Source organism: Rhinoraja longicauda, chromosome 26 (genome assembly GCF_053455715.1).
Source record: "Rhinoraja longicauda isolate Sanriku21f chromosome 26, sRhiLon1.1, whole genome shotgun sequence".
In the NCBI taxonomy this organism is placed as follows: Eukaryota; Metazoa; Chordata; class Chondrichthyes; order Rajiformes; family Arhynchobatidae; genus Rhinoraja; species Rhinoraja longicauda.
Window position 1 is genome coordinate 12040483 of NC_135978.1, and position 288358 is coordinate 12328840.

Here is a 288358-nt window from a genome sequence, read left to right on the forward strand (position 1 = left end):
AATACTATAAAATTTACAATTTGCATGATCCAAGCAAATTAGCAACTACAGAGGTGAATGGATTTGCTTCAAATTACGTACAGAAGGCTTTTGCAAAATTCAAATTTATGGAGTATAAATAATGGGAAGCTGGCCTGAAGGATAATTTAGAATAATGAAGACTCAGCTTCGATATATGTCAATAAAAGGAAAATCTGGGTTGAGATATTGAGCTGAGTGCTTTCTTAGTCTATGCTGACTGAGAAGCTTTGAGTTTCCAGCATGCTTTAGTTTTGCTTCATTGCTAACCTTCTGATACGGTGCCACACTGACATCTTGTGAGATCAAATAAAAACACTGCTGATAGTTAGCCCTGCAGCTATTGTATGCAGAACATGCCTGGGAACTGCACCTATAAGCTCAGATACCCAAACATTGAGTGAATTCTGCAGAAACGCTCAAATCAGTGCAGCATATACTTTATGTCCGACAATGCATGTTATGTGCCTGTATGAGGCTCCATTAATACCCAAATCACCTCAAGGTACTCCATGGAGAAAGAGACAGGATGAAATACCGAATTAATTAAGGAGGGATGATTTAAAGGTAAAACAATGATTGATGGGATTTTCAAAAAACTGATTTGGACAGTTTTATAGAATAAAGTTTGAAGTGCAGCAGGCAAAAATCTGTTGTCAGTAAAGGGATAAATAAACATAAATATGAGGTGGATGGTGCAGACAAAAGTAATAAACTCAGTTACATTGGTTTGCTGCAGTTAGATCTTGACATGATTTGAGGATTTGGATTTTAAATAGAATGAACTGGTAAGAGGAATGATTATAATCTAGACTATCTTTTAAACTTAAATCGGAATGTTAAAATAGTCTTGTATGTAGCACTGGTTCTGGTGTACAAATTGCCAATGACAATCATCCTCAGGAGACTTAACCAAATGTTCTTCTCCAAAAATTTGAGCTTCTGCAGAACCTCACTTAAAGTAATTTGAAGCAAATCCAGTCTGCTGTGACTGTGAGCTCCAGCCATTAGTAAAATCCGCACAATGCGGATAAATCTCTGCTGCAATTTGTGGTTGCGGCACTTTTGATACAACAGCATTGCAGGGTAAAGAAGGGAGGAACGAGTTCCACATTTACTCATTGAGACTTTGAACGTTTAGTTGAGGAGATCCACTGCAGGGGAGGGATTATTCCTGCTGAGGACAGGGAGATGGTTGTACAACAGCAGGGTATGCCTGGCATGAGGAGACAGCAGAGGTTGTATTCAGCAGTAACATGCCCCAAAATATGGAACAATCCAAGATAGAACTGACAATGAGAATTTGGTTTCCTTCTACTGATGTCAGATGAACTGTCTATAACATAAACGGGCGGCACGGTAGCGCAGCGGTAGAGTTGCTGCTTTACAGCGAATGCAGCGCCGGAGACTCGGGTTCGATCCTGACTACGGGTGCTGCACTGTATGGAGTTTGTACGTTCTCCCCGTGACCTGCGTGGGTTTACTCCGAGATCTTCGGTTTCCTCCCACACTCCAAAGACGTACAGGTATGTAGGTTAATTGGCTGGGTAAATGTAAAAATTGTCCCTAGTGGGTGTAGGATAATGTTAATGTACGGGGATCACTGGGCGGCACGGACTTGGAGGGCCGAAAAGGCCTGTTTCCGGCTGTATGTATATGATATGATATGATATGATAAACCTTCCTCTCACCAGCGGTCCTGGCCTCCCATCTACCTCATTGGAGACCTTTTGAACTTTCTTCAACGGGCTTTATCTTGCACTAAATGTGATACCCTTTATATCCTTTACCTACACTATAGATGACCTTGTTGTTCACTGGATAGCACAAAACAAAAAGCTTTACACTGTACATCAGTACATGTGACAATAATAAATTATACTAAACTAAATATATTATCTGTATTATTGTGTTTATGGCCTTTAAACATGCAGCAAGTAAGAAATTCATTGTTCCGTTGGCTATTGTATATGATAATTGAACACTTGAGTCTCTTGTGGTATTTGGAAGGGCAAGTGGGGAGTAGAGGGTGTGACTGGCAGTAAAATCAAAGGCAGTGTTGGCTTCCTATGTTTCTTCCCTCAGGAATTGTCTATGTCTGCAAACACTCCACTTCCAATCTACCAAGGGCAACAGTGGCATCATCATGAATGCACCCAATGCAAGTTGGCAAATTGCAGAACTCAAAATCTTTAAGATGTCTTCCTTTTTGCTGAATCATGGCTTTGCCTCAACTATTACTGCCTCCCAACTATATTTCCTCTGCTTCTCCACACCTACTCTAACTCTCTCATTTTCCCAGCCTTGTCCTCACGTTCTACTTTACTATAATAGAATCATAAGGATACAGCCCAGAATCAGAGCCTTTGGCCTACTATTTATGCCAATCCTATGTTCATCCCATGCTCTCATTAACTCCTCCTTAATTCTACTATTCCACCAAAGGACTATTAAGGACCAATTAATCTATTAACTCTCATGTCTTTGGGATGTGGGAGGAAAACGGAGCACCTGGGTGAAACCCATGCAATCAGAGGGAGAACATGCAAAGTCCACACAGAGAGTACCCAAGGTCAGGATTCAACTCAGGTCTCTGGTGCTGCACCATGTTCAATGGATTATCCTCAGAATGTCCTCCACCTTTAGTATTTCATAATCATTAGATGCATCTTTGGTTCCTTTCCTCTTTCACTATTCTAAAGGGCCCACATAGATTAGGTTACTGTTTTGCACAATACATCTGTTTACTCAACATGACCTTGAGCTTCCAGTCTCCTGTCACTTTCATTCGCTGCTCCACTCCCATTCTGAACACTGCCTTTAATCTCCTACAATGTTTTACTATATCCAATAAAGTTATGAGGTACAGCATCTCATTTTCTGCATGAATCATAAACAGTAGCTGGTAGGTGTAAGAATGTTATGTTATTCATTCCTGGAAATAGCCTGGGCTCTGAATATTTTGGTTGAATTATATTTCTGAAGCGAGAGAGATACACTCCACAACTCCTACCACCAACCCAACAGCCCAGTATTGCAGCTGAAGACTAGTTCTTGGGGCTGAAGTAATTCCTCTGTGTTGCCTGTGAGATCTTCAGGGGGTTGGAGGGGTGAGGATGAAAGAAGAACCCAATCAATCATAGGGCTCGTCTCTTCAAACGTCATACCTTTTGGTTCCAGATGACTTTGCATTGTGTTGTATCATTATTCCTTAACAATGGCTGGATGTATTTCAAACAGTAGGATGTCACATCCCTGTGGATTTGTAAATTTTAGTGTACACATGCAACTAGGTAAAATATGTGTGCGTATATAATAATAATTATATATATATATATATACACACACTCAAATTGAACCCTTTTTTTGTTTATTATATTATTTACAGAGTACCAGGTTCACACATTCTATTGTAATACAGCAAGTAAGAATGTTATTGTTCTGTTTTGAACATATAACAATAAAACATTCTTGACTTGATTCTTGAATCTACATTTTGCAATCTGGCTAGTTTGCTGTGCTACTTAGGGATTTCATACTTTTATGCAGGCAGTGTCCCAACCTGGGAGTGATCAACATTGATTCTGGACTCCACAAAGTCGCATATCATCAAGTGATGAAATTAACTGCCGGTTTTCATCTTTACTGGCTAAACAGCACTCCTCTGTACTGAACATCATTTAGAAAAAGCTGCGAGTAGAAAGGAAACAACATGTATTTTTAGTGGAGGGACTTCACTACCCATTACTAAGAATGGCTCAATAGCATCATTGAATAGCAATTCATCATTAACAAGGTATCTCAGTCCTGAACGATGCAGCTGCTTGAATGAAATCTTCTAACTTGATATTGTCCACTCCAATTTATCTGTTACAGATGCATTTGTCCAAAACAATACTAGTCGAGGTGACTAGTGCAAGGTGACAGGTAGATATTGATGATGAGTTCAAATGATTTTTTCCTTTAAAATCATTCTTTTATTACCTACATTTCCAGTATTGCTCTTATATCCTCCTAACTTGGCCAGTGTAGGCACTACTAAACCAGAAGGTTACATACACTGAACAACCACACCTTAATTATATTCTGTGCTTTTTTGGCCTTTTTGACCTAAAGTTCTTCTTCTGTGATCTTTAACATGGAAGAGAACTAATTCATACCCTGGGGTATGATAATTTTTGACCTAATTTTTTATAGGATTCATTGATACTGATGAAGAAAGATTTTCAGTGCCAAATTCTCTGACATAAGCTCCCTCTAATAAACATGGGAAAGAATTTATGAATGGTGATGTTGGAGTCTGGGTTTCTTGCTGCCTTTCAGTCTGACAGTAGACTGTTGCTTGACTAGTTTGTGGTGAAACTCTCTTGACACAGGCAACACATAAACCGAGGAGGGTCTTACAAGGCTGGCAGGGTTGAACCTGTTTTTGTTGGGCTTGGTAATTAATTCAGTTGTATGGGACAGATTCCCATTGGCTAATGTATGAAAGCTTACTTATTTTAAATTACTTTGCATCAGTTTAATGTTTTAATTATTTATAATTATTCACTTAAATGTTTATAGTTTTTAAATGCTAACAAAGAAATGTCAATGGGATTAATTCAGCAATCTCTCGTTCATTATTTTAATGGTGATATAAATACAGCTGAATGTCCAGCTAAGAGCATAGTTAAATGTCTATCACATTGTTTATATATTTATACTATGAGTCCCAATGACCGGGGCAAGGTCAAAATTTAGATTTAGTATCTGTAAAGGTATGAGAGAATCAGAGGCCATTTTTACAATATTCCAATTGCTGCCTGATTACTTAGTACTGGGTTTATTTACTAGATTTATTGAATCATATGAATATAATTTTCCCAGTTTTCAAAGTGGGATTTTAACTTGAGTCTTCAGATCTTTATCCCAACCTTCAGATTATGAGTTTATTAACATAATCAATATTCTGATGGAATTGAGTTTAGTTTATTTTCACGTATATCAAGATTCAGTGAAAAGCTTTTGTTGCATGCTAACCAGTCAGCGGAAAGACAATACAGGATTATAATCAAGCCATCCACAGTGTACAGATACATGATAAAGGGAATAACGTGAATAACGTTTAATGCAAGATAAAGTCCAGTGAAGTCCGATCAAAGATAGTCCAAGGGTCTCCAATGAGGTAGATAAAAGCTCAGGACTGCTCTCTAGTTGTTGGAAGGATGGTTCATTTGCCTGATAGAATATCTAATAAAATATACCTGCATATAGTTAACTACAGGGCAGAACTGCATTTTTAAGGTCATTAGAGTACTCGGTGCCTGAAACTCAAATTAAATCTGAGAAATGTCAAATTTGGCATTTGGCAAAAATGTCAAATTCTAGTTTATATTTAAAAGTGTTTCATTAATCCAGGAAGGATAATAATGACCAAGGCATGAATTCCTTGGACTTGTGACTGTTTTTTATAAGGGCACCCATTGAACTCCTTTTCTTAGGTAATCCGTCAGAATTGATAATGGCTTCCTTCCACTGCAGTTCTTCGCCATTGTGGAAACCGCAATTTCTTTCACAGATGGCAACCATCTAGAATGCTCCTGCACTTTTCTGGTCATGAGCCTCGTATTCCCAGGAGTCCGTGGGGATGTTGCATTTTTTTCAGCAGCCTTTGAGTAAATCCTTAAGTTATCTTCTGTCGATCTGGAAATGTCTTCTTCTTCCAAAGTTGTATATAGACTGTTATAGGGGAGTCTGATGTCAAGACTGTAAATATATGCCTACCCGACCAAGTGTAATTAGAGGCACAAGGAATCGCTGATGCTGGTTTATATATAAAAAAACAACGTGTTTGAGTATCTCAGCGGGTCAATCTAGATAGGCGATGTTTCAGGTCGGAAAGGTCCCAACACGAAAGGTTGCTTATCCACACCCAGCACAGATGCTGCTTGACTTGTGAGTTACTCCTGCACTTTGTTTTTTTAAGTGTAATTAGAGCCTTATTACTGGGGATGCTGGCCTGGGATGCGACAATGCCATAGGTCTGTTATCCTTCCATTGAATTTGGAAGCTTTTGAAAGCCAGCGTAGGTGGTTTTCTCCTGGTGTCTTAAGGTGCCTGCTGTAGGTAGTTCAGGTCATAGAGGCGCATGGGAGGATAGGGATCATTGTTGGAACTTAACCAAGGACACAGTAATGAGCCAACCGCAGTGATGGGTCTGGACTAAGGTATAGGATAAAGAGAACAGATTTTCTTTTTTATTGGTATTATTATTTCCTGAAGCATTTCATTTCAGTTCAAAACATTGGCAATTAATATTCTAGTGTAAATAATCAGCCTAATAATGCAAACACATTTGAACATTTATTGAAAGAAACTTCTCTTTCAACAACCCCATTTTCTATGCATGTGAATCAAGCCCTTGTGAACTTGTATTCACTGTGAATATATATAAAAGTCAATCATTCCAGCCCCAGGACATATTTCAGTAACAAATTAATTAGAAGCAGATGAGTACAAAATATCTATTTTCAAAGTTCTCAGTTTTCATTCATATCATGATACTTAATTTTTATTTTAATCTTGATCCCATGATTTTTGGTAGATATAGATTGTCCCAGGGATGTAGATAGAATCTCCTATAGATTCGTGTACAGAGGTTGCCTTTTCCCAAACTTCTATTTCTTGTACTGTTACCTTTACCCACAATCGTTTTTGCTCCATTTCTTCTATCAAAGCTTGCAGATGTGTCTTGTAAAGCTGATTTGACACATTGCTCCGGGTGGTCATACACACAAAGCCTCCTAGGGAAGAATAAACATGGTTAAGCTTTCAAAATTATCTTAGTGCCAGAGCCATGCAGCACAGAAACAGGCCATTCAACCTAACTTGTCTAAACATTTCCACACAATTTACATCGGGAATTTAGAGGACCACAAACTTTTTCTGCCACTCGGTAGATCGTGACTGAACAGTACGAAACCCAAAACGACACCCGTTCCGTCTCTCCATAGATGCTCCAGCCCTCTGAGTTACTCCAGCATTTTGTGTCGACATTTGATTTAAACCAGCATCTGCAGTTCTTTCCTCCCCGTATGCTTTTCATTAGGTGTTAATCACAAAATATAATTCTCAACAGAGAAATGAATGGGAGTGTTGATATAGCGTCCGCTCGGTCACTCGTAGTTTCAATAGGTTTGGTTTTACCGATCTATTGAATGTGCTTCGTAGAATATCCAGTGGAGTATTTGGATTTTCAGAAGGCATTGATGTTTCACACAGGAGGTGGGTGAATTGAGATTGTATTGAAATTCATGGCGATATATTAATGGAAGTTGAGAGTTAATTGTTAATTAAATGCTGAGTTACTCTAGCATTTTGTGTCTATAAGCACGCAGTATCTTTCAGCTCAACATTATGTCTGATAACCGGGCTAATTCCGATGTAGCACTTGAGAACCATGCCACCTATTGGCAACATTTGCTAGTTGGCATACTTCATAAATGTAGTATATGCTGAATGCTAAAACTTAAAATACTCAGAATAGTCAGACCAAGATCACCTTTAGTGACTGTATCAAGATTTTATAGCAATTTTCTTGAAAGTATTTGATTTTCAGCATTTTAACGCACAAATGCAGTGATATATTAAGTGCCAAGCAAATAAAGGACATGGTTTACTTGGTCAATTCTAATTCTCAGCACTTTGTTTATAATTATCTTTGGCTGGGCAGTCTGAACTTAGCAAAAAAAAAATTTGATTTCTCCCACCTGGCTTAGTAACGCGATGGAGTTCACGAATCGTGGTGTATGGCACCTGCCCTACACTTAGCGCCCCGACAATCAAAACAGCGTCATAGATATCTGAAATAGAACATTAAAAAAAATGCCTGATGACCAACTGTGAAATTTGGCTTTGTGCAATCAAAAGGATTCTAATCTCTTTGCGAGGGTGAAAATAGCACAGGACAGGCCCTTCACCCACAATCTGTGTCGAACATGATGCCAAGTTAAACTAATCTCCTCTGCTTGCAGCTGATCCATATCTCTACATGCACTGCAAATCCATGTAGAGTGCTCAGACTTCCTCTCTCATTCCAAAGACACAAGGGGTTGATAGGTTTCTTGACCATAGTAAAGTGCTCCGAGTGTGTAGGTGAGTGGTAGAATTTGAGAGAGCTGATGGGAATGTAGGAAAAATAGCAAGTTACAGGAAAAAAACAAAGGCGATAATGGGATAGCTCTATATGTAAGAATGGAATTGATGAGCTGAATTGGCCTCCTATGTTGTGAGAAAATATAATTATAATGACACAAGGTCCTGACACTATATAATTCTATTTGGTTTTATAAAGTATCCTCATCGGTATTTGAAATGTAGGAAAATAACTGCCGATGCTGGTACAAATCGAACGTATCATAAAATGCTGGAGTAACTCAGCAGGTCAGGCAGCATCTAGGAGGGAGGGAATGGGTGACGTTTCAGGTCGAGACCCTTTTTCAGTCTGAAGAAGGGTCTCGACCTGAAACGTCACCCATTCCCTCTCTCCTAGATGCTGCCTGACCTGCTGAGTTACTCCAGCATTTTGTGATACCTTCGGTATTTGGAATGATTATTTTTCCAGTACATGAAATAATGAAACAATATCAGGAGGTTATGAATTTACATTTTTATTAATTTACCTGAAGACAGTGGAAGTGATCCAGCACCCAGGATACATTTCTGGAGACTTTGGTATAGTGATTTAGACTGTGCCAATTGCAACATTTCTTCACTGCCATCCAGTCCATGGAAGTTGCAAAATCCAAGTTTCTGTAACTACACAAAAAGAGCAATTGCACGTCGCAGCTGGAAGTAACCATGCAAACAACTGGGTATACTTGTAATACCACATTAAGTTAGTAAAAACACATTTCCAAACTAACAGATTTCTGTGAGACAAATCTCGTACCATAGTTCAGTTATTCAGTTTATGCAGAGTTGGCTGGCCATATATTTCAACATAACATGCATATCTTTGCTGTTCTGCTTAAAGAAAAACGTTGTATTTAGAAAGCACATTTTATGACCCCAGGACATCCAAATGCATTTTACTGCCTGTTAGGTATTTGAAAGGGAGCTAAAGATAAACTCTGGGCTGTTTGGATTAAATTATGTTTATATAACTAGGTAACCACAGAAAAACTAGCAGCTAATAGACAATAGGTGCAGGAGTAGGCCATTCGGCCCTTCGAGCGAGCACCACCATTCAATGTGATCATGGCTGATCATTCACAATCAGTATCCCCATTCCTGCCTTCTCCCCATACCCTCTGACTCCGCTATCTTTAAAAGCTCTATCTAGCTCTCTCTTGAAAGCATCCAGAGAATTGGCCTCCACTGCCTTCTGAGGCAGAGAATTCCACAGATTTACAACTCTCTGACTGAAAAGGTTTTTCCTCATCTCCGTTCTAAATGGCCTACCCCTTATTCTTAAACTGTGGCCCCAGGTTCTGGACTCCTCCAACATTAGGAACATGTTTCCTGCCTATAACGTGTCCAATCCCTTATAATCTTATATGTTTCAATAAGATCCCTTCTAAGAAGGAGGTAGTTTAACAGACTTGTTACCTGGCAGATAGTCTAAACAATTGTGGGTAGTTGTGCATCACAAAACCAATTGTTGAGATTCATAACAGTTAATGAGAATCAAAGACTCCTGTCTAATGCTGAAAAACATCGAACGATTCAGACAGTGTGGAATTTGTCAGTTTGGTTAAGAATATAGTTGGTACTCGAGGATGGGTCTACTGACCCATCTCTGTGTTAACAATCAACTAGAATTAATCTTTATGAGTGATGGAATATAATTATTTATCTATCAAACATAGGCCTATAAAACCCAATCTGACATAAACTGGGTGAGGCGTGAAACATTCAAAACCTTGGGTAGATGCAGTGTTATCGTTTGTCTGACTGGAGTGTCTGGAACTAGGGGGTCACAGTCACAATACAAGGGATCAGCCTTTCAGGACAGAGATGAGAAAGAATTTCATCACCCAGACGGCGATAAATTTTGAAATTATCTACTCAAGAAGAGCTGAGTATATTCAACAAGGGGAGCGATAGAATTTTAGAAATTGATGGGAGTTAAGGAAATGGGAAAGATCAGCCATAAATTTATTGAATGGCGGAGCCAGCATGGGAAGCCAAATTACTTATTTCTGTTTTACATTTTTTAAAGTTTTTCATTGGCTGATTGTGTAGATGCTTTTACATGTGGCATTACCTTAAAAAATACATACCTGCACGCAGTTCACAACTAGGTTTTGCATGACTAAGTGTTAGTTAATGAATAGCCAGTAATATTTCAAGTTAGTCTTAAATGAAGTAAATGGGAGGAATCTCACTACAATTCAATCTAAAATGGAAGAATGATTGAATGGATTAAAAAGTACGATATGTATGAAGTTAAATATTTTGTTAAGAGGTATTAACAAAAGAATAATGTTATGTGCTAAGAAATTTGTTTGATAATCAATGAGGTTGGGTATCCTTGTTTACCAAATCTAGAAAATTAACATACATGTACAACAGATAATTTGGAAGCATTTGATTACGTAGCCCTTCATTGTAAAAATGTTGCTGTAAAGGCAAAAGAAGGTCTTGCCATGATAGACACAAAAAGCTGGAGTAACTTAACGGGACAGGCAGCATCTCTGGAGAGAAGGAATGGTTGATGTATTGGGTCGAGACCCTTCTTCAGACCAGTTAGGAATAAGGGAAACGAGAGATGTAGACGATGATGTAGAGAGATAAAGAACAATGCATGAAAGAATTGCAAAAAAGTAACGATCTTAAAGGAAACAGGCCATTGTTAGCTGTTTGTTGTGCGAAAACGAGAAGCTGGTACGACTTTGGTGGGGAGGGATAGAGAGGGAAAGTCATGGTTACTTGAAGTTAGAGAAATCAACCAAGGAGATACAAGTGAGGGCCTCATCTATGAGATGGATGAGGCCCTCAGTCGTGTTTCCTCAGTACCCCGCAGTTCCGCTCTTGCTTCCCCGCCCCTTAATCACAACAGAGACAGTGTCCCCTAGTCCTTACCTTTCACCCCATCAACCGTCACATACAACACATATCCTCCGAAAATTTTCGCCACCTCCAACGGGATCCTATCACTAGTCATATCTTCCCATCTCCACCCCTTTCTGCCTTCCACAGAGACCGTTCCCTCCGCTACTCCCTGGTTAACTCATCCCTTCCCACCCAAACCACCCCCTCCCCAGGTACCTTCCCCAGCAACTGCAGAAGACGCAATACCTGTGCAGCTACTAGTCCTGTCCCACAAGCGACATCCAGAACCAGCGCCCGATCACGGTCTTCAAGCATTACATCTGCTAAACACGTTGAAGCGAGGAGAGGAGCTTGATAATCCAGAAGTTTCACATCCTGTGAAAGAAACAATAGAAATAGCTGTTAGTAATTTCAACAGCAGGGTAAATTCAGGTGATAAGGATAAATGTACTTATTTTCATCCTTCCCCATTATATTTAATAAATAACATTTACAGCTAGTAGCTCATTTCTGAAAGGAATTCTCAGTCATTTTCATCAATAGATCATTTCTATTAATTAACCTAATTAAGTAAGTATACCTTCACGAATCTTAAATACGTCCTTCCTAAATTGGGTTTGCATTCTTTATGCATCTTACAGTGTCTAAAAGTCTATTTCAAAGCCATGCAACCCTAGTTTATCTGGGCAACAAGTTTACTCATTCACTCTCTGTAAATTGTTCCATAGAGATTTACAGACAGTGTTAAGGATTATTTAGGAACTAAAGAATTTGTCGTAGGCATTAATGCAGCAGGAACCAGTCTTCAGAATGCCTGTTCCAATGTACTTTGCAAGAGGTAATTCAGTTTGAAATTTAAAAGTACAGTTTTCTAAACAAACAGTTCAGCTTTCAGAGCACTACAGACTGCTAAGCGATTTGGTTTGCAAACTCACATGACCATGAGATGTTCTGATATGCAACGGGAGTATGTTAATTGGCCTACATCAAACATCCTCCCCTTGAGTTATTAAGCACCATTGTGATATAGATCAAGCAGGCTTCCAGACCAGCCATATTATCACTTGGCACATCAACATATGGTCATATGCATATAGTACATACAAAGTGTTGGAGTTTATTCACAAAATGCTGGAAAAAAACTCAGCAGGTCAGGCAGCATCTCAGGAGAGAAGGAATGGGTGACATTTCGGGTCGAGACCCTTCTTCAGACTGTTGGAGTTGCTCAGCAGGTCACACAACATCGGGGGGGGGGGGGGGGGGGGGGAGCAGAACAAAGCCTGGCAGGTGAGGAGGGTTTTTTTGACAGGCAGATGGTTGGACAAAGGCAAGAGCTAAAAAGACCAAAGGCGTGAGACTAAATGAATAACTGACTTCTTCGGCAGAGTACCTTCTCTCCACTTCTTCCACAAAATGTCCCAAGCTCCACCGACAGCATTTAGCACAGTGTGCTCTTTATTATTCACAAGCAACCTCTGACTCAAATGATACCTCCTTTGTGCCAACAGCCATGTCTCCTGCACTGGCTGCTACTGGCTTCCTATCATTCATCATCTTTTTTTTTAGAGATACAGCGCAGAAACAGGCCCTTCGGCCCACCGAGTCCGCGCCGCCCAGTGATCCCCGCACATTAACACTATCCTACACACACTAGGGACAATTTTTTTTAACATTTACCCAGTCAATTAATCTACATACCTGGATTGGAGAAAGGCTAATTTTGAGGAGATGAGAAAGGATTTAAAAGGAGTGAAATGGAAATTGTTGTTTTATGAAAAGGATATAATAGAGAAATGGAGGATATTTAAAGGTGAAATTTTGAGAGTACAGTCTTTATGTCCCTGTTCGGTGGAAAGGAAAGAATAATAATTTGAAAGAGCCGTGGTTTTCCAGGGAAATTGGACACTTGGTTCGGAAAAAGAGGGAGATATACAATAAATATAAGCGGCAGGGAGTAAATGAGGTTTTTGAGGAATATAAAGAATGTAAAAGGAATCTTAAAAAGGAAATTAGAAAAGCAAAAAAAAGATATGAGGCTGCTTTGGCAAGTAATGTAAAAGTAAACCCCAAGGGGTTCTACAGATATGTCAATAGCAAAAGGATAGTGAGGGATAAAATTGGTCCATTAGAGAGTCAGAGTGGACAGCTATGTGCTGAGCCGGAAGAAATGGGGGAGATATTAAACAATTTCTTTTCTTCGGTATTTACCGAGGAGAAGGATATTGAATTATGTGAGGTAAGCGAAACAAGTAGAGTAGTGATGGAAATTAGGAGGATTAAAGAAGAGGAGGTACGGACACTTTTGAAGAATATAAAAGTGGATAAGTCTCCAGGTCCTGATAGGATATTCCCTAGGACATTGAGGGAAGTTAGTGCAGAAATAGCAGGGGCTATGAAGGAAATATTTCAAACGTCATTAGAAACAGGGATGGTGCCGGAAGATTGGCGCATTGCGCATGTTGTGCCTTTGTTTAAAAAAGGTTCTAAAAGTAAACCTAGCAATTATAGACCTATTAGTTTGACGTCTGTGGTGGGAAAATTAATGGAAAAGATACTTAGGGACAATATATATAATTATTTGGATAATCAAGGCCTGATTAGAAACAGTCAACATGGATTTGTGCCTGGAAGGTCATGTTTGACTAATCTTCTTGAATTTTTTGAAGAGGTTACCAGGGAAATTGATAAGGGCAAGGCTGTGGATGTTGTCTATATGGACTTCAGTAAGGCATTTGACAAGGTTCCACATGGAAGGTTGATTAAGAAGGTTAAATCGTTGGGTATTAATAGTGAGGTTGCAAGATGGATTCAACAATGGCTGAATGGGAGATACCAGAGGGTAATGGTTGACAATTGTATGTCAGGTTGGAGGCCAGTGTCTAGTGGAGTGCCCCAAGGATCTGTGTTGGGTCCACTGTTGTTTGTCATTTACATTAATGATCTGGATGATGGTGTGGCAAATTGGATTAGTAAATATGCAGATGATACTAAGATAGGTGGAGTAGTTGATAGTGAGGTAGATTTTCAAAGTCTACAGAGAGACTTGGGCCTTTTGGAAGGGTGGGCTGAAAGATGGCAGATGGAGTTTAATGCTGATAAGTGTGAGGTGCTGCATTTTGGTAGGACAAATCAAAATAGGACGTACAGGGTAAATGGTAGGGAATTGAGGAATGCAGTGGAACAGAGGGATCTGGGAATAACTGTGCATTGTTCCCTGAAGGTGGAATCTCATGTGGATAGGGTGGTGAAGAAGGCGTTTGGTATGCTTGCCTTTATAAATCAGAGCATCGAGTATAGAAGTTGGGATGTAATGTTGAAATTGTACAGGGCATTGGTGAGGCCGAATCTGGAGTATGGTGTGCAGTTCTGGTCGCCAAATTATAGGAAGGATGTCGACAAAATGGAGAGGGTACAGAGGAGATTTACTAGAATGTTGCCTGGGTTTCAGCACTTAGGCTACAGAGAGAGGTTGAATAGGTTGGGTCTTTATTCTTTGGAGCGTAGAAGGTTGAGGGGGGACTTGATAGAGGTTTTTAAAATTTTGAGAGGGACGGACAGAGTTGACGTGGGTAGGCTTTTCCCTTTGAGAGTGGGGAAGATTCCAACAAGGGGACATAGCTTCAGAATTGAGGGACAAAGGTTTAGGGGTAACATGAGGGGGAACTTCTTTACTCAGAGGGTTGTGGCTGTATGGAATGGGCTTCCGGTGGAAGTGGTGGAGGCTGGCTCGATTTTATTATTTAAGAGTAAATTGGATAGGTATATGGATAGGAGGGGATTGGAGGGTTATGGTCTGAGTGCAGGTAGATGAGACTAGGTCAGGGAGAATGGTCGGCGTGGACTGGTAGGGCCGGACAGGCCTGTTTCCATGCTGTAGTTGTTATATGTTATATGTTATATGTTACGTCTTTGGAGTGTGGGAGGAAACCGAAGATCTCGGAGAAAACCCACGCAGGTCACGGGGAGAACGTACAAACTCCGTACAGATGGCGCCCATAGTCAGGATCGAACCCGAGTCTCCGGCGCTGCATTCGCTGTAAGGCAGCAACTCTACCGCTGCTCCACCGTGCCGCCCTGTGGCTTTCTGATGTCAGGCTGCCAGCTAACTTTCTTCTCAGAGTTTGTTCTGTGCCATTCCAAGCCTTTTGGACTAGTTCTTTGCCTTTCAGTTCAGTTCTTAATTTGGTGTTTCCCGAATTAGAATTATGTAGATTTGTGGGTGGAAGTGAAGAGGAAGCTTGTAGGGGATATGGACGAAAATTGAATTGCAAGGGTTCCTCGCCAAGGGCAGAAAGATAGAAATGCTGCATACTAGGATATTCAAGGAGCTATTTGTGAGGAAAATGGGACATTGACATCGGGAAAATGTAGATATATTGCCACAGGGGCTCTGGAAAGCTTTGGGGGGGATTTAATTCAATGGGCCAGGAGTCATAGAGTCATACACAGTAGAAACGGGCACTTCGACCCAACTTACCCACGCCAACCAACATGCCCATCTGCACTTTTCCCACCTGCTGCATTTGGCCCATATCCCTCTAAACCTATCCTTCCACGTACCTGTCTATAAGCTTCTTAAACGTTGTAATAGTGCCTGCCTCAAATACCTTCTCTCTGGCAGCTTGTTCCATACCCCCACCACCCTTTTGTGTAAAAATGTTACCCTAAAGGTTCTTACTCAATCTTTTCCCCCTCACCTTAAAACGATGTCCTCTGTTTCTCGATTCCCCTGCTCTGGTCAAAAGATTGTGCGTTTACCCAATCTATTCCTGTCTTGATTTTGTACACTTCTAGAAGATCGCCCTTCATCCTCCTGCGCTGCAAGGAATAAAGTCCTAGTCTGCTGAACCTCTCTATACTCAGGCTCTGAAGTCCTGGCAACATCCTCGTAAATCTTCTCTGCACCCTTTCCAGGTTGACAACATCATTCCTATAACATGGTCACCAAAATGGAACACAATACTCTAACCAACATCTTATATAACTGCAGTATGATCTCCCAAGTTCTATATTCAATATTCTGACCAATGAAGGCCAAGAGGAAAAGAGAAAAACAAGAAGGCACAGGTCAGGGATGCAATTAAAGGTGACGTGTAATTATGATGAGGTAAAGATGGGGCACAATGTCAAGGAGATGAATGATTCGAACCAGATAAAAGACAAGAAAATGACAAATGTTGCTTCGATGTACTGAAATAAAATCTGGTGTATCCTCTGCAGTTCCTCTCATTTCACATCTTGCATCAGGACAAAAAAAAACATAGAACCTAGCAATGTGAATAGAGACAAGAGCATAATAAAATTAAGAGAATAATTAAGAGAGAAACAAATAAAAAAACAGATATTGCACAAATTATGTAATTTAAAAAATCGATAGTGTTCCACAAAAAAGAAAACGGTGGCACGGTGTTGCAGTGGTAGAGTTGCTGCCTTACAGCTCCAGACACCCGGGTGCTGTCTGTTTGAGTTTGCATGTTATCCCCATGAACATGTGGGTTTTCTCCGGGATCTCCGGATTCCTCCCACACTCCAGAGATAGGTTTGTAGGTTAATTGGCTTTGGTGTAAATTGTCCCTTGTGTAGGATAGTGTTAGTATACATGGTGAACGCTGGTCAGCGTGGACAAGGTGAGATGAAGGGCTTGTTTCTACTCTGTATCTCTAAAGTAAACTAAAGTAAAACTGCAAATGCTAGAAATCTGAAATAATAGCAGAAAATACTGGTAAAACTTAGCAGTTCAGGCAATATTCATTGAGAGTCAAAGAGAGCGAGATGTTAGTTTTCAGGAGGAGAGACAGTGGGAGAAGGATTGTCTCAAACTGGTTTAATGGGGCTTTTACCAGTGCATTAAGCTTCTTGGTCCATATAATGTGTGGTTAATGATAAGATTGTAGGCCCTACCCATCAGGCCTGACTACGTAGGGCAAGAAAAACTGAACACAATGTGATACAAAAACAAAAAAATGGAAAATGTTGTTAAAGCTTAATAGGTCAATAGCATCTGTGGGAAGAAAACCAGCTAATGATCCAGATGAGGGATCCTTCATCTGACCGAAAAATAAACAAGCTAGTCGCAGTAGCAGCTCAGGCTGAGGAGGACGATGGGTAGAACTAAGGGAATTTCTCTGAAAGGGTTACGTTATGTAGCAAGTAGGGCCCAAAAATGTTGACCATTTCTTCTTCTACAAATGCTGCCTGACCTGCTGAGTTTTTCATCATTTTCTATTTTTAGAATGATATTTTCATCTTAAAAACACTGATTTGCATATGTTATGCATCATTATTGTAAACAAATAATGACACCTTGAATGCTATAAAAAATCTTTACAATATTACCTGCTCATAGATTTTGGACCAGTTATCATAAAATGATATTTTGTCTTCAACAGTACAGTTTTCATGAGCAGACTGAATAGTTGCTTGCACATCTGTAATCGTTCTTGGATTGGCTGCCATTCTGGAGATAAAACAGAACCACGTGGAAACAATGATTTTATTTCATATTCCATAAATCAAGTTTATTTTGTTATACTTAAATCAGATTATATACATACTGTAAATGTTAACTGAACAGAAATACCAGTCATTTTGAACATAAATATGTGTAGGAATCCAGCTTATGAGATTCAGATCTTTGTAGATTTTATACTTTCAATAATTCACAGAATAAACATTTATTCTCATTAAAACATTTTGTTGAGCAAGTAATTTTCTTGCACCTGCACATGTCCAGAAAGTTAATACTTCTAAAAAAGAGAGGAAATAATCTAATTTTTTATATCTGTGGTATATAATTTTAATTTGTAGATGATAAAAAACCAAGAAAAAAAACCTAATTGTTTCCATTTTGTTTGCAATGTGTTCTGACATACTGCAGCCAAAATCTGTCAATAGCAGAAGTGAGCAAAATGAAGATACGGCCAAGGTTGTCCAAAACTATAAAACTAAGAAATGATTCAATACCAAAGAAATTTGGATGAAACAATATAGTAAACAACAAATACTGTGCAGCATTGTCAAATTTCAAATGAGTTAGTTTGGGCTTGCAAGTAGAATAACGACAACATATTATGTATTTCAAAGGAGGAATAACAAAATTGCGGGCAGGCTTGTGCTTATAGTATTGGGGCATAGAAACAAAGGATACAGGGAGATAGGGGATCTGAATGTGTGGCTGAGGAGTTGGTGCAGGGGGCAGGAATTTATAATGGGAAACAAAGAAATGGCAGAACAGTTAAACGAGTACTTTGGTTCTGTCTTCACTAAGGAAGACACAACCGATCTCCCAGAAATATTAGGGGACTGAGGATCTAGTGGGAGGGAGGAACTGAAGGGAATCCACATCAGTCAGGAAATGGTGTTAGGTAAACTGTTGGGACTGAAGGCAGATAAATCCCCAGGGCATGATGGTCTGCATCCCAGAGTACTCAAGGAGGTGGCCCTTGAAATCGTGGATGCATTGGTGATCATTTTCCAATCTTCTCTCGACTCTGGATCAGTTCCTGTGGACTGGAGGGTAGCCAATGTAACCACACCTTTTAAGAAAGGAACGAGACAGAAAACAGGGAACTAGAGACCAGTTAGCCTTATATCGATAGTGGAGAAGATGCTTGAGTCGAGCATGAGTTAAAGATGTTCTAGCAGCGCATTTGGAAAGCAGTGACAGGATCGGTCAATGTCAGCTTGGATTTATGAAGGGGAAATCATGCTTGACTAATCTTCTGGCATTTTTTGAGGATGTAACAAGTAGAATGGATAAGGGGGAGCCAGTGGATGTGGTGTGTCTGGACTTTCAAAAAGCCTGTGACAAGGTCCCACACAAGGGATTAGTGTGTAAAATTAGAGCACATGATATTGGGGGTAGGGTATTAACATGTACAGAGAACTGGTTGGCAGACAGAAAGCAAAGAGTAGCAATTAACGGCTCCTTTTCAGAATTGCAGGCAGTCACTAGTGCAGTGATGCAAAGCTCGGTGCTGGAACCCGAGTTATTTACAATATATATTAACGATTTAAATGAGGGAATTAAATGTGACATCTCCAAGTTTGCAGATGACACAAAGCTGCGTGGCAGTGTGAGCTGCGATGAGGATGCTATGAGGCTGCAGGGTGACTTGGATAGGATGGGTGAGCGGGCATATGCATGGCAGATGCAGTATAATGTGGAAAAATGTGAGGTTATCCACTTTGGTGGCAAGAACAGGAAGGCAGATTATTATCTGAGTGGTGTCAGATTAGGAAAAGGGGAGGTGCAACGAGACCTGGGTGTTCATTTACATCAGTCACTGAAAGTAAGTATGCAGGTTCAGCAGGCAGTGACGAAAGCTAATGGCATGTTGGCATTCATTACGAGAGGATTTGAGTTTAGGAGCAAGGAGGTACTGCAGTTGTACAGGGCCCTGATGAGACCGCACCTGGAGTATTGTGTGCAATTTTGGTCTCCTAATTTGAGGAAGGACATTATTGCTATTGAGGGAGTGCAGCGTCGGTTCACCAGGTTATTTCCCGGGATGGCGGAACTGACATATGATGAAAGAATGGGTCGACTGGGCTTGTATTCACTGGAATTTAGAAGGATGAGAGGGAATCTTATAGAAACATATAAAATTCTTAGATTGGACAGGCAAGATGCAGGAAAAATGTTCTCGATGTTTGGGGAGTCCAGAACCAGGGGTCACAGTTTAGACCGTTTAGGACTGAGATGAGGAAGTCTTCTTCACCCAGAGAGTTGTGAATCTGTGGAATTCTCTGCCACAGAAGGCAGTGCAGGCCAATTCACTGGATGTTTTCAAGAGAGTTAGATTTAACTCTTAGGGCTAAAGGAATCAAGGTATATGGGGAAAAAGGAGGAACGGGGTACTGATTTTAGATGATCAGCCATGATCATCTCGTAGGACCGAATGGCCTACTCCTGCACCTAATTTTCCATGTTTCTATGTATTGTATGCTTCTATGTATTCTATCATATGTAAGATGGAAGTGTACAATTAAGAGCAGGTCCTTTAACAGTGGTGATGTACATAGTGATACTGGGTCCAAGTCCACAGCTCCCTGAAAGTAGCACACACGTAGATAGATTGGTAAAGGTGTATTGCATACTTGCCTTCATCAGTAAGGGCATTGAGTATAAGAGTCAGAAAATCATTAGGCCACATTTGGAATAACTGCGTGCAGTTCGGATCTTCCTTTTGCAGGATGTGCTGGCTTTGGAGAGGATGTTGAAAGAGTTTACCAGAATGCTGGTAGGTTATTACAAAGTGTTAGCTATAAGGAAAGTTTGACCAAATTTGGATTGTTTTCTCTTTTGCATTGAAGGCTGAAGGGAGAACTGATAAAAATACATAAAATATTGAGAATCATAGATAGCACAGTCAGAATCTTTACCCTAGGGTGGAAACTTCAAGCACTGGAAGGCAAAGCTTTAAGGTTAGAGGAGCAAAGTTTAAAGGAGATGTGCGGGGGTTATTTATACACAAAGTGGTAGGGTCAGGCACAGGATTAGGCAGAGGAGTTAGTTTAACTTCAGAACTAACATCATGAGCCAAAGGGCTTGTTCCTGTGCTGTACTGTGTAGGATGGAACTGCAGATGCTGGTTCAAACCGAAGATAGACACAAAGAGCTGGAGTAATTCAGCGGGTCAGACAGCATCTCTGGAGAAAAGGAATAGGTGACATTTCGGATCAAGACCCTTCTTCAGACTGAGTCAGGGGAAAGGGAAACGAGAAATATAGACAGTGATATAGAGAGATATTTCACCGCCCAAGAAGAGGTGTTCCATATCAGGACATCCGAGATGTCCTCATTCCTTAGGGAACGATGGCTCCCCTCTTCCACCATAGATGAGGCCCTCACACGTGTCTCCTCGGTTTTGCATACAACTTGGTAAAATCATACAGCAGACCTCACCTAGACAGTACACAAGAATCACCATGTTTCTGGCACAAACAAATCCAATTTGTGATATGTAAAGGACGTTCCTTTAGGAAGGAGATGAGGAGGAATTTCTTTAGTCAGAGGTGGTGAATCTGTGGAATTCTTTGCCACCGAAGGCTGTGGAGGCCGCCAATGGATATTTGTAAGGCAGAGGCAGATAGATTCTTGATTTGTATGGGTGTCAGGGGTTATGAGGATAAGGCAGGTAAATGGAGTTAGGAGGGAGAGATAGATCAGCCATGATTGAATGGCAGAGTAGACTTGATGGGCCGAATGGCCTAATTCTGCTCATATCACTTATGACATAAAAATGTGCTGGAGCAGAATAGATGTACTTTTGTTCTATTTTACTCAGTCTTTCCTTAGAGGAATGCATCACAACTTGGTTTGGCAACAGCTCTGCCGATGACTACAAGAAATTGCAGAGTTCTAGATATAGTTCCAGACAATCATACAAACTAGCCTCCCAACCATTGTTTTCATCTACAGTTTACCCTGCACCGGGAAACCTACCAACATAATCAAGATGGCGGCGCGGGCACATCGCGACGCCCTGTGTCTCGCCAGAATCTGCGATTTTATAGTAATTTGCTTATTTGTCTCATGTCTGTTCACACGGAATAGTCTTGCACACTTATCATACAACCGACAGGAGCTTTTAAACATCGGTTCCTGCAACTATGACAACATTTTAGGCGAACTCCATTTCGCTCCTGAACTGGCCAGGTCAGCAGAGCGTACCAAGCCAGCTCGGCCGACCGGAAGCGCCCATAGACGGCGCAGCGAACGTAAACACCGCCGTGGATGCCGAGGTGGCTTAAAGGCTAGGCTGGAGCTAACTCCACACAGGCCATCAATTCCTAGCCTTTTCCTTGCCAACGTACGATCATTGGCGAACAAAATGGACGAACTCCGGCTGCGGATTACCTCCCACAATTGGATTAAGGACTGCAACATCATGATTTTCACGGAAACATGGCTTAACAACGACGTTCCTGATAGCGCTATTGAGCTAACGGGGCGTCATATACTCCGAGCGGACAGAACAACTGACTCCGGTAAGACCAGAGATGGGGGTCTGTGCATCTATGTAAACAAAACTTGGTGCACGGACACTACCATCATCGAGAGTCACTGCTCAGTTAACCTAGAGTTTCTCATGGTCAAATGCAGACCGTTTTATCTGCCCAGAGAGTTTACATCTACTGTTGTGACTGCAGCCTATATTCCTCCGGATGCTAATACTGAGGTTGCAATGAAAGACCTGCATACTGCCATAAGACTTTAATCACTCCAACTTGAAGACTGTTCTCCCCAAATTCCATCAACATGTCTCCTGCGCCACTAGAGTAGATAAGATACTGGACAAAGTTTATACAAACATGGCTGAGGCCTACAAAGCTGTCCCCCTCCCCCACCTTGGTCTGTCTGATCACCTCTCATTGTTCCTGCTCCCCAAGTACTCCCCACTCATCAGACGTGTGAAACCCACAGTGAGGACAGTTAAAGATTGGTCAGACGAAGCGGACTTCTCACCAGCAGCGTTTTGGAAACGCTGACTGGAGTGTGTTTGCAGCTCAGGCCACCCTTGACTCCCACACGGACATTGACTCTTATACCTCCTCCGTTCTGGATTTTATCAATTCCACCATTAACAGTGTCACCACCCTCAAACGGATTACCATATTCCCGAATCAGAAGCCATGGATGAATAGTGAGGTCAGACTACTGTTGAAAGCACGTGACACCGCTTTCAGGTCAGGTGAGGCTCGGGCCTACAGTTCTTCCAGGGCTAACCTGAAGAGGGGCATCAAGAAGGCCAAGCACAGCTACAAGCTAAAGATCGAGGAGCACTTCAAGAACTCCGACTCCCGACGCGTGTGGCAAGGCATCCAGGCCATCACGGATTACAAACCCACCAACTCGATCCCCACACCCAGCGACGCCTCCTTCCTTGAGGAGCTTAATCACTTTTATGGCCGCTTTGACAGGGACAATCAAGAGGTGGCCATCAAGGCTGTGCTCCCTGCTGATCATCAGCACCTCACACTCACCCCCACCGTGTACGGCATTGAGCAGGATTAATGCACGGAAGGCTGCTGGCCCTGATGGTATCCCCGGGCGCGTCCTCAGGGTCTGTGCTGCGCAGCTGACAGATGTTTGGACTGACATCTTCAACTTGTCACTTGCCCAAGCAGCTGTCCCTACGAGTCTTAAAACCACCTCCATTGTGCCGGTGACAAAACACTCTACTGCAGCGAGCCTCAACGACTTCCGCCCAGTTGCACTTACTTCCATCATCACTAAGTGCTTCGAGAGGCTGGTCTTGGCACACCTCAAAGGCTGCCTACCTCCCACACTGGACCCCTACCAGTTCGCCTACCGCCAGAACAGGAGTACGGAGGATGCCATCTCCACGGCACTTCACTCCACCCTCTCCCACCTTGACAACTGAGACACCTATGTGAGAATGCTGTTTATCGATTTCAGCTCAGCATTCAACACCATCATCCCTTCCAAACTGATTGCCAAACTCAACGACCTGAGCATCAACCCCTCCCTCTGCAATTGGATATTGGACTTTCTAACCAACAGACCCCAGTCTGTTAGATTAGACGACACCTCCTCAACCAGCACCCTGAACACCGGCATTCCACAGGGCTGTGTGCTGAGCCCTCTCCTCTACTCCCTTTTCACCTACAACTGCACACCTGTATATGGTTCTAACACCATTATTAAGTTTGCAGATGATACAACGGTGATTGGCCTCATCAGCGACAACGATGAGTCGGCCTATAGGGAGGAGGTCCAGCTACTTGCAACGTGGTGCGCTGACAACAACCTGGTCCTTAACACCAAGAAGCTCATTGTGGACTACAGAAGGACTAGGGGTGGTACGCACACCCCCATCCATATTAACGGGACGGAGGTGGAGCATGTTTCCAGTTTCAGGTTCTTGGGTGTCAACATTTCTGATGACCTCTCTTGGACCCACAATACCTCAACACTGATCAAGAAGGCTCACCAGCATCTCTTCTTCCTGAGGAGACTAAAGAAGGTCCATCTGTCTCCTCAGATTCTGGTGAACTTCTACCGCTGCACTATCGAGAGCATCCTTACTAACTGTATCACAGTATGGTATGGCAGCTGCTCTGTCTCCGACCAGAAAGCACAGCAGAGGGTGGTGAAAACTGCCCAATGCATCACTGGTTCCTCACTCCCCTCCATTGAGTCTATCCAGAGTAGGCGATGTCTGCGAAGGGCGCGCTGCATCGTCAAGGACAGCTCTCACCCCAACCAGATTGTTTACCCTCCTTCCATCTGGGAGGCGCTACAGGTCTCTCCGTTCCCGGACCTGCAGGTTCAGGAACAGCTTCTTTCCTGCGGTCGTTACCTTACTTAACTCTGCGCTTCGGTGATTGCTGCCATCCCCCACCCACCCCCCCTCCCTCGGGCACTCCTCCCATCAGTGACTGATCTCGCTCACCAGAATTTCCACTACCGCTACTGTGCATATATGTATATATTATATGTTTTACTATTCCATCACATGCACTCTGGTTAAGATGCTAACTGCATTTCGTTGTCTCTGTACTTGTACACTGCACAATGACAATAAAGTTTGTATTGTATTGTAAGATGCATTTAAACCCGTCATTCCCTCTTCTGTCGAACAGAAGATACAAACACCCTCGTCCTAACCCCCCTCTCCACACTCGTCTTAACCCTCTCCCCCATGTCCTACCCCTCCCTTTCCCCCTCTCCCTAGCCCCGTTCGTCCTCATCTCCCCATCTCCTCCCTCGTCCTTACACCCCGTCTCCCCACTCGTCCTAATCCCCCCTCTCCCTAACCCCCTCATGTCCTAATACCCCCTCTCCTCATTCGTCCTAAACCCCCCTCTCTCCCTACCCCGTCTTTCCCACCTCATCCTAACATCCCCTCCTCGCCATCCTCCTCCCTTCGTCCTAACCCCCCCTTCCCTCGCACCTCGCCCTAACATTGCCCTCCCCCCTTCGTCCTAACCCCCCTAGCCCTCACCCCCTTCGTCCCACCCCCACCCCCCCACCTCTTCGTCCTAACCCTCCCACTACCTCATCCTAACCCCCCCGTCCGGGTGCTCCCCCCACGTCCTAACCCCCAGCCACCCCTCCCCCTCCCCCTCCCCAGCGATCGTTGCTCTCGCGCTGCATTTCGAATCTGGAGGGACAACCGTCGCCCGCCGGCAGGCGTCCTTCGACGGAGTGTGAACTGTGGACGGCCAGGCCCAAATGAGCTCACAGTTGTCCATTTGCACCGTGTCGCCTCCGAAATGCCACGAGAGGAAAGACTGCCGACTGCGGGGACAGTTCTGTGCGAGGGGGCAGCTGAACCTTCCAGGTGAGCGGTGTAATGTGGAGGAAGGAAGGCGTTTCTTCCTTTAACCAGTTTAACCCTCCAGATCCTTCGGTGTTCAGCGACCGCAGTTGTTGTAAGGAATTACCTGTTTACCCAGCGAGTGAACGGGACAGAAAAATCCTGTGCAGCTTTCTTATTGTAGGAAGTGACGTGTCCTTTGGGTTTATAAGGCCATGTGACATATTAATCCTTCAAAAAAAAGACCCCGGCTGCCGGGCACAGATGCTTAAAATATCACGCACAAGATGGAACAATAGTTGGGGAAGGCATAGAGTCGGCTTCACTCTTAATCACGGTTTTCACACTGGATATCACCACAAGGGGTTACATGAGTGGCAAACGTTTTCTTTACAGATAGGGGCGGACACTACTGAGTATGACACTATTGCACTTTTTTTTGCATGTTTTTAAAATTCTGAATAAAGTTTATTTTTAAAATACAAAAAGGATGTCACATTGTTTCTTACAAGATGTACCTGACATCCAATGGGAAGCTGGATAATTCTGTTTATTCAAGCACGACGTTTTGTCTAAAATCAAGGATTGCTCGTGCTTTGACTCGGGAGATGTCTTGGACTCAGAGAGATGTTCGTTCTTATAAGCAGTCTCTGCCTTTCAGTCAACATTTATTGTCTAGTTAAACAGCATGTTCGGGGGACACCTGGCATGGGAGCTATGATCTCCAGCTCATCATGTTATGTATTGTAAAGTACATGAGCAGCTCAAGATGCAGGAGGATATCAGCTAAGTTTTCAGACAGATTCTTCCACACAAAAACAAGCTTTTCACTGTTGCTCCGTACGTGTGACAATAATACTAAAATACACTAAACTAAATTAAGTTCCGGGTCCGCCATGACGTGGAGCTCTTCTTCCGTCGTCTCCGCCTCCGAGCCTTTTTCCATGGGAAGGAGTCCTCACCCCCCACTGATGACCCCTTCTCCCGTCTCCAGCGGACCCCCTCCTCTTGGACCCCCCCCCCCCCCCCCCGGTTGGCCAACTACCCTCACTAGAACTTTTCATCTCTAACTGCCGGCGTGACATTAACCGCCTCAAAATCTCCACACCCCTGACTAACTCTAACCTCTCCCCTCCTGAACGTGCAGCCCTCCACTCACTCTGCAACAACCCTGACTTAGTCATCAAATCCGCTGACAAGGGAGGTGCTGTGGTAGTCTGGCGTGCTGACCTCTACCGGACCGAGGCCAGACGACAACTCTCAGACACCTTTTCTAACTTATCTCTGGACCATGACCCCACCGACAAACACCAGACCTTTATCATCAGCACCATCACAGACCTCACCGTTTCCGGCGATCTACCCTCCAATGCCTCCAAACTTATAGTTCCCCAGCCCCGCACGGCCCGATTCTACCTCCTACCTAAAATCCATAAACAGAACTGTCCCGGCAGACCCTTTGTCTCTGCCTGCTCATGTCCCACCGAACTTATTTCCACCTACCTCGACGCCACCCTTTCCCCCCTGGTCAAATCCCTCCCCACCTACCTCCAAGACACCTCACACGCTCTCCATCTCCTCGATAACTTCCGGTTTCCAGGCCCCCACTCCCTCATCTTTACCATGGATGTCCAGTCACTCTGCACTTCCATCCCCCACAAGGATGGTCTCGAAGCCCTCCGTTTCTTCCTCGACCGTAGAACCAGCCAATCCCCATTTACTAACACTCTCCTCCGTGTAGCAGAACTGGTTCTTACCCTTAACAACTTCTCCTTTGACTCCTCCCACTTCCTCCAAACCAGAGGCGTAGCTATGGGCACTCGCATGGGCCCTAGCTATGCCTGCCTCTTTGTCGGGTACATCGAACAATCCCTGTTCCGGGCGTACACTGGCCCCATCCCCGAACTCTGCCTCCGCTACATCGACGACTGCATTGGTGCTACCTCTTGTACCCATGCAGAACTCACTGACTTCATACACTTCACTTCCAATTTCCATCCTGCCCTTAAATATACCTGGACTATCTCCGACATCTCCCTCCCGTTTCTGGACCTCACCATCTCCATCACAGGAGACAGACTAGTGACTGACATCTACTATAAACCCAATGACTTGCACAGCTATCTGGACTACACTTCTTCCCACCCGGTCTCCTGCAAAACGTCTATCCCCTACTCCCAATTCCTCTGTCTACGCCACATCTGCGCCTGGGATGAGGTGTTTCACACTAGGGCATCAGAGATGTCCTCATTCTTCAGGAAACGGGGCTTCCCCTCTTCCATTATAGATGAGGCTCTCACTAGGGTCTCTTCTACATCCCACAGCTCCGCTCTTGCTCCCCCTCCCCCATTCGTAACAAGGACAGAATCCCCGTCGTTCTCACCTTCCACCCCACCAGCCAGCGTATCTAACAAATCATCCGGCAACATTTCCGTCACCTACAACGGGACCCCACCACTGGCCATATCTTCCCATCCCCTCCCCTTTCTGTGTTCCGCAGAGACCGTTCCCTCTGTAACTCCCTGGTCCACTCACCCCTTCCTACCCAAACCACCCCATCCCCGGGCACTTTCCCCTGCAACCGCAGGAGATGCAACACCTGTCCCTTTACCTCCCCTCTCAACTCCATCCAAGGACCCAGGTGAGACAGAGGTTCACCTGCACCTCCTCCAACCTCATCTATTGCATCCGCTGCTCTAGATGTCAACTTCTTTACATTGGCGAAACCAAACGCAGGCTCGGCGATCGCTTCGCTCAACACCTGCGCTTAGTCCGCCTTAACCAATCTGATCTCCCGGTGGCTGAGCACTTCAACTCCCCCTCCCATTCCCAGTCTGACCTTTCTGTCATGGGCCATAGTGAGGCCCACCGGAAATTGGAGGAACAGCACCTCATATTTTGCCTGGGCACCTTGCAGCCCAGTGGTATGAACATTGACTTCTCCAACTTTAGATAGTTCCTCTATCCCTCTCTTCCCCTCCTCCTTCCCAGATCTCCCACTGTCTTCCTGTCTCCACCTATAATCCCTCCTTTGTCCCGCCCCCCTGACATCAGTCTGAAGAAGGGTCTCGACCCGAAACGTCACCCATTCCTTCTCTCCTGAGATGCGGTCCGACCTGCTGAGTTACTCTAGCATTTTGTGAATAAATACCTTCGATTTGTACCAGCATCTGCAGTTATTTTCTTGCACTTCTTAAACTAAACTAAGCAATTGTTTATAATGGTTTCACTTGACGTTTGGTTTCTGGTTCCTACTTTTAGTTGCGATCTCCAAAGATGTTGGTTTAGAATGATTCCATATCTCTATCACATAGAGATAGGTTACAGAATGGGGGTACATAGAAAATTATGTTTTCGACAGCATCACAACAACATAGATTCAGACAACACGCAAAAACATCAATTACATGTCAGTTTTACAAGACAATGAAAATATCTGTCCAAAAAAATGGAATGGAACTTCATTCACTTGCGTGGAGGTGTGCTAAAGAGGTATACGTATCTCAGTCTATTCTGTTAGTAAGATTATTTTCTCATGTTATTACATGGAAGAGATTTGAGCAGATTTACTTATCCTTGCTTTCAATTTCAACAATATTGTTCGTCCCAGAAGACATCTCCATCCGTCCACATTGGATCTGAAGGGCTCACTAACTTTATCAAAAATGTCAAGGTTTCTGATATTTCCAGAATGGACATGGATGTTATCTTATGCCATTTTTGTTTTGATCATAACAAGGCTTATGCTCAATAATCTGTATGTGTTATCTTTTATTTCTCTAATGAGTCTGAACCAGAGTCTCATTTCTTCAGGTTACAACTTGAAGTTCCTGTGTCTAATCATGAGTTCTCTGATTCACCCTGTCTTTTAAGGTATTCACTGACTTTTTCTTTACTTTGGACAGATTGAATAATTTCAATTCAAATGAATTTGAGTTTATTGCCATGCACAAGTCTGGTGATGTACAGGTACAAAGAAATTTATGTTTTCAATAGCATCACAACAATATAGATTCTGACAACATGCAATTATACAAAAACTACGTAAATTCTACCAGATATTGAAAATGTCCAAAAAAAACAAGGCATTGTGCAAAAATATGCAATGAGACACACGTCATTAGAAGTGAAAAAGGTGGTCCGTAGTGTTCCTTTGCTGATGTAGGATTAGGATTGTGCAGGTCGATTTAAGAACCTGATGGTTGTAGGGAAGTAGTTGTTCCTGAACCAAGTGGTATGGGATTTCTGGTTTCTGTTGAAGTGAGAAATGGGCATGGCCCAGATGCTATGATTCCTTAATGATGAATGCGGCAGAGTATAGATGCTGTCCATGGAGGGGAGGGCTATGCAAAAGATAAATGGCTGAGTCCACCACTCTCTGCAGCCCCTTTTGTTCTGGTACATTGGAATTGCCGTACCAGACCATGATGCAGCCAAATCAGGATACTTTCTAATGTAGATCATGTAATAGGAGCAGAATTAGGCCATTCAGCTCATCAAGTCTACTCCAATGTACATCAATAAAAGTTTGTTAGAGTATTTGATGACATGCTGAATCTCTTTAGATTTCAACGGAAGTAAAGGCAATGGCACGTCTTCTTCCTGTGCTGGTCCCAGGACAGGTATTCCGAGATGTTAATTCCAGAAGTTTGGAGCTGTTAGTTCTCTCCACCACCGACCCACCAATGAAAATTGGTCTTTTCTATCCAACTCTTGTTGCCAATGTTATATTCCCCTGTGGATACTGTAAATGCCACTGGAATTTCATACAGTATGTAAGCTAATACAGGGGACTCATAAGTTCATAAGTGATAGGAGCTGAATTAGGCCATTCGGCCCATCAAGTCTAGTCCACCATTCAATCATGGCTAATCTATCTTTCCCTATCTTAACCCCATTCTCCTGCATTCTCCCCATAACCCTGACACCTGTGTGACTCAGGAAGAGCTCTAGGAAATGTATCTGGTTTATTTCAGGTGCATGGACCTTGGAATACAGCAATAAATGTGTCATGCAGTAACATCACACTTAGTTATTTAACTTAGCATTGAACAATAAAGATAGCTAACATTATTCTATCATTTAGCTGGAAAAAGAAATATTACAAAATGTCTGTCCCCGATCAGTTTTTTAAAGTATAAAAATAGTAAAGCATTCTGAAAGAAACTGATATCTTCTTAAATAGTATTCACATTCATGTATGAAGTGAGTATAATAAAATACAATATGTATAAGTACTGAAAGGGAACAATTTATTGATTAAAGATTTCTGATGTTGTGGTTTAGTCCGTTAGCATTTACAGCTGAATTATCTAGTGGTTCAGGTACTGCCAGACATGTTAGAAGCTGCATTATGACTAGCTTCAAAATCCATGTAACTATTTAATAGTTCATGAAAATGTGCACAATGAGAAATAATAATTTAAATGGTCATGCTTTGCGTGGTGAAATAACTAATTTTATTCATGTTAATAAAATGTTTGATTCAATGATCAGTAGGATTGTCCCTGAACTGAATGCAAAAATCAAATTTCACTGTGCTTAGGTACCATTGAACTATAAAATTATTTATGACCACTGGGTGGCAGAAGAGACTCGTTATAAACTAAATGCGTTAACATTTAAGAAGCCTTTTGAAAGATTGAGCATGGCAGTGATAAAATATCGGCAAATCAGATAAAGTATTCATTGTTTCCCCTTTCAAGGATACTTAAAGCAGCCTTTTATGGTAACTGAGAAAGCAGTGAAAATGGTTCATTTGGACTCCTGGCATCTTAAACAGCTGATTTTGGCATATGATAACGTCTGCTATTAAAACAGCCTGCAGAATGCAGGCCCAATACACAGCTGTGTCTGGTGCACTGGCTGACACCGAATCTGGCTCCTTGCATTTGCAATCTGGGAACAATTTTCTTTTGTTCAACTTGTGCCAGAATTGAACTGATTGTCACTAAAGACTTTACTTGGTAGAAATGGACTATTTGAAGAAAAGCCTATATATTGAGAAAGTTGTGACGAACACAGTAACATGCACTAAACATACATTAAGACATTGCAAGTAATCTGTGCAGACTATTTTATGTTTGAAGAATATTGCTACCTAAGATGGTGTATTGGAAGCTCCGAATTAAATGAGGCCATGCTTATAGCCTTCTTTGAATGGGCTCTGGTGAGCATCTACTCTACATTCTTTTTAATCATCTAATGGGGTGGAAAAGAGTAATTCAATGACATCCAATTCACTTTACCATCAAAGCAGTATCTGCTAAACGCTTTGCATTACCCACACTGCTGCTATAGTTCTTCACATACAGCATAGTGCAGCCATGGTGGCTACTCTTGGAGCATCTCCCCAAACTGACAACATCTACCAGTGAGAAGGACAAGGGCTTCAGGTGCATGTGAACACCCATACACATGTAAAAAGAAAGAAAAGTTTGAAGAAGGGTCTCAACCCGAAATGTCACATATCCATATTCTCCAGAGATGGTACCTGACCTGCTAATTACTCCAGCACTTTGTGTCCTTTTGTGTACTACCATAAATTCACCCAGAGAGTTGTGAATTTGTGGAATGCTCTGCCACAGAAGGCAGTAGAAGCTAATTCACTAGATGAATTTAAAAGTGAGTTAGATAGGGGCTAGCAGAATCAAGGGATACCAGGAGAAGGCTGGCACGGGTTACTGATTGAGGATGATCAGCCATGATCACAATGAATGGCGGTGCTGGCTCGAAGGGCCAAATGACCTCCTCCTGCACCTATTTCCTATGTTTCGATATATATTCCTCTCCAAATTGCATACTATCTTGACTTAGGAACTATATCAGGCTTTCTCCTTCATACAATGTTCACTTCCAGTAAACTGCTTGTGAGAATGGATGATAGTTTAAGTTAGAATTAATTGACTGTACCCAAATTTCAATAGTTGAGCTGCAGTACACAGATGGCACACATCTTTGAGCTCTAAGCTATTACATTAAAACACATAGAAAATACTTCAATATCTTCAAGACATTCTATCAATCTGTCCCTCCCCTTACCCCTCCACCCTTGTACCATACATCTACTCAACAGAAATCATAGAAAATGTAGGCAATTTTCTTATCTTGGAAGTGACCCTTCAGAGAAGGCTGGCATCAGTGTTGACATTAACTACTGCCTTCAATGCAGTAGCACACTCTTTGTTTATTGAGGAATAGGGTATTTGAAGAATAACACATCAGACATGACAAAAACCTCTTGGTCTATCAGGAAGCCGTTATCTTAACCCTGATATAGGCTGCTGAGATCTGGACTCCTTGCAGCGTGTAATACAAAAAAATACCATCACCACAAAATCCTCCAACTTCACTGGAAAGATAAGTGAATTAACGTCCCCAGTATTGAGGCTCTGGTTATATTCATGCAGGTTGTGTAAACATCGGAATCCTGAATCGGGTACCCTGTTTTGAGCTCTACCCTGGGAAAAGATTACCAGAAAGGATAGAAAAATGTTTTAGGATGCGCTCAAAACTTCCTTAAAGAAAGGCAGTATACCCACTGTCTATGACCATTGAAAGTAGAGAAGGAGCATTTGGGAAAGTTTTGGAATCCTGAGGGCATGCATTGGGAACACATAGAAACCCTGTTTAAGGCACAGAAGAAGCACACCATCTCACAAACAATCTATCTGGGCATTATGTTGAGTACCCCTCTGACTCATCTGTTGGCTCCCACATTGGCCTTATTAGCCACCTCAGAATCCACATTACTGGAATGGAGGTTCTAGGTTAGGCCATTTTTTGGCATCGTAAATGTAGGATTTATTTGTCATCATTCTTCAAACTATAATTGGTACAGCATTTACAAAATGTCAGCTATTTTCTCTTAATCCTCCTTTTTCATAGTTATTTCTTAGTTCTGACTGAAATAAACAAGATCACCCTTCAACATATTTAAAAATATTTAAAGTTTAAGTAATGCAAGATCTTTGTGTAGCCTGTGTTTACAAAAATAACCCTTATAAATAGTAACAATGTTAAATTGGTAAGCAACTGAGTTCTATTGGTACCAGCATGCCTTTAAGAGCCATAAAACATTGATTTTTACCAATGTATTAACATTGTCTGGACATGAGAAAGGGCGTTTGGCTTCGGGGGAGCAATAATCCTAATCTTTTTGTTTCTGTCTGGAAATTTTGCCATTGGAGTTTAAATTTTACTTCAACAATGTTCCATCACTCTTGTTTTGAAATTTTTGCTGGACAGTAATTCATACTACTTAGTGATTTTACAGTTGGCAAGTGTTTTGTAAAATACCTCCAGAGTACCCTAGCAATTGACTGCAGTAAGACGATCAACTTTAGCATAAAAGGCAGTGAATAATAAAAATATTACTGTAGACGTTTTGAACAAAAAATGCTTTTGTTTAGCTATATATTTATTGCATTAGAATTATCTGTATTCTATTCGTTAGCTTGTGAACATTAAAAGTGGCAGATTGAAAGGGTACAGAGAGATATTCGGAGTGATTTTCTTTATTTGTGATTTGATGATAATAGAACATGAAAACCTGATAATAATAGAACAAGAAAAATATTACCAATTAGACATTGAAGTTGTGTTGGTAATAGAACCCCCCCTCGCCCCACTTTCCATGTTATGTTCCTCTTTTCTCTCTATCTCTTTACCTTTGTGCAGTGTGGACTGGTAGCTTTTCCAGAAAATACCTATTAATTTTGCAATTGTTTTCTTGACAATGCACTGCAAATTTGGAAAGTGGGGAAAGGAATAGCAGATGCTGGCTGACCTGCTGAGTTCCTCCAGCAGCTTGTTGATTGCTCCAGATCCCAGCATCTGCAGGTTCTTGTGCCTCCATGGAAGGGTTTTCAATACAAAATGTTAACTCTTTCTCTTTCCAAGATGCTTTCTGACCTGCTGAGTATTTCCTACATTTTCAACTCCTAATAAAGGACTTAAACATTGTCTCAGCTAAGATCACGATGCCATCAGGCCTTGGACCTGGTTCACACAGCTTTATATAGATTAAGACTAGAACTTGAACAGCACCTGAGAAGATGGGCCATTTTTGTTCTCGGTATCATGCCACTGAAGCCTTGCATTCTTTTCACCATTGGGTCTTGCCATCGCAGAGAAAATCAGTTGTAATTCATGGGCGGAGGAGTTGATGATTGGGGATCGTGAGCATTGTGGATCCTCTGGACCATAACACATTTAGTGACATTGGTCAGTGACTATATCTTTAGGTGGCACCAAGCTCTGTAATTCTCTGATAAACCTTTCTTTTCTCCTTTAAGTTACATCTTAAAACCTATCCCTTTGAACAGACTTTTGTACATCTGCCCTAAAATTTTGTGTGGCTCAGTTTTAAATTCTGTTCCAATGAAGTTGCTTTTTTATAATTATAAAGGTATATAAATGCAAGTTGCCTTAATAGAAATGGGAAAGAACTTTCTGATGGAAGAAGTAAATAACCATGGAATTGATTAAACCATGTGTTGTGCTTGTTTTCTCAACGCTCTGACTAATCCAGGCTGTTAGCATAGCTGTGATAGTTGTTTGATCCTTTCCACTGTTTAAACCGTACAGCTGTAAAATAAAAACCTGAAAACACTGGCTTTTTGAAACAGGACCAAAAAATTGTTGGAAATTCATGTCAAAAGCTCAAAAGTAACAAAAGAATGGGGAATTGTGGCTCATTTGGTTATAACTCTTTTGTGTTAAATTTCTTCTTTTTACAAAAGTCTGCATATAAATTGTATTGAGGTTTGGAATTAACAGAATGGTGTTGATTTAATGTAGGATGGGTTAGTGCAGAGCAAGAAAGGAAACTCTCAGAGGAAGACTATATGTGGTTTGAGACATTTTGGCATGCAAGCCTCATTTGAACAAAGCAAATAGTTTTCATTGCCAGAACTAATGTGAATGGCATCAGAGCCAGTGAGCTAGAGCAAATTTTGAGACAGGAACCCAAGGACAGTGGGCATCTGTGCTCTGTCTGCTATGGCACCTGGATCTCTTGGTTGCTAGACTTTCTAATTCCCCTTCCCATGCCTGCATTGACCTGTCCACCCTCAGCCTTCTTTAGCTTCCTTTCTCAGCAGATGTCTGCATTTCCCAGTCTCTGTCACAATATCCAACCTTCCCTCCCCATCTGATGTTTATCTGCCAATCAACTCCTACTCACCTGTATCCACCCTTCGCTTTCTCGCTTTCTCCCATCTGTTAATTCTAGCTATTTCCCCTCTACTCTTTTGAGTCTGTGTCAGGGCGGCACAGTGGCACAGTGGTAGAGTTGCTGCCTACAGCGCCAGAGACCCGGGTTCGATCCTGACTACAGGTGCTGTCTGTACGGAGTTTGTAGGTTCTTTCTGTTTGTTTCCAGGGCCTATTTCTATGTTATATCTCTAAAGTCTAAAGTCACACAGCCACACAGCACTTTGGTCCAACTCATCCATGCCAACCAAGATGCTCATCAATGCTAGTCTCATTTGCCTGCATTCGACCTAGATTTCTCTAAGCCTTTCATCGCCATGTATGTACCCAAATGTCTTTTAAATGTTGTCATTGTATCTGCTTCAAACAATTCCTCTGACAGCTTGTTCCATATACCCATCACATTCTGTGTGAAAAAGTTGCCACTTGGGTTCCTATTAAATTTTCCCCTATCATGGATACAGTGTCTGGTGTGGTAGCAGGATTCGCAGATACTTGTAGAATCTGACAGGGACCGTGACGAGAACGCTCCTGCTATGGCATTCGCAGACTGCGAGTGCGGACGGGGCCTCCAGACTATGGAACATCTCCTGAGCTGTGACATGCTGCATGACACATGCACTGTAAAGGATCTTGCAGAGGCCAACGATGTGGCACTGAAATTTGCTCGGTATTGGCAAACAGTTGTGTGATGACACAAAATAATAATTCCCCTATCATCTTAAAACCGGGGCCCTCTAGTTCTTGATTCCCCAAGCAGAAGAGGACCTGCTTCAATTAATCCTGGCAGCTCGTTCCATATATCCACCACCCTCTGTGTGAAAAAATTGCCCCTCAGGTTCCTATCACCTTTCTCACCGTAAACCTATGCCCCTGAGTTCTTACTTTACTACCTGGGGAAACAGACTCTGTGCATTCATCCTATCTATTCCTTTCATGATTTTCTGCACCTTTGAAAGGTCACTCCTCAGCCTCCAGTGCTCCAAAGATTAAAGTCCTAGCCTACCCAACCTCTCCCTATAGCTCTGGCCCTCAAGTCCTTGCAACATCCTCGTAAACCTTAATGATGCTAATATATTAGTAATGCAGGTCATCTGGGAATTTAAATACTTTCAGTTTCATTTATATCTCGAAAGGTATTTTTATTATCATTGCTAATTTCTTTCAGCTCATCTTTTTCTCTGGACCTTTTATTCCTTACGATTTTTGGGAAGGTTTTGTGTTTACATCTGTTAAGACAGAGTCTTTTCAACCTTAATAAAGTACCTGGTATTCACATTTACTAAAACGCCACAGTTCAAAACACCTTATTAAGCCATAGTCTACTTCAATAAATCAATAAATATCTGAATGTATTCAAACAGACAAAATGTAACTTCCACATTAAGGGTGAACTTCCTTAAATCAAGGATGGTTTACTTAACCTTCACTTAAAAAGCTTCTTGCTGAGGCCTTTTAAGATGTTGGTGAGGCAACATTTGGCATATTGTGATTAATTTTGGGTCCCATATCTGAGGAAGGATGTGCTAGCATTGGAGTGTGTCCAGAGGTTTAGGAGGATGATCCCAGGGATGATTGGGTTAAAGTATGAGGAGCGTTGCATGGCTCTGGGCTTGCACTCATTGGAGTTTAGAAGGACCGGGTGGTGGGGGGGAATCTAATTGAAACCTACTGGATAATGAAAGGCCTGGACAGAGCGGATGTATGAAGGATGATTTCAGTAATGGGAGAGTCTAGAATCAGAGGGTACATCCTCAGAATAAAAAGATGTGAGGTATCTTTAAAATGGAGTTGAGGAGGATTTTTAGATTTAGATTTAGAGATAGAGCACGGAAACAGGCCCTAAGGCCCACCGAGTCCGCGCCGCCCAGCGATCCCCGCACACTAACACTATCCTACACACACTAGGGATAATTTTTACATTTACCCAGTCAATTAACCTACAAACCTGTACGTCGTTGGAGTGTGGGGGGGAAACCGAAGATCTCGGAGAAAACCCACGCAGGTCACGGGGAGAACGTACAAACTCCGTACAGACGGCACCCGTAGTCAGGATCGAACCTGAATCTCCGGCGCTGTATTCGCTGTAAGGCAGCAACTCTACCGCTGCGCCACCGTGCCGCACCATCATTCACAGATAGCTCTGGAGGCCAAGACATTGGGTAGAGATTCATAATTTCTTGATTAGGAAGAGCATCAAAGGTTACGGGGAGAAGGCAAGAGAATGGAGTGGAGAGGGAAAAATAGATCAGCTATGATTGTATGGCAGAGCAGGCTCAATGGGCTGAATGGCCTAATTCTGCTCCTATGTCTTATGGTCTTATGACTAAACCCTCAGCTCAAAGAAAAATGCAAATATTGTTTTGTGTGGTTCTCTTTTTAGCATCATGGAAGTAATGTGATACCTATCCAGTGTATTTCATGTGTGTGATATCTATAGTAGTTCCAGTTTGCTGTCTGTAAGAGCTTTATGATGGTGACATTTAGATAGAGATTTATCCTTCATTAAGAATATCCACTTCTATTCTGAATTTTGGTTCAGTTGGTTAATAGAAATCTGAACCAATGTTATACCTATTCTTCCCATAATTGTTTTCTGTCTTAGTTAAAAATTAAAGTTGTTTGCCCCAGATTCTAAATCCAGAGAGGCAATATTTCAGAGTAAGGGTGGGCGGCATGGTGGCGCAGCGGTCGAGTTGCTGCCTTACAGCGCTTGCAGCGCCGGAGATCCGGGTTTGATCCCGACTATGGGTGTTGTCTGTACGGAGTTTCTATGTTCTCCCCGTGACTGTGTGCGTTTTCACTGAGATCTTCGGTTTCCTCCCGCACTGCAAAGACGTACAGGTTTGACTGAGGTATGAGTTTCTTCACACTGGCTGTTATGTTTTTGGAATTTCCTATCTGAGGATTGTAGATGCCCATTCATTGTAAATTATAGATTTTTGAACACTTAGAATAAGATATTTGGAACAGGCGATAAAGTGGATAGAGTAGCAGCAGGCACAAACATTTGTCAGTCTGATAAAGGGTCCTGACCCAAAACAGCCGCCTCAATAGCTGCCCATTTCTCTACTCGGGATTCAGCATTTGTAACCTCTTGGGTCTCATGGATTTATCATATAGTTTCCATTTATTCCTGCCTCTTAACTAAGCATAAACTTAATAAAGTTCTAAATATGATACTATACACAGAATTGTTACTGTCAAAGGACTAAGGGAGTGTTCATGATGTTTTTGCGCAGCAAATCATTTTTGCTAAATTCTTTTAGAATTGGACAGGAAAAAAGATATAACCCCATTTATTTATAGTAATGTTTCTCTTAGCAAGATCTAGTGTTGTAGAGTAATTAGGAAATAGAATATGTCAATAATGAGTGATAATAATCAAAACAAAGGATGCATAAAGGATATCATATGAAGAAATACTGAACTATAAATTTGCAAGAATGCAACTGTAAGATCTACTGGGAAGGCTGCAGGAATAACCTACTAATACCAAAACTGTATTTGAATGTACAAACTCACATTCCAATAGACTCTTCAACTAAAATTCTGACAATAGAACAGGGGTCACTGAACATATGAAATACAGATTTTAATTGTATTGCAACATTCATAAAACATATGGAACACAGATTCTTCACTTTAGTGCAAAGCTTAAAGTACACATGGAACACAGATTCTGAGTATGATGAAAGGATCACTGAAAACGTGGAATGCAAGATATTGCAAAGCTGACAACATAAGGCAAACCAGAAGTTCTGATTGTTGTGAGAGGCTTACCAAACAAGTAGAACTCTGATTCTGTTTGTAGTTGAAGCCTGTGGAATCTGGACCACAAATTTTTAATTATGGTGCAAGGCTAACTGCACATGCCAATTATTGTAGGGTTATGTACTGTTTACTTCATCACAATGGGGCAAGGAACATTATTTGAAGGGATGACAGTAGAAAGGTAAAGGCAAACATTGATAGAGTACATGGATGAATTACAACAATAGTTAATTCTTATCAGGCGCAAAAATAAACAAGGCAAGACATTCTAATGATATTAGGGACAATATTAGATCCCAGGATGAGGAACATAAGGTCAGAAAAAATAGCAAATCTGAGGATTGGGAACGGTTTAGAATTCTGCAAAGGAGGGTAAAGGGATTGGTTGCAAATGACAACTTGGTTGGCATGGATAAGGTGGGCCAAAGGGCCTGTTTTGGTACTGTATGGCTTTTTGACTCTGACTTAAAACCTTCTATAAATATGTAAAGAGAAAAAGATTAATAAAGATAAGCGTGGGTCCATTACAGTCAGAAAGGGGAATTTATTATGGAGAAATGGCAAACTGAATAAATACTTATTCTGATTCTGTCATCACAATGGAAGCTGCATATAATATAATCTTCTACATACTAAAACTCTCGTTTGTTTGTTTGTCTGTTCCTGAACTACAGCCAAAACGGTACACGATAGCGCCTCAATTTTAGGCCCACCTTACTCACCGTCGTCCGTTTGGTGCTAATGGAAGAAGTTTCATTGAAATTGGTGTTATATTTTTAAAGTTATTCACATTTTAAAGTTTAAATTCATCTCGTAGGGAGGGGGGGAGGGGGTGGAGGGAGGATAAGGGAGGTTGAGGGGGATAAAGTGGGGGGGAGGAGAAGGGAGAGGGGAGGGGGGTGGAGGGGGGATGGGGAGGGGAGGGGGAGGGGGGAGGGAGGGGAGAGGGAGGGAGGTGGGGAGGGGAGGGGAGGGAGGGGTAGAGGGGGAGGGTGGGTGAAGGGATGGGGAAGGGGAGGGGAGGGGGAGGAGGGAGGGAGGAGGAGGGGGAAGGGGTGGAGAGGGAAGGGGGAGGGGGGGGGAGGAGAGGGTGCGGCACCAATGCAGGAGAGGTTTGGGCTCAACGGGTCCACTTGGTCTAGTCTCCCATAAATGGTGGGGAAAACTGAATCTACTGAGAGGAAGGGATAAAATGAAATCATTATTAGTAGGGAAGTGATGTTGGAGAAATTGAATAGATTAAAGGCTGATAAATCCCCGGGGCTCAAAAAGCTATATTTAATTAATTGGCTCCAGAAATAGTGATTTTGTTCTTTAGAATTTGGAAGAGTCCCAGTGGGCAGTAATGAAATCCCAATATTAAAACAGGGATGGAAATGTTGAATTTTACATCGTTTAACCTGATGTAATTGGTAGCATAATGCTGAAGTTCATTGGAAAATGTAATAACAGAGCACACACAGAAGAGTGACAGAATTGGAAAAGGTCAATATGCATCCATGAAAGAAAAATCATGCTTGCAAATCTACCGGAATTTGGAGTCATAGAACTCCACAATATGAAAACAGGTCTTTAGGCCCAAGTCGTACATGCTGACAAAGTTGCCTAAACAAGTTAGTCCCACTTGCCTTTGCCTCTTCCATAACCCTCCAAATCTTTCCTAACCAAGCACGTCCAAATGATTTTAAAATATCGTAATTGCATTTGCCTCAACTATTTCCTATGGCAGCTTGTTCCATACACGCACCACCCCTGTGTGTGGAAAAGTTGCCCCTCAGGTCCCTTTGAAAACGTTTCCCTCTCACCTTGAACAATGCTCCCCTACTCTGGAGAAAGGATTGTGGCTTTTCACCTTATCTATATCCCCTCATGAATTTATAAATCGATGAAGTCACCCCTCACCCTCTATGCTCCAGAGAAAAAAGTCTGAGCCTATCCAGCTTCTCCTTATAACTCAAACCCTCCAGACCCAATAACGACCACATGACTTTTTTGGCACCCTTTCCAGTTGAATGAAACCTTTTTAGAGCATGTAACATGCATATTATCTGAGGGAGAACCTGTGCACTTAATGTATTTGGACTTTCAGAAAGCTTTTGACAAAGTTTCACCTCAGAGATTAGCATGCAATATTGAACCACATGATAACGTACAATGCGAATAGTGAACTGGTTAATCATTGGGAAACAAAGAGTAGGAATAAGCGGGTTTTTTTCTGAGTGGGAAGTAGTGACTGGAGGGATACCACAGGGATCAGTGCTGAGTCCCAAGCTATTCATGATGTATATTAATTATTTGGATGGCAGAATTAGATGTAATGTCATGTTTGCAAATGACACAAAACTGGGTCGGAGGATGAGCTTTGAGGTGAATGCAAAGAAGCTCCAGATTGATTTTAACAGGTTGAGGGAATAAGTAGATGCATGGCAGATGTTGTTTAATGTGATGTAGATAAATGTGAGGCTACACAATTTGGTAGAAATAAGAGGAAGACATTATTCTTTGAATAGTGACAGATTAAGAAAGAGCAAGGAGTAACACAATTCGGGTTCTTGTGCAATGGTGGCTCCAGATAAGCATCAGGTGCAGCAGGTGACGATAAAGACAAATTATATTCTGGCCTTCATAATTAGAGAATTCTAGAATAGAAGCAGGGATGTCTTGTTATTGTGTGTACTTTGGATCACCATATCTGATGTTTAGGATCAACATATCTGATGTTTGTCCTTAAGAGGAAGTTCAGCAAAGGTTCACCAGACTGATTTCTAAGATCGTAATGCTGATGAATGAAACCAGGCATTAGAGGGATGAGAGTGGTTCTCACAGAAATCTACAAAAATCTAACACAGTAGTGGTGGAAGGATGCTTTCCTGATTCGGTGTGTTACCAATCATGTTCTAAGGAATGTTAATGAACAACAGAGGGTCCTTAGGGTTCAAGTCCAGAGTTCCTTGAAAATAAAAACACAGGTAGATACAGTAGTGAAGAAGGCATATTGGCATGCTTGCCGTTATACATCAGGGCTCTGATAGTGCTACCTCCCTCGAATGCTGCTCTGATCCCTAACACTGGCAGACAGGCCAGGACAGGCCAAACCTCAGGGTCATTGGTAGCAGCAGGGTTCAATTAGCTGATATTGGTTTGGCCACCTGAACTTTGCCAGCCTATAAAACCCAAGCATTATAGCCAGAGGGGAGAAGGCAAGAGAAGAAGCAGAAGATAAAGAGGAAGAAAGAAGAGAGTGAAAGGGAGAAGAAGTGGGGCACCTTCCTGCTAGCTGTGTTCCTCTGTCACAGATCCGAGGAAGACTGAGCCACTGGGACAGACCCAAGACCACCAGCACCACTGTATGGTCAAGACTGAGCTGTCAGGATGAAGCCATAGACAGCTAGCACCTCAACTAAGGCTAGGTCTGAGTGGCCAGGGTATGTTTGAGACGCCGGACCCTCTTCTTGTCCACAGACAATGAGAGATTGTGCTCACACATAAAGGTAAAGAATGAGCCACCAGGATAACCCAGTGACTGCCAGTGGTCTCTTTAAGACCAAGCTGAACTGCAACGATAAACCTGAGATTGCCACGCTTTTTCTTGGGGCAAGTGTGAATTGCAGGGAGAAGCCTGAGATTCCCATGCCTGCTCCTTCAAAGACATAACTGAGCTGTTGGGGCAGGCCCGAGATTGCCAGTGCTCACCGTACATGCGCCCTATGCTGTCCTGAACTTTTTTTCCACTGTAAATAAAATATATACACAAGTTCACTCTACTGTGAGTGCTGGTGTGTTCACTGCCGAACCTGACGTCATCCCTGATGCCACAGGGCATACAATATAAAAGTTGGGCATTATGTTGTATCTTGAGAAAACATTGGTTGGAATGCACTCAGATTTTTTAATTCAGTTTCGTCGCCACACTATAAGAAGTATATGGTTACACCAGAGAGAGTGTAGAGGAGATTTACTGGGATGTTACCTGGATTAGAAGACTTTAGATATGGAGAGAGATTGGATAAACTCGGCTCTTGAATCCTGGAACTTGAGAGGCTGAAGAGTGACCACATAGAGCTATATAAGAAGCATAGATAGGGTAGAAAGTCAGAATTTCTTTTCCATGCTCAGGATATCAACAACAAGAGTACATAGTTTAAGGTGAGAGAGAGTGGATGATATCTCAAACTCACTCACTGACAGAGGAGGTGGTGGAATCAGATACCGTCATTATATTTAAGAGATATTTAGACAGGTACTTAAAAAGGCAAGTCATAAAATAATATTTTGCTTAGTTTAGAGATACAGCGCGGAAACAGGCCCTTTGGCCCACTGGGTCCACGCCGACCAGCGATCCCTACACATCAATAAACCAGGGCAAAAAAGAGACTACAGACTTTGGCTATTGAGTAGAGCTATCACTCAAGGAAAAAAAGCTGTTTTTATGTCTGGCTGTGGCTGCTTTGACAGTCCGGAGTCGCCTTCCAGAGGGAAGTGCTTCGAAGAGTTTGTGACCAGGGTGAGAGGGGTCAGAGATGATCTTAACTGCTCGCTTCCTGGCCCTTGCAGTGTACAGTTCGTCAATGGGGGGAAGGTTGCAGCCAACAACCTTCAACAACAGAAAAAGGATATTTGAAGATCATGACCTCAAACCTGGCACATAAATCATTGTCTATTGGCAGCAATGATCCAGAGACTTCTGAGACTATAGCTGTATGCTTCTAGGACAATAGCAGGCACCTCAAGACACTGAAAATATACCATTAATGCTGTTTACACAGGAATGATAACTGAATTAACAGCAGCTTCCTCTCCTACAACGTTCCTAATTAAGGTCATAATCACACTTTGCATTGTGATGGCCACATTGTTCCCATGCTCAATATTGGATTCTGCAACAGACACTTGTGAGAGAAGATTACAGAAGGATGTTTTCAGATTCCTTGAAAAAATGCAACTTTCCCTCTGACTCCTTGGAAGTGTTGGCCTAAGACTTCAAGTTTAGCTGGTGCATTTGGTTTGGCATTGAGAGCTCTAAGCAGTGACCCTCAAAGTCCTGCAGAGACAATGGAAGGAGCATACCACCTCACAGCTTTCCACCCATCTGTCTTGTTGGACATCTCTGCTTTCATCTGTAGTAAACTCTGCAGTCCAAATGTTGGTCTCATTAATCACCGCAGGATCCATTGAAACAGAGTTGAAGCAAACAATCCCAAATCCTGATGAACTAACAAAGATATGTTAAATTTGTGGGGCTGAGGATAATATGAATGTTATTACATATCCTGCATAATGAATTTTCCTATTGGATGATTTATTGGGTATGTTGCATTGATCAACATAGAACATAGCTCACTATAGCACAGGAACAGGCCTGGTTTGGTGCACCAACCAGGATGCAAATTCAACTAATCCCACCTGCCTGCACATGTTCCATAAAAATTCTATTCCCTGCCTGTTAATATGTCTGTCTAAATGCCTCTTAAACATTGCTTTTGTATCTGCTTCTGCCACCTTCCCTGGCAGTACTTTTCAGTCTGTGTAAAAAAACCATGACTCACACATCTCCTTTAAACCTTTCCCCTCTTACCTTAAACCTATATATACTCCCTCAGACTTTTTCACCCTTGGGAAAAAAGACCCTATCTACCCTATCAATGCCTCTCATGATCTTATATACTTCTCTCAGATCACCCCTCAGATTCCAAAATTCCAAGGAAATCAATTCAAGTTTGCCCAACCTCTCCGCATAGCTAATACACTCCAATCCAGGCAACATCCTGTTGAACCTCTTCTGTACCCTCCCCAAAGCCTCCTTATCCTGCCTATTGTGTGACAACTAGAATTGCACACAATACTCCAAATGTGGTCACAGCTGCAACATGACTTGCAACTTTTATGCTTAATTTCCCGACCGCTGAAGACAAGCATGCCACTCTATCCACTTGTATTGCCTTTTTTAGGAAGCTATGGACTTGTACCCCAAGATCCCTCTGTACATTGGTGCTCTTAAGGGTCCTGTAAGCTTTCCTTTTGCATTTGACCTCCCAAAATGCCTCACCTCACATTTATCCAGGTTTATTTCCATCTGCCATTTCACTGACTAAATTTCCAACTGATCCATATCCTGTCATACCCTTTGAAAACCTTTCTAATTATCCACAAATCCACAGATTTTATGTGTTGTCTGCAAACTTAATAATCCAACCACCTACGTTTTCATCCAGATAATTTAATGGAGGCATGGATACTTATGATTATGAAGCACCACTGATCACAGACCTCTAGTCAGAAAAATGGCCCTTCATATTAACCTCTATCTTCTATGGTCAAGCCACTTTTGCATTCAACTTACCAATTCATTATTTATTCTATATAACTTAATAAGCTTCACAGTGCAGGAGACCCGGGTTCAATCCTGACATCTGGTACTATCTGTACAGAGTTTGAACATTCCCCCTGTGACCGTATGGGTGTCCTCTGGGTGCTCCAGTTTCTTCCCACATCACAAAGACGTGGGTTTTTAGGTTAATTGGCCTCTATAATTTGTCCCTAATTTGTAGGGAGTGGATGAGAAGGTGGGATAACAGGACTAGTGTGAATAGGTGATTGATGGTCAATATGAATGGTAGACCAAAGGGCCTGTTTCCATGTTGTATCTTTAAACATAAACTAAATTATACTAATCGTCTGGACCAGCCTACCAAGATTCTTATATGCTTTACTAAATAAAGTCCATGTGGACAACATCCGCTCCCCGATCCTCATCAATCAAGCTCGTCACCTCCTCAAAAAACTCATTAGATCCATGTGAGTTTAGTTGTGCATTTTGATACAATGGAGATTAAAACGCATATGTGAAAATTAAATTTGTTTCTTTACTGGATCCAAGTCCTGCAGGTTAGTGTCCTGGCATTGCCTTTGTCTGCAATGTAACATATATAACATATAACATATAACATATAACAACTACAGCATGGAAACAGGCCTGTCCGGCCCTACCAGTCCACGCCGACCATTCTCCCTGACCTAGTCTCATCTACCTGCACTCAGACCATAACCCTCCAATCCCCTCCTATCCATATACCTATCCAATTTACTCTTAAATAATAAAATCGAGCCAGCCTCCACCACTTCCACTGGAAGCCCATTCCATACAGCCACAACCCTCTGAGTAAAGAAGTTCCCCCTCATGTTACCCCTAAACCTTTGTCCCTCAATTCTGAAGCTATGTCCCCTTGTTGGAATCTTCCCCACTCTCAAAGGGAAAAGCCTACCCACGTCAACTCTGTCCGTCCCTCTCATAATTTTAAAAACCTCTATCAAGTCCCCCCTCAACCTTCTACGCTCCAAAGAATAAAGACCCAACCTGTTCAACCTCTCTCTGGAGCCTAAGTGCTGAAACCCAGGCAACATTCTAGTAAATCTCCTCTGTACCCACTCCATTTTGTCGACATCCTTCCTATAATTTGGCGACCAGAACTGCACACCATACTCCAGATTCGGCCTCACCAATGCCCTGTACAATTTCAACATTACATCCCAACTTCTATACTCGATGCTCTGATTTATAAAGGCAAGCATACCAAACGCCTTCTTCACCACCCTATCCACATGAGATTCCACCTTCAGGGAACAATGCACAGTTATTCCCAGATCCCTCTGTTCCACTGCATTCCTCAATTCCCTACCATTTACCCTGTACGTCCTATTTTGATTTGTCCTACCAAAATGCAGCACCTCACACTTATCAGCATTAAACTCCATCTGCCATCTTTCAGCCCACCCTTCCAAAAGGCCCAAGTCTCTCTGTAGACTTTGAAAATCTACCTCACTATCAACTACTCCACCTATCTTAGTATCATCTGCATATTTACTAATCCAATTTGCCACACCATCATCCAGATCATTAATGTAAATGACAAACAACAGTGGACCCAACACAGATCCTTGGGGCACTCCACTAGACACTGGCCTCCAACCTGACATACAATTGTCAACCGTTACCCTCTGGTATCTCCCATTCAGCCATTGTTGAATCCATCTTGCAACCTCACTATTAATACCCAACGATTTAACCTTCTTAATCAACCTTCCATGTGGAACCTTGTCAAATGCCTTACTGAAGTCCATATAGACAACATCCACAGCCTTGCCCTTATCAATTTCCCTGGTAACCTCTTCAAAAAATTCAAGAAGATTAGTCAAACATGACCTTCCAGGCACAAATCCATGTTGACTGTTTCTAATCAGGCCTTGATTATCCAAATAATTATATATATTGTCCCTAAGTATCTTTTCCATTAATTTTCCCACCACAGACGTCAAACTAATAGGTCTAAAATTGCTAGGTATACTTTTAGAACCTTTTTTAAACAAAGGCACAACATGCGCAATGCGCCAATCTTCCGGCAGTTAACTGTATATCTAATCGAGTTCCTCTCCAAATGAGTAAGAGACATTAGCTGTGAGATATATGACGCCAGCGGAGTTGGTTCCTAAATGGTTTTCAATGCAGAACACAATGGTTTGTGCTCATTCTATTTATGTTATGACAGTTGAATGACAATCGTTTGTTGGAGCTGTGAGATTGGGGTAGAAATGTGTTGTATGATAGACAATGAAATTAGTTGCACATTGACCCTAAGAAAATTGTAGATGGAATCATTTGGCTATACTGTAGTTGTCTGTTCCAATTTTCATATTTAGTATGATTTCACTAGAAGTAATGGCCAACACGATTTACTCGAGGATAAATCAATATTGTCCCGAAAGTATACAACTATACAAAGAATATAAACTGAAAAATTACAAACACTGTAAACCATTATCCAGGCACACATATTTCAATGTGAAATGCAAAGTTTAGTGTCTTTAAGAGAAATTTATATATGTAGCTTGAAATCATTCATACAAAATCTCTGGCTTCATAATTATTACTCCCACATACGGCTGCACTCTTATGATGTGGATTAGAGGGTATGTTCTCCCAAATCAATGAATTTTCGAGCGCTCTCATCTGATTTGAAGGTATTTTAAATGAAATGCATAGATGTCCCTCAGTGCTGTTCTTTGCATAGCTATTTATATGACAAATGACAGTGACTCAACAGAGGGCTCTCCTTATCCATATAGTGTCAAAATCATGAAAATGATATTCTTCTTGGCTAGGCTTTACTCCATAATCATTTCTGAGACCAAAGCCTGACACCATGGCCAAACAACAGAAATTCCAAATTCTGACAACCATAATTTACAGAAACATTCCCTTCATATGTATGTGATTATGATAGTGTTACACATCTATATTTCAAACTGTTTTTAGTTTTGAAACACTTCACTGTTACCAAGCACACTAAAGGGGTCTAAAACAGACATGCCAGCTGGCAACTCTTTGTGGATGTTGGCATCCTTAGTTGCTGATGAAGTGACTGTTTTTTCAGTTTATATTGCAGCCTCTGCTCTCAATCTACTTTCACTGCTGTGATACCAAAGCATGATATCACTGACTACCAATGGAGTCAGTAAGTGCCAGGAGCCAGGGTCCTATTAGTTCCCGGATAAATATTTGTTTATTAAATTAGTAGAGTGAAACAATATGGTAATATGTATTGTAACAATAATCAAACATCACTGTTCAGTAACAAGAATTGGAAACCAGCTAGCTGCTTGGCATTATTAGAATGAAACACTTTTGGAGACTATTTGGATTAAAATTACTTGTGATCTATATTTCTGAATAATCTGTACTGGACGGTTTAGACAATAAAACATATCAAAACAAATATATCATTAATGTCTTTGTGCTTGCTGTTCAATTCTTGGAATATTTTGACGTTTATGTTTTAACCTCCATCATGCTTTTATAGCACAATGAATCCTGGTCATCTTGAGGATGGAGAAGTTGGAGAATATTGTGCACTCTTAGGCCTGTTTTGGTAAGTGTCATATATTTTTAGATGGTGCCATCACTTTAGCTGTATAAAGTCCTTTAGAAATTATTTCTTTAATTATTTAATTTAGAAATCTGGCTTTCTCACCTTCTCTGTATTCATGGTGTAAATCTTGCCAAAATCATTCTTGTTGGCTAGAGTCCTGGATTAAAATGGGACTATGTGAACAGTTTTTATATTTTCTAAACCCCAGCAAACACATCACAGAGGATCATATACAAATATCTGACAGTGCAAAGGTATTAGTGATTCTCATGGATCAGATATCACTTCAGCAATTCTTTTGCCCAATTTATTCTTCTCATTCAGCACTTTTAGTTTTGATAACTACATGTTCAATGAATTAGTGACATCAGAATCAGGTTTTGTAATGAAGAATGATGCAATGTAGCCATTTCAAACACCTGCTATATCCTGAAGCTTCATATAAATCTTGGAAGGAACCCTTCTGTGCCCAATGATATTAAATTCCTCTGATTCCAAAAATAGGTTAAGAATACTTTGTCTTTGCTGCTACAGACATTCAGTTTATCCAGTGAGACCTTAGCAGTTCTGATAGAAGCTTTCATTGCCTTCACTGTCTTGAAAACTATTTTGTTTAATTATGCAAAAATATTGTCGAAACAACTCTTGACTGAACTCTTGACAAAAAGCATGACAAATCCAATCGGACTAAAGACTGAATTCCAGAAATAAGGTGAGAGTGACTGGATTTGACATCATGGCTGCATTTGACCAAGTATGATATCAAGGAACACTGGTAAATTTTAAATAAATGTGCATTAAGGGGAAACATTCCAATGACTGAAGTCATAACTGACATAAAGGAAGTTGATTATAGCTGCTGAAAGTGAATCATCTCAGCCTCATGATTCCACTGAATAAATTTCTTCTTGCATACCAAGTCTAACTCTCTATCTTCATTATTTCAGCAGTGCTCCTCCTTCCACAATGATGTCAGAGATGGGATATTGCCAAATGTTTGCACAATTCTTAATTCTATTTGCAGCTCTTCAGCAAGTGAAGCAGTACAAGCCGACAAAAAGCCACATTTAAACAACATTCAGGCATAGACACAAAGAAGGGTCCCGACCCGAATCGTCGTCTATCCATGTTGTCCAAAGGTGTTGTCTGACCCGCTGAGATACTCTTGCACTTTGTATTTATTTGTAAACCAGCATCTGCAGTTCCATATGCTGATACCGGAGAAGTGCCAGCAATCATTATAGCATATAGCAGAGGGTCTAACTACCTATTCATGACATTCACTGGCATTATCATCATCAGGTCCCCTCCCCACTCTGGGGTCACTATTGAACCATTTATTCTTTTCACCAACTTCATACCACAATTGGGGAGCATGTGGAATACTCTTCTTTTGCCTGGATGAGTGGAGCTGCAACAACATTCAATAAGTTCAATACCATCCAGGTCTAACTAGATGGTGTGATTGGTACCCGATCCATTATCTTTAACATTTATTCCTTCCACCACCAGTGTACTGTGGTTGCAGAGTGTACCACATACAAAATGCATTACAGTTACTCACCTAGACTTTCCTGACTGCAACTCCAAAATCCATGGCCTACAGTTACTGTTGGCTTGATCTTTCCCTACATAAAATACTGGTATTTTCATTACTAAATGAAATTTCCATTCCATGTCTTGCAAAATAAAACAATAATTTATTATATTTATATGAATATTTAAATTATCCATAATGCTGGATGCAAAGTGAATGTGACTATGTACATTTTGGTCATGTGAATTTGTTTTGTGATTGTTGGAGCCATTTATTGCATTTACAGTGTTGTGAAAGTCTCTTCTTTCTTCCTTGTATAGCTGCAAGCAAACTCCCAAATGTCTCAGGCACTAAGCTAAGCGAATAACTTTTCTTTGCTCCTAATTGTCACACCCATGAGTATCAATGCATACTCCGTTATCAGAAATATATTATTATTTTGTCCATCAAAATATTTTGATGTTGTTCTGATATTGTTCATGATATTTGTTCTGTAAGCCCTTCCACTTGAAGTGGGGTATTTGCTATCACAAATCAGTACCCTCCTTTTAGCCCATTTGCCTCCACGGAGCATCTATTATATTGTGGATATTCCTACATTCTAGTTTGTCATCAGCTTATTTAGTTCCTAGACTAATGAACTACTCCATCCATGGAGTTCCAGTTAGAATCATTAAACTTAATTTTTCCTTCTGCTGCCAGATCTCCCTTTCAATTATGAAAAATGGATTATTTACTTATGTTCATGCTTTTGGTTCTGTCAAACCCAAGATGTGCTTTTTCATTATTCTTTTTTCCTCTGCAATCTGAACTGTTTACAAAAATTAATTTCACTGTACCTCGGTACACGTGACAAATAAAGTACCATATCATACCAATTACTGCCTTGGCTTTCAACCTCTCGTGCTTCCCTTACCTGTCCTGGAATTTTTAGGTTAGTATCTTTGACAGTAAATACTGAACCATTTGATTTAAGATCTCTTACGTACTCTTATTCCTTCTGTAATGTTAATTATACTAGTTTGCAAGCTTTTCCTGCAATCCTTCTCTTGAAAGGTTCCAATCTTATAATCTGTGCTTGTTGGCTGCTATCTGCTGATTTTATTTCAACAGTCATACTGTCCTGCCTAGTTGAGTTTTTTAGAAGACATTCTGTGCTTATTATTTTTCTATACTGTCAAGCAGATTATCCTGTTTACCACCTAGCAACAGGGTTATTCGATTTAGAATGGTTTCTCGTTGCTTTTAACTGTGTTGAAATGTAAACTCCTGGCTTGCTTGCCAAACTGTAGGTCCTGAGTTACCCAACCTTTCTGTTTCTAACATGGAGGTTGCAAATTATAACAACATTGATGACTCGAAGCTTTAACTTTATAGTTTATTGCGATTATGTATAATATGTTCTGCCAACAATATCAATGATAATACCACTGTTGTAAATCATGTTTTAAAATTATTTATCACTGTTCCACTCCCAAATCACTTCATATAATATTAACTCACAGATCTCTGATTTAGTTGATAAATGAAATGTATGAATGTTGCTAAGATAGTCAAATGAGCCACATTTAGTGGCTCACTCCATTGAGGAACTAGACTGCAGTTTTTTCATTATTGTACATCCCTTTTTGATTTGCCATTTCACCAGCCTGAAAATGATCCATTTATTCTGAGTCCTTTTTTTCCAGTTAAGTAGCCTTCTCTGTCCATGGTAAGATGTTACCCTAAATGCCATGCGCTCTTATATTCTGCAGTAATCTTTTATATGGCATCTTGTGAATTGCCTTATGGAATTCCAAATAAACAACATCCGAGCTGCCAGAGGAGGTAGTTGAAGCTGGTACTATCACAATGTTTAAGCAACATTTGGACAGGTACATGGATAGGAGAGGTATAGAAAGATATGTGCCAAACGCAGGCAGGTGGGACTAGTAAAGATAGGGCACTTTGGTTAGTGTGGGCAAATTGGGCAGAAGGGCCTGTTTCCATGCTGTATGACTATGACTCTACTGGTTCCCCTTCAACTACCATCCTGTAATAATTCTTTCACTGACAAATTCCATTCCAGTTTTCTCAATATTTTACTTCTACTTCGTTAATGAGGAATCTAGCATTTTCGCAATGATGGGTGACAGCCTAATTGGCCAACAGCATTCTATTTTCGGTCTGCTTACTTTATTAATGGGAATGCACCATTTGTGGTTTTCCAGTCTGCTGGCAACATTCCAGAAATGAAGGAAGATCACAACCAATATATCCACTATCACTGTAGCCAACTTCATTTAAGACAATAGATTGTGGGTCATCTTCAGGGAAGTCAGTGTTTAGCACCATTAGTTTGCCTGCTACGTTTTCTTTAGTGATAGTGTTTGTTTTAAGTTCCTTGCTTTCTTTTTCTCCTGAATTTTCTATCTTTTTTGAGATGCTCTTACTAAAATGAAGATGCAAATATTTGTTCAAATTTTCTGCTGTTTCCATATTTCCTATTACTAATTCCCCATTATCAGTGAGAGGTCCATCAGGCAACAGCTCCAGAACTTTGAAAAATAAAACCTCCAGGTTCAAGGTTTCAAGGTTTCAAGTTCAGTTTATTGTCACATGTACCAATTAAGGTACAGTGAAATTCGAATTACCATACAGCCATACTAAAACAAAATGCAACAAGACACACAACAACATAAAAGTTAACATAAACATCCACCACACCGGATTCCCCAAATTCCTCACTGTGATGGAAGGCAATAAAGTCCAATCCACTTCCTCTTTATTCTCCCGTGGTCGGGGCAGTCGAACCATCCGCAGTCGGGGTGATCGAAGCTCCCGCAGCCGGTGATCGAAGCCCCCTCGTCGGGGCAGTTGAGTAAGGCTGCGTACTCTCCCCTCTCCTTTACTCTCTCTACACCAATGACTGCACCTCCACAGACTCCTCTGTCAAGCTCCTCAAGTTTGCGGATGACACTACCCTGATTGGACTGATCCAGGATGGGGAGGAATCTGCCTACAGAGGGGAAGTGACACAGCTGGCGTCCTGGTGCCATCGCAACAACCTGGAGCTCAATGGAGACAGTGGAACTAATTGTAGACTTTCGAAGAGATCCCCCTCCCCTCCCCCCACTCACCATCAACAACACCGTAGTCACATGTGTGGAGTCATTTAAGTTCCTTGGAAACATCATCTCCAGGGACCTTAAATGGGGGCCACCATCGACTCCACAGTCAAAAAGGCACAACAGAGGATGTACTTCATGCGGCAACTGAAGAAACACAATGTGCCACAGGCAATGATGGTCCAATTCTATACTGCTATCATTGAGTCCGTCCTCACCTTCTCCATCATGGTCTGGTTTGGCTCAGCCACCAAGCACGACTTCCGGAGGCTGCAACGGATTGTTCGCACAGCTGAGAAGGTTGTTGGCTGCAGCCTTCCCCCCAATGACGAACTGTACACTGCAAGGGCCAGGAAGCGAGCGGGTAAGATCATCTCTGATCCCTCTGAACCTGGCCACAAACTCTTCGAAGCACTTCCCTCTGGAAGGCGACTCCGGACTGTCAAAGCAGCTACAGCCAGACATAAAAGCAGCTTTTTTCCACGAGTGATAGTTTTACTCAATAACTAAAGTCTGTAGTCTCTTTTTTGCTCTGGTTTATTTTCACCCACATGTTTAGACCATAAGACCTAGATAGAGCTCTTAAGGATAGCGGAGTCAGGGGGTATGGGGAGAAGGCAGGAACGGGGTACTGATTGAGAATGATCAGCCATGATCACATTGAATGGTGGTGCTGGCTTGAAGGGCTGAATGGCACCTATTGTCTATTGTAATGTTGTATCCTTATTGTTTTGATGTGGTTATGCTTTATTCTTGATTATTAACTGTATGTGTGTGTTGTCATTTGTGAGCGGAGCACCAAGGCACATTCCTTGTATATGCATACTTGGCCAATAATTAATTCATTCATTCATTGTTTAAATGGAGAATATAGAGAATGCTGCTGTAGAAATGAAACTCTGTACCATTATATATGAAACAGGAAGTTAGGATGCATGTACAGTGCAAACGCAAATCATGATTATCAATTAGATATTAAATATCTGTGCTCTTTCCACCCATCATCTTTCCTGGAAGTCATGTTTTTTGTTGGCACAGACCGTCAGATTTTAGTTGTTCTGTTTCATTTTTCTTGAAGTATGCTGAAATATCTACTCCAAGAATATAATTTTCATCAATTCGTCTCTGTATTTTCTGGTAGAATAGCCAAGAGTCTGGCCCAGGTGCTCATTATTTGGCTTAAACCATTAAAAGAAAACTTTCATTAATTTTTTCAATGAGTAAAGTGAATCACTATCATGCTGTGAGAGAGGGATTGAAAGAAGGTAAGTATGATAATTGTGAAGTCTTTGGAGTCCAGAATAAATTAAACAAGGGTGGATGGTTCATAGATGCTGAAAGTTTCTGTGTCCTTCTCACTCTGTGGGAAATCCTGGCATGGTCCGTTACATAAACAAGTATGTGCCTGCCAAATCGTTTCCATCACACTTCTCAGCGATAACGCCACAGAGCCTGTCTCAATGCTTTCAACAAATCCATTGTCTCTATTGGTGCATTTATCATCTTTGTTCTTGACTTTCCTGTTTGTGTAAATGTTCAACAGATGGTCAGGCAGTCTCTGAAACTGTTTCAGGCATCTTGTTCACATGGGTCTGAGAAGATTCAGTGATAATCTTACAGGCTAAAGTAGTCTTACATTCCACAATATACCTACTTAATGGATTGGAAAACTTATTTAATGTTTTTTTCCACTTTCTAGTGTGGTCATTGAGAAAAAAATGGAAATGTATTAATCAGGTGTTCTTGTGAATAACCAGTGCCAGATGAAGTGGAGGGGAGAAAGAGAAGGTGAAGAAACTGCAAAAAAAACTTTGATCTGAGCAGACGCTAATATCTACCCTAAGGGTCACAGAGGCCTCACAATTGAGCTTCCCCTGCATCAGCTGTTTGGATGCCAATGTATGGAAATCATTTATTGGAGCAATGCATTGGCATTAATGATTTTTTGAGAAGGTTAATGGCTCCCATTGCTTATATAAAGAACAATCCCACTAACCCCCCCTTTACAGGCTCCCAACCAAGCAAAGATAACAGATTTCCTCCCCAAACGACAATTAACCCACAGTTCATTGTAACATGTGGGACGTTAGGCAGACACATAAAACATAGCAACATTTTAAAAACCTGAAAAATAAAATAAAGGTATTCCATAAATTGATTTTCCTATGGGGCATAAGAATGGACAGGCCATGTTCAGGGTGATAATGTCATAAATTGTGTGGAATTTGATTGGCCAAGTGGGTAAATTACCTATCATGCGTGGGTTTTCTCCGAGATCTTCGGTTTCCTCCCACACTCCAAAGACGTACAGGTATGTAGGTTAATTGGCTGGGTAAATGTAAAAATTGTCCCTAGTGGGTGTAGGATAGTGTTAATGTACGGGGATCGCTGGGCGGCACGGACTTGGAGGGCCGAAAAGGCCTGTTTCCGGCTGTATAGATATGATATGATATGATATGATATGATCTTGCGTAACTGTGTAAATATAATTTCTATCACAGAAAAAATAATTTGCCAGGCTCAGAACAAAATACAGACAAAATACTGAGCCAGATGGAGACCAAATCCATAGAATAAACAGTTTACCTGTGGGGACCCTCACTATAAGCTGAACACAAAGCCATGGGGACAGAAACTATAGGTGAGGTCTCATCTCAATGGAGTTCAAAAGCACAGGTACAACTAAAAAGGGCATGGAGACCCAAAATTGACTCTAGCAATCACATGTTGGCTTTCTTCACTATTGAATAAATTGTAAAATCCATAATTGCTGTGGTGGATTTGAATTTGGTCTCTGGATTCACAGTTCAGGCCTCAAGATTACTCTTTTGTAACCAGTACTGTATCACCCCACCTCCCTTAAAATTATGTGTTAATGCAAGAATGTCTTAACTTGCTTTGTGAACTGAATTTGTGCACCATGTCAGAAATACTGGGGGACCAAGGATCTAGTGGGAGGGAGGAACTGAACGGAATCCAAGTTAGTCAGGAAATGGCGTTAGGTAAACTGTTGGAACTGAAGGCAGATAAATTCCCAGGGCCTGATGGTCTGCATCCCAGAGTACTCAAGAAGGTGGCTCTAGAAATCGTGGATACATTGATGATCATTTTCCAATGTTCTCTCGACTCTGGATCAGTTCCTGTGGACTGGAGGGTAGCCAATGTAACCACACTTTTTGAGAAAGGAGGGAGTGAGAAAACAGAGAATTGTACACCAGTTAGCCTGACATCAGTAGTGAGGAAGAAGCTTGAGTCGATTATTAAAGATGTACTAGCAGCACATTTGGAAAATTGTGGCAGGATTGAATTGAATTGAATTGAATTGAATATGTTTATTGGCAAAGTATGTACACATACAAGGAATGTGCCTATGTGCTCTGCTCGCGAGTAACAACACGAACATACAGCAAACAATGAAGAATAATGCATAAAACATTAAAACATTAAGCATAAAACATTATAGTTTAAACATGTGAGTAAAATAAACCAGAGCAAAAAGAGGCTACTATGGCGAGTCGTAAGGCGATGTGCGTTGAGGTAGACGTTTATTGGAAGACTAACAACCGTGACAAAACCAACGCACTAAACGACAGACAACCATAAATCTTACTGTCTCTCTCGGAGTTCTAAACCAGACTGCCTGGCTTCTTTACCTGCGCACCACCTCACCTCTTCTACCAATCAGAGGGTTCGATGGTCTGGACCAATCCCTGTGCCCCTACATGACCACCCCCCCAGAACCCTCGGCGCGGTACCGGGCAGGTGCCCGGACCACCCGACCGGAGCGGGTGCGGAGAGGAGAGGGAGGCCCCACCGGGGGTGGGGACGGGGAAGCCGGCACCGCGGGAGGAGGGGAAACTGACGGAGCCGGAGGCGGCAGTGGCAAGACGACCGGGGGAAGAGGAGTCCCGAACGGGGGCAGCGAGGGGGAAAACTGCTGTATGGGAGCCGCGGCCGGAGGTCGGCCCCGGCGAGGAGGTTGAGCCGCTGTGACGGGCTGGTCTCGGTCCAAATAGGCAGGCTTGAGGCGGGACACCGAGACGACCTCCTGTCGTGTGCCCACTTCCAACGTGAAGGTGACTGTGCCTTTCTTCACTACCCTGAACGGACCCTGGTAAACCGGCCGGAACGGGGGACGGTGGGCATCCATGCGTCGGAACACAAACTCGCAGTCGCCCAAGGCCGCCGGGACATGTGAAGGGGGATCCCCGTGACGAGAAGCAGCGACCGGGGCCAGGGACCCCACCCGCGCTCGGAGTGAAGCTAAGAGTGCTGGCATGGAGGGAGGGGGGTAGAACATTGGGGGAGAACGTCGCCTGGTACCCGCAGGGGCGAGCCATAGACCAGGTCTGCCGAGGAAGCTCCGAGATCGTGCTTCGGAGCCGTGCGGATACCCAGGAGAACCCATGGGAGCTGGTCGGCCCAGTCGGGGCCGGACAGGCGGGCAGTGAGGGACGCTTTAAGCTGCCTGTGGAACCGCTCCACCATCCCGTTGGCCTGGGGGTGATAGGCGGTGGTTTGCTGTAATCGGGACCCGCACAGCTGAGTCAGAGCCACCCACAGGGACGAGGTGAATTGGGCGCCCCGGTCGGTAGTGATGACGTTCGGGACGCCGAAACGGGCAACCCAATTTAGTGCCAGAGCCCGAGCGCAGGAGGCTGCTGAGAGGTCGGACAACGGGAGCGCCTCTGGCCACCAGGTGAACCGCTCGACTACCGTGAGGAGGTGGGTGTAGCCCCTGGAGTGGGGTAACGGGCCGAAGAGATCCACATGGATGTGGAGGAATCGGACTGCGGGGACCGTGAACTGCTGGATGGGGGGCCGAGTGTGCCGGTGTACCTTGGAGGTTTGACAAGGAATGCAGGAGCGGGATCAGGCGGCCACCTGCCTCCGCAGCCCGTGCCAGATAAAGCGAGCCGCAACCAGAGCCGAAGTGGCCCGGATGGACGGATGTGCCAGGCCGTGAATGGTATCAAAAACCTGGCGCCGCATGGAAGTGGGCACTACCGGGCGGGCGCGTGGCAGAGAAACATCGCACCAGAGTTTGGTACGCGTGAGACCACAGGCTACCTGTGCCAACTGCAACCCCGAGGTGGTGTGGGGGTACAGGAAGGGGGTGTCTTCCAGGTGCTGAGCCTCCGCGAGCTCCTGGAAATCCACCCCGGAACTTACCTCGGCAACCGGGGAAACCGCCGTTCTGGACAGGGCATCCGCCACGGCGTTTAGTTTTCCCGCAATGTGCCGAACGTTGGTGGTAAATTCCGAAACGAAAGTGAGGTGTCTCTGCTGGCGGGCCGACCACGGATCGGAAACCTTCAAAAAAGCAACCGTCAGTGGCTTGTGGTCAGTGAAGGCCACGAAAAGGCGACCTTCTAACAAATAGCGAAAATGACGGATCGCCAGGTAGAGGGCCAGGAGTTCCTGATCAAAGGCACTGTAAGCTATTTCGGGGCGAGTGAGCTGGTGGCTGAACAACGCCAAAGGGTGCCAGAGGCCGTTAACCTGCTGTTCTAAGACGCCGCCCACCGCCACGCCGGAGGCATCGATGGTGAGGGCGGTGGGGGCAGAGGAGCGCAGGTGGACGAGCATGGTGGTGTTCGCGAGGGCCAGCTTGGCCGCCGCGAAAGCCGCGTCGGCAGCAGGGGACCACACGAGCTCGGTGGGGTTACCCGCGAGGCATTGGAAAAGGGGGCGCATGATGCGAGCTGCCGCCGGGACGAATCGGTGGTAAAAATTCACCATGCCTACAAATTCTTGTAACCCTTTGATAGTGTCGGGGCGGGGAAAAGAGCGGATAGCAGCCACCTTCTCGGGCAAGGGAACGGCACCGGCCTGTGTGATCCGATGACCCAGGAAATCGACTGAGGATTGTCCGAATTGGCATTTGGACGGGTGTAGGATCAGACCGTGGTCCTGCAACCTTTGGAATATGGAGTGCAGGTGGGACCGGTGTTCGTGAGCCGACCGACTTGCCACGAGAATATCGTCCAGATAGATGAACACAAAAGGCATACCCCGACCCACATGATCCATGAGGCGTTTTTGAGGCCGAAAGGCATCCGTAGCCACTCAAAAAGCCCGAACGGGGTGATCGTGGCGGTCTTTGGGATGTCTGCAGGGCGAACCGGGATCTGGTGATACCCTCGGACTAAGTCCAGTTTTCAGAATACCGTGGCACCCTCCAGGCTGGCTGAAAAATCCTGAATATGCGGGATCGGGTATCGGTCAGCCGTGGTGATGGCGTTCAGACGTCGGTAATCGCCACACGGTCTCCACCCCCCAGATGCTTTTGGGACCATGTGTAACGGTGAGGCCCACGGGCTGTCCGACGGGCGCACGATCCCCAGCCGTTCCAAAGTGAGGAACTCTTCGCGAGCGACTGCCAGCTTATCAGGGGGTAGGCGTCGGGCTCAGGCGAAAACAGGCGGTCCCTCCATAGGGATGAAGTGCACGACTCCGTGCTTGGCGGCAGGTGTGTCGAAACGCTGGACTAGGAGCTCCGGGAATTCAGCGAGTATCGCAGCAAACGGGTCGGAGGTCGTGGTGACGGCCTGGACGGTCGGGCTGGATGACACGGAAACCGAAGGAGCGGGAGGGTCAACGCTACTGGACGACGGCTGCAGGCTCTTCCCGCGGACGTCAGGGATCAATGAGAAAGCCCAAAGGAAATCTGCTCCCAGGATTGCCTGGCCTACATCCGTGATGATGAAAGTCCAGTTGTAGGTCCTGGAACCAAAGGACAGGGACATGTCCCGTGTTCCGTAGGTACGGACAGGGCTGCCGTTCACCGCAATGAGTGGGGGGCCGGTCTTACCTGATCGCGCTTCCTGGCAGGATGGAGGCACAATGCTGACGATCTCCCCGGTGTCCACGAGGAAAACGGTACCTGTATGTTGCTCAGCAAGGTAGAGGCGATGGTTCTGGCCGATCGAGATTGTCTCTACATTTGATCGGCCGAGGCATTTCCCGAGAATGTGCAGGGGCTTCTACAGTTGCGTGCCACTGCTCCCCACCGTTTATGAAAGAAACACCAGCCGCGCTGGTGTGTTTCTATGTCGCGGGCCTGTTTCAAAATGGCCGCCGTCGACGTAGCAGCTTGGCTGGTTTTTTGAAAAGTGGCGGGCGGATGGGCGCCATCTTGGCCGCGCGGTCGGTCGCTCACCGGTGTGGAAACCCGATTTACTGATCCGGGGCGCCTCGTCTTTGCCGCGACCAGTGCGTCCGCCTTTTCTGCGAAATCCATCGGGTCCCCGAAAGTAACGTCTGCTAGGACTACGCGGACGTCCTCTGGCAGATTCTCGCGGAATGCCTCCTCGAACATGAGGCATTTGGTGTGCTCTCCCGCTAGAGTCATCATCTCCGTCATGAGGACCGACGGCGGTCGGTCCCCTAGCTCAGGTAAGTGCAGGAGTGTGCTGGCCCGCTGTTGTTGGCTGCGGCCGAAGGTTTTCAGCAGCAGCGACTTGAGGCCCGCATACTTGCCGTTTTCTGGCGGGTCGGTGACGTACTGCGCGACCCGTGCGGATGTCTCCGACGGCAGGACGCTCAATAGATGGTAGAACCTGGTTTCGTCCTCCTGTACTCCCCGGAGGTGGAACTGTGCCTCCGCTTGGGCGAACCACAGGCGTGGTTGGTGGGCCCAGAACGGGGGCAGATGAACGCCGACTGCGTTCGGCGTCGATGCCTCCCGATGGGACATCTTGGTGATCTGTGATCACGTCGGGGTCACCACTATGGCGAGTCGTAAGGCGATGTGTGTTGAGGTAGACGTTTATTGGAAGACTAACAACCGTGACAAAACCAATGCACTAAACGACAGACAACCATAAATCTTACTGTCTCTCTCGGAGTTCTAAACCAGACTGCCTGGTTTCTTTACCTGCGCACCACCTCACCTCTTCTACCAATCAGAGGGTTCGATGGTCTGGACCAATCCCTGTGCCCCTACACTACAGACTTTTGGTTATTGAGTAGAGCTATTACTTGCGGAGAAAAGCTGTTTTTAAGTCTGGCTTTGACAGTCCGGAGTCCCCTTCCAGATGGAAGTGCTTCAAAGATTTTTGGCCAGGGTGAGAGGGGTCAGAGATGATCTTGCCCTCTTGCTTCCTGGCCCTTGCAGTGTACAGTTTGTCAACGGTGGGAAGGCTGCAGCCAACAACCTTCTCAGCTGATCGAACGATTCGTTGCAGCCTCCGGATGAGGTGCTTGGTGGCTGAGCCAAACTAGACCTTGATGGAGAAGGTGAGGACAGACTCTACGATGGCAGTATAGAATTGGACCATCATTGCCTGTGGCAGATTGCATTTCCTCAGCTGCCGGAGGAAGTACATCCTTTGTTGGGCCTTTTTGACTGTGGAGTCGATGGTGGCCCCCCCATTTAAGGTCCTTATGGTTCCAAGGAACCAAGTTCCAAGGAACTCAAATGACTCCACAGATGTGACTGTGGTGTTGTTCATTGTGAGTGGGGGGCGAGCTCTCCTAAACTCTACAATCAATTCCACTGTCTTAAGAGCATTGAGCTCCAGGTTAATCTCAGCATGGTCAAAGTCAACATGGATTTATGAAGGGGAAATCATGCTTGACTAATCTTCTGGAATTTTTTGAGGATGTAACAAGTAGAATGGATAAGGGAGAGCCAGTGGATGTGGTGTATCTACTTTCAAAAAGCCTTTGACAAGATCCCACACAAGAGATCAGTGTGCAAAATTAGAGCACATGGTATTGGGGATAGGGTATTGGCATGGATAGAGAGCTGGTTGGCAGACAGAAAGCAAAGAGTAGGAATTAACGGATCCTTTTCAGAATGGCAGGCAGTGACTAGTGGGGTGCGACAAGGCTCGATGCTGGAACCCCAGTTATTTACAATATATATTAACGAATTAATCAAATAGATTAAATGTAACATCTCCAAGTTTGCGGATTACACAATGCTGGGTGTGCAGTGTGAGATGTTATGAGGCAGCAGGTTGACTTGGATAGGTTGGGTGAGTGGGCAGATGCATGGCAGATGCAGTATAATATGGATAAATGTGAGGTTATCCACTTTGATGGCAAGAACAGAAAGGCAGATTATTATCCGAATGATATTAGATTAGGAAAAGGGGAGATACTACGAGACCTGGATGTCCTTGTACATCAGTCACTGAAAGTATGCATGCAGGTACAGCAGGAAGTGAAGAAAGCTAATGGCATGTTGGCCTTCAGTGCGAGAGGATTTGAGTTTAGGAGCAAGGAGGTCCTACTCTAGTTGTACAGAGCCCTGGTGTGACCACACCTGGAGTATTGTGTGCAATTTTGGTCTCCTAATTTGAGGAAGGACATTCTTGCTATTGAGGGAGTGCAGCATAGGCTCACCAGGTTAATTACTGGAATGGCGGGACCGACATATGATGAAAGAATGGGACTACTGGGTTTGTATTCACTGGAATTTAGAAGGATGAGAGGGGATCTTGTAGAAACATATAATTCTTAAGGGATTAGACAGGCTAGATCCAGGAAAAATGTTACCCATGTTGGGGGAGTCCAGAGCCAGGGGTCACAGATTAAAAATAGGGCGTAGGCCATTTAGGACTGAGATAAGGAAAACTTTTTCACCCAGAGAGTAGTGAATCTGTGGAATTCTCTGCTACAGAAGGCAGGTGGAGGTCAATTCACTGGATGTTTTCAAGAGAGTTAGATATAGCTCTTCAGGCTAACGGAATCATGGGATCTGGGGAGAAAGCAGGAACGGGGTACTGATTTTGGATGGTCATCCATGATCATATTGAATGAAGATGCTGGCTCAAAGGGCTTCTGCATCTATTTTCTATGTTTCTATGTTTCAATCAATCCCCTCACTTTTCCCTTTCTAACCCATTGAGTTCTGCGACCTGCTCATTTATTAGCGCTTCTGCGAGAGCCTACGTCTGATTAAGCCTGCAATCACCAAAATCTAAACTTACCTCTAAAAGAGTCTCAAGAATATTTGTAGCAATGGAGATATGCAACTGAAATTTTCAGCTGAGAGCCAACATCCAATATAGACATTGATATGGTATTGCTGCACCTATCTCACAAGCCTATTTGGCGGCATTGGAATTTCTCTGCAAATGTACGAAAAACACCTGCCAGTTTTTTTTCAGAACCCATGTGGCATAACCAAGAACGAACTAAACAAAGCTTGTAAAAACCCAGTTAAATCAAGGTAAACATGTTTTTTTTAAATTTAATGAGGTTTAATTGAATATTTGCAAGGATTAGGACAGCACTGTAACTACAGACAGTTCTGTCTTCCAGCTCAGTTTTCTTCTGAGGATCATCAGACGTCTGAATTGGCTAAGTTGACTACATATACACTCTGGATTCTGTAGTATTTATAGCCGCTGTCTACACAGTGATCCTGTGTCTAATGAATTTGCACGTATTGCTGTTTGCTCAGTACTGGACCTTTATGTAGCTGAAAGCTGTGGATTAGATCAGAGTTGTTTGCCAAGTGAAATTAAATGTTGAAGTTGGAGTTTGCAACCATGTCAAAAGAGAATGCATTGTCTGCATTTTTCAAGATAATTATTTAAGTCATTGATCTTTCAGCTATTTATACACCACTGTCCAATTCTGTCATAATTGTCAATCAATAGTCAATAGTCGTTTATTTGTCACATACACATAAATGTGTAGTGAAATGAAACATTACCCGCAGTTGAAACACTAAGACCAATAAGAATAATCAATAAAAATGCAATAACACATACAATCATACACTAACACCAAACAAAAGAAACATCCATCACAGTGAGTCTCCTCCAGTCCCTTCTCACTGTGATGGAAGGCCAAAATGTATTTTCTCTTCCCTGCCGTCTTCTCCCGAGGTCAGGCTGTTGAACTTGCCACGTCGGGGCTCCCGACATTGGAGCGCCGCGCCGGACGGTGAAAGGTCCACGGCCTATTCCAGGCCGCGCCGGACGGTGAAAGGTCCGCGGCGGGCCGACCCAAGCCCCGCGATTCGGGGCGGGCGAACACGCTGACTCTGCCGCTGCCGGAGCTCCCGATGTCGGCCCCCACCCAGGAGCCTGTGGGATTCTGACGTCCACGCGGCCCGCGCCGGAGCCTCCGGAGACGAGTCGCAGCCGCTCCCGCAGCATCCGCAGGCAGCCAGCGCCGCAGGTGGTGAGTCCGGGCCGTGGGCTCTGCGAACCAGAGCCCCAGGTGGTCCCAGGTGCATGGCCGGTGGTAGGCCGCAACGGGAACGGAGACACGACACAGAAACAAAGGTCGTGTCTCCGTTCGGGAGAGAGAATTTTTTACAGTTCCCGTTCCCTCCCACCCCCTCCCCCTCCCCCCCACATAACATACAAACACTACACCATATTAAAACTACAATTCATACAAAAACAACAAAAAACACAAAAGACAGACGGACTGCAGGCAAGCCGCAGCTGCGACGGCAGCGCTGTCTTCAGTCAATTGTCTGAAGTTATTTGTTTTTCATTCGTCTTCAAAATATGGAATTAGTTGACTTGGACTCTAGACTTTCAAAAAGCCATTGACAAGGTCCCACACAAGAGATTAGTGTGCAAAATTAGTGCACATGGTGTTGGGGGTAGGGTATTGACATGGATAGAGAGTTGGCAGACAGGAAACAAAGAGTAGGAATTAACGGGTCCTTTTCAGAATGGCAGGCAGTGAGTGACTAGTGGGGTGCCACAAGGATCGGTGCTGGGACCCCAGTTATTTACTATATATATTAATGATTTAGACGAGGGAATTAAATGTAACATCTCCAAGTTTACGGATGACACAAAGCTGGGTGGCAGTGTGAGCTGCGAGGAGGATGCTATGAGGCTGCAGGATGACTTGGATTGATTGGGTGAGTGGACAGATGCATGGCAGATGCAGTATAATGTGGATAAATGTGAGATTATACATTTTGATGGCAAGAACAGGAAGGCAGATTATTATCTGAATGGTGTCAGATGTGGAAAAGGGGAGGTGTGTGTGCTTATACATCAGTCACTGCAAGTAAGCATGCAGTAACAGCAGGCAGCTAATGGCATGTTGGCCTTCATAGTGAGAGGTTTTGAGTTTAGGAGCAAAGAGGTCCTGCTGCAGTTGTACATGGTGCTAGTGAGACGACACCTGGAGAATTGTGTGCAGTTTTGGTCTCCTAATTTGAGGAGGGACATTCTTGCTATTGAGGGAGTGCAATGTAGGTTCACCAGGTTAATTCCCGGGATGGTGGGACTGACATATCTTGAAAGAATGGAATGACTGGGTTCATATTCACTGGAATTTAGAAGGATGAGAGGGGATCTCATAGAAACATATGAAATTCTTAAAGGATTAGACAGGCTAGATGCATGAAAAATGTTCCTGATGTTGGGCGAGTCCAGAACCAGGGGTCATAGTTTAAGAATAAGGGGTAGGCCAATTAGGACTGGGATGAGGAAAAACTTTTTCACCCAGAGAGTTGTGAATCTGTGGAATTCTCTGCCACAGAAGGCAGTGGAGGCCAATTCACTGGATGTTTTCAGGAGAGAGTTAGATTTAGCTCTGGGCTCAAGGAATCAAGGGATCTGGGGAAAAAGCAGGAACGGGGTACTGATTTTAGATGATCAGCCATGATCATATTGAAAGGCAGTGCTGGCTCAAAGGGCTGAATGGCCTACTCCTGTACCTATTTTTCTATGTTTCTATGTTTGTAACAATATTTCTTATACCAGATTAATAGTCATTGCCTGCCTTTTTTTTACTATATTCCAATGTTATATATTGCTGTAGGGTCATGCCATACTCAAAGCCCCTTTGACCAATCGCATCTAGAGCCATGATGACAGCAGTCTGCGTTTGCTTTGCAGAAAACTGAACATGGCAGAGAGCTAATCTATATTGAGGTTTTGATTTTATTTCTCTCTTGCCAGAGGTCGTTGGGTTATTCCCTCAAATTTAGTCATTTTTAAATTAAAAAAAATAAGTACTTCAAATAGCCCAAAAACCCTCTTTTTTTGTAGGTTGCAGAAAATATATCTTGCTGGCAAAGGAGTAGGAAAGAACTGCAGATGCTGATTTAAATCGAAGATAGACACCAAACCTCATCTACTGTATCCGCTGTTTTAGTTGTGGACTCCTGTATATCGGCGAGACCAACCGCAGACTCGGTGATCGTTTTGCTAAACACCTCTGCTCAGTCCGCCTAAGCCTATCTGATCTCCCAGTTGCTCAATACTTAAACTCCCCCTCCCATTCCCACACTGACCAGTTCTCCTACCAGTCCTACTGTCTCCGACTACATTTTATCTCTGTACCGCCCACTCCCCTGAAGAAGGGTTTTGACCCGAAACGTCACCCATTCCTTCTCTCCAGTGATGCTGCCTGTCCCACTGAGTTACTCCAGTATTTTGTATCTATCTTTGCTTGCAAAGGATACAGGGGCTAATTTGAAAGGCATTACGCATGTCCATATTGTGCAGTTAAACTGCAGTTAAACTGCTCCTCCTTAATCAGATTTGTCCTGCCTGCCAATTAGGTAGCCAGCGTTTACTATGTTATTAATTGCCTTACATCAGAGACCCATCTTGTGTGAATGACTACTGTAATATTTAATGCAATACAGACCCACTGGAAAGCCCACATACAATGTTTGAGAGCATGGAGGAGTCTAAGTCTCATTTTTAATGGGGCCTTGCACAGAGTTTGGAGCCTATCCTTTATAGTCCTGAAGTGGTGACTTCAGGCAGAACCAATCATGATTCAGTTTAGATGTTCAATGCCTCGACTTCTAAAACATCGAAACTAATGCTGCCCAACACCTTTTAGTTTAGTTTAGTTTAATTTAGTTTAGAGATACAGTTTGGAAACAGTCCCTTCGGCCCACCGAATCCACACCGACCAGCGATCTCCACACATTTTACACAATTTACACATACCAAGCCAATTAACCTACAAACCTGTACGTCTTTGGAGTGTGAGAGGAAACTGAAGATCTCGGACAAAAACCACACAGTCACGGGGAGAATATACACACTCCATACAGACTCCATCCCGTAATTGGGATCGAATCCAGGTCTCTGGTGCTGCAAGCGCTGTAAGGCAACAACTCTATCGCTGCGCCACCATGCCGCCCACCTGAGTGGTACAAAAGTAGCTGTTACTTCTTATCCTATGTTGGCTCTCTGCCATGCTTGGTTTGCTGCAATGCAAACTCAGACTGCTGTCATTCCGTTTCTAGATACTACTGTTCAAAGGTGTTTTGGGTATGACATGACCCAGTTAATTAATGCAATTGGTTGGGCAGAAAACAGCCAAAACGGTATACGATAGCGCAACAATTTGAACGAAACACGACCCGTGGACCCCTTGGATTCCCGTTGTGACAGCCCCCGTGCCGGGGGCGGGCGAGGGGGGAGATAAAAGGGGAGAGGGAGGCACTCACCCCGGCCCCAGGTGGCCATCGCGGCGGCCAGCAGTAGCAGAGCGGCCGCAAGGCGCTTCCCGATGCTCGTCCTGCCGGCAGCTATCTTCTTTGACCTTCTCTCTCCCACCGCGCTGCACCACGGGAGGACGGTCAGGCACGGGGCACGCTGGGACGGGCGCCGGTCCTCCCGGATACCGGGCCCGGCAACCCTCCCCAACTGCGCAGGCGCGGATACCGGGCCCGTTGTGACACAAGATGAAGACGGAAGTATTAGATAAAAATGGCGATCTCCAAAATGGCGATCTCATCTTGTATATATAGATGTATGTTCCCGAAATACAGCCAAAGCTTGAACGAAACTTGATACTGCACCCCTTAGGTGAATGGTGAGTAAGGTGCCCCTAAAACTGTTGTGCTATCGTGTTTATAGTATATAGTTGACAGCCTTCATGGTAGAGAGAGAGATAAAAATAGCTTAGTCCTCATTATTTATTTTCACCACTGTCATAAATTAATGGCTCAATGGTTCATCATTGTCACATGTACAGGTACAGTGAAATTCTTTTTTGCATGCAGTTCAGTAAAGTATTACTATACGGAAGTACAATCTTAGATTAAGTCCAAAGTGTATAGAAATAGTCCACTAAGACAATATACAAGAGTTGGCAGGTTTTTGCGCTATTTTCAAAGTCCAGGTTGCTTTAAGTGCAGCTAGCCACAAAAGTTCATTATCCTGATGGCATTGCAGGGTCGGCCTGGATAAGCACAGTTGTAGGCATTCTTCACCACTGCTTCACCACGTTGTGCCTCTGCAGACTACATCTGGTCCATGCGCTTGGTCTCTTGGAGCGGCGCCTGATTATGTTGAGCCCCAGGCTGCTGAAGGGCCTCCAGCCGTCGCCTTGGTCCGGTTCCTCACATCGACCAGTGAACTGTCAACCCTCTCCTCGATTGGCCACTGTTCAGCCTTTGTGCGCCGAGGGGTGTCTCCCTCAGCTGACCTTGTGGGTGCAGAGGATAGGACTCCAGTTCCTCTTGTTGACCCTTTCTTTGCATCTTCCGCCACCCTCCTCTCCGGTTCTCCGGTCCTCAGGGACGAGCAGGGACGAGCCTGGTGGGCTTGGCAGCATACATCTTGAGGACAGGTTTTCCGGCTTAGGTGCAGCACCACGATCTGCCCCAGTACCGACCCGAAATGTCGCCTATCCAGGTTTTCCCCTGATACCGCCAGACCAACTGAGTTATTCCAGCACTTTGTGTCTAAATTTACAATTTAATTATTTACACAATTTTGGCTGGCTGTGTCTCGTGATTCTTCTTCTTGATCTCTGATTTTTTTATCACACAATTTTCTGCTTCAGTTACAATATTTTTGTTCATTCAATTTCCATCCTGGTTACAGTTTCTTTTTCACTTCTCCGATTGCAGATTTTACACAGAGATCTCTGAAGCACCAATGCACAAATTAGTTTACAATGAGAAAGCTATTACCTTTCTTTTAAGTTTTAGTTTCAGAAACCTGTGTTATCTTGTAAGGTGTATTTCCATTGATGAATTGCCATCTGTCCTTTAAATTCCTATAAATGATAACCTACTGGGTGAGAATAGATTTTCAAATGCTGTTACCATCAAATCAGGATTGTGTGTTTTGATTTGTGGTTTATTTTTCTTTACTCTTTGCATAGTTTTGTGAAACAAAAGTTACAATAGGACTAGTGTGCTGTATGCTCCATAACACTTATCAGTTATAAACACTCGCACACATACAATCATTACACTAGAACATTAAATAAATATGTTTGATTGAGCTAGAAGGGAACCATTTAAAAGGGAACTACATATTTTTCAGGAAGGCCAAGGTGCAGGGGGTGCAGACAGGAAGGACCTGCAGCTGTTTTACCACTGCTTCTATTATCACATACAGGAACCAGACTGGGAGGAGCACCCTCATGAACTGCCAAAGTAAACCACCCAATTACTCCAAGATGTGGAGATACTATAGTCAATAGTCTACAAAAGAACATGTTTGTCCAAGCACTGTATTTCTATGTGACATAATTCACAGTCACAAAACTTGCACCTTGGAGTGTGAGTTATCCCAGAGGTACATAGTAGAAACAGAATTTGTTTGAAATAAATGATGAGATCAAAGCAGCTCAAAGTTTGGAGTAGACATTGAATTCTCCTTTGGTATTTCAAATAAAATATTACCTTAATGTATACAACTGAGAAAGAATGCAAAGGCAGCTCATTTTTGCAGATAACTGATAAATTGGAAATGGCATTGCCAAAAGTAAAATGGTGCACTTGTCAGTCTACATTTGTGGGAAAATTTAATAAATAATTTCCATATTTTTATTGCCACTATTGAACCATTTCTCTCTAATCAGAAATGTCAGTATGGAGAACATTAGTGCATATATAAGACAAACTGACTGTAATCCTGAGTTAAGTAATATTGAATGATTAAGTTTATTGGCCAAGTATGTATATAAAAGGAATGTGCCTTGGTGCTCCACTCACAAATGACAACACAAACATACAGTTAACAATTAAGAATAAAGCATAACCACATCAAAACAATAAGGATACAACATTACGGTCTAAACATGTGGGTGAAAATAAACCAGGGCAAAAATGAGACTACAGACTTTGGTTATTGAGTAGAACTATCACTCGCGGAAAAAAGTTGTTTTTATGTCTGGCTGTGGCTGCTTTGACAGTCCGGAGTCGCCTTCCAGAGGGAAGTGCTTCAAAGAGTTTGTGGCTAAGGTGAGAGGGATCAGAGATGATCTTGCCCGCTCGCTTCCTAGCCCTTGCAGTGTACAGTTTGTCAATGGGGGGAAGGTTGTAGCCAACAACCTTCTCAGCTGTGCGAACGATCCGTTGCAGCCTCCGGATGTCGTGCTTGGTGGCTGAGCCAATATTAATTATTGTTTGCGTGAATTGCAATGGATAAAATGGATTAGCATACTAATTTGAAAGAAACTGATCATCCGAGTCTCATTAAATGGTTTAGCTTGAAGTTGTTTTTTGAGAACTGCAGAAGCTGATATGATGAAAGAGTTAAACTGGGTAATAGAATTGAAATACAGAATCTTATCAGAATTCCAGTGCTCTAATGATCGGAATCTCAGAGATTAAGGTATGACGTCTAGAATGTGTGATCTGACAACAAAACCATAATACAAAATTAACTGTTAATGCTCAATAAAATCACTGATTATTCACTTGTTATTTTTACAGATTAGTACTGAGGAAAAAATTCCATTTTATTGTGTGGCTTTTCCAAAATAATAATGTCATATATTTATCTTACCATAAAACTATTAAGACATTTTGAGAGTAGGATGACTTCTCAAACTCCAAGCAATAAAATTAAAGTACAAAATAATACCTCACTACTATTGTGTCAAGAAGGACATGTATTTTTAAAGACTGATTTATGAAATCATCGTTGCTAACATTTACTTCTGAGGTGTATGCAATAAATTAAATTTCACCGTTGTGGCAGAATACCATTTCATTCTTTATCAACTATCTTATTTATGTGTCTTGAACATAAATATCATATACTAATTTCTGGAATAACCTTTAGTTAAAAAAAATGGATGAAGGAAAATTTCAGAATGTAAAATCAGATTTTATTAAGGTAAAACTCAAAAGGATCTTGGAATTTATTGGGTAAAGTTTGATTTCATATTTCCTATTAACTGCAATATTTGAGCTGGTGATGGATTGTTCATTTAGAAGAATTATATTAAGCTTGTAAAGAGTAAAATATTCCCTGGGGAACACTGAAAGTAAGCTTTTTTTTTGGCTTCAGTTTAACCTAAATTCTGGTGGTTTTAAGTTCTATATATTTCTTATGAGGGGGGACCTCATTAAATCGCACCGAATAGTGAAAGGCTTGGATAGTGTGGATGTGGAGAGGATGTTTCCACCAGTGGGAAGAAGGGTCTCAACCTGAAACGTCACCCATTCCTTCTCTCCAGAGATGCCGCCTGTCCCACTGCCAGTTTTTTGTGTCTATCATCGATTTAAACCAGCATCCGCAGTTCCTTCCTACACATTCAGTATTAGACATGACCCAATATTACTCTCTCAGTTTTTGGGCAGTATTTGACCACCTGAAATTAAAGTAAAAACATTTTATTGAGATACATGCTTCATTCTACGAAACACCGAGTGGCGCCACCAGCAATGGCTGCCTCGCCAGCAGTCTGTCTGGCCTTTCTTCTGTTTTTGTTATTTTAAGCATGTGTTAAAAGTATATTTTAGTGTTCCTTGGTTTGTTTTATGTGGGGGGTGGGGGGAGTTGGGGGAAAGTTTTTTCAATCTCTTACCTCGACGGAGATGCGATTTTTTTCCGTATCACATCTCCATCCCCACTGCAGCTTAACATCGAGGAGTTGGCGGCCTTTCCTGGAGATCGGCCCGGCGCTTCATGCCGCAGGCGCGGTGCGGACTTTAACATTGCGGAGCTTGCGATCGTTTGCCGGGGATCAACTGTGGAGAGCTCCAACCGCGGGGCCTGTGGACTTTAACATTGTGACGTCCACGGTCTCTGGTAAGAAGAGGCTGCCTCGGGAGCTCCATGCTGCTGAGAGTTTTAACCGTCCCGACGGAGTTTCGATTATCTCCACGTGAGGGCTTCAGACCGTCGGCTGCGGCGACTGCAGATGGTTCAACACCCCCGACCGCAGGTGAACAAAGAGGAAGATAACATAACATAACATAACAACACTTTATTGTCATTCGGCACAACACCGAACGAAATTTCAGCAGTCACATGACACATCAAAAAAAGAAAAAAAAACACAGGACACCCGACCCCAACACAAACATCCATCACAGTGACTCCAAACACCCCCTCACTGTGATGGAGGCAACAAAACTTCCCCTCTCTTCCCCCCGCACCCACGGACAGGCAGCTCGACCCCTACCGAGGCAACCGACACGCACAGCCCCCGCAAGAGGATGGAAGGCCCCGCGGCCGAGCCGCCCCGGGCACCGAAACGTCCCGCGGCCGCACCGGGCGATGTTAAGTCCAGCGGCCGAGCCGCACCGGGCACCGAAACGTCCCGCGGCCGAGCCGCACCGGGCGATGTTAAGTCCAGCGGCCGAGCCGCACCGGGCACTGAAATGTCCCGCGGCCGAGCCGCACCGGGCACCGAAACGTCCCGCGGCCGAGCCGCACCGGGCGATGTTAAGTCCAGCGGCCTAGCCGCGCCGGGCACTGAAACGTCCCGCAGCCGAGCCGCGCTGGCGATGTTAAGTCCAGCGGCCAAGCCGCGCCGGGCACCGAAACGTTCCGCGGCCGAGCCGCACCGGGCACTGAAACGTCCCGCGGCCGAGCCGCGCTGGCGATGTTAAGTCCAGCGGCCAAGCCGCGCCAGGCACTGAAACGTCCCGCGGCCGCACCGGGCGATGTTAAGTCCAGCGGCCGAGGAATGTAGAATCCGCTGTAGTGGATGTTTATGTTAAATTTTATTTTATGTGGCTGTGTGTCTTGTTGCTTTTCACATAGTATGGCTATATGGTAACTCAAATTTCACTGTACCTTAATTGGTACATGTGATAATAAATTGATCTTGATCTTGAATCTTGAAATCTTTAATTAATCAAGGCAATTAAGAACGTAACTATTATAACCTCATAGTTATAGTCAACTTATTTCTTCATAGACAATAAGCCAAAGTTATGGCTGGCCATAGATACCTGAGTGATGCAACATATGTTTTCCTTCCAGTTGGAACAGAAATGGTGTGAATGACTTTGAACCTACAATCGTGCCTTATAACCCACTGTACATAAATACAGATAATTAAAAACAATATTTTCCTGTAATTTCCTCAAAGAGCAATCTATTAATTATTGAAAAAAATACAAAGTGCTGGAGTAACTCAGTGGGTCAGGCAGCATCTTTGAAACACATGGATAGATGATGTTTCAGGTCAGGATCCCGTGTCTCTGTTAACTATTAAGCAGCCTGATTGACAAAGATTGGTAAACTCAGGATCAAAATAGCCTGATTAAACATTTTGGGCATCATTGGGGTTTTTATATGAAGGTTATAAATTCTCATGGGTGATTGAATTTGTCCTTGACCATAAAGAAACATGCCGCCTGTTCGAGTCCACATGTCTGCTCTTCCTACTGATGAGCGCTTTCTTTGAAATTTTCTGTAAATTCCAGTTGCAGCAATAAGACTCAAAAATCAATTTGTGAGGGCGTTGGTAGGAACTGTCCCCTTGACCAGAATTCTTATCCCTTTTCTTCTCGAATGCCCTTCAACAGGGTATTCAGCGGTAGCCCAATGGAAAGCATTTTCGCATAAGAAGACCATTAGTTCAAGATGAACACAAAAACCTAGTGTGATCCTCCAGCGTTGTGCTGACTCAATGCTGAATGCTGATGGAATATGAGATGCTACCTTTTGAAATGATGCTAAACTGAGGTCCCATTTGTGTAACTCCATTGCACATTTCAGCAGAAGGAAGTCATCCCTTGTGCTCTACAGAATATATCAGGCTTACTTGGCTACACCAAAGAGAAGGCTGGCCAACTTTTTTTTCTCCTTTTGGAATAAACTGAAAAATAAAAAGAATAGAATAGCATAATAATATGGGCTTGAAAATGTCTGTCTCACATGTGAACATTTTTGAAGATTGGATTCTTGAGGCATATTGTTCCAATTATATGCTCTTGGATGATGACCACCGTTTGTTCAAATCCCTGAGGATATAGTCTTACAACTTCTCATAATTTTCATTATTGTGTTTTGGGAAGAATTCTACAGTACAATCACTGCATATTTCCAAGTGTAACAATTATTGATATATTATGAAGTTTTTTGCTGTGGTTCTGATAACTTTACACTCCTTAACCTGATCTCCCACCCCCAATATATTCAATATCTTCACTGTAACATTCTCTAACACATTTTCAATGTACCTATGCATTGCCTGGAGAAATTCCTGAATGGCCAAAGGGACAGTTTCCATGCTCTATGACTTTATCACTATCTTCCTTCATTTAGAATAATGTTTTGTGTTTTTAGCAAATTTAAAAATGCTGCTCTATACCCCCACCACCACCCCTGACATCAAAGCCATTAATGCATGATAGTAATAGAAGTGGCCCTGCAGCCAGGTGCACAACTCTATTTCCTATACCTAAGGTAATTTTGCCTAGAAATATATATTTGATCTAATTCACATTGGAATGTGATTACAGCCATTTCTATGGTGGACTGAATACTTCAGAAATTCTACTAGGCACTTCTAATTATGATGTCCACTTGTGCCACCACCACTTCCTCAGAAGTTTAGGATATGCAGCATGTCGACAAATACTCTGTCGATCTCCTACTAGTGTACAGTGGAGAGCATGCTGACTGATTGCATCATGGCCTAGTTTGGAATGCACAGGAATGAAGGAATGAACACAGAAAATGATGGACATTGGTTAATCCATCATGAGTACTGATCTCCCCACCATTGAAGAGTTACCTAAAATTGGAGAATTCAATGTTCATACCGTTGGGTTGTAAGCTACCTAAGTAGAATATGATGTGCAATTTCTCCAGTTTGAGTGTGGCCTCACTCAGGCAATGGAATAAGGATCAGGCCGAAAAGGTCAGTATGGGAATGGGAAGATTAGTTAACATGGTTAGCAACTGGGAGATCCAGTAGACCTTGGCAGACCGTGTGTAAGGGTTTGGTGAAATGGTCGCTGAGTCTACGCTTGGTCTCACCGCTGTACAGGAGGCCACGTCGCGAACACCAGATGCAGGAGATGAGGTTAGAGGAGGTGAGGTGCATGTGAACCTCTGTCGCACCTGTAAAAACTGCTGGTTTCTTGGGAGGGAGGTGAGGGAGGAGGTATAAGGACAGGTAGTTGCAGGGGAAGGTACCTGGGGAGTCGGTGGTTTGGATGGGAAGGGAGGAGAGAATCAAGGAGTTGTAGAGTTGTGTTGTTCTGTACCTTCCCATGCTTCCAGTGTCCCCTCCCTGACTCTTGGTCAGATGAAGGATCTTGACCCGAAAGTTCACCTATTCCTTTTCTTCAAAGATACTGCCTGATCCGCTGAATTACTCCAGCAATTTGTGTGTATCCCCAGAGCATGAGCCTATGTGCTAATTCCTCTTTAATGGAACAGATGAGAACTATCAATTGACAACTATAGATGAAGACTGAGACATTTGCATAATGTATAGGAAAGAACTGCAGATGCTGGTTTAAATCGAAGGTAGACACAAAATGCTGAAGTAACTCAGTGGGACAGGCAGCATCTCTGGAGAGAAGGAATGGGTGACGTTTCGGGACGAGACCCTTCTTCAGACTGATGTCAGGGAAGTGGGTGGGACAGAGATAGAATGTGGTCGGAGACGGTAAGACTGGTGGGAGAACAGGGAAGGGGGAGGGGATGGAGAGAGAGGGAAAGCAAGGGCTATTTGAAGTTAGAGAAGTCAATGTTCATACCGCTGGGGTGTAAACTACCCAAGCGCAACTTGAGGTGTTGTTCCTCCAATTTGCACTGAGCAAATTTGCAATTCTGACAATGGTGGAGGCCCAGGACGGAAAGGTTAGATTGGGAACGGAAGGGGGAGTTAGTGCTGAGCAACCGGGAGATCAGGTAGGTTAAGGCTGACTGAGTGGAGGTGTTCAGCGAAACGATCGCCCGAACCTGCACTTGGTCTCGTAGAAGTTGACACCTGGAACAGCGGATACAGTAGATGAGGTTGGAGGAGGTGCAAGTGAACCTCTGCCTCACCTGAAAAGACTGTTGGTTCTTTGGATGGAGTCGAGGGAGGAGGTAAAGGGACAGGTGTTGCAAATCCTGCAGTTGCAGGGGCAAGTACCTGGGGAGGGGGTGGTTTGGGTGGGAAGGGACGAGTTGCATAACATTTGCATAACATTTGCATAATAGTATGGTTGATGATTGTCTTGCTAACGACAACGTAGACATGTCCAGAAGCATAGTGAAATCCACTCTAAACCTGCGTTTGACTTTGTGTGTAGTTTAAGAGGCCATGCTTCACAGTATAGAGGTAGGGAGCAGCTTCATGTCAGCACTGGCAGATTCAACTATGATACATTGCCTGCTTTTAGGATTATATCATCCGCCTCTAACAGAGATCAAATTGTTAATATTGTTGCAGAGAGTTCTGCCTTACAAGCTCAGCCTTCTGTTATTTTGACTTTGGATTTGTGTGTTTGAATAAAGTTTGGGGGGTTATGAAACTGCAGTACTCTATCTGAACACCAGTTTACCAAGATAGCAGATATCATATACTGGGGGAGAACTAACACCTCTGTGGACCACAAATCTGTTGTCCTTTCTGAGGATGACAATATTTGTTCTAAAATTTGATAATACTCTGGCTGTAGTACTGTTCAGTTGCATTATAAAATTAGTCATGTTTCTTAGAAAACTACAGCATAAGCACCTGCAAATCCTGGTATGTCCTGTCTACAAGAAGCAGGACAAATCTAATCTGGTTAAATTCCACTCTAGAAGATGCTTTTGAAAGTGCAATCAAGTGGCTCATAGTCACCAAAGATTTCCTCATTGTTCAATTTGTATATGTCAGGACTAATCAGCTCAGATCTCATTATTGACGTGGTTCAAACATTGACAAAAGAACTGAATTCCAGAAATGAAGTGACTTGACTGCTCTTGAAATGCAGTGATTGATTGAATGTGGCATCAGGGAGGATTGATGAAAACTGGTCAAAAAGAGTCAAGGGATAAATTCTCCATTGGCTGGAATCAATGGTTGCGGTTTGCGGGCCGCCGAAGTGCAGGTAATAATAATAATAATAATAATAATAATAATAATAATAATAATAATAATAATAATAATAATAATAATAATAATAATAATAATAATAATAATAATAATAATAATAATAATAATAATAATAATAATAATAATAATAATAATAATAATAATAATAATAATAATAATAATAATAAATTCCTTTATTCGTCCCACACCGGGGAAATTTACAGTGTTACAAAATTTATGTGTGTTCAAATCATCACTGCAGGAATTCTTAAGGTCAGTGAATTGGGGCCAATTATCTTCAGCATACTTCTGAAAGACACAAAATGCTGGAGTAACTCAGCGGGTCAGGCACCATCCCTGGAGAACATGTTTTGGGTCGGGACCCTTCATCAGACTGATTGCAAGAATGGCAGGAAAGAAAGCTAAAAGATTGAAGGTGCAGGACAAAGCAAGCATGGCAGGTCATGCTGACCATGCCATGCACGGTCATGTTCTCCAGGGATGCAGACAGACACGGTAAGTTACTCTAGCATTTTGTGTCCTTCCTTGGTAAACCAGCATCCGCAGTTCCTTATTTCTACATTCTTCATGTCTCTCCTTCTGAAATAAGGTCAGATATGGGAAAGTTCATCATTGATTATACAAAGTTCAATTCCATCTGCTATTCCTCAGAAAATGTAACAGCCTGTGCCTGCATGTCCAACAATCTGGACAACTTTCAGACATAGGCTGCAAGTATATCACCCTTTGCTCTAGTTTATGCAACTGCTGATTACAGCTGTCAAGCATGGTGGTGAAGACTGATATTGACCAGAACTTTCAAATTTCTGCTGACTTCAATTCAAATATGGAAATTTGATGTTAGATTCAGCATTGCTACAGTTTTGAATCACGTGACCAAGGAAATCAAGCTTGGCATGTTGGCAAGTATAAAACAGTAAATGCTCAAAAATCTCACCACATCAGGTAGCATCTGTGGAGAGGGAGAGGGAGAGGGGAGAGAGGTCATGTCATAAGGTCACGTGATAGGAGTAAGAATTAGGATATTTGGCCCATCAAGTCTACTCCACCATTCAAACATGGCTGATCTATCTCTCCCTCCTAACCCCATTCTCCTGCCTTCTCCCCATAACTGATACCTGTTCTAATCAAAAGTCTATCCCGGTCCTATAAATATCCACTGACAGCCTTCTGTGGCAAAGAACTCCACAGAATCACCACCCTCTGACTAAAGAAATTTCTCCTCATCTCCTTCCTAAAAGAACGTCCTTTAATTCTGAGGCAATGACCTCTAGTCCTCGACTCTCCCACTAGTGGAAACATCATCTCCACATCCACCCTATCCAAGGGGGGGGGGGAGAGGGGAGAGGGGAGAGGGGAGAGGGGGAGAGGGGGAGAGGGGAGAGGGGAGAGGGGAGATGGGAGAGGGGAGAGAGGAGAGGGGAGAGGGGGAGGGGAGGGGGAGGGGGAGGGGGAGGGGGAGAGGGAGAGGGAGAGGGAGAGGGAGTTTTTATATTTCAATTATCTCGAATCAGAAAGAGAAATTCTTGAAGATATCTGTATTTGGTGCATTGTGGATACTGTGCGGTTCATGTGGCTTTTCATTATTTTTGTATGTCATTTAATATAATTGAGTGGTTTTAAGGCACAACCACAGTCCTATGTCCTGGAGTCACGCCCAAATAGGATATGGATTCCAGATTTTCCTTAGCATTAGTTAATTAAATAATTTTATAGTTCCATGGTCAATATTACTAGTACTATTATTATTATAATTACTTATACTAGCATGAATAGGGCATTTATTACTTTTCAAACAAAAAATGATAGTAGACAAAAGTGACTTTGTTGATCGTAAACTTGTTTTCTAGTGGATATTAGTTTCAGAGTGTGTATGAAAGAATGTTAGATGGTTAGATGATTATTGAATGCTTTCCCTTCTGATCATTTATTTGTAGTGATCAATTATAGCTGCTTATTTTGATTGGCTCTTTCAGAAAAAGATAAAATATTTAAAATTGACCCAGCTGCAAATTATTACAAATTCAAATAACCTATCCTACCACTGAAGGGAAATTTTGCCCCGAGTGGCCACCAGATTTGACATTGGTTGCTTAAAGGGGAGGGTAGATTGGTAGAGGGTAGATTCTGAGAAACATTACTGAACCTAATGTGATAGATCAACAGCATTGAATATTACTTTCTAGCTCATAACTACAAAATGTAATAAATTAAATTTCACAATACCACATGTTGAGATTTGAATTCCTAACCTCTGGATTAATATTCCTTAGACTAATAAATGTTTGACAAACTGGGTAGTAAAAATGAAAACACAATTCACTGGTAATATAAATAAATTGGCTTTAGATGTACGAGCTTTTATAGCAAAAAATTGCCTTTCTTGTTCTTGATTTTTTTTGTTAAATCTTTTTCGCCAACGTAAGACATATACAACACCGAACAGTATAGTACAGAAACAGGCTCTTCGGTGCACAAAGCCTGTGCTGACCATGACACCAATTTAAACTACAGATTTGCCTGCACATGACATATATCACTCCATTACTGCCTGTTTATCTAAATGCATCTTAAACATCGCTATTATACTACTTCCAGCACTTCCCCTGGCAGCTCTTTCCAGGCACCTACCATCACTTTGTATAAAAAAACTTCCCTCATAAATTTCCTCTAAATAAATTTCCAATAAACTTTCCCCCAGTCACATTAAACCTATACCCTCAGAAAATAACCATTTTCCATACCATTGATCTTACTTGCTCTTCAGGCTGCCTCGGGAAAGCACCTAACATGGTCAAATACTTTTTCCACTTAGTCATTCCCTTTTCTCCATGCTACAGTTGGGTAGAAGGTACAGAAACTTGAATACGTGCAACATCAGACTCAGGAACAGCTTGTTCCCCACTGTTATCAAGCTTCTGAACAGCCCTTCCATTAGCTGGAGTATAGTCCTAAATGTCCAACCACATTGTGGACATTGGACTTTTTCACAGGTACTGTTAGACTACAATGCTGAGAACTACAGTATCTTCTGCAGTTTGTATCTTAGACTTCACTCTCCCCATTATACTTGAATAAATAAATGAATGATACTTTATTGCCACATGTGACAAGTCACAGTGATATTCTTTGTTTTGCATACCCAAGGTATGCAAAGAGTTGCCACATAAAGGGCGCTGACAAAGTTACAAATTAGTTTATATAGGTTTAACTTGATTGTATTCATATCTGATTTGATTGGATAGTAGGCACACTAAGCTTTTCACTCTGACCTTAATAATCCTTAAATCTAAACCTAGGCACCTTATACACTTTTCCTCTTTGTGGCTGCGGCTGCAATTTTGAGAGGCCCTGTTGGAGTACCCTGGAAGAGTAACTGCAATATATTTAGTGGATGGGCACTAGTACTACATTCACTGTGTGCTAGTTGAGAAGATTTATGAGGACGGTGCCAGGACTCGAGTGCCTAAGCTACAGGGAAAGGTTGAGCAAACTAGGATTTTATTCAGCAGGATGAGGGGTGATCTTTTCGAGGTGTACAAGATCATGAGAGGAATAGATAGGGTAAATGCATCGAATCTTTGCCCAGAGTAGGCGAATTGAGAACAAGAGGACATAGGTTTAAGGTGAGGGGGGAAAGATTTAATAGGAACCTGAGGGTTAAGTTTTTTACTCAAAAGGTGGTGAGTATGTGGAACAAACTGCTGGAGGAGTTTGAGGCAGTAACTGAGGCAGGTACTATCATAATGTTTAAGAGACATTTGGACAGGTACATGGATATGATGGGTTTTGAGGGTTATGGGCCAAGTGCTGGCAGGTGGGACTAGTATAGATGGAGCATGTTGGCCGACGTGGGAAAGTTGGGCCGGAGAGCCTGTTTCCACGCTGTATAACTCTGTGATTCTGACTGCCATGCCCTGAATGTTGATGGCTCATGAGATCATGTAGGTTGGAAATACATGCTACTCCCTCAATTTTGATTATTTGGTGCAACGGATTATCAATTGACAGAGGTTTGATATATTTTATAATCAATGACATAATGACATAATTTGCAGCTGTACGTCCCTACCTACCATTCCCCATCCTACGGCACTTTCCCATAGAATCAGTGATGCAACTCCAGTCCATCCACTCTTCCCTTCCAACCATCCAGGAACTCAAGCAAACATTCTGGATGAATCAATGATTCAAATTGCATTTCTTCCAGTCTACTCTACTGCATTTGATATTCACTATGTGGATTCCTCTACACCAGAGAAACCAATAGTTTTGTGTTTAGTTTAGTTTAGTTTAGAGATACAGCATGGAAACAGGCCCTTCGGCCCAATGAGTCCATGCCAACAAGTGATCCCTGCACACTAACACTATCCTACACACATTAGGGACAATTTTACCAAGCCAATTAGCCTACAAACCTGTATATCTTTGGAGTGTGGGAGGAAACCGGAGCACTGGGAGAAAACCCACACAGGTCACGGGGAGAATGTACAAACTCCATACAGACAGCACCCATAGTCAGGATCGAACCTGGATCTCTGGTGTTGTAATGCAGCAACTCTACCACTGCGCCACCATGCTGTCCTCTATGTAAATTGAGTAATGGCTTTGGAGAGCATATGCACTTGGTCCACAGGCGTGATCCTGAGTCTTGACCCAAAACATCACCTATTCCTTTTCTCCAAAGATGCTGCTTGATCCACTGAGTTACTCTAGCATTTTGTGTAATCCTATTCCAACCAATGATCTATGACCTCCATTGCCATTGTGAGGACTAATGTAGACGAGAACAGTATCTGATGTTCCTTCTTGGCACTTTGTATCCTTCTAGAATAAATACTAAATTTTCCAACTTCAGGTAAACTGCTCTTTCATCATTTCCCATTGTCAAGCTTATCATCCCCTTCCCACTTAATTTCTATGAGATGTCTCACTAATGGTAGTACTCATATTTCCTGTCACCTATTTTGTCTTAACTCCATGTAGCCTTTTGACTAACACCTCAAATCCTCCTCCAAGCTTAGATTTGAAAGCTACACCCTTCCACTCGTCCACCAGTTCTGAGAAAAGGTCCCTGACCTGAAACATTGTCGTGTTTCTCTTACAACGGATACTGCTTGACTGGCTGAGTTCTCCCTGCATTTATATTCGTGTTTCAGATTCTAGCAATTTCAGTTTCGTTTTCCAGATCTAAAATCTTGATGATTTATTTTTGTTAATTTATCAACATCTAAAATCCATTTGGACATTTCCAAGAAAAGGAAACAAGATAATAACTAACTAACCAGAACGAAATGAATTATATCTTTAGGAAGTGTATAAACTGTGATGATCGTCCTATCTTAATATCACTACTATGTGATTAATGGAGGGTACTGAATTGCTCCCTTTATATATTATCTAATACTGAAGATATACTGTATCTCACATCTATACATAACTACCCTATCTCCTCACCTCATGTTCCTTTAACATGTTGCTTTAACTCAATTTTCCAAAGATCATTTCAAACTGTATTGGAAATTGTGAAATCATTATACCTAACGTGATACATGCAAGTCTTTTGGGTGAAGGACAACTGAGTGAATACTGTTTGTACATAAAAGGGGAAAAAAATGCAGATTCAGATCTACATTATTGTGCTTTGGCCCTGTTGTTTCTGTTCAGCTTGATACATTTTTGCTGTGTATGTATATCCACATATATATTTAGAATAATTTTCTACATTATTACTACTAATTCATCCAACGAAAACAGTTATGACAACATTGCAAAAAAAAGGCTGATTTCTGCCAAGAACATGTTACTTTCTATTTTTAAAATCAATATATAAAGCCTGGATTTTTAGCGCATATTTGCGAAATCAAGCTTGCGTAACTCCTAGGAGATTTCAATGTCCCACATACTAATCTTATAGCCACATAGCTCAATTATCACACTCGAGTAAAAATGTCATCTGCTTTGGTCAACATTCTAACAGGGAGAACCCTGGTACAATTCAATCATAGCTTTCCTTTTTGTGTTTCACATCAATTTAATTGTTGGAGACACACGGAACTGCAGGTGCTGGAATCTTGAGTAAAACACGTGGCAGCACTCTGTTTTACTCAACTTCATTGTTGAGTGCCAAGTTTGATTGCCCTCAAAATGTTTTAATTAGTATGGACATCTCTTCATTTTTATAGCACTGGGACGAGATAAGGATTGGGACTGGATATGCTATTTAGGACAGTTTCCAAAGCTAAGTATTTTTCCCAATTTCCTTCATGAACAAATAGCCATTATCCTTTGGAAAAAGTTTGGAATAATACTTTACCTCTGGACCATTGCCGGAGGAAATACTGTGCACAATAGTGTAAAAGAAAACAATTATCTTTGATCATTTGTGCTAAATAAAGTGAGAATATTGGCCATATTCAAGCTTCATTAATTGCAGTTGGAATGGACATAATGTTTTGAGTGTAACCCTTCTTCAGACTGATGGAATGACAGGAGAAAACTGAAAAAAAGGTAGGTGTGGGACAAAGCCTGGAAAATGATGGTTGGACGTAGATGAGCGGGGGATGTTGGTTGATTGGCAAAGATGGAGTTTGTGACAAAGGCTAGGGCTACAAAGGAGATAAAAGGGTGTCGGAAGGAAGGAAGAGGAGAAGAGAAATGTAAAGCTGGGGGAGGAATATGGATGAAAGGGGATGGGGGAGAGAAAAGATGGGGAAATAGGGGAAGTGGAGACTGCAGATGCGATGGGTAGGAGATAATAATAATAATAATAATGCATTTTATTTATATAGCACTTTTCATATACTCAAAGACGCTTTACAGAGATTTAGAGATGAGCATAAGGAGGAGGGGAAAGAACATGGTCATGGGGTGGTGGGTGAAATATGTGTGCAACTTCTAAGTCATGTGTCTTCAAGATTGCACAATATTGTTTGAGATGTCTATCTGCACTAGTACATGATTCTCCCACACATCATATTATGGTGTCGTAGAAGTACACATTAGAATACCTCAGTAATTCACAGACCATATGTGCAATGTTTAATTTTGCAATGTCAAAGCAGCTATAATCCTGCCTTGGGCCATGGAACTTCAACATCTTGCATTGTAACATCTAAACAATATATTTCCAGCAGCACAACATTCTCATTGTACTATGGTGCTAATACAGGTCCTCCTCAGGTTACGAACACATGACCTATGGACAGCCCGTACATGTGAGTGAACGTTTGGGAAACTATCGGGATGGATTTGTTAACTGCTGTGGGGCTGCAGGTATCTACTGTTGTTTGGGAACTTATTTTGGGGCAATATCATTGCATCTGACAGAGAAATATGAATGTTTGAGTTAAATAACCAGGTTTTACTTCCCTTGAATGGCTTATGATTTATTTAAATAAATTGTTAGGCAGCTGCATTTTCAACTTGCGAACTGTTTGGGTTCTCAGGAACAGAACCCTGTTACAAACCCTGGAGGAGATATATTTCATGTCATATGACCGATGGTTTTCAATACTGCCACATTGTAAATGATCTGCACGACTTCAATCTAATCATATTTCCATGTTAGAGTGCCAGTCCTTTACTGTGGTTCATGCTGAAACCCTGTTTGTTTAATGGGATGTGGTACCAGAATGCTATTGTAGCATGGTTCAGGTTTAGGGTGTCAGAAATGAAAAATGTAGTCTAACTAAAAATCATTGTGTATTTTCCTAAAAATAGTACTGTTCCTACTTTCCAAAGGAAATGCCGAACTAGCCACCTTGATTAATAAGAATTTTACTTTGAGTTTCAGTCTTGGATATTGTGTGAAACGCACGTTCCAATGCTTGTGGAACCATATTGCTAGTTTCCAGACTTCACGTTATCTTGCTTTACAAAATCTTTTATATTGTTTGATTTTTGGTCTAGACATAAATATGTTTTGTACATTTATCATAGGATTGTTGACACAGAAGGTGGCAATTTAGGTCAATGTGTCTATATCAGCAACCGAAATAGCTTTACATATGTCACATTTCCCTGGTCTTTCCCTTTAGCTTTGAAAAATATTCTCTTTCACATGCCTGTCTAATTACCCATTGAAAGCACTGATCCCACCTGCATGTGTTTGGCCCATTTCCTTCTAAACCTTTCCTATCCATGAACCTGTCCAAATGTATTTTAAATGTTGTCATAGTACTGCCAACTACCTCCTCTGGCAGCTTGTTCCAGAGACCACCACCCTTTGTGTGAAGAAGTTGCCCCTGAAGTGCCCATTACATCTTTTCCCTCTTACCTTAACCTATGTCCTCTGGCCTTTGATTCCCATACTCAGGGTAAAAGACAACACAAATCCCCCCCCCCCCCCCCCCCACATTTATATATACATAAATATATACAGATTTAAATGTACATACAATAAAGCTCTGTTATACCTGTTATACCTGTTATTTATTCCCCCATATATTTGTGACTTTACACAAATTCCCATATACATTTATACAGCATTTTCAAGCTAGTCATACGAATAATCAACAGTTTCATAGTATTCATTAATGACTGGTTACAGTCTATATTCCAGTCATTTAATTATCGATTGTGTTAGGATGATTATTCAATGAAATGAAATAATTATTTAGAGCGATATGATTTAGGCAATCATTGAAAACATAAGTTTCTGACATATAGAAAAATTGGCTTGTGGTCAGTCTGCAGGAACAGAACCCTTATGTAACCCGGGGACTGCCTGTAGTTTGTGATTATAGAAACTTTAGAAGAAAAATATATGTAACTATCTGAGTCCCCCAAATGTAAAATCTATGAAAAATTGTTAAGTTGTTATTTAGCTTAATCAGGTAATGTTAGTTTCTTGCGTCATTTTTAATGTTCAAATTAAAAGAGAAAATGGGCCATTTCCAGGTATTATTTTTCTTCAGTTGATTTCGCTCTTAACTTTAATGTTAATCAAGAATAATAAAATCAAGAGCACTCAATAAAACACTGTATATTTAAATTGGCAATGAACATTATTTTACAGGGTTCTTCGTGTGCTCCATGAATAGGACAAAACAGGCGAGAGAATGTGTTATCAGTGACGGTAGTAGTGTTAATTGATATATCACTCACTGTGTTCAAATAATATAATGTTGTCATAAGTATAGAATATTGGATGCTGGACTATATGAAGATACCGAATTCATCAACATGGGCAGATGAATTATATCTTTGCAGAAAATGGGCACATCATTGATGATATTCATTTAGTCACAAACCTTTTGACAAAGGAAATCTGACCGCCTTTTTCTGACAATGTTTTTCTTAACCTCTCTGCAGCCATTGACGTGGCAAGTGATATCCATTTGGATGGATCTGCTCTTCTCTGACTTCATTCTTATCTCTTCAGTCTTGGTTGGGAAATCACCTGTAATAGCTTCTCTTCCTGCCCCTGTATCTACTTCAATATATCTGGTATTCTCAAGTATCCTTCTATGTATGTTGACAATACCTGACTTTACTGCACAATTATTTCACTTGATTGCCCTTTTCTCTTTTTATTCAGTGCAGGATGAAAAGATATTCCTCCCCCCAACTAAATATTAGAAAGGTCATAGCCGTTCACTGTGAATCCCATCACACTCAACTCCGCTCCATCCTCAGGCTATCTACTTCCAAAACTAATTTCTATGTCTGGTACAATTCCAGCACTCTGTTGATCTTCCTTCCATAAACATGAGGAATGCTGAAACTATTGGTCAACTCTGACTCACACTGTCTTGAGACATAGTTGGTCTCAATAGACAATAGACAATAGACAATAGGTGCAGGAGTAGGCCATTCAGCCCTTCGAGCCAGCACCGTCATTCAATGCGATCATGGCTGATCACTCTCAATCAGCACCCCGTTCCTGCCTTCTCCCCATACCCCCTCACTCCGCTATCCTTAAGAGCTCTATCCAGCTCTCTCTTGAAAGCATCCAACGAACTTGCCTCCACTGCCTTCTGAGGCAGAGAATTCCACACCTTCACCACTCTCTGGCTGAAAAAGTTCTTCCTCATCTCCGTTCTAAATGGCCTACCCCTTATTCTTAAACTGTGGCCCCTTGTTCTGGACTCCCCCAACATTGGGAACATGTTTCCTGCCTCTAATGTGTCCAATCCCCTAATTATCTTATATGTTTCAATAAGATCCCCCCTCATCCTTCTAAATTCCAGTGTATACAAGCCCAATCGCTCCAGCCTTTCAACATACGACAGTCCCGCCATTCCGGGAATTAACCTAGTGAACCTACGCTGCACGCCCTCAATAGCAAGAATATCCTTCCTCAAATTTGGAGACCAAAACTGCACACAATACTCCAGGTGCGGTCTCACCAGGGCCAGGTACAACTGGAGAAGGACCTCTTTGCTCCTATACTCAACTCCTCTTGTTACGAAGGCCAACATTCCATTGGCTTTCTTCACTGCCTGCTGTACCTGCATGTTTCCTTTCAGTGACTGATGCACTAGGACACCCAGATCTCGTTGAACATCCCCTCTTCCTAACTTGACACCATTCGGATAATAATCTGCCTTTCTATTCTTACTTCCAAAGTGAATAACCTCACACTTATCTACATTAAACTGCATATGCCATGTATCCGCCCACTCACACAACCTGTCCAAGTCACCCTGCAGCCTTATTGCATCTTCCTCACAATTCACACTACCCCCCAGCTTAGTATCATCTGCAAATTTGCTAATGGTACTTTTAATCCCTTCATCTAAGTCATTAATGTATATCGTAAATAGCTGGGGTTCCAGCACCGAACCTTGCGGTACCCCACTGGTCACTGCCTGCCATTCCGAAAGGGACCCATTTATCCCCACTCTTTGCTTTCTGTCTGTCAACCAATTTTCTATCCATGTCAGTACCCTACCCCCAATACCATGTGCTCTAATTTTGCCCACTAATCTCCTATGTGGGACCTTGTCAGAGTGGAATGTACCCTTAACCTTATGATTCATGCAAATATTGCAATCGGCACCTAGCTGATTTACACTATACTGCAAAACTCCTAAATTTATCTCCCAGAAGCTTCTCATTATTAACAGAAAGGGGAATTTCATTCCACCTGCGTAGATTTAAATATAGAAGTAAGGTAAACGAAGAAGCTTCTGGTTCATTTCATCGCTCAGCTTCCAAATATGGGCAAATTGCATATCAAGGTTTATCTAATTTATTTGTTCCAAAGTTAATACTGCTTTCAAAATAAGGATTTTTCACCTGTTGAAACATTCTTGACCTGTGTGTAATGTGGCATTTTTTAGATCAAACCAGTTTCAACTAAAAACAAATGTTGGGATGTGGCAGAATTCCACTGTAATCATTATAGTGTATGAAGTCTGACCGCGTGAGGATACAGTTCCAGTTGATCAGTCAATCTAACAAATCTGACAGGTTATTTTCACTCACATCATGTGGACATCTTTAACAAGGCAAGCAGTTTTGTCTATCCCTAGTTGCCCCCGATGGCAGGTAAAGTGCAGAGCAGAAAGTGTACGATTTGAGCAGAGAGAATGAGGAGTCAAATAGCATTATCTTAAAGTGGGTACGAGAAGAGAGAAGGGTATTAGAACACAGAGTTGTGAAGAGACATGAAGGTTAACATTTAATTGGGTGCTCTGGTTTCTTCTCACATTCCAAAGATGTACAGGTTGGTAAGTTAATTGGCCACAGTGTCAATGTGATTGAATGTGGGAGGAGTTGATGACAACGTAGGGTTTGTGTAAATGTGTGCCTGATCGTGCCGACTCAGTGGGCCTTACTGTATGACTCAATGTCTATAGAACACCACAAAGAATCACGTCATATAGTACAGAATCAGGCCCTTCATCCTACTGAGTCAACACCAACCATTGAACACCTTTTCAAATTGATCCTAGACTAATGCTAGCTTATGCTCCCCACATTCCCATCAACTCCACTTAGTTTCTGCAACTCAGCTGTACAGTAGATATACATTCAATATACATGGTGGCCAATTAACCTACCAATCCCTATGTCTTTGGAAAGTGGGTGGAAGCTGGTGCACCCCAGGGAAATCTACATGTTCTCAAGAATTTTTTTACAAACTCAACACAGAAAGCACAGGAAATCAGGATTACTCCATGACCCAGCAGCTCTACTAAATGTGGCACTGCTCAAATGCAGGTGGTGTAATGAATGCCAATGTTATCATACTTGCTGCCAGGTACCTTTCATTGACCTGAATAATATAGTGATTGTGAGCATATAACACCTAGCTGGAATCCCCTTACTTGTTGTTCACCTGAGTGTTAACATGTGACAAGTTCAAAGCAATGGTCATGCAGTCACTAGCATCTTATAGCCGGATGCTCCTCCTCTTTTCACCCTCCTCCCTTTCCTAACAGCTTCACCTCTCTGTGTGCTGCCTGCTCCTTCTCACAGTCATTCTGTGTTCCGAGGGAAATGACTAATAACACTTGTTTTTTGAGCATCTGTTTGGATCAGAAACCTTGGATTATCAAAAAATACTTCACTCACTATAGACTTTTGCAACTTTAAAGATCGGCAACTTTGTTATCTTTTGTTAACCAGGGATCTCCAAACCTACCACATTTGCCTCTTACCTTTACAGAGAAGTTCTGACTCTGAATTCTTACTGTGTACGAGTGCAGGAAGGAACTGCAGATGTTGGTTTAAACCAAAGGTAGACACAAAATTCTGGAGTAACTCAACAGGGCAGGCAGCATCTCTGGATAGAAGGAAAATATCCTAACGTCACCCATTCCTTCTATCTAGAGATGCTGTCTGTCCTACTGAGTTACTCCAGCATTTTGTATCTATCTCTGAAATCTTACTATCTTGCTCTTAAATATCTTCCACTGAGCAGATGTTGATCCCCCCCCACCACCACCACACCCCCCCCCCCCCACTCCCTTGCAGCTGCTCCCAATCTCTTTCAGTTTAAGTTTTACACAGTCTAAATAATCCTTCCCCAGTTTTGGAGTCTAACTGGAGGATGGACTTTATCTTTTTCCATGTCTCCCTTGTAGCTTCCTGGACTATGGACACTGTACCCGAATTGTCTACCAGGATGGTGTGGGCTTTTGATGATATTAGCTACCTTTTTGAGGTAGCACGTCCTATAGGTCTCTTCGGTGGTGGTGAGATGAATACCCGTGATGGACCGAGCAATGAACGGGCACTTTCTGCAACCTTCTTAGTTCTTGAGCATTTGAATTTCTGAACTTGGCCGTGATGTAACCAGTCAGTATGCTCTCCACTGTATACATGTAGAAGTTCGTCAGAGTATCTGGCAAAGTGCCAAATCTCCTCAAACCTCTGAGGAAGTAGAGGCAACGGTGAGCTTTCTTTGAGATTGTATCATGGTGTTAGGCCCATTGAAGTGACTGCCCTTTCTTATTCCGATAAATTCTACCCATATAGCCTCATTGGCCGACCCCTCCAGTGTACCCTCACCGATTACAGCTCTAATGTTGTTCCGGATCAGAGTGGAACATCTCCTCTTTTTTATGCACCTTCCTCCGCCACACCTGAAATGTCTATACTCAGAAATATTGAGCTGCCAGTCCTGCCCTGCTCTCAACCACATCTGTGATTAGAAAAATAGCATTATTCTATGATGAATTGTCATTTAAAAATCAATTCAAGTTGCACATATTGTCCAAAATATATGTCCCAGAGCTATTTTTCAGCTGAGTGATCTAACTGCTGATTGTGATGGTGCTGCAGTTATGGTTAATAAATTAATTCCCTTTTGAAGCACAGATTTGTTTCGTTCACAATAAAAAAAATAGTTGAAATAGTCAGCAGGTTAGGTATGGTTGTAAGGATCTTTCTCAGTGTGAACTTGGTGCATTGGCCTTGTGTGTTTGGTCTGATGTAGTGGGTAATGGATGTTATGACTGGAACAAATAACAGAATAATCCTGAGCCTCGAGCCTGAAGCATGGTTTTTGGACTGGAGAGATGCCACTGGCAATATAACATTTTTCATGATATATTGTAGTTTATTTCGCTATACTTGGCGAATCCAAAGGGACAGATTGTTCATGATGTCAGAACAACTAATCTGGAAATATTTCGGGATTTTAAGATGTGAAGAATAACCAGCTTTTAATTAATTTTCTAACAGAAAAGTGACTAACACAAATCCTAAGCATGCTCATAGTGAATCAAGACATCTGGAATTGAAAGTTGTGCTATGTGTAAATAAAGATTTATATATTCTAAAGCAACAGCCATAACTAGATCAACAGAGGAAAAAAAGTCTACATATAATGCATCATTTATTAACTACTAAAGCTGTTAGGGTCCGTGCAGTATTTTCCAGACAGACACAAGTCATTCAATGTTGACGAACATTGAAATAGCATGATGTCACTACCACATGAAATGAGAATTATATTTATGTATTCATTTCTGACAATGACCTGTTACATTCACTTTTTTCTATTTTCCAGTATTAATAAATGTAATGTAATTGCTCACATTTCAGTAAGATTGTGATTCTAATCCAATTAATACATTTATATTTTTGTAGCTTGAACCATTTGCAATTAGCTAAAAGATCAAAAAGATCCACACCATCCAAGAAACTACCATTCCACCCGGCCCTCAATTTAACTTGGATCATTTCAATAGACAATAGACAAAAGACAATAGACAATAGGTGCAGGAGTAGGCCATTCAGCCCTTCAAGCCAGCACCGCCATTCAATGCGATCATGGCTGATCACTCTCAATCAGTACCCCGTTCCTGCCTTCTCCCCATACCCCCTCACTCCGCTATCCTTAAGAGCTCTATCCAGCTCTCTCTTGAAAGCATCCAACGAACTGGCCTCCACTGCCTTCTGAGGCAGAGAATTCCACACCTTCACCACTCTCTGACTGAAAAAGTTCTTCCTCATCTCCGTTCTAAATGGCCTACCCCTTATTCTTAAACTGTGGCCCCTTGTTCTGGACTCCCCCAACATTGGGAACATGTTTCCTGCCTCTAATGTGTCCAATCCCCTAATTATCTTATATGTTTCAATAAGATCCCCCCTCATCCTTCTAAATTCCAGTGTATACAAGCCCAATCGCTCCAGCCTTTCAACATACGACAGTCCCGCCATTCCTGGAATTAACCTAGTGAACCAGGCTGCACGCCCTCCATAGCAAGAATATCCTTCCTCAAATTTGGAGACCAAAACTGCACACAATACTCCAGGTGCGGTCTCACCAGGGCCCGGTACAACTGTAGAAGGACCTCTTTGCTCCTATACTCAACTCCTCTTGTTATGAAGGCCAACATTCCATTGGCTTTCTTCACTGCCTGCTGTACCTGCATGCTTCCTTTCATTGACTGATGCACTAGGACACCCAGATCTCGCTGAACTCCCCCTCCTCCTAACTTGACACCATTCAGATAATAATCTGCCTTTCTATTCTTACTTCCAAAGTGAATAACCTCACACTTATCTACATTAAACTGCATCTGCCATGTATCCGCCCACTCACACAACCTGTCCAAGTCACCCTGCAGCCTTATTGCATCTTCCTCACAATTCACACTACCCCCCAGCTTAGTATCATCTTCAAATTTGCTAATGGTACTTTTAATCCCTTCGTCTAAGTCATTAATGTATATCGTAAATAGCTGGGGTCCCAGCACCGAACCTTGCGGTACCCCACTGGTCACTGCCTGCCATTCCGAAAGGGACCCATTTATCCCCACTCTTTGCTTTCTGTCTGTCAACCAATTTTCTATCCATGTCAGTACCCTACCCCCAATACCATGTGCCCTAATTTTGCCCACTAATCTCCTATGTGGGACCTTGTCGAAGGCTTTCTGAAAGTCGAGGTACACCACATCCACTGACTCTCCCCTGTCGATTTTCCTAGTTACATCCTCAAAAAATTCCAGTAGATTTGTCAAGCATGATTTCCCCTTCGTAAATCCATGCTGACTCGGAATGATCCTGTTACTGCTATCCAAATGCTCAGCAATTTCGTCTTTTATAATTAACTCCAGCATCTTCCCCACCACTGATGTCAGACTAACTGGTCTATAATTACCCGTTTTCTCTCTCCCTCCTTTCTTAAAAAGTGGGATAACATTTGCTATCCTCCAATCCACAGGAACTGATCCTGAATCTATAGAACATTGAAAAATGATCTCCAATGCTTCCACTATTTCTAGAGCCACCTCCTTAAGTACCCTGGGATGCAGACCTTCAGGCCCTGGGGATTTATCAGCTTCAGTCCCATCAGTCTACCCAAAACCATTTCCTGCCTAATGTGAATTTCCTTCAGTTCCTCCATCACCCTAGGTTCTCCGGCCCCTAGAACATTTGGGAGATTGTGTGTATCTTCCTCAGTGAAGACAGATCCAAAGTAACGGTTTAACTCGTCTGCCATTTCTTTGTTCCCCATAATAAATTCCCCTGCTTCTGTCTTCAAGGGACCCACATTTGCCTTGACTATTTTTTTCCTCTTCACGTACCTAAAAAAACTTTTGCTATCCTCCTTTATATTATTGGCTAGTTTACCCTCGTACCTCATCTTTTCTCCCCGTATTGCCTTTTTAGTTAACTTTTGTTGCTCTTTAAAAGAGTCCCTATCCTCTGTCTTCCCACTCTTCTTTGCTATGTTATACTTCCTCTCCTTAATTTTTATGCTGTCCCTGACTTCCCTTGTCAGCCACAGGTGTCTCTTACTCCCCTTAGAGTCTTTCCACCTCTTTGGAATAAATTGATCCTGCAACCTCTGCATTATTCCCAGGAATACCTGCCATTGCTGTTCTACCGTCTTCCCTGCTAGGGCCTCCTTCCAGTCAATTTTGGCCAGCTCCTGCCTCATGCCTCTGTAATCCCCTTTGCTATACTGTAATACTGACACTTCCGATTTTCCCTTCTGCCTTTCCATTTGCAGAGTAAAACTTATCATGTTGTGATCACTGCCTCCTAATGGCTCTTTTACCTCTAGTCCCCTTATCAGATCAGGATTTCTGTCATCTTTCTCCTTTTTTTTAATCTATATTTCCATCTCAGGAGATAAACTATCTACTGACCTTTACTATAAACCTACTGTCTTACACAGCTATCTTGACTACACCCTCTGCCACTCAATATAAGGATTCCCTCCCTTTTTCTGAGTTTCTCCATCTCCACCATGTCTGTTCTCACGATTAAGCTATGTGCTCCAGGACAATTAAAATGTCCTACTTCTTCAGGCAACATTGCTTCCCCTCTACTGTGGGTTATGGTGCTTTCAGTTGCATTTCCTCAATTTCCCAGACTTCTGTCCTTATTTCCTTGCCCACCCAGACACACAGAGACAAAGTCCACTTGATCCTCAAATTTGACCCCGCATGCAGCACATTACATTTTGTTATTTCTGCTATGGGATACTATTACAAGTCACATTTTCTCAAGGTCCAGTATCTCTGTGACTCTCAGGTTTGCTCTTCCCTAGCTCTCCATCCCTGGCACTATCGTCTATAGCTATAGGATGTGTAGCACTTGTCCTTATCCTTCATCATATCCCAAACACTTCCTCCAGGTCAAACCTCAGCCACTTTCCCCCTCCCCTTCCCCATCTGGCTCCATCTGCCTATCACCACCCTTCTCACCTGGTTCCACCTATCACTTGCCAGCACCCTCCTTGCCCCCCCTCTGCCTTGCTCTCCACTCCCATCATTTACACTGACTGTCTCTTCTCTACACTCTCAAACCTGAGGCAGGGTCTTGGCCTGAAAAAACCCATTGATTATCCCTTTGCCTCCACAGATACAGACCAACATGATGAGTTCCTCCAGCAGTTTATTTTTTGTTTAAAGACAACAAAGTCTTCCAAGCAGAGTAGGGAATTAAGTAAGGGGCAGATAACCTCTGGTTCGTCTCCATTATGTAGACCCCTATTACTGAATTACACATGTTTCAAACCTCAGCCACTTTCCCCCTCCCCTTCCCCATCTGGCTCCATCTGCCTATCACCACCCTTCTCACCTGGTTCCACCTATCACTTGCCAGCACCCTCCTTGCCCCTCCTCTGCCTTGCTCTCCACTCCCATCATTTACACTGACTGACAATTTTTTTTTTACTGGTACATGATAATGAAATCCACTTTGGAGTGTACAATTGGAAACAATGTCAGGGATAGAATAGGAGAGATTTTGAGGAAGGCTGTAGGGCAGTGGTTGGATGGTGGAGAGGTCTCCAATTTGAAATATTATTCAAATTACAATGAAAATCCCACAGATTTGGCATGAGTAAAGCAAGATGTCTGAAGTCAAAGACAGAAACAAATAAATCCAAATTTACAATAAAAGTCCTTTATTAAAAGTAGTGCACCCTGGAGGATATTACACATAAAACAAACTGCTGAAGGAAATCAGTGGGTCAGGTAGCATCTGTGGAGGGAATTGAATAGTTGTCATTTTGGGTTGAAACCTTTCTTCAGATGGTAGTCCCAATCCAAAACGTCATGTCCATTTCCTTCCACGGATGCTGCCTGGCCTGTTGAGTTCCTCCAGTAGTTTGTTTCTATGCTCAAGATTTCAGCATCTGCAATCTCTTGAGTGTCCGAGATTAAAGTATGTTTTGATCAGGGAGTCTGAAATAAATGTATGTTTATTATGCTCAATGAATATACAGTATGTTTAATATACACCGTTTGGTATCTGTATTTAGTGCGAAAGATTAGTTACTAGAGCTTTCTGATGTTCTTGCAGAAAACCACCTGGTGGGTACTATCATGGCTATTGTATCCGATGAGAACAAGAATGATCATCTACATCAGCAGGGCATGTTGCTATGGGAGCTGTGGAGGTTTAGAAGAGGGGCTGTGTTCATAGGAGATGTAACTTGCAAAGTGTAAAAGGAAACTTTTGAATGAGCAGAGTTTCCAAAGGTTGAGATTGATATTCAAGGTGGTTGCAGAAACCTGCAGCCTTCTAGAAGAGGGTTGAAGATTGCTGGATCTGATGGTCATGATTTGCCAATGGCCTTAATGATCATACTCCCTCTATTTCATTATTGCTGGTTCCTTCCATCATCTTCATCGTGATCCCACTATCAGTCACATCTTCCTATCCCAACCCATTTCTGCTTTCCGCGGAGACCACTCTCTCCGCAACTTATCCCCTCTCACCCAAACCACCCACTCCCCAGATATTTTCCCCTGCAACCACAGGAGATGTAGCATCTGTCCCTAAACATCCTCCCTCACATCCATCCAGGTGAGACAGAGGTTCACATGCATGTCCTCTAATCCCATCTACTATATTCAGTACTCCTGATGTGGCCTCCATTACATTGGCGGGTTGAAATGTAGAACAGGCGACCATTTTGTTGAACATTTGTACTCGGTCCATCAAGACCCGCTGGATCTCCCAGTTGCTAATCATTTTAACTCTCCTTCCCATTCCCAAACTGACCTTCCTGTCCTGGGTCTCCTCCAATGCCAGAGTAAAGCCACATGAAATCTAGAGGAACAGCAACTCATATTCTGCTTGGGTAGTTTACAACCCAATAGTATGAATATTGAATTCTCCAATTTTAAGAACTAATCTGCAAATACCCCCAGCCAACCCTCGCCCCCCCCACCCCCCTCCCCCCCTTGTCTGCTCCCTTCCCTATGCCCAACCTGGATGCACATCTCTCCCACCTATATTCTTCTCTCTGGCTTCACATTTTATGCCTTCTCTATCCTTATCTCACACTTTTTGTCTTTTCATCTCAGAGTCATACAGCATGGAAATGGGCCCTTCGGTCCAACTTGCTCATGCCGAAAAAGATATATATATGTGTATAAATATGATATTGGGACATAGAAGCGTGACATAGACACCCAAAAATTAATTGTTGTAAAAACCAATGCAAACACATTTATTTACAAGTTTGACAACCGTCTGACTCTATCAAAAAGAAAGAAAGATAGTTCCACAACCGCAAGTAGTTTTTTCAGGTAATTTAAAATTTACCATAAAAGTGTTAACGTACGTAACATGGTGTCTCAATGGCATTTTATTGCAATGGTAGAACTTCTTTTTTCTAATTCATTAAAGGGTAGTTATACATCCTATCCGTGGCGGTCCACAATGAAATTGGACAGTAAACCAATTTATTTACCGTCAGGCCATTTGACAGGTAGATTGGTAGCAACAGTTTGACAGCGTGGGAATTTTCGTGATGTTTTTGGCCTCCGCCATTACATGTAAAGTGTGCTCCAAACCCAGATATTCAACCCAGAAACCAGATATGCATCTCCCTTACATTTTCAAAGAATGCCAACACACCTTTCACAAAAATTCACGTAACCACTTAAAAAAAATTTTTTTTTAATACAGCTCTTAGTAAACTGGAAGTAAATCCGGTTTATTCCTCGTTACAGTGAAGCTTGGTTTTCAAGTAACCCATACAAGATGTTATAGTTCAAAACTCTCAAGTACTTACCGACTTGTCAGTGATTTCAGCGAAAATTAGGACGCCGGAGAAGCATTGACAGCGTGGGAATTTTCGCGATGTTTCAGAAGGGTGTAATCTCGACCTGACTCGGCTAGTATTTCCCCCAAAATACATTTAAAATACAAACAAAATCTTGCCTTTCAAAACGCAGACAAGATGGTGTCCAATGGGCAGCTTTCATTAGGAAGATAGCGCTGGACAATTGAACGTCTCCTGTATTTAAACAGCAGACGCTCCGAAGACACGAAGGGTCATCAGGCTGCAGCACCATCAGCAGAAAACTGACAAACTACACTGACACTTACTTATAAAATGTTTTTATAAGTTGACAAATCCACCAGACATGAAAACAGCGGGTTAATGATGCCTGCTTATGTACGTAACGATTTGGACACGGAGAACAAAGTAAGCACATTATGTCTCGTTTGCTTTAAAGTATGTTGAGTTAAGAATTTTTGGACATATATATTTTTTACTTGGCTTGAGCATCATAGAAACAAATGAATATCGATCCGAAAAATATTCATTTTTCATGATTTCCAACGGCATCTTACGTACTTAACTCTCAGGACACGATGAGTTACGTACATGAGCATGATATTTTTTACTCTCCCAAATGAATATGTGCAACTAATTTCTCCAAGCAAAGTCGGGTTTGGAAAGGCATATCAAAGGTCCTCAAAAAAAATTTGTTTAGACAAATGTAGGCCATTACGATACGTATATATTTTCACATAATTTATGATGTGTAAAAAATGTCACATTTTTGTGTCCAATTATGGGTCAAAATCAAAAACAAATTTTAATTTTACAACAGTTGAAGAAAGTCTGGAACCATAAGTTTATATTATGTATTACATGGCTATATGAAGTACCACATACAAGCAAAACTTTCCCATCAAGTAAACAGAATATACTTTTGCAGACAAATGAAAATAACATAAAAAAATCTCTCCAGTGTCATATTTTTATACATATACAGTATGTATATACACACACGCACACACACACACATATATATATAGATATATAAAATATATATCTATATATATATACACACACACATACTCAAAAAATAAACAATAGGAGTGTAATAATAATAATAATAATAATAATAATAATAGTCTATTGAAGTTCAGAGCTTATTTGAGGTTGGGGTGTTTAATGGATGTCAGTGGTGTGGTGTTTCTGGACATTCAAAAAGCCTTTGACAAGGTCCCACACAAGAAATTAATGTGCAAAATTCGAGCACGTGGTATTGGGGGTAGGGTATTGACATGGATAGAGAACTGGTTGGCAGACAGTAAGCAAAGAGTAAGATTTAACGGGTCCTTTTCAGAATGGCAGGCAGTGACTAGTGGGGTGCCGCAAGACTCAGTTCTGGGATCCCAGTTATTTTCAATATATATTAACGATTTAGACAAAGGAATTAAATGTAACATCTCCAAATTTGCGGATGACACAAAGCTGGGTGGCAGTGTGAGCTGCGAGGAGGATGCTATGAGGCTGCAGGGTGACTTGGATAAGTTGGGTGAATGGGCAGATGCACGGCAGATGTAGTATAATGTGGATAAGTGTGAGGTTATCCACTTTGGTGGCAAGAACAAGAAGGCAGATTATTATCTAAATGGTGTCAGATTAGGAAAAGGGGAGGTGCAACGAGTCCTGGGTGTCCTTGTACATCAGCCACTGAAAGTAAGCATGCAGGTTCAGCAGGCAGCGAAGAAAGCAAATGGCATGTTGGCCTTTAAAGTGAGAGGATTTGAGTTTAGGAGCAAGGTCCTACTGCAGTTGTACTGGGCCATGGTGAGACCACACCACGAGAATTGTGTGCAGTTTTGGTTTCCTAATTTGAGGAAGGACATTATTGCTGTTGAGGGAGTGCAGTGTAGGTTCACCAAGTTAATTCCAGGGATGGTGGGATTGACATATTATGAAAGAATGGATCGACTGGGCTCATATTCACTGGAACTTAGAAGGATGAGAGGGGATCTTACAGAAACATATAATTCTTAAGGGATCGGACAGGCTAGATGCAGGAAAAATGTTCCCGATGTTGGGGGAGTGCAGAACCAGGGGTCACAGTGTAAGAATAAGGGGTAGGCCATTTAGGACTGAGGTGAGGAAAAACTTTTTCACCCAGAGAGTTGTGAATCTGTAGAATTCTCTGCCACTGGAGGCAGTGGAGGCCAATTCATGGGATGTTTTCAAGAGAGAGTTAGATATAGCTTTTAGGGCTAATGGAATCAAGGGATTTGGGGAGAAGGTACTGATTTATGATCAGCCATGATCATATTGAATGGCAGTGCTGGCTTGGAGGCTGAATGGCCTTCTCCTGCACCTATTTTCTGTTTCAATGTTTCTAGAACAGTGCCGGATTTCAAAGATACTTAATTGTCTGTAGACCAATTTTAAGCATCTTGGATAATGAATGGTAATGTATAAATGCAAATGTTCTGATTTTTTTCGTGAATGGGTGGGGCCTTATTCCTTCTTTCTTTGGAATAAAAAGAAAATCAATTGCTACATTCCATAGTAAGTACTCTGTGGGTTTACGATAATTTCAAAACCTCATTGTATGCGCCAAAATCAAAACTGTTTTGATCTTCTTGGAAATTAACATAACATACAACCTTTATGATAGTTTTCTGCAAGAGGTTAAATACATCCTGATCTAATGTCATCAGACATATTTCAGGTGCAATTGAGTGCTACGCAAAATGCACTGTACAATATGCAAAATGTGTCCTTCCCTGGGAATCTTTATAGGGACTTAACTTTTCATTATATTTATTTCTCAGTGAACAAACGATGCTCAGGGTTTTATGCATTCCAAATGAAGAACAGGAGAGCGTGCTATTTCTCCAACAATTAGTCTCTCATTAACCAACCATCTTAAATATGAAGCACAATGTGTTCTCATGTCCTGCCTCCAAGCCTTCAAGTATGCTCCATATCTTCTCATCAGTCATTTGATATATAAATACTTCTGCAGTTAAATATTTTGCTTTGGACTAAGGAATTTTAGGATGTGTAGTTACAATTTTGAGACCTTATAGCTTTAGTGGTGAAATGCAGAGCCTCGATTCTGCATATCTGAGCCAAGACAGTATTGAAATTCTGATAATGAATGCTGACCCTTGTGTTTGGTGCATGGCTTTATCTTTGGCTTGTGAAACTGAAAAAAAAAACCCAGAACTATCTGCATTGTAAAAGCATCTTCCAAATTGGCATAAAGTAATATAACCAGGGGGCATGAAGTTACTCAGATTCAGGCTAAACATACTTTATACATTGAAAAATGTCTCTTCAAATTTCAGATATTATTTCCATGAAATAACAACTTTATTCAAACTTTTAAAGATTCTGCAGCATCTGAAGTCACATATTAAAATTCATGTTTTGAAAATACTAATACGATTTGATTTTAATGAACCTCCGGCTGAGTACCGAATTTCCATAGAACACAGAAACAACTTTAAGATGCCAAACCTTTGGAACATACAAATTGTTTTCCAATTCTCTAAGGGATTTACAAATAGTGTAAATTGTAAATTTGCTTTAAACTTCACAAGACCAGAAAGGCTTTTTACACAGTCCAGCTGGCGGTCAATCTGAGAGAAATGTGAAAAGCTTTATAAGGAGCCAGTGAATCTAGTCTGAAATCAAATGCCAAATAGATGCACACAAGTGAGTTTGTGTGATTAGGGAATAAAAGTGCAAACTCTTATGAGCCCAGTCCTGAAAATGGCATGATGAGAAGTGCTCTTAAATTTTCAGTGGGATGGCATCATAAGATAAATGTATCGAATTTGGACTCGAGCCAGACATATTGGAGCAGTCGTTTTCAAGAGCATCAATGATCATCAGTTCTATATACTGGACACTAGTTAACTACCTGTAGCAGACCATGTTGTTCACTTGCCTAACACTGGACTCCTAAACCATGTATTCTGAACTCTGTCATACCACAAGTCAAAGCTTTGTTAAAAAAATACACATTACCACTGACTCCTGGGATCCTTTGGTCTATTGGCTTCAAAGTTCAGTTCAGTTTAGTTTATTGTCAGGTGTACCAAAGTACAGTGAAAAGCTTTTGTTGCGTGCTAACCAGTCAGCAGAAAGACAACAAATGATTACAATCGATTCATTTACAGTGGATAGATATATGATAAGGAAATAACGTTTTGTGCAAGGTAAAGCCAGCAAAGTCTGATCAAGGATGGTCTGAGGGTCATCAAAGAGGTAGATAGTAGTTCAGCACTGCTCTCTGATTGTGGTAAGATGATTCAGTTGGCTGATAACAGCTTGGAAGAAACTGTCCCTGAATCTGGTGGTGTGCGGTTTCACACTTCTATACCTTTTGCCTGATGGGAGAGGGGAGAAGAGGGAGTGGCCAGGTAGCGACTCGTCCTTGATTATGCTGTTGGCCTGCCGAGACAGCATGAGGAACACATGGAGTCAATAGAAGGGAGGTTGGTTTGTGTGATGGTATGGGCTGTGCCCACAATTTGCTGCAATTTCCTGTGGTCTTGGATGGAGCTGTTCCCAAATTAAGCTGTAATGCATCCTAATAAAATTATTTTTATGGTGCATCTGTAGAAGTTGGTGAGAGATGTAGGAGACATGCCAAACTTCCTAAGCCTTCTAAGGAAGTAGAGGCGTTAGTGTGCCTTCTTGGTAGTTTCTTCAATATGGGTGGTCCAGGAGAAGTTGTTGGTGATATTGACTATGAGGAATTTGAAGTTTTTAACTATCTCTACTTCGGCACCGTCAATTCAAACTGGGATATGATTGGTGATGATTGGATTGTATAATGGTATTAAAGGCAGAGCTGTAGTCTATGAATAGGAGTCTGACGTAGATGTCTCTCTTATCCAGGTGTTCTAGGGATGAATGCAAGGCTACGGCGATGGCATTATCCATGGACCTGTTGTGGCGTTAGGCGAACTGCAGTGGGTCAAGGCCACTGGGTAGACTGGATTGAATGCATTCCATAACTAGCCTCTCAAAACATTTCATGATAGTGGAAAAGGACCTAATTTGGAATGATAATGAGAATCTCAATGCATGGATCAGAAACATAGCTTCTCACAAATTACTTACCCATCCAACCTTTTAGCCACTTCTTGTTCTATTTGTGGACGAGTCTGTGTTTTCCACATTGACATCAACAGGTACCTTAGAACCCATAAAACCAGATTGAGGCTGCTTAAGAAGAATCAGAAAAGTGGATAGTTGCATACGAATATCATATTAGAAATACTAATATGAAATTAGATTTAAGTGCAGCCCCATTAGTTTCACACCAGAATTTTGAATATGTTGTTATAGATTGACTTAATATAAAAAAATACATTGCCTTACAACTGTAAGATGCAACTGGCTTTCAAGCAGTAAATGCATAAGGCAGCAAATGACTGGAGAGTATTAGAATTTGCACTAGTACTGAGTATGTCACATATTGCAACAAAATAGTACTGGAGATTAGAATCAAATCGAGAAAATAAATACAATCAAGAATGATTGTATTACCTCGACTCCATCCTATCCCCCCTGGTTAAATCCCTCCCCACCTACGTCCAAGACACCTCACACGCTCTCCATCTCGTGGATAACTTCCGGTTCCCAGGCCCCCACTCCCTCATTTTCACCATGGATGTCCAGTCACTCTACACCTCCATCCCCCACAAGGATGGTCTCGAAGCCCTCCGTTTCTTCCTCGACCGTAGAACCAGCCAATCCCCATCGACCAACACTCTCCTCCGCCTAGCAGAGCTGGTTCTTACCCTCAACAACTTCTCCTTTGACTCCTCCCACTTCCTCCAAACCAGAGGCGTAGCTATGGGCACTCGCATGGGCCCTAGCTACGCCTGCCTCTTTGTTGGGTACGTCGAACAATCCCTGTTCCAGACGTACACTGGCCCCATCCCCGAACTCCACCTCCGCTACATTGACGACTGCATTGGTGCTACCTCTTGCACCCATGCAGAACTCACTGACTTCATACACTTCACCTCCAATTTCCATCCTGCCCTTAAATATACCTGGACTATCTCTGACATCTCCCTCCCGTTTCTGGACCTCACCATCTCCATCACAGGAGACAGACTAGTGACGGACATTTACTACAAGCCCACCGACTCGCACAGCTATCTGGACTACACTTCTTCCCACCCGGTCCCCTGCAAAAAGTCTACCCCCTACTCCCAATTCCTCCGTCAACACCGCATCTGCGCCCGGGATGAGGTGTTTCAGACTAGGGCTTCCGAGATGTCCTCGTTCTTCAGAAAACGGGGCTTCCCCTCCTCCATTATAGATGAGGCTCTTCTACATCCCGCAGCTCCGCTCTTGCTCCCCCTCCCCCCACTCGCAACAAGGACAGGATCCCCCTCGTTCTCACCTTCCACCCCACCAGCCAGCGGATCCAACATATCATCCACCAACATTTCCGTCACCTACAACGGGACCCCACCACTGGCCATATCTTCCCATCACCTCCCCTCTCTGTGTTCCGCAGAGACCGTTCCCTCCGTAACTCCCTGGTCCACTCGTCCCTTCCTACCCAAACCACCCCAACCCCGGGCACTTTCCCTTGCAATCGCACGAGATGCAACACCTGTCCCTTTACCTCCCCCTCAACTCCATCAAAGGACCCAAACAGTCTTTCCAGGTGAGACAGAGGTTCACCTGCACCTCCTCCAACCTCATCTATTGCATCCGCTGCTCTAGATGTCAACTTATTTATATCGGCGAAACCAAGCGCAGGCTCGGCGATCGCTTCGCTGAACACCTGCGCTCGGTCCGCATTAACGCAACTGATCTCCCGGTGGCCCAGCACTTTAACTCCCCCTCCCATTCCCAGTCTGACCTCTCTGTCATGGGCCTCCTCCAGTGCCATAGTGAGGCCCGCCGGAAATTGGAGGAGCAGCACCTCATATTTCGCCTGGGCAGTTTGCAGCCTGGTGGTATGAACGTCGACTTCTCCAACTTCAGATGGCTCCTCTGTCCCTCCCTTCCCCTCCTCCTTCCCAGATCTCCCTCTATCTTCCTGTCTCCACCTATATCCTTCCTTTGTCTCACCCCCAACATCAGTCTGAAGAAGGGTCTCGACCCGAAACGTCACCCATTCCTTCTCTCCCGAGATGCTGCCTGACCTGCTGAGTTACTCCAGCATTTTGTGAATAAATGATATTTTAAGCTTTTGTTAAGGTGTTCAACATTTATGATTGTGAGATAAGTAAGTAATTCAAAATCCTACTATGAGCAAATAGAGCTATAATTGATATTTTATCTTTCTCTCTACATTGACTGAAAAATAGCCTGCCTTTGCCTTGATTAATTAGGCTTTGAACAATCAGGGAATTTAATTTTTAGTGCGCACAAATTGAAATTCCATTTCTTGTGTTCTGTCAGTTTGCATAAAATTGATTTATTTTACTGTATTTGAGGAACATCTCTGACAGGCAAAAAATAGTTCATACAATTTAGTGCGAATGTAAGATGTGAAGACTAAATTATTATGATATAATTATGAGAGGCATAGATAGGGTAGACAGTCAGATCCTTTTACCCAGGATGGAAAAATCAAATACTATAGGGCACAGCTTTAAGATGAGAGGGGCAAGGTTTAAAGGAGATATGTGGGGCAAGTTTTTTTTACACAGATAGCGGTGAATGTATGGAATGCACTGCCAGGGATGGTGGATGAGGCAGATACAATTGTGGCATTTACGAGACTTTTGGATAGGCATATGGATATGCAGGGGGTGGAGGAATATGGATCATGCACAAGTAGATAGGAGATGACTTTGGCATCGTGTTTGGTGCAGACATTGTGAGCTGAAGGTCTGTTCTATTATGATGATATCATGGCGCAGATAGGTCAAATGTACTGATCATTCTTTGTAGATGATCAGATGGCAAAATGTAGTCTGCAAGGCTGCGTACTCTCCCCTCTCCTTTACCCTCTCTACACCAACGAATGCACCTCCACAGACTCCTTTGTCAAGCTCCTCAAGTTTGCAGATGACACAACCCTGATTGGACTGATCCAGGATGGGGAGGAATCTGCCTACAGACGGGAAGTGACACAGTTGGGGTCCTGGTGCCATCACAACAACCTGGAGCTCAATGAGCTTAAGACAGTGGAACTAATTGTAGACTTTCGAAGAGCTCTCCATCCCCTCCCCAACTCACCATCAACAACACCACAGTCACATCTGTGGAGTCATTTAAGTTCACATCTGTGGAGTCATTTAAGTTCCTTGGAACCATCATTTCCAGGAACCTTAAATGGGGGGCCACCATCGACCCCATAGTCAAAAAGGCCCAACAGAGGATGTACTTTCTGCGGCAACTGAGGAAACACAATCTGCCACTGGCAATGATGGTCCAATTCTATACTGCTATCATTGAGTCCGTCCTCACCTTCTCCATCATGGTCTGGTTTGGCTCAGCCACCAAGCATAACATCCAGAGGCTGCAACGGATCGTTCGATCAACTGAGAAGGTTCTTCAAGTCAAGTCAAGTCAAGTCAATTTTATTTGTATAGCACATTTAAAAACAACCCACGTTGACCAAAGTGCTGTACATCTGATTAGCTACTAAGGAAAAAAATGAAACATACAGTAGTACGCAAACAGTTCACAGCGCCTCCTCAATGAGCCTCAAACGCTAGGGAGTAGAAATAGGTTTTGAGCCTGGACTTAAAGGAGTCGATGGAGGGGGCAGTTCTGATGGGGAGAGGGATGCTGTTCCACAGTCTAGGAGCTGCAACCGCAAAAGCGCGGTCACCCCTGAGCTTAAGCCTAGACCGCGGGATAGTGAGTAGCCCCAAGTCGGCCGACCTGAGGGACCTGGAGTTACAGAGGGGGGTTAGAAGATTTTTGATGTAGGGGGGGGAATGTCCATTTAGGGCTTTATACGTGAATAGGAGGAGCTTGAAGTTGATTCTGTACCGTACAGGGAGCCAGTGGAGAGAGGCCAGAATCGGGGTGATGTGGTCCCTTTTACGGGTACCCGTCAGGAGTCTCGCTGCGGCGTTTTGGACCAGTTGCAGGTTTGCGTTTTGGACCAGTTGGCTGCAACCTTCCCCCCATTGACAAACTGTACACTGCAAGGGCCAGGAAGCGAGCGGGCAAGATCATCTCTGACCCCTCTCAACCTGGCCACAAAATATTTGAAGCACTTCCCTCTGGAAGGTTACTCCAGACTGTCAAAGCAGCCACAGCCAGACATAAAAACAGCTTTTTTTCCCACGAGTAGTAGTTCTACTCAATAACCAAAGTCTGTAGTCTCTTTTTTTGTTCTGGTTTATTTTCACCTACATGTTTAGACCGTAACGTTGTATCCTTATTGTTTTGATGTGTTTATGCTTTATTCTTAATTGTTAAATGTATGTTTGTGTTGTCATTGTGAGCGGAGCACCAAGGCACATTCCTTGTATATGTACATACTTGGCCAATAAACGTATTCATTCAATCATTCATTTACTCAAATGATGGGAATTAATCAAATGGTAAGTTAATGTATTTGATAGGATGGCAAGGTTGACTGGGAATTGTGGGAGGGAACTGATCTGTTCTTCCACTTTGTCTTAAACATAGGCAGCACTTCATTCTCTGGGGATCGAACTTTACTCCAGTGAAGTTGTTCTTCAGTGCTCGGCTAAACATTTCTGGTTCGAGTGGCCCACTAAGCCAAAAAACTTAATCAGCTGCATGTGGCGTTGATAATAATGCTTTTCTTCTCTTGATTGTAAACTCCAACACTGATATTTTTTTGTTGACATTCGTATACTATTCTGTATACATATGTGACATTCTGTATAGTGCTATCATTCCGATACTTAAGTGGCCCCAACTCATTGGGTCATTGCAATACAATGTCTGCTTTGCTTGGGAATTACTCCTCTCTTTTTCAAATGCATTATGATCTTCAGACCTTTGAATCAATGCCAACATTCATAGCTATTAATCTCAAAAGGATCAGTGTTGGGAGAACCTACAAGAATGACAGAGACTGATTTACCAGTTAATGGTTATGGTGCACAACCTCCTTGCAGCATCTCGAAAGATTGACTAGTTAAGCATGAAAACAGAATGGATATGACAAATTAATAATAAGCATATTGTTTAATTTGCAATTACCTTATGTAGGCAATATTAGTATTGCATGTTTTTTAAAATATTATTAGTAATGTCGAGGTTTTCTATGTTTCTGCAATGGTGTAATGAATACAGAAGCAGGTCATACCTCTTAAGTAATGAGCAGTCTCTTGCTAATAATTGTCTTTGGACAATTAACAGGCAAGGATGTCGAAAAATAAATAAATCCTACAACTAGCTATTCAGAGCTGTACAATACATTGGAATCAAACTGTTGTGGATGTGACTGTACATTGACTGATAGGATTGATAGTTTCAATATTGCATTGGGTCAATACTACTCTAAGACAGGAAGGCTGTGAACTAGTTAGTATATAGAAACAAAACTACTGTGTAATTGGGAATGTTTTATAGCCAGAGTTCATGATATTAGCAGTTACACAGTTAACATTTCCTCTTGGTGAAATACCTGTGAATTGTCAACACTAAATAGAGATAAATGTTACACTACAGTATTTAAGTAGATGTCCTCAGCTTCTTAATAAAAAAATGAATAGCCAGAAAAATAAGTTATATGTAAGCAAAATTGGTCATTACACAATTCTCTTCGTACTGGATTTTGCATAGCCCTCAATAGGAAAATGTGTTCATGAAACATAATTTTTTGTACCTTTCACCAGAAGCATACATTCTAAAAGTCAAATACTATAATTAAAATTTTAGATTTGGCTCCTGCCGCAAAATATTTTTTCATATCTTTTTTCATATCCAGATTTTTCTTCATTATCTATTCTAATGATTACATATTTTATGAAACAGGGCAGGGGGGTGGGAACCAATGCAAGGAGACAGAGGGCCATAAAAGAAAGACAGAAGCAAAAGGTAGAAGGGAGAAAAGAAAGACAAACCTGAAAGCTTTGTGCCTGAATGCGAGGAGCATTCGTAATAAGGCGGATGAATTGAATGTGCAGCTAGTAGTTAACAGATATGATATAGTTGGGATTACGGAGACATGGCTCCAGGTGACCATGGCTGGGAGCTCAATATGCAGGGGAACTCGATATTCAGGAAGGATAGACAGAAAGGAAGAGGAGGTGGGGTGGCATTGCTGGTTAAAGAGGAGATGAATGCAATAGTAAGGAGACATTAGCTTGGATGCTGTAGAATTGGTATGGGTAGAAGTGCGAAATAGCCAAGGGCAGAAAACGCTTGTTGGAGTTGTATACAGACCACCAAACAGCAGTAGGGAGGTTTAGAATAGCATCAAACAGGAAATTAGGGATGCGTGTACCAAAGGTACAGCGGTTATCATGGGTGACTTTAATCTACATATAGATAGGGCCAACCAAATTGGTATCAACACTGAGGAGGATTTCTTGGAGTATACGGAATGGTTTTCTCAGCCAATATGTAGAGGAACTCACTAGAGGGTAGGACATCCTAGACTGGGTATTGTGTAACGAGGAAGGATTAGTTAGCAATCTTGTTGTGCAAAGCACCTTGTGCAACAGTGACCATAATATGGTGGAATTCAGCATTAAGATGGAGAGTGACACGGTTAATTCAGAGACTAGGATCCTGAACTTAAAGAAAGGAGACTTTGATGGTATGAGATGGGAATTGGCTAGGATAGACTGGCAAATGATACTTAAAGGGTTGACGGTGGAGATGCAATGATGCAGGGTTGTTCATCCCTGTCTGGCAATGGGGAAGGCGGCTCAACTCTGGCTAACGATGGAAATTAAGGACAGTGTTAAATCCAAGGAAGAGGCATATAAATTGGCCAGAGGAAGCAGCAAACCAGAGGACTGGGAAAATTTAGAATTCAATAGAGAAGGACAAAGGGGTTAATTAAGAATGAGAAAAGAGTATGAAAGAAAGCTTGCGGAGAATATAAAAACTGACTGTAAAAGCTTCTTTAGATATGTGAAGCGGGAAAGATTAGTGAAGCCAAATGGAAATTAGGAAAAGGGGAGGTGCAATGAGTCTTGGGTGTCCATGTACATTAGTCACTGAAAGTAAGCATGCAGGTACAGCAGGCAGTGAAGAAAGCTAATGGCATGTTGGCCTTCATTGCGAGAGTTTAGGAGCATGGAGGTCCTGCAGTTGTACGGGGCGGTGAGACCACACCTGGAATATTGTGTGTAGTTTTGGTCTCCCAGTTTGAGGAAGAACATTCTTGCCATTGAGGGTGTGCAGCGTAGGTTCACCAGGTTAATTCCCGGAATGGCGGGACTGACATATGATGAAAGAATGAGTCAACTGGGCTTGTATTCACTGGAATTTAGGGGATTTTATAGAAACATATAACATTCTTAAGGTATTGGAAAGGCTAGATGTAGGAAAAATGTTCCCCATGTTGGGGCAGTGCAGAACCAGGGGTCACAGATTAAGAATAGGCCACTTAGGATGAGATGAGGAAAAACTTTTTCATCCAGAGAGTTGAGAATCTGTGGAATTCTCTGCCACAGAAGGCAGTGGAGGCCAATTCACTGGATGTCTTCAAAAGAAAGTTAGATTTAGCTCTTAGGGCTAACGGGATCAGAATATGAGGAAAAAGCAGGAACTGGTTACTGATTTTGAATGATCAGTCATGATCATATTGAAGGCGGTGCTGGCTCGAAGGGCCGAATGGCCTACTCCTGCACCTATTTTCTATGTTTCTATGAAACACACGTCTACATGAATCTTAATCATTATTTTCTCTCTTATACTAAATGTGACACTTTAGCCATGGAAGACCTGTGGCTTAATCTACCAGACAAAGAACTTTCCATCTAACCGTATTTTCTAATGTCCAAATTATCTTAGGTTTTGCTACATAACTGGAAGTAATAATGTAAAAAGAAATTTCTGAGAATGTCAGGTCATATGATTTTAAGATGTGAACTGTATCAACTCGGTATACCACGGCCAATTATCTTCTGCTCTCTAACCCCATTTCACCTAATAACCACGTGCATTCTTGACACCCAGGTGCAGTACCTTGAGAGATTGACTAGTTAAGCATGAAAACAGAAAGGGTAAAATATGACAGATTAATGAGACAAATAAATGGAAGGAGTCTTATCATGTGGTAAATTATCATCCAGCAGTCCTATTTTGTCTGGCAGGTTTCTTTTCTTACATATGCAAATGATTATGGCAGACTTCTCTTCCTCAAGGCTCAGATTCAACTGTCTCTGGCTAGTCTCCTTCATTCCTCAGGCCTTTCTCAATCAAATGTTCCTTAGGGTCAGTTCAAATTTCTCTGATAGTCTTTATTTCAATTGAAGGCCAGTTTTATCAAGTATTTTCCCCCTTTTCAAGTGGTATCTACAAATGCTGGCAACAAGATCTCATGTTTTTTTTCTTGGTGTGAAGTACCTGAAACACTTTATTAATTATTGGGAGTTTTGCCACCAATTTGGATTTAAAATGTGATTTATTTTTATTTATCTCTTTTTAAATCAACAAAAACATCACTTTATATTTTAAATGCCCTTGGCATGCATCTCTCTTGCTGATCCGAGTTATCATTTTGCTCACCTGGAATTTTAATGCTTATGCACAGAATTTCAAACACAAAGTTACAGATATTTCGAAGCAGAATTGGGGAAATTGTGTATTGTTACTGCCTCTGTTCACTTTTGCAACTATTCACTTCACAGTTACAGTATCAAGCACCTGTCTGTGCTAGTCACCTCTGGCTGCTCCCTGTTGTAATGGCACTTAATTTACCAAATTAAAAGCAGCAGATTTCAATCCCAGACCATAGTGAATTTGATTAATTTCCAAATCATTCTTGAATCAGTTTACCATCAAACTTTTATTGGACTAAATTCAATTCCAGACACAATTGGAATAAGTTGTGTCGGATCATATTGGATTCAATTTAATTTCAGACTCTTGACATCATTTGCTTCCAGACTTTATTGAAAACTATTCACATCTGGACTGTTTCAGTCATCATTTGCTCCTGCACTGTATCATATTCAATATGCATTCCATCCACTATCAGCCTAAATTCCCTTCCAGATCAGGTCACACTCAGCCCACTCCAGACTGTCAGATTTGATTCACTCACCTGCCATTTCAGAAACGAATAAGGGGAGTATAACAAACATAATTAATTTGTAGACTACTGGCTCACTCAGATATTATTGATTAAATTAAATTTCAGACAGCATTTGGACTTCCACCGGACAAAACCATGCTGACTATCCCTGATCAAACCCTGCCTTTCCAAATGTACATGAATCCTATTCTTTCAAATTTTCTCCACAATTTCTTCCATCTCTGATGTAAGGTTCACTAAACAAAGCCATCTTGTTCTTCTTTGCTGCCCTCCTTATATAAAGGAGTATGTTTATCTATCCTCCTGGCTTCTGGTACCTCACCCGTAGCTAACAAATGTGCAAAAATCTTAGTTAGGTTCCCAACTATCTCCTCTCTTCCTTCTCATGGCAACCTGGGATCAATCTTAACTGGCCTTGGGAATTTATCAACCCTAATGCATCCTATCATATTCCTCTGTAATTCTGATCTGCTCCAATGTGCATTGGTGGATTTTAATTGGTTGATGCATGCTGTTCGATATGTAATGATACAGGCTGACCACCTTTATACTCTTTGATTTTGGATTTATCATTAGCATATTTAACTACATTTATCACAGATGCAATCTTAAAAGAGCAATCGCATCAGCATCAACCCACCATTCTTTCCCCATGACCATGTGAATATTTCTGCCTTTCTTCACCAGACTGATTTCTTCAACAGACCATGGTGGGACTGCTGTTCGAGGAGAGATTAGGTTATCTAGGTTTATATTCACAAGATTTCAGAAGAAGAAGCAAGGTTTTAATTGAAACTTATAACCATCTACCATGATTAGACAAACTGGATGAAAAATAATGTTTCTTAAGGAATGGCTTAAGGTGTGTAGAAGGAGATGGCACATCTCAGAAAATGAAGAAAATAATTCTAAACTCTGAAGGTGCTAAACATATTCTTTACTACAAAGACCTGTAAAGGCCAAGTCACTAAATTTTGAATAAGGAAATGGACAAATGGTTAAATAAACAAGGCATCAGGGGATATGGGGAATGTGTGGGAATATGCTTTTGAGACAAATGACCAACCATGATCATATTGAACAACAGGACAAACTTGAAGTCCCAAATGACTCTCCTGTTCCAATTTTTCTGTCTTTCTATTTTAGGTGCCTATCCAATTTCCTTTTGAAGGCACCAATTGATTCTGTTTCCAGCACATTTATAGGCAATGATACTAACAATCCTAAGTAAATTTTCCTCTCATTCATTTTGTGTCTTTAGCCCAACATTTTAAATCAGTTCCTTTCACTTTCCTCTGCCCGAGGAAACCGATTCCCTCTATTTATTCTATTTGGACAGATAGTGATCTTGTACATTTCTAGCAACTCAGCCATATATTCTCCACGGAAATCAGCCATGGCATCTTTGTTCTAACCTTGCAGTCAATAATCCTCTTCGTGAAACATTTTTCACTCTCTTTACAGTTTTAATATTCTCCCAGTTTAGAAAAAAAGAATTTGACACATTGCACCAGCTGTGGCTATAGCGAGGTTTTGTAAACATAATCTTTGTAGTTTTGTGCTTTTTAGTTCTGTTCATGAATCACAGGATCTCATATGCTTTACTAACCACTCCTTTAATAGAACCTACACTTCCAAGCATTTGTGCATACATACACCCAGGCTCCTCTGTTATTGCACACTCTGGAACTGTACCATTTATTCTAGATTGTTTCTCTATATTCAGAAAAATGTATCACATCATATTTCCTTGTATTAGATTTCACTGCCATTTGTCTGCTTATTCTTCTAGTTTATCAATGTTTTCTAGGATCCAATTATTATCCTTTTTACCACACTTCCAAGGTTTCCATCAACTTCAGATTTATGAATTTTATTCGGTTCACTTATGTAAAAGCCATATAAAATATACAAGCAGTGGCTCCAGCATTGACTCCTGGGGAACATTATTATCGGCTATCCTCAAATCAGAAAAGCAGCCACTGCATCATTTACTGATTTCTGCCTTTAAGCTAATTTCTTATTTAGACTGGAATAGACCCTTTAATTCCTTTGGTCTTAATTTTGACAACCAGCCTTATGTGTAGGACTTGATCAACCATCTTCTGAGAGCCCATGTGGACTCTGCATTCTGACCATCAATTTTACCTGTTATCAAACTAAAAGTGCTGACCTTTCATAAATGCCAGACATGTTGAGAGACAGATGCAGTCATATTTGTGACTCCATTCGTGTTGCTGCATTTTGCATACAGTCCAGTGGTGAAACCAGTCTTGAAGTAATGTGCAAACACTACTCTGCAAATCTAACAGAAATTCTATGCCACGATCAGAGTCGATTCATTGATTCATTTCAATGGGTGATCCTGGAGAATAGGAGGAAAAATGTTAACATTTCTTTATCTTTTACTTATTTATTGTTTTAAATTACTTCCTGGAATTAAATGTGGCATAAAATAAAATATTTATTTATTTATTTTAATGTTTAAAAAAAATTACTTAGAAATGCCCAGCCTTTAAATCTATGAATACCAGAGGTTTGTAACTAATGGAAAGAAAGCCTTGGGTTTTCATCAGGGGATGAAATTCACCCTAAACTTTAAGTCCTGTTAAAGTGTTTTGGGCGCATGACCTCAGCACTATGGGCTACTCGCCACTGAGTCCTCACTGAGCCATGTTACATGCCTCCTGGCTATGGAAAGTCAGCTTGATTAGCCTTCGCCATCGAGTCATAGTAAGCACAAATGGGTGGGGCCCACAGACAGTAAGTCTGGGTTCGGCTAAATCCAGCATAAATCGGTCCAATAAAACTATGCATTGGCAGGTCATAAATTGATTCAATTTTTTATGCTGGTTTATGTATATGTGGAAAGTAATAAAATGAGATTAAGTCCAAGACCTGTGATATTTAAATCTGTTCAATGTCAACAAAACAAAATGGTATTCTTTTACCATCTGTAAAAAAAAATCATGATCTAATTAACCCTTTCAAGGATTTGTATTTACTATAAACCCAATTTGATTTTCATATTGACGCCTGAGACGGTCAGACAAGATACGAACTCCAGATGCTGGTTTATACAAAGGGACACAAAGTGCTGGAGTAACTCAGCATCTCTGTAGTATCTCTGGAAAACATGGATAGGTGATGTTTTGGGTCGGAACCCTTCTTCAGACTGATTGGGGGGGGGGGGTAAGAAAGCTGGCAGAGAGGATAGGCAGGACAAGGCATGGCAGGATTTCGATGGACACATGCGAGGGGGAGGGGGTATTGATAGCAGATGGTTGGAACAAAGGGCAGAGATTAAAGCAGGTGTGAGAAAGACTGATTGAAGAATTGCAAATTGTGAAGCCTGAGGAAGGAACAGAGGTGAAGGGAGTAGGGAGAAATAGGTACAACCTCAGGTGGGACACGGTGTGAGGGGTGGGGAGTGGATGGAGAAAGAGGGGGTGAGGGGTGAAAGGGGAGGCAGGGGTTGTTAGATGTAAACCTAATATTGGAGAATTCCGTGTTTATACTGTTGGGTTGTAAGCTCCCAAAATATAAAATATAGGCTTGTTAGGATCATTCTCAATAGTCATCAGGACACTTGGCTTCTCCCAGATGTCTGACATTTCACAAGAAGAGCATACCATTTCTGCTGACTAACCCTCTACCCAGAACTACTAGCTTAAAGGAAAAGGGGAGGCCTTATCTTGACTGACTGCATTGACGCACAGCCTTCTTGCTATGACTCCCTCTAAGCTTCAACCTCAAGGTCAGCACTTCAACCTCAAAACAGCCTTTCTCAAGACGTAACAGTGCTGATATTGAAAAGTAGTGTGAATTTTGTGATTTCGGAGAGTGAGGAAAAATGTTGTGAGATAGTGTAGGTGGTAAAGTGGTTGAATTTGTTGGCTTGAAATCTGACTTCTACAGTCTCATCTCGTGGCATTGGAGATGTTGGTCAATATCTGGCTCAATCTTTTTTATAGTTTCCATCGGGGACTGTATTGTTATTCCAGTCTGATTTTTTGTTGTCTGGGGATTTTGTCAGCAGCGTGAGCAGCAGCACTTCCCTTTTAAGCTTTCCTTTCAGTGATGTCAGAGACATCTAACTTCCCTTCCCAATGAAGACTTGCAGCCAGTAAATATTGTAGGTCGTTCTGGCAATATGCCAGGGTCATTGTAATGAATTGTCAAAACCAAACCCCCTTTCTATTGGGCCATGATGAAAGCAACATATCTGCACATGAGAAGTAAGCAGTCTAAAAAAGAGAAGTACAACACAATGGCATAATGTATTATATTTTCAGGTTAGGGAATAATCAAGGAATCGGTATTTTTTTTGTTTACAATAGGTGCAGGAGTAGGCCATTCAGCCCTTCGAGCCAGCACCGCCATTCAATGCGATCATGGCTGATCACTCTCAATCAGTACCCCGTTCCTGCCTTCTCCCCATACCCCCTCACTCCGCTATCCTTAAGAGCTCTATCCAGCTCTCTCTTGAAAGCATCCAACGAACTGGCCTCCACTGCCTTCTGAGGCAGAGAATTCCACACCTTCACCACTCTCTGACTGAAAAAGTTCTTCCTCATCTCCGTTCTAAATGGCCTACCCCTTATTCTTAAACTGTGGCCCCTTGTTCTGGACTCCCCCAACATTGGGAACATGTTTCCTGCCTCTAATGTGTCCAATCCCCTAATTATCTTATATGTTTCAATAAGATCCCCCCTCATCCTTCTAAATTCCAGTGTATACAAGCCCAATCGCTCCAGCCTTTCAACATACGACAGTCCCGCCATTCCGGGAATTAACCTAGTGAACCTACGCTGCACGCCCTCCATAGCAAGAATATCCTTCCTCAAATTTGGAGACCAAAACTGCACACAGTACTCCAGGTGCGGTCTCACCAGGGCCCGGTACAATTGTAGAAGGACTTCTTTGCTCCTATACTCAACTCCTCTTGTTATGAAGGCCAACATTCCATTGGCTTTCTTCACTGCCTGCTGTACCTGCATGACTGCATGGCGTTGCAAAATCATAGAATAAAGTGTTTTGAAAAACTATAATTTTTGAAATTTCTTGCAATATATTGGTACAACTATAAAACAGATGCACTTTCTCTACTCATGTTTAACAGTTTTACAGAATGTAATTGATCACTGATCCTAAATTATGCTACCAAATCTTCATTTAACTGATCTGAGTTACAGTGCATTCAGAAAGTATCCAGACCCCTTCACTTTTTCCAAATTTTGCTACGTTACAGCCTTATTTTAAAATAGATTAAATTCATTTTTTTAAATCATCAATCTACACACAATACCCCATAATAAAAAAGCGAAAACAGGTGTTTAGACATTTTTGCAAAGTAATTAAAAAGAAATAACTGAAATATCACATTTACATAAGTATAAGGACAGGAAGGCCCTTCAGAGGGTCATCACGACGGCCCAGAAGATCATCTGCTGCTCACTGCCCTCCCTGGAGCACCTGTTCAGCCTACGCTGCCTCAGTAGAGCAGGCAAAATAATAAAAGATCCATCCCACCCCGGCCACCGTCTGTTTGTTCATCTGCCCTCTGGTCGACGTTTCAGGTCGATCAAATCCCGAACAAACAGACTTAAGAACAGTTTTTATCCCAGGGCCATACGAGAACTGAACACTACCTTTGCACTAGGCAACACCGTTAAAAAATCTTGTACTTAATATAATTGTATTTATGTATTTATTTGTTTTTGCATTTATTGCATATATGTTTGTACGCACCGTCAGGATTGGCTATTTTTTAATTTCGTTGTACTCGTTGCAATGACAATAAATGAATATTATTATTATTATTCAGACCCTTTGCTATGACACTCAAAATTGAGCTTATGTTCATCCTGTCCAATTGATTATGCTTGAGATGTTTCTACAATTTGATTGGAGTCCACCAGTGGTAAACTAAGTTGATTGAAACATGATTTGGAAAGGCACGCACCTGTCTATATAAGGTCCCACAGTTGATAGTGCCATGAAGACGAAGGAATTGTCCTTAGACCTCCGAAACAGGATTGTGTTGAGACACAGATCTGGGGAAGGGTATAAAACAATTTCTGCAGCATTGCAGGTCCTGAAGAGCACAGTGGCCTCCGTCATTCTTAAATGGAAGAACTTTGGAACCTCCAGGACTCTTCATAGAGCTGGGCGCCTGGCCAAACTGAGCAATTGAGGGAGAAGGGCCTTGGTCAGGAAGGTGACCAAGAACCCGATGGTCACTCTGACAGAGCTTCAGAGTTCCTCTGTGAAGATGGGAGAACCTTCCAGAAGGGCAACTATATCTGCAGCACTCCACCAATCAGACCTTTATGGTAGAGTGGCCAGATGGAAGCCACTCCTCAGTAAAAGGCAACTGACAGCCCGCTTGGAGTTTGCCAAAAGGCACCTAAAGGACTCTCAGACCATGAGAAACAAGATTCTCTGGTCTGATGAAATCAAGATTGAACTCTTTGGACTGAATGCCAAGCGGCACCGCTCATCACCTGGCCAATACCATACCTACAGTGAAGCATGGTGGTGGCAGCATCATGCTGTGGGGATGTTTTTCAGCGGCAGGAACTGAGAGACTAGTCAGGATCGAGGGAAAGATGAACGGAACAAAGTACAGAGTGATCCTTAATGAAAACCTGCTCCAGAGCGTTCTGGACCTCAGACTGGGGCGGAGGTTCACCTTCCAACAGGACAACAACCCTAAGCATACAGCCAAGACAACGCAGGAGTGGCTTCGTGACAAGCCTGTGAATGTCCTTGAGTGGCCCTGCCAGAGCCCGACTTGAGCCCGATCGAACATCTCTGGAGGGACCTGAAAATAGCTGTGCATCAACACTCCCCATCCAACCTGATAGAGCTTGAGAGGATCTGCAGAGAGGAATGGGAGAAATGACCCAAATACAGGTGTGCCAAGCTTGTAGCATCATACCCAAGAAGATTTGAGGCTGTAATCGCTGCCAAAGGTGCCTCAACAAAATACTGAGTAAAGGCCTGAATACTTATGTAAATGTGATATTTCAGTTATTTCTTTTTAATTACTTTGCAAAAATTTCTAAACACCTGTTTTCACATTTTTATTATGGGCTATTGTGTGTAGATTGATGATATAAAAATGAATTTAATCCACTTTAAAATAAGGCTGTAATGTAGCAAAATGTGGAAAAAGTGAAGGGGTCTGAATATGTTCTGAATGCACTGTATGTTGAAGTCATTCATTAGTAAATGTATTCTTCAGGTGACAGAAGCCTTATTTTCCAAGATTAACATTTAAACCAACAATACCTCATAATAACAAAACAACAAAATATAGTTGCGGAGAAAGGCCATTCAGCCCCTCTACCATTCAGTAAGATTATAATTTTGTTGCATAAACCCCGTGTCCCTTGACACCTATAATATCTAAAAATCTATCTCAAATATGCTGAAGAATTGAACCTCCACAATCGTTGTGGGTATGAAAGTTCCAAAAATATCCTCTGTGAAGACATTTGTTCAGCGCAGACATTGTGGGCCGAAAGGCCTGTTCTTGTTCTGTACTGTTCTATGTTCTGTGTACTATTCCTTCCCATCTTTATGAGTCCTTACTGGTTCTGGCAACTCCAGTCAGGGGAAAACAAAAGCCATGTAAGAATACCTAATTTTCATTGATAATACCTCCCATTCTCCAATATTCAAGAGAATACAGAACAATCTGCTTAATCTGTCATACAACAAAGCCACCATAGGGATCAATTTGGCAAACTTTTGCTGTGTCCCACTGTTGCAAATACATCTTTCCTTAGATAGAGACACCAGAACAGATCTTTTATGAGGCTGGTCAGAATGAGCATGGAATTGACTTTGCAGCTGTGGCTAACTTTTCACATGTGCAGAATATAATGACAGAATGCATATAGAGAATAGAATCACATTATTATGGTATTAAGGGGCCGGTTCCTCTTGGAGCACTCCCATCGGTCCCATTACCATATACTTTCAATCACCCAGGAGTGCTCCATAGCCAAGAAGGTTCCACCCCATTAATATTCAGTGATATGTAGGCACAAAATTTTTCTGCAAATGTGAGTAGATTGCCCAGGGAGCACCCATGATTCATTCACTCACCCACCCTCTTTGATCTATTCGTACCTCCTAGCAGATTTTGTTGCTGGCTGACGACACAAGCAAAAAGATCCCGAAGCATTTTAATTGAGGCCACCTGGCATATAAAAATGTAATCAAGCAAGCATTCGCATGCTAGAAGTATGCCTCAGGTGACGTGATTGATCTAGATCACACAAGCATATATACCTGCCTGTGTGTCTAGAATGGGATGACCCACTGCACTTGCAAATTAATTGTGCTGCAGCAATTGGTGATACAGGTAGAAGTGGCAGAACGTCTGTGGATGAGGAGTAGGCAGAGCAGCAGAAAAAGGCAAAGGTGGTTCAGGCAACGCCAGAAGACATTTACTCTACCCGGGTTGCTTGGGGCCCTCATTGGAGCAACAATCAGTTAGCCATTAGGAATTCACCCATCTCTTGTGAACCTTCTTTCCCTGAGACTAATTCATTGTATACAAGAGGCACCCATTGAAAGCCACGTGCTTACCATGGAAATTTTCAGGGAGCTAATTTTGGCCGACTTTCTGTCGCACTGATAATGGAGCCAAAGCATTCTAAATGTCTAATCTTAGCTATAATGGTACAGAAACACAAAGAGAAGCAAAATAAATGCTATAACTTATTCCTAAGGATAAGGTATTATTTAATTTGGGTCATGTCCATACAGCTGTTGTTTTAATAAATCATTGCTATAATTTAGAGAGATTTTTATTCCAGGTTCTTATTTCAATTGCCCTGGGAACTTGCTATCTTTGTCTGGTAAGTTATTCATGTTGTTCAAGGTCAAGTCATGGTATCTTAATAAACCTTAGCTTCTAATCTCAAAAAATATGTTAAAAACTCCATGAAACTGAATAATCACAACTGCCAACCTGCAATGTGTCTGTCAGATGTTCTCAGCAAAAAGGAAGAAATTACTTTCCTTATCAGACCCTTTTAGTTTGTTTTTGCTGCAATTTTAATGTAAGGGGTTATTTATCATCTAATCACAGCCAGAATAATAATGGATACGTTTCTCACACTGTAATTAACAATTGTTAGTATTCCTATATTTCCCTGTCCAAAATGCCCAAAGTAAATTTTTGTTCCATCATATTTCTGATGTAAAAGCTATTTTAAAGCCAAAAGCAACATTAAGTTATTATTGTAATGATATCAAGAAATTCACTAACCAAAGAAAACATATCATTACCAAGATTACATTACTATTGTTGACTGACAACTTTCTAAACTTTTATAGATTAAACTTATTCCACTTGTTTTCTCATTTAAACACTTTGTTACAACTTGATTTTACAGAGAAAAAATCAGCTGAGGCCACACACCATTCCAGTAAAGTAAAATAATTAGCTATCCAATTGTTCAAAAGTCCTGATGGTTCGGCATCTGGCTCACTCGATGCTGATTTTTGTGCTGCATCTCGCACACGGAGTCTCCCCTCCGCCATCCCCTTGAAGCTCATTGGAACCCGGATTCCTGTGCTCCCTTGAAGCTCTCCTTGTTCTGTTTCCCGTGTACTCTGTAACTTTACGAGAAAAATATCATACTAATTTTCTGCGTAACATTTAAGAAAAAGTGTCTCAAAAGTGTGTTTGAGTATTGATTAGAAAAACAACATCCAGCAAGCTGGAAAAGCTACCAGTCGAGCAGCACCGAAGTCCCAAACTTGCCGGTTGAATTGACTGCATTTATCTCCAAATGATGACCACATATTTGTCATGAACAAGCAAATCTGGAAGTTGTATCTGAGATGGCTTGTTCCTACTGAAATTATTGTCCATTCGTAATTTACTTTTCAATGCACCATGCAATGTTTTGAACAGTAAAGGTGATGTAGCTTACAGATATGAACTAAATTCATCACAAAATATTAGTGTTTTTCCACTCCATTATGTATCATTATAACAGTATACAACCTGGTTGGTGCCAAACAATGTCGCTGGTACCAAAAACTAATTTTGAAAACTCAATTCTTACTTTTTAATTACTATTAGAGATTTTTAAAATAAAAGTAAGTACAATTTTAGGATGTTCTATGTAAAGGTACAATTCTAGATGAAATCCTGAAATATATTTGAGATGACATATCTTTCCAGATAGTACATTTCAGGTTCATTCAGCAACTAGAACCTTCCCCTGTAGCTCAGGCTCTCAAATCCTGGCAACCCTTATAACTCTTCATACCCTCTGCACTCTCCAGCTTAGCAACATCCTTACTATACAGAGTGACCAAAATTGATCACAATACTCTGAGCGCAGCTTCACCAATGTCTTGTACAACTGTAAAATAACATCTCAACTTCTATACTCAATAATAAAGACACAAGGGGCTGGAGTAACTTGGGTCAAGAACCTTCTTCAGGCCCTGAGTCTGAAGAAGGGTTGCAACCCAAAGCGTCACCTATCCATGTTCATCAGGGATGCTGCCTGACCCGCTGAGTTACTCCTTTGTGTAATTTTTACAGTATCTTGTTTCTATAATTACTATCCTGACTGATGAAGGCCAATGTACCAATGTACCTTCTTGACCACACTCTCTACCTATCACACCATTTTCAGGGAGCTATGTACCCGCACTCCTAGATCTCTCTGCTCTACAACATTCACCAGGGCCCTTCCATTCACTGTGAAGGTCCTGCCCTGGCTTGACTTCCCAAAATGCAAAACCTCGCACTTATCTGCATTGAACATCATCAACCATTTCTCTGCCCACTTGCCCACCTGATAAGATCCTGCTGTAATTATTGTTAACCATATTCGCTGTCTACAATACTACCCACTTTAGTGTCATCTGCAAACTCACTAATCATGCCTTGTACATCCTCATCCAAATCATTGATATAAACCACAAACAGCAATGGGCCAAGCACCGATCCCTGAGGCACACCACTAGTCACAAACCTCCAGTCCCAAAAACAACATTCCGCCATCACCCTCTGCTTCCTTCCACAAAGCCAATTCTCTATCCAGTCATCTAGCACCCATGTGATCTAACCTTCCAGAGCTCTACCATGCACAACCTTATTAAATGCCTTGCTGAAGTCCATATAGACAATGCTTCGCCTTTATCATCCATTTTGGTCACTTTGTCAAAAAGTCAATCAGATTTATTAGACCACAATCTCCCACGTGCAAAACCATGTTGACGATCCCTAATCCACCTGTCATATTCCTCAGAATCCTCTCATGTAACTTGCCTGCCACAGATGCTCAGGTCACTGGTCTATAGGTCCCTGGCTTTTCCTTGCAGCCCCTCTTACAATATTAGCCACTTCACCCGTATCTAGTGATGATTCACATATCAATCCAGGGCCCTTACATTTCTTCTACAATGTCCCACAGTGCCCTCAGATATATCTGATCATGCCAGGAGATTTATCTACCTTCATAAGTCCAGCACCTCCTCAACTGTAATAAGACTGTCCTCAAGACGTCTCCATTATCTAAGTTTCCCATTCTTCATGTCTTTTTCCATGGTAAAAACAGAGGAGAAATACTCATTAAGGACCTAGCCCATCTCCTGCGGCTCCACACAGAGATGACCACTTCAGTTTCTGAATGTCCCCTTTCTCTCATTAGTTACCCCTTTTCCTTAATGTACTTATAAAATCTCTTTGGATTTTCCTTAATATTATCTACCAGAGCTACCAGAGCTGCCCCATTTTCACCCTCATGATTTTGGAAGTCATGGGTCAAATTCCATCCCAGTTGAACCTCATCTAGTGAAGACTGAGAATCTGGATAGTCTTCACCCTGTGTACCTTGACATGGTATTCAGATTAACATTTATTTGCAAAATATCTCTTAGCCCATTAAAACAGGCCTGTCTTTTGCATAAAAAATTAGAGGGTTAATATTACCGTTGTCCAATTTTTCCATGCAGACATTTTTCAGTAATTGTGTTCTTCACCAGCTTTAGTTCCATGCCAATGTCTGCATTACATATGTCCCTTTGTGGGTACAATTAAAGGCTGGACACATAATTTGGACCACAAGGAATTTTTATGAGTGAGAAATGGTAGGTACAAGTGCCTTGGTTTATCCTGGTTATTCTTGTGACTTAATTGGAGTTTATGCTGTTCTTTAGTTTTATTTTGTCGCGGTGGAAATTAAAATAATTGCTTCTGGAATCTCCCATATAGAAACATAGAAAATAGGTGCAGGAGCAAGCTATTCGGCCCTTCAAGCCAGCACCGCCATTCAATATGATCGTGGCTGATCATCGAAAATCAGTACCCCATTCTGACCTTTTCCCCCCATAGAGCCTAAACCACTTTCAATACCCAAATTAATCTGGAATATAAACCAGAAAGATTCTGATGGATATATCTCTGAATTAAAACTAACCATTCTACTAAAGGCAGTAATACAACATGGAAACAGGCTCCTTGACCCAACTTGTCCATGCACCAAAGATGCCCCATCGATGCTAGTCCAAACCTGTCCGCATTTGGCCCATATTCCTTAAATTGTCCAGAATTCCGTACATGCTGGCACCTAGTTGACCTTGTTAAAAGCTGCAAAGATGCAAGTTTAGACAACAAAAATGTCAAATAGATCTGTGGTCTTCTGATTCTGGGATAAATACACCAATATTTTGAAGTTTGAATGGATCAATACAAAGCATGAAAGAATGGAGGCCTTTATCTCCACTGCTTGATTAACAGCACACCGCTGTATTTAATAAGGCTGATTTGCATTAAATTTAGTTGGATGACAGCCAAAAGGGCACAGATGAAGAATTGTCAGTAACGCAATTAATCAAACCAGGGGTAGATTAATGAATGGTCAGAGGTGAATTACTCTTAAGTATGTGATCTGTGCCAGTGTGATTTCTGGAATGTATATGCCCTGAAAAGTGCAAGACTACAGTTAACAGCACCCCCCAAATCATTAATAGAAATTTTGTTGAAATGGAACACCATATAGTATCATTGAAGTTTGCAATGCACTATGTTCTGTGGCATTTCTAAGTGGCATCACTAAAATTAGATAATTATTCCTCTCTCTAAATGGCGTACTTGTACAAGATGGCACCGGAGCATGGCGACTCTTTGTGTGCTGGACCCAGAAGAGGATTTGCTATCATCCATTACAATATTTCCACTATTTTAAATCTTTATTTACCCTTTATTCTTTATCTGTGCACTGTGGACGGCTTGATTGTATTCATGTACAGCCTTTTCTTTGACTGGTCAGCACGCAAACAAAAGCTTTTTACTGTACCTCGGTAAACGTGACAATAATAAACTTAAACTAAACGAAATGCACAACTTTAAATGTTGCTAGCAAACATCTCTCTTTCTGGGAGTATATTTCGCCATCATCCAAGGCAGGGCAGCAGTTTATACAGCACAAAGCACCATGTTCCCAGTGAGGCCATAATCCTCCTCTTGTGTGTAAAACAATCCATTAATACTCTGGTTAGAAAATATCCTATCACTTCATCACCACACCACAATTATATCATTCTAGTTGAATTGGTAACTATATTTTCCTCCATCAATATCTATTGTTCTCCAATAAAAACAGAATGCTGGAAATATTCAGTTGACCAAACAGCATTTTTATAGCGTGAAATCAGAGTTAGCGTTATAGATTGATGACATACGAGTAAAACTGGCCATACTGATAAACTGGTAAGACTAATTATTTAAAATGGCTGATTTTTTTTTCATTTTCTTTACTTCTAGATGCAATGCATCTTGTTGAAATATTTAATGTTGTTCCTTGAATTTATGTCCTGAGTGTCACTTAAACAAATTCAGTACTCCAGAAAGCAATAATCATAGTTTAGAAAGGCAGAAAGTGGTGGATTAATTCAGTGGGTCAGACAGTATCGCTGGAGAACATGGGTAGTACTGTTAGTCTGAAAAAGGGTCCGGACCCGAAAAGTCACCTATTCATGTTCTCCAGAGATGTTGCCTTACCTGCAAAGTTACTCCGGTACTTTGTGTCTTTTTTTGTAAACCAGTATCTACAGTTCCTTGTTCATACGGTCATAGCTTCGATCTATGTGAGACTCATTACTTAGACCCAATGCTATATCTTTGATTTGGACAAAATGAGCAGAATTAACTGGGGTTATTCAAAGTCAGTATGCGTTCATCCAGTCAAAGTAGCAAGGAGGGGACTAGTTGTATCTTCATTCAAAGAACCAATGTATCCTCAGGTTATCTATCATATGGTGGGATGGAGGCATAAGAGATTGGACATGTATGTTGAAAATAAGCTAGCTGGGACCAGGACACTGAAATCTGTTCTACTGACGATGTCAGAGGTATTACATATTTACTTACAAACGGATGATTTAGGAGCAGGAGTAGTCCATTCCCCTCCAAGTCTGCTCTGTGATTATTAGGATCATAGTTGATTTGATCATAATCTTAACTCTGCATTACAACTTTTCATCACCTTGGTTATAAAATATCATCTAACTATTTTAAAAAAATATTCCAAGACTCTTTCTCTATTGCCCTTTGAAGAAAAGAATTTCAGGGACTAATAACCCTTAGGTGAAAAAAAGTCACCTTATTTCCATCTTAATTGGCAACCTTTATTTTTAAACCCTTACTTTCTATCATAAGAAGAAACATCTCTCCAAGTTGATTCTATCCAGCCCTGTCAAGATATTTATATTTCAGACAAGTCTCCCCTCATCTTTCTAAACTCCTTCAGATGAAGCCATCATGAGATATAAAAAGGATATATAGTTGGAGGAAGTCAGTAGGTTAGGCAGCATCTTTCGAGGGAAGCGGATAGTCGACATTTTGCATCAAGACCTTTCATCCAGACCGAATGAGTAGTGACTAAGTAGCCAATACAAAGAGGTGTATACGTGTGTGCGCATGTGGTGGGGGGTGGGGTGTTAAACCTAGTAAGTGACAGATGGGTACAGGCGAGGAGGGATTGATCAGCAGATGATAGTCAGGTGAGGAAGGGAAAGGTGGAGACAGCAATAGAGGCTGTGAGGTGTTAGGAGAAAAAAGGCTCTGGAATCTGGTTGCAAAGGAAAGTTAATCTGCAATAGTGGAAGATGGAAACAAAGGACGAGGAGAAGTAGGGAGAAGAGTGTGTGAGGAAGTGGGGGGAAGAAATATAGGGGATAAGTGGCAGGAGGATTATGTGGGAAGGAAGAAAGAGAAAGGGACAAGGGGAGTGCGTGGGGATATCTGAGACTCTTCCACTTTCTGGTCTGCTCCAAAGATGATTGGCAATGTAGTGTGTCATTGATCTAAAAACTCTGTTGCATTCTCTACAACTTGTCAATAATATGGCAGGACAACAGAAGAAAGAGGAGTAAGAAGGGAAGAAGCAACTTTGGGAACTCCAATTTGGTCAGGCAGTTAGACATTGATTGCTAATGTGAAGTTCTGTATTTCTTGTGTATTTTAAGCCCTAAAACAATAGCTTACTCCCTCACAGGTAGAGAAAACACTGAATTGCTCATACAAAACCTTATAATGTCTCCAAAGTCAGCTTGCCAGAAAAATGTCTTATTTTGGCTCATGACAGCACTTCTTCTGAAACTTAGGAAGGATATTCTCTGCAGTGAACAGGAAGACAGAAATGAATAATGGCTATGTAAAAATAAATGAATATTCCAGAATTTTGTTTCATTTCTTTTGGAAAATTAGACATTATTTATAAAAAGTAAATTGGACTAAATAAAATCCACAATAATAGAAAAGAACATGTGTTATAAGATTTTGCAGGAAGACCTTAATTATCTTTTTTTGTATTTTGTTCGTGTTTTTACATCCTTATATTTTAATGTTTAGATGTAAGGGAAGAAAAGCTATTTCCATTGTGTTTTCTTTAAGTAAAGCCAAATCCAAGGGTGTCAGGAGATTATGAGCCTCCCTTCCTTATTTTCCCATGCCATTTTCAGCTTTCAGCTGGAAATGAATTTAAAGTAGAAATTGTGAAATTTCTAGCACACTGTACACTGAAGTAATTTTTGAACATTCTTCCCAAACTTCCACCAGATTGTATATTTTATACTTTTACATGGCACTGGAGGACAGAAATGAAACAATCAAGCAAGTTATGCCATATGTATATTTAATTTAGTTTAATATAAACTGCAGATTCTGTTTCTAATACTGCAGCCATTTCAATGACAGTTTTAATGTTCTTTTAAATATTTTTGTGGATTTTGTTTGAATTATTCATTGGATGCAAAGACACAATTGTACACAATCCGAGACTGTGGAACAGCATCCCTCTCCCCATCAGAACTGCCCCCTCCATCGACTCCTTTAAGTCCAGGCTCAAAACCTATTTCTACTCGCTAGCGTTTGAGGCCCTCTGAGGGGGTGCTGTGAACTGTTTATGTATGCGCTGTTATGTTTGTGTGCCACTGTATGTTCGTTTCTTAGTACCTGAACTGATGTACAGCACTTTGGTCAACGTGGGTTGTTTTTAAATGTGCTATACAAATAAAATTGACTTGACTTGATTGACTTGATATGTAGAAGTGGCATATAAAGCAAAGTAGGGTCTGGTCCTTTTTAGTTTCCAAGTTTAACTGAGTCTTTGATACAATTGAATAAAAAAAGAACAGTTTACTGAGAGGAGGAAAATGACGGAAAGACTAAAATACAGCTTTGGCTGCATTCCAGATTGGAGATTAGTTAACAGAAGCAATGTCATCAATTTACATTACATCAGATTAACCTGAAATACATACTTTAGTCAGTATATTCCAAAATATTGATAAAAACTTGTTATTGAATTTGCAGAATAGCACCATTGGCAATTTTCCCTGCTGATAAGAGAGACAAGACCCAAATATGGGCTGTCTAAAGTAAGAATGGCAACGATCCAAACTCTCCCATAATTCAAGTAATAAAAAAGAGATCTAATTTCACATTAATATCTAATATTGTATTCAATTTTCTCATATAAAGTATTTTTTAGATGATGTCTAACCAATTGACCTGCTTTTCCCAGTTGGCATACCTCCGACAACTATTTTCTTCATTTTGTAGTCTGATATACGCTTCAATACTTGAGTGAGGTCTTCCCAGGATTAGAAAAGGAAACCATCACTGCCTGAGCCAAATACAAGACAGTTTCATTGCTCTCATTATTAGTTTCTAGTCAAAACAAATTTTGTTGTTCTCTCATCATCCCTTCATGATGGTGTTTTATGTATTAAGCAACTAAAAACATCTATTGATTAAATGGTTTAAGTAAGGCAATGAAAAATTACAAATTCCAAGAGGATTTATCTGGGAAGTGTTGTTCTGATGTCTGGGACAAATAGTCCCATCTGTCAGATATAAAACTGTTTAATGCGCTATCTAGCCAAATCATGCTATACATGAATATAATCAAGCCATGCAACAGCACAACAGATAATACAGGGAGAAAAATACTAGAATATGGAATATAGTGTTAGGCATTATAACATCACATCTGCAACGAAAGTACAGATTAAAAATATGTGCATGAGCCATAATAAGATAGGTTGGGAGATCAGGACTGCACTCTTAGCTTATGGCAGTACTGTGCAGTGGTCAGATAACAATGGGGAAGAAGCCGTTCCTAAATCTGGTCGTATGTGCATATCATCTGCCAGAAGAGAGAAGAGGGAATGAATGTGGTGGAAATGGTCCTTTATTCTGCTACTTTCCCAAGGCAGTGTGAAGTATAGATGGAGTCGATAGGGGAACGTTAGTGATTGATTGGGTTATATCACCTACACTGCAATTTCTTGCAGTCTTGGGCAGAGCTGTTGCCAAGCCAAGTTGCAAAGCATACAGATAGGATATTTTCCATGGTACATCTGTAGAAGTCGGTAAGGATTGTTGGAAAATGCTTAACAGACTTATGAGGAAGTAGAAGAATACTTTCTTGGCCGTAGCTTCAATGTGTTTGGTGCAGAACAAATTGTTGGTGATATTTATGCCTGGGAATATTTATACCAGGCAGCATCTCGGGAGAGAAGGAATGGGTGGCGTTTCGGGTCGAGACCCTTCTTCAGTCTGAAGAAGGGTCTCGACCCGAAACGTCACCCATTCCTTCTCTCCTGAGATGCTGCCTGACTTGCTGAGTTACTCCAGCATTTTGTGAATAAATACCTTCGATTTGTACCAGCATCTGCAGTTATTTTCTTATAATATTTATACCAGGCCTGCTGTTGGTTTGGGCTGCGGGTCACCAGGATTGCTTTTGCCTTCACAGTTCAATGACAGCACAACTGTAATTGTAAACCCTAGATAGTCCCCCTGCCTTAGACTCTCCTCTTGCTTAATGTTTTCACGTCCCTTCTTCAACTCTCTTTGTTTTATGCCTTGTGATAGTGCTGCCTCCCTCGGATGCCACTCTGATCCTTATCACTGGCAGACAGGCCAAGACAGGTTGACCCTCAGCATCATTAATTACAGCTGGGTCCAATTAACTGACACAAGATTGACCCACCTGAACTTTGTCAGCCCACTTCTTATACAACCCAGGCATTCCAGTTAGAGAAGAGAAACGAGGAAGAAGAGAGGAAGAAGAGATAGGGAAGGGAGGGAAGGTGTCGTGCTTCCCGGCTAGCTATGTTTCCCTATCACAGATTTGAGGAAGATTGAACCACTGGGACAAACCCAAGACCACCATCGCCACCATGTGGTCAAGACTGGGCTACCAGAAGAAGCCTTAGACAGCCAGAGCCTCTATTGAGGTTAAGACTGTGGCTGAGGCAAGCCTGAGATGCCAGTGCCTCTTCCAGCACACGGACAACGAGTGACTTGCCCACACACAGAGGCAAAGCCGAAGCCACCAGGTTAAACCAGAGACCGTCAGCATCACCTCTTCAAGCCCCAAAGCTGAGCTGCCAGGATAAGCCTGAGACTGTCAGTGCCTCCTCTCCAGGCAACGGTGAACTGAGATAGCCACGCCTCCTCCTTCAAGACCAGGACTGAACTGCTGTGAGAAGCCCTAGATCACCACTGCACCTGTGTCCTGACGATGAGGTAAATGTGTTCCTGGACTTTTTTGTCACTAAATAAAACATCACGTGAGTTCACCCTACTGTGTCTGTTGGTGCGGTCACAGATGAACTCGGCATTATCCCTGACACCACAGCCTCGCTGGATATCCAAGAAGTTTCCAGTTGGGGAACACTCGTATGTCTTCTTCTTTACACTTGTTCACTTAGCAGTGTATTTGAGATCTTGATGTGATCATATTTTCCCATCTATACAGAGTTGTTTGTTGCTAGAAATGCAGAGTTTAAGCAGAATATGCTATCCCCATTTGATGTAATCCAGTCATGTTGTTACTCGGGCTAAACTGTCATAACCACTTGAAGCTCAATTTACCCATTATTTTGAGAAACAATGCAGCTCGATTCTTTAATGTTCTGAGCAGACTCCTGGAGAGGATATTGCTTTTAGTTAGTAGGACCTGGATAAAGCTGGGCCTGGAGAGATATCTGACGGCGTTATCTTTCATGACAAATTTCTAACCATTTATCTAAATGCTAGTTACTGCAGTACTATCATCTTTACCAATGGTATGTCCTGCAGATGTCACCATCTCTGGCATAAGTTCTGTTTGTCATGCATTCTTCCATAACCATTTATTTTAAAAATATGCAGAGTAGTTCTTAGAGTTTGCTCTGCATATCATTTCTCTATCAGGAAGACATGCATGGACCTTTGTTTTTAATGTGGTACATTCTGTTTACTTTTGAAAATGAAATCCATGATGTACTAATTTAATAATTGTTCTAAATGAACAAACCATATCTGAGTGGTTTTTAATTTTTTTTGTCATTGATAGCAGGTCTTCCTTTTGCAATCATGGGAGCTCAACATGCTGGGATTTTGGGAGCTCAACATGCAGAGGTATTCAATATTCAGGAAGGATAGACAGAAAGGAAGAGGAGGTGGGTTGGCATTGCTGGTTCAGGAGGAGATTAATGCAATTAAGCATGCGGGGATTATAAAAACTGACTGTAAAAGCTTCTTCAGATATGTAAAAAGAAAAAGATTAGTGAAGACAAATGTAGGTCCCTTACAGTCAGAGACAGGTGAATTTATAATGGAAAATATGGAAATGGCAGACCAATTAATCGAATACTTTGGTTCTGTCTTCACTAAGGAATACACAAACAATCTCCCAGAAATACTAGGGGACCGAGGATCTAGTGGGAGGGAGGAACTGAAGGGAATCAAGATCAAGATCAAGATCAAGATAGCTTTATTTGTCATCCAAATTGGACGAAATTCCGTCACCCACTGTCCAACAACAAAAGCATTAAAATAGGCATTAAAATTACACAACCCCAAAAACACACAAAAAAAGAAACATCCATCAAAGAAACATCCATCACAGTGAGTCTCCTCCAGTCCTCTCCTCACTGTGATGGAAGGCCACAATGTCTTTTCCCTTCTCCTGCCGTCCTCTCCCGCGGTCAGGTTGTTGTGGTTGCAGGCCGCGCCGGACGGTCCGCAGCGGCCCGAGCCTAAGGCGAGTCGCAGCCGCTCCCGCAGCCTCCGAAGACGCCGGCTCCGCTGATGATAAGTCCGATCTGGGGTGGGCGAACACGCTGCCGCTGTTGCTGCACGTCGGGGCGGTCGTGGCTCCCGACATTGAAGCCCCCGCCCAGCAGAGAAAAATCCCGTGGCCTATTTTAGGCCGCGCCGGACGGTGAAATGTCCGCGACCCAAACCCCGCGATCCGGGGCGGGCAAACACGCTGCCGCTGCCGGAGCTCCCGATGTCGGCATCCACGCGGCCCGAGCCCAAGGCGAGTCGCAGCCGCTCCCGCAGCCTCCGAAGACGGCTGGCTCCGCCGATGGTGCGTCCGATCCGCGGGCTCTGCGAACCAGAGCCCTGGAGGCCGCCAGCTCCAGGAGTTGGGCCGATGGTAGGCCGCAGCAGGAACGGAGACCCGACCCAGAAAACAAAGGTCGGGTCTCCGTTTGGAAGGGACACATATTACAATTTTACAGTTCCCCCCCTCCCCTCCACATACACACATAGTACACAAACACAAAAACACGACATCACATCGACAATTTTTTTTTTTTTTTTTAAATATTTTTATTAAAAGTACGGTAAATTACAATAATACAACAGATATATCTTAATACATTTTTTATACCGCTTCATTTTTTTGAGCTTTAAGAAAAAGATAGAAGTAAAGAAGTAAAGAAAGAAAGTGCGCAAGAGTCGTGAAGTGCAAGAGAGTGTTGGGAAAAGAAAGCCCCTTGGAAAAGAAGTTAGAGAAGGAAGTAAAGTAAGAAAGTAGACCCTAGAAAAGAAAGAAAAAAAAAAAAAAAAAAAGGGGTAGAAACAATCGCTCTATTATAACATTAAACTCCGCAGGAAGGGGACTACCAACCAAGTCTGTTTTGTTGTTTTACCTCCCGTTACCAGGTCCTGATACCATTTATTTATTTATTTCTTTGTAAAATTACTATTGCACCTCATGCTTGTAATAGGTCCAAAAACGTAGACCACGTCTTTTGGAATTGGTCTGCTTTACCTGCTAAGAGGAATCTCATCTCTTCCAAATGTAGTGTTTCAAACATATTTGATATCCACATTTTTATTGTTGGTGTGGGCGCATTTTTCCAGAATTTCAGTATGAGCTTTTTTCCCATTATTAGCCCGTAATTAAATAAATTCTTCTGAAACACGTTTAATTCAGGGTTACCTTCCGATATTCCAAAAATGATCCATTCTGGTTTTGGTACCAGTTTTATTTTGATTAATTTTGAAAAAATATCAAATATTTCATACCAGAATTTTTGGATTTTTGTACAAAAAACAAAAGAATGCGCTATAGTAGCTTCTTGACACAGACATTTATCACAAATTGGTGAAACATTCGGGAAGATTTTATTTAATTTAGTTTTTGAATAATATAATCTATGTAATGTTTTGAATTGGATGAGCGTATGTCGTACGTTGATCGAACATTTATGCACCTGTAGTGAATGATTATCCCAACTCTCTTTTGAAATTTTTATAGCTAAATCTTGTTCCCAGTCTCTTCTAATTCCATCTGTTGTGGGTATTGCTATGTTTAAAATGATATTATATAAATACGATATTAGATTAGCTGATTCCGCCTTTGTCTTCATTGCTTCATCCAGTAAGTCGGAAGGCATATTATAATAATCTTTTGTATATTTTTTCAGATAATCACGAATTTGAAGATATTTAAAATATTGGTTATTTTTCAAATTATATTTCAGTTGTATTTGTTGAAATGATAGTAATTTTACTATCACATCGACAATTAAGACACAAAAAAACAACAAAACACAAAGACAAATGGACCGCAGGTAAGCCGCAGCTGCTAGGGCAGCGCTGCCATTTTTTTTTACTAATCCACATTAGTCAGGAAATGGTGTTAGGTAAACTGTTGGGACTGAAGGCAGAAAAATCCCCAGGTCCTGATGGTCTGCATCCCAGAGTCCTCAAGGAAGTAGATGCATTGGTGATCATTTTCCAATGTTCTATAGACTCTGAATCTGTTCCTATGGACTGGAGGGTAGCGAATGTAACTCCACTTTTTAAGAAAGGAACGAGGGAGAAAACGGGGAACTAGATACCAGTTAGCCTTACATTGGTAGTGGGGAAGATGCTTGAGTTGATTGTTAAAGATGTTATAGCAGCGCATTTGGAAAGCAGTGGCCGGATTGGTCAAAGTCAGCCTGGATTTCTGAAGGGGAAATCATGCTTGACTAATCTTCTGGAATTTTTTGAGGATGTAACAGGTAGAATGGAAAAGGGAGAGCCATGGATGTGGTGTATCTGGACTTTCAAAAAGCCTTTGACAAGGTCCCACACAAGAGATTAGTGTGCAAAATTAGAGCACATGATATCGGGGGTAGGGTATTGACATGGATAGAGAACTGCCTGGCAGACAGGAAGCAAAGAGTAGGAATTAACGGGTCCTTTTCAGAATGGAAGGCAGTGATTAGTGGGGTACCGCATGGCTCAGTGCTGGGACCCCAGTTATTTACAATATATATTAAGGATTTATACGGGGGAATTAAATATATCATCTCCAAGTTTGTGGATGACACAAAGCTGGGTGGCAGTATGAGCTTCGAGAAGGATGCTATGAGGCTGCAGGGTGAGTAGGATCGGTTGGGTGTGTGGGCAGATGCAGTATAATGTAGATAAATGTGAGGATATCCGCTTGGGTGGCAAGAACAGGAAGGCAGATTATTAAAGGAATGGTGTCAGATTAGGAAAAGGGGAGGTGCAACGAGACCTGGGTGTGCTTGTACATCAGTCACTAAAAGTAAGCATGCAGGTACAGCAGGCAGTGAAGAAAGCTAATGGCATGTTGGTCTTCATTGCAAGAGGATTTGAGTTTAGTAGCAAGGAAGTTCGATTGCAGTTGTACAGGGCTCTGGTGAAACATAGAAACATAGAAAATAGGTGCAGGAGGAGGCCATTCGGCCTTTCGAGCCAGCATCGCCATTCATTGTGATCATGGCTGATCATCCACAATCAGTAACCTGTGCCCAACTTCTCCCCATATCCCTTGCTTTCACTGGCCCCCAGAGCTTTATCTAACTCTCTCTTAAATTCATCCAGTGATTTGGCCTCCACTGCCCTCTGTGGAGACAGCACCTGGAGTTTTGTGTGCAATTTTGGTCTCCTAATTTGAGGAAGGACATTATTGCTATTGAGGGAATGCAGCGTAGGTTCACCAGGTTAATTCCTGGGATGGCGGGACTGACATATGATGAAAGAATAGGTCGACTGGGCTTCTATTCACTGGAATTTAGAAGGAGGAGAGGGGATCTTATAGAAACATATAAAATTCTTAAATGATTGGACAGGCTAGATGCAGGAAATATTTTCCCAATGTCGGGGGAGTCCAGAACCCGGGGTCATAGTTTAAGAATAAGGGGTAGGCCATTTAGGACGGAGGTGAGGAAAAAGATTTTCACCCAGAGTTGTAAATCTGTGGAATTCTCTGCCACAGAAGGCAGTGGAGGCCAATTCACTGGATGTTTTCAAGAGAGAGTTAGATTTAGCTCTTGGGGCTAAAGGAATCAAGGGATATGGGGAAAAAGCAGGAACGGGGTATTGATTTTAGATGAACAGCCATGATCATGTTGAACGGCGGTGGTGGCTCAAAGGGCCAAATGTCCCACTCCTGCACCTATTTTCTATGTTTCTAAGTTTCTATGTGACCCTCGGGTATTTTGCCTTTTGGATTAACAAAACTTGTAGATCTCCTGTCAAAACCCTGAGTGATAATGTGACTAGGTCCCAATGAAGAAGACACAATTAATACAGTTATTATTGTCTATGCAACATGGCACATTACTCTCATTAGTGGTTTAAGCTTCTTAAAACTCTCTCATTTATCTTTGGACCATTGCCATCAAATTAGATGCATGGGATTAATAGTGACTTGGTCATATTGATTTGGAACTGGTTTATTGAAAGAAGACAAAGGGTTGTGGTGGAAGGCTAATATTCAGGCTGCAGGTCTGCGACCAGTAATGATCTGTAGGGATCTGTGTTTGTGATATATATAAAGAATTTTTGGATGTAATTAATTCTTTAATTTGTACACTGATCAGATTTTTAGGATGAATCACATCAGAACCAGAAATAACATAATAAATTGAAGCTGAACTTCACAGTGGGGATGTAAGCTTCATTTATACATGGAAAGTATTAATATAATGATGAAAAATACTTTGGCACCAAGCTTTGGCTTGGAGAGAAAATGTTTTGGATTTGTAGCCTCCACCCTATCACTCATTTGTATGCAGGACTGCCATTTCAATTAAAAGTACATCCTAATTTAATCCCAGGCCTCTAATTAAACTGATTAAAAGATTGAGTCAGAGGCTTATTCATCATTCCTAGGATGTAGGTCATGTTGGCAGGGCAATATATAAAGCCTGTTTAGTTCCTTTGAAAAGATGATAACGAAAGCTTGCGTAAGATTAATTTCTTGTGGTGATGTTTATTTGTGGTAGATGACTATATCCGAGGAAAAATGTAGAGAGTAACATCAAGTATAGTCGATGTGAGAGATTATGGAAAATCTTTGTAAATCTGATTTGCTTCAGATCGCTGGTCGGCATGGACTCGGTGGGACGAAGGGCCTGTTTCCGCACTGTATCTCTAAACTAAACTAAACTAAAATAAAAGGTGGGACTAGTGTAGATAGGACATGTTGATCGACCTGCGCAAGTTGGGCCGAAGGGCCTGTTTCGTTGCTCTATGACTATGACTCTGTGACTTTCTATCTGGAACATATAGATTCTGTACTAACTTGCCAAGGAAACATGGTCTACTTTCCATGTTTTAGGTGTCACTTCTCAGTGCAGGCGAAACCATGAATAGGATGTATTGGACTATTAGGTGCAAAACATAGAATAAATTACAGATAAATAAAATGGGAATAGGACAGATGGGAATGATCTGAGAGCCAGCGTGGACTTAATGGGATGACCTTCTGTCATCTGAAAAAATTAAAAATTCCCCATCAATTGATGTGCTTATACATCTGACCAAAAGAAGTTCAATAAAAATTAAGAAGAAACAATATTGTTTGTCCATTGTCACTCAACATTTTTTTAGTTCCAAACAAATTAGGAATCTTAATTAAATTATACTTACCAGTGGAATATCGGGATTATATATAAGGATAGTACAGGTATATAGGTTAATTGGCTGGGTAAAATGTAAAAATTGTCCCTAGTGGGTGTAGGATAGTGTTAATGTGCGGGGATCACTGGGCGGCACGGACTTGGTGGGCCGAAAAGGCCTGTTTCCGGCTGTATATATATGATATGATATGATGATATGATAGGGTAGCATCTGAAAGAAAATAACAATGGCAAAGTCAAGTTCTTCCTGTCTCATCACATGTGTGGTGGTGTATTATTTCCTTATGTGTAATATTGTAATGTAATGGAAATGTCAGTTTTATTTGCAGAGTGTGCCTTTCAAGATGATAACATCAGCATGGAAAGGGCTGATTATTTGATTTGTAGTGCACAGAGAAGTGACCAGTCTGGGGTAAGGTTTGCTTTCAGACCACAATACTGAATTTAGTTGGGAATGCAGCAGGGATGCTGAGTCTAGCAAGCAGTACACGTTGCAGGTACAACACTAGCTGAGCACCAATAACAGGCGAGTTAGACAAAAGCTCCATCGCTTCTCTTAGCTTCCAGATTTTAAACATTTCCAGACTGAAATATGATATCAAAGCAAGACTAGTGAGTTGCCATAGATCCAACTATGATTGGACTGTACTTCTTTGTTTACAAAACACTCCAGTACCTTAACTCCTTCAATCTCGAGAGCTTTGAGTCTTTGAGGTCCCTGAGCTCATCCAACTCGCACTTACTGCACATCATTTGTTTTTAATTTTACTGTGCCCATACCTTTGTATAGCATAAATTCTGGAATTCTCTATCTGATACTCCGTGTTGCTCTATTACTCTCTCCTCCATCCCCTAGAACATTTCCCCTGATATATTGTGATATGTTTCTTGCTGATAATACTTTTGTTAAATACCTTAATATATTAAAGGTGCTACTTAAATCCATATTTTCATCACAGTGATGGGCTTGAGCTGCAATTACCTCCATTGTTGCACAATCTGCCACCACTCATTCTCCAGATTTATTTATGAAAAAGAACCATTTGAAAGAAGTATGTGCAAACTGCTCTAGCAATTGCTGCTCCTTCAGGAGAGAAAATCAGAAGGCTGAACAGACTGTGATATGACTGTGATCAACAGAATGGATATTGTGAGGGGTTTGGGATCAAGTGCCGTGGGGAATGGATATTGTTGGAGGAGAGTGGGAGCTGGAGGTGGTAAATCAAAATCAATGGAAACTGGCAGAATCAATGAGGGAGGATTGGGAGGAAGGGGGAGTGCTGGACCAGGCTTAGGACTTGGCCATGTAAAGTCACAGAGTGGCCTGGAAATCAGTAGCTAAAAGGTGTTTTGGTAGAGTTTTGTTGTAGAAGGTACAGTTCGAAGCATGGTCAAACAATTAGCTTATTTGGCAGGTATCCTAATCCTGTATTGTATTAGTAAAACACAGTTGTCCCAGGAGTACGTAATGATCAATGTTTTCTGGGCACCATATTCCCAGATCCCGAGCAAAGTTGCAAAGGAGCATTGAATGGAGAATGATGTCATCCTGTTTGTCCCTAACTTAACGTAAGCCTCGTGAAATATCTGACACAAACCAAAGCAATTCTGCAAGAACAATTTTTAAGGTGGCATAATTTAACTCACTTGGTAAATAGTTAAGGCCACTGCTAAGACATCAGGGCAAGTCCTGTGTGACTGATTGGATAAGACCTAACACTGACCAAATGAAAGAAAGGTAGGCCTTCTGGTTAAGACATTTCTAGTTTTTCAATAATTATCAAGAATCTCATTTATACAACAAAAAATGCACTAGCTGGAAACTCACTTGATTCAGGTCCATTCAACATTTAATAGAAAGTCTTCAGACATCTATTCAACAGGCCTAACATTTTAACCAAGTAACTCAATATAAAATTTATTCCGTTTGAGAACATTTTTGGAGAGAATCATTTAATCTTCCTGGCTTTTCCAGAACCTCAATAATATTTCAACACACAAAGATCTTGGTCTAAAAAACAATACATGAAATTTAAGTATTCTCATTCAGTGATGCTGAATATGAGATGGGAATCTTGATATGGTGACACTAAATGCATATGGACTTGAGATTTTGATGTTGATTACTAGGATGGATATCCCTTCTAAAGTGACATTGGATGTTAGGTGTGGTGTATTGGTGCAATACAACTGTTTGGAAGCCAGGAAGAATTGTCCATAATGCTGATGGCTTGAAAATGTCTGCAGAAACTTATGGGATAAGGAACATGTACATTAAACTATCCATTTGGCAGTTTATTTGGCATTTTTGCTCATATCTTTATTTTGAATCTATTATCTTAATTGAAATAAAACATTGCAACAAGGTCTTAAATTTTAGCATACAAGCAGTTCCTTTGGTGACACCATTTTCTCTGAAACAATAAAGATCATGAATTGCGGAGGTAAAATTATTTAAGCTGTTCATTTAAACGTCATTAAAATTGAATGCTGTTTAACAGTTTTCCTTTTCTGACGATATTTAAGTCTATGTGACTGTAATCAACCAGTGCAAGATGTTCCAATGCATATTGTACATTTGGTTTCAATTGAACTCAATCCTTTCCAGCCCGAGAATGGGTCTCATTGGAAACATTTGGCTGTGTATGAACAGCTTTTTAAAGTGTAAATCATCTCAAATCTATACCAGATACGTTGAACATTGCTGTGTTCTATATAAGCTTCACTTGCACAAAAGATTCCAGTAAAATGTTATAAAGATCTAAAGAGGAGCAGATTTGGAGATCAAACTGTGAGTCTCGATTATATAGGACCATGGAGCTTTAATGTACCTGATGAAATCTTCCTGATGTATCATATATGTCTGCTCTAGTATGATGTAATATCTGTCTATTCTAATATATAATTTATAATATACCCAAGAAAATGGTGGAAAGTGAAGGTGTTTTAAGGGGAATTTTAGAATATAGGATAACTAGATTTATATTTGTAAGCATTATTAAAATTGATCAAAACATCATCATGTCCAGAAACTGGCACCAAATTCTTTACTTTGGATTAACAAATGTATATGTGTTTGTGTGCAGAAAGGGGAACAGCAGATGTAGGAGTAATACTAATGTCCTGTGGAGAAGGAAGTCTCCCATTCTTTCCTGGTCTGATCTACACGTGACTCCAGAACTACAGCAAAATGCTTAACTCTTCACTGCCCTCCTAAATAACCTAGCAAGGCATTCAGTTGTGTTAAGCCTCTAGTAACCCACAAGGACAAAAGTTCAGACGGAATAATTGGAATCAATCAAGGCCTCAAAAACGACAACAAAAGCTGCCCTAATGGCCCTGTAAAGTTCTCCCTATCAGCATTTATGCCAAAATTAGAAGAGCTATTTCCATCATGGAATCTCTTTTGAAGAATTTGTCCATCAATTATCAGTAAGAGTGACCAACACAAAGTCCTTGTGGAGGCAAAATTCCATCTTTGCAGTGAAAATACACTTCTTTGTGTCTTGTGGCGGTACCACCATGCTAAATGGGGCAGACTGTGAACAGATCTAGCAGCTCAGGATGGGGGCATTTATGAGGTCCTACAAGCCTTAAGCAGCATCACAATTGTACTCTAGCACAATTTGCAATTTTATTACTCAGCATATACCCAGTTCTACCATCACCATCAAACAGGAAGGTCAATTGTGGTTTAATGAAGAGTACATGAGGGCATCCCCGAAGCAGCACCAGGCATAGCTCAGAAGGCGGAATCAACCTGGTGAAGCTTGAAAAACATTATAAATAGCATGTATTAGACAGAGCAAAATGATCCTATAACCAATAGATCAGATCTAAGCTCTGAAACAAAGTCTGAACAGCCTTTTTGTTCATAATCTAGACTCAAATGGCCTAATTTGAGACTTCCAGATTATTCCCCCTCATTACTGAAGTCATGCATTCTACGAGTGACAAGTGCAATGCCTCTTTTACATCCAGCTTTGTCTCGCCTAAAACATCCACACCCTGGTTTCTGACATGCCAGACCTGCTTGCCATTCAACCATGTCTCAATGATGGCATTAATATCATAGTCCCACGTCAACTCCATCTATACTTCACGCTAGCTCAGGAAAGCAGCCAACACAATCAAAGGCACAAAATGCTGGAGTGACTCAGCAAGTCAGGCAGCAACCCTGGAGAACATGGATAGGTAACGTTTCAGTTTGGGATCCTTCTTCAACCCAAAATGTCACATATTTATGTTCTCCAGCGATCCTGCCTGACCTAATGAGTCACTCCAGCATTTTGTGTCTTTCCATGGTAAACCAGTATCTGCAGTTCCTTGTTTCCACAACATAATCAAGGATCACTTATACCCTGATTATTCCCTCTCTCTCCTTTCCCCTCGGGCAGAAGATACAAATATTTGGATGTACATACTGCCAGATTCAGGAATGCCTTTTTCTCTGCTGTTGTTGAACTACTGAATGATTCTCCCATAAACTAAGAATGTAGTATCTACTTCCCAACCTACCTATTTGGTGCCCTTGCGCTTTTTTAATATCTGCACTTTCTCTGTAACGATAACGTTATAACATCATTTGTACGTCACACCTTTCCCAGAAATTATGCCAATGATTCAGAAACCTAGAGACCATCATCTTGCACCATTCCTTCAACCATAATTTCTTCTAACCTATCCTTCGAATGTTCTCTAGCAAGTAGCACCTGAAGCAAACCAGACTTTAACCTTTGAAGTCCTGCTCTTTAAATGGCTTCCTTGCTCCCTAAACTCTTGTTGCAGGACCTCATCCCTTCTCCTACTTATGTTGTTAGTACCAATGTGTACCATGGCCACCGGTTGTCCACCCACTTCCTTTAAAATGTCCTGCAGCAGCTCCAAGACATCCTTGATCCTAATACCAGGGATGCAATAACACATCATGGAGTCTCTTTAGACACCAGAGAAACAACAACCAACCTATTTATGATCGAATCCCCTAACACCATCACATTCCCAGGTCTTATTACCCTCCTTCTCTACAGCAAGACATTCCATGGCGTCACAAACTAGCTGCTGCTTTTCCGCAGAAATCTATTCCGTGCCCCCCTCCCCTCCCCCACCCTCTCTTCGTCAACAGTATCCATCACAGTTCACCTGTTTGAAATGCCCATGTTCCATGTTCTGTTGCAACGCGAAAAAGACCAATCTATGAGTGACCACCTTTTCACCTGATAAAGTGGAGTCAGAAAGGTGGCAGAATGAACAGGAATCTGAGGAGGTATGGAAGTAGTGCAAGTAGACTTGACTTGCAAAGTGAGGGGAGTGGTGTAAAGGATGTCATGGTTATTACAGAAGAGAATGAAGCCATTCTACTCATTGAGTTCAAGCCAATTCTCCATAGAGCAATCCATTCAGTCCCATTCCCCTGCGCTAATTCCCAAATCTTCCAAGTTTATTTCCCTGAAGTGCTTATCGAATTTCCTTTTGCACACAGCAAGGCATAGGTGAATTTCAATTCTACTCGCCTTTCATAAACTGATTATGTCACTAAATTACTTCCTGTACTGATTCCAGATGTGTGTCATAATGCTCCTGCTGCTGACCTTTTAATCACTTCTAGTCGTGCTTTATTACAACAGGAGATTTCCTCACACCATTGCTGGGAAAGGCAATCTAACACTGGCTCCTCACTTCCCTGAGCAATAGATCAAGTGGTACTCTGTTAAGTTGGAACAGTGTTTGGCCAGCATGAATCCACCATGAAACTTCTCCCAGCCATTACGTAAACTCCTAAATCCACCAAAGCCCTATTTGATTGTAAAAATATTCCAGTTGAGATAATATAATGAGAGGACTCCAGCAACATTTAATAAATTGCTATCTTCTTCTGACTATAATCACTGGGTTTTAATGTGGTTCAGCATGGTAGGCTGCACTAGAAGGTTAGATTGCATGGGATCCAGGGAGTGCTAGCTAATTTGCTTGATGGTAAGAAGCAGAGGGTGATGGTGGAAGGTTGTTTCTCAGGCTGGAGGCCCATGAATTATGGTATGCCTTAGGGTTTGGTGCTGGACCTATTGTTGTTTGTCACTTATATCAACAATTAAGATGAAAATGTTGGCATTCTGGTGGGTAGGTTTGCGGACAACACCAAAATAGGTGGTATCATAGACAGTGAAGAAGCATATCAAGAATTACAGTGAGATCTTGATCAGCTGGGTAAGTGGGATAATGAATGGAATTTAACTCAGATAAGGGCAATGTGTGGTATTTTGGGAAGTCAAATTAGGGGTATTTTTCAAAGATTAAGTCTCAGGGGAGTTTGTAGAATAGAGGGATCTAGGTATACAAGTAAATAGTTTCCTGAAAGTGGTGTCAGAGGTGGACATGGTGGTGAAGATGTTTTTAGCACTCTGGCCTTCATTGGTAAGGATTTTGAGTATGGAAATGGAATACTATGTTGAGTTGTACAAAACACTGGCGATGGCACACTTAGAAAATTGTGTTCAGTTTTGGGCACCCATGTATTGGAAAGAAGCCATTAAAATGGAAAGAGTACAAAAAAGATTTACAAGAATGTTGCTATGACTCAAGGAATTGAGTTATAGGGAGAGGATTAAGGCATACAATTATAAGGAGCATAGATAGGTTGAATGTACACAGTCTTTTTCTAAGGCCTGGGGAATCAAGTACTAAAGAGAATAGGTTTAAGGTTTGAGGGGAATGATTTAATAGGAACCTGTGGGACAACTTTTTCACAAAGCGGATGGTACAATTATGAAATGAGCTGCCAGATGAAGTAGTTGAGGCAGGTACAACTACAAAATTTTAAAGATATTTGGACATGTTCATGGATACAAAAGGTTTAGAGGGATATGGGGGCAGACATGGGCAAATGGGACTATCTTGGACATGGTCGACATAGCCAAGTTGGGCCAAAGGGTCTGTGTCTGTCCCACATGCCTTGAATATATATTATCAGACCCAATATATATGATATAACATAACTAATGGACTGTGTAATGGCCAGGGAATTAAATTACATTAAATGTTTTAAAAATTTATCCAGTTGATTCAGAGTTTAGAATCAATCTCTAAAACCAATCATTATCAGGAGTGGTGCCCAGCACCTCTTAGGCAGAGGGATTGACCAAGATTGTGGGCTTCTTAAAGACAAAGGTAATATGTGGGCTCAGGCCTCCTCATGTAAACCCAGAGTTCTTCATGATTCATAAAGTCTTTTCATCCCTGAATGAACACTGTATTATAGATGCCATCGAGGGCAGGGAGAATGAATGTTAGTTTTCTCTTGCCACCAACGTTTCAACAGGAAGGACTACAGCTCATCATTGTATATGCTGGTGGAGTTTGATTGCTGCCAGCCAGAGTGAGGATAGAAGATTCATTCTCCACTCACCCATTGACAATACCCTGAGGTGAGACATCAGTTTGCCTAGTCATCTGCTGGAGAATAGACCATTGGGTGTTGTTTGAGCCCCACACTGTGACAGGTATGAAATGTGGAGCAGTAATAGCAAGAATCAGAGTTTGTTTAACAGAAACAGGAATTTCAAAGCAACATTTATTTAGGGTGCAACTGGAAGTTGTATTATGATAGTAATACATGAACTCTTTCACGGTAGTATTATGATAGCATGATAGTATCATGGCTTGGAAGTTAATGTGCATTAGAGCAGCACTTCTGTTGGAAAGTTTGGTCTCCATTCTCCCTCTTAATGTTGGCCTAAGATTCCACAATGTTTCTTGACTGTCTATACAACAGTCTGACAAATATATTCTGAGTAACATCAGCCCTTTCAAAATTTGCCAAATAGTATTCTTCATCTAACGATTCTGTGGCACAATTAATTTGTGACCTTCCTCTCTCTATGTTTCCACTAGTGGGAGAATCTAGGACTAGATCATAGCCTCAGAATTAAAGGATGTTCTTTTAGGAAGGAAATTAGGAATTTATTTCGTCAGAGGGTGGTGAATCTGTGGAATTCTTTGCCACCGAAGGCTATGGAGGCCAAGTCAGTGGATATACTTAAGGCAGAGATAGATAGATTCTTGATTAGTATGGGTGTCAGAGATTATGGGAAGAAGGCAGGAGAATGGGGTTAGGAAGGAGAGATAGATCAGCCATGATTGAATGGCAGAGTAGACGATGGGCCAAATGGCCTGATTTTGCTCCTATCACTTATGATCTTATGATCTAGAGCTGGGCACTTGAGTTCCACTTTCCTCTGGCCTTACTGCAACCCATTTGTGCCTATAAACCACCGATCCCAACTTTAGACTCCACTGTGCGCAAAGTGTCAGGTTTGGAACCCATGAATATGTGACATAGAAGCATAGAAAAATAGGTGCAGGGGTAGGCCATTCGGCCCTTCAATCCAGCACCGCCATTCAATATGATCATGGCTGATCATCTAAAATCAGTATCCCGTTCCTGCTTTTTCCCCATATCCCTTGATTCCTTTGGCCCTAAAAGCTAAATCTACAGTAACTATTGCTTGAAAAGATCCAGTGATTGGCCTCCACTGCCTTTTGTGGCAGAGAATTCCACAGATTCACAACTCTCTGGGTGAAGAAGTTTTTCCTCATCTCAGTCCTAAATGGCCTACCCCTATTCTTAAACGGTGACCCCTGGTTCTGGACTGCCCCAACATCGGGAACATTTATCCAGCATCTAACCTGTCCAATCATTTAAATGTTTTATATATTTATAAGATCCCCTTTCATCCTTGTAAATGCCAGTAAATACAAGCCCATTCGACCCGTTCTTTCATCATATGTCAGTCCCACCATCCTGGGAATTAACCTGGTGAACCTACGCTACACTTCCTCAATAGCAATAATGTCCTTCCTCGAATTAGGAGACCAAAATTGCACACAATACTCCAGGTGCGGTCTAAATAACTGGGGTTCCAGCACCGAGCCTTGCGGCACCCCACTAGTCACTGCCTGCCATTCTGAAAAGGACCCGTTAATTCCAACTCTTTGCTTCCTGTCTGCCAACCAGTTATCTATCTATGTCAATACCCTACCCCTAATACCATGTACTCTAATTTTGCACACTAATCTCGTGTGGGACCTTGTCAAAGGTTTTTTGAAAGTCCAGATACACCACATCCCCTGGCTCTCCCTTATCCATTCTACCTGTTACATCCTCAAAAGATTCCAGAAGATTAGTCAAGCATGATTTCCCCTTCATACATCCATACTGACTTTGACCGATCCTGTCACTGCTTTCCAAATGCGCTGCTATAACATCTTTAACAATCAACTCAAGCATCTTCCCCACTGCCGACGTAAGGCTAACAAAATTGCAGTGGAAGGTATGTTCTTTCTCCTGTGATTTCTGCAGTTCCCCCAAAGTGCTTGAGGAATCAGTGGGTCAGGCAGTATGTTGGGAAGGGAATGGACAGGTGACATTTCAGATCAGGACCCTTCTTCAGACTTAGAAGAAGCACCTGTCCAATCCCTCCCTAAATTTTGCATGACTCACTGAGTTCTTCCAACACTTTGTGCTTTGCTCAAGATTGCAGCATCACCTGCCTCAGCAACTGTCATCTTCTATGGACAGTGTCTTTGGTTGCACTATCGGCTTTGGGTTATGCACTATTGTTTTAACCATAATATTAATTTAGTGTATTTTTGATTATTATATATTATCTGTGTTACTGCATTTTTAGGCCTGTTAAGCTGTAGCAAGTAAAAATGTAATTGTTCCATTGTCATTACATTTGGTAACTAAACACTCCCATGGATGCCCATATGCAATAAAAGAATGAAAAGTATTCCCAATTGGCATAACCCTATGTTCTCTCCCTTAATAAAGTTCAATATTCTTTACATTACATCTGTACACATTATTTTAAGTGTGTTTGCAACATGCTTTATAAAGTGGAAGGATTACTTAACTGTTTTTGCTCAATACTCATCAATATCTGACCTGTTTTACTGAGTGTCGCAAGCAGCAAGTCAACATATGTAAGTAAGCAATTTCACTAATGCTCTCTAGTGAACTGCACAGCTCATATCTTTTGCAATAGAGAAGAAGAATTTGGAACCAACAAATTTACAACCTAGCAGAATTCCCATAGTTATTAAGAGTAATATATGGAGAACAAGGCATTTAAAGCACTATTAAACAGCTTCTCCAGGAAGGGCTAATATTTGTTTAATTAGCCACTAGTGTGCAGTGCCAGTCATCTTATCTTTCGTACACATGCCTAATCCGTAAGAAGCTAACATAACTATTTATCATACAACATTTATTATATCAATCATTGAAGATGGCCACAATGGCCACCTCGCCAACAGTCTGTCTTCTTTGTTGTTTTTTAGTATGTGTTAAATGTACGTTTTAGTGTTCTTTAGCTTGTTTTATGTGGGGGGGGGAAAACTTTTTTAAATCTCTTACCTCGACGGCGATGCGATTTTTTTCTCCGTATCTTATCTCCGTCTGCATTGCGGCCTAACATAGAGGAGCTGGCGGTCTCTGCTGGAGACCGACTTCGGGAGCTCCAACTGCAGGAGCCTGCAGGACTTAACATCGTGGAGCTAGCAATCCCTGTCGGGGATTGACCTCGGAGCTACAACGGCAGGAGCCTGTGGATCTAACATTGTGGAGCTTGTAGTCTCTGGTTAGAGACCGACTTCGGGAGCTCCAAGCCGCAGGAGCTTCGATTGTCCCGACTGGGGAGCTTCGATCGCCTCGACGCGGGTGCATCGATTGCCATGACGAGGGAGCTTCGATTGCCCCGACGCGGGAGTTTCGATCTCCCCGACGCGGGAGCTTCAATCGCCTTGAGGCGGGTGCTTCGATCGCCGGCTGAGGGAGTTTCAACTGGCCCGACCGTGATTTGATAAAGAGGAAGAAGATTAGACTTTATTGCCTTCCATCACAGTGAGGAACGTGGGGAATCCGTTGTGGTGTATGTTTATGTTAACTTTTATGTAGTTGTGTGTCTTGTTGCTTTTTTTAAAGTATGGTATGGTAATTCGAGTTTCACTGTACCTTAATTGGTATGTGTGACAATAAACTGACCTTTGAACCTTTGACTTAAAGTCATGTATTAGATGGCTGATTGCTAGCCTGGGTTATCATGTAATTGATATCATGCAACATGTGGGAGATCAGGGATATTGTCAGTGTCCCTGATGACTACGTGTGCAGGAAGTGTGTCCAGCTGCAGCTCCTGGCAAACCGCATTGAACAGTTGGAGCAGCGGTTGGACTCATTCTGGAGCATCCACGATGCTGAGAAGGTCGTGGATAGCACGTATAGTGAGTTGGCCACACCACAGGTAAAAGATAAGCGGACAGAAAGGAAACGGGTGGCCACTAGCCAGCGTAGCAGTAGGCAGGTAGTGCAGGAGTCCCCTGCGGTCATCTCCCTCCTAAACAGATATGCCATTTTGGATACTGTTGGGGGAGATGGCTCATCAGGGGAAGGCAGCAGCAGCCAAGTTCATGGCACCGTGGGTGACTTTGCGGCAAAAGAGGGGAGGAAAAAGAGTGGAAGGGCTATAGTGATAGGGGATTCAATTGTAAGGGGAATAGATAGGCGTTTCTGCGGCCGCATACGAGACTCCAGGATGGTATGTTGCCTCCCTGGTGCAAGGGTCAGGGATATCTCTGAGCGGCTGCAGGACATTCTGAAGGGGGAGGGTGAGCAGCCAGTTGTCGTGGTGCACGTTGGCACCAACGATTTAGGTAAAAAACGGGATGAGGTCCTACAAGGTGAATTTAGAGAGCTAGGAGATAAACTAAAAAGTAGGACCTCAAAGGTAATAATCTCTGGATTACTACCATTGCCTCGTGCTAGTTAGAGTAGGAATAGGAGGATATTTCAGATGAATACGTGGCTTGAAAAATGGTGCAAGGGGGAGGGATTCAAATTTTTAGGACATTGGAACCAGTTCTGGGAGAGGTGGGACCAGTACAAACAGGAGGGTCTGCACCTGAGCTGGAATGGAACCAATGTCCTAGGGGGAGTGTTTGCTAGTGCTGTCGGGGAGGATTTAAACTAATGTGGCAGGGGGATGGGAGCAGGAGCAGAGAGACAGAGGGGTGTAAAATGAGGGTAGAAGCAACAGGTAGCAAGGTGAAAAGTAAAAGTGGTAGGCAGACAAATCCAGGGCAAAAATCAAAAAGGGCCACTTTTCAACATAATTGTATAAGGGGTAAGAGAGTTGTAAAAACAAGCCTGAAGGCTTTGTGTCTCAATGCAAGGAGTATACGTAATAAGGTGGATGAATTAAATGTGGAAATAGTTATTAATGATTATGATATAGTTGGGATTACGGAGACATGGCTCCAGGGTGACCAAGGCTGGGAGCTCAACATCCAGGGATATTCTATATTCAGGCGGGATAGACAGAAAGGAAAAGGAGGTGGGGTAGCGTTACTGGTTAGAGAGGAGATTAAAGCAGTGGAAAGGAAGGACATTAGCTTGGAGGAAGTGGAATCGATATGGGTAGAGCTACGAAACACTAAGGGGCAGAAAACGCTAGTGGGAGTTGTGTACAGGCCAACTAACAGCAGTAGTGAGGTTGGGGATGGCATCAAGCAGGAAATTAGAAATGCATGCACTAAAGGTGCAGCAGTTATAATGGGTGAATTCAATCTACATATAGATTGGGTGAACCAAACTGGCAGGGGTGCTGAGGAAGAGGATTTCTTGGAATGTTTGAGAGATGGTTTTCTAAACCAACATGTCGAGGAACCAACGAGAGAACAGGCCATTCTAGACTGGGTATTGAGTAATGAGGAAGGGTTAGTTAGCAGTCTTGTTGTGCGAGGCCCCTTGGGCAAGAGTGATCATAATATGGTAGAGTTCTTCATTAGGATGGAGAGTGACAAAGTCGATTCAGAAACAAGTGTTCTGAACTTAAAGAAAGGTAACTTTGAGGGTATGAGGCGTGAATTGTCCAAGATAGACTGGCGATTGATGCTGAAAGGGTTGACGGTGGACATGCAATGGAAGGCATTTAAAGGTCGCATGGATGAACTACAACAAGTGTTCATCCCAGTTTGGCAAAAGAACAAACCAGGAAAGGTAGTGCATCCGTGGCTAACAAGGGAAATCAAGGATAGTATTAAAACAAAAGATGAAGCAAACAGATTAGCCAGAAAAAGTAGCATACCAGAGGACTGGGAGAAATTCAGAGTCCAGCAGAGGAGGACAAAGGGCTTAATTAGGAAAGGGAAAATAGACTATGAGGGAAAACTGGCAAGGAACATAAAAACAGACTGCAAAAGCTTTTATAGATATGTCAAGAGAAAAAGATTAGTTAAGGCAAATGTAGGTCCCTTGCAGTCGGAAACAGGTGAATTGATCATAGGGAACAAGGAGATGGCAGACCAATTGAACAAATACTTTGGTTCTGTCTTCACTAAGGAAGACATAAACCGTCTGCCGGAAATAGCGGGGGACCGGTGGTCTAATGAGATGGAGGAACTGAGGGAAATCCAGGTTAGTCGGGAAGTGGTGTTAAGTAAATTAAATGGATTAAAGGCAGATAAATCCCCAGGGCCAGATAGGCTGCATCCCAGAGTGCTTAAGGAAGTAGCCTCAGAAATAGTGGATGCATTAGTGATAATTTTTCAAAACTCTTTAGATTCTGGAGTAGTTCCTGAGGACTGGAGGGTAGCTAATGTAACCCCACTTTATAAAAAGGGAGGGAGAGAGAAAACGGGGAATTATAGACCAGTTAGCCTAACATCGGTAGTGGGGAAAATGCTAGAGTCAGTTATTAAAGATGTGATAGCATCACATTTGGAAAGTGGTGAAATCATCGGACAAAGTCAGCATGGATTTACCAAAGGCAAATCATGTCTGACGAATCTTATAGAATTTTTCGAAGATGTAACTAGTGGAGTGGATAAGGGAGAACCAGTCAATGTGTTATATCTGGACTTTCAGAAGGCCTTCGACAAGGTCCCACATAGGAGATTGGTGTACAAACTTAAAGCACACGGTATTGAGGGTTCAGTTTTGAGGTGGATAGAAAATTGGTTGGCGGACAGAAAGCAAAGAGTAGGAATAAACGGGTCGTTTTCGGAATGGCAGGCAGTGACTAGTGGGGTACCGCAAGGCTCAGTGCTGGGACCCCAGTTATTTACAGTGTATATTAATGATTTGGACGAGGGAATTGAATGCAACATCTCTAAGTTTGCGGATGACACGAAGCTGGGTGGCAGTGTTAGCTGCGAGGAGGATGCTAGGAGGCTGCAGAGTGACTTGGATAGATTAGGCGAGTGGGCAAATGCATGGCAGATGCAATATAATGTGGATAAATGTGAGGTTATCCACTTTGGCGGCAAGAACAGGAAAGCAGAGTATTACCTGAATGGTGACCGATTGGGGGAAGGGGAGATGCAACGTGACCTGGGTGTCATGGTGCACCAGTCATTGAAAGCAAGCATGCAGGTGCAGCAGGCAGTGAAGAAAGCGAATGGTATGTTGGCATTCATAGCAAGAGGATTTGAGTTTAGGAGCAGGGAGGTTCTGCTGCAGTTGTACAGGGCCTTGGTGAGACCGCACCTGGAGTATTGTGTGCAGTTTTGGTCTCCTAACCTGAGGAAAGACGTTCTTGCCTTAGAGGGAGTACAGAGAAGGTTCACCAGATTAATCCCTGGGATGGCGGGACTTGCATATGAGGAAAGACTGGATAGACTGGGCTTGTACTCGCTGGAATTTAGAAGACTGAGGGGGGGTCTTATAGAAACATATAAAATTCTTAAGGGGTTGGAGAGGCTAGATGCGGGAAGATTGTTCCCGATGTTGGGGGAGTCCAGAACCAGGGGTCACAGCTTAAGGATAAGGGGGAAGTCTTTTAGGACCGAGATGAGAAAAAATTTCTTCACACAGAGAGTGGTGAGTCTGTGGAATTCTCTGCCACAGAAGGTAGTTGAGGCCAGTTCATTGGCTATATTTAAGAGGGAGTTAGATGTGGCCCTTTTTGCTAAAGGGATCAGGGGGTATGGAGAGAAGGCAGGTACAGGCTACTGAGCTGGATGATCAGCCATGATCATATTGAATGGCGGTGCAGGCTCGAAGGGCCGAATGGCCTACTCCTGCACCTATTTTCTATGTTTCTATGTAATTATCGCAGAGTACTGATGCCCATCAATTTTTTGGACCACTTAGCAGATTTTATGGGTGCTAATGTTTTGTTTGAGTGCCTGGATAAATACTTTGTAGTCTCGCAGTACAGAATAATTTATCTGGAATCATTGAAGAACATGACATAATATAGAAGAAAACTATGCAAAATCAACTGTTGGAGGAACTCAGCAGGTTAGGCAGCATCTGTGGAGGGAAATGGACAGACAACATTCAAGATCGGGACACTTCTTCATACCCAAACAAATTTAATGTCTTGGTTTTAGTAGGGTCACATCCCACAAACACATTTCTCTGTAAGTACATCATGTCACTGCATTACCACCTCAACGCATTTCATCCAGCAATTTGTAAACATAATACCTGATTTAATTAGGATATCTAAGGTAGTATAAGAAAATAACTGCAGATGCTGGTACAAATCGAAGGTATTTATTCACAAAATGCTGGAGTGACTCAGCAGGTCAGGCAGCATTTCAGGAGAGAAGGAATGGATGACATTGCGGGTCGAGACCCTTCTTCAGACTGATTAGTCTAAGGTGATTAGTTAAGATATTTAATGACAAATTTTCTTTTTAGGAATGTCATATAGGGTTATTTGATAATAGATATTATATAACTAAGCTACCTAAGCGTGTAATCAGGAAGCATGTTTTCACGAAAAGGATTCTGAAAATCTAAATTCTCTCCCCAAAATGCTGTGGTTATCGGGACTATTAAACTTTTAAATGTGAAGCAATGTTAATGGTGTTCGGCAAGTTGATGAACAATGATCTAATTAACAGCTTGCTAGCTAAATTTACTTACCTGTTCCTTTGTTCAATTTTGTTTGACCATTCACATATTCAAAAATATATAATCTTTTGCTAGTGTACTGCCAGGAAATGGCAATAATTTAAACGTATGATTTGGACATGCATCAGCGACTGCAAGACATTGTGATATATCGCTGTAACTTTTTAATTATAGCTGACTGAGATTTAGCAAATAATTAAGATTTAAGCATCATTCCTACATAACTTGCTTATGATGATACTTTTCTGTGGCATGGAGTGTCCTCCATGTGATTTTAAGCATCATTCCTACAAAACTTACCAATTATGATTCTTTTCTGTAGCATATGTTATAGTGTAACACTGTGCTGATTTTCCTCTCTTTAAAATAACCACAGTGCCCAAAGCATGCTCCATGAATCAAAGTGCGGATCCCGTCTAGGGATGCACAATGGACATGCTTTCAACAATGTGACAACTTCAAAGAAAATGCAAGGAGCGGCATTGCCCCAAAAAGCTTTTTTTTGGCACTCTCAATCAAAAGGTACTGTGGAGTGTTCTTCTCAAATTTGGCTCCCCTCAGAAACTTGTCTCCATTCTACCTATGACATGATGATAGGCAAGGCAGGTCTGGCATAGATCCAATCCTAGTGTAGATTGAGTCATGGAAGAACCCTCTTCACCCTAAGATTGTACTGTCTGTACAACATTTGGTAAATTTACTTTTTTATTAAAATGTAATATTTAATAATTATTCAACTGCCCACCTCCCATCCACCTCCTTCATATTCTGTTATTCCAGATGACATTGCAATGTTGTTTTACTCTCTATTATGTTGCATTACATTGTGCTAATGTTTCTTTGTTAGTCACTTGCTTTATAACACTGAGTTATATCATCATTTGATAGTACTATAAAACACATCTGTTTCGAAATCTCCCGTCAGTCGTAAGGAAAGATTACATTTGAATGGAATTTCCTGGGCTGTGGATCGAAAAAATCATGGTTGTCGAACATTCCACTTACATTAATATTATTACAGCAGTTGATAAAATTGTATGGGACCTTATTATGATGCACTTCAGTGATCTTGAAAATTTACCAACACTCCTCGAAAGTTCCAGCTCAACAGATTGCCTCCAGCAAGCTACATATTTGTGGGATTGTCTAATGTCTTGGTATTTTTATTCCATGACTCCAGGCGGTATTGAAGAGTTGATTGTCTGTAACAGTATGAACTTTATTTGTTCAACTTTACCTCCTCATACTTCATAAACCTTAAATTCAGACCAAGCAGACATTGCACCTGCTCTAAAGCTCCTCCTTTGTGGGAGTCATTAAAAAAATTCTTGCATTTGATTTTTTTTCTCCAAACACGTTTGAGAATGTTTGTCTTGAATGTTGGATCTGTTTGTAACATTATACAGCTCCAGAGGAATGGCATTCAAGATTTGCTCTGATTTACTTATGAAATTTTCCAACATCCACAGTGCAATTTATCAAGCTTTGTTAAATGTTTTCTCTTACAGATACTTTGGAAATGTTTTTATTGAGGAGGTAATTTATAAATATTATGATTACTTGAACACTAAGCTGTTTCAAATAAATCTTTAGTGTAAACAAGCTCCCTTCATCGCTATTTCTGAGAACAACTAAAACAGTGATTGAACCGTCTGGAAGTTTTGTCACACTGTTAATTGCACAGTGAAAACATCAAACCAATTAAAAGAAATGATTACATCTTCAATTAAGTTCTGTTGCTGTACCTGCAGCACAATGACCTTTAATCACACCCTTGCAAGTGTCTGTTCACCATTGAAAAAGGAACAGCTGTTTCTGCAAATGCACTCAAGATGTTAATTACATGGCAAAGAATGAATAGTTCTCATTGTCTGAACACTGAAACAAGCATCAAAACTCATTACAATGACAGAAAAATTATGTACTGCTCACAAAGGACCCTGTGGTTTATATTCTAAAGGTTGAAACACTCCTGCACATCTTGTAACATAACAGTAAATGATACACATACAGATTTCAAAAACAAGTTTAAACAAGCTTAGTTTTTTTTTTAAAGTGAATGTGGAAAGTGTTAGCAATATTTGGTTATCAAGTACATAGTGATAATTTTTCACGCTATACAATCCAACTCTATCCCAGCCAAATTCATAATGGATTGTAAAATCAATTTTTGAATCTAATGATCCATTCCTTGGGGCTCTCACAAACATTATGTGCTAATAAAAGTGCACAATGAAGACTGATGATGCACTGCTTCCAACAACCCATGTATAATTTTCATTGCCATAAATTCTATCTGCGCATTCATTTCCTAAGAGAGGAAAGTTTCTCTATGTTCCAAAGGTAAATGGCTGTCAATCCAATGTTACAGTGTGCAATATTTAACAACAATCTAAATCCTTGAAACCTCATATAACCCAGAAATAATGTTGATGGCTCCATCAACAAATCAACACCTCCAATCTCCACACCCAACTGCTTATCCTTAGAGTAACAACATTTACAACAAATGATTTCCCCCCCCCCCCATTGAACAGCATTTTCTATGTTTAAAATGTGTCTAACAATATTTTGAATCAAAGATCTGTGATTTTGAGAAATTTCAATTTTTTGCTTGTGGCTAACACTATTATTAACAGCTTAAAAGGTTTAATAAGGTAAAAACCTGAACAAACATAAATCAACAGCTACCAAAAATGATGAAACAAGTACAAGGAAGACAGTATTTTCAGAGAATACCAGGCCTTGATCTTTGTAAGGCACAGATTTGATTCCAGTTGTAGTGAAATCCAAAAAGAGAAACCATACAAGATATTCATCAATAAATACAGTGGGAAATTCAGGAGAAACATTCTTACCCAAATAGCCCTGCCAAAGAAGAATTTGCTGGCACAGGAGGTAATAATATGGATACTAGCAGGAGGTAATAGCATGGAGAGCTATGTGAGGAAGGCAGAGTGTGCAGAGAGATGATGCCTGGGTGAAAGAAGCCTGATGTAGAGCATAAAAGCACTTGTACAAACTGTTAGGCTAAATCACATGCCTATGTACATTAAATTCTCTGTAACTCATATCATATCTTAATGTGGTGCCTTTAATAGCATGGAATGTCTTGGTGGTTAACTGAAACAAAATTTGAGTCTCAAACACAGAGATATTAGGGAAGTGGACTAAAAGATTGGTCAAAGGAATAGATTTCATGGAATACATTGAAGGTGAGTAGAGTGGTAGCTTTGGGAAGGAATTCCAGAGTTTAGGGAGGCAAGCAGTTGAAGGCACAAGCAGCACAGAACTGAAGTACTGAAAAATAATGGTACACGAGGCAGAACAGACAAATTGTGGAGATTGAATCAAGAATAAAATGCTGGAAAAACTCAGCTGGTCAGGCAACATTTGTAGGTAGAGAAGCAGGAGAAGTATTTTAGGTCAATGACCTCTCATATAACATAATATTTACAAAGCAATGCATTTTAAAATGTGGGGAAAGGGATAGAGAGAACAGATAGAAAGGTAGATTGAAGAACTACAGAAGATTACAGAGAGGAAAGGGTTAAGCTTGGGGGAACTGGAAAAGGATAGTCGTTATAATTATAAGGATTAGAACATTAAGAGCCAATGAGCCTATGGCCAATGGAGAACCAGGATGGCGTGATTAGGATATAAGAAGCAAGGTTATTCATTCAGTGAGCCACATGTTTCCTGAATTGAGGCATAGATTACCATGGATCATTTGAGCCTCTGTTCCGCATAAAATAAGCAGCAAAGCCCTTTCATATATTTATCCAAGGTTTATTCCAGATGTATTCTGGTGAAGTTCTAACACCTGATCAAGAGAAGGTATACCGAGTAAATTCCCAGAAATAACATTTAATCGTATTCTGAAGCTAACGTTCATTCAGCACCTTTTCAGAATAATCAAAACAAAATAGATCATTCTTGTTGAAGGCATTTACTTGGTCATCTATAGTAAAATAATTATTTGACCTCCAGTTTCACTTCTGGCTTGGAACTTTGAACTATCACCCTCTTTGTTTGTGACCAGATTTTAACATATCATTTGTTTAAATCAATTTACTGGTTTATAAACTTCAAAGGATAATTTCCAATCTTTGCAGTTTAGTTTTTAGACGGTGCAGTTTTTAATATATAGCGCTGGATATCAGTTAGTGCCTCTGTTTCAGTCTGAAAACAGAGTTGTGTGCCTTTCAGAAACAACAGGAATTACTGAAAAGCTGTTTGTATTTTTTTGCAGATACCTGCACCAAGGCATAATCGTCAATCAGCTCTTAAAACACTACAAGCACTCTTCCAGTTACTGGAGAGTGTTGTTACTTTGCAGATGGCCGAACCAGTTATTTCCAAGGGCAGGGAGCATCCCGCCAGCTTTAGTCAGAGGGACAGGTAAGTGTTGGGGTGCAAGAAGGACATCATGTGTTTGGGTAGAATGTAGAGACACTTTTTTCTCCTGCTCCATGTATCCTCTTTGTCCCTCACTGATATTCTTTCACAGAAACATAGACACACATAATGCACACAGCTTATTTTTCCTGTGTTAGCTATCTCACTCACCTGCTCGCCTAGCTGTACATAAGTACCTCACTCCAACATCCATATCATGGTGTTCACTCCATGCCGATTCCTCAAAATCATCCAAGAAGACTCCAATGTTGTTATGGGAGGGTAAAGATATATCTGAATCCACTCGAAACACATTGTTGCAATGCCACATTGCTTTTTTCTTTTTTCACAGAAGTTTGGTGATAGTTTATGGTTGAGAAACTATGATGTTAGATTTGTAGTTGAACAGATTAATGTACCAAATGGTATGCAATGTATAAAGGTTTTTAGGTAACTAACCTACAAAGAACCTTCCCATCTGGATGTGCTCCCACTTCTCTCTGCATCTAGCCTGTCCAATCATTTAAGAATTTTATATGTTTCTATAAGATCCCCTCTCCTTCTAAATTCCAGTGAATAGAAGCCCAGTCGACCCATTCTTTCATCATATGTCAGTCCTGCCATCCTGGGAATTAACTTGGTGAACCTATGCTGCACTCCCTCAATAGCAATAATGTCCTTCCTCGAATTAGGAGACCAAAATTGCACACAATACTCCAGGTGTGGTCTCACCAGTGCCCTGTACAACCACAGTAGGACCTCCTTGTTCCAAAACTCAAATCCTCTTGCAATGAAGGCCAACATGCCATTGGCTTTCTTCACTGCCTGCTGTACCTGCATGCTTACTTTCAGTGACTGATGTACAAGCACACCCAGAGCTCGTTGTACGTCCCCTTTTCCTAACTTGACACCATTCAGATAATAATCTGCCTTCCTATTCTTACCACCAAAGTGGATAACCTCACACTTATCCACATTAAACTGCATCGGCCATGCATCCGCCTACTCACACAACCTGTCCAAGTCACCCTGCAGCCTCATAGCATCTTCCTCACAGCTCACACTATCACCCACCTTTGTGTCATCCGCAAACTTAGAGATGTTACACATGATATCTCCCAAAGTGCAGGTGTTATAAGTTGCCTTCTTGTTGAACTCTTCCTTTTTTCTAAAAGCCATTTTTATTTTGCATACTTAGATGGCTAACACAGTTAAATAAATCATGAGACTCTCTGGCAACCACTTCAACTTGAAGGAAGCTTGTATTTATATTGGAATAACCCTGAATTCTCTAGTTCTTTGGGAGGTGACTGTTTCACAGGACAGACTGAAAGAGGAGATGGACTCCTGTAGTGATCACAGCACAAACTCTTTGATAGAATTAAGTAATTTTGAATGTTCCTGAAACTAGCTTAAGTACACTCTATCTAAGGGACTGAATTCTGCGTATGAATAATGGAACCATCCCAAGATCCCCCACCCATTGATCTTTCTCTGAGTGATCTGTCTTTGTTTTACCTCTATCGTACCCTGAACTTCCCTTCTCACATGGTGATTTGCTTTTATCATGGGATAGGCCAAAGGTCTGAGAAACCCTTGGAGATTAGCATTTTTCTTTGATCAGTGTGTCCTTTGCCTCCCCCTTTGTTGAAGTGAGAGATTATGAGCTAAATGCTAAAATAATCCATAGATGCTTTATTAACTGTACTAACCATATGAAGAGGTACAGTATTTATTAACAATCCAAACATTATGTTTCACATGGAAAAATGTTAGTGAGCACGAATGATCGAGGATACATTGTAATCGCTCCCCAGTTACTCTTATTAGAAGGTCCAAGGTTGTGAACACTTGATAAGAGTAAAATTGGGATGGACTTTCATGGAGTGAATTTTGACTCTCTTTGCCTCCTTTAATGGGGTGTGCTTCCATTAAGAATTTATTTGACCATCATTATTTTGGCTTACAATCCTGGGTCTAGCCTTGGACACTGGAGCTTTTTTATGCAGTTTTTCACTGCTATAAAATGGCATAGTTGATCTCCATAATGTTGTTTGTAACTTTTCCAGATGGTCTTGTCTTTCACACCAAACATGTTCTCATAATTAGGTTAGTATTGAAGCTCCTGCTTTTGATGTTGTCATTATATATGCAGGAGCTGAAATTCTTAAATTCTTTTGAAAACTGTCTCCTATGACATTGCCTTGAATTAAATCTTGAGAAATTTTGGAACTTAGTTCAACTTCCTCCTCAGTTCAATTGAGTTGATGTGAACTCGTCTGCAGCCCTTGTTTTAGCATGGTGAAAATAATGCAGATCATAATCACTAATGTTTTTTTGGTTGAAAGATACAGCATGGAAACAGGCCTTTCGGTCCACCAGGTCCCAGCCAAGCATCAATCACCTGTTCACACTGGTTCTTATGTTAAGCCACTTTTGCATCCATTCCCTGCAGATCAGGAGCAATGTAAGGAGGCCAATTAACCTACAAAACTGCATGCCTTTGGGATGTGGGTGGAAACTGGAGCATCAGGAGAAAACCTACATGGTTACAGGGAGAATATGCAAACTCCACACAGACAGCACCCTATGTCTGGATCGAACCCAGGTTCTCTGGTGCTGAAAGGCAGCAGCTCTACCAGCTGCACCACTGTGCCGCCCTAATCATTTGACTTAATCTTTCTGGTTCCAAATTTGTGACTTTTTCTGCTGGATTAAAGCGACTCACTCAATCACTTCATTTAATAATGTATCTTTTGTCCTAGTCGGTGCCAGAGGGTTTGCTCAAGTTATATCTGAGCCTAACTCTATTAGTAAGATTGCTTTCTTATATTCATGCACTGCTTTATATTGGGCAAACATGCTTTTGTTCTTTTCCCCAATATCAACAGTATCCTTTGCAATGAAGAGCACTTCGACTTGCATAAGAACTGAGGGGCTCACACCTTTTATCATAAAAAAGATTCCCAATAAATCTGGATTGGGGTCTGAGTTGCCATCTGGCATTGTTCTTGCTTTAATAATCACACTCAACAATCTGTGTAGATCATGCTTCATTTCACGGCGTTTGAATCTGAGCTCAAATCAGGTTGTCGATATTACTGTGCTCTTACTGTGAAAATAGTCTCTTGACTGTGCAGATAGAGAAGCAGCCCACAACTAAATGCAGCACGACCTGGACAATATCCAGACCTGGGACGATTGGTGGGTAGTAACATTTGTGTCACACCAAGGAAAACATTGGTGAATCTTCTCGTGCCCCCACTGCAATCTCAGTTAACGAGACCAATGTCAGAAGATCCTTTCTGAGGATGAACTCTCGGAAAGTGTCTACCGCAATGGTGTACCTGGCCGTGTTCCTAAAACCTGCACAGACCAACTTGTTGGAGTTTTTGCGGCTATCTTCAATCTCTCATTGCCGAGGTCTGAGCTTTTCACCTGCTTTAAAAAGACATCAATAATACTGGTGCCTAGAAAGTGTAAGGTGACATGCCTCATTGACTACCGACCAGTGACACTAACATCGGTGGTGATAAAGGGCTTTGAAAGGTTGGTTATGATGTATATCAACTCCTGCCTTAATAAGAATCTGGACCCACTACAATTTAGCTGCCGCCACAACAGATTAACAGGGGAATGTGTAGGAAGGAACTGGAGATGCTAGCTTAAACCGAAGATAGGCACAAAATGCTGGAGTAACTCAGCAGGACAGGCAGCATCTCTGGATAGAAGGAATGAGTGACGTTTCGGGTCGAGACCCTTCTTCAGACAGAAATCAGGGGAGAGGGAGATACAGAGATAAGGAAGTATAAGGTGTAATAAGGAGAAAAAGGGGATGAGATCAAGGGCAATGTAGAATAGATCATTGTTAGCTGGGAGAAGGTAACAACAAAGCAAACAGAGATAAAATGTAATCAGAGACAGTCAGACTGGTCGGAGAACTAGGAAGGGGAGGGATGGAGAGAGGGGGAAAGCAAGCGTTACTTGAAGTCAGAGAAGTCAATATTCATACTGCTGGGGTGTAAGCTGCCCAAGCAAAATATGAGGTGATGTTCCTCCAATTTGCACTGGACCTCACTCTGACAATGAAAGAGAGGCCCAGGACAGAAAGGTCAGCGTGGGAATGGGAGGGGGAGTTAAAGTGTTTAGCAACTGAGAGATCAGGTAGGTTTAGGCAGACTGAGCGGAGATGTTCAGCGAAACGATCGGCGAACCTGCGCTTGGTCTCGCCGATATATAGGAGACCATACCTGGAATAGTAGATGAGGTTGGAGGAGTTGCAAGTCAACCTCTGCGTCACCTGAAAAGACTGTTGGGGTACTTGGATGGAGTCTTGGGGGGAGGTATAGGGACAGGTGTTGCATCTCCTGTGGTTGCAGGGGAAAGTACCTGGGGAGGGGGTGGTTTGCGTGGGAACAGACAAGTTAACCAGGGAGTTGTGGAGGGAACGGTTTCTGCGGAAAGGGATGAAGATGGGAAGATATGGCTAGTGGTGGGATCCCGTTGGAGGTGGCGAAAATGTCGGAGGAATATGTACTGTATGCGACAGCTGATGGGGTGGAAGGTGAGGACTAGGGGGACTCTGTCCCTGTTGTGATTGGGGAGAAGTAGAGCAAGAGTGAAGCTGCAGGATATCAAGGAGACCCTAGTGAGGGCCTCATCTATGATGGAAGAGGGGAACCCCCGTTCCCTAAAGAATGACGACATCTCCGATATCTTTGTATGGAACACCTCATCTTGGGCACCGGGTGTTCCCTTAATGGCTGCCTCGCCAACAGTCTGTCTCATCCTTCTCCTTCTTTGTTGTTTTTTTAGTATGTGTTAAATCTATGTTTTAGTGTTCTTTAGCTTGTTTTATGTGGGGGGGGGGGGATGGGGAAAACTTTTAAAAATCTCTTACCTCGACGGAGATGCGTTTTTTTCTGTATCGTATCTCTGTCCACACTGTGGCCTAACATCGTGGAGTTGGTGCCCTCTGCTGGGGACCAACTTCGGGAGCTCCAACCGCGGGAGCCTGCGGACTTAACATCGTGGAGGTCGCGGTCCCTGGTTAGGGACCAACTTCGGGACCTTCAAGCCGCAGGAGCTTCGACCGCCCCAAAGAAGGAGCATCGACCCCCCCCCCCCCCGATCGCGGTAGCTTTGATTGCCCCGACGCAGGGGCTTCGATCACCAGCTGTGGGAGCTTCGATCTCCCTGACTGCGGATGATTCAACGGCTCCGACCGCGGGAGAATAAAGAGGGAAGAAGATTAGACTTTATTGCCTTCCATCACAGTGAGGAATGTGGGGAATCCGCTGTGGTGGATGTTTAGGTTAACTTTTATGTAGTTGTGTGTCTTGTTGCTTTTTTTAGTATGGCTGTATGGTAAATTGAATATCACTTTACCTTAATTGGTACACGTGACAATAAAAGACCTTTGAACCTTTTGAGATGCGGCAGGGGACAGGGGATTTGGGAGCAGGGATAGAGTCTTTACAGGAAGCAGGGTGGGAAGTAGTGTGGTCTAGATAGCTGTGGGAGTCAGTAGGATTACAATAGAGGTCAGTCAATTGTCTATCTCCTGTGATGGAGATGGTGATATCGGAGATGGTCTAAATGAATTTGAATGCTGGATGGAAATTAGTCGTCAACAGGGGATGTGATCTTGCTCGCTCTCCACTCTGCACTGGACCACTTGGATAATAATAATGCATATGTCAGGCTGTTTTCATTAACTACAGTTTAGCATTCTGCATTATCATCCCCTCCAAACGTATCATCAAACTCAGAGAACTGGGTCTCCGTTCATCCCTATGTAATTGGATCCCTGACTTCCTCATCGGCAGACCACAGTCAGTACGAATTGGCAACAGCGCTTCCTCCTCGATAACCATCCAGACAGGCTGTGTGCTCAGTCCTCTGCTCTGCTCTCGATACCCATGACTGTGCAGCCAGACACAGCTCCAACGGCATCTTTGCTAGATGAATAATTGAGTATAGGAAGGAGATTGGTAATCTGATTCAATGGTGCCAGAACAACAACCTTGCTCTCAACGTTAGCAAGACCGTGAAGCCGAGGAACTTTAGGAAGGGAAGGCCAGATCCGCAAACCTGTCTTCATTGACAGGATGGCTCAAAACAAGCTAACCATGCCTTTACATCCTTGGAAGATTGAGGAGATTTGGTATGTTGACAAATACTCTATCAAACTTCTAAAGGTATATGATGGAGAGCATACAAATTGTTGTATCATGGCCTGGATCAGGAATTCAAACATCCAAAAACAAAGGAGACTGCATAATGAGGTAGACATTGCCAGGTCCATCACAGGTAGCTCCCCACCATTGAATGGATTTACACTATGCCTCAAAAAGGCAGCCAATATCATCAAAGACCCACACCACCCTGACTGACTTCTCATTTTGCCACTACCATCAGAAAGAAGATACGGAGCCTGAAAACCATGACCACCTGGTTCAAGAATAGCCTCTTCCCAGCAATAATCAGGCTCTTGAACACTGCCCTATCTCAGCAACTACAATCTTCTATGAACTGTATCTTTGGTTGCATTAGAGTCTTTGGTTTTGCAAAGGGTTTGCAAATTATGGTTACCTAATATTATGGTTATTAATTTATTGCATTCTTGATTAATATTTAATTTATCTGTGTAATTTGCATTATCTGGCCTGTTAAACTGCAGCAGGTAAGCAGTTCATTGTTCCATCGCCGGTACATATGACAATTGAACACTCTTGACTCTTGACACAAGCACCAAGCAATGATGATATCCAGCAAGAAAAAAAAATCAATTTGTCACATTCAATGGAATTATAATCACTGAATCTCCAACTATCAATATTGTGAGGGTTACCATCGACCAGAAAGCGGAACTGGATTAGCCATATACATCATGTGGCTACAAGAATGAGTCTGAAGAAGGGTCTCGACCCGAAACGTCATCCATTCCTTCTTTCCAAAGATGCCACCTGTCCCACTGAGTTACTCCAGCATTTTGTGTCTATCTTCGATTTAAACCAGCATCTGCTGTTCTTTCCTACACATGAGGCTACGAGCAGCTCAGGAGCTAGAAATGCAGCAGTGAGTAACTTGCCACCAACTCTCAAAACCCTGTCCATCATCACGGCTCAAGCCTGGAGTGTGATGGAACATCTTCTACTCTCCTGGATGTAGTAATTCAAAAAGACTGCTCATCACTAACTTCCCAAGGGCGATTAGGAATGGGCAATCAAATGCAATCTCAGCCTGTGAAGCCCACTCCCTTGAACGAATAAAAAAAATATTTTATTACTTCAGACAGCTTCAATTTTTTATTCATCCTTGTTGCCAGTGTAATTTTTATGCCTCGGCGAGTTTCTAGTTTAGAGTGATGAAACTTGCAAAGTGTGCGGAATGATAAACGGGGAGAGGAGAGAGCTGTTGAAGGTGCATCTGATGTGTCTGAGGTTCTTCCTGCAATAGCCACGGGTGCACAGTACACAGCTGAACAAATACATGCAATGTTTGCAGTGATGGCATATTTTATGCAGTGATAACACTCTTACATAGACATCTTTCCTTTTCCCTTCAAGAGAAAAGAAAGAATGAAACAAGTTAAAATATGTTGACAAACTTACATGTTTAACTGATTAAGTTTCAAATTCTCTTCCATCTTTGTAATTGTACTGGACTTGTGCTCTGGCTGAAGAAATGTTTAAAGTGCCCAAAATTTAACTAAAGTAAACTTGCCCTTCCCCATAAATAGATACTTATTTGTTATTAAATGTAAGCATCTATTGCTTTGTTTTTGGCCCTGAGGTGCTCTCCTGAGATTGATAGGTGTGAAATTTGCATATTGTTTGTGAAACATTGGTTGGCCCTTGAAAGGATTAAACACATTGTATCAATTAGACAAAACTTTCATTATTTTGTTACTCTGACAGAATGTTCTAGAAGGTCTGGAAATAATTGCAGCAAGTTATCATCGCAGCAATTAGAGTGCTTATTGAATCATAATAGTGTTGAACTTGCTGAGCCAAATATATCACTCCCATTATCTAATTTGCTTCAGAACATTATGCATTGATAGAATTTGTTGTCCATGGTAAAATCTGCACAAAGACAGACTTTTACATCCTGACAAGACATCTACTGAAACTGATGGCAAATCTGTACTGGCCTGGCAAATGCTGGCTGTTGGGCCTCATTCTAATCTCAGTTGTCTGCTGCTTGCCTGTCTTGGACTGCGCTAATTATAAGGGGGATTGAAGGCAGCAGCCTGGAGTCCTGTCCTGGCATCAAGAACGTGCCGCAGGCGGCCAGCCAAGCCCAGTGGTGTGGCTGTCCAGCAAAGTTTCTAGTTAATAGAAGCATTCAGCACGAAACCGGCCCTTTGGCCCAACTCGTCCATGCCAACCAAGTTGCTGGTCCCATTTATCCGCACCTGGCCCATATCCCTCTAAACATTTCCTATCTATGTACCTGTCCAAATATCTTTTAAATGTTGTTAATGATGATTCTGGGGAAATAGTAGGTGAAACTCAGCAATACCTTAACATTGATTATCAAGGGCAAAACTTATCCTCTTTGCAACTGTGTTGCTGCTGCAGTGAAAAGGCCCATTAATCACTCCAACCAGTGTTTTGTTCATTGCTATTTCTTATTATCTCTACTACCATTTTTTTTTTACCTTCATTAAGTTTCCTGGCATGTTTAATTTACAAATGTATTCATCTATTTCTGCCATTTGTGCCCCCATTTTGTTATAAATGCTTGTCGCAATCAGATACAACACATTTCAATTTAGCATTTTATTATTTTCCTTGAATCTACCAATCTAACAATATATCTACCTAAGAACATTTTAAAAGGCGCAGAGTAGGCCACTCAGCCACTCAAGACTACCTCATCATTCAAAATTATCATGGCTGATCTGCCATGGTGCTTAAATTCTCTTTTACACCAGTTCCCCATAATCCCTAAATTCCCTGTTCTTTCAAAAATTTATCAACTGCTCAATCTAAGCAGAATGAGTGCATACTGAAATAATTCTTCACAGGCAGCTCTTTGCTTCACTAATACTTCATAATGTCTGTAGCTCAGACTCCAGTGTAACATGTATGAGTCGATGTTGCTCAAGATGTAAACATTTACTGGTGATATGACTGCTGGTGATTTCAATCATCGCCATAACTCCTAACCTCATCTACTGCATCTGGTGTTCCTGATGTGGCCTCCTGCACATTGGTAAGACCAAGTGTAGACTTGACAAACGTTAAGGTGAACGCTTATGTTCAGCCCACCAAGGCATACTGGGTCTCTCAGTTGTTAACTATTTTAACTCCCCTTCCCATACTGACCTTTCTGTCCTAAGCCTCCACCATTGCCAGGGTGAGACACATGTAAACTGGAAAAACAGCTTCTCATATTCCGCTTGAGTAGCTTACAAACTAAAATTCTCCAACCCCCCCCCCCCTTCCCCAGTGTCCACGTGAACTCCCACCTATTTCTCTTCTCCACCGACCACTCCTCCCCCTCCCCATTATTTTCCTCCCTCTGGCTTTACAATCATAATTCAAACTTGTCTCACACATTAATTTCCTTTCACTGGCATTTGTTTCAACCATCTGCCTATCAAAAAAAACCCTTGACTATGTTGGTCTATTACCTGCTACATTTTGTCCTGCCTCTCCCCTCTTCCAGATTTTTTTCTCCCCCACTACGATCAGCCTGAACAAGGATCCCAATCCGATTCATTACATGTCTATGTTCTCCAGAGATGCTCCCTGACCCGCTGAGTTACTCCAGAACTTTATGTCCTTTTGAATTGAATTGAATTGAATTGAATAAATTTTATTAGCCAAGCATGTATACATACAAGGAATTTGCCTTGGTGCTTTGCTCGCAAGTAACAACATGACATACAGTAAACAATTAAGAATAAAACATTATAATTTAAACATGTGAAGAATGAAATAAAATACCAGAGCAAAAGGAGGTTACAGACTTTTGGTTGTTGAGTAGAGCTACTGCTCATGGAAAAAAGCTGTTCTTATGTCTGGCTGTGGCGGCTTTGACAGTCCGGAGTCGCCTTCCAGAGGGAAGTACGTCAACGAGTTTGTGGCCAAGGTGAGAGGGGTCAGAGATGATCTTACCTGCTCGCTTCTTGGTCCTTGCAGTGTACAGTTCGTCAATGGGGGCAAGGTTGCAGCCAACAACCTTCTCGGTTGATCGAACGATGTGCTTCAGCCTCCGGCTGTCATGCTTGGTGGCTGAGCCAAACCAGACCATGATGGAGAAAGTGAGGACAGACTCTATGATGGCAGTATAAAACTGGACCATCATTGCCTGTGGCAGATTGTGTTTTCTTAGCAGCCGCCGGAAGTACGTCCTCTGTTGGGCCTTTTTGACTGTGGAGTCAATGGTGGCCCCCCATTTAAGGCCCCTGGAGATGATGGTTCCAAGGAACTTAAACGACTCCACAGATGTGACTCTGGTGTTGTTGATGGTGAGTGGGGGGAGGGGAGGGGGAGCTCTCCTAAAGTCTACTATCCATTCCACTGTCTTAAGAGCATTGAGCTCCAGGTTGTTGCGATGGCACCAGGACGGCAGCTGTGTCACTTCCTGTCTGTAGGCAGATTCTTCCCCACCCTGGATCTGTGGAGGTGCAGTCGTTGGTGTAGAGAGAATAAAAGAGAGAGTACGCAGCCTTGCGGTGCTCTTATGCTGAAGGTCAGCGGGTCCGAGATGTGCTTTCCCAGCCTCGCATGCTGCTTCCTGTCGGTCAGGAAGTTGACGATCCACTGACAGAGGATTGTGTATGAACCAGCATTTGCAGTTCCATAACACTCACAATGCAACCGTGAGCTGGTCATCTCCAAATATTAAATAAATTGTGATGTATCCAAGTTTATTGATGATACAGAATTGGAAAACAGTCTGTGTCGAATGCATATAATCTACAGAGAATATTGGCAACGTAAATGTTGGATAAAAAGGTGGCAATAGAGCGTAATGTGGGGAAAAAGTAAGGTTTCGATACAGGGAACTGCAGACGCTGGTTTCTTAAAAAAAATACAAAGTGCTGGATTAACTCTGGGTCAGGGTTAATCTCTGGAGAACAGGGATAGGTTAAGTTTCAGGTGTAACTTTGAATAGAACTTGGCACTAAATCCATGCTAGAAAGAATAGTCTCAAAATTTCATGTAACTTCAGGACTTTTTCTACTTTGGCTTTGAGGTAGGTTTGTCAATGGTCAAACATTTTGTTATCACTAACTATCTGTCCTTGGCAATAGGAGCAGAATATGAGCAAGTTTACTCCCTGAAACTGACATTTAAAGTACTCTTAGCCCACACTCTGGTTTCAGGCTGTGTACACTCAGTGGCTCACAACGCCCTGGTCGCACATCAAAGGCGTTTTCCATCATATGCAGAGTACTAGTATTTGAGCTGGTGGCTCTGATTTTCAGGTTTATTAATATGTTTCGTTCTTCCACGGCCTCATGTTGCTCAACAGCCAGAATCTGGTCAAATGGAACAACATGCCTATTTAAAAGAAAAATACAACCGGTAGTGCAAGGTAAAAAGTACTAGAGTGCAGAATATTGTGTGTTAAAGCTTTGTAGCGTTACAATTATAGAGAAAGTGCAGATTAAAAAGTGCAATGTCTGCAGTGATATAGGTTGGAAGATCACAATCACACCTTAACTCATGGGAGGACCGTTTAGTAGTCTGATAACAGTGGGCAAGAAACTGTTGCTGAATCTGGTGGTACGTGTTTTTAAACTATTAAATCTTCTGCCAGATGGGAGAGGGAAGAAGAACGAATGATAAAGATGTAAATGTCCTTGATTATATTGGCTGCTTTCCTGAGACAGTGTTAAGTATAAATGGAATCACTGGGAGGTAGACTGTTTGTGTGATTGTCTGGGCTAGATCCACAACTCTGTGCACTTTCTTGCAGTCTTAGGCAGAGCTGTTGCCAATCCAAGCTGTGATGCATCCACATGGGATGCTTTCTACATTGTGGAAGTCGGTACAAGTCTTTTCCTCTCCATCTCATCATCTTGTGCTTCAAAACAACCAGAGCCAACTTGGGAAAACTTGGATTCCTGTTCTCTTCAGTGCTGTAACATTATTCCCATGAAGGTTTCTAAGTCTTAAGGGTTAATACTGCTGGCCTTTGGACCCAAACTCCACTTTAAGAAGTGCAGATATGATTTTAATCACTGGCTTGCATCATAAGGTATACTTCATGGATATTCACTCATGCAATAAACAGTATGTCTGCTGTTAGCTGGACATTACAATCACAAAAGTGTGGTGGGAGAGTGATCTGGTGCATTCTGCACCTGGTCAGACTGCATAGGTTAATTGCACATCATAATTCCAAAGTCTGTTCAACACTGCCAGGCATCTTTCCTCCATTCCTGAATCTGCCACATTCCACCCCTAATTCAGAACAGTGCAATAATCAACTATGACCCAGATGTTTCTTAAAAGTAGATATGTTCAGACTGTAATACCTAAATTGGATAAAAATGAATGTTAAAGTTTGTTTCTAATGTGCTATCTTCTATTTGATGCTTATAATAGATTCCTACAAATGAATTTTGTGATGTATAAATAGTAAAGTTAAGTAGTGCTCACTTTCTCACAATCATGTATTAAAATATCATTCCTGGAAATATGCATACGATAGCCTATTAATTTAAATGTAGATACATGATATTCGTAAATAAAATCACAACACTTGCTCCTAGAAATTCAGCATGCATATTTTTAGGCATTTGGGATTTGATGCCTACCTGATACGGGGAAAACAAGCCCAATGGTGTTGATGAGGAAAATATCAGGCTGCCGTAACAATTATTACCATCTCTGGAGCCCACTGATGATTCAATCCTGCAACTGAAATCAAGGTTAAGCGTGGGGCCAAGGTTCAGGCCAAAGGTTGAGTTGGAATCGGGAATAGTGATTGGAGATCAATGCTGATGTTCATGATCAGTGATTGGGCTATTGGATTGAAGATCAAGGAGACCAATAAATACTTTCACAATATTTTCACATACTTTCACAATATTTTCACATACTTTCACGAATGTGGCATGGTGGCAGTGGAGCTACTGCCTTACAGCGCCAGAGACCCGGGTTCAATCCTGACTATGGGTGCTGTCTGTACAGAGTTTGTATGTTCTCCCCGTGACCTGTCTGGGTTTTCTCTGAGATATTTGGTTTCCTCCCACACTCCAAACAATCCAAATGCAGATAGGTTTGTAGGTTAATTGGGTTGGTAGAAATGTATAATTGTCCCTAGTGTGTGTAGGGCAGTGTTAAGGTACGAGGATTGCTGGTCGTTGCGGACTCAGTGAGCCGAAGGGCCTGTTTGTGGCCGTATCGCTAAATTAAACTAAACAAAAAATAGATATCCCATCCTTGTTGCTAATGTGTAGGAAAGAACTGCAGATGCTGGTTTAAATCGAAGTTAGACACAAAATGCTGGAGTAAGTCAGCAGGCCAGGCAGCATCTCTCGAGCGAAGGAATGAGTGACGTTTCGGGTCGAGACCCTTCTTCAGACTGATGACAGGGGAGTGGGCGATACAGAGATAGAATGTAGTCGGAGACAGTAAGACTGGTCGGAGAACTGGGAAAGGGGAGGGGATGGAGAGTGAAGTAAAGCAAGGGCTACTTGAAGTTAGAGAAGCCAATGTTCATACCGCTGGGGTGTAAGCTACCCAAGCAAATGTAAGGTGCTGTTCCCCCAATTTGCGCTGGGCCTCATTCTGACAATGGAGGAGGCCCAGGACAGAAAGGTCAGATTGGGAATGGAAGGGAGAGTTAAAGTGCTGAACAACCGGGAGCTCAGGTAGGTTAAGATGAACTGAGCGGAGGTGTTCAGCAAAATGATCGCCGAGCCAGCGCTTGGTCTCGCTGATATACAGGAGTTGACACCTGGAACAACGGATACAATAGATGAGGTTGGAGGAGGTGCAAGTGAATCTCTGCCTCACTTGAAAAGACTGTTGGGATCCTTGGATGGAGTCGAGGGGGGAGGTAAAGGAAAGGTGTTGCATCTCCTGCAGTTGCTGGGGAAAGTACCTGAGGAGGGGTGGTTTGGGTGGACCAGGGAGATGCGGAGGTCTCTGCGGAAAGCAGAAAAGGGTGGAGATGGGAAGATGTGGCCAGTAGTGGGATCCCGTTGGAGGTAGTGAAAATGTCGGAGGATTATATGATTGGATCAGAACAAATTATTCTTGTTTGGATCTCAAATAGATGTTATGCCCTGTTTTGCCATGAGCTTGGAAGAGAAATAGGGCATTCAGCCCCTCCACCATTCAGTCAAGATCACGTCAAGGTTTTAAGTTCACTCTCATATCTTGTTTCCGGAACCCTTGATTTTCTTACTGATTAAACATCATTCTATCTCAGCATTTGGTGCAAGGAATCCAAAGACTCAGAATGTTTTGAGAGAAGAATTTCTTCCTCATTTCAGTCTCAAATAGGTGCCCTGTTATTCTAGCCCTGGACTCTCCAGGGAGGGGAAACAGCCTCTCAGCATTTACCTTGCTGAGCCACCCAGGGATCACATATGTTTTCACAAGATCATCTCTCATTTTTCTAAACTCCAATGCGTACACCCTATCTGTTCAACTTTTGCTCTTGAATATTTATTTTAATATATATAGATCTTAAAGCCTGTTTCAGAAGTGTAAGCCTCATATACCCATTTTTCTTCCAGTTGTACCACAAGGGCAATATAACTCTTTAAAAATTATTATCTCCCTGGTGGTATTTTGTGATTTTTCTAGTGTTCTAAAAATTGAAGAGTTCCGGCAGGGGGAGAAACCGATCAGTTTTCTACCATAAATACACAAAATATAAGTTTGTACATAGATAATTTGCCACACCTGTAGACAATTTTCCACATGCTCAGTAAAGAACCTCAAACTAGGACACCAGATGTACCTGCTTCCCTCTTTATTCACAAAATACAACTGAACCCATTGTATTGCCACTGTTTTTGTTGCACTGGAATCCAAATAAAGAATGCTTGAAATTAGGCAGCATGTGTGGAGAGAGAAATATTTTGGGTGATCGCCTTTTATTATTTCTGATGAGAGGTCTTAATCCTGAAATGTTTTTCTCTTTACAGATGTTACCTGACCTGTTGAATATTTCCAGCATCCGCAGTTTACTTTTTGATGTTGAATTTATCCTCACAGAATTTTAACTAGATGTGATTTACCCACAGATTATGGGAGTGCCAACACCCAGATTGAAGTGGTTCTAGGTGGTGGCGCCTCAGCAAGTTCATTAAGAATCGACAATAAATGCTGGTCTGCCAGCTGTGGTTGCAATCTGTAAATTAATCAAAATTACGTGCCAATTTTGGAAAAATAAATAGTTGCATGGGTGAATTGAAGAAGTAGGCGTATGTCCAATATTTAATGTTTTGAGTCAGCATAGGGCAGTCGTGCCAAAGAACAACTGTTATAGTTCCAAGTGTCTTGACAATTGAGGAATTCATGTTTTAGAAAAGTTGTCTTGCAGCTGCAGTTGGCAACTCCTTGACCTGAATGTGCAGTTAATTTTCAAAGGTTAATTCTTCAAATTTTGAAGTTAGTTACATTTTATTTTGTGAACTGATGGTTATATTGTCGGACACTGTCCTGGTTTTCCACTGTCTTTCCCACAACTAATGCAATCATTTTAAAAATGCTCCATTAAACATGAGTTTATTATGCCCAATCATGAAAAGCTGCCTTGAAACATAACAAGTATGTGGTTTGTACCAAAGATGTTTACATCTAATACATGATTGTTTATATAAACTTAGTTGATGCGGTTATGTAGATAATTATGGCCATAATCATATGGTATAACATGGTTACATGCAATTAAATCCATTGGTATCATACCAATGCAATACATCCTTATGTAGGCACAAATTATTTATTGTTTTAAATATACTCATTCACTTTTAAACTTAACCTTCTCTTTGTATTAATACAGTCGAACAGCCATTAGGCGTATATTTATTTGCACTATAATGATAGTAGTGCGATTTAAATAATAAAATAACATGACCTTTTCTTTAACCACACAACCATTTACACTCTTTTATAATACTTCTTGGATTTAAGTCTCACTAAAGCCCACACTTGCAAAATTCCTTTCCTGCTTGACACTGCCTTGAATAACCTACGATATCCATCTATATTTTTTCCTTTCCCTCTGAATTATATTTCTCTGACCCCCTTGTCAAACCACTTTTACCATTATCTCTTGCAAAAATTGTCTAACTTTCCTGGGATGTTTTAAAGTAAAATTCTAACTTCATCTTGCCAACACTGTTTAATATTTAATATTTCTTCATATTCTGTTGGTCTCTGTCCCCCTTAATTACAGGTCAATTTTCTGGCATCTTTGGTTCCAGAGCCTTGCTGGTTTATTCTTTTTTCCAGATCTACAGAGGTCACGGCCTTTGAGAGGAGTTGTAGGGTACTGCAATGGCTAGGCAGCCAGGAAACTAGGCAGCCAGGAAACTGAGATGCAAGCCTTGGAAGTCGGCTTTCAGGATGGATCTGCCAGAGTTCCAGAGCCCAAGCCACAGGGGGTAAATCGAACCCGCCGATCAGCCACAAAAGTCCCTGGGTGCCACACTTTCTGGGGACATCAAGGAGGGATTTGAAATGCGCTCTCATAATTTTATCCAGATTAAAGGAGGTGCTGGACCACCAGTTGCCGGAACCTCGTCCCTTCCTACCCAAACCACCCCATCCCTGGGCACTTTCCCCTGCAACCGCACGAGATGCAACACCTGTCCCTTTACCTCCCCCCTCAACGTCATCCAAGGACCCAAACAGTCTTTCCAGGTGAGACAAAGGTTCACCTGCACCTCCTCCAACCTCATCTATTGCATCCGCTGCTCTAGATGTCAACTTATTTACATCGGCGAAACCAAGCACAGGCTCGGTGATCGCTTCGCTCAACACCTGCGCTCGGTCCGCATTGGCCAAACTGATCTCCCGGTGGCCGAGCACTTCAACTCCCCCTCCCATTCCCAGTCTGACCTTTCTGTCATGGGCCTCCTCCAGTGCCATAGTGAGGCCCACCGGAAATTGGAGGAACAGCACCTCATATTTCGCCTGGGCAGCTTGCAGCCCAGTGGTATGAACATCGACTTCTCCAACTTTAGATAGTTCCTCTGTCCCTCTCTTCCCCTCCTCCTTCCCAGATCTCCCTCTATCTTCCTGTCTCCACCTATATCCTTCCTTTGTCCCGCCCCCCTGACATCAGTCTGAAGAAGAGTCTCGACCCGAAACGTCACCCATTCCTTCTCTCCTGAGATGCTGCCTGACCTGCTGAGTTACTCCAGCATTTTGTGAATAAATACCGCCGGAAAATCGGTGGTGGGCCTGTACTTTGTTTAACCTTTTTCTAATTGTCTCAATTTTTTCTTTATATTTAGTCTTACAATCAGTGCATTTCACAATATACTTTTCCATACTTATTCGCTATAACACAACAGATTAGTCTTCATAGAAAAATGGGGAAAATAAATCAATTTAAGCTAAAGCAATTTAAAAATATTATTGAATAATTTTTTGTACAAAAACCAGAAAGATTTATCAGAGGTTTGAGACATAAAATGTAAACATCCAATTATTAATAAGATGTCAGCTAATGACAGGCCAATAAGTCTTTCATTCAACATTTGAAACTTGTGTTAGGATAATGACTACTTTCCCTAAGATATCAGATGTATTGCAGGTATTAGATTATTCCTTATATCATTTGAATTACTTTAGGAGATATGTAGATTCCTGAAGGATGCTATTTCCTTGCATTTTTAAAAACATAAATAAGTAAGAAAGTTTGTCGTGTAAGGTTTGTAAGGGAAAAAAAATTAAGTAGCAAATTCATTGAGAATAGGGTTGGTTTCAAAATAAATGGAGAATGCTTAGTTTCAGAAATTAATAACAATTGAAAATGTATTTTTAACATATTTAAATAATGTGCAATAGTTGTCTATAATATTATCAATGAATAAAAGGGTGAGTGACAATTCATGCAGCTAAGGACTTCTTAAAAACTCGTACTAAAATCATTTGTATGACTACTAAAATCATTTGTGAGCCTGGTTGAGAAAGATATGTTCAATGTCTGTACTATATCCTTCGAGAAAGATATGGTGAGGTGCCTTCTCGACCTATTGCACTCCTTAAAGTGAAGGGTATCTCAAAATTCTGCGAGATGTTTATGTTCTAACGTAGTGGTTTTGCACAACTGAATAGTTGTTAAGGCTGCTTCAGAGGGCAGTTCAGTTTCAAGCACATTGTCATGAACCTGGATTGGCACATAGGCCAGACCTTTAAACCAGATGAGCATATACAACAATTCATGGTCACATGGACTCTTCTACATCAGCAAGACCAAACGCAGATTGGGCAATCGTTTCACGGAACACCTTCGCTCAGCCCGCGTGAACCAACCTGATCTCCCGGTTGCTGGACACTTTAATTCTCCTTCCCACTCCTACACCGATCTTTCTGTCCTCGGACTCCTCCAGTGTAAGAGTGAGGCTAAACGCAAATTGGAGGAACAGCATCTCATATTTCGCTTGGGCAGCTTATTGATTTCTCTCACTTCACGTAGTCCTGGCATTCCCTCTCTCTATCCCTCCCCCACCCAAGTCGCACTAGCTTCATCCTACAAACAACTTACAACAGCCCGTTTCCTTTATCATCATTACTTTTTTGCATATCTTTCATTCATTGTTCTTTATCTCTCCACATCACCGTATCTATCTCTCGCTTCCCTTATTCCTAACCAGTCCGAAGAAGGGTCTCGACCCGAAATGTCACCCATTCCTTCTCTCCAGAAATGCTGCCTGTCAGCTGAGTTACTCCAGCTTTTTGTGTCTTTCTTTGGTTTAAAGCAGCATCTGCAGTTCCTTCTTACACAATTCATGGTCACTGTTGCCGGTATAAACCTTCTGTTCAAGATTATTCCATTAATTGAACTTAATTAACTTCCCATTATTGTGGGATGCTAACCACGTCCACGGAACATTTGGGTCGTGGCGATGGCAATAAAACGTTAGGCAGTGGGTCGTGAGCCATTCACTACAGAATACACAGTCTGATATACTCTGAAGCCTCAGCATTTATGTGGCTGGGTCGTTTGAGTTTCTGGTCAATGGTGATCCCTTGAAAGTTTATGATGTAGGATATGGCTATGGTGCTGCTATTGAATGTCAAGCATAGTTGGTTAGACTCGTGTTGGAGATAATCATTGCCTGGCACTTTTGTGGTGGAAATACTAATTGGCACATATCATCCTATGTCTAAATGTCATTTAATTTACTGAGAGGTTGTGAATGAAACAGTGAACATTAGCAACTAACCATACAAGCATGTCTTAATGAAGCAGCTGAACATGGTTGGGCCAAGTACACTTCCTTAAGGAACTTTTGCACTGTTCTGGTAATGTATTGACTGACCTCCAATAATACAACCATTTTCCGAAGTACGATTTCAATCATTAGAAACCATTTCCCTTAATGCCCATTGACTTCAGTTTATCAGGAATTTTTGATGCATCGTTTTGTCAAGTGTTTCCTGATAACGTGCTGTCATCGTATGGGAGGCGTATTCCCAATCTTGTTGTATCCCTGTACAATGACAATAAAGATATATTGTATTGTATTTTATTGTATTCTAATTTAATCTCTGGAATAGATCTGTATGATCCAGATTTAAACCAAAGCTTTGATGAGAATTGAAGCCAAGTAGTTTATGCAAAACCCAAAGTGCACATTGGGAAGCAGGTTATTTATTCAAAGCAGCACAGTTGTTGACACTTTTCTTCACTTTACTCATGTTGGAGAGTAATTTGTTTGGTGATTGTTTATTGGATTTGGTTTATCTTGCTTTTGAGGATAGAGCAGTGTGTGTAATTCTACGAGTTGTCTGGTAGACGGAAGTGATAATATTTGGGTTGATAGCCCTTTAGCATAACTGAAAAAAGTTGAAGGTGCAGAGAAAGAGAGAGGAGAGGAGGAGAGGACAGGACATAAGTGAAGATGTGTACAGAATGCAAGGTAAGAGAGAGTGAATTTCAAAGGAATTATAGGTGAAAATAGAGAATGGTTTTGTAACAAATAATGAACAAAATATCAAGTTGGGAAGGTATAAATGGGAGAAATGCATTTACAGAGGCACATTTTAACAGGTAAATTTTAAATTATTTTCAATGCTCTTACAGGTCCCAATGTTAAAAGCATTCAGAAACAAATATTTGAAAATATGGCCTTACCATGGTTCAAGGCTGTTGTGTCAGTTGCTTCTCTTGAGAGTCTCTACACTGCAATCTACCTCACGGAAGTGCTGGGAGCTAACATTGCAGTAGATGATTGCATTTGGAGCCATGCTGGGAGGGCAGGTGATTGGAGTGTTCAGGGCAGCAACATCAATTGCAAAACAAACTGCAGTGAACATTGGAAACTTGATATATAAGCAGAAAATACAGAAAGTACTCCTTGTCTGAAATAATTGAGTTCAATGTTGAGTCCAAAATATTATAATACAAATGATTAGCACATGAGGTCCTAAACTTGGGTTGAGCTTTATTGCCCTTAGCCTATATCTTTCTACACAGAAGTCTGTGCAGAAGTAGGAAGAAGAATTGTAGTGGTAGATGCATAGAATCGCAGGATCACATTTGTGTACAGGACAGGGAGGACAGGTAAGATCCTCAAAGTAATTAGTTAATCTGTCTTTGATGACTGAAATTAGAGGAGATATATCATGAGTAGTGAACACAGTACCCTAAATCAGCAGTTAGAGCAGTATCTGTGGACTCAAATGGATGCTGATGTTTTGATGTTACATCCCAAAACATTGACGATCCCTTTCCCTCCACAGATGCTGACTGACCTACTGAGTACTTCTAATAGTTTATTTTTTGCTTCAGATTCCAGTAACTGCAGTTTCTCGTGTCTTCAGATCACAACTTCACTGGGACAATCTGCAGTGTACTATTTCCTGAGATATGTGTATGTACATGGTCCAAGACGTAGCAGATGGATTCAATAAAATTTGGTTAGATAATGAACAGACAAGTACACACAAGTACAACATGGATATGCTTTGGCTGTCCGGGACCAAAATGGAAAGATTTGGAAGTTATCAACGATTCTATTCTCAATTCATCGGCACACCTTGAAGTAGTTATAAATGAGATGATTGCTGCACCAACATGCATCTGGAGTGCACTGGACTACAAATCAGAATAATCATAAAGTAAGTTCTAAATCATGCTGCATATTATGGCCAGTCTCCTCCAAAACTGTTTAGAAAGGCGGCAAAAATGATACATAATGGATCGATTAGAATGATTTCTGGCCTTTGATGTATATCGTTAAATAGACAAAAGTAACTAAACTTCAGTCTCAGTTTAGTTTATTGTCACGTGTTCCGAGGTACAGTGAAAAGCTTTTGTTGCATGCTTTCCAGTCAACAGAAAGACAATACATGATTACAATTGAGACATTTACAGTGTACAGATGATACATGATAAGGGAATAACTTTTAGTGTGAGGTAAAGCCAGCAAAGTCCGATCAAGGATAGTCCGAGGGTCACCAAAGAGGTAGATAGTAGTTCAGCACTGCTCTCTGGTTGTGGTAGGATGATTCAGTGGCTTTATGACAGCTGGGAAGAAACTGTCCCTGAAACTTAATTATAACTGAGATTAACTTGGTAGAGACATGATAGAAAAGACAGGCAGGTGGGCAGAGGAGGTGGGGTAGCTTTGTTAGTGAGGGATTAAATTCAGTCCCTTGCGAGGGGTGACATAAGGGCTGATGATGTAGAGTCACTATGGATAGAATTGAGGAATTGTGAAAGTAAGAAGACACTAATGGGAATTATCTACAGGCCCCCAAACAGTAGCCTGGATAACGGGTGTAAGTTGCAGCAGGAGTTAAAACTGGCATGTAACAAAGGTAATGCCACTTTTTCTTCACAAAATGCTGGAGTAACTCAGCAGGTCAGGCAGCATCTCGGGAGAGAAGGAATGGGTGACGTTTCGGGTCGAGACACCGTGGTTATGGGGGATTTCAATATGCAGGTGGACTGGGAAAATCAGGTTGGTTCTGGACCCCAAGAAAGGGAGTTTGTAGAGTGCCTCCAAGATGGATTCTTAGAGCAGCATGTACTAGAGCCTACCATGAAAAGGCAATTCTGGATTTAGTGTTGTCCAATGAACCAGATTTAATAAGCGAACTCAAGGTAAAGGAATCGCTTGGAGGTAGTGACCATAATATAATTTGTTTTAATCTGCAATTTGAGAGGGAGAAGGTTGAATCAGAAGTGTCAGTGTTGCAGTTGAACAAAGGGGACTATGAAGGCATGAGAGAGGAGTTGGCCAAGGTCGACTGGAAAAGCATCCTAGTAGGAATGTCGGTGGAACAGCAGGAGTTTCTGAACATAATCCAGAAGATGCAAGATCATTTCATTCCAAAGAGGAAGAAAGATTCTAAGGGGAGTAAGAGGCAACCGTGGCTGACAAGGGAAGTTAGGGATGAAATAAAACTAAAAGAAAAGATGTATAACATCGCAAAGAGTAGCAGGAAGCTAGAGGATTGGGAAACTTTCAAAGGACAACAGAAGGTAACAAAAAGGGCAATACGGGCTGAAAAGATGAAGTATGAGGGGAAGCTGACCAAGAATATAAAGAAGGATAGTAAAAGCTTCTTTAGGTATGTTAAGAGAAAAAGATTAGTAAAGACAAATGTGGGTCCCTTGAAGGCAGAAACGGGTGAAATTAAGATTTATGGGTGACGACAAAATATCCTCTGATCCAGATGAAAGCAGAGAATAGGTGAAGAAAACATCCAGAGAAATTATTCATTTAAACTCAACCGGCACCAGCAAAAAACAGGTTTATTTTGAAGCAATGAAAGTTGAAAACCTTCCTCAAATGAAATATCACCTTATTTTGTTCTAGAAACATATTAATTGAATGCCTTTTTTTCTATATCTTTTTTTGTCTGACTTAATCAAACTTACTCCCAGAAAATTCTGTGAACGATTTTAAAAAAAGCGTACACATGCACAATTTGTTCTTTTCTATCTAGCTTAATCTGTTTTGTATCTCAATACTCAGTTCGATATTAAATTTAATCACAAATTCATCATTATCAACGCTTCTCGGTTAATTTCTCAAGCTCTAAACCACATTGAATCAGGAGGTACACAGTTTGGCTCATTCAAGGTCCCTGAAACAGTGTAGTCTGGCTGCACTATTTTCAGCTTGCACTTCCAAAAAATAACAAGTCAAACAAAATCTGAGTTGAAGGGGGCAGGAAAACATCTAGCAGCCAGGCACACCTCAAGTTGCCCTGCTCAAGAAATTCCAGCCCAATGTCTAGACATTGAAAGTAACGTGCCAATCTTCACTCCCAGGCCTATTTCTAAATGTTCTTCTATTAATTTCATTCCATTCATTGTATACAGATGATGAAATATCTTGGCCCGTGTGAATACTTCTGCACTTAAAATTCATGTGCCATTTATTTTTCCAATTACATAAACCATTTGGGAGATCTTTTGCTGCATCCTTTGTCTACTCTCCCTATTTTCGTGCAAGTATAAAATTATTATGATGTTCTCTGGAATACATTTTTAAATAAAAACAGCCAAAGCAAATATCTTTATATAAAGCCTGAAGCAAAATTGAATGTCTGAAATGAGCTCATGATTGCATTTGTTTTCCAACTACATAGAGACACTGATGAAGAAGAGATTTAGAAAAGGAATAATCAACTTTCAAGTCACATTATCCTATTTACTTTACAAAGTGTTGTCCAAACAAGCCACTGACTTTCTGAGATTTCTCCTCTCAACAAAATCTTTCTATACAGGCTGTTAGTAATACCGCAGTGTAGACACAGCTGTACAACAGCTATGTAAATCAACTGTTTTATTGAGAGAGTATTAAATGTGAGACTATTCAAAGTTCACTAAGGCATCCACTTGTATGTGACAATGTTTCAAAAGCTAATTTCATGGGAATACATTTAAAGTTGTGTTATCTTCAGTTTCATAAAATTAGCTCCGTGTTCCTCATTTTAAAGTGCCAGTATGCTGGGAATGGATACTCCCCAAAGCATGTACAAGTGTGAAAGCTTTCTGACATGTGTCTAAGAATGGCTTTACAAATCAACCACTTTGTTAACATTTGATTTCCAGGTTTCCCCGTTCAAATAGTATCAGCAGGTGTGATGATAATGTGCTTGGTGGAATCTCAACAATTTTTGAAGAAAAATTCTAAACAGGAAAGTTCGAGCAATTGGAGTTGAAATGGATACTGTTGGCATGGAAGGTGGATGGCTACTCTCTGGTTCACTAATACTTCCTCAGTGTGTTATTTGGGGTGAATGTGGCGCCGACATGAAGAGGGATACAGCACCTTGGCAACAAGAAGAAGCTGACTAAGAAGACTCTGAAGTTTGGGAACAGCACAAAATATCACTAGTATATGTCTCGTGCCATGCACATGAATGCAAGTAACCCAAGCAGGGTAGAGAAGGTGATAGCATTGGCATGGTTCGGGTCTGAAGAAGGGTCTCAACCCAAAACGTCACCCATTCCTTCTCTCCAGAGATGATGCCTGTCCCACTGAGTTACTCCAGCATTTTGTGTCTACCTATACCCTTATTTGTCTATCATGCCAGATCCTACACTTGATCTTGCAACAGCACTCATCACGTCATTATATCTGGCAGATACCTATACCTTATCTTTAAGAATTATTTTAAGTTGTGGAGGGAAAGATGTGGACTTGAGGAGCTATATAGAGCTTGTGACCCTCAACGGATTCTTCCCCATTGGATAAACGTGCCCATTACCCCTACTTATAGCCCTCTTTCTTGCAGGAGAAAGTACATAAACCTGAGAGTGACCAAAAAGCCAACGGTATAACTAAAATTCAAAAAGAAGGAACAGCTGGAAATCAGCAAAGTCTTGCAAACAAAAAAGAAATGTTGAGAAGGTCTCCCAGCTGTTGAAAAATAAGAAGGTGTGTGGTGTACAACACTAAGTCAAGTTGTCATGAACTCAGTAGCAAGGGATTTTTATAACTTTAAGCACATGTACCTTGAAGGTATTTGCTTATGTCTTCTGTTTTCTGCAAGACTTCATATATTTAGTAGAGCATGGTCAAAGATGTTGTTGACTGTGATTACATGTTGCAAGTCTTATGTATGCCATCCACTTATTTCACTACACTGCATCTAGTTAAAGAGGTAGTCAGATTTTTACATGGTGCCTCACACAGCATAAGTTAAAATGAACTGATAGTGGAATCAGGACAACACAGTGGCACAGCTGGTAGTGCTGCTACTTCACAGTGCCGGAGATGTGGATTCGATCCTGACTTTGGGTGCTGTCTGCATGGAGTTTGCATGTTCTCCCTGTGACCAAGTGGGTTTCCTCCAGGTGCTCTGGTTTCCTCCGTGCATCCCAAAGATGTGCGGTGTTGTAGGTTAATTCGCTTCTGTAAATTGCCTTGAGTGTGTAGGATGTGAAAGTGGGATAATACAGTAGAGAACTATTGTGAACGCCTGATGAATATTCTGCACGGACTTGGTTTTCATGCTGTGCCTTTCAATCAGTTAAACATTCAGAAGCTGCATAAATTGCCATGGGTCTCTTCAAACTCTGATGCTGACAGAGGTGCAGTTTCCAGGGGCCAGCAATGAAGAAGATTATTGACAGCATCCAGATTACTCAATAATACCTGCTACTACTCATTAATTATTCTTTCAAGCATATTATGTGTGACTACAATTTGAATGATTATACTTTAAACAGAGTGATCAGAATATGCAAGGTGGTATCTTAGTGGAACTTTTTTGCATGTTGAAAATAGGTATAAATCTGATAATTTGTGCCTATCTTCGGCTTAAACCAGCATCTGCAGTTCCTTCCTACATAAATCTGATAGAGATGTGTCATTGCCAGAGATTGCCCCCAATTTCAGCTTGTAGCCATTTGATTGACTTGAGCCTCCAGATTGTTTTGGAATTCTCGCTTGTCATCCCTGATTGCCTGGCTCTTGTACAGTGTGAGAAGATCCTTCTTGAAAGCTTCAGATCTAACCTCAGCAGAGAATGAATAGACAATAGGTGCATGAATCTCACTGTTCATCTAAGGTGACTGGTAAGGATGGGCTCTAGTTGTCCTTGTTGGAACGCAGCCATCAAACTTTTCTTGATGAAACTGATGATGACTGAAGTATACTCATTCAGGTTGGATGAAGTAGGCATGAACATGTTATGGTCATGGCATTCCTGCCATATATTCATGGCAGTCCTGAAGTGGATCCTCAGCCTCCTCAGACCACTGCTGCTCAATACCCCTTTCCTGCTTTTCCCCCCATATCCCTTGATTCCTTTAGCCCTAAGAGCTAAATCTAACTCCCTCTTGAAAACATCCTGTGAATTGGCCTCCACTGCCTTCTGTGGCAGAGAATCCCACAGATTCACAACTCTCTGGTTGAAAAAGTGATTCCTTATCTCAGTCCTAAATGGCCTACCCCTTATTCTTAAACTGTGAGCCCTGGTTCTGGACTCCCCCAACATCGGGATAATTTTTCCTGCATCTTGCCTGTCCAATTCTTCAAGAATTGTATATGTTTCTATGAGATCCCCTCTCATCCTTCTAAATTCCAGTCGACCCATTCTTTCATCATATGTCAGTCCCGCCATCCCGGGAATTAACCTGGTGAACCTATGCTGCACTCCCTCAATAGCAATAATGTCCTTCCTCGAATTGAGACCAAAATTGCACACAATACTCCAAGTGCGGTCTCACCAGAGCCCTGTACAACTGCAGTTTGCTCCTAAACTCAAATCCTCTTGCCATGAAGGCCAACATGCCATTAGCTTTCTTCATTGCCTGCTGTGCCTGCATGCTTACTTTCATTGACTGATGTACAAGCACACACAGGTCTTGTTGCACCTCCCCTTTTCCTAATCTGACACTGTTCAGATAATAATCTGCCTTCCTGTTCTTGCCACCAAAGTGGATAACCTCACATTTATCCACATTATACTGCATCTGCCATGCATCTGCCCATTCACCCAACCTATCCAAGTCACCCTACAGCCTCATAGCATCCTCCTCGCAGCTCACACCTCTACCCAGATATGTGTCATTCGCAAACTTGGGGATGTCACATTTAATTCCCTCATCTAAATCGTAAATATATATTGTAAATAACTGGGGTCCCAGCACCAAGCCTTGCGGCACTCCACTAGTCACTGCCTGCCATTCTGAATAGGAGCCATTAATTCCTACTCTTTGCTTCCTGTATGCCAACCAGTTCTCTATCCCCAATACCATGTGCTCTAACTTTGCACACTAATCTCTTGTGTGGGACCTTGTCAAAAGCTTTTTGAAAGTCCAGATACACTACATCCACTGGCTCTCCTTTGTCCATTCTACTTGTTACATCCTCAAAAAATTCCAGAAGATTAGTCAAGCATGATTTCCCCTTCATAAATACATGCTGACTTTGACCGATTCTGTCACTGCTTTCCAAATGCGCTGCTATATTTTTTACAATAAATGCTTTGAATTAAGACTCAATAAAGCCATGTGAAGTTTCAGTAACCTCTCTTTATTTCTATATTCTAATCCCTTTACAATAAAAACAGCCATACCATTTGCTTCCTAATTGCTAACTCTGCCTGTATTTCCTATCTGCGTTACATGAATCAGCGCATCGATCACTTCTTGTACACCATCATTTACCACTTTCTTATCATTTTAAAAAACTGCTTTACTATTTATCATGTCAAAGTGCATAACCTCACATTTTTTCTCTTTGTTCAATTTATTACACTCTACAAATGTCATTAATGTAAATCATTAGAAATTAGCGTCACTGCAATCACAATTTCAGGAGCTTGTCACATTAATGGCAGTTTGGTATTCTAAAAACAAACCATTTGTCTCAGTCCTTTCCTTTAAAGCTCTTAAGGATAGCGGAGTCAGGGGGTATGGGGAGAAGGCAGGAACAGGGTACTGATTGAGAATGATCAACCATGATCACATTGAATGGTGGTGCTGGCTTGAAGGGCCGAATGGCCTACTCCTGCACCTTTTGTCTATTGTCTATTGTCTAAATAATCCACTGTCTATCCCAAAGTGTTTCCCCCACCCTCCGAGCCTTATTTTATATAGATATTCTTTATCTGATACCATAATATATGCCTTTAAAAAAACCATAAAATACATTCACTTGTTCTTTCTTATCCATCTTGCAAGTTATATACTCTAAAATGTATTTGCTATTCAAATATAAATTAACTTTCATACAACAATATTGATTTTTCCTGTCATATTGTAATTTCCTAGCTCTCCCATTACTGTATCCGTAACAATGAGTTCCCTATATCACCAACACAGATGTCAGCCAACTGGTCTTAATTCCCTATTCCTTTCACTTCCTCGTTTCATAAATATTGGTGTAACATTTGTTACCTTTCAATCTGCTGGGACTATTTGAGAATCTGGGAAATTTCAGGAGCTTGTCAGTAATGATTCTTATATATATGTGGCTACCTCTTTCAGAACACTGGGATTTAGACGTAGAGATACAATTTAAGTCACTTTGATTCTCTAATACTTTCTTTTTTAGTGACCCTAGTGACTTGATAATCACTGTTCTGACACTATTTGCACCCCTCTGCTACAGTTATTGTGTCTTCTACACTTGCCATGTAGCTCGTTGGTGATCAGTTAATCTACAAGACAGGGGGAAGTATGTTGCTGCATTTTGAGCAACATATTAGGATGGTTTATTCACAAAATGCTGGAGTAACTCAGAAGAAGGGTCTCGACCCGAAACGTCACCCATTCCTTCTCTCCCGAGATGCTGCCTGACCTGCTGAGTTACTCCAGCATTTTGTGAATAAATCGATTTGTACCAGCATCTGCAGTTATTTTCTTATATTAGGATGGTTGATTAGCCACGTGGCATTAATCAATAAATATTGGGCACGAATCTTGAGTTGCGTTTGAGTTTCGTTTATGGTCACGTTTGCCGAGGTACAGTGAAAAGCGTGCTAACCAGTCAGCGGAAAGACAATACATGATTATTATCGAGCTTACTTTTCTGTCTTTGGCCACCTCCATTGCCAGGGTGAGGCTACATGCAAACTGAAAGAACAACATCTCATTCCACTTGGGTAGCTTACAACCCAATGGTGTGAACGTTTAGTTCCAACATTTTTTTTAAATAGCCCTACCCTTTCTCTCTTGTGCACCGCCCCTTGGTGCGCATCCATTTCTCCTACCCTCCCAATTGCCCTGCCCCTCTCCCTGCCTTTATGTACTCATCTTCCATCCCCAAGTTCCTTAATTTCCTTTTATCCCTCCTCCCCCCCTCCCCCTCCCAGTTCCCTTCCACATATGTGCCTCCCTATGGCTTTACATTTCACTCCTCTCCTTATCTGACAACCTTTGTCTCCTTTTCACCTCTAGCCTTTGTCACTTACTCCACCCAACTGCCAACCGCACACCTGTATCCACCTATCATGACTAGCCAGGCATCCCCTCCGACCCACTACTATCAGTCTGAAGAAAGGTCCTGACCCACTTCCTCCACAGATGTTGCTTGACCAGCTGATTCCTCCAGCACTCTGTGTTTTGGTATAATTTTTATGTATATCTTGCCTTAATATATGCCACGCATCTCAAACTGGTCACCAGCACATAACATGGCTTCTGCTTCATGACATTTCTAACTCAAACATTTCCAACTTAATTTGAAAGAACCGAGCACCGTACTCTAAATCAACAATATTGATTTTCTCTTAGAGACGAGAACATCAAATAGATCCTCTGTTTTTCAGAGAAAGTTTTTCAGCTTATCTTGGTGGTTGTGCTCTTGTGTGATTGGAAATTATTAACAGTTGCTTTTCAAAAATACCTGGAGCATGAATAAAGAAAGGCATGTTTGATTTATGAAAAATTACAATAACATGTAAGTCATTGATTGCTTGATGCTTTCCAGGTCTTCTTAGGTTTCAAGTACACGTGTACAAGTAAAGTTGGAGTAATTGCTGCTTTTATTTTTAACTGTTTCTGGACACATCAACTATAGCCTGGTGACATGACTGTGTTCAGCTCAGAATAGCCTTCAAGACTCAAGACTGGACGTGAGGGCAAAGGCAAAGAATGTTCTAATCAATGCTCAGGCAAGGGAAGATTATTATTTGATTAATAAATGTGAAATTCCCAATTGTCAATGTACAGTAGACTTTGCCAATAGAGAATGACTAAATGTTTGGAATGCTTGGAATATTGCAAAATACAGTTGAAAGGACAGATTTAATGCTGGTGTGGTTGAAACTTAAATAAACTAGATGCCCATTTATGGAAAATATTTAATTTCTTAGAATAACACAAAAATACCATGTAATCATTATAACGATGTTTCAACATTGCCAGGTTATGCTGATGCCCTAGTATGAAAAACTTGGAAAAAGCCTTTGAAAAATTCCATGAGTCAAATGCAGAGTCCGTTCTAAAGTAAGTTGAAGGTCTTTCCTTTTAACTCTCAGGCAGCAGCTTAAATCATCTATAGAGGTGACCAACACAGGCCAGTAATAATCTGCAGTACCCATTACACTTACTTTAACTTGTAGCAGTTTCAAAAGGCATTTCAGGGTATAATTACAGGGTTGAAGTTGTATGTGTGTCTGACCAGAAATCCTCTTTGGATCTCAGTGTTTCTGTAAATTAACTGTCTTCATGTGTCTTGGTCACGAAACAACTTATTTGATACTATTAACTTACCATTTAATAGCCAGGTAACTCCTCCACAAACAGATGTTTGTTTTTTATTATTTTTCTCATCTTATCAATGAAAGCCATCCCAAAACAGTCAGCATATTATTGATTTGTATACTCAACTGAGGCATAAAAAACAGAAATGTGCGTGACAGGCCCATTCCCACAAATTAAACACGTGGTTGAATCTATCTTAACGTATGTGACATATCCAAAATCAGTCACCAGTACCACAGGTAGCATGATTCCGCTTCATGATTTGGTTACCTCGAATAGCAGAGGAATCTTTGCAGTCAGAGTCTACCGAGAACAGATTAAGCTTAGGTTCTGTGCAATTTTCCAGATGGATATAAAGATTACTTGCCACTGATTCAAAGAAGAACTGAAGAGTACTCATGTGTGGGAAGAAGATGCTGGTTTAAACCGAAGATAGACACAAAAAGATGGAGTAACTCAGCGGGACAGGCAGCATCTCTGGAGAGAAGGAATGGGTGACGTTTTGAGTCGAGACCCTTTGGTCTTGACCTGAAACACCACCCATTCCTTCTCTCTAGAGATGCTGCCTGTCCCGCTGAGTTACTCCAGCTTTTGGCGTCTATCTGAAGAGTACTTATGTTCTCACCAAGGTTTATTCCTTAGCTAACACCTAAAAAAATTATCAGTGATATCCAAATGTGTATTGTAGAAGCTAGCATTACATTGTAACTGTGACGACACCTCAAAGATTCCTTTTCTGCTGTAAATGCAATTTTTTGTACACCCTGAGAGGCACTTTATAAATGCAAGTATTTCATTTTTTTAAATTTAAATGCCTATGTGTAACTTTTATTCTGTTTTGCTGTAAAGATTGACCCTTTATGTCCATCCTATTTGTCTTGATTTAGTGATGCACCTGCATCTCAAATAGCTGGTAACAGTTTGAAACAATTGGATGCTTTACCAGATCATTTAAGATCAAAGTTAAACATATTGGTTTAAAACTGAAATAACATTAAATAAAAATCGGAAACGGCAAGTGCTAGAAATCAGAAATAAAAATAGTGAATGCTGGAAACACTTAGCAGGCCAGGCAGCATCCATGGAAAGAGAAGCAGTCATGCCAACTGTTGACTCACTTGACTCAGAACAGATCTAGCAGCTCAAAACTGGGCATCCATGATGCCCTGTAGTATATCAAAACAAAGGAAATGAATAACACTAAAATCTGCAAACACACAGCCAGGAGCAGCCCACACTCTATCATTACTATCAAAACAGAGAATCAGTCTTGGAGCAATGAGGAGTGCAGAAGGCATCAGGAATTGATGAAATGCCAACATGGAAAAACTGAAAAAACAAGAAAACATCCATGCAAAACCAACACAAACAATGGATCAGAAGGCTCTGCTGTTTTGCCACATCTGGTCATTAACGATGGTGGACAATAAAATTGATAAGAGGAGATGGTGGGTCCAAAAACATCTTCATCCTTGATGATGGCAGGCACCAGCACATTAGTTCAAAGATACAAAATGGATAATTCATTTTGGCTTCCTCCCTAGTTCCTCACAATCACCGATGCCAGAATCCAACCAGTTTGATTCACTGCATGTGATATTTTACGAAATGTCCGTTAGCACTGATTTCAGCAAAGGCTATATGACCAGACAATATCCTGCAGTGGTACTGAACACATGTGCTGCAGGGATGGCTGTGACTTTATCCAAGCTGTTCCAATCCAGTTACAACATTAGCAATTATTAAACCACGTGGAAAATTGACTAAGAATTTACAATAAAGCATGTCAAGTCAAATATGATTAATTAAATATCAAAGAGCACTTACTTGCTAATCATTCTCCTTTGAGGATGACTTGCTTCCACTCCAGTTTCTGTGGTGACTTACTAGGAGGTATCCTTGGGGCAGTAAGTGGTGGATGTGAAAGTTATCCATTCCCTCTGCTGGTAGTCCTGATTAAAAGCTCCTTAGTTCTCAATGCCATCTCAAATGTTCCCTCTCCACTTTGAACAATCATGAGCCAGAGGTTTCCTAGGACTTGTGGGGTTACATAGAAACATAGAAAATAGGTGTAGAAGGAGGCTATTTGGCTCTTCAAGCCAGCACTGCCATTCATTGTGCTCATGGCTGATCATCCACAATCAGTAACCTGTGCCTGCCTTCTCCCCATATCCCTTGATTCTGCTAGCCCTTAGAGCTCGATCTAACTCTCTTTTAAATTCATCCAGTGAATTGGACTCTACTTCCTTCTGTGGCAGATAATTCCACAAAATCACAACCCTCTGGGTTGCTGAACATCTTCAAGGAAGCTTTGAGCATATCTTCAAATCTTTTTCTCTAATGGCCTGCTAATCATATCCGACACTAGAGTTCGGAATAGAGTGCTTGATGTGGCTAGCCCAAGGTGGTTCTGAGAGTAACTAGGACTTCAAAGCTAGGAATGTTGACCTGGGAGAGGATGTTGGTTTACCTATCTTTCCAGTAAACGATAACATTTTGCAGAGACAATGTTGCACCTCATTTTTGGCACGTGTGAAGAAATCTAGAGGACCTAGAGGAAACACATTCGGTCACAGGGAGTATGTGCATTGTGCATAGCGCCTATTGTCAGGATTGAACCCATGTCACTAAAGCTGTGAGGCTCTTCTATCTGCACCATTGTGTTGCTCCAAAGATCTTGAGTGTAAGACCCACTCTATTGTTTGCTACAATTAATGAATCGATGGTGGCGGGCAGCTAATCCCCAGAGCATGTGTGTATGAAGCATCATCTGCATACTGTAGTTGGATTCTAAGGTTCATGTGAACCTTGGTTCTGGAGTGTCGTCATAATTTGTCGAATAGTTTCCCATTGATTCTGAAGATTAGCTTCACTCCTACAGTAAGTTTGTTGGAGATGAGGTACATTTCCAGGAGAATGATTGAGAAAAGTGTTGAAGGAATGATGCAGCCTAAATTGCTAGATTGCTAAACTAGATTGCTGGGTATGGTTTTATTGTCAATCCACTGATTGGTATTGAAGCTGGTATTGATTGTATGCCATCATGCAGCAAGTATAAGATGTAGAGGAATTTGTATGCCTGGTCTTGATTACAGCATCTCTGAGCTACCCTAGTACATCCTCCTTTTTCCCCAGATGTGGACAATGAGATTGTAGATTTGTGACTATAGCTCTTCACCACAGACTTTTAGGATTTCAGCAGAGATCCTGCCCCTGAGGCTTAGAAATTTGTAATTGGGATGCATATGTAAATTGAAAGATCTAGCTTTATTCTAAAGAACTGGAAACCCCCAATAGACACCTGAGGTAGAGATCCAGCAGAAAATCCACGAGCTACTTGTGAAAACAGTGAGGGCAGGAAGTTCAGTAAATAATTGATCCATGATATGAGTGGTGTGAAAGCTATCTACAGTTCAAATGAAGCCCCAATCCAATGAGAGCCAAGTAAAGGAGGGAACTCATTAAGAACAGAAAGGCAGTGAACATCTGCTGGAAGGAACACGCTCATTCAGTCATCTGTGTCCTGGACTGTATCTCACTGCAATCTATTCAGGCCAGCCTTGTTACCATTCCTGACCAACAAGTCAAGAACTCAAAAATAACTCACAAATATTTCCTGTTGGAATTACTGTGTTCACTATCTTAATGTTATCTGGTCACAAAATCAATATCTCAGAAATAGAAGGCAAATGTGAAAAAAATATCATTTATAATTCATACTTGACAATCCAGAAAATATACATTACTATATCACAATTCAGATAATTCACTGGAAAATTTTCAGGAATTGGAATACTCATTGCAACATTTTCCTTTATTGCTACATTACATAGGCTACATTACTGCTACACATGCACTTACAATAACTTTAAACATTAAACTAGCCTTGGTATATATTTTTGAAATTGATAAGACTTTTTTAGACTTTAGAGATCCAGCGTGGAAACAGGCCCTTCCGCCCACCGAGTCCACGCTAAGCAGCGATCACCCGCACTATCCTACACACTAGCGACAATTTACAATTTTACCGAAGCCAATTAACCTACAAATCTATACATATTTCGTGTGTGGGTGGGAACCGGAGCACCCGGAGAAAATCTACATGGACACAGGGAGAATGCACAAACTCCGTATAGACAGCACCCGTAGTCAGGATCGAACCCAGGACTATGAAGCTGTAAGGCAGCAACTCTTTCATTGCACAACTGTGCCACTCTAAATGGAGTAAAGAACTAACAGCTTCCTAAATGTGTCCAGAGACACATAATGAAACAAGATATGTACTTAAGTGAATGTCCTGCCATCTTGCAACCTAACACTCTGAAGGAGCAACCCGTATTTTCATTGCAAAATTCAGACAGTATTAGACACTGTTTACAATCGAAAATAAATGTAGATACAGACATGGATTACCAGCTTGCATAGCAATCTGCAGACTGTAGAAGAGTTAGCACAATGCATAACTCAGCCTATTTTAGCAGGCTCTACTATGTATACAGCTAGGAAAGCTAATAGAAAAGAACTTAAATCAACAAGCCCTGTGCCATCTATAATAAAATCCCAGGCAACTTTTTATAAGTTAAATTATTGTTCCTGGATGAAATACTTTTAATTAATATATCTAAAAAGAAAATTTGCTTTTCTATTTAGATCAAGTCCAAAATATACTTAGAACTGTGCTATAGATTAATAACTAAGACCAGTTCAAACTAATTATTTCCTTTCTCCATTCTATAACTTTTAAACACCCCAGTATGATCTTCAATGGTCCAAATGATTTTTCATCTGCTGTACAGGTTATGGGTAGACAGCTTTTCACTGACATTCCTTTCATGAGTAAGACCTTGGAATGTTTTTCTATATTGTGTGATATATAAATATGTTGTTCAATGTTATTTCAAGGACTTGTTGAAGAATCATTGGCCACATTGGAAAACTCCTAATATGAATGTTAAGATCTTTATATGCAATTGGTCAATGTTTGTGATACAAACAATATTACAAATCTACGCTTCTTAATCATTGTGATTATTGTCTGGAATCTGCATAGGAAAATAACTGCCGATGCTGGTACAAATCGAAAGTATCACAAAATGCTGGAGTAACTCAGCAGGTCTGGCACCTTCTTCTGAAGAAGGGTCTCGACCCGAAATGTCACCCATTCCCTCTCTCCTAGATGCTGCCTGACCTGCTGAGTTACTCCAGCATTTTGTGATTGTCTGGAATCTGCTCAAATAGTGCTAAGAATGTTTGCATGCATGCCCATATGGCTCAATATTGTAGGTTTTCAATTTCACTAAAGCTGGTATGCATCACAGTAAAGTAGCTCAATGATATGCTTTGTGACCTGATCTGTGATACTTTCAACAGTATGTATATGCTAGATTTGTATAGCTGAGTCAAAATTTGTGTGTCTGGAATCATGTCTTGCCCCTTGATGTGAAGCATTCGGCACAGACAGGTCATGTGGAAGTGGCTAAGCTGTCTGGTATGTCTGCTGTACACTGTCCCCATCTCACAAGCAAGGTGGGTATAACAACAGCATGATACATCTTCAGCTGGGTCTTTTAACTGATTCCTCTTCGTTCCCACCTTTTACTTCTCAATCTTCCAAAAGCAGAGCTGGCTTTTGTTTTCTTTTGTTAACTTTGCATTCAATATTAACTGATTTTGAGAGAGTGCTGCCAAAGTGCGTGAATTTGTCCACTACTGAAAGCCTCTGACCATTCACAGGGATATTTGGATCTGTGGATGGTGTGCTTGATGCAGGTTGGTGTATAGTTTCTGTTTTCTTTGTGCTAATTGTGAGGCTAATGTGGTCTCAGGCACCAGCAAATTTGCAAATTTGTGTTTTCCTGCCTATTAGCTTCTGAGCTTGCCTTGAGTGCATGGTCATCAGCAAAAAGAAAGTCCCTTAAAGTCATTAAGGACATTTGCTGTAGTGGAGCAGTCATCACGTTTGCCTCCTATGTGAGTGAAGCTGAAGAAATTCTATCATCTAATTTGCCATTCATGCCCATTAACTCAGATATTGACATTATGAGCAATGTGTTCATGGAGAATAGCTTATTCATGAGATTTGATTCATGAGGTGAACATGATTAGATTATCCCCCAAAGGGTCCAAAGATGGTGTAAATGCCAATTCCCTGGATGGTGAAGTTAAATGGGTGCTGCTGCAGAGGATTTATAAAAGCAGATTGATGGTGTAGGCTTTAAAAGAATGGACAGGGGATGACGTGCTGCTAGTTGGGACATTGTTAAGGAACACAGAAGAATTTCATCACACGTTCTTACAAGGCGTGTCCAGATCTTAAGGCTCACCCCATCCAGCATGGAAGTGGTAAATCAATTAACACACATTTTTGATACAACATCTAATGGTGGATGATTTTGCTTTTGTTGTAGTATTTGAGGTTCAAAACAAATGGATACATCAAAGACGCCTTCGACATTTGGCCTGCATATTGGGGCATTGTCATTGGTATTAAACTTGAATTAGTATTTTCATGGACAACTTGGGCAGAAAGAGGCTGCATAGGATTCCTGATTAATTACTCTCTAAATCTTTCTTTGCTTCCTCCTCCTCCTCCTCCTCTTCCTCCTCATGCTCTTGCTTCTTAGCTTCCGTATATGCAGTTTGTGGTACAGATTGAGCCATTGCCATGACAATGTTGTGCAGCATACAAAAAAGCACATGAATCCTCATACCTGCTGTTTCATTTTTAATTTGTGTAGAGAAACAGGGGGTTCGGCCCACTGAGTTCACACCGACCAGCAATCGCCGCACTCTTACACTATCCTACATACACTAGGGACAATTTACATCTATGCCAAGCCAATTAGCCTACAAACCTGTACGTCTTTGGAGTGTGGGAGGAAACCGAAGATCTCGGAGAAAACTCACGCGGTCACGGGGAGAACGTACAAACTGTACAGATAGCATCCGTAGTTTGGATTGAACCCGGGTCTCTGTCGCTGCAAGGCAGCAGCTCTACTGCTGCGCCACTGAGCCACCCAATTAATATTGAATGCAGCATTGAATACTGCAGGGTATTCAATGCTACAATGCACTAAAATGCTGAGAACTATATTCTGCACTCTATCTTCCATTTTTCTCGATCTTTTGTACTTGAGTTTGACTTAATTGTATTCATGTATGATATATCTGCTCTGTTTGGATAGCACACAAAAAAAAGCTTTTCACTGTTGCTTGGCATACATGACAAGAATAAACCTAAACCTAGCTCAGGAAATAATTTATTTCTCAATCTGCCAATGTTCTATGCTGTAAAAAGCTCTTGCCCACAATAAACCATACTTTTAGTTTGCCGTGGTTATTGAAATCCAGATGGCACAGATAAAATATATGCACCAAAATTGCTGCTGGGATACTGGTGCTGACCTACATGAGTTGCAGTCTTTGGTCACATACCAGCTTGGTGCAGACAGAGTGAAATCTTTTTCCATTATGATGCCTGGCAGAAATAACACAATGAAAGTTCTTGATCTGAAAAGTTAATTCTGCTCCTCTTTCCACAGATGCTGCCTGACTGGCTAAATGTCTTCAGCTATTTATTTTTAATTTGCACTTCTCTGTTGCTGTAACATAATATATTGCAGTCTGTTTATTTTCTCTTTTACACTACATGTTATAAAATGGTAGGATTTGCCTGGATAACATGCAAAACAAAGTTTTTTACTATATCGTGAGACATGTGACCATAATAAATCAATATCACTACCAATGCCATTTTCTATTTTTATTTCAGGTTTAACATGTTTTCCACAAAGTGCCAAGCATGCAGTCAGTGCACCCCACTTAGACCCAGAAAGGTTCCATGGCAGAGTTCTGAACAAAGGTTTGTAATACAACCGTGTAACAGTATTTATTGATAGACTTCATTGACTTAACATCTTAACTCTACCTGTCTCTCCATAATGCTGCCTGACCTGTTGAGCATTTCCGGTATCCTCTGTTTTTGTTTCCAATTTCTAGCATCTGTCATTTATGTTACTTGAATCCTGGAAGAGTTATATGCTCTCTCTAATATTGGCCTGCAGCAAAAAAAAATAGACGGTTTGGAGAGCACAAATGTCCTCCCTTGCTTAACAGCGGGTAATGATCTTTGAGAAATATCTCACAAATATACCCAACTCTTCTATACAAAGAACCAGATGTGTAAAGTTTAATTGCCAAGGTGGACTTCACATCTACTAGCAAACCAATCCTTAAGCTACTTTGTGACTGATGTCATATTACAGAAAGTTTCAATGAGGATGCCCTTATTGATGGGCAGATTGTACCTCAAAACCATTCAACTTTGTTTCATGTATATGCTGGTCTAGGAAACGTGACAGAGGCTTAAGCTCATTGTTCACTAACAATATTCATCGGTTACAATTAGATTGTTTTTTTATTTGTTCTGCTTGTCTGCTATTGCTGGTAATGTATTGTGCAGGAATTTGAACAAAAATGTATTTAAACAGAAATTTAAAACCAAAGTAAAATACGGTTAATAGTTTCTGGAAATTATATTTTATCATCATTTCTTACCTGCACTGGGCTGGTACAAATCGAAGGTATTTATTCACAAAATGCTGGAGTAACTCAGCAGGTCAGGCAGCATCTCGGGAGAGAAGGAATGGGTGACGTTTCGGGTCGAGACTCTTCTTCAGACTGATGTCAGGGGGGTGGGACAAAGGAAGGATATAGGTGGAGACAGGAAGATAGAGGGAGATCTGGGAAGGAGGAGGGGAAGAGAGGGACAGAAGAACTATCTAAAGTTGGAGAAGTCGATGTTCATACCACTGGGCTGCAAGCTGCCCAGGCGAAATATGAGGTGCTGTTCCTCCAATTTCCGGTGGGTCTCACTATGGCACTGGAGGAGGTCCATGACAGAAAGGTCAGACTGGGAATGGGAGGGGTAGTTGAAGTGCTCGGCCACCGGGAGACCAGTTTGGCCAACGCGGACCGAGCGCAGGTGTTGAGCGAAGCGATCGCCGAGCCTGCGCTTGGTTTCGCCGATGCAAATAAGTTGACATCTGGCGCAGCGGAAGCAATAGATGAGGTTGGAGGAGGTGCAGGTGAACCTCTGTCTCACCTGGAAAGACTGTTTTGGTCCTTGGATGGAGTTGAGGGGGGAGGTAAAGGGACAGGTGTTGCATCTCGTGCAGTTGCAGGGGAAAGTGCCCGGGGATGGGGTGGTTTGGGTAGGAAGGGACGAGTGGACCAGGGAGTTACGGAGGGAACGGTCTCTGCGGAACGCAGAGAGGGGAGGGGATGGGAAGATATGGCCGGTGGTGGGGTCCCGTTGTAGGTGACGGAAATGTTGGCAGATGATTTGTTGGATCCGCTGGCTGGCTGGTGGGGTGGAAGGTGAGAATGAGGGGGATTCTGTCCATGTTGCGAGTGGGGGGATGGGGAGCAAGAGCGGAGCTGCGGGATGTAGAAGAGACCCTAGTGAGAGCCTCATCTATAATGGAAGAGGGGAAGCCCTGTTTCCTGAAGAATGAGGACATCTCTGACACCCTAGTGTGAAACACCTCATCCCGGGCACAGATGCGGCATAGACGGAGGAATTGGGAGTAGGGGATAGACTTTTTGCAGGAGACCGGGTGGGAAGAAGTGTAGTCCAGATAGCTGTGCGAGTCAGTGGGTTTATAGTGGATGTCAGTCACTAGTCTGTCTCCTGTGATGGAGATGGTGAGGTCCAGAAACGGGAGGGAGATGTTGGAGATAGTCCAGGTATATTTAAGGGCAGGATGGAAATTGGAGGAACAGTATAACAGTATAACAGAGCTTTATTTGTCATTCGGTACCGAGGTACCGAACGAAACTACATAGCAGTCATACAAAAAAAGAACACAAGACACATAACCCCAACACAAACATCCATCACAGTGACTCCAAACACCCCCTCACTGTGATGGAGGCAACAAAACTTCCACTCTCTTCCCCATGCCCACGGACAGACAGCTCGTCCCCGACCGACCCGCACAGTCCTCGCAAGGGGATGGAAGTCCCCGGGGCCGAATCGCACCGGGTGCTGAAACGTCTCGCGGCCGAGCCGGGCGATGAAAGGACCTGCGACCAAGCCTTGCGCAGCTAAGTCCCGTGGCCGAGCCGCACCGGGCGATGTTAAGTCCTGCGGCCGAGCCGCACCAGCGATGAAAAGTCCCGCGGTCGAGCTGCACCGGGCGATGTAAAGTCCCGCGGCCGAGCCGCACCGGGCGATGTTAGGCCCCGCAGCCGAGCTGCACCGGGCACTGTTAAGTCCAGCGGCCGAGCCGCACCAGCGATGTAAAGTCCCGCGGCCAAGCCGCACCGGGCGATGAAAAGTCCCGCGGCCGAGCTGCACCTGGCACTGTTAAGTCCAGCGGCCGAGCCGCACCGGGCGATGTTAGGCCCCGCAGCCGAGCTGCACCGGGCACTGTTAAGTCCAGCGGCCAAGCCGCACCGGGCGATGTAAAGTCCAGCGGCCAAGCCGCACCGGGCGATGTAAAGTCCAGCGGCCAAGCCGCACCGGGCGATGTAAAGTCCAGCGGCCAAGCCGCACCGGGCGATGTAAAGTCCAGCGGCCAAGCCGCACCGGGCGATGTAAAGTCCAGCTGCCAAGCCGCAGCGGGCGATGTAAAGTCCAGCGGCCGAGCCGCACCGGGCGATGTTAGGCCCCGCAGCCGAGCCGCACCCCGCGCCGTGAGGAAGAGAAAAGTTTCCCCCACCCCCCCACCACCAATATGTTCGACTATATTTATGAGTTTGTTTATATGAGTTAGTTCCCTCGTGTAGGCATGTGGTAAAATACGTGTCCAGTTAATAGATAAAATATGTTCTAGAATTCCTCAGAAAGCAAAAATTCAAAATGAAGAAATAGTTCATACCATTCACTTCATTATTTATAACTGTCTTCCCAGAGGTTGCTGTATGCAATTATAAATTCAAAACATTCTGCCGATGTTAGTTTTTAAGAAAATTGTGATTTACTATAAATTTCTACCAGTAACCTTACGACTAAAGGATATCGCCATCTAACTTTCCGGAAGTTTTAAGGTTTATTGAATTTGTAATATAAATCATGAACATATCTGGCCACGGATATATAGGGTTGGCGTTTCATATAATCCCAATGAACATAAATTATGTGATTTGAAGTCTTGACTTGAAGTTCTGTTTAAACATCCGGAAAAAGGGCAAACCACACTGCCTTACCCCCTGCAGTTAGTGATTAGTTTCTGTTCTTGTTTTAAAGGTCTATTCCCAATACCTCAGTTTGATGCCTTGCATCATCATCATCAAGGCCCCTTTCCTGCCAACTACACCACCAGCTTCATTCTTTCTGCATTACAATAACCCCAACATTCCCAATTTACCAGTACAGCCTAATAATCAGGATTGGGACCTAACATTCTATTGCTCCATAAGGCTGTGACATTCTACTGTAAAATTTGAGAAGTTTTCCCTCATTTGGAAAGTAACACAATACCAAAGAGCTGCAGTTTGGACATTTTAAACGAGAGACTGGAGCTGATAGCGGAGAAAGGCTGCGGTCAGATTAACAAAGGATGTCACAATCCGTGGGTCCTAAAATGGCCGCAGGACCTCGTGACCAGCCACAAAAGGTAAAAACCTTACATCCCAGTCTCTAGGTTTTCTGCAAAGCCATGGCCAGAACAAAGGATGGGTATTGGCCATGCAGAAACCTACGAAACCAGGTCGGAGTCCAGACACTGGGGCGCTGACATCAGCATACTCACAATGCCCCAAGCCGACCTAAACAGTTCATCTCAGTGAGGGGGCACAATAGCCCATAGAAAACTACCTGGTAGGTGATGGGAAACCAGTTAACACCCATCACCTCACAACGAAATCCCAATTTACACCGTCTGGCCATCCCCGGTATCCCCGAACATAAGCGCAGATCAGAAGAAAACCTCATACATATCTTTTTGAACAAAGAGATTCCAAGATCTGGCGGGAGATAGGACGGGTCAGAAACAGTATAACTGGCCACTACTTTTGGGTGAAAAAGTTAAGTCAACTCGAGAAGAAAACCTGCAAGGAACGCAAGCAGGCAAGACGGACACAGTCAAGAAGCGCAGAGAAAACCGGGTTCGAAGTCAACTGAAGTCAAGAAGAAAGTCGGAAAGAAGAACGGATGGAAGAGAGAGGAACAGGCACGCAACTCGAGAAGAAATACTGCAAAACGAACAGCCCCAGTAATAGCCCCATGGTGAGCATGCACTCCAAATCCTACATATCCTGGACATAGTTTAGTGTAGAGGGGAGGGTGGTTGTGAATAAACGTTGGGTGTGTATTAAAATATGTGTTGGTCAAGGTTGCGATGCGTCGTACGTTCCCCATCTTACAGTCGTGTATGTGTCTTGCAGAACTGTGTTTAAGAATTCATAAGTAAAAGGGTATTCGTGTATATGTTTTGTGGAACTGTGTGTTTCAAGAATTCAGCGAAGAAGGTATTCGGATATATGTCTCGTGGAACTGTGTGTTTTTAAGTTTTCAGCGAAAAGGGTATTCGGGTATATGTCTTGTGAACTGTGCGTTTTGTGATTAATAAATCAAAGGTATTCATGTATTCGGTATGTGTATTATAGATATGTCTTATAGAACTGTATAAATATATTCATGGACAATAGTCCCAAGTGCTGAATAAAAGCCTTTTCATTTAAACCCTGGTTTTGAAATCTGGTCTGGTTGAATTTTTTCTGCACTATAAGAGCTCCTGCATCTAAGCCCAGTGTCTAGAACCGTAAGGGGTGAGTGGGTCGAACCAGTCAGGGGGAACCAGTGTGCACGGCCTGGTCAAGGGATCAGAGCAAGGCACGGGGACCTTAGGTCGGGCGAAAGCTCGGCGCAGAAACCCCTTACACTACCAATACTCGAAACATCATGTATCTTCCTCATAACCTGCATACATTTCAACAATTCATCCATAGCTAGCACATAAGTAAATACACTGTGTGATATTAATCAACGTGCTTCTCTCTCTCTTTGAAGTGATACCCAATTACAACCCAACAATGGCAAACTAGTGACAGACAAGTATAATGCCAGTGGCCAGTGGCAATGAAGATGGCAATGTACACATACCTAATCACATTCTCACCTTCTCACATCCCAATTACTCATTGGCATACAATTCCCTTTGGTTCACAAGCATTTAAATTGCAAATATAGTAACTGATTATGCAGTAAAAATGCCATCTTCATCTTGCTCAATGATTACAGTTTAGTTATTGTCACTACTTTCCTTTCTGTTGTTTTACTTAAACGGACAGTCATTTTCAACCAATCAAATCATTGCATATCCAGCAAAGGGATTGCATTATGTACAGTGACTATCCATCAGCTCAGCATTTATGACTTTGTCACTTACAGATATGACAATCCAGCAATCTCCCAGACAGCCTCCTTGCACTGTGGTTTTCAGCTCATTCATAACTATTTCCATATCATAGCACATACCTATTCTTTACTCCTGTGCTTATTAACCTGTAATGGTTATCATTCATCCAACATCATCGATGTGTTTAAGTCACTGTATGGCCCCATACAATTTCTGTAACCTCATCCAACTCTCCCTATCATGATGACTTGTACTCCTCCAATCTCAAGCATTTCCCACCTCTCCCTAGCCCTCTTTTCTTGAATTCCATCAATGAATTCTGAATTGTGAAAATCTTTCCAGAAGCCCTTTCTATGTGACCAAGAAATTGATCATCTCGTAAATTTCTACATTTTTGATCTTGTCTGATTACTTCCCTATAAAGTTTGCTGAGATACCTTGTTCTATTATCAGGTGCTTAGAAATTTGATCACAACTGTTTATTTCACATCAAGCAGTTAGAAATGTTATTTTTCTCGTGTGAAAGGTAATTTATGGGAATTTTGGTATCACTTTGGAAAATTGTATGGGTACATGTGAGTAGTATTTGGATATCTGATGTGATGGGTGTGCAAGACATGCTTCAAATTATGTCATCTCCATACTGCGTTCCTATTGGAGTGTTGTAGAGTTAATTGGTTTGTATTTTTCCTGAAGATCTGCTGTGCACTTAACCTTTTCTCATTGTGTAAAACTGAACTTGGTTCTCCCTTGAACCCCACTTCCTCACCAACACTCAGTTAAGTATCATCACATCCCATTCATTTGCCTTTTACCCTTTGGTCCATATTTCCTCAAACATGGTACCAACCATACCCACCTAACTTTGATCTCAACTCCCAACTATCACAAATATCAGCCCAGAATTCCTTAACACCCCTCTTCCAGAAAGTCCACAAAACCTTTTAAGTAGGCTCAGGCTTTCTTCCAATATGGTTTGCCTTTTGTGGCACCCTGCAATGCCTAGAGCTTTGTTCTCTATTGTCACAAATAGAGAACAAATGTTTTATGTACTCAAATTCTTGCCTGGTGCAGTTGCCTTCTGAGATGTTGCCACTTTAAAATAATACATAGATACATAGACATAGATGCATAGACAATAGTTGCAGGAGTAGGCCATTCGGCCCTTTGAGCCATCATGAAGGGCTGCCTCCCGTTCTTGCCATTCAATGTGATCATGGCTGATCATCCACAAAGTACCCCGTTCCTGCCTTCTCCCCATATCCCTTGATTCCGCTAGCCCTAAGAGCTGTATCTAACTCTCTTTTGAATGCATCCAGTGAATCGGCCTCCACTGCCTTCTGTGGCAGAAAATTCCACAAATTCACAACTTTCTATGTGAAAAGGTTTTTCCTCACCTCAGTTCTAAATGACTTACCCCTTAATTCTTAAACTGTGGCTCCTGGTTCTGGACTCCCCCAACATCGGGAACATGTTTCCTGCATCTAGTGCGTCCAACCCCTTAATAATCTTATATGTTTCTATAAGATCCCCTCTCATCCTTCTAAATTCCAGTGAATACAAGCCCAGTCACTCCATTCTTTCATCATATGACAGTCCCCCCATCCCGGGAATTAACTTTGTGAACCTACGCTGCACTCCCTCAATAGCAAGAATGTCCTTCCTCAAATTTGGAAACCAAAACTGCACACAATACTCCAGGTGTGATCTCACCAGGGCCCTGTACAACTGCAGAAGGACCTCTTTGCTCCTATACTCAACTCCTCGCGTTGTGAAGGCCAACATGCCATTAGCTTTCTTCACTGCCTGTTGTACCTGCATGCTTACTTTCAGTGACTGATGTACAAAGACACCCAGGTATCGCTGTACTTGCCCTTTTCCTAACCTGACACCATTCAGATAATAATCTGCCTTCTTCTTCTTGCCACCAAAGTGGATAACCTCACATTTATCCACATTATACTGCATCTGCCATGCATTTGCCCCCTCATCCAATCTGTCCAAGTCACCCTGCATCCTCACAGCATCCTCTTCACAGTTCACACTGCCACCCAGCTTTGTGTCATCTGCAAATTTGCTCAGGTTACCATTAATTCCTTCATTTAAATCATTAATGTATATTATAAATAGTTGCAGTCCCAGCACCGAGCCTTGTGGCACCCCACTAATCACTGCCTGCCATTCTGAAAGTGACTCATTAATCCCTACTCTTTGTATCCTGCCTGGCAACCAATTTTCTATCTATGTCAATACCCTACCCCCAATACCATGTGCTCTAATTTTGCCCACTAATCTCCTGTGTGGGACCTTATCAAAGGCTTTCTAAAAGTCCAGGTACACTACATCCACTGGCTCTCCCTTGTCCATTTTACTTGTTACATTCTCAAAAAAATCCAGAATATTAGTCAAGCATGATTTCCCCTTCGTAAATCCATGCTGACTTGGACCGATCCTGCTACTGCTATCCAAATGCGCCGCTATTACATTTTTAATAATCGACTCCAGCATCTTCCCCACTACTGACGTCAGGATAACTGGTCTATAATTCCCTGCTTTCTCACTCCCTCCTTTCTTGAAAAGTGGGATAACATTAGCTACCCTCCAATCCACAGGAACTGATCCAGAATCTATAGAACATTGGAAAATGATCACCAATGCATCCACGATTTCTAGGGCCACCTCCTTGAGCACCCAGGGATGCAGCCGATCAGGTCCTGGGGATTTATCAGCCTTCAGTCCCATCAGTGCACCCAACACCATTTCCTGACTAATGTGAATTTCCTTCAGTTCCTCCATCACCCCAGGTCCTCTGTCCCCGAGTACATCTGGGAGATTGTTTGTGTCTTCCTTAGTGAAGACAGAACCAAAGTACCTGTTCAACTCGTCTGCCATTTCCTTGTTCCCCATAATAAATTCACCTGTTTCTGACTTCAAGGGACCTACATTTGTCGTAACTATTTTTTTCCTCTTCACATACCTAAAGAAGCTTTTACTATCCTCCTTTATATTCTTGGCTAGCTTACCTTCGTACTTAATCTTTTCTCCTGTATTGCCTTTTTAGTTACCTTCTGTGATCTTTAAAAGTTTCCCAATCCTCTGGCTTCCCACTCATCTGTGCTATGTTATACGTCTTCTCTTTTATTTTTATGCTGTCCTTGACTTCCCTCGTCAACTATGCTCGCCTCTTACTCCCCTTAGAATCTTTTTTCCTCTTTGGAATGAAATGATCCAGCATCTTCTGGATTATTCCCAGAAATACCTGCCATTGCTGTTCCACCGTCATCCCTGCTAGGGTCCCTTTCCAGTCAACTTTGGCCAGCTCCTCCCTCATGCCTCCATAGTCCCCTTTGTTTAACTGCAATACTGACACTTCTGATTTTACCTTCTCCCTCTCAAATTGCAGTTTAAAATAATAAACTGTCTATGTGTTTCTGGCTTGTGTTGAGTTAAATGTTCTTAATCTAGATGCCAGAATATAAGGCTACAATTGGCCACAGCATTGATGGCTTAGAAAAGGAAAAAAATAGGTCAATGTTTCCATTTTCCCTGTCCAGTAACTCTTTCTGCAAATTGACAAATTTAGTAGCTTACTCTGCCATGATATTTCAAAAAATAATGTGGCAGTTTTGAATCATCAGTTGTTACACTTTTCTTCCTGTAAGAAGTATATGGGTTTCAAATCTCACTCGAGAAACTTGTGAGAGCAAAGCTCAGTCCTGGTGTGTGCCAACATAAAGTTCCAGACTGTGGGGTAAAAATTGTGAAATTGTCAGCATAATTGGTAACAATTTGGGAATTTCGTTACATGTTAAGCAGAAATCCTGAAACTGTTAGGTAGTGTTGCTCTGATGTTGAACTCCTCAAGCATTTAAGCCTGGGAGAGGGAATTTGGGCTAAATACTCTACCGTTACTTCTTGCACTTGCTGGAGAAGTCTGTGCCTTGTCCAAAGAAGGTACAAATGGCATACAAATGGCAGAGAACAACTGTAAGAGTTTTTGATAATGTTTTGTAATATAAAGAAACATACATAGACTTTAAATTTAAAATTTGTCTTTTATATCTTTCCGACTATATATTGTTAAATCGCTAATGGCTTGTAAACTTATTTTTTTTAAGTCTTTAAATTTGTTTGGAAGTATTTGGGTCAAAGTGTTTTTTAAGATTTTATATTTAAATTTTTGTTTTGGTTTTAAAGTTTATAGAAGTCTTTTTGGAAAGTTTTTTTTCAGTTTCTGAAACATTCCAAAATAGCTAGAGAACTGCTGAAAGGTTTAATCTTTGCCAGTTCTTGCCAAGTCTGGAGCCACAACATGACCAACTTTTATTAATTTTGGGTGGTACTTATTTTGACCACACCACTTATGATTCAGAGGACTTTGTTTATAACATGTGTGGCATCACTGTGGAAAATATACCAAGCAGTTTATGCAAGTTCCCACCGGCAGATTGCCAAAGGTAGGTACATTTATATAACCTAGGGTAGTGTCTAATGGACAGTTAGCTCTTCTGCTGCCGAAATGTACCCGAATAACAAAAAAAGGCTTCATCGGGTGGATCTTAAATATGTAATGCCACTGTTTGGAGCATGCGTTTCTCTTGGTATCCTGGTCAATATATATGTATTGCACCGCAAATACCACCAAAACATATTATCAGTTCTCTACACCATGAAGAATAGATAATAAAATGGGATCTGATGTACATAAGTTGACCATTGTGTTTCTCATTGTGTTGCAGTACTGATTACACTTCCAATGTCCTTACTAGATGCAAAACGCTTTGGGACATTCTTAGGCAGCAAAATGTCAAATATAAATGCAAGATAATTCTGTTTCTATTTATGGACATTAACCATAAGGACATATGTATGTTCTTCTTCTTGTGTTTGAGGCAGCAGAAATTATGTAACGCCATCCAGGCGCTGTAGCCAGTGAAATGTGTTGTTGTCGAGGGCCTTGAGGTCGACCTCTCCACCAGGGGAAAGGAGGACAATACAGTCGAAAATGACGTGCTGCGCTGTTTGCTGGTCTGCTCCACACACGCAGGCTGCTGATGGACGCAACCCCCAACGATGCATGTTGGCATTGAACCGGCCGACCCCTGTGTGGAGCCGGTTCAGGGCGACCCAGTCTTTGCGGGGCATGTCCGAGCCGGGTGGGGCTGTGGTGTTCGGTGTGACAGTGAATTGAGGAGGTCATGATGTCTGTTCCCAGTTGGTTCTCTATGCTCCTAGTATGTTGAAACCGGAGCCACAGAGGGTCGCTGCATGACGGGAGAAAGGGTGACGAGATGATAGACGTTGAGGTCCCAGTTGCTGTGAATCCTGGGCGAGGGTGGTGCAAAGGATGTTTGGCAAAGGAGGTGGTGCAAAGGATACATAGATCCCCATCCAGAGACTAAGGTTTTACCAAGATGATTGTCACAGAGATCAGCGAATTACAGGATAAGCAAATATAGGCTTACAGGTGTATTGAAGTTGCCCTTACAGCTGAGGCCTAGACCGTTACCATAGTCAACTTCCAAACCACGGGAATATCCAGAAAGTTTCTACAGATCAGTGTAATGCCTCATATTTTCTGCTCACTGCTGCATTACTGAGTCACTGATTCTGGATGACAATCTATGATTTTTTTTCCTCTCATTTCCATCTTTTATCATGAGACTGCTTTTATTTCTAAGCTTTCCCAAACAAAGAAACATCCTAACAGCACCTATCTGTCAAGCCAACGCGTAATCATGCATGTTTAAGTATGACCTCTTTTGGTGTTGCAAGAAGTCCTGTATTATAAAGAATGTTCTGTATTTAAAGTGAAATTTTGATATCCGATGTAATTTTAATAAAGGACGGTCAGTTTTTCGATGCAACCACAAGAGAAACTGAGAGTGGAACCAGAGATCCCTTGGCCAGTCCAGATAAGGCTTATTATAGTCTTATCTGGTGCCTCCTTGATTGTAGCCTTTAGTCTCCCCGCTATAGTGCTCATGCTCATTTGCTGACAAGGCTTTCTTTACTTCTGGTGTTTTGTGATAAGAGGTCTGGCCCACCTAAGGCAGCGGGCTTACATGCAATGTTATTCACTCCTGGTCTGCAGCCCAAAGGGGAAGGCTGTAGAGATATTGGAGATTGAGAAAGCTGAAAGGTCCTTTCATAAGCTAAGGGTATAGTTCCAATCTCCAACCCCATCTCACTGCAGCCCTTGAACTTTTTTTAAATCTGTGGTTTCTCTGTAACTATAACACTGTAACGCTGTACACTGCACTCTGGTAATTTTTTCGTTGTACTATTTGTTGCACATGTGTACGGCTTGATTGTACTCATATATAGTATATTGCACTGGATGGCACATAATGTATTTCACTGTATCTCGGTACATGTAACAATAATAAACCGAGACCAATTCCAAATCAACTGCAACAAAACATTTCCACTCTTATACTGCATTGCCTCTGCAAAAACGAACAACAGTCCAATGGCCATCCTAATCATTTCCTGTATCTAGATGCCATCTTCCTGCGTTTCATATCCAAGGATACCAGTTTCCTCTGTGCAGCTGTTCTCTGAAAATAATCTCCCTTTGAAACAGTATTCTGCTATTATTTTCTTCTCAGTAAAGTGGAGAAGCCCACATTTTCCCACATTAAATGTCAAACTGTTTTTTGTGCACTCTATTAAAACAACCATATTCTTTTATGACTGCTCACAACCTACTTTCCTATCCATCAAACTAACCTTCAGTGCACCTGGTCATTTCAGCTAAATCTTGCGTAGAGATTGTAAATCCAGCATACATCCTATATGCCTCAAATGTTACAGCTTGGCACCTTGAAAATTACTCATTTATCTCCAACTCTGATTTCTGTTAAATAACCATTGATCTATCCAGGCTAACATGTTATATCAGTTATATAAGAACTTAATGTTTTTGTGGAACCTCTTAATCCCTCATGCATTTAGAAGCCTTCTGAATGCTTCCCAATATGATTTCTCCAGGCCAGTACCACTAATATCATTAACACCAGAACTCCTTTTGTTCTGGCTTTATTAAAAAGCCAGGTCAGATGATTCAACCTCATGACATGAGAGTCAGATAGAAACCGTCAGACACAACGTCACCTATTCCTTTCCTCCAGAGATGCTGGAGTAACTCACACTGAGTTACTCCAGCATTTTGTGTCTGTTTCCCCTCGTGACATGTCTGCTAATATACATACAACCCTTGCAATGTCTATATTTCAGCTGGTGTTAATGGGATAGACACAATGATTACCTGTGTCGTTCCCCCTGTTTCATCTGCAGCTTTCTCCTATTACCCCTCCTCCTTCACCAATTCCTGATCATGTTAATTTGGAAACAGAGTTTGGGCTCACTGTGGAAATCTGCAATGACAAGGAAGAAAACAAGACCTACATGGTGCTTTTCTGGAAAGTTTACAAGAAGTTACTTAAATAAGGAAATGCATGCTCAACAAATAACACTAAACTGATGAATGGAGTGGCAAGGTGAGTAGGTCCCTCATTTCAAAGTCAGCAACTGCTCCATTGCCCTGTAGTTCACAGTTCCTCAATTACTTCGCCATGCTGATTTATGCTTTCCCTCATGATCTGTTTTAATCCATGATTCCAACACCTTGGCCTCCAGCCCCCATCCCTCTGTGAGCAGCTGAAAGGTCCATTTTAATTTGTACTGTTACTTTTTTTTTTAAAACGTGGCATATCACATCAGTCATCTTCTAATTCGAAGGCAACATGCCCACAAAAATAGTGCATTGAAATGCCACAATCTTAGCACTTTTTTTGGAGCTCAGGACATGTGATATTGGAGCCTTGCGATTTGAACAACGCGAAAGAGCCAAATATATTTTCCACATTTTTCCTTTCGAAGGATCACTTTCTTTCAGTGTAAACATCTGCAACATGACTCTCTTTTCAGTGAAATCTGACATGATGTGGTTGTTTATAGGCATAAACATAAATGTTGCCTGCACACAAGCTGTGTACTGATCTCTAGTCAAACCGACTCTTACCTTTGTTCTGGTTTTATCTTTTATATACTGTATTGATAAAAATTCTTATGGTTATCATTAATATTACATCTGTTAATATTTTCTTAAGCACATTCTTTGACTTCCTACTCCCCTTTTCTAATTTCACCCATGCATTATCTCTATTCTTCAAGGCTTTCTCTAGTGCCACGGCCACGGTTCTTTAATAAGCTTACCGAGGGGCCAACACCTGCTCTCCTGGGGCTGCTTTTTGTGTGCCACCTTGACCTATAAGGCAAAGAGTCAAATCAGTGGGATTGAATCCATAATATTGTCACCTTGATTGATGCGCATGATGGCGGATACATGGCAAGGACGTTGAAGAGGAAGGAGAAGATGGATTTGTCAGGGAAATGTTTAACTATGAGTAGTTGTTGGAGAGGGGAGGAAGAAAGAAGAGGATGTTAGTGTGTGTCGGCCAGTCAGTGAGGGAGGTAGAGCTGGTGGCTGAGTAACCAGATGTTGGAGTTAAAGATAGTACTTGAAAGCACCAATTGTTACCTGAGGTTATGGTTCACCTTCCTACACCACCGCAGTTACATGGAGTGTCAGAATTTTGTCACTTCCCATCAGCCTTGTCTAGATGCTGCCTCAAATAACGTTAATGCCTGTATCTCCTGATAGCAGATGCCTGAATTTGGTTTAGAATTCCTCTCCAAATGTACCAGTCCCTTTGAGCTAGCATGTTTGAATTAACAACGACACGATGGCACAATTGGTGCAGTCATTTGGGGCTTTCTAAAATAACATTGGCGCCATTCACACTTTTCAGAACAGGTTGAATTCTACAATAATCTCTTTTCAGATAAATATTGGGTGAGGGATAAAAGTTAGCTTGTAGAAGAAAAATAATTCTCCTACTCTTCTTCAAAATAAATCCAGGATTATTTCACATCCACCGAAGATAATAGACAGGACTCAGAATAACTTATCAAAAAGACAGCATCTCTGAAGTGCAGCTCATCCTCAGTACTGCAATATTTGCCTATTTTTTTGTGCTCGTGTTTCTAGCGTGAATCTCAGAGACAATCATTATCATAGTCATAATAATACTTTATTAGCCAAGTATGTTTTGCAATATTCGAGGAATTTACTATCCCATTAAGCCACAGCTTTTAAATGAAGAACCTCCAAATCTATTGCAATTCTTGTGTGCCAAATCGATATGTATATTGCTGATGATGATGATTGGAACTGCTGATACTCAGCCATTTGAACAACCAGAAATCATGAACTTCTGTATAGGGATGAAGGAGGAGATTTCCAATAACTGCAACGCATTTGTAAGGGGTACTCACATACACAGTACATTGGTTGTGAAATGAATAAAGGATAGCGCCAAGTTTTCATAGAGTTATATTCAGACATGCAAGTGCAAGTTATTCCATCACACTTCTGATTTTAAATGTTTGAAAAGTTTAGCATCGTCAGGTGAATCACCACAGGATTTCTGCCCAGCTTTTCTATTCAAAGTATTTACAAAGCTGTCCAGCAAATGTTTTTGTGAATGGTGAGCCATTGCTGTATGGAATACCTAGAGAATAACAATGCTATCAAACATCAACTGTTAGAGATGGTGCATGCCTAATGCACATTGGATTGAATGTTACATATCAGAAGAGATATGGCTTGCTGGACATTCCAAAGTGTGAGTCAAAACATAGCTAAGAAGTAACTTCTTAAGCCTATTACCCCTTCCTCCTAAAAGTGAGGAAATAAATATACAAAAGGGAACTGAAAGGGAAAATGATGCTTGTAAAAAAACCTACAAATTGACTCTCTGTTACATTAAAGTATTTTTTTTAATTATCAACCAGCTTTAAGTGAGAATTCAATCAAAGATACTCTGAACAAGAACAATTTATCTCTCTTATTCGTTGGAAGCTTGTCTATTAGCAGCTCCCTGCTCCAAGAAGTTAGAATTAAAATATTAAATCCTCTCTGTGCAATGAACTGTTCCTGGAGAAGAAAATTAAGAAAGATTGAGCTCTATCTTTAAGATGTATTTTACTGTTGAAAGTCATCTCCATCTCTATCAAGTGTTAGAACATTGATATACAACTAGAACATTTTATAGATTCCTAACATAGATATAAAGAATCTGGTTTTGCTGCAATCTAAAATTCCATGTACATTTAAGGATAACATTTTACAACATATTAGTCCATCTTATGCACAATGGAAAGTTTCAAGGGCATCAGTTCAAATCCACTTTCTTGGTTTGCTTATAGAAACAAGGACCTAAAAATGCTGGTTTACCAAGAAAAGACACCAAATGCAGGAGTAACTCAGTGGGTCAAGTGGAATCCCAGCTGGACTTGACAGATGACAACCCGAAACATCACCTATCCATGTTCTCCAGCGATGCTGCCTGACCCACTGAGTTACCCCACCTGGCATTCGCTTGTTTTGGTGTTGGTTTAATGAACATTTAGTTTAATTTTGTAAATAACTTAAATTAAGAATTAATCAGCAGTCGTCTCTGAAGTTTGTAAGTATCTCAGAATAATTGTCATTGGATATGCCTAATGAGAAAATTCCTTTAATCAAATTGCCTGAGCATTTGCTAGATTATGTAGGTGCTAGGATTTATCATTCTTCATTGGTACATCTGATATTCTCTAGTTAGAGGCTGCTACTCCATTATAACTCACACATCACATAACACCAATATTCTTGTGGAGATTTTAATGAAGGGCATATGGCATGAATCCTCTTGAGTCATCTCACATCTGTCATCAGATTTAAAGTAACATAGTGTTCCATGTTACAGTGCTCTGTACAATTAGTTTTGGTGGCACTCATACAGTATACAGCAGAGTATATGTAGAGTTTATAGAGGTATAGACATAGAGTCAAACAGCACAGAAATAGGCTCTGGCCCAAATTGCCCATGACTATGATGCTGCATTTAAGTTAGTCCCATTTACCCATGTTTGGACCATATCCTGCTCAACCTTTGCAATCAATCTTCAAGAAGACTTAAGAAGAAATAATCTCTCAGCGAGGAACTTGTTAGTTTTCAAGTCGACAGGGAAACATAATATGATCCTAAATGTTGTACATCAAATGTTAAATGAGATTTTGGATATTGAATACCACTGGCACAACTCTTGTTATATATTTTTGCTTTATGATTACAAGAACCCCGTAACAGAATGCCAACAACATCTAGGACGCTAATCATGTATTTTATTAAATTCGAAAAATTCAAAAAGCAGAGGATGGATACTTTCGTATAAATTGAATACATTAGAAGCTGATACATAAAATTAAATACTTTCTTTGAAAATGCTTAATTACTGTGGAAAGAATTGGTTGAGGTTGACATCTCCTTCCTCTCCAGCATTTTCTCTGGTACAGGACAATCCTGACCAATCCTTAATACACCTTCCCTTCTCTATTATGAACTGTTTTTGTCCTGAAGTCGATATTTACTGTGGGTTTGCAAGCTCTATAATCCTTGTAACACTTTTCTTTAGCTTCTTTTCCTGACTGTACAAAATAGAATACTGCTCTTTGACTAGAGAATCTGATTAAGAATGCCGTACAGCATTCCACTGCTCTCACTCACTAGACACTCCATTTTTGGCCTCAAAGATCTTTTTTCAGATACCAATTGCCTTATCCTGAACAACTCTCAATTACACCATATTTAACTTATCACACAGAACTCAGGACTGTTTCCTCATAATTGTTTAATGAACTACAACAGCATCAGGACCTGCTACAGTGATATAACAATGGAACCTCAATACCCCACTACCCTTTTTCACATAGAATCATAGCCTTGTTTGTCCAGATTTAGAAAAGGACCTGTTAGGGCTTCTGTGGTTTGTGATATCTATAAATGAATGAGACGTAAATGTGGATGGGTTGGTTAGTTAGTTTGCATTTACACCAAACTTGGTGGAGTTGCAAATAGTGAGCAAGGTTATCAAAATATACAGTGAGATATGGATCAACTACAAAAATGGGGAGAGAAATGGCAGATGGATTTAATCTGAACAAGTGTGAGGTATTGTGTTTTGCGAGGTTGAATATAAAGGGAAAGTATATAGTTAATGGCAAGAACCTTAACAACATAAGAATCTTAACAACCTTAACAGAGGGATCTTGGGTTCCGTCCACAGCACTCTGAAAGTGGTAATACAAGAAGATAGATTGATAAAGAAAACATATGGTATGCTTCATCATTCGTGGCATTAAGTATAAGAGTCAGGAAGTCATGTTTCAGCTTTATAGGATGTTGGTTAGGCCTCATCTGGGATATTGTGTAGTGACTAGGTTGCGCATTCCAGAACAGATCTCTGGCTTGTTCTTGCAGCCCTTCTTAAATAATGCCATCTTCCAGACTTATGGTACTTAACGTGTGGATAAAGATACTGGATATATGTCTTCCATGGCACCTGCAATTTCTTCCCATAACGTTCTAGGATTATGAGTTCAGTTCAGTTTAGTTTATTGTCACATGTACCGAGATACAGTGAAAAGCTTTTGTGAAAGTGAATGCTATTGGCCTTTTGAAATAAAATCGCAGTCAGTCCATACTTATGTAGAACTAATAATGTTGTTGACTTCAGTGAAAAGGAGGGGGGCCACAAAATTTACTTCCCTCCTATTCATCTTTCAGTGATACATGATCAAATTACTTGCAATTTCAGTTGTAAACTCCATCAATTTTTAATTCAAATCATGTTGTTGGTGCATGCCTGAGGTAGGCAGAGCAGGCAAGCCATGATGTCTGTTCCCAAGCAATGCTAGTTTGAAGATATCGCTGCCAAATTAGGTCAGGGCTATCAAGCTAATGCCATGTTAAGCATGCATGGGAACCTGGCATTAACAGCAAAATTTCAATTCCAACCCCGGCCTCTCCCCTGACATAACATCTTCCCACCATGAAACATGGGCTATTTAGAGAGAATGGAAATGACTTGCAAGTTCCTAAATTAGATTAGCTGTCATTATCACATTGCCATTTGTGAGAATTTTGTTGTGCCAAAATTATTGCCAGTCCTACATTATAATGGTGACTGCAAAAATAACTCATTAGCTGTAAAGTCCTTTCGAAAAAAATGAAAAAAATATGATGTAAATGAAAGTCTGATTTTCAGAAGCTTAGTTGATCTCAGTCATGTTATGATTGCTTATAGACAAATGTTTATGCACGTTGGTTGTTAAGCAGATCTGGCTCGTCACACATGACTAAATCTAAAACATCCTTCTGAATTGTTGGTTGGAACCATTGTGCTTCAGAAAACTATCTAAAACACATTCATGAAATTCATGATATTAAGACATGAGCTAGTTTCCTTATGAAACAAGTTCACCCATTAACACCACGCCACCTTTGCGATTTGCTTGTTTCATATCTTCATTTCTATGTTCTACCATTCCACCTCTTTTTCTAATGCTTACTTTTATTTATAAAGCCTCCATTGTGTGCTTTTTACATCACTGAAGAGATTTCATTCTTGGTTACCAAATCTAATCTCCACAACTACCGCTTTGTCTATCTTTCCCTTTCATCTACTAAGTTGTTTTATTTGGATCCTCTTCATGACTATCTTATATCATGTCCTTATTTTATCTTCAATTTGGTCATTATAATTCACATGATTGTCTGAAAATTCTCCTAACATACACTGCAGCTCTAATCACAGCAGATTGCCTCCGATTCTATCAGTTAAATAGCTGCAATTTTGAGAGACAAACAGTTTAAAATCAAGAACTCCCAGACTTACTAACATTTAAAAAGCCAAGTTTGTTACTCCTTGAGACTCCAGCAAATGGGCCTCAGTCTTAATGTGTCTTAATCTTAATGTGCTAGGCTCTCAAATAATGCACCAGTTTAGACCAGACTCAGAATTTGAGAAAACTGATTTCAAAGGGCAGTGAAGGTACATGGCAAAGAGGAAGGTGGTATTTTAAAAATAATTTCAATTTCTTTTAGCTTTTAATTATAAAAATTGTATTTGTTTATTTTTTAAGTATCTTTGTTTTTAAATGTTAACAATTAATTTCTATCTTATTAGTTTTTGAAAGTGTCAGTGATAACCGCCCAGCGCCCAGCGCCCATCAATTCTGCAGGCAGGGATTTTGTCTTTCAAAATTTCCAGAAATGTTTCAGGACTAGGACACATAAGACTGCAGACGCTGGAAGCAGTAGCAAAAAACAAACTGCTGGAGGAGCTCAGCAGCTCAAGCAGCATCGGAAATGGACAGTCAATCTTTTAGGTCGAGACCCTAACTCTGGACTGAAAGATTGAAGAGGATATAGCCAATATAATGAGATGAGGAGGGGGAGGGGTGTAGTTGCATGAGGCAGTTGTTGGCACCTGACAGGTGAATCAAAGTGAGGAGGGATGATTGATAGATGGAGTCAGGTGGGGAAGAGAGGGCTGTAAAAAACCACTAAAGTCAGTATGTGATAGGTGGAGGTAACCAGAGGCTGAGGATGAAAGGATCTGCCAGGGAAGGAAGGTTGAGTATGGGACCAAATAAAGGACATGGAATGGGCAGATGGGAACAGTGGGGGGGAGAGTATCCGATGGTGGATGGGTGATGAGCATATAGAGTGGGTGGGGAAGAAGTAGGGTGAGAGGGGGTGAGGTATTCCAGGAAAGAAGGATATATAATGGAGTATCGGGGTGGATACAGTGGTGTTACTCTAGTTTGTGTGTGGCCTCACTGTGACAATGCAGAAGGCAGAGGACCGACAAGTCAGTGTGCAAATGGGGAGGGGAATTGAGATGTTTAACAACTGGGAGCTCAAATTTCTATTCCTCTCTCTGTTCCCACACTGACCTGTCTGTCCTTGGCATCCTTTACTGCTAGAGTAAGTCCACGCACATCTTCCCACTCATATTTTTATTTCTCACACACATCCTGTCCCCTCTCACCCAGCTCTTCCCCACCTACCATTTGCTTATCACCCACACATTCTTCCCAATGAATTCCCTTCCTGCACTGTTCCCATCTGTCACCAAACCTTCCTCTTTTGTCCCATAGGCCACTTTCCTTTCCATCAGATTCCATCATATGCAACACCTGGTTGCTTCCACCTGTCATGACCCAGCCTCGGTGGTTTAACCCACCCCTCAATCGCCTACATGACTCCATCCTCCAATCTACATCTCCTCAACTGGATACACCTATTGTGTACTAACTCTTGTCCTACTTATCCCCCTCATCTCTTTATACTAGCTAGCTCCCCTCCGCTCTTTCAGTCCAGAGGCAGAGTATTGACAAAATATTGACTATCCATTTCTCTCCACAATGCTGCTTGGTCCACTGAGTTACTCCAGCAGTTTGTTTCAAGATTGAGACTTGTTGGCAGCATCACCACCTTGCCTCCACACAGGCCACACCATTGGGATCTGAGATATTTTGGCCCAGTGAGATTGACTTTCTTTCAATTTTATAACTATTACTGCCACACCTTGCAACTCATCCCTTTATACTATTTGCCAACCAATCAATTAATTTGTTTTGACCAACCTACTCATTTTACTAACCAATCTTTTTTTTTTTCACTAGGATTATTCCAGCCTTTATTTTTAAAACAATTATGTTTGGGATCTGAGAACCACTTAGTGAGGCCAGCATTTATTTCTCATCTGTAACTGTCCTTCAGCAGGTATGGGGAACTGCTGTATTTCTTCTGAAGAAGGCGCTCCTATGGTGCTACTGGGATGAGAGCTCCAGACTTTAAATCCAGGAATGATGACTTATGAGTCAATATAGTATGCAACTAAGAGGGGAACCAACAGATGTTTCAATTTGCCTGCTGTCCTTGTTCTTCTTGGTGCTGTCCTTGTTCTTCTTGGGCGGCACGGTAGCGCAGCGGTAGAGTTGCTGCTTTACAGCAAATGCAGCGCCGGAGACTCAGGTTCGATCCTGACTACGGGTGCTGCACTGTAAGGAGTTTGTACGTTCTCCCCGTGACCTGCGTGGATTTTCTCCGAGATCTTCGGTTTCCTCCCACACTCCAAAGACGTACAGGTATGTAGGTTAATTGGCTGGGTAAATGAAAAAATTGTCCCTAGTGGGTGTAGGATAGTGTTAATGTGCGGGGATCGCTGGGCGGCACGGACTTGGTGGGCCGAAAAGGCCTGTTTCCGGCTGTATATATATGATATGATATGATATGATATGATGATAGAGGTTGTAGATTTGGGAACTATTGATGGAGTAGCTGGGACAAATAACGACAGCGCATTCTGCAGGTGACGCTTACTGTAGCTACTATGCATCAATACTGGAGGGAACATATGTTTGGCCAAGGAGAGGTGTCAGCCAAGAAGGCTTCTTTGTCCAGATGTTGTTGAACCTCTTGAGAGTTGTTGGCGCTGCAATCATCCAACAAGTGGAAAGCATTCCATTTCACTCCTGATTGATGCCTTATAGATGGTGCACAACCCCTGGGGTGTAAGGCGATGAGTCATTCGCTACAGGTTATCCAACCTCTGACCTGCTTTTGTAGCAAATGTATTTACCGGGCTGGTCCAGTTGAGTTTTTGGTTAATGGGGACTCCCAGGATATTTATGCTGAGGAATATGACAATGGTAATGCCCTTGAATGTCAAGGGTGGATGCAGTTCTATCCTGCCCTAATTTTGCAGACAGATTCCATGAAATTCAATTTTTTTCCAAAGTACATTATAAATCTATAAATTCTGGAAATCTGAAATAAAAATATAATTACTGGAACTAGTTAGCAGGTCAGGTCTGCATCTGTGGAAAGAGAAACAAAGCTAACGTTTCAAGTTGAAGACATTTCCAACATTTCTTGTTATGGATTTTTTTCTACAACCCTCCTTCATCACCTGAACTTATTTATCTGCAGCACTCAGTACTCTACAAGCAGGATTATATTCCAAATTTGTTTTTCCCACTATGGACCACACCTCCTGTTTCCTCTCAAAAATAGTTTAAATTCAACTGTAAATGGTTGTCATCCAAGTGCTGAATAGAAAACACACCATATCAAATTCTTGACCTTACTTACAATGAGTTTGATCTGTACTATTAAAACATTTTCTTATGGTACTATGCTGAACTAATTAAGCATTGGAAACTAAGACACCATGACCCAACAGTGCACAGTGGTGCAGCGGTAGAGTTATTGCCTTTCAGTGCCAGAGGACCGGGTTTGATCCTAACTATGGGTACTGTCTGTATGGAGTTTGTACGTTCTCCCTGTGACTGTGTTGGTTTTCTCCTGGTGCTCTGGTCTCCTCTCACATTCCAAAGATGTGCAGGTTTGTAGGTCAATTGTAAAATTGCCCCTGGTGTGTAGGATAGAACTAGTGTATGGGTGATCGTTGGTCGGCGTGGACTCGATGGGCCGAAGGACTGTTTCCACGCTGTATCTCTAAGCCTAAAGTGACTGCGTCATCTGATACCATCTTAGCAGCTGAACTCAAAGGCTTGATGATGGTTCATGATCTCAAAATGTTCTCTCTGGGTAACAGAATATGATTCAACACAGGCATCTTTGAATCATTCATGTTGTAGTGGGTCTGGACGCAGCAGGAATCAGGCAAGACACCAGGTAAGGATTAACAATAACTTTAATGCAGCATCAGAACATCCACTCTCTTCAGTCTCCCGCACGAGTAACTCTAGCCCCTTCAGGTAAACCCCGTAGCACCAGACCCCTGACAGCCCTGTCCACTCAGTGCCGAGGGGGATGACCCAGGGAGTGGCCTAATTCCCCCTGTCCACTCACCTCGTACTTATTACCCGCCGGGGGGGGTGCGGAGGAAGGGTCGGACCCGTCATGAGGTGGCCAGGTCCAGGGCGCCGATCACGTAAAAGCACTTGGTGGCGTCGGCTGTCACGCCCCGAAGTGCGAACTGCGCCTCGGCCTGGTCAAACCAAAAGTCAGGGTCGTCGGTCCACAGGGGAAGCAGCTTCAAGGCCACGGCGTGGAGAGCGGTGCGGTCGGCAGGGTCCACGGGGGGGGAGGGGGGGTCCGGCAGGGTCCAGAGGCTGCTGACCGGCAGGGCCAGGTAGTGCGGGTTGAGGAGCGTTCGGGTCCATCGTGACTTGCGAGGAAATGTCGAGGGTCACCAGTGTAGTGGGTCTGGACGCAGTAGGAGTCAGGCAAGACGCCAGGTAAGGATTAACAATAACTTTAATGCAGCATCAGAACATCCACTCTCTTCAGTCTCCCGCACGAGTAACTCTAGCCCCTTCAGGTAAACCCCGTAGCACCAGACCCCTGACAGCCCTGTCCACTCAGTGCCGAGGGGGATGACCCAGGGAGTGGCCTAACCCCCGGGCACTGCCACAATGTGTTCCTTACTCATGTTTCATTCCTGTACAACAATTTCAGTAAATTAAATCATGAATTATTTTTTTAAAGAAAATTTCAAGATTATGCTATCATTATATAAAAAGAGGCAAGCTTGATCAAAAAAATTCAAGAGTTTTTAATTGTCATATGCACTGTAAACAAAACAATTAAAATCTTATTTGTAGCAGCATAGCAGATCTGTAAACACAGTACTCATAGATAACACAGTAAACAAAAAAAGTTAAATAAGATAAAAAATAACAATATTAGTGCAAAGCAAAGCCTGAAGTCCCTAATGCAAGACAGTTCATAGATCGTTCTTTAGTTGGATGTTGATCGAGCGGTTGTTGATGGGCTTTCTTTAGGATTGTATCAATGTGCAGGGTCTAGGACATATCTTCAAAGATATGGACGTCCAGAAAGATGAAATTGTTTGACTTTCTCTACCACAGATCCATCGATGAAGACAGGTTCGTGGATCCTTGGCCTTCCTCTTCTAAAGTCACCAATCAGCACCTTGGTCTTACTGACATTGAGAGCAAGGTTGTTGTCTGGCACCATTCAATCAGACGATCAATCTTCCTTCTATACTCTGACTCATCATTACCTGTAATTCATCCAACAACAATGGTGTCATCGGTGAATTTAAAGATGGAGTTGGAACTGTGTCTGACTACACGATCTTGGGTATAGAGTGAATAGATCAGGGGACTGAGGACATAGCATTTCAGAAGAAGTGGTAGTATAGATTGAGCTGGGATGAGCTAACAGTTCTTCCTGTAAGTGGCATGTAAACTTATCTATTACCTTTAAAACACAAACAATTGTAAGCTTCTTTGAAATGTTCTCCCTCCTCGTCACCAAAGAAAGAAAGTGGAATAAATATTTCCAACAAATGCTTAACGTTTTTACTGATGATATAATGTAAGCTACAGGAAACAAGAGTTTTCTTTTCAGCAGAAGCAAAGCAACTAAACAGTGTAATAAGACCATCATGTATAATGGTTTTTAAAGAAACATCATCTTAACCTCTATTCTAAATAGGCTCAAGGCAAATTGTCGTTGCTTGCAAAATTTACAGCTGCTGTCATGATGTATCACTGATCCTTTTGCAGAAGTACATGGTTATTTATCAGCCTCTGATTTGCTTGCATGAAACCAGATGAATGAGCAGAAAAGTCTTCCTTTCTTAACAACAGAAGAAGTAAATAGAGTGTAACTATCAACATGATTTGTCTGTTTGGAGCATGTGTATGACGCCATTGTCAGTATGGTGGAATGATTCATAAGCTCTGGTACAAATGTGCACCCATTTAACATAAATTGTTCTGCAACATCCAGGTGATTCACCATCTGGAAATTACATCAGTTGTTGGGAAGCTACTAAAGTCTGCCATGACTGGGCACTTGAACAAATATGTGCTGATCAGAAGTCAGCATGATTTTGTTAAAGATAAATTATGTATGAATAATATAGTTGAACCTTCGGAGGAAATCATTAATAAGGCAGAAAAGGAAGTTTTAATTGTTTCAAGTGCTTATTTGGATGGATCACTAGATGCATTCAACAAGGTGTACAGAAAAGCTGGGCATGTCCTGCAGACTCATACGTCAAACCTTTTCACCTTTGTTAACATTCTCGGTCTCAGTAACTGGTCTAGTCTATTTTGTTCATTTTCTTTCTCTCTAATTTATCCCATAAACCTATGAACCAGATAACCAGATGACCTCTGTAACCTATCCCCACAGTGATGCTGGTCTCACCTTATCACAGACATTCTCTTCTAATCATCCATCCTGGTCCACATCTCTGCAATTTAAAGCCAACGGTTGTGCTCCCCTTTTGAGATGAATAGTCTGTTTCTGACCTGAAATATTAACATGCTTCTCTTTTTACATATTCTGCTTGAATGTTATTTGAATTTTCTGTTTTTGCTGCAGTTATTGAGAAGAGTATTAAGTAATGTAGATTGGAGCATTTATCAAGCAAACATGCCCGATGAGAGGAAGTTATCCATTGGTTGTGCAAAGTATACAATATTAGGGATTCATCCGTTTGAGATGTTTAAAATGCCAAATAATGCAACAGCTATTACCTCTGGTGGAAAATCAAAAACATGTTCTTAAAAATCCTGGTGGGCAATTAGGAGGTAAATCTAGAAACACTTTTTGGATGTAAAGGAGAATGTTTTCAATATCTGTCCACTCTAAAGTTGTGGGTGCCAAATCAATTGGAATTTTCAAGGCTGAGAATATTTGTTAGATAAGAATAACAAATTGATATGGAGCTCTGGTCAGCAAATAGATTTGATATCCAGTTGAATGGGAGAAAGGGATCAAGGAACTGAAGAGACTCATTCTGTCCCTACATTTCTGCATTTCTATATCCTTGTAAATTGCATGCTTATGAGCAAAAGGCACAGTTCTGTCATGTTGTAGTTTCAAGTTGCATCATCGAAATGACACCTAAAGTTCATCAGTGCAAATGTTCTCTGAGGTAACTCTCCTTTAGATTTGTCCAGTCCAGATGAAGTGGCTTGAGACAAAATGTCAACTCTCTCTGCCCCTCTACACGTGCTGCCTGACCTGCTGAGCACGTCCAGCAGCTTATTTCTTTGCACCAGATAGCAACATCTGCAGTCTCTTGTCCTATCCTCTAGGTTATATTGAATGGTGTTATCTCACGTGCAGAAAACGTTTTCAATTATTCAAATAAAAAAATGACATGACAAACGATATTACAGGGTGCAATGTTTTTGAATGCTAGATGATAGAATGTTATCAAAACTCAAAGAGTACTGGCAGCATATATCTTTAATTCAGATGTGTACCTTTGGTACATGATGCACATAACGACAGAGGTCATCTGTGTAAGACATCAACGAGTGTCCAACAGTTATTTTGACATTGCTTGCTGTACTTAGAATTTGAACATTGTAAGGTGTGACATGGAGGCTTGCATTCTGTGTTGATAATATTTAACAAGGGTCTGACCAATTATCAGGGAGTAAGAGATTCCTGGTTAGTATTCCCACCCCTGTTGCCACTCCTCTAATCCACAATCGATGTTCTCAGATTCTACTTATTCTCTTTAAAAATTACCTCCACCCAACTGAATCAACTCTGCTTTTTTCTTCCACACTAATCACCTTTGACCAAATTCCCTGATTCCTAACAATCATCAATGAGATCTTCGAAAAATGTTCTCCAGAATGTCATTGATGGGCCTTCATGGATAGAGCCATGAAACTAAAATGTTTCTGTATTGTCTAGTTAAATGCATTAGACACAGCATTAATCTCTTCAAAGGAGTGGCAGATTATTTGCTAGGCACCATGTTTAAACTATCAACATAATGAGATGTTAAGTTGGCAACTGTTCCAGCTGTCCACGACTTGTTGCATTGCTGAAAGCAGGAACACCTACCCAACATGATCACAATATGGACACACACAGATAGATATGTAGAGACCACCATGCTCATGCTTTTTTTTAAAAAAGTTATCAAGATACACATGTAATGAACAGAAGTTATGGACTAGTGTCATGGACCATTTTTCAGAGTCTTCCCAAACTGCTCACAAGTATTGGAATTGAATCAAGTTTTGGATGGTTTTGTTCAAGATTTGAACTCAAATAATTAATTTTTTTTGTCAGACTTATCATTTCACTTCCTGAAATCTGCCTTTGATTAAAGTTAAACATAATGCATTTCTGTTGTTGTTTCCATGTTATTGGTTTTGTTAATTGTTTTAGCCTTGGATCTTCAGACTGTAAAAATGTGACCTTCCTTTTGGCAACTGAACACTTGGCTGTACAAAGCTGACAAAACTGTGGGGAATGATAACAACGGACTAACCTAGTATTATTTCACAATGGACTTGGTTTCATAGCCTTTGACTTTGCCCTGACAGGAATCACTGATACATGAATATCTAACTTTCTTCAATACCATTTTCGCCACTGCACATTTACACACAAGTTTGAATATGCTGTTGTGTGCTCAATAGTTTTAATTAGATTTATTAATTGATCAGTCCACATGTAAGATGCAACTTAGAAATGTCCCAAAAATTTACTGCTCATATGTTCAGAAGTGATAGGAGCAGAATTAGGCAATTCAGCCCATCATCTACTCCACCATTCAATCATGGTTGATCTATCTCTCCCTCCTAACCCCATTCTCTTGTCTTCTCCCTATAACCCCGACACCCGTACTAATCAAGACTCTATCTATCTCTACCTTAGAAATATTCATTGACTTGGCCTCCACAACCTTCTGTGGCAAAGAATTCCACAGACTCACCACGCTCTGATTAAAGAAATTCCACCTCATCTCCTTCCTAAAGGAACGTCAATTCTGAGGCGATGACCTCTAGTCCTCGATTTTCCCACTAATGGAAACATCCTCTCCACATCCACTCTATCCAAGCCTTTCACAAATCTCTATGTTTCAATGAGGTCCCCCCTCATTCTTCTAAACTCCAGCGAGTACAGGCCCAGTGTTGTCAAACGCTCATCATATGTTAACCCACTCATTCCTGGGATCTTTCTTGTAAACCTCCTCTGTACCCTCTCCAGAGCCAGCACATCCTCAGATATGGTGCTCAAAATTACTCACAATACTCCAAATGCAGTCTGACCAGCACTTTACAAAGCCTCAGCATTAGAGTCATAGTCATAGAGTGCTACAGTGTGGAAACAGGCCCTTCGGCCCAACTTGCCCACACCGGCCAACAATGTCCCAGCTACATTAGTCCCACTTGCCTGCACTTGGTCCATATCCCTCCAAACCTGTTCTATCCATGTACCTGTCTAACTGTTTCTTAAACGATTGGATATTCCCAGCCTCAACTACCTCCTCTGGCGGCTTGTTCCATACACCCACCACCCTTCGTGTGAAAAAATTACCCCTCAGATTACTATTAAATCTTTTCCCCTTCACCTTGACCCTGTGTCCTCTGGTCCTCGATTCCTCTACTCTGGGCAAAAGACTCTGTGCATCTACCCGATCTATTCCTCCCATGATTTTATATTCCTCTAGAAGATCTCCCTTCATCCTAGAGACCCAGTCTATTCAATCTCTCCCTATAGCTCACACCCTCTAGTCCTGGCAACACCCTTGTAAATCTTTTCTGAACCCTTTCAAGCTTGACAATATCTTTCCTATAACACGATGCCCAGAACTGAACACAATATTCTAAATGCAGTCTCACCAACATCTTATACAACTGCAACATGACCTCAATACCCTGACTGATGAAGGCCAAAGTGCCAAAAGCCTTTTTGACCACCTTATCTACCTGCGACTCGACCTTCAAAGAATCATGCACCTGTACTCCTAGATCCCTCTGCTCTACAACACTACCCAGAGGCCTACCATTTACTGTGTAGGTCCTGCCCTTGTTCGATGTCCCAAAATGCAACACCTCATCCCTGTTGTTGTATTAAAGCCCTCTTGAAATAAAAGCTAGCGTTACGCTTGCATTCTTTACTACTGATTCAACTTGCAGATTTTTGGGAATCCTGCACCAGCACGCCCAAGTCCCTTTGTACCTCCAATTTCTGGATTCTCTCCTCATTTAAAAAATAGTCTACGCCTTTATTCCTACTGTCAAAATGTATGACTCCACACTATGCTTCACTATATTCCATCTACCACTTCTCTGCCCCCTCTCCCAACCTGTCCAAGTCCTTCTGCAGAGTCCCTGCTTTCACACTACCTGCCCCTCCACCTATTTTCGTCTCCGCGGTTCTTTAATGAACTAATATATGCACGAATTGACAATAGACAATAGGTGCAGAAGTAGGCCATTTGGCCCTTCGAGCTAGCACCGCCATTCACCATGATCATGGCTGATCACCCACATTCAGTACCCCCAACATCTTCCCCACGCCGATGTCAGGCTAACTGGTCTATAATTTACTGTTTTCTCTCCCTCCTTTCTTAAAACGTGGGATAACATTAGCTACCCTCCAATCCACAGGAACTGATCCTGAATCTATAGAACATTGGAAAATGATCACCAATGCGTCCACAATTTCTAGAGCCACTTCCTTAAGTACTCTGGGATGCAGACCATCAGGCCCCGGGGATTTATCAACCTTCAGTCCCATCAGTCTACCCAACACCATTTCCTGCGTAATATGAATTTCCTTCAGTTCCTCCATCACCCTAGGATCTCTGGCCACTAGATCATCTGGGAGATTGTGTCTTCCTTAGTGAAGACAGATCCAAAGTACCTGCTCAACTCATCTGCCATTTCCTTGTTCCCCATAATAAATTCATTTACTTCTGTCTTCAAGGGACCCACATTTGTCTTAACTATTTTTTTCCTCTTCACGTACCTAAAAAAGCTTTTACTATCCTCCTTTATATTCTTGACTAGCTTACCTTCGTATCTCATCTTTTCTCCCTGTATTGCCTTTTTAGTTATCTTCTGATGCTCTTTAAAAGAGTCCCAATCCTCTGGCTTCCCGCTCATCTTTGCTATGTTATACCTCTTCTCTTTTATTTTTATACTGTCCTTGACTTTCCTTGTCAGCCACGGTCGCCTCTTACTCCCCTTAGAATCTTTCTTCCTCTTTGGAATGAACTGATCCTGCACCTTCTGTATTATCCCCAGAAATGCCTGCCATTGTTGTTCCACCATCTTCCCTGCTAGGGTATCTTTCCAGTCAACTCTGGCCAGCTCCTCCCTCATGCCTCCATAGTCCCCTTTGTTCAACTGTAGTGCTGACACTTCCGATTTTCCCTTCTCTCTCAAATTGTAGATTAAAACTTATCATATTATGATTACTACCTCCTAATGGCTCTTTTTCCTTGAGTTCCCTTATCAAATCTGGTTCATTACACAACACTAAATCCAGAATTGCCTTCTACCTGGTAGGCTCCAGTACAAGCTGCTCTAAGAATCCATCTCGGAGGCACTCCACAAACTCCCTTTCTTTGAGTCCAGTACCAACCTGATTTTCCCAGTCTACCTGCATGTTGAAATTTTCCATAAACACCGTAGCATTACCTTTACCTTCACCGTCACATTGTCAAACTCTGCTTCTGGCTCCTTAGGCCAATTTACAGCTTTCACCCATCTCTTAATGTTTTTGGATTAAAGTAGTCTCACTGTTCTAATGCAACTTTGTTAAACAATATATACTTTGGCTTAAATGGCATAAGATGTGTTTGTGTGCTATTGTTTTTGTCCCAATTTCCATCAGGAACATTACTCCTTTACTCTCCCATATTGTATTTATTTAGTTAAGATCTTACCTATCAAGCATGTTGCTTGGGCTTTATTCATGACAGAATATTACTGCAAAAGATTTAGCAACAAACTGGTACAGATTTCCTGCCCCTGTGTCATCCCACCACACGCCCCTCCCCCAATGTTTCCCCCACTTGTCATGCCTCTATGAACTACCTTTTCAAGCCTTTTTTGAAGAGTAGCTCTTGTCCCATTCTCTGGTTTGATTAATACCAGATCCCAAAGGCATGAATCTTTATTTTATTGAGATGCTTTAGACATTTCACAGTTTCTGCTTGCTCTGTGTTGAGCATCAATTACTTCCTACCAAATCAATATCAAAAATGGTGTCAATGCTGGTAATTTGAAATAAAAGGAAAATATGTTGGACACACCCAGCAGTTTGGGTAGCATCACTTGCTGGTAATCATTCCTATGTAGAACACAAAGTGTTGGAGTAACTCAGCGGGTCAGGCAACATCTCTGGAGGACATGGATATGTGTCATTTCGAGTCGGAGCCCATCTTCAAACCCCGGAATCATTCCTATTCATTTCAGCTTTTTTCACATAGGCAAGTAGTATTCATGAGAAAGACAAAACCTCTTTTTACCTCAAAGCACATATTTGCAGAACTGTTTCATTAAAATGGAAATCATTTTGTAGCCAAAGATTCAAGGTCACTCAGAACTGGGCAGAGTGGGAAATAGCTTCCAGATTCACTTTCTGATGTGATAATTTTTGCAAGTATGAAAGTTGCCAAAAGCTTCATTACTCAAAGTTTGGAAATCTTTAATGACAAGCCAGTAGAAAATACAGCAACACAGTAGAACTATGGGACATTGTGGCCTTCATACATGCACTGAACAGACAATCTGCCTCATCTATATAACCTGGTGTTAGAATAGGCAGTACATACAGCATGTTAAGGGATATGGGTTGGGATTTTTTTTTCTCTGAAATTAGAGCCTACAAACAGCTTTGCAAGTTTTACGAGCACAGTTTTATAAAGCTGTAAGAGGATTGCAATGTTTCTGCATGATCTTTGTGCAACAGCACAGGTATGTTTATTTCTAGAAATACTGCCTTTTATGGTAAGTAGAGTATTTTTAAAGAGATCTAAAGTAATGTTGCACAGCTGCCGGCACTAGAGCACGCAGCTGTGACCTTGGACTTCTGCCATGAAAGGGCTCTGTGCAATACAGGCACGCCACTGCTGCAACTTTCTGCAGTGAAAATGGTTGACAGTGAGGACAGGAGATCTTCACAAATAAGGACCTAGAAATACATGTGGAGATGATAACACAGGCAAGCACTGTTACATATCAGCAGGCACAGAGTACATCCTGGACAATACTGGGGCTCAACTGGCAGGAAGAGATAAAGGAGCTGACAACTAGGATTGACTTACTATGTAACATGAAGCAGTGTCGATAAAAATCCTTAATTTTCACCAGGTTTGTGAAGGTTAGTCCTCCATACTCAGCATTTGTTATGAACCTGTATTGCATTTAGCACTTGCACAAATGAACACTCAACCACCAGCTCTCCTTTCCCCACATTCTCTATCATACCACCTACATATCACACATAAGAGAAAGGGGTTGGTCGCTAAAATGTGAAAGGGGTTTAAATCTGTGGAAGTATCAACAAATCCACATGGGATAGGGAAACAAGTTGGGGTATTGAATGGTAAGAGTTCAACGTGACACAGTGAGCTTGGAATGCATTTTTGTAAGTTAATATAAGGCCCGAAATGTAGGGGATGCAGAAGGCAGACATAATACATTAAAGAAGGTGGTGTAGCAGTTTTCTTCAGGTGTGACACAGTGGTGCTGCAGATAGTGCAGTCGTCCCAACTTCAGTGACCTGGGTTTAATCCTGGTCTTCAATGCCGTCTGTGTGAGTTTGCACATTCTACCTCTGACCACATGGATTTCCCTCTGCTGCTCTAGGTTCTTCATCCCAAAGGTACTTTGCTTGTGAGGTTACTTGCTACTATAAATAGCACCAAGTGTAGTAGATGGTGTTAATGGGCATTTGTAAAAGTGTAAGCTATAGGGAAGTGCTTAGCAGAATGGAATCAATGGGAGTAATGGCCTAGACTCAATGGGCTGATATACCTTAAGCACCTCCTCTTTTGTAATCTGGTCTTTTGTAATGTGACACGGTGGCCATGGAAAATAAAATAAAGAGAAAAAAACCAAACCACCCATCTGAACTTACATTTTAATCAAATTCAGTAATATCATTGAATTGAAAAGGGCAGCATTCCTGAGATAAAACTGAGAACCCAGATGCAAAGTGGCGTCTTAACCCAGAATATTTCTGTACGTCATCAATATACTCTCAAAAATGCAAGTTGTGGAGGGAGTTAAATGCCATTGCTCTAAACGCCATCATTACCATAGTCCAAATTAAGAGGTGGGAAATGGAGATTCTTCCCACAAAATCTGGAGTCAGACAAGGCTGTCACTTTCCTCTGACTTGTGTATGTGCTCCACCATCAAGCCTTTATGCCAAATCCACCAGGAAAGACATGGGTATATGAAGGGAGATTATGTCAGACATAAGGGGTACTTAGGTCAAAGATTCCCTTTATGTGGACCCATGGTCTGTTCACAGATTGATCAGCATCTGCAAGCAGGTTGAACGGACCTCAAGAATCAGTCAACCACAGCAGGAATAAGGCCATCCTCTTTGACAATTGGCCTGATCAATCCTCTGTTCCCCAGGCAGACTATCAGAATTATCGAGAAGAATGTCTCATCACCAGAAACAAGCACCAAAAGCACACTTGCTGGCAATGTAAAAGGGCCCTCTCCCTCAGAACCTTCATGCACAGTCACGACCACAATCCCACCACACACTGCCCTTGAGAAGGCTGTCACGTGAATGAGATGTTTGTCCCCCTCCTTGAAGTCTTTGTATTTGTCAAGAAGGTCTGCAAGTGGATGAAATGGTCCTTGAGGAAATTGTCCCGAAGAGTTGCAAAACAAAGGACTCTGTGATCCAAAGGTTTCTCCCAGAAACACATACTGAGAAAAAAGCTGCTGCTGGGTGATCAGCAATTCAGTGGTAGGCACACTTTGGTCTGTACAAAATCCATTGGTCTCCTAATGTAAGGAATTGACCCCGATGGTTCATTCCAAGATGCAGGCAAAGTGGCTTCAGTGCATCCCGCACTGAAGTGGGGGGCACGGTGCCACAGCGGTAGAGTTGCTGCTTTACAGCGAATGCAGCGCCGGAGACTCAGGTTCAATCCTGACTACGGGCGCCGTCTGTACGGAGTTTGTACGTTCTCCCCGTGACCTGCGTGGGTTTTCTCCGAGATCTTCGGTTTCCTCCCACACTCCAAAGACGTACAGGTATGTAGGTTAATTGGCTGGGCAAATGTAAAAATTGTCCCTAGTGTGTGTAGGATAGTGTTAATGTGCAGGGATCGCTGGGCGGCGCGGACCCGGTGGGCCAAAAGGCCTGTTTCCGCGCTGTATCTCTTAAAAAAAAAGTACAGTCGAGACTGACCACTGTTTAGGCTCTGCTGTCACTGGACATTGAGAGTCTGAGACCTGAGTGACAGCCTCTCAAATGCATCATTGATGCATCATTTTAGGAGGAAATGTGAATGGTGTTGGTGCATTGCAAGATAATGCATTGAATTGACAGTTCAATGAATGTAGGGAAGGAGATGACATAGATAGGGTAGACAGTCCGAAGTTTTCCCTGGATGGAAAAATCAAATACTACTTGGCATAGCTTTAAGGTGAGAGAGGCAGAGTTTAAAGGAGATGTACGGGGCAAGCTTTTTACACTGAGGGTGGCGAGTACCTGGCTGGTGGGGTTGGTGGTGGAGGCAGCTACGATAGTGGCATTTGAGGGAATTTTGAATAGGCATATGGATACACAGGGAATGGAGGGATATCACATGATCAGTTATTCTCATTTGTGTCCTGAAGCCAGTTCAAGTTACTACTTAAACCATATAACTATTTTTTCAGTACAGTTGTCATGTTAACGAGGATACCCTGCTTTCAAGTTTACAATAATCTAACAATATTTGAAAGTCTTCCGAATTGCGTACTTACCTTTGCTTGGACCTTTTGCAGAGATCTTTTTTGCTGCTTTTTTATGTCACTGAGTGTTCCACAGGGGACTACTCAGTCCTTTATTTGATATAAATGACTGGCTCACCATGTTTTATTCATGGCAAAGGTGTCTCGCTTGTTCTTACAGCTTGGAATCTATATGCCCAATCTGGTCAAAGGTAAATCCTAAAGAATAGATGGGGGGGAAAATCCCTGCACAGTTATTATATGGAAGCAGATAACCTGTTTACTAAACATTAATACATGATAATCCCCTGGGATTGAAGGTTATGTTCTGGGCATTGGTTCGATTTTGCTTCTTTATATTTCACCTGTGCCTGCGGATTTAGATTCAGCGACACACCAACTGCCTATTGTTGCATGCAGCCTGCATGAAATGTGCCATTTATCAGTTTATCACATCTGAAGGGGCCCAATTTTGTGATTGCTTAGCACAGCTTAAAGCTGCTCGAGGTCGTTATGCCTATTTTCCACTGAGGTTGGCGAGGAGTCTCCTTCCAGTCTCACTCGTTCTGAGGGAAGTCCAAGATTTATGGGGCCATCTGCAACAAAGAGAAAGTACACGGAGTCTGATTCTTAAACCAGCTTGGAATGAAAAACAAACCGTAAAATATTCCACAGGCACATACATTTAAAAAAACAGTTGGGAAAGAAATAGAATGCTCTAAAAGCTGATCAGGACGGAATTGTGGTCAGCTTAATGAAGTGACAAAAACATAAATTATGTTGCCTTGTTATTTAAAGGATGATGGGACAGGTAGACATGACATCAGAAGATGAGATTAGAAATTGAACGGCCAGTCACAGAGCAGAAATATTGGACAAACTAATCAAACAAGCTATTGCATTACATTTTACAAGTATCTTAGGAAGAACTAATGGAGGCACTGTTATGCTCATTTGAGAAGGTGTTATGCCAGAGGACTGGGGGATGACCATTGTCATACTATTTAAGACATAATTATAGAAGCACTTATAGAAATATATAAAATTCTTAAGGGATTGGATAGGGTAGATGCAGGAAGAATGTTCCTGATGTTGGGGAGTGCAGAACCAGGGGTTGCAGTTTAAGAATAAGGGGTAGGCCGTTTAGGACTGAGATGAGGAAAAACCTTTTCAGCCAGAGAGTTGGAAATCTGTGGAATTCTCTGCCACAGAAGGCAGTGGAGGCCAATTCACTGGATGTATTCAAGAGAGAGTTAGATATAGCTTCTAGGGCTAGTGGAATCAAGGGATATGGGGAAAAAGCAGAAACAGGGTACTGATTCTGGATGATCAGCCATGATCATGTTGAATGGCAGTGCTGGCTCGAAGGGCCGAATGGCCTACTCCTGCACCTATTTTCTATGTTTCTATGTTTAAACATGTTCAGCAAACGGGAGACCTCTCTATTTAATACTGGTGCTGAAACAGAAATGGAATTTTATGCTGAAGGAGAAAATAACAATAATTCTGAAAATCAAAAATAAAGACCTAATATGGAATTCAAGGCTTTCTTGATTAGTTTCACTGGACTTTTTGAAAAAGGTGGCTAAATACAGAATGTAAAAGATGTTCCACTTAGGCGATTTTTTAAGCGAATACATTTTTTAAGCTGTCACCACACGGTCGCTGGGGTGTCGCCTGTACGGCCGTGAGTCGTCTCCAAAGAGTCGTAACGTTTTTCTGGTCGCCGCTGGATTTTGAAAAGTTTAAAAATATTCGGCGACTGTTGGTTTGACGCCAATGATCGTAGCTTGACGTCTCCTGACATAGGCGCTGTCGTAGGTTGTCGCCAGGTGACATAGATTGTCACCGGTGCTGAATTCGTTGAATTGCATTGGCGACTACCTACGTCAACCAGCGACAGGTACCGGCGTCAAAACCGGAGGCCAAAATGACGTGAATTGACTTCAGTTGACGCCGACACGGTCGTAGGTTGTCGTAGCTTATCGTAGCTTGTCGCGGGTAGACGTAGGTTGACTTCGGTTGTCGTAGGTTGCCGCCTGTGTTCGTAGGTTGTCGTAGGTGCGGTCGAAGGTGGACGTCCTCAGTCACGATGATTGGGTCGCCGGTTGTCAGTTACTTGCCGTAGCTTGACATCGACTATGTTGTAGCTTGTCGTAGACATTGTCGTAGGGGGGGGGTCCAGTCGCCGGTTTTTCGGCGAACTGCTACGACTATTGCAGTCGCTGGCAGTCACCTAAAAAAAAGCCTAAGTGGGACAGGCCCCTACTATTCAACTTTAAAATCCTTGACTAACATTCATTAATATTTGAGCAGGTGGAATCAGCGACTAATATGCAAGTCAGAAAAGGGAGAGTAGAGAACAGAAGTTTAAGTGACTCTGTTCAGATCCTGACTTTAAAAAAAAGTATGTGCCTCTAGAATATTTACCACTTACTTTTCATTCACTGCTTTAAAAATGTCACTGGCAGAGCTAGATGTGAAGTCCCATAAGGATCAATACTGGGAGCAATGTTGTTCACAATTTAGTTCAAAGATCAAGCCATTTCAAGCTACAGGCTGATAAACGGGCTATGTGCGGCTCAGCATTTATTTCTATTTAAAAAGGGTTTTGATTGCAGCTCAAGATCGCAGATCGTGAAGAAGGGTCTCGACCCGAAACGTCACGCATTCCTTCTCTCCAAAGACGCTGATATATCCCAGCATTTTGTGTCTACCTTCGAGATATTTAGCATAATGCTAGATTTACGCTGCTGCCCATAAACAGTGCATGCCCTCAGCCTTTTCCTGATGTTATGATTAATCTATAGCATCATATTAATGTGCAGTTTAATTTTCTTGTGGATTATTTTAGTGCGCTATTATTTCAAATGTTTCCAATTGCTGCTTTGGATGATTGTTTGCCATGATTGTTCACCAATTTACTTCCACATTTCTATCCTCATCCTTCTTAAAGTGACCCATATTTCTAGGTATCATGATGACAGAATTGTGATTCATTGTGGTCATCATATCATGAAATAGGCAAGAAATACTGGAATTATGCATATGCAAACTACACTCGGAAATCCAGAATTTGCTCGCTGTGAACCCTTGTATCTCTGTGCTACAACTTTTGCCAGTGGAATCAGGTATTTGACAGAAACTTCAAGTATTTCTGAAGTATATTCATGATTATGACTTTTAAAAATGTTACACTTTGAACATTGACTTTTTAATGTTGTATTAAGCTGTAATTACTAATCTAAAATTTCTCTTGTACTAAAAAGAAGATCATTTTATATATGTGTGTAAGAAATTGTAGGCACTCCATTTTCTAATGGAACTTTATCTACGTCTTGTGGTCAATTAATTTTGAGGTGGTTGAAATCACCCATAATTCTTTTCTTATTCCTTTCCATAAATTATTTCAGTATTGCTTGCCCTACTAATGACGTAATTGGATATAGAAAAGCCCTTGCAAATTACCTGGCCAGCAAATTCAAACAGGTAATAAATATAGGAGTTGCTTTCAATGGGAACTGGAGCTCAGGTTTGGCTGTGCATTCTCCGCTACTTTTACGACCAATAACATTGAATTTCACTTCCATAACAATTATATAATCCATGGCTAAATTTCATTGACTGAATTGTGAGTCTGTACCTCTGACTTTAGACGCATTAGTTTAGGATAAGAACAAAAGGAGAGAAAACTGGAAAAGAAAGAAAAAGTTAAATTCAGACTATCTCAAAGTAGAATAATTGACTATGTATTTATTGCATTAATCCATTCTGTTCAAAGGAGAAAAGATATGGTTCAGTCGAATGAAAATCTGAAATAATTATCCTGGAGTGTTGGTCCCAGCTTTCTGTTGCTCATGAAGGCTTGGACATCACATATTTACTGTAATTCAAAGCTATATGCCAATATAACATATTAATATTTGAAGGCTGATTGACAGCAGTGTGCAGGAAGATCTTACTGGTGTTGGAAATGATGGAAAGGGTAAACCAAATGTGAGTGGATCCAATCTGTAGGCAGAAGCAAAGGAACAAGCCGACATCAGCTCCAAGCTGCTGAATTCTGAGTAATTGCTGGTGAAATGGCTAACAATTAAATAAATGTCCCAGCTGAATTTTCCTCTGGTAAGTACCGTCGACCACAATTGCGCGGAACTTTGCAAAGTCAATTATAAAAGACGAAATTGCGGAGCATTTGGATAGCAGTAACAGGGTCGTTCCAAGTTAGCATGGATTTATGAAGGAGAAATCATGCTTGACTAATCTTTTGGAATTTTTTGAGGATGTAACTAGGAAAATTGACAGGGGAGAGCCGGTAATGTGGTGTACCTCGACTTTCAGAAAGCCTTCGACAAGGTCCCACATAGGAAATTAGTGGGCAAAATTAGAGCACATGGTATTGGGGGTAGGGTACTGACATGGATAGAAAATTGGTTGACAGACAGAAAGCAAAGAGTGGGGATAAATGGGTCCCTTTCAGAATGGCAGGCAGTGACTAGAGGGGTACCGCAAGGCTCGGTGCTGGGACCGCAGCTATTTACAATATATATTAATGACTTGGATGAAGGGATTAAAAGTACCATTAGCAAATTTGCAGATGATACAAAGCTGGGTGGTAGTGTGAGCTGTGAGGAAGATGCTATGAGGTTTGCAGGATGACTTGGACAGGTTGTGTGAGTGGGCGGATGCATGGCAGATGCAGTTTAATGTGGATAAGTGTGAGGTTATCCACTTTGGTGGTAAGAATAAGAAGGCAGACTATTATCTGAATGGTGTCAAGTTAGGAAAAGGGGACGTACAACGAGATCTGGGTGTCCTCGTGCATCAGTCACTGAAAGGAAGCATGCAGGTACAGCAGGCAGTGAAGAAAGCCAATGGAACGTTGGCCTTCATAATAATAAGAGTTGAGTATAGGAGCAAAGAGGTCCTTCTGCAGTTGTATATGGCCCAAGTGAGACCACACCTGGAGTACTGTGTGCAGAGGGGATCTTATCGAAACATATAAGATTATTAAGGGGTTGGACACGTTAGAGGCAGGAAACATGTTCCCAATGTTGGGGGAGTCCAGAACCAGGGGCCACAGTTTAAGAATAAGGGGTAGGCCAGTTAGAACGGAGATAAGGACAAACTTTTTCACTCAGAGAGTTGCAAATCTGTGGAATTCACTGCCTCAGAAGGCAGTGGAGGCCAATTCTCTGAATGCATTCAAGAGGGAGCTAGATAGAGCTCTTAAGGATAGCAGAGTCAGGGGGTATGGGGAGAAGGCAGGAAGGGGGTACTGATTGAGAATGATCAGCCATGATCACATTGAATGGTGGTGCTGGCTCGAATGGCCTACTCCTGCAACTATTGTCTATTGTCTATTGTGATTGAGCTTTGTATTGCATTCAATCATGGCTGATGGCGGCGCGCACGGACGCAGCGGCTCACAGCTCTCCCTTTCGGTGCGTTTTATGTGTGTTATCTATGTTATGTCTGTTAGTCAATTTTAGTCATGCAAACCAGGCAAATCAGGCAAATCCTACCTACAACCGAAAGGATCTTCTGATCATAGGATTCCAGTGCAATCGGGACCTTGTGCGCGAATTTCCACACCCGCGAAATATACCGGAAGAGATAGCCAGGACACCGGGCGCTCCGTGGATAGTTGTCGGCGCGAACAGGTGTCGCAGGCGGAGGAGAAACAGGAAGCAAAAGCGAGGATGCCGGTCCGGTATACTTGCCAAGCTAAAGAGACAGCCACACAAACCACCGCTACCTAGCATGTTTCTCACCAACGCCAGATCCATCATCAACAAAATGGACGAACTAAAACTACAGATATCAGCAAACAAACTCGTGGAGGACTGTTGCATTCTCTTAGTAACAGAGACATGGCTTCATCCACTTATCCCAGATGGAGCCATTGAGCTAGCCGGGCGTACAGCGTTTCGTTGGGACAGAAACATCGACTCCGGTAAGAGCAAGGGGGGGGGGGGTTATGCATTTACGTGCACAACAGCTGGTGCACTAACATCCAAATCATAGATAGCCACTGTTCTCCTGATCTGGAGTCCCTAACAGTTAAATGCAGGCCTTTTTACCTTCCTCGCGAATTTACAGGGGTTATAGTAACAGCAGTCTACATCCCACCGAATGCTAACGCTAACACAGCTTTAGGCTACCTGCTCGGTGCAATAAACTCACAACAGAGCACATATCCAGAAGCAGCCCACATCATAGCCGGGGACTTCAACCATGCAGACCTAAAGTCAGTTCTCCCGAAACTTGAACAACACATAAGATGTGCTACCAGGGGGAAAAACACACTAGACAAGGTTTACTCAAATATTAAGAAGGGTTTCAGGTCAGCACCACTACCACACCTGGGGCAGTCAGATCACCTGTCCATATTCCTAACTCCAGCATACACCCCACTCAGGAGGAAAGCTCCAGTCACCATAAAGACTGTTAAGACATGGCCTGAACGAGCTTCCTCGCAGCTGCAGGATTGCTTCGAAAGGACCAACTGGGATATTTTTGAGGATCAGGACTTGGAGGAGTACACATCAACTGTACTTTGCTACATCCAAAACTGTGTTGACAATGTCACCGTCGACAAACGCATCCGGTTGTATCCCAATCAAAAACCCTGGATGACAAAGGATGTCAGGTCTCTCCTCAAGGACCGTAACACCGCCTTCAGGTCTAGTGATAGAGCTCTATACAGTGCTGCTAGAACCAACCTGAAGAGAGGCATCAAGGATGCCAAAGCGTCCTACAAGAGGAAGATTGAGGACCACTTTTCCAACAATGACCCACGGCGGGTATGGCAAGGCATCCAGCACATCACCAACTACAAGACCAGCAACCGCACGACTGCCGACGGCGACGCCTCGCTGGCAGAGGAACTTAACTGTTTCTTTGCTCGTTTCGAGGTGAAAGCTACAGTGGCAGACATAACACCCTCTCCAGCACCTGACAGCAACACCTTCACTGTGCAGGAGTATGATGTTAAGCGCGTGCTCAGAGCAGTGAATCCCAGGAAAGCTGCAGGCCCCGATGGTGTGACGGGCAGAGTGCTGAGGGAATGTGCAGACCAATTATCTGAGGTCTTCACAAAAATCTTCAACCTGTCCCTTTTAAAATCCACCATCCCTCCCTGCCTGAAGTCCGCCACAATCATCCCACTGCCGAAAAAGTCTGTCATCAGCGGTCTTAACGACTACCGTCCGGTAGCACTCACACCGGTCATCACAAAGTGCTTCGAGAGACTGGTCCTGCAGCACATCAAAGCCAGCCTCCCACCCACCTTCGACCCACACCAGTTTGCCTACAGAGCAAATAGGTCTACAGGCGATGCCATCGACACTGCTCTTCACACTGCACTGACCCACCTTGAACACCAGGGGAGCTATGTGAGGATGCTCTTCCTCGACTTCAGCTCTGCCTTTAACACGGTCATCCCGAGCAGACTGGTCACCAAACTTTCCGACCTTGGATTTTCCCAAACCATCTGCCAATGGATCAAGGACTTCCTGACCAACCACCCCCAGACCGTCAAAATAGGCCCTCACCTCTCCTCCACCATTACACTGAGCACCGGCTCACCACAGGGCTGTGTGTTGAGCCCCATCCTTTACTCCCTCTACACTCACGACTGCGCCCCCACCCATCCCACCAACACCATCATCAAGTTCGCGGATGACACGACTGTGGTTGGACTCATCTCAGAAGGAGATGAGACAGCCTATAGGGATGAAATCCAAAGGCTGGCAGCATGGTGTTCAGTGAACAATCTGGTCCTGAACTCCTCCAAAACAAAGGAACTTATAATTGACTTTAGAAAAACCAGTGTAGATTACGACCCACTCTACATCAATGGGGTCTGTGTGGAAAGGGTACCAGCTTTCAGGTTCCTGGGTACGCACATCGCAGAGGATCTTACCTGGTCTACCAACACCATCACCACAGTAAAGAAGGCACAGCAGAGACTCCACTTCCTGAGGATCCTCAGGAAAACCAACCTGCAGGAGAAGCTCATGTTGTCCTTCTATCGCTGCTCCATCGAGAGTGTGCTGGCATACTGTATAACCACATGGTATGCCAGCTGCTCAGAAAAGGACAGGAAGGCCCTTCAGAGGGTCATCACTACGGCCCAGAAGATCATCGGCTGCTCACTGCCCTCCCTGGAGCACCTGTTCAGCCTACGCTGCCTCAGTAGAGCAGGCAAAATAATAAAAGATCCATCCCACCCCGGCCACCGTCTGTTTGTTCATCTGCCCTCTGGTCGACGTTTCAGGTCGATCAAATCCCGAACAAACAGACTTAAGAACAGTTTTTACCCCAGGGCCATACGAGAACTGAACACTACCTTTGCACTAGGCAACACCGTTAAAAAATCTTGTACTTAATATAATTGTATTTAATTGTATTTATGTATTTATTTGTTTTTGCATTTATTGCATATATGTTTGTACGCACCGTCAGGATTGGCTATTTTTTAATTTCGTTGTACTCGTTGCAATGACAATAAATGAATATTATTATTATTATTATTATTATGGTTTGTACATTTACCACAAGAATTTTCATATTTCCATTTATATTGTATAACAACTTTTGAGTATTCCAGTAGTTTCTTGCTCTGTGCTAATTAACTTTAAAAAATCTTTTTTTGCAAACGAGTGGGTAATTTGTGATTTTTTGAGAAATTATGTATAAACAGAACAAGCTAGTAATACTAATAAGCTGCTTGTTTAAATGCTATGTTTTCAACAAACAAATATTTTCTTCCATATGTACAGGTGAATTTGGATATCCAACAAAAGCACCTTTTTCCCCGAGGCAGCACTATCATCGAATGTCAATTACAAGCAAGTGCTTAGAAATCATGTTTGACTCTGAATTATCAAAGTTATGCTACAATGCAACACTCCAGTGAGAAGTATTTAGGATTATAACTTGAGAATTCACAGACTGCTCATTGTTTATGTGTTTTCTCCTCACACCAGGTGCCAGGTTAGATTAAATTAATGTAATATAAAAAAGCAGTATATACTTTTTGCCACTCCAGAGAAAATCCTCCAGAGAGGATAATTGTAGGTTTAGCTTCCCATCACACAAATCTAATAAAAAAAACTGAATGATGCAGTGCATTGCAGAAAAGGGAAAGAATACGTGAATGCAAACAGCATCCAAGGATTTTTAAAAATCCATCAAAGAAGGCCATGGAAAACTCAAAATCATGAAGCATTTACATTACTATTCCCTCATAATCCTATAATTTCTGAGTTTGAACCTCAAATTCTTGTTATCGTAATGGATAGGAAATGTTTCGAGGAATATGGGCCAAACATAGGCAGATGGGAGTAGCTCAGCTATAAAAAAAACCTGGTTTGCATGGACGATTTGGACTGAAGGGACTGTTTCTATGACTCTAAACAAAACAGCATAGTTGGGTGATTTTCTATTTAACCCATATAGATTGTATTGGTTTCTTCATGGCTAAGGCTTTCAAAATGAGTAACTGAACTTTTTTTCTGGCTTGTCTCTTCATGTAGTATTAATGTGATTTTGGAGTTTGTTGGGGCTTTACCCACTTTGAAGATTTTGCAAAAATATTTGAAATTTCAGGGGATTTAATAATGCCCTAGATTGATTATTTTGAAGATTTTACAACATTCTTCATCGCTGAATTTATGTACCCGGAAATGAAGGTTCACATTCAGCATCTGAGAATTTTCAGTGACTTGAAATACTTTGAGTTCTGCCACGTCTTGTTTGCAAATTATGACACATTTTATTGACCAAGGTCAAGTGATTCGCATCTCACAGTATAACTTGTTGAATCCAGTTATTACTAAGCTAATCAGGAATCTTGTTTTTCCAGTGATGGAAAGTTTTGAATCTCTGAGGGAAAGTTTGCTTTTTGGCATGCTTGAAGATACAAGCAGAGGATAACAGATGGATTTTTTTTCATCAAGACCAATTGAAAATCCACCTGGATATTGACTCCATCCTTAACCTGGGAGTTTTCTCCCATTGTTTAACATTGAGAAATTCTATAAAATTCACTACACGTCCAAACAACTTAAAGTATGAAACCTATTTATTTTTCTCACTTTATCTATGTGATCAACTGTCATGTTAGTGTTTTGTTACCATTGTGTATCCAAAAATTTTTTTTTTGCTAAAAATTAATGTCACAGATCAATATTTCAACAACTCTTCAACTTTTGGTAACACTCCCACAATGGCCCTACTACCTATCACCTGTTTCCTCTTTCAATCATTTTATTTCTGGGGAATGTCTGTTGAAATGTGCAAATCGGAGGTATATTGGTAAGTTTATATATATTGCTCCACAGATCGATGCTTAAATGCATAGTTAAATCCCCTAAAATTTCAAATGTTTTTTGAACAATCTGACTGCATTATTTCCTGTTATCGCATCTGGTATCCTGTGTTTCCAGCTGATCCTGAGACCATGCTGCAGTTATAACAGCAACAAAAGTGACCATATTTATATTGTGCCTTTAACTGGGTAAAACATTACAAACATTGCTAAATATTTCACTTGAGCACTCAAAAATGAAAGTTAATGCAAGCCACATCAGGGTAGATGACTAAAAAGTTGCACAAGAGATATATTTGGAAAAAATCAAGGATCCAGATTTGGAGAAACGCAGGTACTTTTGTAGACACAAGAAACTCCAGATGGTGGAATCTTGAGCAAAGCACAACGTGCTGGAAGAACTCAACAGATCTGACAACCTCTGTGGAAGGAATGGACTGGCGACATTTCGGATCAGGACTCTTCTTTAGACTAATGCTAATGTGATTGAGTTTGAGGGAATGATAGAATCACAGATGTTTTGATGCCATGAAAGAATTTGAAGACAAGAATGAGGATTATTAGATTGAAGCAGATGGGGTTCATATGGGCCAGCTGGCAGATGAGAGAACTTAGTGCTTAATCTTCCCACACATGTGCAGATTTGCAGATGGACTCATGTGTTTAATGCACCAAGATCCTAAATTGTACTTGCACAGCTGAAGTTAGGTATCTTGAAAATGAAAGCTTGATAAGTGAGGAAAGAGTTACTGCCTTGAAATATTCCCATTTGGCAATATTATTATGTTAAAAGGAAGCATTAGCACATTGTTTTCTACCTTTTCAGAAGGTGTATACAATTGACCAGGCATGGCTTGCTGGCCATACATCTGCCATTGTGGTACCCTGCAGAGAGTGAACATATATGTAAAGCATGGTTGTTGGTTGGTTAGAAGAGCATTTATACCTCATCTATGATGAATGATCAAGCAGTGTGGCAGCAAGATTGGTGCAGTAATATGATCTAGTTTTATTTGGAAAGGCAAGGATTGATTAAGGATAGTCACCACGGCTTTGTGCATGGAAAATCATTTTTCACAAATTTCATTAAGTTTATGAAGAGGTGACAAAAAGGATTGACGAGGGCAGGGCGGTAGTCATTGTCTATATTGACTTTCACAAGGCCGTTGACAAGACCCTGGATGGAAAACTATTCTGGAAAGTTCGATCACATGAGATTCAGGTTGAGCTAACCAGTTGGATCAAAATTGGCTTGGTGGGGAAGAAGTCGGGATGGTAATGGAGGGTTAGTATTCAGATTGAATGCCTCCGACAAGTGGTATGCAGCAGGGATCAATTTGGCTCCACTTTCATCTGTCATCTACATTAACGATTTGGGTGACAATGTCATTAACGTGGTTAGCAAGTTTGCGGATGGCATCAAAACTAATTGCATAGTGAATAATGAAGAAGGTTATCAAAGTTTACAACAGGATCTAGATGAATTGGGGCAAGGAATGGCAGATGGAATTTAACTCAGATAAGTGAAGCTGTTGTATTTTGATCAGTTAAACCAGGGCATGAATTATACAGTAAATGGTAAGGCATTGGAGAGTGTTGTGGAACAGAGAGATTCAGGGCTACAGACACGTAGTGCTGTGAAAGTAGCAACAGATGGACAGGGTATTGAAGAAGGTATTTGACATGCTTACCTTCATTGTTCAGGGCACTGAGTACAGGAACTGGGACGTTATGTTGCAACTGTACAAGTGAATGATGAGACCACACTTGGAGTATTGTGCATAATTCTGATCAACTGCTTCAGGAAACATGTCATTAAGCTGGAAAGGTGCGGAAAAGTTAAGTAAGGACTTTACCAGGACTTGATGGCTTGAATTAAAAGGAGAAGCTGGATCGGCTGGGGCTTAATTCCTTGCACTGTAGGATGCATACGAGTGAACCTTAGAGATGTATATAAATTATAAGGAGTATAGACAAGAAGGATTATAGAGGGCAGAGATTTAAGGTGGGAGAGGAAAAATTTAAAAGGGACGTGAAGGTCAAGTTTATCTCAGAGGGTGTACTAGAGGAAGCTGTAGGTATGGATACGTTTAAAAGATGTTTGGAAGGGTACATGGATGGGAAATGTTTGGAGGAATTTGGGCCAAATACAGATAGACACTATGGTCAGCATGTACAAGTTGGGCCAAAGTACTATTTTTGTGCAGTATGCTATTTTTTACAATAGGTGCAGGAGTAGGCCATTTGACCCTTCGAGCCAGCACCACCATTCAATGTGATCATGGCTGATCATTCTCAATCAGTACCCATTCCTGCCTTCTCCCCATACCCCCTGACTCCGCTATCCTTAAGAGCTCTATCTAGCTCTCCTTAATAATCTTATATGTTTCGATAAGATCCCCTCTCCTTCTAAATTCCAGTGTATACAAGCCTAGTCGCTCCAGTCTTTCAACATATGACAGTCCCGCCATTCCGGGAATTAACCAAGTAAACCTACGCTGTACGCCCTCAATAGCAAGAATATCCTTCCTCAAATTTGGAGACCAAAACTGCACACAGTACTCCAGGTGCGGTCTCACTAGGGCCCTGTACAACTGCAGAAGGACCTCTTTGCTCCTATACTCAACTCCTCGTTATGAAGGCCAACATTCCAGTGGCTTTCTTCACTGCCTGCTGTTCCTGCATCATTCCTTTCAGTGACTGATGCACTAGGACACCCAGATCTCGTTGTACGTCCCCTTTTCCTAACTTGACACCATTCAGATAATAATCTGCCTTCCTATTCTTACCACCAAAGTGGATAACCTCACACTTATCCACATTAAACTGCATCTGCCATGCATCTGCCCACTCACACAACCTGTCCAAGTCACCCTGCAACCTCATAGCATCTTCATCACAGCTCACACTACCACCCAGCGTTGTATCATCTGCAAATTTGCTAATGGTACTTTTAATCCCTTCATCCAAGTCATTAATGTATATTGTAAATAGCTGCGGTCCCAGCACCGAACCTTGCGGTACCTCACTAGTCACTGGCTGCCATTCTGAAAGGGACCCATTTATCCCCACTCTTTGCTTTCTGTCTGTCAACCAATTTTCTATCCATGTCAGTACCCTACCCCCAATACCATGTGCTCTAATTTTGCCCACTAATCTTCTTTGTGGGACCTTGTCGAAGGCTTTCTGAAAGTCGACGTACACCACATCCTCCGGCCCTCCCCTGTCAATTTTCCTAGTTACATCCTCAAAAAATTCCAGATTAGTCAAGCATGATTTCCCCTTCGTAAATCCATGCTGACTCGGAACGATCCTGTTACTGCTGTCCAAATGCTCCGTCAATGTTGTCTTTTATAATTGACTCCAGCATCTTCCCCACCACTGATGTCAGACTAACTGGTCTATAATTTCCCGTTTTCTCTCTCCCTCCTTTCTTAAAAAGTGGGATAACATTAGCTACCCTCCAATCCACAGGAACTGATCCTGAATCTATAGAACATTGGAAAATGATTACCAATGCGTCCTCAATTTCTAGAGCCACCTCCTTAAGTACCCTGGGATGCAGACCATCAGGCCCTGGGGATTTATCAGCCTTCAGTCCCATCAGTCTACCCAACACCATTTCCTGCCTAATGTGGATTTCCTTCAGTTCTTCCATCACCCTAGGATCTCTGGCCACTAGAACATCTGGGAGATTGTTTGTATCTTCCTTAGTGAACAGATCCAAAGTACCGGTTCAACTCGTCTGCCATTTCCTTGTTCCCCATAATAAATTCCTCTGCTTCTGTCTTCAAGGGACCCACATTTGCCTTGACTATTTTTTTCCTCTTCACATACCTAAAAAAGCTTTTACTATCCTCCTTTATATTATTGGCTAGCTTACCCTCGTACCTCATCTTTTCTCCCCGTATTGCCTTTTTAGTTATCTTCTGTTGCTCTTTAAAAGAGTCCCAATCTTCTGGCTTCCCACTTTTCTTTGGTATGTTATATTTTTTTATTTTATGCTGTCCTTGACTACCCTTGTCAGCCACGGGTGCCTCTTACTCCCCTTAGAATCTTTCCTCCTCTTTGGGATAAATTGATCCTGCAACTTCTGCATTATTCCCAGGAATACCTGCCATTGCTGTTCCACCGTCTTCCCTGCTAGGGCCTCCTTCCAATTAAATCTGGCCAGCTCCTGCCTTATGCCTCTGTAATCCCATTTGCTATACTGTAATACTGACACTTCCGATTTTCCCTTCCTCTCAATTTGTAGAGTAAAACATATCATATTGTGATCACAGCCTCCAAATGGCTCTTTTACCTCGAGTCCCCTTATCAGATCAGGTTCATTACACAACACTAAATCCAGAATTGCCTTCTCCCTGGTAGGCTCCAGTACAAGCTGTTCTAAGAATCCATCTCGGAGGCACTCCACAAACTCTCTTTCCTGGGGTCCATTACCAACCTGATTTTCCCAGTCTACCTGCATGTTGAAATCTCCCATAACCACCATAGCATTACATTTGCGACATGCCAATTTTAGCTCTTGATTCAACTTGCACCCTATGTCGAGGTTACTGTTTGGGGGCCTGTAGATAACTCCCATTAGGGTCTTTTTACCCTTACAATTCCTAATTTCTATCCATACTGATTCTACATCTCCTGGTTCTATGTCACCCCTTGCAAGGGAGTGAATATCATTCCTTACCAACAGAGCGACCCCACCCCCTCTGCCCACCTGTCTGTCTTTTCTATACGTTGTGTACCCCTGAATATTCAGTTCCCAGCCCTGGTCCTCTTGTAGCCATGTCTCTGTGATTCCCACAACATCATACTTGCCAATGTCTAACTGAGCCTCAAGCTCATCCACTTTATTTTTTATACTTCGCGCATTTAAATACAACACTTTAACTTTGGTATTCACCTCCCCTCTCACACCGGTCACAATTGGCCCTGACCTTACTCTCTTATCCCATCTAGAACTTCCCTTCCCATTTATTCTATGACTGTATCACTCTATTTCCCAGATAAAACACAGTCCCTTGTACATAATTTCTGGAAATTCCTATTTTAGACAACTGTGCTGATTTAAGTCTAGAGCCAACCAAAATGTGCAGACCATTGGTAAATCTAATTAAAAATGTTATTAATGACATCCATCACTTGCAAGTGACTAAGAGGAGACTGAAGATGTGTTAGTTAGCTGAATTGGATCCATTCTTCTTTTTTGGAGACAGTAATTTTCAACATTGTTGGGAAGGTATAGGTGTATCTTAGCTAAAGGCATGCCCATTTCTGGAATGTGTCAGTTCTGAGCTACCACTGGGCATTATGAGCTGAAAAATAAATAAATTTGCTTCTTGTCAGTGGTGCACTTAATGACATTTTAATTGAGATCCTTTAGATATCCTATGCATGCATCAGAAATAGGTGGGTAGTTACTTAACAAATTCAAATAAAGGTCCTCTACTTTTTGTAAGACCCAACTTATATTCTTCACAAACCTTTATGTGTTAGTGACATGTTTGACATTAACCCTGCAACATTGGGTGAAAGATTTGTGGAGGCACTGTTTGCTATGTCATTTCGACAACTGCTTGAGAGATACAGCACAGACACAGGCCCTTTGACCCACTGAGTCTATGCTGACCAGTGATCACCCGTACTCTAGCACTGTCACACACTATAGTGACAAGCCAAGCTGAAGCCAATGAACCTAATTTTTCCAAAGCCAATTAACCTACAAACCTGTACGTCTTTGGAATGTGGGAGGAAACCAGAGCACCCAGGGAAAACCCATGTACTCACAGGGAGAACATATAAAGTCTGTGCAGACAGCACCCATAGTCAGGGTCAAACACAGGTCCCTGGTGTTGTAAAGCAGCAACTCTACCGCTGTGCCATTGTGCTGCCCCCGAGCACTGAGCACTGAGCTGCTCTAAGGTATAAAAAGTACACAAAGTGCTGGAGTAACTCAGTGGGTCAGACAGCATCTCTTCCTAACATGGATAGGTGACATTTTGGGTCGAGGCCTTTCTTCAGACTGATTATAGTAGGGACAGGTGTTAAACTCTTGCGGTTGCTGGGGAAAGTACCTTGGGAGGGTGTGTTTTGGGTGGGAAGGGATGAATGTAACAAGGAATTGCGGAGGTAGTGGTCTCTAAAGAAAGGGATGGGAGTGGAAAGATGTAACTGGTGGTGGGAGAAGGTTGAAGGTAGTGTAAATGTCAGAGAGTGATGTGTTGGATGCAGAGGCTGGTGGGATGAAAGTTAAAGACCAGAGGAACTCTATCCTTCTTTTGTCTGGGTAGAGAGGGAGCGAGAGCAGGACTGCGGGACATTGTACTGTCCCACAAAAGTAGGGGTGAGACCACATTTACTAAAGAAATAGGACATTTCAGATGTTCTAGAATGGTCTGCCTCATATTGGGAGCAGATGTGCGGAGACAGAGAAAATTAGTCATTTGTTTATACTGTTTTTAAAGTAAATAACTTTTTTTTAAACTTTAGGAGCATAGCTTTGTACTTATATCACACTCAGTCGATAGTTGGATTTTATCCATGTGTTTCTGGTTGGCATTACAGATGTTTGAGACATACCTCCAGCAGCTTCACTTTTCCAAAGTGTTTACCATGTAGCCGCTCATCTATAGTTTCTCTGCCCCTTGGCCTCTTCTTTGCACCAATGATGCCTTCAGTCACTTCTTGCGGCACTAGTCTGAAAATACCAATACAGTTTTGACAACACACATGGACTTGTAGTGTGTGCTACATCATTTCAGTGATATCACTTGAGGTTGCCCTCTATTGCCCAGACAGTTTACAAAATAAGTTTAATGAAAATTGAAGAGCAAGATCTGTTTATTCCAACTTGCAATAATTATTTCCTGTCTTTGAAAACATTTTACATTTTGATGTCTATTCTAACCCAGACTGTTTCCAATAAATGTATCCAAGCTAGCAGTCGTTTTCACCGAACAACTACACAATTACACAGCCGCTAAACAATCTGCCGGTCAATTTCTATTAGAAACTGTATTTTTTCCCTCATTTCTCTTACTGTAAGCCACATTCTGGAACTACATCAGCTGTTTGTTAACTGCAAAATTGGGTCACATAGTGTTTTTATTATGACACATATGAATTTGCTCAGAACTTCATTCAAAATTCTCAGCATATGGGATGACAGTAACACATGCACTCATTGAAGTATGGAGATTAGACAGTCAGCATACAACAAAAGCTTTTCACTGTATGTCAGTACACGTGACAATAAGCTAAACTGAAACAGATATAATTCCTTGCGAAATGTTTGATCTGTTGTTCACGACAATGTATTGTCTCACTATTCACAATACCAGACATTAGCGGCTTAAATGGATCATCAGTGACGTGCAGGGTTGTGATTATGTTCATGTGATCTGTGCTGGGTAACAATTGTGCAAGTAAGCCCTCTCCATGCAGGCAATGGACTCTCTGGTGTGGCCCTATGGGTCTCCTAGACACATAGATGAGGTGAGGATAGGTGGCAAATTATCCTCTACGATCATCCTCAACACTGGTGGCCCGCAAGAATACATTCCCACCCCTCTACAAAAGACACACAGGATTGTGCAGCCAAATACTAATCCAACACAATTTACAAGTTCCCAGACGACAACACCAGTAGGCCAGATATCAAATAATGACGAGATGGAGTACAGGAAGGTGATTGAGAACTTGATGCCAAGACAACAATCTCTCCCTCATTGTCAGCAAGACAAAGGAGATTGTGATTGACTTCAGGAAGCAAAGCAGTACACACACCCCATTATACATTGATGGCGCCAAAGTAGAGATGGTCGAAAGCTTCAAGTTTTTAGGAATAAATATCACCAGCGATTTGTCCTGGACCAGCCACATTGAGGCAATGGCCAAGAAAGCACACCAATGCCACTAATTTCTTAGGAAGGCTTAGGAAATTTGGCATGCCCCCAACAACCCCCACCAACTTCTACAGATGTACCGTAGAAGGCATTTTATCAGGATGCCTTACAACATAGTTTTGGAACAACTCCATCCAAGACTGGAAGAAATTGCAGAGAATACTGGACATAGCCCAAACCATCACACAAACTAACCTGCCTTCCACTGACCCCATCTACACTTCACGCTGCCTTGGCAAAGTCACCAGCAAAATCAAGGACTTGTCCTACCCTCTTCTCGCTTCTACCATCAAGCAAGAGGTACAGAACTTTGAAAATGCATACCTCCAGATTCAGGGACAGTTTCTGCCCAGTTGTTATCAGGCAACTAAATGTCCTCTCACCATCTATAGTGCGATCCGGACCTCCCATCTACCTCATTGGAGACCTTTGAACTCTCTTTAATTGGACTTTAAAAAACTTTTCACTATAACTCGGTACACATGACAATAAAAACTGAACTGAACTAAACCCAGGAGGAGAAAGAAAGGGCCAAAAACAAGTATGCCTTTACAGAAGAAGCAAAGGAGAAGGGTAAGGACAAGGTGGGTTACCCTGAGAAGGTTCTCAGGGAGAAATTCATCCCCACCGTAGAAGTGATTGCATCAGAATTGCATTATGGGTTCCATTTCAAAGTTATAAGGGCGCTATCATTGTAGACAAATCTATAACAGTCACCTTCCATGTAATCAAAACAAATGAAAATTAAAGAAAACAAAATTCCCTTCTTATTTTCCCATTTATGGTTGATTACCTCAACATCCTCTTGACCGCAACTGATGATAAAACCAAAAGTAATCATTGTTCTAATCCATATTTATACATCCAATCATTTTTTTAAATGAATTTCTGTAATAACCTTTGTGCATATCCTTAATGCTCATCTTCACTAGATGCCCTCTTCACTTCATCAACTAAGGTAGTCAAAATGTCATCGGATAATTTGGTGCCCACTCTCTTCACGGGGTCCAACCTTCCAAAAGCTCTTAAATGACTCTGAGTAGCTTTAGAGGATAATGAATAGCTCTCCTTCAAGAAATATGGTCATCCATTCTAGTTAGGCAGAGTAGAACATAGACTGAAATCTGGGAAATGAAATGCATGTAGATAAGCACTTGATGGCCAGTATGGGCACGGTATGGACCATACTGTATGACCTAACGATTTTAATTTCAGCAGGTGAAATCAGCACAGAATTGCACCCTGTGAATAACAAAATAAATATGGTTGTTGCCGCTGGCTGGATGCTGAGATCATGATATTGAGATAAGAACACAAAGTGCTGGAGCAATTCAATGGGTCCAGTAGCATCTCTCAAGGGCATGGATAGGGAACATCTCGGGTTGGGAACCAGTATTGGATGGATGGACGGGCAGATACAGCATGGTAACAGACCCTTTGGCCCACTGAATCCATGCCAACTACGGATCACCCATTCACACTAGTTCTATATTATCCAACTTTCGTATCCACTTCTCTCAAATTAGGAACAATTTACAGGCCAATAAACCTTTGGGACGCGGGAGGACACTGGAGCACCCAGAGGAAATCCAGGCAGTCACAGGGAGAACGTGCAAACTCCATACAGACAGCAGCCAAGATTAAGATCAAACCCGGGTCTCTGGCAACTTGACCAGCTGTGTCATTGTGCCGTTTCTGATCCAGAAATTCTAGGTACAACTAAACAGAGGCAATGATACAAGTTGATTTTGTATGGTTCAAGATAGGAAACATGATAGGTTATTCAACTTTAACAAAAATGCATTCTCACTCAACATGTATATGCTCACAAAGCTTTAAATGAGCATATGCAGATGTTTCTGCTCATAACCAAGGGATAATGAAGCCAAATGTAAAATGAAGCCTTATGCAATGCCTTATTGTCGTCACAGTTGAGATCAAATAACTTCACAAAAACTTGGAAATCAAACATGAACTTTGATTTTGTATAATTAAATACCACTCCTGTATATTTATCCATTAGGTCTTCATCAGGGAACCTTGGTCTTTTTGTGTTATGTAGCCAAGTCCACAATTCACCAAAATGTCACATTTACAATGTTGCTTTAAATGATGAAGCTGACATTGACTGATGTATGTTAATATCACAGCAATTTTTTTTTAACCTGTTGCACCTAATTCTGGGGACCATATTTTAGGAAGAATGTAAAGACTTTGGATAAGATATTGAGGAAATTTACCAGAATGGAATTACATGAATGATAGAAAAGCTGGTGTTGATTTTGTTAAAGCAAAGAAGATTAAGGAGGGAATTATGGAGCTGTCCATAATCAATATTGGTTTTGACCGAGTAAAAGACAAATTCTTTCCAGCAGCAGGCAGAAGAGTTGGAAGTTCAAGAGAACTGTTTAAGGTAATTGACAATGAGCAAGGCTATCAATCGGGAAAAAGGAGATTTTGGCAGGTTGTGAGAAGATGGGGTAGTAGGCATGTGGTTGTGGTGATGGTTGAGGGAAACTAGGATCAGTTGAAACCTTCAAGTGATAAAGTAGATAAATATTTGAAGGAGAAAAAAATTCTAAGAAGTAAAATTTAGTTGAACAGAATGGTGTCTTTATGTATTGCATCATCCTATAAATTCTATTGTCTTCATCCACAACACCAATTTTGACCTATTTGGAAGACTTGGCTACATGACACAAAAAGTGCAGAACATAAAACGCAGATGGCCTGCCATTACTAACGCTAAAGTAATCTTAATGTGATATCATTCCTCTCCTCCAGTGTCATCTTACAAAAAATGTTCTTCTATCATTTCAACACTTGTCATTACTCTCCCTCCGATTTCCGCTTTAACTCCACCTGGAGCATATATCTCAGAACTCCTGTGAGATGCAAAGAACTAGAAATAGTCTTCCAGAAATCTCATAATTTGCCATCATGGATGAGGAAGCCAGAATGAATTGGAGGTGAGAAGAAATGTTAAGAAAGGAGGGAGAGAGAAAATGGGAAATCAGTGATGGGAAAGATGCTGGAGTCAATTATAAAATAATAAATTGCGGAACATTTGGATAGCAGTAACAGGATTGTTCTGAGTCACCACTGATTTACGAAGGGGAAATCATGCCTGACTAATCTTCTGGAATTTTTTGAGGATGTAACTAGGAAAATGGACAAGGGAGAACCAGTGGATGTAGTGTACCTGAACTTTCAGAAAGCCTTTGATAAGGTCCCACATCGGATATTAGTGGGAAAAATTAGAGCACATGGTATTGGGGGTATGGTACTGACAGGGATAGAAAATTGGTTGGCAGACAGGAAATAGAGAGTCGGGATAAAGGGTCCCTTTCAGAATGGCAGGCAATGACTCGTGGGGTACTGCAAGGCTCGGTGCTTTGACCGCAGCTATTTACGATATACATTAATGACTTAGATGAAGGGATTTAAAGTAACTTTAGAAAATTTACAGATGACAAAGCTAGGTGGCAGTGTGAAGTGTGAGGAGGATGCTATAAGGATGCAGGGTGACTTGGACGGATTGTGTGAGTGGGCAGATGCATGGCAGATGCGTCCTTAGCCCCCAGGGCTGCGTCCTTAGCCCCCTACTGTACTCCCTGTACACACATGACTGTAGGGCCAGGTTCAGCTCAAACTCCATCATCAAGTTTGCTGATGACACTGTGGTGGTGGGCCGGATCTCCAACAACGATGAGAAGGCCTACCGGGAGGAGGTGGCTGATCTGGCACTCTGGTGTCAGGACAATAGCCTCCTCTTGAATGTCACTAAAACAAAGGAGCTGATTGTGGACTTCAGAAGGGCTAAACATCCAAGGACGTACACGCCACTGGAGATAAATGGGTCTATTGTGGATAGGGTGAGCAGTTTCAAATATTTGGGAGTCCGCATCGCAGAGGATCTGACGTGGGCAACGCACATTGCCGCACTGGTGGGTAAGGCTAAGCAGCGCCTTTACCACCTTAGACAACTGAGGAAATTCAGAGTGTCGCTGAGGATCCTTCATTGCTTCTACTCTGGGGCTGTAGAGAGCATCCTGTCCGGCAACATTACAGTCTGGTTTGGGAACAGCTCTGCCCAGGACAGGATGGCCCTGCAGAGAGTAGTGCGTTCGGCAGAACGCACCATGGGAACTACACTCGTCCCCCTGCAGGACCTATACATCAGGAGGTGCAGATCCAGAGCAAGCAAGATCATGAGGGACCCCTGCCACCCCAGTAACGGACTGTTCCAGATGCTACGGTCAGGCAAACGCCTCCGCTGTCACGCTGTGAAAACGGAGAGGATGAGACGGAGCTTCTTCCCACAGGCCATCAGGACTGTCAACTTTGATAACCCCAGAGACTAAATTTTTGTCGACACTTTTTGTGCTATGTTTAGTAACTTATTAATTTTATTTATATGCTGTAACTGTAATTATTTTTGTGCACAACCCGCAGGCATTGCCACTTTCATTTCACTGCACATCGAGTATGTGTATGTGACAAATAAATTTGACTTGACTTGACTTGACTTGACTTGATGCAGTTTAATGTGGATAAATGTGAGGTTATCCACTTTGGTGGAAAGAACAGGAACGCAGATTATTATCTGAATGGTGTCAAGTTAGGAAAAGGGGAAGTACAAAGAGATCTGGGTGTCCTTGTTCATCAGTCACTGAAAGTAAGCATGCAGGTACAGCAGGCAGTGAAGAAAGCTAATGGAATGTTGGCCTTCATAACAAGAGGAGTTGAGTATAGGAGCAAAGAGGTCCTTCTGCAGTTGTACAGGGCCCTAGTGAGCCACACCTGGAGTACTCTGTGCAGTTTTGGTCTCCACATTTGAGGAAGGACATTCTTGATCTTGAGTTAGTGCAGTGTAGGCTCACTAGGTTAATTCCCGAAATGGCATGACTGTCGTATGTTGAAAGACTGGAGCGACTGGGCTTGTATACACTGGAATTTAGAAGGATCAGAGGGGATCTTATTGAAACATATAAGATTATTAAGGGATTGGACACACTAGAGGCAGGAAACATGTTCCCAATGTTGGGGGAGTCCAGAACCAGGGGCCACAGTTTAAGAATAAGTGGTCGGCCATTAGAACGGAGATGAGGAAAACCTTTTCACTCAGAGGGTTGTAAATCTGTGGAATTTCTCTGCCTCAGAAGGCAGTGGAGGCCAATTCTCTGGATACTTTCAAGAGAGAGTTAAATAAAGTTCTTAATGATAGCGGAATCAGGAGTATGGGAAAAGGGCAGGAACAGGGTACTGATTGTGGATGATCAGCCATGATCACATTGAATGGCGGTGCTGGCTTGAAGGGCCGATTGGCCTACTCCTGCACCTATTGTCTATTGTCTATTGAAATGCGCCTTATATCTAGCCTGGTGTCAGAATTCAACTCCATCCACTCCTATACATACAACACTCGATCCTGTGTACCTGCTCAGCAATGTGAGGAAAAAAATAATCACAGTGAAATTCTTAAATATTCATGTTTTATTTCCTATGATATTTACATATCATATGACCCATGTGCTTATTTAAAGCAAAACATATATTCAAGTGAGTCGTGATTCAAATAGGGACCCCAAAAGATAGTCTGTTCAGCAACCATTCAGTACTACTTTCTCTCTTTGTGACATTTTCTTCTCTTTTATTTCTTGTGATTTCTTCCATGGTCTTGGACTATCACCCTGACTCCTAAATAAGAAAGAAAATTGGCCAAATAGTTTTCTCAAGCAGATTTTCCCCTTTTAACATTTGCAGCAGTTATAATTCATTGACGAAAGCTCATCAATTAGAGGAATTTAAATGTGCCTCTAAAGAGCATGTTTTGTAATTAAACGTTCTATGCTGTTTGCCAAATTATGGAGTTGTACTGTGAGGCCTAATTTCCATTTACTGCCAGATGTCTGTTCAGACCCTATTGCAAATCTTAATGGAGAAAATGTTGGAATTCTTGCATTCCCTTGTTGCTGTTGAACAGTGAACCTGAACTGCAAGATCTGTTCTTGACATTAAAACTGACACATTTATTGTACTTGTAGGGAGCCTATTACACAGTTTACACAGGTCAGGAAATCAAAGGAACACTATCAGTCACTTGATCTCAAAAAATAGCCCTCTCCCTAAAAGTAGAATTAAAGGCAAACATTTTAAAAGTATTAAATTAAGAACGCCTAGACATAAACATAGTTCTTTTGCTTTCTAACACCATTGCAAATCAACGCTGATAATTTTACTTGTCATGCAATGTGTAGAGCCATTCATTCCTAATTTGCAAAAAAGTAATGATCAGATACACTTTGCCACAAACAAACAGGGAACAAGGAACTTGTTAAATAACTTCTAAGTGAATTTATGAGTTGAAGGATTAAGCTGCTCTTTCCCAACATTAATCAGTCCTGATCAAAAGTCTAAACAGGGCCTCAGGAAATATTCCCACAGTCAGTCTGCGTTCTAGAAATGCCTGAAAGATGGAATCTAATGTATTTATATTAATTTAATGGCATTGATATTGTACAAAACCAGCATCTGTTTCCCATGTGTCAGCATCTAACAGACAGCACAAGAGAATAATATGCGACATTGTCAACCTCAGTGACTCAGGCACTTAATCAAAAATACATTGTCCAAAAGGTACAGTTTTCAAAATAATTTTGTGTGTTATAAGTATGGAGACAGTGTTGTAAATATTACATGGAACATTTTGCACTATTACATAGCATCTGCTGCATTATACATGAAAAATAAAATCTGCTTTTTGGCTAGGAATCAAAAATATATAACATTGCATAACACACGATTCAGTGTTCACTGTGTGCAAAAGTAGTGCATCTTTTTCATCCTCTTCTCAGGCAGTCTCTTGGACCAAATGCTCCCATTCCATTTCTAAGAGTTATGAGGTAACTGATGAGACATTGTGGGATTCTCAGACTGTGATCCAAGTGGAACAGGAGATGCCTGACAAGGTCGGTGGTGGATTTTGAATTTACATTACTATTTAAGCTGAACTGCCAATAAATTGACGACATACTCCACAGCCATTACAAACTCTTCTTCTTGAATAACAGCAGCCAGTCATACTGCACAGAAATGGGCCCTTTGGCCCACCACATTCATGCTATGCTTTATGCCCATCTTACTAATTCTATTTGCCCACATTAGGATCTTATCCTTCTATGCCTAGCCAACTTAATTATTCGTGTAAATGCCTCTTAAACATCCTACCATTTGTCTTTAAAAATAATGCCATTGCATTATAGAGCAGTACAGAAATGGACCCTTCAGCACAACCTTTAGATGCCAGCCATCACTGCTGACCATGTTAATCCCACTTGCTTGCATGAGGCCAGCAGCCCTTTACCCCTTTTCTATCTTACTACCTGTCTGAATGCCTTTTAAATATTGCAATTGTATCTGCCTCTATCACTTCTTCTGGCAGCTTGTTCCATAAAACCACCACCTTCTGAGTGACTGAAAAACCTGCCCTCAGATCTCCTTTAAATTTCTCCTCTCTCACCTTAAACCCATGCCCACTCATTTTGAATTCCCTTACCTTGGGAGAAAAACCCTGACTATTTTCCCCATCTCTGCCCTTCATAATCATAAACACCTCTAGTATTAATCTTCTTTTGTATTCTCTTCATAGTTATGGGCGATGATGCTGAAAATTAGTGTTCAAAGTTCCTCTCAGCCAAGTTTTAGAACTTCAGCAGAAATATCTGTTACTGAGGCATGGTTATTTATCAATAGACGTATGCTATTTTCACCTTCCAGTTGGCATTGGGTGACAGTTTGTCTGGCTGGATATATTACCCTGGTTTGGTATCAAAGATACTCATGTCAAGGATAATGTCAAGTTTGAGCAGTTCCTCAGCATACTTAGTCCAGTGGACATTGACTGCATCTCTGTCCTTGATAAGCTCTTCTTTGTTTTTATTTCTCAGTGAGGAAGACTTTGGTGCTTGAACTGTGAGTGGTCTTGTCCGCTCTGAAGACTCCAAAATGAAAACAGAAAATGTTGAGAATTAACATTAGCCTAGACTAAACCGAGAGCAGATAGTGCCTGTGCTACAAACTGCTGTACATTACTCATATGCTCTTTTATGTTTTGCAGTAAAAGTTTCATAGTTCCAACCACCCAGTGCAGTGAGCATAGAAAGAAATAAGCTCTGCTGACCAGCTGTTGGATGGTGTACCATTTGAAAGGCATGTACAAATTATGGATGGAAAATTATTTACATAAACAGCACTCACCCAGGTTAACATTTGTATGAAATTATTATACGCAGAATCATTGTGTGACTGCAAGGTGTTTGTGCATAATGTTTACCCATTGGAATTTCTATGCGTAATTGTATCACTCACATCTTCTAAGTTGTAATATATAAAAATGCACAAGGGGATAATATTTAAAAGCTTAAAAAACACACAAAGTAATTATGATGGAACTCTAGTCCACTTCCTTTGATTTTGATCCAGCCTGGACATGAATTAACTAATTGCAATGAGTAGAATGTAGTTGTTATAGTATGATGTCATGTAATTGTTATACCATGTTAGAACATTTCCCTTTTGATGAACGCTATATTTACTTCCTTTTTAAGACTTGTAGTTCCGATCTGCTCAGTACCTAAGGTGTAACAATGAAGAAATGCTGACATTGGTTACATCATGCTTAACAAAGATTCGCTATAATCAATCACAAAATCAAGTCCAAAACATTTAGAGTTCATAATGTGATATGGATAAGTGCTCTGCCAATGCAGTTGCTGTTGGTTTGCTTATTTTGCATTGATGGATACCACCAAAAGTGAACTTCTGCAGGTGAGTTTGTTTTGTCATTATGTGTGATTTTCTTAAAGCTGCACATTATAGCTGTCAGTTTCAAAAGTGAGGCTACCTTACAACCCCAATGCTCAATACATTTATAACATCTATGTTGTCGTTTTTGGGCTCACTGGTAAAAGTGGTTTTATGGACCAGTGATCGGAATTGGAATCTCAGATGATAGAGTTGAAGAAGTACTTCTGTTGTATATGAAACATTATCACTTACAAATAATCTTGACATATTGTTAAAAACTACACATTTTACTCAAAAGCATCAATTTACAATAAGCAAAATAAATAATTCATTGATATTGCACACAGCTCAATCAAATGTCAATCAAGTTTAGTTTAGTTCAGCGATACAGCATGGAAATCGGCCCTTCGGCCCACTGCGTCCATGCTGACCAATGATCACCCATACATTAGTTCTATCCTACACACTATGGGCAATTTACACAAGTCAATTAACCTACAAACCTACACATCTTTGGAATGTGAGAGAAATACAGAGTACCTGGTGAAAACCCATGCGGCCCCAAGGAGAACGTACAATCTCCGTATAGACAGCACCCATAGTCAGGATTAAACCTAGGTCTCTGGCGCAAAAGGCAGCAACTCTACCTACTACCTTGTCACTGTGCCAACCTAAGTGATGTAAAATTTAAAAGGAATATCAAAATGACTGAGCTGCTTGAGTTAGCAAGAATATTGTAACATATGCAGTATAGAGCAATTGATGTAGAAAGGTCAAAAAGTATGACTGGGAAAAGAATCAGAGAAGAAAATAAACAGTAGGACTTTTCACTCGGACATCAACAGAGAACATTTGCCAAATCAGTGAGAGAAACAGAATTCAAAATAGTGCTTTAATTATAGTGTTGCTACCAACAAAAAGCAGTATGTCCTGTAAAGGGAAATATGTAAACTGTGCAGAAAACTCACAATTTATATAAACTCACAATTTATACACCATTTTGTATAAAATTGTCATCCAATCAGAATTCATCAGATGGGAGTTCTGAAGCTGAGAGATCAACAATAATTCTGGTCTGAAGAAGGGTCTCAACACAAACGTCACCCATTCCTTCTCTCCAGAGATGCTGCCTGGCCCGCTGAGTTACTCCAGCATTTTGTGTCTATCTTCGATTTAAACCAGCATCTGCAGTTCTTTCCTACACAATAATTCTGACATTCCAGAGTATGTTAATTATTCACAATATTCTTAAGACACATAGCCATGAGTAGAAGAGAATATTTGCCACACAGACATTAATGTACAGTAAAGCTCCAACAATCCATCACCATCAGTACTTTGGTACTGCCAAACTGGCCAATTAACTGGACAATTGGATGTTATTTCTATTAATACCCAAATGCACTTCTTTTAGATAGTAATATAATATATTTTTCAGTAAACTGGGTGAGTTTAAAGAGAGTGCAGCAAACAAAGGCGAATAAGTTTAAAGAAATCAGGGGAAACACATCCCTGATGACATTAAATGCAGAGAATAGGGTTCTGGTGACTTTGTAAGGATCAGGGGAAACATGGCCCCAGTTAGTTTATATGGAACACTGGAGTGGGTTGTGTTCATATCAGTGTGGGAGTGAGCTCCTGTGAGCTTAAAATGTGTGCTGGGAATAGGGGCCCCGATAAAATATTGGCAATCTGCTCTCCAATTGTTTGGATATCCTGATGGTTTGGCATGTGGTTCACCAATTTCTGCTTCCTACAATATCTTTAAACTCACCGGACCTTTATTCCCATGCTCCTAATAAACATTGTGAGGCCCTGTTCCATGCAGTTTATAAGGAATGTGGGAAACAAAGTTCCAGTATGTATATAAGTAGAATAAGAACATGACCCTGTAGGTTTATGGGAGTGCGAGAATAAAGGGCCCAGATGAGTTTTCAACAAGAATCAAAATGGGGTCTCAGTGGCAAGGAGTGTAAGATAGTTGTATAATAGTTTATTGTTTGTCTTGTATTATGGTGGTGGGTTCTGTTTTGGTTTTTTTTGTATTGTATATATTATTTTAATATTTGAATGAATATTTTTGACTAATTTTTTTAAAAAGCTGGTTATCAAGCGCATGGAACTGGGTCTCTGCGCATCCCTCTTCAATTGGATCCTTGACTTCCTCATCCACAGACCACAGTCTGTTCGAATTGGCAGAAATACTTCTTCCTCATTAACAATCAGTATGGGAGCACCTCAAGGTTGCGTGCCCAGCCCCCTGCTCTACTCACTCTATACTCATGACTGTGTGAACTCCATCTTCAAGTTCGCCGACGACACCATTGTTGATGGACAAATTACAGATAGTGATGAGTCAGAGTACAGAAGTGAGATCGACCGATTGACTAAATGGTGTCAGCACACCAACCTGGCTGTCAATATCAGTAAAACCAATGAACTGATTGTAAACTTTGGAAGAGGAAGGATGGGGACCCACAATCCTGTTTATATCAATGGGACAATGGTGGAGAGAGTCACAAACTTTAAATTCCTGGGCGTGCATATTTCCAAAGATCTTCCCTAAACCCAGCACACTGATGCAATTATAAATAAAGCACATCAGCGCTTCTACTTCCTGAGAAGATTTCGGCGATTTGGTATGTCAGAGTGGATTCTCTTGAACTTCTACAGCTGTACAGTAGAGAGCACATTGACAGGTTGCATCATGGCCTGGTTCGGCAACTTGAATGCCCAGGAACGGAAAAGACTGCAAAAAGTTGTGAACACTGCCCAGTCCATCACCAGCTCTAACCTCCCCACCATCAAAGGGATTTATCGGAGTCGCTGCCTCAAAAAGGCAGCCAGCATCATCAGAGACCCACACCATCCTGGCCACACACTCACTTCACTCCTGCCATCAGGAAGAGGTACAGGAGCCTAAAAACTGTAAAGTCCAGGTTCAGGAACAGCTTCTTCCCTACAGCCATCAGGCTATTAAACACTACAACCTCAAATAAGCTCTGAACTACAATAGACTATTATTATTATTATTGCACTACTATTGTTTGTTTTTTGAGTATGTGTAATATTTTATATATATATATATATATATATACACACTGAACTTTTTTTTCTCTTGTTTATCATTGTTTACAGTGTACTATGTTTACATATTCTGTTGTGCTGCAGCAGGTAAGAATTTCATTGTTCTATCTGGGACACGTGACCATAAAACACTCTTGACTCGTGACTCTTGATTATAGTATGTGTTGATCATGGGAATGGCAAGTAGGAATGGCAAGGAATTGCAATGTTTTAATCTGAGAGCCTGCATCAGGATTGAGAGTGGGGAGGGAAGAAAGCTAGTAGAAAGAAGAGATGAGACAAGTGCTAGTGGGTGGACTGAGATGCTAGTAGGACAGGTGCTAGTAGGTGGAGCTAGGTAGGGAAGGGAGGTGTGGAGACAGCTAGGTAGAGAGAGGGGAGGAACACATGTGATGAGTGGTATCTGAAGGTGGACAATTCAATGTTCATACCATTGGGAATGGGGTACTGGTGAGTTTAAAGGGAATGTAAGAAACAGGATCCCATGAACCTGATACCAAACTATCAGGATTTCTGAGCAATCAGATAATGGATGAATGGACTTTTACTGTACTGTTTTTTCCTCAACCTTCGACTGCCCAGAGAAAACAATTCAAGTTTGTCCAATCTCTCCTTATAGGTAATACCCTTTATTCCAGGCAGCATTCTGGTAAACCTCTTCTGCACCCTCTCCAAGCCTCCATACCCTTCTTGTAATGGGGTGACAAAAACCACACACTTCAAATGTGTCCTAACCAAAGTTGTATAAAGCAGCAGCATGACCTCTTGACTCATAACATAGAACAGTGCAGCACAAGAACTGGCTCGTCAGCCCACAATTTCTCTGCTGAGCACGATGCCCAGACCATCACTTATGTATCTGCACATACCCATATCTTTCCATTCCCTGCACATCTACATGCTGATCCAAAAATCTTTTAAATACCACTAATGTATCTTCTTTAACTGCCTGCAGCACTTTCCTGGCACTCGCCACCCTCTGTGTACAAAACTTGCCCCACACACTTCTCTTTTGAACTTTGGTCCTCCCATCTTAAAGCTATGCCTTCTAGTATTTGATTTTTTCCATTCTGGGAAAAAGATTCTGACTACTTCTGATTCCGTATGGATTTTTCTGACTACAGTTGTCTATACCAATTCAGTAGCTGATAAGGAAAGGTTGCAGAACAGCACATCTGTTATGAAATGTGTAATTAATGACACAAAGCGGCAATGAAGTAAAATGTTGCTGTTCATTTGGCATGGCAACAATTCAGTCACAAAGAGGAAACTGCACTCTCTTATATTTCACATAGACTACAAGATATTCAGAAAGTTTACAATAAACCTATGATTGCACCCACCTCAGATCTTGTGCTATTGAGTAATTGCATAATTATCCCAGAATCATAAATGGGTCAAGTTATAGATGTTCTTCATATAGACCATCGAGAAATTGTTCCACGCAGAAGGTGAATCATGCAAGGAGAATTTTATGGCTTTTTATAAAACTGAAAAATGATACTGCATTCACAATGGGAATGCTGCCACATTTACTAATATTTGCACGGCCTAAGTATACACATCTTCCAAAGATCCTCGCACGATAGATGATCAACAACTATACAAGCGTGACAAAGCCAAGAAAAACTGCATGAAAGCTAATGCAGAGAAACACATGAAATTCAGATCTATGCCTTTACAGCCTGGGGACAAAGAACTTATGAAATTTGATAACCACATAGGCAACTAAGCAACTCCATATGGACGGCAGCCATTTGAAGAAACTGTTCCAATAGGATCCATGATCTCAAAATTGTATGGTTTTCAAACTATCACGAGACTTCCCATTCTTCAAAGCACACAAAACACCCATCGCCAGCGAGTCTGAAATGATAACCTTATGCTTTCAGGTGAAATTGAACAATCCCATTTGATGTTTGAGCCAACAGCTTCAAACCTGAAAATGACTCGGATATCCATTGCTCATATGGAAAACTCCCACATATAATTATAATAATAATAATAATAAGCATTTATTTTATATAGCGCCTTACCAGAAGCTCAAAGCGCTTTACAAAAACAATCATAAACATAAAAACAAACAGACAAACTATCCTAATGGAGAAGCGGCGAATAAACAGCGCCAGCGTCCTCTCACGTCAGGGTCCGGCAGTAGACAACAAAAAGCACAGGACACACAGATACAATTTTTACACAAACAGCCATCACAGTGATTGCTCTAGGCACACCCTCACTGTGATGGAAGGCAAAGAAAAGTCTTATCTCCTCCTCATTCTTCTCCCGTGGTGCCACGAGGTGATCGAGGCTCCCAACTTTTTGAAGCCCCCACCGGGCGATGGAAAGTCCCAGGGCCAAGCCGAGCAGGCCGATGAAGGTCCTGAGCCCCCACCGGGTGATGGAAAGTCCCAGGGCCGAGCCGAGCCGAGCAGGCCGATGAAGGTCCTGAGCCCCCACCGGGCGATGGAAAGTGCCGCGGCCAGGCCACGCAGGGCGATGAAGGGCCTGCGAGCGGGTCGATCGTACCTCTCGCTCCGGGGCGGTCGAAGCTGCTACGGCTGGAGCTCCCAAAAACCGGTCGCCAGCCAGGGACCTGCGAGCTCCCGATGTTGCGGTCTGCAGGGCCCACGGCCGAAGCCTCCGAGATGGTAAGTCCAGGCCCTGCAACCGGAGTCTTCAAGGTCGATCCCAGCTGGAGGCCGCCGACTCCACGATGTTAGGCCGCAGCGCGAACGGAGATACGACACGGTAAAGGTCGCATCTCCGTTGAGGAGGAGATTAGAAAAAAGGTTTCCCCCACCACCCCCCCACATACACAGAGTTAAAAATAGAACAAAACGTACATTAAACGATGACAATAGACAAAAAAACAAAAAAAAGACAGAGAGACTGCCGGTGAGCCGCAGCTGCAGAACACAGGATTTTAAAATAGACTAGCAAAGCGGGCCCGTTGGGCCCGACCCCACCCCCCCATTCTCTCCTCCCCCAGCCCCACTCTTACTCTCCCCACACCAGGGAGTGAGATGTGGAGGAGGGACGGGGGGAGGGAGGGGGGGGAGGGTGAGGAGAGATGGGGGGGGAGGTGTGGAGGGGGGAGGGAGGGGGGGGAGAGAGGGCGGGGGAAGGGGGGAGGTGAGGAGGGAGGGAGGGGGGAGAGGTGGGAGAGGGGAGGGAGGGGGACCTCCCCTTTTCCCAGTACCCCTCTTTCCCCCACCACCAAGTCCCCTCCGCACGACCCCTGTTGTCCCACTCCCCAGTGCCCATTCTCAGACCCCACCCATTTTCTTAAAATAGATAAGCTAAGAATATCAGATCATGGAGTGATGGTGGATGTAGTTTTGTAAAGATGTTTTATAAATTGAAAAATATCCATCATAAAACCACAGTTTGTATTTCTCATTTAAACGACCATCTAGAGCTCTAAGCATTTCTTATATTTCTGCTGTTCCAATAAAAAAAATAGCTGTTGTTTACATCATGTTTAACAGTGTGTCAATACTGTATAATTATTCAGAAGTATAATAACTGAAGGAGGTGAAGATTACACAGTATACAAGAAGTTGAACTGCACTGTTGAATGACTTTATGACTAAGTGTAGGCCCAATATTATAAAAAGGTGAGCATTACCCAAAGATAGCCTGCTTGCCACCTTCCATACCAGGGCTTCCCATCGTGCCCTCGGTTTGTTGCCCATCTCCCCTTGCCTCCACACAGAGATGATCGCTTCATTTTCTGAGGAGCCCTATTCTCTCTCTTAATGCGTTTATAAAATCCCTTTGCATTTTCCGTAATATCTGCCAGAGATATCCCCTGCTCCCCTTTTGTCCTTATTCCAAGAATTTCTTATGAATTTTGATTGGAAATCACAATTGCATATTTGACTACTACTTAAACAATTGTCAAATGAAGTTTTGCAGCTACCTCTGGTATAAGCATTATAAGGAAAGGAATGCCGAGCCGATACATTAAGCCCCGTGGGATTCAATGGGAGTTGGCAAATTGGATCTCCAATTGGGCAGGAAATAAGTGGAAATGTTTGATAAGTACTTTAGTGACCAAATGATTTGAAGGATGCTGCAGTGAGATTTTTTTCACTCTTCAGTGGAAGCCTGAATTGTTAACCAAGGCAGGAACTTGCAAAACACTTTAATTTGTAGATGGATAGGTTCTTGACCTAATTCCAGAGATGACAGGTTTATTATATGAGATTAAGCAGACTGGGCTAAAACTTTCTGCAATTTAAATGATTAAGAGATGATCACATTGACAACATGCAAAATTCTTATGGGGTTTGATGTTTTACCTGTCTACCGTGTCTAGAAACAAGGAACATAATCTCAAAATAAAGAGATTAATCATTCAGAATTGAGATGAGGAGAAATTTCCACAAGAAAGTGATGAATCTTTGGAATTCTGTAGCCAGGAGGGCTGAGGCAATAGCTAGCAGACAGAGTGGCCTCTGTTTGCGTTACAATGAAAGGTGAGCCTTCAGCCGTAGGAATTGCATGGCAGGTTTGGAGCAAAATGTTGAAGTGATGGTATAAAAAATGTGTTCACGTCTAACTGCAGACTTTGCGTATTATTGGATCTAGACTCCTCTAAGCTGTTTGATATTTCCTGAAACATTTCTGGCATCTCACAAAGCAGTCATATCAGCCTTTGCAGGTTGCCACCCAAGTCTAGATTTGACCTTTCTAGATCAGAATTCCAGGTCACACATGTCCACTTGTCCATCATATTCAGATTCTGCATCTAAATTATTTCTTGCACAAAATGCCTGGACCAAACTGGTGGCTGTAACTGTCAGATTAAGTAATGAGGTGTGCTCGTCATTGTCATGTTGTTCGGAAGTCACTGTTGGAGCTGTTGTGAGGTCTTGAGTCATTTAAGAACAGAAGGTCATGGTGAGCTGAGAGAGTGAGGAGGGGTAACTAAAACATTTTCATACTGTAAATATAACTTGTCAGAATGGAGATATGAGAAGGAGAATTAAAAATGAACACATGGTCCGTTTCAACAATCTCTTCATTGTTGTGATGCTTGGACATTGCAAACCAGGCTCCAACCTTCCTAGAACCCTGTAAATGATTTCCAGCAGCAGCTGGAGGAGATGAGCACCTTTGTTTTAAGGGATGCAGACATGGCTTTAATCTGTACCAGCCAACAGCAGCTGGAGATAGTGGCCCCTGAAACTGCATCCCATGGCTACATGCTAATATGTCATGCAGTGCAGTTGGCATTGTCGAGTAGCTGCAATTGTTATAATGTCTGTATGTCTGTGAACTTTTCATTTGTGACTTGCATCGGGTCAAAATGATGCAGTTTACTTTCACACAGAAATTCCAGCACAATTTTGATAGGAATATGGATCCATTCCTATCCATGTAACTACCCAAATATCCGTTGAATGGTGCTATTGTACCTGTCTTAACCACTTCCTCTTGCTGCTTGTTTCATCCACATACCACCCTCTGTCTGAAAAAGTAGCTTCTCAGGTTCCTTTAAATCTTTTCTTTCTCACCATAAACATATGCTACTAGTTCTTAATTCCCACTGGGAAAAACCTTGTATGCATTCACTCTACCGATGCCCCTCATGATTGTATACACTGCTATAATATCACCCCTTGGTATCCTACACTTCACGGAATAAATTTTTAGCTAGCCCAACTTTCCCTATAACTCAGTCCCTCGAGTCCAGGCATCATCATCGTAATTCTTTTCTGCTGTTTGTCCAGCTATGGAAATAGACACCTTTCCATTAGCAGAGTGACCACACCTGCATACAATACACCAAGTGTGGCCTCACAGATATCTTGTACAACTGCTACATAACATTCCAACTTCTACGCACAATGCCCTGAGTGATGAAGGCCAGCCTGACAAAAGCCTTCTTCACCACATTATCTAGTTATTACTCCATTTTTGGAACTGTGTACTTGTTCACCAAGGTCCCTCTATTCTACAATCCAGGGCGGTAGAGGCAAAGAATACAGACACAAAGTGCACATCTTCTTGGCACTAGTGTTTCAATTACGTCCCATGCACATGCATACACTTTAACAGTGAGTCATGTTGAACAAATATGCAAAGATATTACAGAGGGTTACAAGAATAATAGGGTTGATCCAATATATTCAGGGACTGCCATAATGCTAAGGGATTAGATGGCATGGAATTTATTAAGTATGTTCAGTAAAGTTTCCTTAGGCATTAGATAGAGGACCCTAGTAGAGGTAGGGCAAAGCTTGACCAACTCTTGGGAAATAGGGCAGTACAAATGACGAAGGAATCAGTAGGGGAGCACTTTGATTAGTGCTATTAGATTTTAAATAGTTGTGGAAAAGGACAGACATGGACCACAAGTTAAAGTTCCAATTTGGGGTAAAGTGAATTTGATGATATTAGACAGGAACTTCTATCAATTGATTGGAGTACGTTGTTTGCTTGAGGGTAGTTTATGTTGTGTCTTTATTTAAGGATTGCAAAGTAAAACATGGGAACTTTGGACAGTAAGCCTAACATCTATGGTAGGTAAGTTATTGGAGGGGATTTTGAGGGATAAGGTATACATACATTTGGAAAGACAGTGATTGGTTCGTGAATAATCGGCACAATTTTGTGCGAATATGTATCGTGAATTTGATTCCTAATTGAAACACTAGTACCAAGAAGATGTGCATTTTGTGTCTGTATTCCTTGCCTCCACAACCACAGGTCATGACAGATGAGAACAGTCCAAAGACCGAAGAAGGGTCTCGACCCGAAACGTTACCCATTCCTTCTATCCAGAGATGCTGCCTTTCCCGCTGAGTTACTCCAGCATGTCTATCATTGTGGATCCTTTTTAAAATCGTACAATTAGTGCGGGGGAGGGGGGGTTCTTGAAGCAGCTGAATGTCTAGTGACAAGTGCATGATTTAAGCAAAGTATTAGCTGGATCATTGTAGCTCATATACTTTCTGAGGAGTAGTAAAGAATCAGATTTAACAGGAGAGTGGTGATAGATATATGCTACATGCTACAGACAAAGTAGCAGTCACAGAGTCATGCCTGGACAGCTCTGCCTCTCAGTGTGGTCCTAATTTTTTTCTCTGCTGGCTCATTCTAAGCAGATGCTCCAGATTTTAGCTATGTTTGTATGCTGGCTGCTCCTATTTCAGCAAAAATGTGTACAGCATCTTCTTACAACATACAACATAGAACACTGCAGCACAGTAACAGGCCCTTCAGCCCACAATTTCTGTGCTGAACATCATGCCAAGATAAATGAATTTAATCTGCCTGCACATGGTCCATATCCTCCATTCTCCGCATATCCCTGTGCCTATCAAAACACCTGTTAAACACCACTATCATATCTGCCTCCACCACTACCCCCAGCAGCGTGTTTCAGGCACCCACCACCCTCTGTTGAAATGTCTTGCCCCACACATCTTGTTTAACCTGTTCCTCTCACCGTAAAGCCCTCCATTTTTTGACATTTTCACCCTATCCTGCATAAGGGGTGACAGGAGCAGACTACCTTGCACACTACCCACCTGTCTACCCTATTGGATAAGACCTGCCCCATCTGCGAGAGATTGGTTTCCACACTGGCCTCAATAGCCACCTCAGAACTCACAAAATCATAGTAAGTCATTCTAAATCACGAGGGATTATTGAAAAAGTTTTTTGTGATAATGGCACTCTTAGGACTACTGACTGAAATGGTTTCAAATGCTTCAGCTTTGTCCTTAACACTCAAGTATTAATTCTGCGCGTTGTTACTGCAAATCTGCAGAATCTTTGCTCTGACAGCAAAACCTTCATGCTGTACATGTCAGACATCCCCTCACTGACCAGGAATGAAGCATCTAATGTGTAAAAATACTACTGCCCCACATTTCTGCCACTGTGATTCAGAGCCATTAAATTGGATGGGAACAGAGAACCAGTTTTTGAATGCCAAAATCAATAAAGTAATGGGAAGAGAAGGTTAGAACAAACAGGTGCCAAACCAAATGTTTGCCAGTTTGCATTCAAGAACAGGTGAAATTGATAGAAAACAGTCTTTGTTCACAACCAGGTCCCAGCAGAAACTTTGGAACCATGGAGGAAACATTTAAGCTACATCTGTCAAAACTTGGCAATATTTACACTATCCATAATAAGCTGATTTGAATCCATTTAAACAATCGTCCTAGGCTCCAGTTTCAAATCACACATTAAAAGTAGATTCCTAGACAGTGAGTATTATATACCTTTTGCACTGTGCCCTGCTGTGACATTTATGTTTAATCAAAAGTGCATTTGGGTCAAGGAACATCCTACGGAAAGACAACATTCTGTTCCTTTTAGTCTTCTATTAATTTTCCTTTGATACATGTGCATAGCATGAGATAAATTGGTGCTTTAGATCAACTTTTTACATGTGATGATAAGTTAAAAACAAAGAAATTAGATAATGTGTTCAGCTGTTGGGAATGTTGGAAGACACAGAATGGTGTTTTGAAGAGAGAGGGAAAAAGTTGTGTGCAGATGTCAGAGAAATGTGCGATTAAAAAGCCAAGGCCAGGAAACCGAGTTGTCTTGTTTTCTCTTTTGCAAAAAAACCCAAATTGTTCGAGGAATTCAATGGGTCAGGCAGCATCTGTGCAGGGAAATGGATGGACAATGTTTTAGATCAGGATTCTTCTTCAGAAGTGGGAGTGGGGGAGGAGGATGATGGGGGAGCTTGCAAAGAGAGACGGGAATGGGACAAAGTATGGCAACTGATAGGTGGAAGGTTGACATAAAATGATGTAGTAACTCAGCGGGACATGCAGCATCTCTGGAGAGAAGGAATGATAGGTGGATACAGGTAAGGGAGAGGGGGCTTATCTTTTCGGTATTGTGTGTGACAATTTGCACAGCATTTATTTTGAGAATTGTGTGTACTACTATTTATGCTTTGCAGTAAAGTGAAGAGCGCAGCTGTACACACGTTAAAAAGATACATTGGTGCAATTCGGTGACCTCAAATATCGCGTAACACTGTTTCAACAAGTGGCCTGCTAAATTTAATTTAGGTTAGTTTAGAGATACAGAGCGGAAATAGGCCCTTTCGGCCCATTAGGTCCGCGCTGACCAGCGATCCCCACACATTAACACTATCCTATAATCACTAGGGCCAATTTTTACATTTACCGAGCCAATTAACCTACATACCTGTACATCTTTGGAGGGTGTGAGGAAACCGAAGATCTCGGAGAAAACCCACGCAGGTCACGGGGAGAACGTACAAACTCCGTACAGGCAGCACCCGAGGTCAGGATCGAACCTGGGTCTCCGGTGCTGCATTCGCTGTAAGGCAGCAACTCTACCGCTGTGCCACCGTGCCGCCCTTGGCTGCATTCAGCAAACTAATTATTGCACTTGAATGAACCATGCACAAAAAACATGGTAGAGAGAATCAACAAAAGTTTGGAACAGAAGTAGGTGATTTAGCTCTTTCAGCCTATTACATAATTGTAATTATGACTAATATGTGACCTAATGTCAATGAGAATCAGGAGCGATTTCCTTATCCAAATGATAAGAATGTATGTAACACACGGCTGGAAAGGATTGTTCTGGCAAATACCATGCGTTCTGAATGAGCTCCTGGAGAATTAAGCTGGTAGGTGTAAACAGTCTTTATTCATCATGTCAGGCAAAGCATTCTGGAGAAGATCTGGTGAAATACTGTCTCGTGGGAGAAATACAGTAGAATGTTTCCAACCTCAAAGTATATTGAGTTCATATAAGCTTAAGAACAAAAATGATGACAGCTAATTCAATACAATTTCAATAGTTACAATGACATTGCTTACCTCATTATTCTGAGTACGACAAATGGTTCCATTCTATTACACAATTATAAGGGGTGCGCACTGTAACTGACAACGCACCTCCAAATGTTCAAATACCATTGCTGGTACAAAGTAATTTACATGGCTCGTCCAAATGCTTCTGACAACAGAGAACCCAGATACCCAAATATAGTGCAGAAACATAGAAAAATAGGTGCAGGGGTAGGTCATTCGGCCCTTCGAGCCAGCACCACCATTCAATATGATCATGGCTGATCATCTAAAATCAGTACTCCATTCTGGCTTTATCCCCATATCCTTTTAGACGTAAGAGCTAAATCTAATTCCCTCTTGAAAACATCCAGTGAATTGGCCTCCACTGTCTTCTGTGGCAGAGAATTCCACAGATTCACAACTCTGGTTGAAAAGGTTTTTCCTCATCTCAGTCCTAAATGGCCTATTCTTAAACTGTGATCACTGGTTCCAGACTTCCCCAACATCGGGAACATATTCACTGCATCTAGCCTGTCCAATCCTTTAAGAATTTAAAATGTTTCTATGAGATCTCCACTCATCCTTCTAAATTCCAGTGAATACAAGCCCAGTCGACCCATTCTTTCATTGTATGTCAGTCCCACCATCCCGGGAATTAACTGATGAACCTACGTGGCACTCCCTCACTAGCACTAATGTCCTTCCTCAGGAGACCAAAATTGCACACAATACTCCAGGTACAGTCTCACCAGAGCCCTGTACAACTGCAGTAGGAACTCCTTGCTCCTAAACTTAAATTCTCTCGCAATGAAGGCCAACATGCCATTAGCTTTCTTTACTGCCTGCTATACCTGCATGCTTACTCTCAGTGACTGATGTACGAGGACACCTAGGTCTTGTTGCACCTCCCCTTTTCCTAATCTGACAACATTCAGATAATAATCTGCCTTCCTGTTCTTGCCACCAAAGTGGATAACCTCACATTTATCCACATTATATTGCATTTGCCATGCATCAGCCCACTCGCCCAACCTATCCAAGTCACCCTGCAGCCTCATAGCATCATCCTCGCAGCTCACACTGACACCCAGCTTTGTGTCATCCGCAAACTTGGAGATGTCATAGCTGTCACATTTTATTCTCTCGTCTAAATCATGTAAGAAGGAACTGCAGATGCTGGTTTAAACCAAAGATAGACACAAAAAGCTGGAGTAACTCAGCGGGACATAGTGTTGTGAAGGCTGTCTCTCTGGGTAAACAATAATTCCAATTATTGATCAGTAGAGCAAATGTGCCGATGAACATATTTCATCTGCTTAGTGACAAAATAAATCTGGTCTGAAACCTTCCTTGATCTCTATCACAATATTACAAAGTAACTTAGCTGATGGTGTCTGATGCCTGTTGATGGCGGCCAATTAACATAGCCCCATTGTCTTAACTACTGATTATGGGTACAAGAACATTGCAGGATCATGTCAGTTTGTAAACCACAGCAAACCAGTATGATTTCTTTACTTTTGCAATAAAAATGAACACATTTTCCTATTTGCTTTCTGTGCCTACATGTTATACTTTCACCTTTTTTCCTATTTTCTTCCTGCCAAATTCATATTTCCCTTATTATGCTGATTCCTGCTTTTTTTCCCCTGCCTACACTTGGCATCATCTTCACAGCTTACATTCCTATATCACTTTTTAGTAGCGCGCTTTCTCATTTGGCCCAACTTGTATCCATCTCATCAGCAGCACGTCTTCCAGGGGTTCAATTATTAACCATTTGCCCACTACTATTCTGCCACTATTGCTGTGAACATCTTGTTCAATGGAAGTAAGTTAGAATCATGGAGAAGCTAAAATATCAAGTGAAATTTCATCATGCTATGCTTCACAGAGCACAATGCCTTAATATAGGCATTATTTGGCAAGTAACAATTCATCTGTTTGCCACACAGAAGAAGATACACAATTAGCAAGCGATAGGTGATTCGTCTATGTCGTTCATGGTGCTATTTAAACTGCACATCTGTCTGCATCAGGCCTGTAACCTTCCATTCCATGCATGACTGTGTACCTGTCTAAATGCCTCTTATTGTATCTGCTTCCGCCACTTCCTGTGGCAACGTGTTCCAGGCACCTATCACTCTTTGTATACAAAGCCTGTCTTGCACATCTACCGTAAGCTTTCCTCCTCTCACTTTAAAACCCTACCCTCTAGTAGTTAACATTACCACTCTGCAAAAAAGATTATTACTCTCTACCCAACCTATGTCTCTCATAACTTTATACACCTATCGGGTTGACTCTCAGCCTTTGATGCTCCAGAGGAAACAATCCAGTTTGTCCAAACGCTTCTTATAGCTAATACTTTCTAATTTAGGCAACATTCTGGTGAATATCTTCCACATCTCTTCCAAAGACACCACATCCTTCCTGTAATAAGAGTGGGAGTAAATGTATGAGAATACAGAAGGGGAAAAAATAGCATCATGGAAATTATTCTTTATTATGATTTATTGCTATTGTCATTCAATCAAGATGAGATGTTTGGATCTACTCACCCTGTAAAATATCTCAATATTTCAGAATCACTCTGGGCCTTCTTGCTCATGTTTTTTCACACTTTGGCCGATGTATGAAAATTTGATGTAAATGGACACAGTGCCAAAAGACAAACCTGTTTGAAGGTCCAGGTTCAGCATGCATTGTTTGTGTAAAACATGCTGTTACAAAGCAGACCAACCCCCTTCTTTGCAGCTGCCTAAAACCTGTCACATTTGCAACCTTTTAATTCCAATAAGAGTTCATCAACTTGAAATGTTAACATTTCATCTCTCCACAGTTGCTCTCTGCCTTGCAGAGAATTTTCAGCATTTCCTGTCACTTTTCCGGATTGTTCCGTGGTTTATAGTGGGAAATCCAAAACTGCCTGTGTTCAAACCAAAGCTTTGGTTCAATTTGTCAATACTCTACGTTTTACACACATAAACCTTTAAATGCTATTAATTGTATAGAAGTGAAATCGATTGACTGACCAAATGGTGCCAACACACCAACCTGGCTCTCACTGTCAATAAGACATAGAAACATAGAAACATAGAAAATAGGTGCAGGAGTAGGCCATTCGGCCCTTCGAGCCTGAACCGCCATTCAATATGATCATGGCTGATCATTCAGCTCAGTAGCCTGTACCTGCCTTCTCTCCATACCCCCTGATCCCTTTAGCAAAAAGGGCCACATCTAACTCCCTCTTAAATATAGCCAATGAACTGGCCTCAACTACCTTCTGTGGCAGAGAATTCCACAGACTCACCACTCTCTGTGTGAAGAAATGTTTTCTCATCTCGGTCCTAAAAGACTTCCCCCTTATCCTTAAGCTGTGACCCCTGGTTCTGGACTCCCCCAACATCGGGAACAATCTTCCCGCATCTAGCCTCTCCAACCCCTTAAGAATTTTATATGTTTCTATAAGATCCCCCCTCAGTCTTCTAAATTCCAGCGAGTACAAGCCCAGTCTATCCAGTCTTTCCTCATATGTAAGTCCCGCCATCCCAGGGATCAATCTGGTGAACCTTCTCTGTACTCCCTCTAAGGCAAGAACGTCTTTCCTCAGGTTAGGAGACCAAAACTGCACACAATACTCCAGGTGCGGTCTCACCAAGGCCCTGTACAACTGCAGCAGAACCTCCCTGCTCCTAAACTCAAATCCTCTTGCTATGAATGCCAACATCCCATTCGCTTTCTTCACTGCCTGCTGCACCTGCATGCTTGCTTTCAATGACTGGTGCACCATGACACCCAGGTCACGTTGCATCTCCCCTTCTCCCAATCGGTCACCATTCAGGTAATACTCTGCTTTCCTGTTCTTGCCGCCAAAGTGCATAACCTCACATTTATCCACATTATATTGCATCTGCCATGCATTTGCCCACTCGCCTAATCTATCCAAGTCACTCTGCAGCCTCCTAGCATCCTCCTCGCAGCTAACACTGCCACCCAGCTTCGTGTCATCCGCAAACTTAGAGATGTTGCATTCAATTCCCTCGTCCAAATCATTAATATACACTGTAAATAACTGGGGTCCCAGCACTGAGCCTTGCGGTACCCCACTAGTCACTGCCTGCCATTCCGAAAAAGACCCGTTTATTCCTACTCTTTGCTTCCTGTCCGCCAACCAATTTTCTATCCACCTCAGCACTGAACCCTCAATACCGTGTCCTTAGACGAAGGACCTAGTGGACTTTGGAAGAAAAAACGATGAGGACCCATAAACCTGTCTATATAAACGGGGCGTGGGTGGAGAGAGTCAGAAGCTTCAAATTCCTGGGTGTACATATTTCTGAATTTTTTACTGGACCCAGCACTATAAAGAAATCACATCAACGCCTCTACTTCCTGAGAAGATTATGGAGATTCAGTATGTCAGAGAGGATTCTCTTGAACGTCTACAGGTGTACAGTAAAAAGCAAATTGACTGGTTGCATCATGGCCTGATTCGTGAATGCCCAAGAGCAAAGAAGACTATAGAACGTTATGAACACTGCCCAGTCCATCACGGGTTCTGACTTCCCCACCATCGAAGAGATTTACCGGAGTTGCTGCCTCAAAAAGGCAGCCAGCATCATCAGAGACTCACACCACCTTGGCCACGCACTCATTTCACCCCTGCCACTGTAATGTCCAGGTTCAGGAACAGCTTGTTCCCTACAGCCATTCAGCTATTAAACACTACAATCTCAAATAAGCTCTGAACTACATAGACTATCATGGTTATTATTTTACTATTATTGTTTGTTGTTTTTTTATGTGTACATATGCGTGTGGGAGGGAACGGGAACTGTAACTGTAACATTCTCTCTCCAGAACGGAGACGCGACCTTTGTTCTGTGCCGTGTCTCCGTTCCCGTTGCGGCCTACCACCGGCCATGCACCTGGGACCACCTGGGTCTCTGGTTCGCAGAGCCCGCGGTCCGGACTCACCACCTGCGGCGCTGGCTGCCTGCGAATGCTGCGGGAACGGCTGCGACTCGTCTCCGGAGGCTCCGGCGCGGGCCGCGTGGACGTCGGAAGCCCGCAGGCCCCTGGATGGGGGCCGACATCGGGAGCTCCGGCAGCGGCAGAGGCAACGTGTCCGCCCGCCCCGAATCGCGGGGCTTGGGTCGGCCCGCCACGGACCTTTCACCATCCAGCGGGGGCTTCAATATCGGGAGCCCCGACCGCCCCGACGTGGCAACTCCAACAGCCTGACCGCGGGACAAGACGGCAGGGAAGAGAAAAAGACATTCTGGCCTTCCATCACAGTGAGGAGGGACTGGAGGAGACTCACTGTGATGGATGTTTCTTTTTGTTTGGTGTTAGTTGTGATTGTATGTGTTATTGCATTTTTATTGATTAATCTTATTGGTCTTATTGTTCAACTGCGGGTAATGTTTCATTTTACTACACATTTATGTGTATGTAACAAATAAACGACTATTGACTATTGAACTATTTTTTTCAATTATTTTATTGTTTACAGTGTACTATGTTTACATATTCTATTGTGCTGCTGCAAGTAAGAATTTCATTGCTCTATCTGGGACATATGACAATAAAACACTTGACTCTTGACTCTTGATTGAGATTTTACATCATGTAGCAAATCTCACACTGATAACTAAGGTGCACAACATTAAAGCATTCACTGACCAATCTCACCAATAACTATGTTTCTGCTTAACAACTAACATTCAGTGCATACTGCTACATTTCCCACTTTGCCATTCATTTGTCGCTTAATAAAACTAAAATAAAACCTGCATTACACTTTACTGAATACATTTTAGTAAGCAATTTGAACTATTTCAATGACATTCCCATCCATATACTAAAACTCTCATTTGTTTGTTTGTTTGTTCCTGAACTACAGCCAAAACGGTACACAAAAGCGCAACAATTTTAGGCCCACCTTACTCACCGTCATCCCTTTGGTGCTAATGGATGAAGTTTCATTGAAATCGGTGTTATATTTTTAAACTTATTCACATTTAAAATTTTAAATCTATCTCCTAGGGAGGGAGGGGGGAGGGAGGGGGTGGAGGGAAGGTTCTTGGTTCTTGATTCTTGGTCCTCCACAATATTCCAAATGGAATTTAAACTGGAGGGGAGGAGGGGGGGGAGGAGGGAGGATAAGGGGGGTTTTTAAGTCCTGCGCACAACATGCTGCCGAGAGGGACTCCCTGGTGGTGTTGGCAATCGACCACATACATCCCTTCTATCGGGACGCCCTGGTGTCTTGCACGGCTGAAGACGCCACTCTTCAGATGCTCGCCTCTGTCATCAGGCATGGATGGCCGTGCAAACAACACGTACTTTCGCCGGCTGTTCAGCCCCACTTTCCTATCAGAGATGAGTTTACTATTGACGACGGGATCATCCGGAAGGGTCACAAGGCGCTGATCCCTGCCTCACTCCAGTGCGGGTACTACGATGCCGTGCACAGAGAGCATCCCAGTGCAGATGCCATCATGCAGGCGGCCAAGGACATGTTCATCTGGCCTGGTATGGCTGACGCTATACGTCAGCGGGTGCAGTCCTGCGCGGTTTGGAACAGTATGACGCCACATCAACAGTAGGAGCCGCTGCTGCTGCACCCTGTTCCTGACCTCCCCTGGTCCCTAGTGGCTACCGACCTTTTCGACTGGCACGGTCACCGGTACCTCGTCCTGGTGGACTCTTACTCGGGGTGGTTCGAGATCGACGTGCTTCACTCCACTTCCGCGGCGGCTGTCATTAAAAAGCTCAGCTGCCATTTCTCTGTCCATGGGGCACCTTGCACCCTTGTCTCCGACAATGCTGGGCAGTTTACCAGCCAGCATTTCCGGGACTTTGCGAAACGGTGGGACTTTCGACACGTCACCAGCAGCGTTGAGTATCTGCAGTCGAACGGGCTAGCGGAGCGGGCAGTCCGCAGTGCGAAGCAGTCCCTGGAGCGGGCAGTCCGCAGTGCGAAGCAATCCCTGGAGCGGGCAGTCCGCAGTGCGAAGCAGTCCCTGGAGCGGGCAGTCCGCAGTGCGAAGCAGGCCCTGGAGCGGGCAGTCCGCAGTGCGAAGCAGGCCCTGGAGCGGGCAGTCCGCAGTGCGAAGCAGGCCCTGGAGCGGGCAGTCCGCAGTGCGAAGTAGGCTCTGGAGAAGTCCAGCAGATCGGGTTCGGACATCTTCTTGGATCTCCTCAATCTCCGCAACATCCCGCAGGACGCAACTCTCGGCTCTCCGGCTCAGCGCCTGATGTCCAGGCGGACCCGCACTACGCTTCCCATTTCAAAGCAGTTGCTTCAGCCGGAAGTCCACGACCCTGCTATTGTTCAGACCCGGCTGCACCACAAGAGGCTGACCCAGAAGGTTTGCTACGACCGATCCAGCCGCCCCCTTCCCCCGTTGTCTGCGGGTCAGGTTGTCCGGTTGCAGGGATATGACTGCAAGGGTGTTGTTCAGGAGGTGTGTGCGGAGCCCCAGTCTTACCTCATTCAATCGGAAGGAGGCCTGTACAGGCAGAACCGGAGGCACATCTTGCCGGTGAGCGAGCCGATGCCATCACAGTGGGTCCTAAATGAATTGCCGGATGACCCGGACGATGTGTTATGGTCGGAGGGAGGTAACGATGGTCAGGTACCCACAGACCTGGGGCAAGAGACAGTTTCAACGCCGGTGAATGCGCCGTCAGTGAGGCTGGTGCCAGTGTCTCAATCATCTGCGAGGCCGTCTGGTGAGATCCCCAGTGAAGCCGGTGCCGGTTGCCGCATCCCCAGGGGAGGGTGCCTCGGAGGGGCCTTATCGGACTCGTGCAGGGCGGATCTGCAAGCCCAATCCACGATATAAGGACTATGTCTAGGGGTATTCCCAGGACTCGCTGACATGATCATCCCGTATTTTCTGCTGCCTTGTACTTTGTGTTGCTGCGCTACAGTCTACTTTCTTTGTGCTTTTGCATGCTTGTGTGTAGTTGTAAGATGTAAGTAGTTGTAAGGTTTAAGCCTCAAAAGGGAAGATGTAGATCAATCCCCTAGGCGGATTGATCCATGCCTGACGTTCGTATTGCTGACCTGATTTATGGTCCATGCCTGGTTTTGGTAGTGTTACCTGTATTATGCTGCTGATTAAATTCGTTTCACTTTGTAACCATGAGGTGTGCAAGGTTTTCTCACTTGCTCTCTGCATTGTATTTGTAATCAAAACGCTTATACAGAAGTTAAACGATTTGCGGAAATCTACACTTCTTACAGGTTGAGGGGGATGGAGTGGGAGGGGAAGGGGGGGGAGGGGGAGGGGTTGGAGGGAGAGGGGGAAAGGGGAGGTGGAGGGGGGAGGAGAGGTTGCTGCACCAATGCAGGAGAGGTTTAGGCCCAACGGGTCCACTTGGTTCAGTTCCCTTTAAAAATCCATTTGAACTATCAACAGTTCAATGGTTCTTTATTATCACATGTACAGAGGTACAGCAAAATTATTTTTTCTGCATATAGTTCAGTAAAGTATTACTATACATAGCACAATCCCCAATTAAGCACAAAGTGTATAGAAATAGTCCACTAAAGCTATATCCGAGTTGCCAGGTTTTTTTTAAAGTCCAAATTGAAATATGGGCAGCTAAAGGCCCATTATCCTGGTGGCAGGGTCAGCCAAAGCTGTAGACATTTTCCATCGCTGCTCCACTGCTCTGTGGCGCTACAGGCCACGTCCGATCCTTGCGCTCGGTCTCCTGGAGCAGCGCCCGATCTGGTTGAGGCCCAGGCTGCAGCAGCGTCTCCAGCTGTTGCCTCGGTTCAGATCAGCCAACAAACTGTTGTCCCTCTCCTCGCCCGGTCACTGTTCAACCTTGATGCTCCTGGAGTGCTTCCCATAGCCAATCTTGATGATGCGGATGGTAAGAACCTGGTTCCTCTTACTGGCCCCCTTTGCTCTTGCGTCCGCACACCGCTGACTCCCTCCTCCCTCGTCCGGTTTTCAAGGGCATGCAAGGACGAGCTCAGCAGCTTCCCTCTGTAGGGTGGATTTCCCAGCTTTGCGGCTGGCAACCCAAGACTGCTGTTAAGGTATAACCACAGCATCACAGTCTGCCATAGGGCACCATCCTTAATTAATCTGTGCATTACTAAAGCTGGCAAATGTTGTCACAATTTCTATTATGCACTTTAGTTCATGGAACAGGACCCCAAGCATGTTTTTCTGACACCTCAGCTTATAAATTGTACTTTCCTGCAGCTAGATAATTTGGGAAAATTGAAAGCGGATGTTTCAAAATGCTTTCTAATTAAATTAATGTGAGGTATGGTGAATTTGTAATCTACCTCAGCTGCAAACATTTCTCATAGCAGCTGTACTGTATTTATTTTTACAAGGCATCCAGCAATACTTCTCGAAGAAGAAACCAGGTTCTAATTGAATTCACCTAGCAAATGGAATTGGATAGAAAATAAAATGCAAATTTCACAGTGGGTTTAATTTTTCAAGTAGGAAATGAATCTCTCAACAGATGATCCCTTTGTGAAACATCACAATAGAAATGAATCTGGTCTTCCACCGATTATATGTATTTTCCAGCAATTGATTGGACGATGACTGGAAACTTGGCTAGTTTGATATTGGTACATTATTGTTACCTGTACCGAGATACAGTGAAAATTTTTGCTTTTTCTGCTGTCCAGGCAAATCATACCATACATAAGTACAACAGGTAGGGCAAGAATAGAATTGAACGGTTTCAATGTTGAAGGCCCTGTTTGTACAGTATGACATATATCAAGATTGTTTGTTTATAAAGATAACAGTATATTGGCTGATAATTGTCTTTCAAACCACAGATATATTCAATAATCTGTTGGATGGTTCAGTATTTATAAATCAACATTGTAAGAAACTGTCCTTCACATTCCCTCCACAAATACTGTTTTGTTCTTCCAGCACTTTGCTTTTTGCTCAAGATTCCAGCATTTACAGTATTTCGTGTCAACCTTTTGTAACTAAGTCAACTTGAGATTTGCCAGTCCTTCCCTGAAAGCTGTATTAGTACAATAATACCAAGATCTATCTGGACATCCATGATAACTGCTCAATCACCTCAAATGTATCTGATCTACTTTTTCACAGGTAGATCAAATACACACCAAACCCCATAATCACATCCTTGAAAGTCATGACTTTTAGAAAGCTAGATACTAACTTGTCAAAATGTTGTTTATACTGCACAATGCAATGAACTGTAACATAGTTTTATGACTGATGAAGGCCATTGTACCAAAAGTCTACTTGATAACCCCATCTACCTGTAATGTCACTTTGAAGGAACACAATTCATAGTTGGATCTATGGCATGTGATAGTGTTCCTCTTAAATGACCTCATGATAAATAGTAGATAGACACAAAATGCTGGAGTAACTCACCCTTCTTCAGACTGAAGGTCTCAACCCGAAATGTCACCCATTCCTTCTCTCCTGAGATGCTGCCTGACCCGCTGAGTTACTCCAGCATTTTGTGATCCTGCCCTCATGATGAATAGTTGCTCACCAGTAACGACCTCAAACCATTTTTGCTTAAGCAATAAACATTCTCAATTAATAGAACCTGAATGGTTTTGGTAAATTCATAATTATCAATCGTTCTCCTTTGTCACAGATCAGTTCCAGTGAATGAGAGTAGAAATTTGAACAGGCAAACTTATGTGTCTGTCTAGCAATACTTAATACAGAAAAATAGTATAAATATGTTAAGCATTTACAGATGAAGTTGATTTGGCACTTCCAAACTCTAATTTCATTTACAATGATGGTGGCAGACAAAGGTTGAATCAGGGGAATTGCAGTTTTTGCTGGGAATTAAACTGTTCCAGATGTTTGAACTGAACTAGTGACTGAGTCTGAAAGTATAGTTGGATTTGGGAGAGAATAACAAACTTAGAAGCAAACCAATTACTGACCACAAATAAATACAACTGTTGCAGCATTTTTTCAGTAACATAGTTTATTCTTCCCATCATCATTCAGCATGAATCATAAAAACAGAATTTCTGGAGTTTACCATTTTATTATGGACTGTCATAGCAAGGTTGCTGTCACCCTCCCTCATCTGTTATTGTTAATCTCTTCTCCTCTTAGGCAGTCCCTTATGATTTGGAATGACTTGCTTCCACTATGGTTTTGTGGATACTGAGGTGACTAACAAAAACAATTTGCTGTACATTTTAATACAATGATCTTCTAGCCAAGGTGATCTTGTCAATTAAAAGAACACCCTAATGTGTATCCTTTGCAGAATTGGAATCATGGAAAAGATGGGGCAAAGTTTGTTTCGATCAAAACTGACCGTGAGAGAGAATTGAAAAAAATCTGTACAGCTAAGGCTGTATTTATTAAAGCATATGCTTTCAGATATGCCCGCTCTCCTCAAGGGTAAAAGTTTTCTGTGGCAAAAGCATTGCTCCCTGGGAAATAGAGGCAGATGTGAAGAGGTGGTGAACAGCCAATCATACGCTCAGGAAATGTCTAGCTTAATTTTCCTAGACTTGGTGACGAAGTTGTAATATTTATGTTTGATCCCCAACTGTGATCTTGACGCAATAGTATAGATACCAAATTGCCAAAACACTATTATATGGCATACATCACAACCATTAAAAACATTTATGATAACCATTTCTTATAGATGTTGGCATTTACTAGCACATCTGTACACTTGGAGTTCTAGATCAAAGAAACCCCACCACAAAATGTACATATACCATTAATATAACACGCAAAAACGGAGATGGGAGGTGATGGAGAAGCCGGAGAGGAGGAGGAGAGCGCTCCCATGTTCACTGATCAAAACCCACAAATACCAGAGAGAGTCCACATGGAGAAGGGACATTTGAGCTAGGCGCCTGGACTCTATAGCATAACAATCCGGCACATCCAACAGGAGTGGTGGGGGAGTTCCCTTCAAAGAGTGACAGATCCCAGAGTGTTTAACAGTGTAGGAAGGAGTGCCAAGAGCTCACAAAATCCTTTTATATTCAACACTTGTTACTGACACAATCTGCCTTTTGCTCCATCTAAATAATGATTCAGGTTCCAGCTCTTACCCTCCCACACTGCTTGAGGAACAGAAAACAACATTCACTCTATTCACTCTGATGGACAGTAATATGCCATTTCTTTGCTCCCTTCTACTCTAGATCCCCTGGCCTTATTGTTATCTATCTCATTAGGTTAATTCCTTGTACTCTTATTGGAACATATGTGTTAATGAATTTGCTTTCAATATAATCTATCTATCTATATATATCTATCTATCTATCTATCTATCTATATCTATATCTATCTATCTATCTATCTATATCTTCTATCTATATAATACTAAAACTCTGCGGTCCAACATTCCGTATGTATGTATGTATATGTGTATGTACGGAAGATTACTTACAAACCCTACTCCTCCTAGACGGTACACCAAAGCGCTACGATTTTTGTACCGCCGTATTCACCATTAACCTGGGCAACTATTGTAAGTACTTTCGTTCAAATTGAAGCTACCTTTTTAAAGCTAGAGAGATATTAAAGTTTAAATTTTTCATTTCTAACCCTTTTCTTCAAGGGGCTACATTTGTTTCCAAAAGTTTCCAGAAAAGGATTTAGTTTTCAGCAAGGATTTAGTTTTCAGCTTGTGACGGCTACATTGTTTCGAAAAGCTTCCAAGAAGTCTTTTTTGTTATTGCAAGTCAAGTCAAGTCAAGTCAAGTCAAGTCAGTTTTATTTGTATAGCACATTTAAAAACAACCCACGTTGACCAAAGTACTGCACATCTGATTAGGGAAAAAAAAACAAACATCTGATTAGGGAAAAAAAAAAAGAATGAAGGCTATAGTGGTCACTTGACATACACAGATCAGGAGGACGGGCCCAACGGGCACACTTGGAGAGTAAGAGTGGGGCTGGGGGAGGAGAGAATGGGGGGTGTGGGGACGGGCCCAACGGGCCCTCTTTTCCGGGCCCAACGGGCACACTTGGAGAGTAAGAGTGGGGCTGGGGGAGTGAGAATGGGGGGTGTGGGGACGGGCCCAACGGGCCCTCTTTTCTAGTATAATACTAAAACTCTGCGTTCGTATGTAGGGATGTGTGTGTATGTACGGAAGTTTAACTTACAAACCCTACTCCTCCAAGACGGTACACCAAAGCGCTACGATTTTTGTACCGCCGTATTCACCATTAACCTGGGCAACTATTGTAAGTACTTTCGTTCAAACTGAAGCTACCTTTTTAAAGCTAGAGAGATATTAAAGTTTAAATTTTTCATTTCTAACCCTTTTCTTCAAGGGGCTACATTTGTTTCCAAAAGTTTCCAGAAAAGGATTTAGTTTTCAGCAAGGATTTAGTTTTCAGCTTGTGACGGCTACATTGTTTCGAAAAGCTTCCAAGAAGTCTTTTTTGTTATTGCAAGTCAAGTCAAGTCAAGTCACTTTTATTTGTATAGCACATTTAAAAACAACCCACGTTGACCAAAGTACTGCACATCTGATTAGGAAAAAAAAAAAAAACATCTTGGAGAGTAAGAGTGGGGCTGGGGGAGGAGAGAATGGGGGGTGTGGGGACGGGCCCAACGGGCCCTCCCCAACGGGCACACTTGGAGAGTAAGGGTGGGGCTGGGGGAGGAGAGAATGGGGGGTGTGGGGACGGGCCCAACGGGCCCTCTTTTCTAGTATAATACTAAAACTCTGCGTTCGTATGTAGGGATGTATGTGTGTATGTACGGAAGATTCCGAAGTTTAACTTACAAACCCTACTCCTCCAAGACGGTACACCAAAGCGCTACGATTTTTGTACCGCCGTATTCACAATTAACCTGGGCAACTATTGTAAGTACTTTCGTTCAAATTGAAGCTACCTTTTTAAAGCTAGAGAGATATTAAAGTTTAAATTTTCATTTCTAACCCTTTTCTTCAAGGGGCTACATTTGTTTCCAAAAGTTTCCAGAAAAGGATTTAGTTTTCAGCAAGGATTTAGTTTTCAGCTTGTGACGGCTACATTGTTTCGAAAAGCTTCCAAGAAGTCTTTTTTGTTATTGCAAGTCAAGTCAAGTCAAGTCAAGTCAGTTTTATTTGTATAGCACATTTAAAAACAACCCACGTTGACCAAAGTGCTGCACATCTGATTAGGAAAAAAAAAAAGACATCTGATTAGGAAAAAGAAGGCTATAGTGGTCACTTGACATACACAGATCAGGAGGACGGGCCCAACGGGCACACTTGGAGAGTAAGAGTGGGGCTGGGGGAGGAGAGAATGGGGGGTGTGGGGACGGGCCCAACGGGCCCTCTTTTCTAGTATATTACTAAAACTCTCATCTTGTTTGTTTGTCGCTTTGTTAGTTTGTACGTACCCAAAATACAGCCAAAACAGTACACGGTAGCACAACAATTTTAGGCCCACCTTACTCACCATTGGCCTGCGGTTCAAATGGTTGTTATATTTTAAAAGTTAATCACTTTTTTAACTTTAAAAATCACGTTTAAAACTTAAAAATTCCCTTTTCCAGTTGCCCTGCCCAAGATGGCCGCCGAGGGCGGGACCCGCCCAAGTGACGGGAGTAGCGGCCAGTAAGGGGGGGGGTGCCCAAGGTGGCCACTGGGAGTGGGACCCACCCGAGTGAGGGAGTGGCGGCCAATGAGGAGGGGGGGGTGAGGAGAGCAGAAGAGGTGGGACCTGCCTGCTGCTCAGCTACTAAAGAATCTTTGCAGGCGAGGCTTGAACCATGGCAGCCCAGGGTCAGGGTGAGTGGCTCCCTCAGGAGAGGTTTGGACCCAACGGGTCCACCCTTTTCTAGTGAAAGATAAAGCAGTGAATTAATCCTGAGAGTGGGGACAAGGAAAGAGCGTTCATGTCACGGCCCTGTTTCCACCAATCTTTCCACCACCACGCACAAGGAGCACAAGAAGTGCAAGATGCCATTGTATGCAGATGCTGAGAAGTGTGTTCAGCTCTGGCTGAACAATTTCTAATCTTGTGATGTGGACTCGATAAGAAGAATCCTGAGAGTCACACAGTAACTGCTGTTTGCACTGCGACCATCGATGGGGTACAACTCGACTACCCATAGTCACATAAAGGTGAAGAATGCTAAGTTTAGAAATGCAAGCTTTTGCACATTAATCATGATTGTCTGTTGGTGAGAGATGATTCTGCTAGTCTCATTATAATTCAATTTAACCCAGGTTTTTGACATGCGGTTTGACCAGGGTGGATAGGCTTCCAAGGCTGCCTATTATCGTTTTGATGGAGTCGGGGAGCCAAATAGGATGACCTTGCTCTCGTTTAGTTGAAGGAAGTTCTGTGCCATCCAACATTTTATGTCCTCAAGGCAGTGCATGATGCTGATTAAATTTGACAGGTTGTTGGGTTTCAGGGGGAGATAAAGTTGTGTGTCATCCGCATAGCAGTGGAAAGAAATACCGTGCCTTTGAATGATTTGGCCGAGGGGGAGCATGTATAGAGAGAAGAGAAGTGCTTCAAGGGGCTGGTTATGGCACACATTAAATCCAGCCTACAAAGTATCCTTGATCCACTGCAGTTCACCTACCACCACAATAGGTCCATGGCTAATGCCATTGCCCTACACTAATCCCTGGAACACTTGGGTAAGTAGGACACCGTCATCAGTTCATAGACTACAACTCTGCTTTCAATACCATTATCCCAACCAAGCACATCTCCAAACTCGTAGAATCTGGAGTCAGCACTCCCCTCTGCAACTGGATCCTTGACTTTCTGACCAACAGATCATAATCAGTGAGGAT

General features: G+C 41.9%; 2 protein-coding genes across 6 annotated transcripts; one reads left to right on the forward strand and one right to left on the reverse strand.

Moving 5' to 3' along the window:
• Window positions 1–3413: 3413 nt before the first annotated feature.
• mettl27 (methyltransferase like 27) lies at window positions 3414–25643 on the reverse strand. 5 transcript variants are annotated; one of them, XM_078422223.1, is made up of 7 exons: window positions 25471–25643; window positions 17392–17512; window positions 11272–11430; window positions 8682–8817; window positions 7770–7862; window positions 6697–6803; window positions 3414–3708 (listed from the first exon to the last, which is right to left on the reverse strand). In XM_078422223.1, exons 2-7 carry the CDS (start codon window positions 17509–17511, stop codon window positions 3661–3663), a joined length of 663 nt encoding a protein of 220 aa, XP_078278349.1. In that variant the 5' UTR covers window position 17512; window positions 25471–25643; the 3' UTR covers window positions 3414–3660. The 5 variants fall into 5 exon arrangements, with proteins under 5 accessions (XP_078278349.1, XP_078278351.1, XP_078278347.1 ...); XM_078422221.1 differs by lacking the exons at window positions 3414–3708; window positions 25471–25643 and adding an exon at window positions 25269–25375 and having other exon boundaries at window positions 3722–6803; XM_078422220.1 differs by lacking the exon at window positions 3414–3708 and having other exon boundaries at window positions 3723–6803; window positions 25471–25641.
• Window positions 22697–222108, forward strand: LOC144606565 (uncharacterized). The gene is made up of 5 exons (XM_078422824.1): window positions 22697–23052; window positions 25194–25367; window positions 49187–49255; window positions 197385–197474; window positions 221777–222108. The coding sequence occupies exons 1-5, from the start codon at window positions 22697–22699 to the stop codon at window positions 222015–222017; spliced, it is 930 nt and encodes a 309-aa protein (XP_078278950.1). The 3' UTR covers window positions 222018–222108.
• Window positions 222109–288358: the final 66250 nt, after the last annotated feature.

Coding starts and splice junctions, on each gene's coding strand:
- mettl27 (XM_078422221.1), bottom strand. CDS start 17,511: ATGGCAGCCAATCCAAGAACGATTACAGATGTGCAAGCAACTATTCAG. Junction 8,818..11,271: donor TTCTGCAGTTGCTGGGGAAG/GTACCTGGGGAG, acceptor CTTTTTGTGTAG/TTACAGAAACTTGGATTTTG. Junction 7,863..8,681: donor ATCACTTCCACTGTCTTCAG/GTAAATTAATAA, acceptor GTTCTATTTCAG/ATATCTATGACGCTGTTTTG.
- LOC144606565 (XM_078422824.1), top strand. CDS start 22,697: ATGAATAGTGAGGTCAGACTACTGTTGAAAGCACGTGACACCGCTTTC. Junction 23,053..25,193: donor CTCACACTCACCCCCACCGT/GTACGGCATTGA, acceptor TCGAATCTGGAG/GGACAACCGTCGCCCGCCGG. Junction 197,475..221,776: donor TGGCAGAGTTCTGAACAAAG/GTTTGTAATACA, acceptor TCTCTACCACAG/ATCCATCGATGAAGACAGGT.